The sequence below is a fragment of the Mustela lutreola genome, chromosome 8 (genome assembly GCF_030435805.1).
Source record: "Mustela lutreola isolate mMusLut2 chromosome 8, mMusLut2.pri, whole genome shotgun sequence".
In the NCBI taxonomy this organism is placed as follows: domain Eukaryota; kingdom Metazoa; phylum Chordata; class Mammalia; order Carnivora; family Mustelidae; genus Mustela; species Mustela lutreola.
The window spans coordinates 124971385-125259742 of record NC_081297.1 but is presented as its reverse complement, the minus strand read 5'-3'; the positions used below and the strand labels follow the sequence as shown (position 1 = coordinate 125259742).

Below are 288358 nucleotides of genomic sequence, written 5' to 3'. Positions count from 1 at the left end.
ACAACTGAGTCACCCAGATGCCCTGGTTATGCTTATTTTAAAAATGCTTTAAATTTTTTTGGATAATTTCTTTTGATCAGTCTTCAAGTTTAGTGACATGTTCTTCTGCAATGTCAAATCTGTTAAGCCCATTCAGTGATTTTCATTTCATATATTGTATTTTTCACTGACAATTTACATTTCTTTTCATGATTTCTCTAACTTTGTTTTAATTCCTTTTCTGTCCACACTTAATATCCATATTTTCTTTTAAATCCTTGGGTATATTTATGAAAGTTGTTTCAAAATCCTGGGCCATTAATTCTAACATCTCTGTCAACTCTGGATCTGTTTCTATTAACTATTTTTTCTCTTGAATATGTAATACATTTTCCTGCTTCTTTGTATATCTAGGAATTTGTTATGGTGTGCTTGACTTTTGGGATGTTATTTAGTTGAGAGTGTTCCTTCAGTAAGTGGGTTTTTTTGTTTGTTTGCTTGTTTGTTTTATGTTTTATTTCACTTGCAGTTACTTCATTTGCAGCTTAGACTGGTTTTGTCAAGGTTTGGTTGTAGGCTTTGTGAGGGCAGGTCTAAAGTTGTTCTTACTCTAGGGCTAGAATGGCATATTACTAACGTTGATTATTCTGGAGTATCAACTAATTGCTGTGGGATTTTAGTGAAGTTCACTCTCTGGTTTATCAGAGCCAAAATATATCTGTAATTCCCATTCAGATTACACCTCACAAATAGTTGTTCTCTGTCAGACATCTTGGATTCTCATCCTAAACATGTGTGGCTTAGTACCAGCCAAGACTCAAGGAGATCCTTAATCATAATTTTGGGCCTCTCTTTTCTCAGGTGCCCTAACCTGAAAATGTCAGTCACCTCAGCATCCCTGAATTCTAATCTATCTTTCCTCCACCCAGAAAAACCATTCTGTTTTGTTTGGAATCCACTTTTCTGTGACTTGATTTACAACATAGCCCCAGGCACATTTTTTTTTAACATACTGAATTTTTCATAGGGATGAATAGGCAGTTCATCTGGAGCATTTTTCTTCTTCCAAAGCTTATGCCTCTCCATTGCCTAGTATCTAATGTCCAGCACTACTCCATACCTTTTGTCCAGCATTCTAATGATTGAAAGTAGAAAGGAAATCTGATATCTATTTTTCTATTATGGCTAGAATCTTTTATTTTATCCAGTGAGTTTGTGTTCCTAAGTTTTGCTCTAAGACCCTAGGAGTTTTGTAAGTCCTAGGGAAGGAAGGGCTAGGAGAACAAGGGGAGAAGAAGTCCTAATAATTAAGGTCCAAAATATCAATACTGGGAGAACTTAAGAGCAGTAGTCAGGTTCCAAGGAAGGACCTTGAATTTTCAGATGAATATCTCTTTTGTATAAAATATCTATTGTCTATTTCAGAATGTGAAAATGGATTGTTGAGGGATAATATGAAGGAGATAAGACTTCCTTAGCCTATTTTGAGACATGACTTCTAAACACCTGTTTTTCAAATAGTATGGTAAGCTGGAGAGTAAATTTCAATTGATTGAAGAAAATAAAGCAATGTGGCCTTTCTTTCTTTCTTTTTTTTTTTTTTAAGATTTTAAAATATATTTATTTGATGCACATAGAGAGAGAGCACAAGCAGGGGGAGCAGCAGACAGAGGGAGAGGGAGAAACAGGCTCCCTGCTGAGAAGGGAACCCGACGTGGGGCTCCATCCCAGGATCCTGAGCCGAAGGCAGAAGCTTAACCTACTGAGCCATCCAGGCACCCCACCAAGGTAGTCTTTCTTATACACAGTGTTTGCAGAGTAAGCTTCAATTTCTCTAAAGAAACACTTGCAAAGACAATTAGTTAAATGAGTCTTTGCTGTGGCCATCTGCCATTATGGGATATTTTGTTCTGATCATGAGAAAACTTTAAAAACTACTAGAAACCTAACCAAAGTGTTCCTATAAACTCTTGAAAATCACACTACCAATGATTAAGAAGAAGGGTCTTTCTTTTTTTTTTTTTTTAAAGATTTTATTTATTTATTTATTTGACAGAGAGAGAGCATAAGTAGGCAGAGAGGCAGGCAGAGAGAGAGGAGGAAGCAGGCTCCCCACAGAGCAGAAATCCCAATGTGGGGCTCGATCCCAGGACCCCAGGGCCATGACCCGAGCCAAGGGCAGAGGTTTTAACCCACTGAGCCACCCAGTGCCCCAAGAAGAAGGGTCTTTCAGTGTAAAACTGAACCATAAACACTAAAAAGATTACATTTCTCTAGTGTACTTAGAGTAACAAAGAAGAAAAAGTGAGACTAACATCCCTTTTTGACATGTATTTATCCATCTGCAATAATTATCTTGCTTATAACTACAACAAAATGCATTTTGTAAGCTATCAGCTAAGCATACTATTTATAATTCATAAAAGACCTTTTTTTCATCTTTAAAAGAGAAAAATGTACATTTGAAGGCATTCAGTTCTGATCCCAAGTTTTTAAGCTCCTTGAGAACCAAGAAATCCACTGCAGCTCATTTTGGCAGTGAAAGGATTTTATTGTAAAGAGAATTAAACAGCTAAAGTTGAAGGAGGCCCAAAGATGAAGGATTGGAAGATGCCAGGAATAACCAGGAACAATGCCCCCAGCTAGGCTGCCGAGCCGCCTCAGTGAACCATCAGAGGCCACCCCCCAACTGTGGCTGCCATCACAGCCCAGCACTAGACATTACTGCCAGCTACTCTGGGACCAGAGCTTCCACAAAGTAGGGGTTCCTGCATTCGTCCGTGCCAGATGGATTCTGTGCAGAGCCTGTCTCTTGCCACCACCAGTTTTCAAACAAATTCAACACAGATAGGTCTGGTTGATGGACTCAGTTTCCAAGGTTGCACCCTTACTACGTAAGAGTCTGGGAAACCAGATTTAGTCTTCTATGTACCAGATGGGCGATCACCCCAACACAGGGACAAATTTCGTCCATGGCTGCCAGGCAGAAGCCAACAAGTAAAATATGGATAAATAAATAAGGAAAGCAAGGAGGAACCTTATAAGTTATTTGGATCGACTCTCTTATTTTAAAAATTTGAGGAAACCAAGGCACATGGACAGGAAGAGACTCATCACTGATCTACTCGTCCTTACTCCAGATTCACTTTTCAACTCTCAGGGACGACAAGTACCTTGTATACTCCTTTCTTGCACAGAAGACACCTTAAATGGACTACGATACTCATTCTTGTGGCCAGTTGTAAGGCTCAGATCTGGCCTTACAATTGTTCTCAACACAGCCCCTGGAGCAGCCGCAACCACAACTGGCCTAGGAAATGAAACCTCTTTGTCATCCTTGTCCTGCACGAGGCTGACATTCACTCAGCAAATTCTTAAATGAATTAATGAATAGAATAAGATTTAGTATAATTAACACTCTTGGAGTCTACAAAAGACATTTTAGGTTATTGGTTAGATGATCTCTTTGAGACTTAATGTTTATTAGGCCCAATTGTCTCTATTTTGGTTACTGGTACAGAGTCGTAATTTGTTCATGACCATTAAAAAAGAGCAGGCTGCCACTCGTTGTCTTGCCAACAATAGCACCAATCTTCCCATTCATTCGGATGAGTTTTCTCTCTTGGCTACTGTCAAATGTCCAAGTGGGTGAGACGATAGCTTGGGAGGTCTCTTTCTGGTAGGGGAGGCAATAACCACCCAGATGCCGCTATACTCCCACCATTTCCCTGTGGACGTGGGTGGATGGCTAACCAATGCTCTAGCTTCCATCACTGAAATCCAGTGTGGGTTTCACTATGGAGTATTAGCGTGCATCAAATCCAGATATGAAACAGGAGTGGTTCCTACTGAGATAATTCAGTGAGTATGATGTTGGTATAAAATGGTCACAGGTTGGGGCACCTGAGTGGCTCAGTGGGTTAAAGCCTCTGCCTTCGGCTCAGGTCATGATCTCAGGGTCCTGGGATCGAGCCCCACATTGGGCTCTCTGCTCAGCAGGAAGCCTGCTTCCCCCCCTTTCTCTCTCTGCCTGCCTCTCTGCCTACTTGTGATATCTCTCTGTCAAATAAATAAATAAAATCTTCAAATAACATTTATCATTTATTGAAAATATACTTTGTGAAAAAAAAAAGGTCACCGGTTTTGTTTTTCATTTTTTTTAAATAAGTTATGCTACTGGATGCAAGGGACAGAAATCTCAATTGTAAATGGCTTAAAAGAAGAAAAAAAGAACTTTATAGTCTCCTTGACAGAAATGTCAAGGAGCAGATCTGCTTCCAGGATCTCAGATGAGGTTATCTCCAGATTTTGCCTTCTTTTATGTTAGACCTTGTCCTCAGGCTTCATAGAATAGCTACTGGGAGCTTCAAATTCCTACTCTCCCAGGCTCAAGTTCAGTGGAACAGACAGCACTTCTTGGGAGTTTCTCCATAAGTATTATTATTCCCTCCAACTGCAACAACTTGGTTCATGTGAATGTTCTGGAACCAGTTACTGTGGCTTGGGTGATTCGGTGCTCTGACTGGCCGTGTCTAGATCACATGTTGCTCCTGGATCTGAGGTTGTAACCAATATTATTACCTAAAAGCAGTGAAGGTCCACTATCAGGGCATCCTCAGACACTGTTCAGCAGGGAAGAAAGAGCACGCTTGATGAGAGTTTAATGAAGGAACCACACATGACGTGTGAGCAATGGTAAGGAAATCAACAAGGGATGGAGAAATGTACAGAACTAGGAAGAGTAAGAAAGCATTACCACCCCTGGGGCTGAAGGGCCAAGGAAGGGAGCTGTTACTGGGACTGGGTGAGAGGCATAGCCCTGGGTATGAGCCACCAGTAAGAGCTGTGCCCACATGTATGCATGGGAACACAGCCATTACCGAGGCACAGCCCAGAAGGGAGGGAGTAGAGAGACCACATTCATCCACCCTCTCTCCCAACTCCTGACCTCCTTCTAGGGCCTTCCATTGACCAAACATAACCAGAAGCCAGAGGGCAAGGAGCTGGAGTGACAGTCTGCAGAACCCAGTCTCTTGGCCCAGAGAGCAGGGTGAAATAGGGCTATAGGGTGAATCTGGAGAGGCGAACTAATAACCAGCACCTCTATTTTCTCTAAACCAAGTGTTAGCAAACTAGAGCCCATAGTCAAATCTGGCCCTCGCCTTGTTTCTATAAATAATGTCTTATTGGAATACATGCAATAAACGAACTTATTTGCTTGTTGTCTATGGCTGTTTATGTGCTATAATGGCAGAGCGGAGTATTGTGAGAGAAATTGAGAAACATACCAATTCATGCATGTGTATGTTTCCCCCAACACCAAGCAATCCTCCAACACTCCGACATTCCAATAGCCAGGTATCCTATCATTCAATTAAATTCCTACCCTATCTGAACACAGCATAAGATCCCTCAGTTAAAGGCTCAGTCCAACAGGACTATTCCCTTCATCTCCCACTTCAGATGCCACTTGCAGGTCCAGGTTGTCAACTGTGCTGCTGACAGACCAGCTATAGATTAGAGGTTCCAAAGACCCTCTCCTTGCATTACTTTGCTGGAAAGGCTCACAGGACTCAGAGAAACATTTTTTTTTTAAGATTTTATTTATTTATTTGACAGAGAGAGAGATCACAAGTAGGCAGAGAGGCAGACAGAGAGAGGGGGAAGCAGGCTCCCTGCCAAGCAGAGAGCCCGATGCAAGGCTCGATCCCAGGACCCTGGGATCATGACCTGAGCTGAAGGCAAGGCTTTAACCCACTGAGCCACTCACGTGCCCTCAGAGAAACATTTTACTTACTGGAATGCCAATTTATTATAAAAGGATATAACTCAGAAATAGCCATGTGGAAGAGATACACAGGGCAAGGTATATATGAAGGGGCATAGACCACCTGTGCCCTCTGGACATGCCACTTTCCCCAATTTTCTTTCTTTTTTTTTTTAATTTTATTTTTATTTATTTGACAGAGATTACAGGTAGGCAGAGAGGCAGTCAGAGAGAGGAGGAAGCAGGCTCCCTGCTGAGCAGAGAGTCTGATGCAGGGCTCAATCCCAGGATCCTGGGATCATGACCTGAGCCAAAGGCAGAGGCTTTAACCCACTGAGCCACCCAGGTGCCCCTTCCCAAATTTTCATGTGTTCACCAACCCTGAAGCTCTCAAAACCTCATCCTCTTGGGTTTTTATGGAGACTTCATTATATAGGCATGACTGATTAAATCATGCCATTGGTGTTTGGACTCAGTCTCCAGTCCTTCTGAAGTTGGGGATAGGAACAGAAAGTTCCAACCCTCTAATCACATTGTTGACTTCACTGGAAAAGAGCTTCTATCCTCAGATGAGGTACAAAAATCACTTCACTAATATTACAAGACTTGTTGCTTTCATCATAGGAAATTCCAAGGGTTTTAGGAGCTCTGTGCCAGGAATGGGACAAAGACTAAATATATATTTCTTATTATAAATCATTTAATATCACAGAAACCATATGACTCACAAAGCCTGTGTATTTACTATCTGGCCCTTTATAGAAAAGATGTACTGATCCCTGGACTGGGCCAACTCATCCACTATGCCTCATACATAGAAGATAGTCAAACAAATTTCTATTGAATGAAAAAATAAATGAATGACTGAAAGCTTCACCAAAAGTCACAATGTGAATGACCCTCAGCCTCAGCCCCATTAGATAACTGAGATTATAAGCCCCCCAAGCCTTTTATTCCAGAGCTCCTTTATTCCCTTTATTCCAGAGCTCCTTAATGAGGTTTACTCCCTTCCTCTGTGTCTACTGCTATGGTCCAACCACCACTGTACCTTTTGATTTCTGCTGTTGCCTTGTCCAATGGTTTAGTTGATACTGTCATTTTCTTTTGCTACTGTACTACTGTTGCCTCTTCTAGGAATCTGGAAGTGGGTATGCTCCTAAAAGACTATTATGTCTTTTAGACTTCTAAATGGGAGCTTTCTCTTATCATTTTCATGTCCCCTCTTTGTGCTAACTTGGGACAAGAATGTCAGAGGCTAAGGGTTCATTGCATAGCCTTGTCAGATATCATATTCAAAACTTTCTTGCCTTCCCCAGAAACAAAGGCAACAAGATGGAATTCAGGTGCTTGGATCCCCTTTCCTCTCTCCAAGAGAGTTCCTGGCATATTCATGGTTCTCTCCACAAAACTTGAGACCCTCTGCTTCTATTCAGAAGTGTTAGCCTTAGTGTTGTATCTCCGCAATCCCATTACTCATACTTGAATTCATTCACTCAACAGGAGGTCTTCCAAGGGTCTGCCAACAGTTCTCTTTCCCAGCAGCCTAAGGGTCATCTTTACCAACCCATAGTCTTTGAGGTAGGATGCAGATTGCCCCCTACTCTTTGACCTAACTATGTCCCTTGCCCTCATTTAAACAGGCATATGGGGGAACCTAGGTGGCCCAGTCGGGTTAGTGTCTGACTCATGATTTCGGCTCTGGTCATAATCTCAGGGTGGTGAGATGGAGCCCCACAGTGGTCTCCATGCTGGGCATGGAGCCTGCTCAAGATTCTCTCTCTCCCTCTATGCCTCCCTCTCCCATTCATGTGTGCTCTCTCTAAATACAAAACCAAACACAAACAAACAAGACAGACTACAGGACAACAATGAGAAAGATGGGTCATCTCTGAACAGCATGGCACATGGCCAATTAAGCCCAAATTCACCCAACACGCTTAATGACATATTAGGGTTCTCTAGAAAAACATGTATATAGATTTCTATATACATGTGTGCATATATATATATATATACTCACACATATACACATAGGAATTTTTTTTTTTTAATAAGGAATTGGTTGAGAAAGAGGCTGAGATTATGGGGGCTGAGAAGTCCCACCATTTGCTATCCACAAACTGCAGACCAGGAACATCCGTGGTGTATTTGGAGGCCTGAGAGCTAGAGGGCCAGTGGCACAGACTCCATCCCTGGTTGGAAAGCCTGAGAGCCAGGAGCACTGAAGGTAAGGGAAGACCGGAAAGGGAACTCAGGCAAAGATGGAAGGCATTCTTCCTTCCTCTACCCTTTGTTCTCTTCAGACCCCCATGGCCCTCCACCCTGGAGAGCTCAATCCACTTAGTCTACCAGCCAAACGTGAGTCTCCTTGGAAACAACCTCATAGGCACAGTCAGAAATAATGTGTAACCAGATATCTGGGTGGCCTTTAATCCAGACAGGTTGACACATAAAATTAACTATCAAGGATGTACACAGTCATCATGAGCGTGCTGTCTGGGAGTCGGGCACGGAGGGTAGATTTGTCTGTAAATGCTATGATCGCTGAGTTTTACTGAACTTTAATAGGGATCATCGGGAGAGAGAAGGGCAAGTGGGAGGGGCGGGGTTTGCGGAGACTCTGAGTCATCTTTCAGGATTCCTGTTCCCAGGTAGGGCTGGGAGACCAGCTGGGTGCCTGGAGAGAGGAGGGGAAGCCGGGAAGAAGCCAGACCAGAGAGCGGCAGGGCAAGACAGGAGGGTGTTGGTCCCCCCTGCCACCATGGCACACATTGCTCTGGTGAGCTCTCCAGAACCGGAGGGGGAGAAAAGGAAGAGTAAAAGGAAGGGACAAGTCTCCAAAGGGATTCCTCAGGAGGGCAGCAGCCGACTCACGGTGCCCTGCAGACAGTTTCGGCAAAACTCCCGCGTGGGCCTGGTTTCAAGATGTGCCCACTGCTAGTAATAGTCCCTCACGGTCCCATCCGTGATGCTGGGTCCCTGATCGTCAGCAGGAAGCCCGCGATGGCTCGTCTTACCCCAGTGAAGAGCCAGAGTTCAATACCCCGACCGAAAGCAATCAGGTTTCTGGACGGATACTGAGAAGAGAAAGCAGCCTTGCCCTTCCATCTGGACGGGTACATGCAGGCGCAGACGCGACCCAGACGAGAGGCCTCAGCCAACCTCCCTGCCACGCGACTCTCAGACCTCCAACCTCTAGAACTTGTCGAGGCTCAGCAAAGAGGGGAAATCCATTGAGAACAGTCTGTAAAGCGGCCCCCTGGGGACCCAGGTCGTCTTCTCCTCTCACAGACAAGGAAATGCAACCATGGGAAGGGGCACATGGTTGGCTTACACACGATCATCCAGTGTTTTCTTGGGGCCGGAACCCAGCTGCCTGTCTTCTAATGCTCTAAAACAACAAACAAACAAACAAACAAACAAAAACAAACCCAACCAACCAACCAAATGAAAAACACAAAAAACCCTGAGAAATAGCCCAGATTGGATAACGGCATATTCACAAGCATCCACATTACAAAACCAACCATCCTACTACAAGAAGAGAAATTCTCATGGCACCTAGAGGAAAAAGGACAGGACACAGGGTGGACTGATGGCCTACAGGCCCCAGCTGGCTAGATGTACATTTTACTTGGTCTGCACAGAATCTGAAAAAAAGTTTAGGTGACACCATTTCAAAGTTGAGGTATTAAAACTAGATGTAGCCATTTCTGATGTTCCCTGGGAGGCTGTGGCAGCCTCTGGCCGTCTTCCCTCCATGGCAGTATTTCCTTGGAGGCTAACCAACTGCCTTGTTCCTGCTCCCAGGCAGGGTGCTCGCCATTCCTCGCCGTGCAATTGTTTTAAAGACGAGGAGAGGAAGAGGCTGACTCTGGACTACAGAGAAAGGACTAGAACCCACACTGGGCAAATGGGTTGAGGAGCGGAGGGAGAAACTTTCTTGGAATGTGGACTTTAGCTCAGTATCAGGATGAATTTTGGACACTTCTCCTGAAATGGTCCCAGAAAGGGTTTGGACACAGAGGCCTATCCAACAGGGAAAACGGAGAAGGCATTCTTCCATTCATTACCTTGGGAACTGGGCTCTACCCCCGTTAAGGAATGCTTTTGGAACGTTCAGATTTAACACGATTCTTTTTAATGGGATAACACAGCCATAGTGTTAAAAGATGCATAGTGAGGGGCGCCTGGGTGGCTCAGTGGGTTAAGCCTCTGCCTTCAGTTCAGGTCATGATCCCAGGGTCCTGGGATCAAGCCCCAAATCTGGCTCTCTGCTCAGCAGGGAGCCTGCTTCCTCCTCTCTCTCTCTCTGCCTGCCTCTCTGCTTGCTTGTGATCTCTCCAACTCTGTCAAATAAATAAAATTTAAAAAAAAAAATTGCATAGTGGACTGCCCCTCATGCCTCAGCTCCCCTCTGGGAGGCAATTGTGCCTTGCTTTGTGTCTTTCCAGAAATGTCCTGTGCATATGCACACTTACATAGTTTTCCTTAGAGAAGAAAGAACTCAGTGTAAAGAGAGAGCAAGAACAGCCTTACAGAGAGATTTTCAGATTCACCAGTACACATTTTCACCAGTCCCTCCTCCGGGGACCCTTCAAACACACACATCCGATCGTGTGAGTCTCCTACCTCAAATCCCTCCATGGCTTCCCATGGTTCCCAGAGTACAGGACAAACTCTAGCCAGGCTCCCAAGGGCCCGAGCCACCTGGACACTGCCTCCCCTGGGTCACCGCTTCTTGGCAGTGTGGTCTTACAGGCCTTGTTCCCGCCAGAAGGATGTCCCGTGCACTTCCTGCTGGGAACCCCACTCTCCCTTGTGTCTCTTCTGTGGTACGTGTGGCTCCGTTGGTCAGTGTCACTGTTCACTTCGGCTTGTCATCTAGGCCGGCTAAGTGTCCTCCCCACCTCCCCCACCCTGGTATCTGCCTGCCAGGTGGTAACACTCCTACAGCTTCAGGTAATTGCTCCCACCACGGCCTGTCTCCCCAGGCAGGCTCTGGGAGGCCAGCGACTCGCCTGCCTTCACTCATCTCTGTGTCTCCGGCCTTCAGCACACGTCTGATAATAGAGACGACACTAATACACGGTCACGGGAACAATGAAGAAGGTTACCACAGAGGTCAAGAAAGATCCCGGGCTTTACGACTCACATCCCACTTCGTTTCTTGGCACAAATGTATCTTGGTGGCTGGGTAACTTGTTTTCTCAGAAGCGAGAGAACATTTTCATGTTAAGAACACAAATTCCAAATGTCCATTTTCTGATCTTTAAAGATAAGTCACACCGTACAAGACATAAAATAAGGATTTCCTTTGATCTGTCTGCTGCTTGGCTATGAAAAACTTTGATCTTCTGACAGAGAACTCTGAATTTGCATTAAACAGCCACTAAACGGATCATAATTTTCTGTGCCCAGAACAATAAACCAACAGATGTTTGGAAAGGGCATTTAAGGAAATGAAAAATGATTTATAAGAATACAAGGGTGCCAATAATTTGGTGCCCCCAAAGCAATCATATTTAAGAACTGTTAAAAAGAAGACAACAGACCCAAAATGGAGATGCTTATGCTAAGCCCCAGGTCACCAAACCAAGACTTAATTACACTTTTGGCTGTCCCAGGAATGCAAACTTAAACCAATCAGGATTCCCCTAAACAATGTTAAGTCATCTGCCTGGCAGACCCTTACCATCCCCTAGAGGAGAGGAACTTTGCAGTCAGCAACTTGATTTCCTGCCTTGTGTCACTTCCTCGACCCTGCTCCCTTCTTGCCTGTAAGTTTTTCCACTAGTACAGCAACCCCAGGCTCTTTTATTTCTGCTAGATTGGATGCCGCCCGATTCAAATTGATTTTTGCTCCGATAAACTCTTAGAACTTTTAATGTGCCTCAGTTTATCTTTAATTGTTTTGGTGTTAGAAGATGGAAAACCAAAGGAGAGGCTCTCCAACGCCCCCAGGAGGAAGTAAACATGGGTACCTGTCGAGTCCCCCGCCGCCCGCCTCCCGGTGCTTTCCCGCTGCCTCAGGACAATGTGGGAAGTCCCTCTCAGATCCTCCGCAGCTCTGGTGTTAGAAGCTTCCAGGCTTATCTGAGCGTTCCTTCCTCTGGACCGGGTCTGACTTGGAAGTGAGACTGGGTCAACTTAAGCTGGACTGGGGGCGGGCCATTGTGAGATCTCAGGTGAATCAAATTTTGTTTTAAGGCTGAACAAGCAGGATGAGCTTACCAAAGATAATCTCCAATCACAGCGGCCGCAGCTGAGAACTTTTCACCCAGATAAGCTTATCCATTTACAAGGTGCCCTGCAGATAAGGGGATCCCATTCCCAGCAAGGGGGATAAGGGAAATTTATTCTTCTCCCTCTACAATTTCTGGTGACCAGGATGAGACCTGCTGGGACCCTCCACTCACTCCAGAGCCCTTCGACAAGATTCTAGGAAACAGGGCAGAAGTGGGAAAAGGTGAAATTCTTATCCAAGGGGCTCTCCCAGAATTCTACGTGTGATGGCTGGTAGAGAGAAGCTTAAACTTTTGGGCAACATTAAACATCTAGAAAAATGTTCCTGTGAAGAGTCATCCGCACTGCGTTGTCTGCCTTGGCTCCGTCTCAAGGCTGTGGTTTCTCCTTTGAGGCTGGATCACGACCAAGCCGTGATCACAGTCCCCTTCTGGGGCAGAAGATTTAAGAACGAACCTCCAGCCTGTTTCCAGGCTGTCCAGGAAATAAAAGGAGCCTGGCAGCGGGAGTTATAGGAATCCAACTTACACTGCTGTGAGCACATTTTCCTCCAGGAAGATTCTGTCCCTTCGAGGACACCCTCTTTCTCTGCCCTTCCCTGCCCCTTTATGATGGATACTTTGTTGTGTGCTCCAGAGGCCAAGATCCAGGACCTGGGTAGCCCCTCTGTGTTTGCATGCAGTGGGGCAAGACCATGAACCACAGGATGTGGACAGAAAGGACTGTCAGGGGGCAGCACCCCCCCACCCCATGCCTCCTCTTAGAAAGCTCCTGTCCCACAAGTTGCCACCTCCCAGTCCCTTAGAAGGAATCGGGACCTCAGGTCCTGTAAGCGTGAGTAGCTGTCATTCCTTCACCTTCCTGATATTTCATCCCGCGGCCACTCCGCCCTTCAAGTGAGGCTGTTTTGAGTTTTGGCCTATGCGCTGGGAATTGCAGAACAGAAGAAAGAAAACGGGACCCTCTCCTGAGTTGTGTGTGTGTGTGGTTTTTTTCCTTCAAGTTAAGCCCTTAAGAGGACTAACAAGACAACAAAAACCAGAGCAGGCACAGCAGATTTGGAAGAGCCCACGAGAAGGAGGAAAACTTCTAAATGTTCTTCAGATGCTGGGTGGAGGGGGATAAGCGAAGCAGGGAAATCATGAGTGCATGGACAGTGCATAGAACTCTGGCAAAGGGGAGCCTGCATTTTCCTCCTGGGCACAGCCTGGGGCGGGAGGTGCCGCAGGGAGTAGAAATGGCCCAGGGCTGGGTAGATGCAGGAAGAGCCTCAGGTAACCAGGGAGCGTGTCCCAGGTTCTGAACTGACCTATGTGTCCGAGAGTGGTATGCCATCCACACGGCCCCTCGGACAGGCTCCCTGAGTTTCTTGAGCCTGAGCAGGACCCAAGGGAGGCACAGCCACAGCTGAAGTGAAGGGAACCCTGCACTATCGGGAGTTAGAACAAGGCAGGGCTCAGCAGCATACTGTGTGTACCGACACCCGAGCGCCGCTGGGTGGAGAAGCAGGGACAAGCAGATGGCCCCGCGGTCAGGGAGACTCGGGCTGATGGATGCCGGTGCCTTGGCACTTTGTCTGGCTCCGGGAGTGAGTCGGGCAAGGAGACTGAGCTGAGACCGCCTGTCCATCCCCACCCCTGTCCCCCCAAGGAAATGGAGGCTTAGGATGTAAATTAAGTCAGCCATGTGGGTTGACTGATAGTCTTATATCCTATTGGAGAGAATTCCACTCTAGGGGAAAATGAAGGATGCACGGATCCACTAAAAACCACTGAAAAGATAAATGCCCCACATTCATAGTGGCTACCTGTAGGTGAAACTACTGGATCTTTCTCTTTCTCCCACCTTCTCCCCGTCCGTCCTTCCTCCCTTTTCCTCTTTCTTTCCTTCCTTCTTGACTTTCCTTCTCTCCTCTCTCTCTCTTTAAATGCATCTTCACGTCTAGTTTTTCATAATGAACTATTTTCTAATTTTCTACAATGAACTTATTTCGTTAGGAAAAAAAACAACGCGACAAAATAAGAAAAACGAGAAAATAATCAGCTTTCAGGGTTTATTCCATTTTATTCTGGAGGAGGAAGGCGATCCCACTGATGAATGTTTGGTTTTCATGTTGGGCCTGGACAAGCGGAAGATCTCTGGTGTACTCCGGATTCTCTTTTGTCCTTCCTCTTCTTCTATAAATATCTGGGATTCTGGTTTTGCTAGAAAACTTCCAAGAGCCTTCTTTGCAGAGGACCTGCCATTTTTATCTACTAAATAGGCTTTTGTCCTTCACAGTTTGGGAGTTTGCTGTTCAAAGAGATTATATTTAAGGCACTTTCCCTCCTCCATCCGAGCAGGACACTGGCTGTCTTATTGACCTGTGCTGGGGAGGCTGAGCTAACTGACAGCATTTGATTCCGAGGGCAAAATCCAAACAATATCAAGGGAATTCATCAAGAGGAGACAATCCCATTAAATTCCAAATCCCTGTAATGTAGAGAAATGGCCAAAACAGTCGTGTTCTGTGTTGATCAGAACCTATCACCGTCACTCAGTTTCATATGAACACCTGATAAGAAATTAAATGAACCATACTAAGTGAACCATATACCGTGTACCTTTCTAATTACCATTTGGAATCCTCACAGAACCCAACAGGCCTCCAGGATAACCTAGCTCCTGAATCACTTTGTGAGAACTCAGAAAATGAAAATTCATTTAAATCTTGGCCTATGGCTAGGCAAGTAAATTTATTGCCTCCTGCCCACCCCGCCCCCCCAGATCCTATCTGCTCTGGTTTTAAAATTCTACGCTGAAAGCTTTTTGCCTTTTCCATGCCATTAACTCCTACCCACCCACGCCCCTCCATATGGAATAATTAGAAGAAGATTCAGGGTGAGTCTTTGATGGCCTTCAATATCTAGAAGTTGCAAGAAGGTGATTTCTAAAATCTACCTGATAATGTGCTAAGTCAGAGATCTGATTCCTTCCCCACAACAGCCATGCCCTATTGCTTCGACCTCGTGCCTATTTCTTGAATGAGAACAGTTTTTCTCCATGTTCACAGACACTTCCCCCAGGCCAGCCACAGATACTGCTGTCTCAGCTTCCCATCTGGTCTTCAGGAAGTGCCATCCTTCTAAAACACAAGTGCGAGCCTGCCTTTATCTCTTCCAACACTCTGCGATAGATCCCCACTGCTCTTAGGCTAAGACTGAAACTCCTTCTCCTGGCTTTCAAGGCTTCTCATTAGAGGTTGCAAACCAGAAGCCTGTGGGCTGGTAGGTTTTGCTTGGCTCTCACTGTGCTTTTATAAATTTCAAGTAAAGCCAATGTTTATAATTTTGAAAATTCCGCGTACAAATCAAAATGTAAGGCTTCCTTTGGAAAATCAGGGTATCTGCTAACACTGGGCACAGGCTCTCACATGGAAAGAATAGTCTAGGGCTGAGCTGGGGTCTCCCACGTGGACGGAGGCTCTGTTCCTCCGCTCTAGGTCTGCACCACCTTGTCCCAGGTCCTTCCGATGGTTCTTTGAGGTCACCTGGCTGACGCCGTGGCTGCGTGGGGGGTATGTGACTGACCCCCGGACACTGTCCCATTTCATCTCGCGCTGCTCTTCCTCCGCGCATGCCGGTCCAGGTGTGCTAACTTCTCTCAGTTTCCCCACGCCCAGCCCACCCTCCCACATGCACAATCTGGGCTCTCCGTCCCCCCCAGCTCGGAGATGTCTGATTCCAACCCATCCTTCAGGTCTCAGTTGAAATGTTCCTTCCTTAGGAATGCCTGCTCTGACCTCACCGACCAGGACCCCACCTCAGGTCGTGTTTTCATTGTCCCTCCTAAGAGTGCCCTCTCGTGTAGGCCCATCAGTGTGTGCTGCCTGGGCATCAGGTGAAATTGGGAGGGTCTCAAAGGGCGCCCCCTGCAAGCTCCCTTCGCCCTCTGCTGCCCCAGCCGAACTAGCCTCCTTACCCACGGGCCAGGCGTGGCTCCTGCCCCTCCCTGACAGCAGGTTACGGTTCCCTGCCCCCTCAGGGAATTATTCAAACAAGCCAGTCACATCTTTGAAGGAAGCAAGGGCACCCCACCTTCTTCTTTTTCTTTTTTAAGACTTATTTATTTGTAAGACAGAGAGAGCACAAGCAGGGGGAGCAGCAGAGGGAGAGGGAGAAGCAGACTCCCCACTGAGCAGGGTGCCCCAGGCAGGGTTCCATCCCAGGATCCTGGGATCCCGACCTGAGCTGCAGGCAGACGCTTAACTGACTGAGCCACCCTGGTGCCCCGCACCCTACCTTCTTGATACTGCAAAGCTTGTCTCTCACAGCCCTGATGATTCACTCTCTCAGTGCAACCCTTTTGTGACCTCATGTGACCTGTGGCGCCCTCCTCCCCCAGGCGGTGAGCATATATGTGACCAAAACTGCTGTAGCCCCCGCCCTCCCGCCCCCCCCCAACCCCCGTCCAGTGTTGAGTGGGATGTGTTCAGCCATCCCTACAGCCTGAGGATGGCAATCCCTCCTTCAGCAACAGGGCGCAACTGAACACCCCCGGGGACCATCACTACTTGCTCACTTGCCGTTCCCGCTGCCCCGGACCATCCGCTCCATGAGGCCAGGGACCAGGAGAACGATTGTTTGCCTCCAAATCCCCAGTCCATACAGCACGCAGCCGGGCATACAGAGAGTGCCCTGTAAACTCTTGCTGGAACTGTCTCTGCAGGGTGGTAGGCGTCTTCATGCTGGAAAATTCAGCCCGAGTGCAGAAAATGAGCATCCTTCGGGGACAGCAGACGAGGTGTGGCCTGGATGGTCCTGCACTTCTCGGCTCTCCAGAGTCTGTGATGCCACGGGTCTGTCACTTTGTTTCAGACTCACGCAATTGCTTGTTCTTCTGCCAAATAAGCCAGGGTAGAAAAGCAGCCATTTTTCACCGGAAAGCAGAGCTGTCAGTTTTCAAGATGCACTCACTAAAGTTAAACCACCTTCATTTTCCAGAACTAGGAGCCCAGTGCAAGGAGCAGGACAGTGCCGCGTAAGAGACCAAGACAGTGCAGAACTGAATGCCATTTGTTCTGAAGAGCGCTGTCACGGCGCCCGGGGGCTTACTGGGAAAGAAAAAAAAAAAAAAAAGCCCTACCATCTGCAGATGGTTTAGCAATGAATTTATGCCATTTCCATGTGTTAGTAATGCAGTTCTAGAAGTAAGTCTAACCGAGTCTAACTGGTTTAGCAGCGAGGATGTTCTCACTTAAATCCAGAAAACCATTTCCGTCACTTCCAGATTTTTAAAGATCGAAATCCAGCTGAGTTTCTGTAATATGCCATCTCAACATCTCGGCAATAAATGCATGTATTATGATAGTAGCAACGCCAGTGGGTCATCACGAAGCATTGTAAAGCATTGCCTTGCAACGTTATGGTACTTTGAAGAGGATATATATTCGCAATTTAAATGTTAAGGATGCTTCTCGGCTTTTTCTTTCATTTATTGAGTTAAAATCCAAACTGTTTTAGAGGCATCAATTTTTGCATATTTTAGAGTTATAAATTTTGAAGTTTATGAAAAATTTATGCCCGTCAGACCAATCAGAGAAGGAGCTGGAAATGCTTCATTTCAGATTTATGCCTACACATGAAACTAACTGGACTAAGTTCAATTCATAATTTCATTAAAACTTTGGCTTAAGAAAATTTTAGATTTGTTCAAGCTCTATCCCTGGGGTGAAAAAGGATGTCAAATAGAGACAAATTATTAGAACAAAAAAACCCTGCTTTCCAAGGGAGACATGGAGTGAAGTGGTTCTGAGCTCAGGCCTTAGATCTCACTGCCGTAGGTTCTAATCTTGGCTCTGTCACTTATAAGCTGCCTCATTTTGAACAAATTACTTAAGCATCCCCAACCTCATCATCTTAAAATGGCAATAATAGGAATATTTATGTCATGGTAATGGTGTGAGGATTATAGGTGAAAATGGATATAAATGCTTGGAGTGCCTGGGTGGCTCAGTGGGTTAAGTCTCTGCCTTTGGCTCACGTCATGATCCCAGGGTCCTGGGATCAAGCCGCACATTGGCCTCTCTTCAGGGAGTCTGCTTCCTCCTCTCTCTCTCTGCCTGCCCCTCTGCCTACTTGTGACCTCTATCTGTCAAGTAAATAAATAAAATCTTTAAAAAAATAAAAATAAAGAAAATGGATATAAATGCTTAACGTAGCTACTGGCACATAGAAAACACTCCTTAAATGTCTATTATTATTATTATTATTTTAGATCTGTTTCACAAAATATCCCTGCAATGAAATCTTTGAAAATTCTATTCTCCAACTGGCTATTGGAATCCAGAATTTGCCTTTTGGATAGCCATGGCCATTGGTTCCCCACCAGTTTCCATAAATTAACGTTCATTAACATGTGACTGTGCCAATTCCCAGGAGTGAAAAAGCCAAGGAAAAGTAGGGATGGAATCTGGTACTATAGACAATAATATAAAATCAGAAAAGGACATTATCTTTCAAGTCATTAATGAATCAAAATCCCCGCCAAGGCCTCAGGGTAAGGAATCATTACCACACAGAAAATGGCTGGCCCCAGATTTCCTTGGATCCAAGAGCATCAGCCCCACTTATCATGTGATGTCCTTGGGGGGCTATCATGCCATGACTGGGCTTGGCCATCTGGAGTCCAGGACACAAGGCCTGCAGTGATAATGGCCATCTCCAGTAGTTTCAAGTTTCCACCATTGGACTGTTGTCCCCATGAGATTTGACATGAAAAAGTTGGTCTCGTTACTAGCATGCTGTGTCTCTATCTTCAATGGCTGTCCTCTAGCTCTAATTTTCTGCAGCGGAAACATATATCACTTTGGACATTGGTCAAGTAAGATAGACAAGATTATCCAACTTCTTCAGAAAAGAATAATCATTTCACCTGGATAGAACTAACTGTGTCCAGCATTCTGAGGATTATCTCACCATGACTTAATTGTAGGAAAGCAGGTACAAAAGCAAATTCTCCTTCAACTCCCAAGAGGCAAGTACTCAATGTGCAAAGGGCACACAGTTCGCTTATCGTTGCCTTCATATCTAAACTGTTGCAGGTTAACATGATCTGCATGCACAATTCAAAAATATATAAACATCCTGTGGGCGGTAATCATGGCAATCATCTTACTCACTGTGGTACGTCTAGAATCTAGTCCCGTCCCTAGAACACAGTGGGTATTGGTGAAGATTTAATGAATGAATAAGGGATAAATGAATATATATGTGCTCTCTCACTTCTGTGCCTCAGTCTGAAATCTCTTGCTACCTTTGTCCATTCAGTAAACTTCTACTCATCCTGAAAGTTTCTCCTCAGTTGCCATTCATCCTATAAAATCACTGCTTTTATTTATTTATTTATTTATTTATTTGACAGACAGAGATTACAAGTAGGCAGAGAGGCAGGCATAGAAAGAGGGGGAAGATGCGGGGCTTGATCCCAGAATGCCAGGACCTTGACCCCAGCTGAAGGCAGAGGCTCCAACCCACTGCACCACCCAGGCGCCCCCAAAACACTGCTTTCATTTCAGGTAAGGGAAGTCTTCATTTCATCTGCCCTCGTATCCAGCTCATATCTCCATGCCAAGGTTTCTAGATGCAAACAACAAAACCCACTGTGGCCGGTTCAAGCCGAAAGAGATTTGTTAAAGGATCTTGGGGGGCTCACAGAACTTTGAAGAAGGATCAAGAACCAGGTCTCAGTGCTGCCTCACTAGAAGTACAGCAGGGGAAGAGCCCGAAGACACTAGCTGCTTGAGGAAGAGGGGGCAGTTACTGCTGCTGATCCCCAGCTCTGATCACCCAGAGCAGACCTGAGGAGATAGGCGCGGTTCCAGGCACCCCGGAACTAAACACCCCTACCACTCTTCTCATCAGAAGAGCCCACCTTGCCTCGTACGGTTGCTGCCTCATGTTGATCATTTCTGCCTCCACTTCTGCTAGAACATGTGACTGGAAGAGCGCAGGCTGCATACTTGAGCTCCAGCTTGCAAGTGCTCTGCGAAGCTCAAGTTTTACTTTTCCAGTCTGGTTGGGGAGGAAGGAGAGCTAGAAGCTGTTGAGTGAGCTATCTAACCTCGTGTGCCCTGCTGCATAGCACCACTGTCTCCTTCACTTGGTAGGAGTTCCTTAAAATCTGAGAGACAAAGAAAAGCAGCGTGAAGATGCGTGCAGAAAATCCAACGTCTGACCAGCAGGAGTGCCAGAAAGAGAAAACAGAAAAAGGGGAGAAAGAACTTAATACCAACGTGTTTCCCAAGAGGAAGGATGAGAATAGCTATGCTGAAAGGTGTGAATTTTAAAGGTTCCCTCCCAGACACATCTTCAAGAAGTTTCAGAGCACCAATGATAAAGAAAAGACCCTTAAAACTTTAGAGAGAGAAAAAAGTCATCTACAAAGGACCGAGAAAGAGAAAGACTGGCACGCCAATAGCAGATGCTGAGAGAAAATGGAACACAACCTTTAAAGCGAAGAAAATATGGTCTTCGGTTTGCATTCTATCCCAGATAAAATGTCATTAAATAAGATAGATTTTGTTGTATGCAAGATTAGGAAGTTTACCTCCTATCCATTGTTCACATGGGAGTTACTAGAGAAGATGTGCTCCAGTAAAACGGGGAAGTAAATCAAGAAAAAGGAAGTCATGAGATCCAGGGAATGGTGAGTCCGATTTAGAGAGAACAGAAGAGAAGGAAAACACCAGCTAATTATCAGTCCCAGAAGGCAACCAGTCCAAATTATAGGAGGCAAATGGAAGAGTCCCAAGAGGAGGTCTCTGAGGAAATACTGTGTCTATAAACTAGGTCCTTTGCTGGAGACATTTTAGGAACATAAGCAGATGATAAAGGCAGAAAATACAAAAAATTAAGGCAATTAGAAATTCCAGGAAAAATTAAAAGACTGAGATGAATGTTATCGTAATACATTACTCTTCCTCCAGAAAAATAAAAAGGACTGCTTAATGATTTTCATTTTTAAAACCAGCAAAAGACAAAGCCTGCACAGCAAAGACTATAAATATTATGACTGTTGTTAGTGTAGAGCTACAGATTCAGATGAGAGATGTTAGGCAGGGAGGGGAGGTTACGGGAAGGAAAGAATGACTGTTTACTAAACAGTATGTTACAAAGCAAGAAGCACAGCACCCAGCCTCCTTATCCCCATCTTCTAGTAAGAGCACCTCAGTTTTCCTTTGGGTCATTTTTCCTCCCCCATGCATAAAGTCTTAGTGAGAGTATCAATACATGTCCTACACTTTCTAGCCAATGGGTGAGCATATGGTCCATTATAAGCCATTCAGACTTACTCTTCCTGGTAAATTAAGAATCTTCATTAATTCATATTGGGCAGTGCCCTAAAGAGACACTGCAATAATTCTCAGAACAACCTTCGATTCCTAAAACACCCCTCCCTATTCATGGCTTTTCTGAAGCCCTACTCTTCAGCTTCTTTGACCTATGGGTATCTGTCCTCTTCACTAACCCCCAACCCAATTTTTGCATAACTTAGCAAGAACTGGTTTCAACTGGTAAGGTATAATGAGATAACTAGAAATTCAATTACAGTGTTTTAAATTACAAAAGCTGGAACTGAGAACAGTGACCTGAGTGTGTTAAGGGTCAGGGGGTTAGAGGAGGGATCCAGGGAGCAAAACTCTTCACCTGTTGGCAAGAACTCAAAGTCAAAAGTGTAAAGCTGATAAGTCATGAAAGGGCAACATAGCACATTAGCAAGAACCACCATAATAAAACTAATGAAATAAATAAGTAAAACTTTAAAATTAAAAAAAAGAGAGAGAGAGAAATGGTCTCTGGACAAAAGGATCAGGTAGGGAGACGTAGGATAAGAGACTATTTCTTTTTATTATAAACTCATCTTAATTTTTCCCTGTGTTTCTATATTAATTGATAAAATTTTTATTTTATTTTTTTTTTTTTTTAAAGATTTTATTTATTTATTTGACAGAGAGAAATTACAAGTAAGCAGAGAGGCAGGCAGAGAGAGGAGGAAGCAGGCTCCCTGCTGAGCGGAGAGCCCGATGCGGGACTCGATCCCAGGACCCTGAGATCATGACCTGAGCCGAAGGCAGCGGCCCAACCCACTGAGCCACCCAGGCGCCCAATTGATAAAATTTTTAATCTTCAAAAGGTGGGGAACAAAGATTGCTGGTCTGTCTATAATGAAGATGGTCCGGAATGTCAAAGCCTTCTTCTCAAAATAGTCAGAAATCAGCCCTTGGAAGCTGTTTTGGAAAATGGTACATTCTAGAATAGCTCTGTGTCAGATTCTGAGTGAGGGAGCAACACCGCCTTCATAGGTGGGTCACCAGGGGACATTGGACTGGGTGGGGAGGGGCTGTTGCTTCCTCTGATGCCCTCACGGAATTCCCCACCTACTAACCATCCCAAGCCTGTCTGCCTTTTCTTGACATACCCTTGCCAAGCTCAGAGTCACTGGCACAGGACTTGGATACTTTGACTCATTCTCTGCCCATCTCTTTACCCAACTTCACCCTGCTTTCCTGGAAAAATCAGAACTAGTCTTATCTCTAGTCTCAAGAGATAAGGACAACATCTCCCTGTCTTTAAGACCACAAAGGAAAAGTGAATTGGCGGAAATCAGAGGGGGAGATGAACCATGAGAGACTGTGGGCTCTGAGAAACAAACTGAGGGTTTTGGAGGGGAGTGGGATGGGGCGGTTGGGTGAACCTGGTGGTGGGTATTAAAGAGGGCACGGATTGCATGGAGCATTGGGTGTGATGCACATTACATCTTGGAACACTGAAAAAAAAAAAAAAAAACCAACCACACGATCTGTTTTGAATGTGAGGCAGAGTTTTCACTGTTCTTGCATGGCATTTTACTGATAATACAAGGACAGACCCTGATACGGAAGGTGTGGAGATGGCGCTGTTCCTGGCGTTGAATTAGGGGAAATCAGAAACTTCAAGGTGTGTTTGTTTTTCTTTAGTGAGTGAAACTCTGGAGATGATTTAAGCCATGCATGGAGATTATTAGGCAGGATAGACTCTGTGGAAGCAGATGAGAGAGGGAGGAAGAATCCCACAGTTCTCAGGCTAACCATCCAAAAAGGAGATTCATGTTGCAACATTAGCATCAAAAATGACCCGGGTTATCGCAGGAGGGAAAAAGCAGCCATGCGCATCCTTTTCCATCTTCACGTTCCTGTACCTTTGGATGAGAGGGACCATCTCCCTTTTTCCACATCCCTCTGTGATGCCTGATCCTTGGTCTGAAAGACGGGGATCCAGGGGAGTGGAACGAAGGAATCTGAGGTTGGAAGGTCTGGGGGAAGGAATGAGATCAGTTAGGAGTTCTCTGGCTGCAGACAGAGTGGAGGCAGGTGGGGAATCACTCACATTTTGAAGGTGAGCTGCTCTGTACCTTCATCATGTCACAGAGTCATACTTGGGAAGGCCCAAAGGTGTCTCATATGTGCCCACAGTCACGTCCCTCATTCTCTACTTCAGTTCTCTCGTTAAGATGTGTGCTTCTTGGCAACTGTAAATGCCTTCAGTTAGCAGTTGTAAAATGGAAGGGATGATTCTGTCCCATAAGAAAAATGGATGCAATCACATGTCAGATAAAACCAAGATATTACGGTCCTTATCATAGCATAGTGCCTCAAACAGTACTAGGAAGTACTGATATCAATGAATTGGTCTTATAAAATGTATCCAGTCTATCACATGGGCATACCACTGGTAGATCCCAATCCCAATCTTATAGACCATTATTGGTCTATTGGCACAAACTTACATGTCATAGCACTAGTTTAATAAATTACAATGTAGTGTTATGGTGAATTTAAAATCAGTTAAAATTCCAAATGATTTCTGTTTAAATTCTGGCTCTGGTACTTAGCATCTCTGTGACCCTATAGGGACAGGTCTAGATTTTGTAGGGCCTAAAGCTTGTATAACTTGGGCAGCTCCTGAAGAAAAAGAATACAAAGGCATGGATCAAAATCAATACCAGGTCTTGTAAAGAACCTCATGTAAGTGAGAGGCCCGAGCTTAGACTTCATTAGCGTCATGGTAGACCTGGCTCCAGGTAGACCTCGCCTCTGGGAAAAGTTACATGATCTTTCCGGATCACAGTATCTTCATCTATAAAGTCAGGATAAGGATCATCACTTTGTAGAATCCAGACAGATAGATAGATAAAGATACAGATTTATCTTGCATTGAGAGTCAGTATTTTAGAACTCAAAAATCCATCTCATGTTAGGAATATTCAAATGTACAGAGACCACATACTGTAATGATTAGATTGAGACTTTTTTTTCCCTGAAATCTATCTGATTAATTGTGTATGTAGATAGATCCCAAGGGACACAGGACTACGTGATCATCAGTCAATAACACGAACTCTCAGCAACACCACCAATGGAGTGCAATGTGGAAGCCGTCATCAGACGGGATCTTGGCAAGGACAAGGGAAGCAGTCGGAGAGACTGAGGCAGGTCGTGTGAAATGCTGCAGGTCTGAATGTTGACAAAGACCTCACCCCACCGACCACATCACCCTTTTGGAAAAGTAGTTTAACAAACACAACCCTGGGGTGCCTGGGTGGCTCAGTCAGTTAAGCCTCTACTTCTGGCTCTTGTCATGATCCTGGGGTCCTGGGACTGGGCCCCGCATCCCACTCCCTGCTTGGTGGGGAGCCCACTTCCCCTGCTTTGTGATCTCTCGTGCTCTCTCTGTGTCAAAGACATAAATAAAATCTTTAAAACAAGAAAAAACCAAAATCAACACAACCTCATTTAAGCCTCATGGCAGCTCTGGAGAGCAGAGAAACGGTGATAAGCACCCTTCAGAGGGCCTTTTTTGGCAAGCTCCTACCACAGCCCACTTCACAGAGCAGCCAGGAGTCAAGCCTGCACCGTCATCATCTCTCACTGAGTGTCTCCCAAGTGTCAGATATTGTGCTAAGTACTCCACATGTGTTTCCTCATGTAACCTTCTGTGTACCATTATGTTCATTTGACATTGAACCATCGGAGCTGAGGTTCAGTGTCTTGCCAAGGACTTGCAACTATTAAGTTATGATAGTTTTGAGCATTTTTATAAGTATGTGAACAGATTTGGAGCCCCTTTTGGAACTCATAGCAGGTTTGGATCCCGTGGAGAAATTACCTAAGGGCCCTGGGCTACATCTGGAACTGAATCTGCATCCTCTCTAAGAATATAGTCTCCTCAAGGATTAACACGCATAACAGCGCCAAGACTGCAGGTAGATTCCATGGTTTCTGGGCTGTGTCCATTAATCTCTGTATAGCTAATGTCTCCTACAGTTGACAGCTAAATGTCGTGAGATGAAGAAGTGAGCGAATGTTTTGGTCGTGTGGCAAATGAGGGGCAGGGCCAGGAAACCTCGGTCTGTGGACTGCTAGCCGGGGTCCTCTTACTATTAACCCAGCTGCTCCCTCTCTGCGAAGGTTTGGTAAACTTACTGTAACAGAGACCCAGAATACGAATGGCTTAAACAACACAGAAGTTTGTATCCTCCTTATGTAAAAGTCCATGCAGTCATTTCAAGAAAGGGAGAGGTGAGGAAAAGCCTTCCTTGTACTCACCTAACCAGGAAGCTTCATAGCACTTGCAGGTACATCCTACGAGCCAAACTAGTCACGTGGCCACACCTAGCCACATGGGATGCTGGGAAATGGACTTCCTTATGCCCGCCTAAAATTTCTATTACTAACAACAGCAGGGGAATGGTAGTCTTTGCCAGAGGGTAAGCCAATTTGTGCAGTGGGAAAAGCACTAACAGGTGTACGGGTTGCCAAAGGTGGGGGGTGCTCCTCACCTGCAAAATCCAACAATAATTATAACTACCCTGAATTTCAGGTTTTTCAACTCTAAATAAAACAACAGCACTAATTCATTTAGTGAGCAAGCTCTGTGCTCTGAATGCTATACCATATACTTACTTTATGTATGTGATTTAAGGGCACCTGGGTGGCTCAGTCAGTTAACTGTCTGCCTTTGACTCAGGTCATGATCCCAGGGCCCTGGCTGGAGCCCCGCATCGGGCTCCCTGCACAGAGGGGAGTCTGCTTCTCCCTCTGCCTCTCCCCCAGCTCTTGCGCACTCTCTCACCCCCGCCCCCCAACATACATACATATATATATATATATATATATATATATATATATACATAAATCAATAAATGAATCTATCTATCTTGATATATGTCATTTAATCCAGTCTTCCCAACACTTCACACCAGCGTTCTTGTCACCCCTTTCCTTTTGGAGAGAAGGAAACTAAGCCTCAGAGAAGTTAAATAAATTGCTCAAGGTGTCACACAGTGAGCGTGCGAGTGACGCAACCTGAGCTGGGCTCACGGACTCCACAGCCCGAGCGGGAAACCCTCCCCCCTCCGCGCAGCAATCCTAGAGCTGAGGCTGTCCTTGTCTCAGTGCTGCATCTGCTTTGCCCCCTTGTCGCCAGCATGAAAGGTGACACAGTGGATGGAGCACCCGGTTGGTTCCCTCCTCTTTCCTCAAGGAGGGCAGCGTACAACGCTGGGGCTTCAGGCCTCCTGGTACAGAAGCTGGCTCCCCCACGGGGGCTGTCCAGAAACAGTTCATGGTTGCTGGAGACAGGCTGGAGCCGAGAGGAGGAGGAATCCAGGTTTGAGAAGAGAAGAGGAAAAAGCAATAAACTGAAAAATCACAGCTCTGCAGGCAATGGAATCTATTACTCAGAGATTAAAATGTCACAAGGAGTACACGTCAGCTCCAGACCTTGGAAAAGGTTTTTTCCATCATAATTACGGCTTGCCACCAACACAGGACTATTTCCCTTCCTGGGGAGGAGACTGCCCAATTTGATGTCTTTCTAGCTTTCTGCAGACCTCAAAAGTTGCCGCTTACGTTTATTCGTCGTATTAACAATGGTCCACACCAATGGGCACTTACTGTATGCCAGCTACCTACAGCTTATTATGCCTTCAATAACCCTGTGAAATGGATACTCTTCATTCCCGCCCCCCATCTTACAGATGAGGAAACTGAGGCACTGAGACATGGGTTAATGTGCCTAACCTCACACAGCTGGTAAGAGGAAGGTCAATATTTGAGCCCAGCCCATCTGTTTAGAACTGTGATCTTAAACACTCTTGGAAACTGCCTCTTCACTGCCCTATTCTATTCGTGGGAAAACGGGAACTAACACAAGTCCTCCCAGAAAGAAACTGGCAAGTCATTCCTTTTTTTTTTTTTTTTTTTCCCCCTTTCACATTCAGGCACAATACGAGCCAAAAATCTAAGGCATGGAGAGAGGAGCAAGAAATGTCAAATCCAACCCCAGCAGGGATTTGTAAACTAAATTAAGATTCACATTCAAGGGGATACTTACTAGTTAACCTTTAAAAATGATGTAGAAGGACATTCTTAAGTTTGTGAGGTCATAAACTGTTTGTACCGTGTGATTTGCACTAAAAAAAAAAAAAAAAAAAAAGGGTTTTGATCATACACACACACACCTAAAAGTTTGCACATGAAATCACCTCGAGTCCTTCTACCCAAGTAGCAAGGTTATGTACAAACTTGTTCCTCTGATATCCCTCCATCCCATTTCCACCAATGTTCCTCTAGGAGTTCTCTTAGAGGTGATTAAAGTTCAAGGTTTTTTGAACTCAAAGTTCTCAGGCTCGTGCTTAAAAACACCTGAAAACCAGGCTCAGCGACCATGGCCTCCATCCCAACCAAACATGACACCGTTTCCTCTTTTTTTTCTTTTGAGACAAACTTACACATGTAGAAGAGCTGGAGAAGTGTACAAAGAATTACCTTTTTTCCTAAAGATTTGGTAGAAAATCACCAGTCTGATGGCACATCGTCCCTGAATACTTCCGTATGGGATTCCTTCAATCAAGAACATTGTTCTGTGTAATCGTGGGTCGGCTTCCATCCAAGTCAGGAAAGAAACACTGCTGTACTGCCGCAGTCTAGTCCTCAGCCTCAGCTGAGTTGTGCCAATTGTCCCAATCATGTCCTTTATGGCGAGACAATCCAGTCCAGAACCAGGTTACCATGGGTTGTATCTTGTCTCCTTCAGTCTGGGATAGCTTCTTAGCTATCTTCCATGACCCCTGATGTCTTTTGAACAGTTCAAGGGTAGTTATGTAGGAGGATGTCCCTCAGATTGGGGCCGTCTGTATGCTCTGACTTTGTTCAGTGGAGCCCAGGGTGGAGAAGGTAAGCTGCAAGAGAAACCGAAACAGGTTTCTGACTCACAGGTCCTGAAGCGAGTACATGGCACACCTGGAGGGTTCACACCGGGGGCTCAAGGCAGAGGACAGACAAAGATAGAGACAGAGCTTGGACCACATGCCTTTCTCAGACTCCATGGGTGTGGTGCTTTGGGGTCCCCCAGGGAGGACCATATCGCTTAGCGCAAACCAAAACAGTGGGTAGCTACCAAGGGCCCAAACTCCTTAGGTCTTTGGCTTGGCATGGGAACCCATCCCTTAGGGAAAGGCTGTTCAGATGTGTTCAGATGGGTTGCTGCTGTGGGAGAAAGTGAAAGGTGCTTTGACCGTTGCTGAGAATGTGTGTTCTTTCTGTGTGGGATAAAGAGCAGGCCCAGGAGTTGCTGAGAAACAAGAGGAAAAAGGCATTAAAAGGAAAAACAAAACAAAACAAAACACAAAAAACAGAAACAAAAACCTCAGGGACTTCAGCCTCCCATTTGGAAATCATGTTCTCCTCCATTATCATTACTGACAAGGGCAAGGATGCTGGGCCTGCATTGCAGCTCTGGCTTTCAAACGCTGGCTGGCGAGGCCAGGAGAGCTTTCATCGGAGTCCGCAGGCACATTTCTGATGGGGCAGCAAAAGGAAGCTGGTCTTGCTAGCCCTGAGTCCTGTCTGCCCCGCTCCCTCCGCCTCCTCCAGCTCCCTCCCTTCGTCTCTCCAACAGCAATTAGCCAAGATTTCAGTGAGACTGAACTTTAGGAAGAGTGGGAGCCTGGGAGCCCCCTAAGCTTTTTTTTTTTTTAATTAAGTTTTTATTGTGTAAAATACACATGTCATAAAATTCACCATTTTAACCATCTTTTCAGTTGGCATTAAGTGCAGTCACACTGTTGGCAGCCATCACCACTCTCAATCGCCAGCACTCTTTTCATCTTGTGAAACTGAAACTCCGTACCCATTAAATAATAACTCCCCTTTATTCCCTGCTCTGGCCCCTGGCAGCTACCATTTTTCTTCTGTCTCTGTGAATTTGATTACTCGAGATACCACATCTGAATGGAATCACAGAGTATTTGTCCTTTTATGATGGCTTAGTTCCCTTAGTGTCATATCCTCAGGGTTCATCTGTGTTGTAGCATGGGTCAGAATTTCCTTCCTTCTCAAGGCTGAGCACCCCCCCCCCCCCGGAGCTCTTAAAAGTTATGTAACTATATATGTCTTCTGGGGCTGCCACAGCAAAATACCACAGACCCGGCGGCCAAAACAACAGATACTGATTTCCTCGCAGTTCTGGAGGCTGGAAGTCAAGATCAAGGTGTCCTCTGGTTTCCTCTGAGGCCTCTCTCCTTCGCTTGGAGGTAGCCACCTTCTGGCTCTGTCCTCACACGACCTTCCATGGGGTGCATCCATCCCTGATTCAGATTTCCTCTCTCTGGTTCACCTCTCAAATTGGATGAGAGCCCACCCTAATTTTAACTTACTTACCTCTCTGAAGGTCCAATCTAATAATACAGTCACACTCTGAGGGACTGGGGTTTAGGGCTTCAACATATGATTCTGGGGACACACTTCAGCCCATAACCTTCCTGAGAAACACATTTCTCCTCATGGCCCCCCTTCTGGGTGCTGGTTTGGCTTATGCCCATGAAGCATGTGGCGTGCACTGGAGCACAACTCCTCTGTGGGACCCGCTGGCATCCTTGCTGTGTTTTCCCACATCTTCGTGTGCGTCCTTCTAGCACCTACTGGGTGCTCACTTGACAACGTGTGTTATGCTTCCATCTTGGGTTGAGTGGGGGCTGAGGCAGCTAGTGGAAGAGGACTCAGAATCACCTCACTGTGGGAGAGAGAAAAAACAGGGAGGCAAATGCAGACTTCATCTGCCAAACGACCCTGCCCCAGCTGACCCGGGATGACAGAACTGACTCAGTTCATGATGAATTGTCGTAGCGGTTACAAGTGACTGGGTGCCAGCCCTTGAACCAGCCTTTCTGTAGGTATCCCATTTAACCCTCAAGTAGCTAATATTCTCATCCTTACTGCTCAGATGAGGAAACCGAGGCCCATAGAGTTTATAAGTAGCTTGTCGAGTCATGTAGATTGTGTGTGCTAGAGATAGTATTTAGGCCCAGAAGTTCCGCGAGGTGAGCCAAACAGCCTCAGAAGACAATGGCATAAAAATTACTTATGCCTGTGAATAACGATGATAAAAAACCACTTATATAATAATGGGGTATGGTGAGAGGATTGGATGCAGGCTGTTTTTCTTTCATTTAAAATTCTCCACTTCTTGGGGCACCTGGGTGGCTCAGTGGGTTAAGGCCTCTGCCTTTGGCTCAGGTCGTGATCCCAGGGTCCTAGGATCGAGCCCCACGTCGGGGCGGGGGGGGGGGGGGTCTCTGCTCAGCAGGGAGCCTGCTTCCCCCTCTCTCTGCCTGCCTCTCTGCCTGCTTGTGATCTCTGTCAAATAAATAAATAAATAAATCTTTAAAAATAAAACGAAATAAAATTCTCCACTTCTTCAATTGTGTCTGTGACATTTATTATTTTTGTTTTAAGAAAAGACTTTGCATGTTGAGGTGCTTCTCCCTTGAGGATGAAAACAAAATCATACATACTTCCTCTCTGGTGTTGTCCATAAAGAGTTGTCCTGTTTGTCCTCACCTGGGATTTTAAGAGCAAGCAGCTCCCTTGGTCCTCTTCAGTAATAGATTTTTGAAACATGAAGCTTTTTTCTTTTAACTTTTTGCTCTTCTCTTTCTCCATCTCCTCTTTTTTCTCCTTCTCTTTCTTTTTAAAGCAACACATGTAAAAGAGTTTGTACCAGCTTATCCTTGGAATATGTGTGTTGCAAGCTCTGGGTCCATCATGTTCCAAAGTGAAGATGGATATCTTGGATTTGAAGAGTTCTGAGAAGAATCACAGAGGGCTGGGCTGTTTTGTTTGTTTTCTCAAGCTCTGAAGGCAGTAAGAAAACCCTAACTTCATCACACTCTCCCTTCCAAACTGATTTCTAAGTTGTTCTTCTAAGAAATCAGTCAAGTCCTGGTTGCTGGCGGGGGGGCGGGGGGGCAGTGGTAGGGAGGGTGGTTGGATTATGGACACTGGGAAGGGAATGTGCTATGGTGAGTGCTGTGAAGTGTGTAAACCTGGCAATTCACAGACCTATTTCCCTGGGGCTAATAATACATTATATGTTAATAATAAATAAAAAATTAAAAAAAAAAAGAAATCAGTCAAGTCCCTATAAAGGACAGCAAGAAAATCCCTCCAGCCACACACTGTCTAACTTCCTGGTTCCATTAAAACAACTGCCCTTTTCATAAATAACTTCTGGTGTCTTTGCCCTAAACCTTGGACAGATTTTGATCTGAAATGATCAAATTCATATGAGATGTAGAACAGCAGGCGTAATTAAATATATCCTCGATGCTCTCCACCAAGACCCAATCTTACTTTGTAGCTTAACCTAGATCTCAGTGACATCTCCAACTCACTCACCATGTCAACACCAAACTGGCCGTGAAACCAGTTACACAGCACTGTCTGAGTCACGTGGGTCTCCACACTCTGCACTGGGGGACCACCGTGCCAGCCACAACTGTTTGCTTAAAGACATCTGATGTGGGCTGGACTTAAAGAGGAGACTGTGAGGCAGCCTGGGCTAAGCATGTGGCCCCGCTGGAAAGCACGAAAGCAACGCCCAGAAAAATAAAGAGAAAGACAGGTAGGAAGAAGAAAATAGGGAAGAGAGGGAAGCAGAGACAGAGCGTGTCCTAAGCAGGGAAGAACTGCTAAGTACAGAACAATGGTTTTTCCTCTTTAGAGGAGACCACACTCCAGTAACTGGAGTTGCTATGGTTTCCTGAATGGTTTTCCAATTTTCCATGAGGCCTTAATATGTCACTTCTGAGATGGTTTTCTTTGCGAACTCACTGCATGTAAGTGTATCTCTTTCAAAAAACCACAACTGCTGAGGTATCCTCAAGTGTATCATCGGCTTGTGGTTCTTCTGGGTTTTTTTGTTTGTTTGTAAGTGGAAAAAGCCCAACACTTTTGTCTAAAAATGAATCCATAATTTTGCCTCCCAGACCTATTCTTTCTCATGGGTTGCCGACTTTTGATATCACTATTCCAATTGTTAGGTTTCTCCCATTACCTCAGTCTGTATCCAGTATGTGGAATCTGTCAGTCCATTTGCCAGACCCAACAAATCTATCTCCATGATACAGCTCCAAAATCTCAGGGTTGGTAAATAATCTTCCCATAAAGGATTCCTCTCCCCATGGCACTCTTAGCAGACATTACTAATAGATCACCGCACTCTATCTCATGTCCCTTAGCAAGGCTAAAAGCAATAGTAGCTCTATTCTTTGAAGGCTTGTTATACTACATACTTACTGGGTATAAAACATTTATAGCTACTAGGCTAAACATTTTGCATGCCTTAACTCATTTAATTCTCGTTAAAAAACAAACAAACCTGTGAAAACATACTATTGTTTTTTTCCATTGGACAGGTAGAGAAGAGACTGAGAGAGAGGAGAGAAATATCCTGGCTTCTCCTTGCTTCCAGCCCTCCCGTCTTTCCCTATGGCCTCCCACTTACTGACTCCAGCTGCAGCCAGTTGGCAGGGCAGTCAGAGAAATGTAGTTTGCAGGAGTCAGCTTCTTGCAGGGCTGAGCAAAGCGCAGGACGGGATTGGATCTGAGACCAAACAGAATGACTGGCAGGGGGCCTCTCCTGATTTCACAGCAGAAAGGAATGTGTCCTGACTCTGAAAACGCAAAGCATTCAATCCAGAAATTTCCTTCTGTACTTAACACTTTTTTTATCGAATCGTTACCTATTTGCCTTTGTGTAGAACAGGTTCGCTGGTCTTTTCTTCTTTGGTCTGTAGGCTCTCTAGGTCTACTGGGAAGACACAAGTGTGAGTTAGTGTTCTCTTGTCATATTGCCTAACCCTGTGCTTTGCTCGATAAATATTTGTTAAGTGATGAATGATATTCAGTGCGTGTGCTCCTTCAGACTGAGGTGTGTCGTGGGGTCTCAGGGGGTATGCCAAGCCACAAGACAAACACCTTACAATGTCCTTGGAGAGTCCGTTTCGCAGTAGGGTAGGTAATTTTAACCATAATTTTTATATAAAAACAGCCAAAAAACGAAGTCAAATAAAATTTACATGGTTTTTTATAAAAGATAAACTAAATTCATTTAAAAATAATATGCTCTTCATGTATTCATTGTGTTTGCTTGTTTGTTTGTTTTCAACAAATATTGGCTGAGCTTATTCTATAAGCCAGGCACTGTTCTAGACAGACATGATGCCTGCCTTCCGAAATTTTACAGTATAGTGCAAGCATCAGCAACATCCCCTAGAGGACCCGAGAGCAAATGTTTTAGGCTTTGTGGGCCAAACATTCCTTGTCGCATGACTCAACTCAGGCAGTATAATAGAAAATCAGGGCAAAGGAGGGCTGAATGGGAAGAAATCAGAGAGGGAGAGGAACCATGAGAGACTCTGGACTCCCAGAACCAAACTGAAGCCTACAGCAGGGAGGGGGGTGGGGGGATGGGGTAACCGAGAGCTGGACACTAAGGAGGGCAGGTGTGGTGATGAGCACTGGGTGTTATAAGCAGCTAATGAATCGTTGAACACTTCCACAAAAACTTATGATGTACCATATGCTGGCTAACTGAACATAATGAAAAAAATAAAAAGAAAGAAAGAAAAACCTAACTCAAAAAAAAAAAAAAAAAAGAAAAAGAAAAGAAAAGAAAGGCAAAAGAAAAAGAAAAAGAAAAGCAGCCATAGGCAGGAGAGAAACAAGTGGGTGCTTTGGGTTGCAATAAATCCAGATCACAAAATCAGGCAGCAGGCTGGATTTGGTTTGCTGACCCTGCCTAGTGGGGAAAAACGACACCAAATAATGTATGATGCCACACTGTCAGAGAATTAACATACTACAATATGCTCCATGGGAAAACCCTGGCAGAAGTCACTCCATCCAGGAACAGGTCAGGCTCCAGGGGCGTGCACCCTGGACAGTCTCAGGGAGCCCACTCAGAAGGGACACTAGGTGGGTTTAATGCTCTCTTGTCATAGTCTGGATATTCTTTATCATTTTATTTTTGAATTCGTGAAGTCAGAAGGAACATGGGAGAGTAAGCAAGTATGGAGAGGCGCTATGCCAGGCATCAGTGGACCCATGGGCCGACTCCAGCCTGCACGCAGGCCAGTGGGCAGCGCCAGCAGCTGGCCCCGTAATCAGGTGACAGTGGGCACCCCTGTGGCTGGCAGGAGCCCTGGGGGTTGACAGCAACCGAGCAGTAGCTGCAGTACCCGTTGCCACAGGTGGCGGCAGCGGTGGCAGCCGTGGGGGAGGGGCCGCCCTGGGATGCACCCCAGAAAACCGGCTTGCGGCTTGCGTGTCCGTCCCCAGAGCCGGTCCCTGGAGCACCTGCAAACATTAAGGGTCTTCTGGTACGCAGGTAGGCAAATCTGTCAGCAAAGTATTACAGAATAAGTGTTTGCAATGACGTTGTAATAATGGATATCCAGGAGTTATTAACATTGTTCAAAGAATTTAGAATTTCTAGCTTTGAAAACAGTTGCAGCATTGCAAAACAGTTGCCCATCCATGGGCCGGGATATGGAAATTAATTTTAGAGCTGGTCCTAGTCGGGGCGCCTGGGTGGCTCAGTGAGTTAAGCCTCTGCCTTTGTCTCAGGTCATGATCTCAGGGTCCTGGGATTGAGCCCTGCGTGGGGCTCTCTGCTCTGCCGGGAGCCTGCTTCCTCCTCTCTCTCTGCCTGCCTCTCTGACTACTTGTGATCTCTGTTGGTCAAATAAATAAATAGGATCTTTAAAAAATAAAAATTTTAAAAATAAAGATGGTCCTAGTCAACAGAATAATAAAGTACTATCTTCATAGAAAGTCTCAGATAAACCAACAATAATAAGGAAGATAGTCTTAATTTTCCTTGGATTTGAAATCCAGTGATAGAATGCATAAGAGGACATTTTGAATTATATAAAAATCATGAAGTTGCTTTTGGTTTCTTGTATGTCCTCCACAAGCTGCAGGAATCGTCAGAGGAAATGGCAATATTAAAATATTAAATTTGTATGTAAAAATCATATAATTAACACGAGTTCAATAATATAATACTACTTGACTAGTATTACTTATTATATTCATAATATTATAAATAATTTATTATTTACAAATAATATAAATTCATATATTAAATTCAGAACATAAAAGTGATTTGTATGAAGAGTTAACTCTTTTTAGAAAAATGGTTCCACAGCATCATTACCTCCAGATGTACTAAAATTCATATTTCAAAATAATTTATGAAAAATGTATCCCAGTGTTGTCACAGCCTATAAAATATGCTGCCCCAGCCATAGTCGCCTCTGTAGATCTGATTTCAACTGTCAAAATTAAATTTATCAAAACGTTTTTGTGACCTTGCATTTACCAACGGCCACTAACATCACTTTTCATTGCATGAACTGAAAATGAAACTGCTGAGAGTAAAAATGTTTACAACCTAATGAATGAATATGTAGGAAAACAAACCAGAAAAATCTTGATATCATATCAATCCATATTATTTATTATATTATAAAAAATTATGACATCAAAATATGTTTTGGCCATATTGTTACTCATATATCACTACTGTTTTTATTACATTTTATGAAAAATAAAATATTTTTGAAAGAAAAGCTTTATATTTTACCTTTGTCCTTTCTTTCCTACTTTTGAAACAAGGGGCCTGTATTTTCATTCTGCGCTGGGTCTCACAAAGGATGCGGTCAGCACTCTCCAGGCATCTAGGCACCCTTTCCTGGGAAAGCAGAGAGGCCCAAAAGTGAGAGGGAGCTTGTGGTACCAGACTGGAGTGTGGCCCCAGTACTAGCAGCATCACCGTCACCTGGGATCCTGTTAGATTTGCAGCCTCTTAAGCCCCGGCAAAAGACTCTGTGGGGGGACCACAGCAATCTGACGTTAAGCCCCCAGGGGATTCTGATGTACCCCCGTTTGAGAACCACCGCTGTCGGGGACTGAGAGGTGTGTATGCGCTGGGAGTATGTGAGGAGGTAGGACCAAGTCCTGAAGGCCATAAGGAGGCAATGGAGCTTTGAAAGCAGGAGTTAAAAGCAAAGTCCTTACACAGGTCACAAGGCCCTCAAGGTTCTGTAGATCTTGTCTTCCACCACTGTCTACCTCAGCCACACAAAGCATCCTTAGACTTTCCATAAGGGAGAAATACACCTTTGCTGGGATAAATCATTGAGATTTCATGGCTTAGTTGTTACTGCACCTCAGCCTGGCCTAGCCTGCCTAGCCTTACTACTAAAGTCATTATCAAGAAGCAGTGATCGGGAGGAAACTCAGAAAAAATGAATCTTCTGAGTAATTCTATTATGAAGGAAGAGTATTTGGTAGTTGTAAGGAAGATCCCGTACCTTCTTCACAGCTATTAAGTATACAAAAATGCTACCAGCATAAAGTCCCAATGGTAAAACCCAGAAACCACGAGATGAATGCATAAAAGTAAACAGATAGGAGGCAGAATCTACAAGTATGGGCTATGAATTAGTCTGTCTACGTTTGGAAACTCAGCTCTCCCACTTACCTTGAACAGGTTAATTAGCCCCTCTGGGCCTCGGCTTCCTCATAGGTAAAAAAGGATAATAGCATTAGCTACTTCACAGAATTGTTGAAGCGTTGGATGCTGTCAGGGGAGTCAGTCCCGGGTTCTAAGGGCCTGACATGTACTAACTCCTTAAATCTTCAGAGCAGCTCACTGAGATAGATACCATTTTATCCCCGTTTTATAGACAATGAAACATGCACAGAGAGATTAAGTTACTTGCCCAAGGCCACACAGCTAGGGAATAATGGAGCTGGGATTTGAACCCTCAGTCTGATCATAGGGGCAGGGATGAATCGTGAGCTGGGAGTCGGGCAGACTTGAGGCAAATCTCAGCCCCAACACCCACCAACCGACTTTGAGTCAACAGCTTAACTTTCGGCAGTCATGATTTCTTCCCTCACAGTAGGAAAAGATTAAAAATATACATATACTTAAAATCTACATCAGGGTGGGCCAGTTGGGATAATGTATATAAAGTACCCCCAACTCCCACCCACCTGGCCCAGAGTAGCCACTCAGTAAATGTTCGTTGTTGTTGTAATGATAAAGTTCTGCATGGACACAGCCTGAGCATGTGTCTGGAATAGGGTCATGATAAGGTGGAACATTTGGTCTTTGTGATCTGCTCCCCACTGGAATTTATGGAAAGACCTATTTCAAAATCCCCACTCCACTAAGGACAACAAGGTAGGTGTGGTGTTGGTGTTGGGGGTATGGGTCTGGGGGTAGGATACAGCCTCAGGTTTGTGTCTACCTGACCCCACGGTAATATTGGTCCAGCTGCCGCCACCCCAGCTTAGAGACCTGTTTCTCCTGAGTGGCCAGTGTTGGTTTTACCTGATCGAGCAAAGCAGCAGAAGATCCAGGCGAAACAGGCAGCCAAAAAAGCAGTATTTCTCAGGGAAATGACACTATGGAACAATCCTAATTCATCAAGCATTTTAGGCCCTTCAGAAATGTTCGTGTTGTCCTGTCTCTTCAGCACTTCCTGTTTCTCTTTCACTTCCACCTTTTCCTCCTTCACAATGTGTATTTCCCTTTTTTCCAATCTTTCTCCTTCCTTCTTCTTTCCTACCCTCCTCCTTCCCTTCCCACCACCTCCCCCGGCAACTGGTATGGTTTTTCCCTTGTGTTGAATGTTCCCTGATATTAACTTAACAACTATGTCAGTGTACCTCCAAGTAAAATGTCACGTTGAATAAATAAAAACACATGACGCCCAGGTCAATTTGAACTGCAGATAAACAGCTAATAATATTTGGAGCATATTTACACACACACACACACACACACACACACACAAAATTTGTTATCTTCCTGAAAGTTAAATTTATCTGGACATCTGATATCCTATCTGGCACCCTACCCCCAACTAACTGAAGCCCAGTGTGTTCCTAAAATAGCATTGGTCCTGTGAGCCAGTGGTTCTTGGAAATAAAAAAAATGTTCCATACCTACTCCATGATAAGCTTTGTAACTCATAATTGAAAAAAGGCGAGTAACCAACCCTTGTTTGGGGTTGAACACCCCAAACAAGAAAGAGGATTTCATCTCTTGCTTTTATATGCTGCTTACATTTTCAAGCTGTTCCTCTCAGGGCAGCTGACTTTCTTGGGGCATCCCCCAGCCCTGCCAGCCGCTGGGACACCCCAAAAGTTGGAAAAGGCTGTAGGTCAGAGAGTTCGGGTTGGGGGTGGATTGTCAAACTTCAGTAGGAATGTCAGGCCTCTGTTAAGGGAAAAGGTTACTTCTGCAGTGGGGGAGGGGGAGCGGGTGAACCACAGGGTTTTTCTTTCCACATCACATCTTTGCCTCTTACCTGCCGCATCTTCAGAGTGACTGGGGGGCAGTGCTGGGAGGGGTGGGCAGAAAATCCTCCCCCTTTCTGAGGACCCTTTGGCTCCGTTCGGGAGCGAGGCTGACAGGAGGGGCGAGGGCCGCAGCTCCCCCAGAGGCTGAGGTCGGTCCCCTCTGACCATTCATACCCCCCCCCCCCCCCAGCCCTGTGGCCCTCCCGCCGGCTGGGGTCTGAACAAACACAGCGAGCATGTGAAGGTCACCGAGTCGCAGGAGGCTGGCAGAGACGTGTGACCGCTCCCCTCGCCACTGAGAAGGAGAAAGGCTGCGGACGACTCCAGAAGCTGCGGGGTTGCAGAGGCCAGCGAGCACAGCTCCCCTTCCTCAGGGGTTCGGGGCGGCCGGCCCGCAGCCGGGCGTTGCCCGTTCGGAGCTCCGAGCTCCAGGCCGGGCTTTGTGCTCTCCCGGCTGGAGGCCCGCCATCCTGATTGAGTGAATTTCCAAGAAAGCAGTTGACAGGCTTGGCAGTGCTATTCCTGGAAATGTTCAATAGGCCATCTTCTGGCAGGGGCTGCCACTGCCGGCTGGGTCGGAAGGGGAGAGCGCGTGCTCCGCGCCCCCTCCGCCCCGCCCGGCCGGTTCCCAGGAGCCCGGAGCCCCAGGCCCAGGCCGCCGAGTACCACGGGCTGCTGCCAGCCGGCCTGCTGCGAAGTGCAGCCAGACGCCCTGCGACTAGAAATTAGAAACCCCATCAGCTCCGGCGGGGGACTCTTGGCCGCCGCCAAAGGGCACGGGGGACGCGGCTTTAACTCCTGTGGCAGTCCCAGAGGGGAGGCCAAGACTGTGGCGGAGCAGAGGACGCCCAGGCAACTCGGGGGGGCTGGAAGCTGCCTCTGCGACGGAGCCCACTGTGGACCCCGGTTTCCGGGCCTCAGCACTGCCCGGCTGTGTGGGGCCGGATGCTTCCTTGCTGGAGCCTTCCACGCATTCTAGGATGCACACTTGGCCTCCAACCACTAGGAGCCCAGGAGCACCTCCACCTGTCTTCCCTCCCCCAGCTGGGACAACCAAAAATACCTGCAGACCTTGCCCTATGTCCCCTGGAAGGCCAAGTCACCCTGCTACACAGGAAAGGAGATGGGGTTTCTTGGGAGGGGGCGGTGACGCCAGTGACTACAAAGACAGTGACAGAATCTCAGAATCTGGTCTCCAGCTGAGCTCTGTGATGCCTGGCAAGTCACAGAATCCTTGGGCCTCAGTTTCTTTGTCTCTAAAATGGGAAGAAAAACAAAAGCAAATGCAGGGAGTGTGGCGATCAGCTGCAGTAATGCCCCCTCTTGCCCTCTGAGAGGTAGAAGGTACCACATACACCAGTGGAGCAGCCCAATCTCAATGGTGGGATCCTTCCCTGCCGCAAAGGGCGGGGCTCCCTTCCAAAGGAGAGAAGAGTTGAATACTGATAAAATTCCCAGGACTCTCAAATTAAAATAAACAAGTGCTTTAGAAAGCTTTTCTCTTTACTTTTTTTCCCCTTCTGAATTCAAACAAGATTAAGAATGCTATGACTGCCTGAGGTTAATGAACTGATTTCCTTTTGTCTTCCTTGAAGGAGGATTTCTATTTTCTGTTTTAATCAACACCTGAGCAATTGTATCCCTCCAGTGAAAAAACAGAAAGGAAGGGAGCAGGAGTGTGTGGTGGGGTCCTCTGTATTTTCCCCTCACAAAATTAGTATCTTTTTATTTCTAATTAGTGACAAAAACTGATGAATGAAAGGCCACAGCCTTCTAGAAAGATGCTGTTGCTTTAAATGAGCTTTACTGTTATATAATTCTCTGGCTGACTTCATCCCACCAGCTTTCAAGGAACTATAAAGAAATCTTTAAAGGCTAATATTTCTCCTGTTCACACTGGCAGAAAAACACAAAGGAAATGGGTAACCTGAGCTTCCTCAAAGAGCCAAGTCCTTGAGGACAGGACTACACGTATCCCCTACCCCAGTCTTGGGGTCCTTGTCAAGCTCCAGGGAGCCACTGTCCTTCTTTTGCGGCTGTGTATGTTGGAAGACCCAAGGCCACATTTGCTTTGGGAAACAGGACACTGTGATTAATCAAAGAAAACAGAAACAGCTCCGTTTTCCATAATGGGCCCATCGAAGGGCTTTTCTAGGAAAAACCCTGATCAAGCTGTTCCTTCTATTTCCCTAACAGCGAACAGCCGGGAGTGGGGGCTGGCGGGTATGGGAGGAGGTACCCATGGAAGTTTATTCCCAAACAGTCCCTTCCCAGAAAAAGACTTCATTATTCTACCTAGCTCAAAGCACTGGGCATCTACTGACAGCCAGGGCCCTGGGGAAGAAAGTGGGCCTTTTCTTGCTGAGACATCACTGTCCATGCAGCAAGGACTCAGGTCCTCACTGGCATCCACGAAATCACTCTGATCAGACAGAATTCCCAGAAGAGGACTTGGGCAAGTGAGACTCTGAACCAAACTAATGGAGAAGGGTCAGAGAAGGCAGCCAGGCTGCACTGTTATAAAACCAGCTGGCACATGCTCCTCTCATTAAAAACAGATACAGCGTGGTTCTGGAACCAAGTAAGGACAGGGCTGGGATGAGGGTGAGGAAAGTGAGGCATCACGTCCAGGGCAAAACTTAAAGGCACCGGATAACCCCAGCAATCACATAAACCACATAAATGACACCTTGATGCAATAGTTCAACAACTCAAAATTAATGCCCCCCAAATCCCTGATGAACAAAATATCAAAATTTAAAGACAGGGTCTGGTTTCACACACATCATGTATCTCCAATGACCAGCACTTGACTTCAAGCAGTCTCCTGGCTTTAGAGGGTCTCGGTGAAGCAGAGTGACCCAAGGAGCCAGGACTCAGACTCAGGGACAGAAAAGCAGCCCACAGCTACATGGCCCTCAGCATAGCCACAGGCTCTCTGAGTTTTGGTTCTTACTTACAGAGTGGTCTTAGTGTTGGCCACACATTCCTCACAGGGGGGTTTTAGGACCAAAGGAAATCTTGTTCATGAGAGCATTTGATAAACCCTAACCCAGGGTATTCTCAAGATGTAGAACAAGGCATAGCAACAAGACTGGTAGAGGCAGTAGTAGGCAAGATGGGACATTTTTGGTGAAGGAAGAGAGAAAAGGCAGGAGGGAGGAAAAGGCTGTGCCCTGGGCCGTGTGTTGGGAGGTGGGAAAAACCAGATTCTAGATTCTGACTCGACTTCATGTCTCGGTTTAGCTATTTTTAACTGTAGAGCTTTGGCCCAATTTCCAAGCTCTCTGTGCCTAAGTTTTCCCAGTCTTAAAGTGGGGATAATAAAGAACTGACACGAAGTCGTGTGTGCATGGCACCTCTGGCCCAAGCTGGGTATTAACCACTTACACACACACACACACCTCCCTGTGTTCCCACACCCCTCCCCCAGGCTTCTCCCATTAAGAGAAAAGAAAAGGAGAGAAGCAGGAGAGGCAGAAAGAATATAACCCAAGATTGGAGGAGGCAAGAGAAGAGAATCAGGGAGGTAGGGGGTAGGGAGGAAACACAGGAAAGGAAGGAGGAAGAAAAGGAAGAGAAGAAAGTGGGGATATTCAGGTCCTGTCCTGAGCTGAGCGCTCTCTTAGAGCAAGTCCGTTCCAGTTGCCCAGGAAACAACCATAGAAAGAATCAAGGGCAACAATGTATTTAAGATTTATCTGTGATGACACACACAGCTCTGATTCACTTGCTTTACCTGCTGTAGAATATTCTCAAACATGCCTGCATTTCTATATCCATTCTCCCAAGGGCGGACATTTAAGTCGTGTAAGGGGGGTTTTGATTCATATCCCCAATGTTTGATTTCTTAAGTTGGGTGAAGGGATGAAGTTCAATCGTTTGGTCTCTTTTTCCCCTTGTCTGAAACAGTTGAACTCATCTAGAACTCCTACTGAATCGGCTCAACTCCCAGGCCTTGTCCTTCAGGTCCAGGCAGGTGGGATTCCTGGGAGTGGCTGAAGGGTTCCAGCAGCCACCGGCCCCACAGAGGGGACAGGGCCTCTAGTGGCTCTGCCTACCCTGGACAGGCAGAAGTCCAGCTGCACTAAGACAGGGCTCACAGGCCTGTGGCTTCCCAGACGGACGCAGCTACCTGAGATCTTGCCCTGATCCAGAAGCCCTAGGGCTGGGCCCCACAGGCAGTTCCAGACCCAGTGCTAGGATTTCATAGAAGCCTTGGAGGAGAGATGCTTCAGGGGAAATACTTTTCTCCTTGAACAGCTGAGCTCCTCTGAATGGAATCTCTGTACCTTTCACAACGGAACAAAGGGGAAGGCTGTTTGCAAGCTTGGGGAGGCGCAAGTCACAGTTGATCCCCTGGAAATCAGTTCATGCATTTCCTTACCGAAGAACTGGAGAAAGAAGAAATGCCAAGAATCCAAAAGAATAAATCTTCTGGAAACAGTTCCTGTTTGCCTGTGGAATGTGTTGCTCCTCCCTCCTCTTCTCCAGTAGCTTTGTTTCTTAGAGACTGTTTGCTTTGGCTACAAGACCGGAACCGCTCTGCATTCCCCAGCGTCCACCTGCTCTGAGCACCGGCCTCAGGCGGCCAGCCTGGTACACAGAGAGTCCACTAAATCATGACTGGGCTGGGTGATGAGAGTGAGGTGCTAGCCTTGGGCACAAAGTTTGAAGGGATGCCCCCAAACTCAGTAGTAACTGACGTGGGTATATATTTTAATGCAGTATTTTAACAACTTGTTAATGCAAAAATAATCCATGACGAACAAAACAATCATATTTCAAGTAAAGGCTGGGTCAGTAGGAACTCCTGAGTTGAGTGCAACATCAAAGTGCTGGGATCAGCTCCTCGTCTCACCTCAGCAGGCCGGGGAAGAGAATGTTCCCGCCAGGCCCAGAAACATCCATCCACCCCACAGCAGGATAACAGGGCCCAATCTCTACCAACCACCTCAACCCACAACCCCCTGCCCAGGGACCCACACGCAGCTCTGGGCCTCTTCCTCCCCCCCCCCCCCCCCCCGGGGGCTGCTCAGCCTCCTGCCCCTCCCCCTCGTACATGCTTCACGCATAACTGTGTGTTAACTATTCACTCCAGTGGCCCCCAAACTGAGCGCTGGAGGACATCTCATTTAGCTCAGACCAATTTTTAAAAAAATCAGTTCCTTGCCAACATTAACAAGTTGTGAGAGTCTCACAAAAAGACCAAGTTGCGGCCTGTCTCTAAAAAGCCAAATGTCAGGGTGCCTGTGTGGCTCAGTCAGTTGAGTGTCTGCCTTGGGCTCAGCAGGGAGCCTGCTCCTCCCTCTCTGCCTGCCTCTCCCCACCCTAATTGTGCACTTTCTCTCTCTCTCTCAAATAAATAAATTAAAAATCTTTTTTTTTTTTTTTTTTAAATCCAAATTTCCAGCTCATCTGGAAAAATCCAAATGCTTGACAACAAACAGAAATAATACTTCTGGTTGAGATTATACTAAACGCCAAGCACAGTACTCCATGCTGGAGACATTTTTTCCTGTATCAACGCTCACAGCCATTCTGTACTTACTATCCCCCATTTTGTAGACGGTGAATCAGAGGCTCAGAGAATTGAAATAACTTGTCCCAAGTCACACAACTAATAGGCAGTGTGGCCGGGCTCAGACCAGGGGAGTTTGACCCGACAGTGCAAGTTCTCATTCTTCTGTATCTTCCAGCATCACCAGGGTGGGGACTAAATGACTGTTTTTCAAGTGTGTTCCAAGAAGCCTCAAAGCCTCTGGGCAAAGGGCCTGGCTGAGTGTGTGTGGGGTGAGGGGGCTAGCTCAGCCCCCAGGGCTCCCTCTTTTGTCAGAGAAGTTCTTTTTGTTTTGTTTTGTTTTTTAATCATCTTATGAACTGGAGTCCCATTCAAGAATTCTTTGGGGAAAAAAGTCCACTGTTCAGAAACAAAAATAAAACAAAGCCCCAAGCCCAAATGATCTAGGTTTCTCGGTTTCTCTCTTCTTTTTTTTTTTTTTTTGTTATCTCTTCTCTACTTACCATGTCTTCCTGGACCAGCAGGAAAACTTTCTCTCTTCACCTTCGAGCAAGTGCTGGTCGAGCCACCTCTTAAAACCAGTGAATGACCACATGTCCTGAGACTAGGAGCCATGGAGCCAAGGCGTCCCTCCAAGACCGTCGGAAGGTAGAGAGGAGCGCTCTGAAACTGTGCTGAGGGCAACACAGGGTGGGGAATGCCACCGAGAGGACAAGGGGAATGGAGTAAGGACACAGGAGCCAAAACCACGGAGCCTGGCAGATGCTGTCCCCGTGCCTCTCTTAGGTGAAGCCCTTTACAGATTGTCATGAATTTCAGGCCATCATGGCAGTCTGGGAATTGAGTATATTCTTTACAGAGTGTCAGGAAGGGGGACCTCAAGGCCTTATAGTGGGAAGGGCAGAGGGAGGAACCAGGGCTGAGCTCTGTCACAGCTTGGCACTTCAAGACCTTGGACATATATAAAGTGTGCATTGCGTCTCTCTACAGAACTTACCCAATAGTCCTAGGGACACAGGGAGACTACTTTAAAAACATAAAGGGACTTGAGAATGGACGTCTGTCTTAACTATGTGTGTATGGTCTGACACATACAAACCAAGAGAAAGTGGGAGCTTCCAGACCCTCTCTGAAGGCAGGACTGCTGAAGCTAGCCTTGCCAATGGGATTTTCACCTTGGCTTCAACAGCCATCCATTTGCCAATGACTCAAAACACCCAGAATCTGTTCAAATTCCTCTCCTGAGATGCCAACCCCATAGTTCTTACTCTGTATTGAACAACTCTACTTAGGGGTCTCATACACTCCTCCAGGAATTCCCCAAATGCAACTTCTCCCCATCTCTCTGAAACCTGCTTCTTCGGCAGTGTTCTCATTCAGGAGCTGCTCTCCGCATCCATACATCCCAGAAATTTGGGAGTCATCCTTGACGGCTTCCCTACCTTATTCCTCATGGTTAAGCAAGGAAAGACTCAATCCACCCTTAAGGAGCTCTTGAATCTACTTCTCTTCAGCTCTAACAGTGTGACCCTGGACTGGACCATCTCATCTCTGACCTGGATGACTACAGTTGCCAACTCTGGGTCATCCTGCTTCTGGTCTTGTCCTCCATCCTACGCCTCATGCTCCAAATCACCACACAGGTCCTTTTGAAATACATACACATACACACAGAGTGATGATCATTCTAGAACATAAGTTATGATCATCTCAAATCACGCTTAAATCCCTTGGATGGTTTCCAGATTTTCTTAGGACGAAGTCCCAACTCTTGACCACGGTATGCAAGGTTAGCCCCCCTCATCTCTCCAGCCACCTCTATTCTCAGTCCTGCAGCCAAACTGCATCTCTTTCAGTTCCCCAGACACGATCCTCTCTCCACCTCCACTCCTTTTACCTGTTCCTCCATCTGCTGACTATACACCTCCTGGGATGGTCAATTTTATGTGTCAACTTGGCTGCGCTAAGGAATGCCCAGATTACTGGTAAAACAGAACTTCTGGACGTATCTGTGAGAATGTTTCTGGAAGAAAATGTCATTTGAATCAGTAGACTGAGTAAAGATCTCCCTCTCTAATGTGGGTGGGCATCTTCTAATCGTTGGGTGTCTGAACAGAACAAAGAGGTAGAGGAAGGATGAATTTGCCACGTGCTTGAGTTGGGACATCCATCCCCGAACCAGGACTTATACCTTTGGTTCTCCTGGTTCTCAGGCCTTTGGACTCAGACCGAATCATACCACCAGCTTACCTGATTCTCCATAACTTCATTCATGGCCTCCGTAACAGTGTGAACCGATTACTTCTGCTTCTCTTATGAACCCTAATATACCCCCATGAACTCCTATTCATCCTTTAGCCTCAGTGTAGATGGCACTTTATCCAGGAAGCTTTCACTGACTTTTGAAGACTGAGTTAGCTACCTCCCTGTTGCATTTCCACAGCATCTTGTCCTACTTTCACTTTAACTCTTCTTCTAGAGGACATGTTAGGATTCCTTGTTGTTGACTTAACTGCTTTTCCCATCAGGTTGCAAACTCCATGAAGGTTAGCATGTATTCTATTCTGTTTACAGTTGCATCTTGGGAACCTATCCCCAGCACACAGTACGTGCTCAATAAATTCTCATTTTTCTGACTGAAGTGAACAGACTACTAAAAGTATGAGTCTTTCGGTAGAAACATTAAGAATCCTACTGGGAAAGAGTATGCTTGCTAAGGAAAATATTTCAGTCAGATGTGCAAGTCAGACTGTGCTCTAACAGTACCAAGAACTGACTACTAATGCCTTGGCAATTTGCTAACTTCTCTGCTTCCTAGAAGTTCACATATTTTGGATATTTTTTTGTAAAGCTGTAAAACAAAATAGATCTCTATGTATTTGAGAACTTCCTGAGTTTCATTCACTTTCTTCTTGCCAGAGTGACATGGCTTCAAATCCTTGTTTTAAGTCCTCTGTGTTTTGTTGTGACTTTCCATACCCTCTACTCATTCATGGTCCTGAAGTTGAACTCTGGTGACTGTGTCAGGAAAAAGAGCTGTCATTAGAAGTGTATCTGTGCCTGGTGTCAAGAAGCAGGAGAAGTGTAAGGATTTTACTTCTAATTTTTCATCAATGTTTTGACCTCCCTTTTACCTGACATTTCCAAGCTCTGGGCAATGGGCTAAGCTGTTTCAGTAATTATATTCCTCTACACGTCTCTCATTTTCAAACATAGGAAACTAATAGATTCAAAATGCTTTGGACCTTCCCTGATGTGGGAGGACAGGAAGGGAAAAGACCTGGATTCAAGTCTCAGCTCCACCATTTATAAGCTTGAACCAACCATCTAACCTTCTCAGAACTTCATCTTTCTCCTCTGGAAAGCAAGAATGATACCAGTCTCACTCCTTACTCGGCCTTGAGTGTGGGAAGCACTGCGTAAATGCGAATGTTCTTCCCAAACGGTTCTTCTATCATGGAACCCTTGACCATACACTGGTCCTTATGGATATAATATGGATATAATATATCTATGGATATATCTATATCTATGGATATAATAAATCAATATTATTAACAGGAACAGTTGCCAGTCAGTCACAATATCCATACTCATCTACGAAGCTAAAGCTTTTACCCCTCCAATTAAATGATAGGAGTGTTTGCTTTTCTCCCTCCAAAGTAGTACTCCCATGCTCTACTCATTCTTGTGGTTGTGGAGAAGGGAAAACATCCCATATAGCAAACTGAATCACTGACCTCTCTCAGTATTTGAACTCTGGGTCCAGAATTCAGCTGGACCACCATCAGTAGAAACAAAATCATTCAAGGAAGAGGGGATGCAATGCCCAAGGATGGAAATTAAAAAAAAAAAAAAATTCTAATGGTAGTTAAATGTAAGAAGCCAGGGACATGACCATTTTAGCTTGGCAGCTGGAAGCCTTATAGATTTAGTTTTCCAAACACAGCTTCCTTATCTGTGCCTAGCACCTAAATCCTACAGATATTTTTCACAAATAGTATCTCCATTCATCTCTACAACCATCCTGACAGGTTGGCAAATATGACTATACCCATTTTTCAGAAGAAAAAACTAAGGAGACTGTGCCTAGATCACACACACTTATGCAGAATGGAGCTGGCAAACTGGGGTTTCTGATTCTAAGACCAGAGCTCTTTCTACCATTCTCTGCTCCCTCTTGCACAACTGGGAAAGAGGAACCAATCTCAGAGGATACATATGTTCAGGAATCTCTTCATAGGCCACAGAGGAAAAAGCATCAGACTGGAGGTGAATGAAGCTCAGGTCTTCATTCCCAACCATGAGCTCCTGAGATGTCAGTTGCCTTACTTCTGAAAAGAAGGGGTAGAGATAATTCCAGTGCCATCCCCATGTTTCTATTTCTTGAACGTGTATCTTTGGTTATTTTAATGTAAAACCCAAATATCTGTCATAAAGAAAAAATGCTAAAAAAAAAAAAAAAAAAAAAAGAGAGAGAGAGAAAGAAAGAAAGAACGAACACATCACAAGTTCAACAGCAATCACGGTATGTTTGACCCAATATGACCAATATGGCTGAATTTAAAAGGTGGGATCTTTGGGGTGCCTCGGTGGCTCAGTCGGTTAAGCATCTGTCTTCAGCTTGGGTAGTGATCTCAGGGTCCTGGAATCAAGCCCCATGTCTGGCTCCCTGCTCAGTGGGGAGCCTGCTTCTCCCTCTCCTCCTCATTCTCCCTACCTGTCCTCTCTGTCACTCCTCTGTCTCTCTCTCAAATAAATAATTAAAATATTTTTTAAAACGTTAGGATCTGGGCGCCTGGGTGGCTCAGTGGATTAAGCCGCTGCCTTCTGCTCAGGTCATGATCTCAGGGTCCTGGGATTGAGTCCCGCATCGGACTCTCTGCTCTGCAGGGAGCCTACTTCCTCCTCTCCCTCTCTCTGCCTGCCTGTCTGCCTGCTTGTGATCTCTGTCTGTCAAATAAATAAATAAATAAAATCTTTAAAAAAAAACAAAAACGTTAGGATCTTCTGTCTTGGCTTCTTGGCAATAGACACATTAAACTTCAGTTAATCTTTTCACATTTCAGTTCCCTCATATGAATAAGAGAACATTTCCTTCATTACAGGAAAAAAGAATTTTCTATTCCTTCCTTCTTGCCATCTTGCTTCTTCCTAGCTTCTTGACCCCAACCCTAGGGTAAATAGAAGACATGCTAATTTGAGTGGCTGGAGTCTGGGATCAGGGCAGGGTTGCTGTCCCTAGGATTGGTTTTCTTTTCTCTTCTTTTTTATGCAGTTCTTTTCTATTTTATGCAGTTGGGTGGACACATGGACTCAGCTCTCTCTCTTCCTCTCTACCTCCTCTATGCAAGTGCCCAGGGAGATAAGTCAAATTATTAGTCATCTTATTTTCCTCGTCATTTTGTCATTTTTACCTCATGCATCCTTCTAGAGGGTACTAAGATCTCAAAATTTAGATTCAGGAAGGAATAAGAGGTTCTGTTTGGGCCTCAAGGCTAAGCCATGTGCTTCTATTCATTTTAAATCAATAACTATAACGGGGATTATTTGTTAATGGCTCAGTTAATAAATGGCTGTACTTTCTTATTTCTTATTACCTCTGCCTATCACTTTCTAGAGAACTGTGGTAGCCAGTCTCCATGACAGTCCCCAGTGCACTCTTCCTCCCAGTACTCATACCCTTTTGTAGTTCCCTTCAACACTACACCAGGGTTGATGTAACCAATAGATGATGTGACCAATAGAATTGATGTGACCAATAGAATATGGCATAAATGATAGTATGTAACTTTTGACCTAGTCATACAGAAACTCCTGGCTTCTGTCTTGGTTCTTCTCTCTCTCTTGGATCATTTGCTCTAGAGAAAGCAGCTACCATGTCTTGAGAAGCCCTATGGAGAGGCCTCTGTAATTCCTTTCTAGAACTTACCCCTCTTCTTCTTTCCCTGCTCCCATGCCCCATGGCAAGTAGCACCCATTATATACCATTATCCTTATATGAACACTTGTCTGAATTTCTCTAGCTCCTTGAGAACAGGAATGGACATTTCTTACTTGTCTCTGGATCCTTGGTGCCTAGCACAGTACCTGTCACATGGTAGGCTCTCAAAAAATGTTTTTTGAATAAAGAATGGAAGGAAATTTAGTTTTATATTTAGTTTATAGCCATACCTCATATTTTATTTTTTTCCTTTTGCTCAAGAATCAAGTTTTTTAAAAAAAGATTTATTTATGTACTTTAGAGAGAAAGAGAGCATGAGCAGAGGAAGGAGCAGAAGGAGAGGGAGAGAATCTCAAGCAGACTCCCCATTGAGTACAGAGCCTAGTGCAGGGCTTGATCCCAGTACCCTGAGATCATGACCTGAGCCAAAACCAAGAGTCAGACAACCAGACAACTGAGCCACCCAGGTGCCCCCTCAAGTATCAATTTTTAACTGCTTTATTGAAATATAATTGCTATACAAAGAGATGCACATATTTAATGGGTACATTTTGGTGAGTTTGGACCTATGAAAACACACGTGATACCATCATCACAGGCAAGGTCCTAGACATACCCAACACACCTCCCAAAGTTGTCCTCTGTCCCTTTGTTGTTGTTGTTGTTGTTTAGTTTGTTTTTATGGTAAGAATATTTACCATAAGATCTACCCTCCTAACAGACTTTGAAGTGCACAATACCATAAATACAGCAGATCTCTAAAATTGATTTATCTAGCATAACTGAGACTTTATAGCCATTGAATGACAACTCCTCATTCCCCCCTCCCTCTGGCCCCTGCCAACCACTATTATATTTTCTGCTTCTGTGAATTCGACTTCTTTAGACACCTTATGTAAGTGGGATCACACAATATTTGTCCTTCTGTGACTGGCTTATTTTGTTAGCATCGTGTCTTCCAGGCCCATCCATGTTGTTGCATGGGGAAGAATTTCATTCTCCATTAAGGCTGAATAACATTCATGTTTTGTTTCATTTATTTTATCTTACTTTATTTTATTTGAGAGGGGAGGGGCGTAGGGAAAGGGAAAGAGAAAATATTAAGCAGGTTCCACACTGACAGGGGGCTCAATCTCACAACCCTGAGATCATGACCTGCACCAAAATCAGGAGTTGGACACTTAACCAGCTGAGCCACCCAAATGCCCCTAACATTCATGTTTTAAATAGCAACAGTGTAAAGTCTGAATGTTTTTCAGGAGAAATGTGGCAATCTGCACTAGATTTCATAGACGTTTAAGATCTCCGAATAAGTTTATGTCAGGAAGTAAAAGACAAGTCTAAGAAACCTCTTGAATTGGGGCACCTGGGTGGTTCAGTGGGTTAAGCCTCTGCCTTAAGCTCAGGTCATGATCTCAGGGTCCTGGGATCAAGCCCCACAACCGGCTCTCTGCTCAGCGGGAGCCTGCTTCCCCCTCTGTCTGCCTGCCTCTCTGCCTACTTGTGATCTATCTCTCTGTTCAAATAAATAAACAAAATCTTAAAAAAAAAAAAGAAAGAAAGAAACCTCTTGAACTGAAATAGGGGTTTCCACTCTGTCTCCAAATTTGGCCTCATGCTTTTAGTTCCAGTGTGTACATTGAGTTAATTCCCTCTTCACAATGGAGAACTTTATTTTCCCCCTTCTTTATCCATATGCCTAATTAAATTGTATCCAGAATTTATCGAATAATACTTACTAGGCTAAATACTTTGGCCCCAAAGTTGTATTAATTCCAAGTCCCTTACTGTTGCCACTTGGGTCTGTTTTTACTCAATTATATAGTCTCTTGAGATTGGCAGATGTTCATTCCAAAGACTGGGTGGATCTCTAAGAAGTTAGAAGATGGAGGGGAAACCACAGAGACCAGTCTGACATTTTGTTTGTCTTCTAAATCTAGATTCTCAGAATTGAGCTAACAGTGAGCCAAAGGCCACAGGAAATCTACTTCCATCTTACTGTGCACTCCTTCCCCTTCCCTCAAAGACAAAGCATTCTTCACAAGCTGATCAGTTGATTTATAGGTAGGTGCTGCAAAGTTCAAAATCCTTAACTCAGAAAAATGCCCACTTTATTTTAAAGATGGATTAAGAAGAAAAATGGGGAGTTATCATAAGGAAGAGGTCTAAATAAACATGAATCTAAGAAAGTTCTGAAAAGAGTCAAACCTCTATATGCAAATTTAGGGGAGTGAGTGTGTGTGTGTAATATACCACTTCTTTGGTACACGGTGAAGCTTACTCTTATCTTCCTGGGATAATCTCTTCAGGGGCCATTTTACCAGAGCACACAGTTCCATTTATCCAGTTTCTGAGGAGTAGTCTCAGGGGTAACTTTATGTAATACATATTGGCTACAATACAAGGCTGCTCTAGTTAAATCAAACATCCAAATTATGATGCAGTAAGACAAACAGTACCTTCTCTTCTGCACATGCCAGCATCTGCATATGTGGAGTGGAATATTACTTTCGTAATGAGAGACTCATTTCTTTTGAAAGTCTTCACCCCCTTCTTCTTCCTAGATGATTCTGGGGATTTAGATATGCAACAAACAAAAAGAAGAGGAGAAAAACGCTCTTTCTTGAAAGCCACAAAAGACAAGTTTCCTCTTTTTGGAGCACTGTAGAACACACGTAAGACAGGACACTGTTTCAAAAGAGTTCTGCCATATTTATCAGCCACGATGTTTTCTCTGTTAAAAGAGAACGTCTCAGAACTACTGTTGCTGCCAAAAATGCACTGCTTGAATCCTTTTCCACTTCCTTTTTTGCAAGATGACTTGGACTTCATTAAATCATCACCAGAAGACAAGATCTCTAGCTCTGGGGCAGACAGGCCAATGGATTGACTTTGTCACCTCCATGTGGTAAGAGGTATCAGATGTTGACCATGCAGCGACTGGTTAAGATGATAATCATCTAAAAAAAGTGCATGAACAGTGTTTACACTTTCTTGGAACTGGGAGTTAGCTTCTTTGGGCCCTTTCCCCCTCCCCCACCCAGCTTCAAAACAGAAATTGCTAAATATTCAATTTGGTGTTTGCCTAAGGGTGGCTGAACAAGTCACCTGGGGGAGGGGGTGCTTGTCCTTATTTCTGGGAAGGGAGACTATTACTCAGTTTGGTTCTAACAAAAACAAATCTACTGAAACCAAGTAAGGGAGAGGGGACTTATCAACAAAGGTCAAGTGGAATCAATACTAACTCTGAAAATAGGGTTTTTTATAAAAGCTACAGAGCAATGGAAATGTATAAAGAGATCTTCTGGGTTCCAAAGAGACCTAAAGAGTCCATGCGCCTGGTTGGTCTCCAGATAACAGAGAGTAAAAACAAAATTTGTAGAGTATTCATAAAAGCTTCTTCTTTTGAAGCATAGCTTGGGAGAAGAGTGGTGGGGGATGTATGAGGGATCGTGTGGGGATCAGATGCTCTTCTCTTCTTATGCTCTGAAAATGACTCCTTCTCTACCATATTTTTAGAGTCATAGTTGTTAAGGTGATCAAGAAGAATGTTAGAAGAAGGAGAATGAAAGAGCAAGCTGTCAAGTTGCACAGTATCACCCCAGGCTTGCTCCCTAACATTAGAATCTGATGAGAACTCTGTAACTTCTTTACAGAGACCCCAAAGCCAGAGCCAGAGCCAGTGAAAGAATAACTCTACTCAAAGCCTTCCTATGGAGTGTGGGAACAATCTATTTTGCTCCTAGGTCATAGAGTATCTGAACTCACTTAGCCATCCCTCCTCTACTTGAAGAAAAAAAGGTGATTAGTTTAGGATAGTGAGACTGAGCCAAATGTCTACTTCTCTTTATTCCCAGATCCCAATAAAATAGGATACATAAAATAAGACTAAGTCCTAGGCATTCCCTAGAAAACGTTGGCTAAATAGAAACAGAAAAATTTCTGGGTGGTAGCAGACTAACAAAAATACCAGAGAGCTGAGAAACATAGCTTAAGTAGGGGGCTGCTGGATGAATAGTTCTGTAGCCTCTAATACAGCTTTCTCAGGACAAATAATCATTGGTCAGATTCATTACTGTGTCCTCTCTGCTCTGTATAGCTCCTGGCACAGAGCAGGTATTCAATAGTGACAGCTAATATGACCTTTCTTAAGAGAAAAAGAAAGTTCAAGGTCCACAGGAGAGGACAGAAGTGTATTGTGGAATGCTTGATTGGGACTTGCTCCTCCCACCCTCCCCAGTGGAGTGTGGAGGCTGGGCACAGAGAAGAGCTAATTATGGGATTTGCCCCATGCTCTCTGAGTAAAGGACCAGCCATAAGAACTCATAGAATGAGGATCAGGACCAGAGAGAACAGAAGAGCATGGTATACAGATTACTAAACTGTTAATTAAGGAAAGGCAACTTGGAATAGATGTGAGATCTCCTGAGGTACCCAAGACAGGGTAACTTCCCTACTTGCTTATTTGAGAAGCGTCACCAACCTGCTGGCCTATTCCCTCTGCCATTAGAGCACAGCACATCTGCCACTACTGGTCATCACATATGGAGGGCGGACCTAGCAAGGGATGTTGGAAGGTAACCTCAACAACTACCCAGGAAATGATACCAGTTATCAATACTGATCAATTTGTATTGAGGAAAGGAATAACCCAGAATCACCAGACGTTTGGACCAAACCCAAGACCTAAAAACTGAATCAGTAGCAAACTGACCTCCGAGGAAAGAGCAAATGCAGGAAGCCAAAGAGAACCGCAAAAATATTTTATTTAGTGTCTGGGATACAATGGATATTACATCATAAAAGAAGAGGAAGCTACCATAGAAAAAGCGACAGTCAGAGAAAAATAGAGGCATCTAAAAAATTAAAAATGTGATTAATAAATTATAAAACTGAATGTCAGGGATGAATTACAGAATAGATACAACTGAAAAGAGAACTAGTGATTTGGAAGATCTAATCAAGGTATTTCCCCCAGAATATAAAGCAAAAAGTCAGGGAAAGAGATCATGAGGGGGAAAAATGCAGAAAATTCCAAAAATCTGTTTAATAGGAATTTAAGACATCATAGATAGGATGACAGAAAGCCATTAATAGAAAAATACTCTCTTGGACTAAATAAGTACTCAAGTTCTTTGGGTTAAATTTAAAAAACCAACAATTCCTGGTCTTGCTACATCAGCAAGAATACTAAAAGGAAAGGTACACAGATACATTCTACTGATATTTCTGAACTCAAAAATTAAAGAAAAAATCCAAGATGCCTGGGTGGCTCAGTCAGTTAAGCAGCTGTGTTCGGCTCAGGTCATGATCCCGGAGTCCCCGGGATTGAGCCCCCCATTGGGCTCCCCACTCAGCAGGATGTCTGCTCCTTCTTCTAACCCTCTTCCCTTTTGTGTTCTCTTTCTCGCTCTCTCAAATAAATAAATAAAATCTTTAAAAAATTAAAGAGAAAATCCTTGGCATTCAATGGTGGGGTAGGATAGAAATAGCTTCCTATAAGAACATAAGGTAATAAACAATAAACATTTCATTTATACTACTGATTTTTGGACAACAATGAAATGTCTACATACTTTAAAGAAATAGTATTTCGAATCTACCAGCTATACTAGCTTTTAAGTGAGTGGGCAAAATAAAGACATTTCGCATGTGCAAGGATTCAGAATACACACCACAATGGAAATAAAAAATCTGGAACACTTCAGGTACAACTAAGTTAAAATCATTTCTACAGTCAAAAAATCATTAGCTGCTAGATATATAGAATTACTTTCCTTCCACTCAGAAAGTTTTACCACACATATGTGACTGGAAGAACAAGTAAGGCTATCAGTGGTATAATTTAAACTTAAATGAAGTTTAACAGGCATTTATTTCATGAACAAAAATGACTTCCAGAAAAATCAATCAATCAATCAATCTCATGAGAAGGCTTAAAAATAAATAGGAAGATTTATATCAAGTGTGTTTGTATACAATAAGAAAACTCAAAGCAATAGTGGCTTAAACAAAAGAGGTTGTTTCTCACATAAAATAAGCCTAATGGGAAGTTTAGGACTGGTATAAAAGGAACAACAGTATTCTGTTCTGTCATCCCCTAACTTTCTGTTTCGTCATCTTCAGGCCTGAATAACCTTCTTCAAGTCATCCCATAGCCCAAAAAGGCTGCTGAATTCCACCGATCATCTCCTTCAGTCTGCAGGTCTGGGGAGAGGTGGGTAATGAAGCCATGGTGGCTCAAGTGCCACAGACTCTCACTGTTCCTGCCAAGACTTAGTAGATTTTCTTGAATAAATATTTCTCTATTTGCTGTATGTTTTTTTGCCCTTGGGACAATTCCCAGAGACTTGGAATGATTTATTTAGAAAGGTATTTCACAAGTTAAATTGTTGTTTTCCTGGAGAGGGGGTCTAGGAAGTCCTGCCTCCACACCCATCCCATTCATCATCACCATTGAACAATCGTCTGTCTTTCTTATCTTTATTCTCATATATATGATGTATCTTTTATCTGGCTCTTTTTAAAGATATTTTTCTTTATCCTCAGTTTTTTAGCCATTTAATAATAATGTGCCTTGATATGGAATTCTTTCTGTTTTTTTCTTCTTGGGGTTTACTGAGCTTCCTAAACTTCCTTAAATATTCTTTGCTCTGTTAATTCTCTCCTCTCCTTCTGAGACTCTGGTGGGGTTTTGTTTTATTTTTTCCATTTTTCCCCCTTCTATTTGGTGATTTTTGTTGACTTTTCTTCAAGTTCCCTGATCTTTTCTTCTGTGATGTTCAAACTGATGTTAATCCTACCCAATAATTTTTCAGGCATTGTATTTTTTATATTTCAGATATTGTACTTTTCTCAGTTTTATAATTTCCATATGGTTTCCCTTTTTTTAGCATTTTCATATTTTTCCTGAAATTCCTATGTATTCACAAATTATATCAATTTTTTCCTGTAAGTTCTTTAATAGATCTATAATAGTATCGTTAAAACCCTGTATGATAATTCCAACAGCTGTGTTGTCTGTGGGTCTCCTTTTGTTTTCTGGGTTTTGGGGGGTCTCTTTATTTATTATGGGGCATATTTTTCTGCTTCTTTGTGTGTCTGGTAATTTTTATTGTATACTGGACACTGTAAATGATACATTGTGGAAACTAAATTCTGTTATCTTCCTCTGGTGAGCATTGTGTTTTATTCTAGAAAGTAGCTAAATTTCTTGTGGACAAACTTAATCCTTTGCAGGCTTGTTTCTAGGTTTTATTAAATGACTTACACTTTTCTTTTTTCTTCTTAGTCCCAGGATATAGCTCATAGTCCTAGGATGTGTTCCAAAAACATGGTGCTTCTGGTGTACCAGAGGAATGCAAGAGATGTTTCTCAAGCCCCTCTAATTTCATAGGCTTTAACTTCAAACTCTGTCTTCCCAGCACCAGGCAGCAGATGAGATCTCTGCTCAGTTCTTTCAACGGTCCAGCTGTTGTTTTCTACTATGCTCCTTGGAGTCTTGCCCTGGGCATTTGCACTTGAAGAGTCAGCCAAGATTCTGAGAAGATTTTGTGCATACATCTGGGGGCTCCCCCACTACTACTCCTAACTTTCTGGGACTTCCCTTCCCCCTTTAATTTGCAGTTGCTCTGGCAGCCCTGTACTCTGGCCTCTAACTCCTTAGTCCATTAAGTCTGTATCCTGCAGATTGCTCAGTGTCTGCAGAGGGATAAGCCAGTTAAATGTGGACTGTATCTCCTCTAGTTTGTGTCTGTTTATGGTACTCCTTTAGTGTCTTCAAGTAGATCTACAAACCAAATTTATAATTATTATCAGTGAGAGATTTAGTCTGATCCAAACTACTCTGCCATTACTTGAAGCCAGAAGCCTTCATAAATTTTCAAACATAAAGTAGATCATGCTATATATTTTATTTTATAACACTTTTTAAATTGAATACCAAATAAATAAATTGAATACAGTATTCTAGATATTGCTGTGTATCACTATATATTAATTGACCTTATCTTGCCTGACATATGGTGCTCCAAGCATTCAACTATAAGACCATGTAACAAGAATAAACTTAAATGGAATTATGAATTATGAGTTAGACCTCTTTCAATGTTCTTTGAAAAATATTAAACTACTTTCTTTTTAAAGCTACTCTTTACGATGAATGAGCCACAAGAGTTTTATGCAGGTCTGCAACATTATGAATTTAAACAATCCTCTATTAATGTGGATTTTGGTTGTTTCTAGTTTTCTCTATTACAAGCAATGATGTAATAAACATTTTTATACATTAATTTTTTTGGTATTTCCTATAGAGTCATTATCCTAGGAATGGAATTGATAAAGTTAATCAACATTCAGAATTTTAACATGTAATTACCAATTACTCTCCAATAAAGGCTATATCAATATATTCTCTCCAACAGTACACGAGAATGCTTGTTTCTTCACAACTTTTCAACAACATTGGATATTATTAATCTTTCAAATCTTTCCCATAAGCATTAACTATGCATATGGCATTTCATAAAAGGGGAAGTATCCAGCCATCTTTTGCCATTCTCAGTCTTGATCCTGAGCTATTGTCCCATCCAATTTTCCAACATCGTGTCTCAGTCTTGCCTTTCCTTTAAATAGGACAGTCCAATGCTGTCCTTGGGGCTCTCCCTCAAAAACAATTTGGATTCTTCCCAGCATGCTTCCTCTGACTATACCTGTAAAACATCATTCCCAGTCCAATCTGGTCCAAAGCTTTATCCCCTGTGCTGCTCCACCATGAATATTCACAATTGACCTCAATCCCTTCACAATCCCTCATTTACTTTCACAATTCAGTTCACTATTCAAAATTTAAGATAGCTTTGTCTTTGTGAACTAAGGTCACTGCAATTTCATCTCAGCCTACAACAATTTTGTCAACTTTGTCGGAAGAAATGCTTTAATATGCCTCCAAAATTACTACTGTAGCTTTCTTGTCTTCCTTACCCTTAAAAAGTAATCATTAAGAGAGCAAATTACATACTGGGGCATTTTCCAGTAAAATATATGTAAAGGAAGGACTCTAAAATTAGAAAGGCTCCTTAACGTTAGAAAATTAAACACATTTTCCTGTACTTTCTCTGGATTCCCACTAACTGATACGAAGGTATTTTTATTTTTTTATTTATTTTTTTTTTAAAAGATTTTATTTATTTATTTGACAGAGAGAAATCACAAGTAGATGGAGAGGCAGGCAGAGAGAGAGAGAGGGAAGCAGGCTCCCTGCTGAGCAGAGAGCCCGATGCGGGACTCGATCCCAGGACCCTGAGATCACGACCTGAGCCGAAGGCAGCGGCTTAACCCACTGAGCCACCCAGGCGCCCAGATACGAAGGTATTTTTAAAAAAGATATAAATCCAAGAGAAAAAAAGAACTGGGGCAGGGTGGGGGGTGATAGCTAGAAAACATTGCAAGTTAAAACACAAGAGGAAAGATAACCTACTTAGCAGACCCAAGAAAACTAATTCCTAAGTGAGCAAACTAAATAATAGCCCATTTTCCAACACAGAACCCCAAACTATCAAGAATTAGAAGCAACAGGAGTTTGTAATTTGGGGATGAATGGGGAGGAGAGAAATCTAAGGGCTAGACATACCCCTCACCCTAACAAAAATCTTCTTCCTTACTTTGTGCAACCAGGTGACTCACTCTATTTCTACCTCAGCAGAAAATGGGGTTTATGCCCTGGAAAGACTAAAACAGGTCTCTGAGATGGGGGACACATGGCACAGTTGAGAGATGTAACAGTTTTGAAAACAAAAGTGTTAAATAGTAAATATTAAGACCTTCCCCTATAGCTCCTAGCCCTCTTCCATCACTTTGTTCCCATAATACTGTGCAGGATATAAGACAATTCTTCAATATATGTTTGATAAGCCAAAGGAAAGATATAAAGATACTGACACTAGGGTTATCCAATTAAACAGCGCAACCTGATTTCTTTACATGTGATCTGTGGTCTTCAAGCCCCACCCATAATACAGAGTTGCCATTAAGCTTTTTAGTACCCCAATTTTAAATGTAAATGAGCAGTCAAGGATCACCAGACATTTGAAGAAAGTCTCAAACATGAAAGAGATTAAAAACAAAGGTACTAAATTAATTTGGAGAAAACAGAATTTAAGTAATAAGATGAAAACTACTAGAGAGCTAAAAGGATATATTAAAAACACAGAGCAATGGGATGATGTTTTAAAGGGTGACTTCATAAAACAAAAAAGTCTTAGAAATTTAAAAAATATGGCATAAACTAAAAATCTCAATAAAGATTGGAAGAAAAATTTGGGTACCTGTGTGACTCAGTTGGTTAAGTGTCAGACTCTTGATTTTGGCTCAGGTCATGATCTCAGGGCCATGAGATCAAGCCCTGCAACAAGTTCCACACGGGGCATGGAGCCTGCTTAAGGCTCTTTTTAAGGCTCTGCCCTCTTCCACACAGTCTTCCTCTCTTTCTCTCTCTCTAAAAAATAAAAAATAATTAAATTTTAAAAATAGAATAAAATGGTTGAAGAAAAATTTGACAAAACCTTCCAAAGGATAACAAAATGACAGAGAACAGGAGAGAAAAGATCAGAACATTTAAGGACCAAATCAAGAAGTTCAATATCCAAATACTGTACGTCATAGAAAAGGGAAAAAATAATAAGAAAGTGGGGGAAATAAAATCACTAAAGAAATAATTCAAGAAAAATTCTTAGAACTGAATGCTATTGCCAGATAAAAGGAGCCCATCAAGGGTCCCGCAAAATGAACAAGATATATTAGTCAAAATTTATCATTTTTTTTTTAAACTTAAGAATACTGGAGTCAAGGAGAAAATCCTAAAAGCTTCTAGAGAGTAAAAAAACTGGTTAGAGTCTGACAAAAAAAAAAATCAGAATGGTGTGGATATTTTTAACAGCAACTGTGGGAACTAGAAAAAAAATCTGCAGAAAAATGAGCTTTATGGAATTTTATACCAAGTAAAACTAGCAAAAATTAAAATTAATAAAAATAAAATTAGTAATAATTTAATAATACAAAGCCTTTTCAGATAGGCAAGTTCTGAAACAACATACTCACTCTGCAATGTTTTCAGGATACAACTGGAGGAGCTATCCCACAAAATAGGGGAGGGGAAACAAGAGAGAGACAGATATGGGATAAAAGGAACCCAACACAAGAGAGAGGTAAAAGAAATCTCCTATGTGTGGTTGAAGGGAAGTCTTGGGTTAACACCCATGCTACCAGTCTGGAGAACAACTAGTCTACCTCTGAGCAAGTCACAAGACTCTGAGAGAAACCTAGGATGATGAAATTGATAGAAAGCCTAAGGCATATGAATATCAGGAGAAGAGATGACACTCCTGAGGGAGAGTTTAAAGGTGAGTTGGTGATAAATACATAGAAAATCAACAAATAAGACAACTCCAGGTAAAACCAAAAGTTCCTTAAGGAAAAATAATCATATGTCAACATTTATATTATCATATTAATACTGATGCAATCAAAATTATGCTATAAATATTGGGAGAATGAAGGATAGGAAGTGTGTATGTTGGGGAGAGGTAGTAATGGAAGATAAGATGTCTCCATAGTGACTCCACAGTGAGAAGCCAGTAGATAATGTCCGAAGCTTGAAAAATCAGTGGCCCAGCAATTCCACTCTTAGGGGTATACACAAGAGAATTAAAAATTTGCACACAGATGTTTGTAGCAGCTTTCTTCATAATAGCCAAAAAGTAGAATCAACCCAAATGTCCATCAACTATTGAATGGATCAACAAAAAATGGTATAGCCATACAATGGACTATCACTCAACTACGAAAAGGAATGAATTACTGGCATATGTTACAACAAGGATGGTCTCTGAAAACATTGAGTGAAAGAAGCCAGACACAAAGACCACATACTGCATGGTTCCATTACATGGAATGTCCATAATAGGCAGATGCATAGAGAAAGTAGGTAGATTAGTGGTTTTCGAGACCGGGGCAGAGGGGATGGGGAGTGACTGCTAATGTATTTGGTGTTTCTTTTGGGGTATTGAAAATGTTGTATAATTACATAGTAGGAATGGTGGCATAACTGTGAATATCCTAAAAAAAATCAATGGATTTTCCAATTATTTAAAAGGGTGAATTTCATGATACATGAATTATATCTCAATATAATTGTCATAAGAAAAAAATCAAGGGGTGGCAGCTATTGAGAAATATGGCAAATCCAAAATGAAACAGCTAAATAAATTGAAGTGGTTTCCCTGGTGGACTTTTAAATGAGGAAAGTGGATGGTCAAGGGATGTTCTGTGTACTCAGTTGTGTAAGACTATTTGACTCTTAACAGGATCGCATTACCTCAATGAAAGTAATAATGAAATAAACAGTGACTGAAGAGCAGGTGGAAAGTTCTGGAAGTTCCTGCCAATACCCTATGCTGGCAGCGTGGACTGTGGCTTTTGTAAAGTTTGGGCCCTGTGATTTGGCCTCAACAAGATGCCCTCCCTTTCAGTATGGCAGCTCCTCCACTGATGTCCTAGTGTCTTTATTTAATTTTGGGACAATGAACACGAGCTGCCTTGAGCAAAGTGCTGTTCATGTCTTATCACCACAGCCCCCTCCATTGCCTTGCATAGCAACTGACCCACTGGCTTAAATACTTTTTTTGAATTAGTGAACAAATGAAACAACACTCCTAAACTAAGTCTTAGACAAACTAGAGGCAAATGCAATAATGTTATATGACACCACCTCTTAGATAAAATATTGGGGTCCTGCATGTAGAGGCTGGGACAGTATGTACTGCCCAAGTATGGTGGAGGGCCAGGGTACAAGAAATGGCACCTCGTTACCAGTGTTCTAGAACTGGCACATCGAATTTACGGTAATGTTTCCTGTTTACAAGCTATTGTGTCTCGTGTCAACCTCTTTCTCCCCATTTCCATGGTCACTGACTAATATTTGTAAAATAACCTTTGATTGCCTTCACCCTGTCATCTTTGGCTGTGGTTCATAGACGAAAGGGGCATTACCGAGAGAGGATATCTTAGAGAGAAGAACGTGAAAGTGAAATAAATGATGCAACTGGGCCATCAAGAGGGAAGGCTAGGGCGCCTGGGTGGCTCAGTGGGTTAAGCCGCTGCCTTCGGCTCAGGTCATGATCTCAGGGTCCTGGGATCGAGTCCCGCATCGGGCTCTCTGCTCAGCAGTGAGTCTGCTTCCTCCTCCTCTCTCTCTCTGCCTTCCTCTCTGCTTATTTGTGATCTCTCTCTGTCAAATAAATAAATAAAATCTTAAAAAAAAAAAAAAAAAGAGGGAAGGCTAGCCGATAAGTGAATTCCAGGACCAGGCCTGAGGTACTGAGGCAGAGAGTGGGGAACCAGAGCGTCCTCTCAGGAACCTTCTGACCCCTAGGTGAGAGTGGGCCTCCTTTCAGCATGCTCCCATAGCTCACTGATCTTTTCTTTCTTACCATTTGTTGTAGCTTATAACTTTTCACTAGATAGTAAGCTCCATGAGGAGACTGGAGCAGTGACTATGCATACGTGTGGGTCTACGGCTGAAGCACTCACTCTGAGTCTTGAATATTGGGGTCATTACTGCCTGAGCGAGCCCTGCCCGGCAAGGGAGGCCACCATGGCTGGAGATCTATTTAGCTCACGGCCAACAGAGCTGGGAAGGGAATGCCTCAGATTGTTATATGGAGCCCAAACTTGAGATTGACTAACATCAACTTCACATAATCTTTGCTTGGATTCAGAAGATAGGTCACTTCCCAATCCTGGGGGTGATTTAACCAGGTAAGCTGTTTAGAAGGCCCGAGGCAGTCACAGTCAGCTATAGTGGGCAGGAAGATTATTCCTCAGAGGGTAGAGGAGACGAATGACATTTTACTTGGGAAACAGTTTTGGAGTCTACTCCCTAGAGACAGAAGGAAGGCCTTGGGGTGAGGACAGAGAGCAAAGAGATTCTGTAGTGAAGTCAAGGAGGAACTCAGATTCCATTTAGTTAGATCAAGTCAGACTGCTGCCCCGTACACTCAGATACTAAGACAACTTCTTAGTGCTGATCCGTAACTGTGGGAGAAAAAAAAATTTAAACCATTTATCTGAAATCAGGGTTGTCAGGAATGGAATGTGGAATCCCCATGCTCAGAGAACAGGAACAGGCCCCTTCTTGCAGAGAATCTGGCTTTTCCTACACTTTCTCATGTAGAAGGCTATCAGGAGAAGGTTATGAATAGAGTCCTTTTCCTTTGGCGAAGGAGACAAATGCTCTATTCACACCCGAGCCATGCCCTGCCTGCAGACTGTCTCAGCCAGGATTATCTTGGCTTTTGATGAAATCCCCTGGGCAGTAACGGCAACCTCCCTCTGCTGCTCCATCACGTGACTGGAGGGCTCGCACAGCAGGAGCTGTTAAGGCATGTCTATTTCATGAGCATCGCTCACTTAATCTCCGTCCTAATGATGGGAGAAAGGTGCCGACACCGAAAATCCAGCAGGTGGGCTAGAAGAAAGAAAGAAAGAGAGAGAGAGAAAGAAAGAAAGAAAGAAAGCTGGAAAGGAAAGGAAACTCAGTTGGGACTGAGTTCGAATTTTGCCACTGGTATGTGTTGTAGTAAATGACGTCGGCCAGATTAGTTAACTGCCTGGAGCACCAGGCTTCTGACCTATGAAATAAGGGAAGTTGGGCTAAAATCCTGGCTCCTGAGGTTTTCAGAGGATGAAGTAACACGAAACACTCAAGATCACGTTCCTATGGCTGGTTCACCACAGAAACTCTCAGTGCGCCAACCCCTCTCTTGCCTCCCCTTCCACTTCTGGGCTCAGGGTAGGTGAATATGGCATTCCCGCAGAATGAGTCCATTGAGACAGAGCCGGACTTTAGTTCATTGGCTATGTTCTAGCATCGCCTGAAGTAAATACCAGGATACTGTTCCTGTGCCACCTGTCATGAAGTGGAGGCAGGGGTTGCATCATCCCAGGTTACCTGTTCTGGAGAGTTCTTTCTGTGCTGAGGATTGCAGCAAGAGCTCTCACTGGAGCCTGGCATGTTCTGCGTCAGTGGCCATGGCTGCCTGCAGCAACGGCCCAGCAGCAAGGATGTGGAATGCAGGAACACTGTGACTCAGCATTTGTTGATTCTCTTTCCACAAATATTGAAAACCTACGTAGAAGACAGACATCATTCATTCGTCTTCAAATATTTCTGTAACATTTATTCTATGCCTGATGCTGTTCTAGGTACTTCGCAGGTATGATCTCAGGGACTCCTCATGTCAGTTCTGTGAGGTTAGTACTATTATCCCTATTTGCGGGGTAAGGAACCTGAAGCAGAGAAGTTATGGAACTTGCCGAAGAAACATGTGCACAAGGCTTTTCTTTTACTCGGTGACGGTAACATTTATAGTGTCCCATGGTTTATCTAGTGCTAATGGGTAAGCATACATTCATTTGGTCGCGTTTTCATTTATTCACTGAGACTCATTACCCTTCACGAAGCTTGTGCCAGACTCTGCCTTAGGGAAGGTGGAGTCACACGAGGCAGGTCTGCCCTCACAGAGCTGACCGTCTGAGGAGACAAAGGCCACCGAAGCCCCACTTTGATCCTATGACTCTGCAACCAGCAAAGCCACAGCTGGCTGGGGTCGAGAATGCTGTCATTGCCAGTGGAACAGACTTCTTTTTATAAAACAAATGACCTTTAGGGGGCATTAAACATGGGATAGTTGTACTTGCTTAAACCTCCATAGTTCAGAAGAAGGAAGGAGTGTGGGGCTAATGCTCCCATCAAACACCCAGTAGGGTATACGAAGGGCCCACTATTTCCCAGGCTTCACGTGTGTGTTACTAATGAGGAATATTTTGTATGAGGTGTTAGGTATTTATTTCTATGCATACTGAAAAATACATAGACAATAACATCGACCCATTATTCCGAACATACTATTGCTGAAAGATTTCTATAAGTGAGTAAATTCAAAGGAAAAATATTAAACTAAGAATGACATGGGAGGGGGTACATTCAATAACAAATATTATCCAAGGGGCACTCACATGACTGCTGTTTGGGAAGCTTAAAGTGGTTCCGGTTGAGGATGTCACTGACATTTCGGGCAAGACAGTTCTGCCTCGTGTAGGGTGACCTCCCACATTATGTGCAGCCCTTTCCCACGACATGGCAGCAGTACCCCCCCAATGCCTGTGGACAAGCCCCCCACAAAATGCCTCCAAACATTTCCAAATGGCACCTGGTAAAAGGCAGGGAGGGATGTGGGGCCACCCCCCTATCCTGGCTGGGAACTCCTCCTCTAGACTTGCTGGCTGGAGGTTCCATTAGAAACAAAACAAAACAAGTGAACAAAACCAAGCTATTTCCGGATATTTTTGAACTATAGGAGGAAAAGAAGAAAAAGGCAAGTTCAAGTTCTAAGTGGCTTACAGCGAGAGGCAGCAGAGTAAGAAAAAGAGAACCCAAATGGGAAGAGAGCAAACACACAGAAAGTCCTGGCAAGAGTGAGGACGGAGCGCAGAGGCCTGGGGCTATAGACAGAGCCTTCTGGCTTGGGGCTGCTGTTTCGGGGCAAGAGCAGTTCCTTCCTGCTTGTCTTACAGGTGCCACCTGGCATCTGACAACGACCAAAGAGAGCGCCCACGGCCTGCTGAAGAACAGGCAGCACCACCTCCTGCCTGAACGAGAGGCCGTGCCAGCAAGCCAGGAAGGCACCTTGCATGAATACAAGGATCATAAGACTAAAAAACATTGACAGACTTATCAATCACTAAGGCAGGAAAAGAAGGTCCCAGAGAACCACACGTCTCTTTCCAGGGGGCCCATCATATGCTGAGAATGGGGCAGAGGAAGCGCCAGAGCATGAGAATGAATGAAGGCTGTTTGTACACCACCCGGGACACTGTCCGTGTCCTTTAAAAAATCTTGGAGCGACTAGTTTTCTCCACACACTCCATGTTTGCGTGTCATCTCCCTCCCTGGGCCTGTAGAATCAATCTTCCCAAAGATGGTAACAGGTGCCGTCATGGGAAGAAAGCTTCCCATGTCCATTAAGTTTGGGAAACATCACCCATTTCCATTTTGGAGATTCACAGTGCATGTCTGCACCTTAAAAGTTTTGAGAAAATATCTTCTCTCCCTTTGGGAATTAAAAGGAGAACTCCAAACTCCTTCCCTGGTTTTAAAAGTCAGCTAACTTGCCCCACTTTACCCAACTGAGGTAATCTTCTTGGGAGGCAGATTCATCACAACTGTTCCTAGTCTCTGTCTTACCCATCGTCCCTTCTGGGCCTTCTCTCACATTCCTCCTTCCTCTAGAAACACCCTTCCCGAACCTTTCTGCTTACTCTCTACCGTCAAACCCCAGCTCAAGATTCATTTTCTACCTACTGTGCTCTCCGGTTGACTTTCCCTTTACTGTGAATTTTCTTAGAGCTTTATCCGTACAAGGTGGTATCCTATCATTGTGCTTACTACCGTGTTGCCTTGGGGTTATTGTCTGGGTATGTGATATATCAAGTTTGTAACCAGTTTTGCTTCAACTTCTCTTGGGAACTGTTGCTGTATTATGAGTTATAAGGGCCTTACAGGAAAAAAAAAAAAAAGAAAAAAAAAAAGAAAAAACAACTTCTTGATACATATCCTGGTGGATGTGCCAATGGCTGGCTTTGTTCCCTTATAAAACTACTTCAACTCTGTCTCAATGAATTAGCAACCATTGTGTAATGGCTGAAAATATGTATTCACATTTTTTATGTTTAATTGCTCTCACATTCCTCAAATTAAATGAAACGTCTACTATAACAGATTCTACCTAAAACTGTATAATGTTGGGAGTATTCAAAGTTAAGAATGTCCTTCTGGAAGTGGAGTTTGATCTTTTATCTACATGAATCTTAAGAGTTTATTTTTATTTCTATTATATTCCCTACCTTCCTCACCAACCCCCCAAACCGTTGCCTTTCCTGTGGTCTTTCTCATGTCAGTTAATAACAATTCCATCCTTCTGTTTGTTTGGGACAAAAATCTCAGTGTGTCATCACTGATTTTTTTTTTTTTTTAATTTTAAGATCACATCAAATCCGTCAGCAAATCCATTTGATTCTACCTTCAAAATATATTCAGAATATATTTCTGACCCCTGCTCCCCTCTCCATGTCACAGGTTGTGTCCTTCTGGAATTTGATTCTGAGACAGAGCTCAGTGGGCAGGAAGGTTATCCAGGAATGCTCCCGGGATCAACAACGCCTGAGGAGGAAAGCAAATGGGTTTGGGCAGGAGGAAAAGTTGGGCTGTGATTTGGTCACAATAAATGCCAGCTGTGCCTCCACAAGGAGCTCTGAGCTCTGAGCTAGGACAGCCCTTGGGAACTGTCTTGAACAGAGATGAGGCCCCAGGCCTTTATAGGCCTTACTGGCCCGTCACTGGATGCAGGCCGCCCTGGGAAGGGGGAATGCCTTTGGGAAAACAGCTCTCTTCAGAGAAGGCAACTCTTGAAGAGGGCTGACAGCCAAAGGCCATTTGCTGGGGACCTCCCAGCTGCTGTAGGAATCAATCTTTTATTCCTGAAGGGGACCTGAACAGTATATCACACATCACTACCCTTCACCATGACCATCTTGATCCGAACCCCTGTCTTCTCGAGAATGATGCAGTAGCCTTTTTACTGTTTCCCCTCAGCCCTCTTAAAACGTTAACTAGACTGATCTTTTGAAAATATAAATTAGATGATATCATGCCTCTGCCGAAAGCCAACTGGTGGCTTCCCATGTTATGCTGAGTAAAAGCCAAAATCATTGCCATGGCCCATCAGACTGCCTAGCCTCTGATTCCCACGATTCTCCGGCCTCAACCCTGACTACTTGCTCTCTTGCCCACTGCACTCTGGCAACTCTGGCCTTCTTGCTATTCCTTGAAAATGCTTGGCAAGCTTCCATCTGAGGCCTTCACACTTTGCTCTTCCCTCCACCCAAAAGATTCCCTCAGACCTCAGCAGGGACTCCTTCCCTAACTTCCTCGGACCTTTACTCCTGTTACCTTCTTATGGAAACCTTCTCTGACCCTACTTTTTAAAAACTACACAGCTCCTTCCTCTCGCTCTCATTGTCCCTTTGTATATTCCTTTTCTCTGCAGCAGGGAGCTCCAGGAGGGGAGAAGTTTTGAACTGGTACACTGAATGCTCTATGCCCAGCACATATACCCATGCCTGGCATATAGCAGGTGCTCAAAACATGCATGTTGAATAAATTTTTGTAAGTCACAGAGTTCCCATGACTGGTGCAAATTGAAAATTGTTCCCTGGGTTCTCCATGCCTCTAGGAAAGTCATAATAGCATTGTTTCTTTTCCTTTTGTTAAGCTTTGGTCATGCAGGCCATTCATTTTTCTTTAGCCAAATTAAATGAAGAGATAGCTTCCATGTCTTTTACAGAACAGGCAGTCAAGATGCCAGAATTCCGATTTCACCTCACACCCAAACCTTACAGAAACATTTTTTTTTTCTTCCAAATTTGCTTTAGGTTCTTAAAAGTTAAAAAGATGTGACTTTTGACAATGGTGAACTTTGTCTGAACTCTGTGCTCCCTGAAAGCAGTGATGGTTGAAAAATCCTCCACACTTTTGTGTTCCAAGAAATAGCTAACCACCACAAAGAAAGACCCAGCCTTCCCCTGTTCTGAGATAAGGCCCAACTCCATGCCTCCTCATGATTCCCATAAGACTTGGGGATGACTCCCTTGTTTACTTGCCTCTATAAAACTCGGGCCTCTTTGATTTTCTTTGAGACATTTCTCATTAATAAATGTTCCCTCTCCTGCAATAGCCTGAATAAAATTATATCCACAATTGACAGCTCTATTTTATCTTTCACACTATCATAAAGAGAGGACTTGTGTTGGGAGGGTTTATTTTTAGCCTCAAAGATAGTGTTTGTTGAAAAATAAGCAGCTGACAATAGTAAGTAACAAAAGAACTCTTGACAATAGAAAACAGACAACCAAAGGGTCCACTCCCTCAGCAGAAAGCCAGCATGGAGTTGAGTTTCAGAGCAGGGAATAATTACTTCTTCCAGAGGCTGGCAGAAACTTGATTCAAGCAGATGGCTGGACAAAAAGATATTGTTGGAAATAATTTCCCCGTATATAAAGCAGATGAGGTTCTATAAAACTTCCCCCTGAAATAAATTATTCCCAATGTCCTGGGCACAAAAGTCTCAGTCCTTTCCTGTCTAGGATCCCTGGTGCTATAGAGAGGGGATGAAGGCAGAAAGCTGCTAGAAGCTAGAGACCGTCATATACTGCATGTCTGCAAGCTCTTACCTTTCCAAGAGGTGGGTTCAGGAGGACCACCTGCCTGTCTTCCCATAGAACAGAAGAACTGTGACCAGCTGTATTAAGATCAGGGTTTAGACAAATGGTTTCACCTTCCTTCCAAACCATGGTTAGCCCTTCATGCCAGGAATTATATGCTAGTGAATCCAGCAGAAACATTTAGCTTCGTTCTGTTGGACACAAGTCTTCCAAATACTCTACAAAACCAAGAAATGACTAGACCAGTCCTAGATGCTGATGAAGTCTGATGCTAGGGACTCTACAGACTCAGGATTCTTGGGATAAGTGAGCTGGATTTGGTGTAGTGGGAATTTCCTAAAAATTGAATGCCAAGTGTTGAGTGTGTGTGTGTGTATACATGTGCATTTTTTAAAAGAATGATTCCACAAAGAAGTCTGCATTCTTCCTGCAGATTCTACAGCCTTTTCACATTCTTAAAGGGCTCTAAATGGCTAAGAACCATGACCTATTATAAGATCTATTAGAAGAAGATGTCTGAGCCTTCAAAGAACTATTCCCTAGCCAGATCCCCCGCATTCCTGAGGCACTAAAGCGCACAACTACTGTATGAATGGACTGACTTACTTCATTTGTAGGCTCTCAGTCTTTTCCTGGGATCAGCAATGAGCCACGAAGTCCTGCCAAAGACTGTGGTATCAGCAAAGTCCTGATTAAGTCAATTCATCTCCTAGAAGCTGACAAGGAGGAGGTTATATGCCACCAAAGGAAAGAATAATAATTCATTTTATATGGTCTCAGTCTGTTCGTGCTGCTATAATAAAATACCACAGACTGAGCAGCTTATAAACAGCAAAAACTTATTGCTCACAATTCTGGAAGCTGGGAATTTCAAGAGCAAGGCACCAGCATGGTCATGTTCTAGGACCTCTTCTGGTTCAGAGCTGGGGTTTTCTCACTGTTCAGAGGAAGGAGCTAGGAAGCTCTGTGGGGTCTCTTCATGAGGCTTCCACCCTGGTGACCTAATCACCACCAAAGGCCCCATCTCCTGAGACCCTCAACTTTGGGGGTTAAAATTTCAACATATATATGGAGGTGAGGAGAAAAACAAGCATTCAGATCATAGTAAATATTTTCCACAAATATTCTCCATTAAGAATGTTATCTGTCACTAAAAACAGCAGTGGTCAAAGACAGAATATGAAAATGAAATGAAGACATATAAATATTATCAAGACATTGGGTCTATTTTTTTCTTCTGAAGTACTCAGACCTGGATTATGTGGCCAATATTTTGAATTAATAATAGCGTTCAGAATCATTGCCATATATTTTACATAATTTTAACAAACAAGGCTTAATTGGCTCACTGAACTGTGTCTTTGTGAGACTCTAATTTTCCTACAAAAACAGTAAATGCCAACAAGATAGACATTCCTGTTCTTCTAAGCTCTGTTTATGATTCTAAGAAGTAAACAGACAGTTATTACATTAAAAACATTCCCTCTATGCCAGCAACATCTAATTTTAATCTGTGGGTCTTTCAGAGGAAGAACTAAGGGCTAGGAATGGCACAAAGAACCCCCAAATATGCCCGATACCTAAAATCTGAAGCCTGATCCAATTCTACTGTGGATAAATAAATCATGTTTCTCAACGTCTTGTCTTGATATAGAGAATTGGATAATATTGGTGTCTTAGCCTATAAATAAGATTCTCTTTATTTCTAAATTCCTTTGAGACAGCACCATGGAAGCATCTTGCAGACCCATGGCAAGAAGTGCTATTTGTCAAATTGGATATCAAATAAATAAATTAAGTGGAATTCTGGTGTCCATATGCATTAGTATCCCCCAAAGGGACCAACACACTAACTTGGGCAGAGCCAACAGAAAGTCCCATTGAAGTGCCACCTCCTCTACGGCCAACTTAATTGCTCCCTGCTCAGTGCTGGCCAAACAGTATCATAATTGCTGGCTGTTATGTTTGTCTCCCCAACAGGCTAAGATCCTACAGGGCAGCATCTGTGTCTTTACCCTGTATCTCTGGTAGCTTACACAAATCGGTAGCTTGATGTTGGTAGGTATTCATTTAAGGACAGTCACATGTTAGATCAGAGTCCCCATCCCAATTCTGAATATGCTCTGAGGTGGCTTACCAGTTCATAGTCCTTCTTTTCAGAGTCCTGGTAGAAGTACTGAAGGACCATGCACTTTCCATTTCCCTACTGCAAGTCACAATAGGAAAAGGTGATTCTGACCTTCACACTTCTGAGGACCCTGGCAGTGTGAAGAGTAGAAGTGGGTAAGAATAGCTAAAATAGGGGCACTGAACTGGGTGGTTCAGTCGGTTAAGCTGCTGCCTTTGGCTCAGGTCATGATCCCAGGGCCCTGGGATCAAGTCCCACATTGGGTTCCTTGCTCAGCGGGGAGCCCGTTTCTCTCTCTCCCCCCTGCCTGCCACTCTGCTTGTGTGTGCTCTGTCTGACAAATAAATAAAATCTTTAAAAAAAAATAGCTAAAATAATTCAGCTCAACGATTTGGCAAAACATTTTTCTGTACCTGACACTGTTAAAAGCTTTCTGTATCCTCACTGAAGCCATAGGCGGGTATAGTTGGGTCAGCGGCTCCAGGAATGTAGGAGGGACAATAAAAATGGCCGCCGGGCCGTCATCTTCCAGGCCGCCCTCTTCCTTTACCCATGACTCACCCGCCGGAAGGACGTATGCTGAGGACAGGTCACCATAAGTAAACGGATACCTATGAAGGAAACAGGAACATCAGGACTCCCCCTACCCTCCAACCACAAATACCTTAACATATATAGTTGTTGTGAACCCACACCCTGAATACCTTACCTTATATGGCTGTGAACCTATGCCCTGTCTTAAGCCAAATGAAAGACCCACTCGACCCCCTCCCGGGCGTGACTTCCCGGACTCTCCTCTCCTGAGTCGCGGAACTTCGCCCAAGAGCGCCTTTAATAAAACTTGCCTTGCACCTGTCTCGCCTGGTGTCCTGTGTATCTCGCCTGTAAAACCTTACAGGTATGGTTATCAGAGCAATTTTACATGCGAGGAAAATGGCACAGAGATGTGTCCAAGTGACGGAGTCTCATGCAAATAAGCCCCAGGCCTCCCACCTCTGAATCAAGGCAGGATGAATCATTTCTCCTCTGTGTTCCCAGAGACTAGGCACTCATGTGTGGACCTTTTTGTACCATGTTGCGATTACAGTCCAGTCCATGCTGGTCTCATTGGCCAAATAGTGAGTTCCTGGAGGACAGTGTACTTACTGGTCATCTTTTGGCTTCCCCACCTAGCAGAGGGCCTAGTTTATAGTAGCTTCTCCATAATTCTGCTGAATAATTGAATGAGGAGAGTCTCCTTTCCAAAACTGCCACTTCTGGGGCATTCTCCAGAAGAAGGGATGAAGACAGACTCATTCTACTGCCTCAGTTGCGTGTGTGTACATACACACATGTGTGTGGTGGCGGGATCAGTACGTGGGTGTGTGTACATGCTCGTGTGTGTGCCCCAGCAAGAACTTTCTCAGGGATCACTGAAGTTTGGGGGGATTAACTGGCATTTAAAACCAACCCCATTGCTCACTCCAAGCAAAAGTAGTTTTTAAAAATAATTTTTATAAAATTTAAAAAGTCAAAGTCATTTTTAGAAATATGTGCAACTTTAAACTGGGCAATTCTACTTCCGGGAGTGTATCCTAAGAATCTTCCCGGCTGTATGGCTAGAGGCTGCAGGTGTAAAAGTCTGTGGGGGCTGAGCAGGTAACACAGCAGGCAGAGGAGCTGGGTAAGAAGTGTAGATCCTGTCCAAGGCAAGAACAGCAGCACTCCGCAAAGGGGCCTGCCCATTATTGCGGGTGGCCAAACTTTGTCGATAGGGCCAAGAAATCTCAACTTTAAAATACTGACTGTAGTCGATTGCAAAAAATGGACCCAAATTATTGCCCTCCCTCTCTCAATGCCCTTCGGTAGAGCCCTCCCACTTTGACTCTGGGCTGGCTTTAGGACTCGCTTCAGCCAACAGAATTATTGGTAAAATGGAGGCAAACAGAGGCTTGAAAAGTGCTTGCCCACTAGGGTTTTCCTCTTGCTGCCCGCCGGACCCTGGCCACCACTGCCAAGCGAAGGAGGCAGGGCAAACTTCGTGGATGGAGAGGTGTGACCAAGACACCTCTGTTGCTGCAGGCAGCCTCGAGCTACTTGCCAGGCATGCAAACAAGGCCATCCTGGATCATCCGGCCTCGGCCAGCCCACCCGCTGACCACAGCTGCATGAGTCCAGTGGAGACAGTCCACCTGGCTCTCAGATTTGTGAACTTAAGTTTAAGCCAGGATTTGAGTTTTAAGCCAACACATGGTGGGGCAGTTTGCTATATAATAAAACTAACTGATAATAAAATTTAAATATGTCTGGAACGAAACAAAAGAGGGATCCAGCTCATTGTAGCTTCTGCAGGAGGTAAACATTTAACAACGAGGAACTCCCTTGCACCACATCACTGCTTATAAAAGTGACAGAGCAAAAACCACCTACAGGTCCCTTTCATGTCATAGGAGAGTGGTTAACAAATAATGACGCACGCCTACGCGGGCAAGTATGCAACCGCTAAATGCGACGGTGGAGAACAGAGCCACACACACCGGTTCAGATCGGCCACGGCACAAGCGTATACAAACGGAACACGGAGCAGAGGGGGTCACACAGAGCAGAGGAGAGGGCTTCCTGCTCTGAGGAATAAATAAAAAGCTCAGATTAAGCCCAGAATGTTTATAGGAAAGTGCTCAATTTTGCTTTTTTAGGATATGAGTGTACGGTAGTGAGAGCAGCCAAAAGCTCTACTCAAGCAAGGAAGGACATGGTTCTAAAGGGGGGCGTCAGACAAATAGTGGGAAAATGGCGGATGTTTTGACAGTGAAAGACATTCTTACATTCAGTAGCTCGAGTCTTTTTAATGTCTTCAAACATGTTGCCGAAAATTATAGGACTTGAAAGTGTGCTCCAAACACAAAGGACAATGAAAATCACTGGTATAGAAAAATCTTTAATGACATGCAAAGACAGCTATATGTTAAATAAAAGAAGCCAATTGTAAAACACCATGTACAATACAATCCCATTTTTTAATTGAAGTATAATTGACATACTACATCCTATTCATTTCAGGTGCACATCATAGTGATTTGATGTTTTTACACATTGTGAAATGATCCCCATGATAAATCCAGTTAACATGTGTCATTATGCGAAGTTCTTACAATATCATGTTCCTGATGCTGTGCATTGCATCCTCATGAGTTACTTATTTTATAGCTGGAAGGTTATACTTCGTGATCCCCTTAATCTATTTTGCCTGCCCACCCAACATATCCCCTCCCCACACCTCATAACCAACATTTTCTTTTCTGTACATATTAGCCTGTTTGTTTTGTTTGTTCATTTGTTTTGCTTTTTAGATACCCCATCTAAGTGAAATCCTGTGGCATTTGTCTTTTTCTGTCTGGTTTATTTCACTTGGCCTAGTACCCTAAAATTATATCTATGTTGTCACAAATGGCAAGATTTTATTCTTCTTTATGACTGAGGAATATTCCATTGTAAACATATGCCACTTCTTTATCCATTCATCCACAGATGGATACTTAAGTTGCTTCCATCTCTTGGCTATGGTAAATAATGCTGCAATAAACCTAGGGGTGTAGACAGCTTTTCAAACTAGTGTTTTCATTTTCTCTGGGTAAATTTCCAGAAGTGGAATTGCTGGATTGTATGGTAGTTCTATTTTTGTTTTTTTGAGGACTCTCCATACTGTTTTCCATAGTGGTTGCACCAATTTTCATTCCCACCAACAATGCACAAGGGTTCCCTCTTCTCCACATCCTCACCAACACTTATTTCTTGTCTTTCTGATTTTAGCCACTCTGACAGCGTGCAGCGGCATCTCACTGTGGTCTTGATTTGCATTTCCCCAATGATGAGTGATGTTGATCAGCTTTTCGTGTGTCTATTGGCCATCTGCCTGTCTTCTCTGGAAAAATGTCTATTAAGGTCTTCTGCCCATTTTTTAATTGGATTATTTGTTTTTCTGGTGTTGAGTTATATACGTTCTTTATATATTTGGGACATTAACTCCTTATCAGATATATCTTTTGCAAAGATTTTCTCCCATTCAATAGGTTGCCCTTTCATCTTGTTGATGGCTTCTTTTGCAGAAGCTTTTTAGTTTGATGTAGTCTCAGTAGTTTATTTTTGCTTTTGTTTCCCTTGCCTGAGGAAACATATCCATAAATACATTACTAAGAGTGATGGCTGAGAGATTACTGCCTCTGTTTTCTTTTAGGAGCCTTTTTTGTTTTAGGTCTCACATTTAGTTCCTTAATCCATTTTGAGATGATTTTTGTGAATGGTGTGATTGATCCAGTTTCATCCCTTTGTATGTAACTGTCCATTTTTCCTAGCATCATTTGTTGAAGAGACTGTCTTTTCCCCATTACATATTCTTGTCTCTTCCCTTATAGATTAATTGACCATAAGTGCATGGGTTTGTTTCTGGGCTCTGCATTCCATTCCATTGAGCCATGTGTCTATTTTGTGCCCATACTTCTGACTCCTACAGCTTTGTAGTAGATCTTGAAAACTAGGATTATGGATACCTACATCAGATCTTTTAATTTTGTGTATCCTTTAACTACATCTTATAGTTACAGTTGCTTTGATACAATCTCGTTTTCATTACAAAAAGCATATGCAGCCATAGGAAAGTAACTGGGGATAGAGACTAAAACTGGGGTGTCCTAGTGGTTATCTTTGGAAGACGGGGTAGGGGTATTTTTTATTTTTTTATTCTTGGTCACTGGTATTTTCTAAACTGCTATAATGGGCATGCACTATTTCGTACTGAGTAAAACTTCCTAAAAGTTCTAGTTTTTTAAAAAAAGTAAGAGGGCATACTCATGAATGTACACGCATGTGCACCCAGAAGCAGAGTGGAGTAAGACTTCATATTTTTCTGGACAGTGCTTGCAAACGTTCTACCACTGCTCTGTACTCATTCAGAATTCTGTTTGGAGGTAGGTAGCCTCTGGAACCGTAGAATCTTCAACCAGGCAAAAACACGTGGACTCCTTGCAGGCACATCACCTACCCCATTCTCCTGGGAGGCAGGCAAATGCCTTTGGCATCACTCTCCACAGCCAGAGGCAGAGATGAGGTAGTGACTTAGATGCTCTGTTTCTGGCATTCTGCAAATCTGCAAGAACGTGAGCAGGCCCAGCAGCTGTGGCTGCCATGTGATGGGGGGGACACCCGCTCATTAAGGGCAGCAAGTCAGAGCTCTCTACCGGCCCTGGCAGCCAGTGATGGACAGAGCACCGAAGTGTCTTTGTGCATGACGGATTCAGCTTTCCAAGCAAACGGTGGGAAGATGAACTAGCTAATCATCACACCCGTTTCTAAAATGCCATCTAGTCAGATGCAGCAGAGCCCAGCCATATGTCCTTGGCCATAAATGTGGTGAGAACAAAAGCCAAAGGAACTCTGTTAGCAAGCTCAGGGGAACAAATAGCGAAGTAACAAGTCCAAGATTCAGAATGACAGGCAGTGTGGAAGATGCCACAGAAGTACAGTCTATCACTAGTGTAGTCATGGGGCCAAAGTCTATGAGAATTTTACAAGATAATGAATTAATGGCTGATCTACAAAATGGAAAATTAGAGCTGATGAGGCCAGCAGACCATCCTTTTGTACTGTCTGTTGACCTGTAATTGATCTTCTTTAGTAAAGGGAATATGGTTGCCAGACATCTACAAGGATGTGATCGACATGTCCCTGTCACCTTTTGGAGCACTCATGTCATGTTCAACTCAGCTGTTCTATATACTTGTCCTGGAATAGAGGCAAAAAGTACAATGTTTTCCCTTTGGAAAAAATCCCGAGTTAGGTTAAGATGAGGAAATAGATTCCCCAATTATTCAGAAGAACAGATCACGGATTGGGACTGTTCGCCTGTCCCTCTCTTGATTGGACCCACGGTACTGTTAGTAAATTACATCACATGTTAAAGCTCAGCAGGAGACACGGTCCCAGTCCTCCTGCAGGGCCCTCAGCTCTAGCCACCAACCAGCTCTGCCTGTGAACTTCATCCGTATGCAGCCACAGCAGCAAGCAAACAGTTCCCACTTCTGAGAGCTGACTAAGGGCCAGGCACTGGATGAGACGCTGGAAGACATTATTCCCTTAATTATCACAAAAATCTAGGAGGAGAGGATAATCATTGGCCCTTTTGTACAGGGTCAGAGAAGAGGGGCAGCTTGTCCACAGCGATGCTGTTAGCAAGAGGAGAGCGGGACTCAAGTTTCTTTGAGGAGCACAGGAGAGAGAGGAGAAGCAGCAGGGACCAGGTGGAAAGAGCAGGGCTCCAAAGACACATTCTAGCTCATTCACCACCTGCAAATCACTGAATCTCACTACAGAAGGAGGCTCACCTCTCTTGACCAGCTACTTCATAGCATTTTTGTGAGGCCCAAATGAGATCACATATATGAAAACCCTTGATTGAAAACAAAAAAGCATTTGACAAATATCATGTGTCATTAATAAAAAGACAGAAGACTAAGTCATACTCCTTGGGAGTGTAACACTTCAATCACTGCAACATCAACGGAAAGACCACACCCTCTTTTGTCCCCCAACTAAATCCTTTAAACACAGGATTTTCTTAAGCAATCTCTCAAAGATGAAGGGCTCAGGGATGGATGCTCGTACCTGAACTGTCTTAAACGTAATGCAGACATCCCCTCTGAGCGATTTATCCTGACTGGAGAAAGTAACCATTTTGTCACTACTAGTAATTGTGTTCCAAAAAAAGGACTACTGTAATTTTACACCCTTAATCTATGCACTACAGGAATGAGAAAAAACAAATAATACTGTCTCATGAAAGGCCACATTCTGTACAGTAATTCACTTTTTATTATCATCGATAATAGCAAAGTCCACAGTTCAGTTCCCAGGCAGTATCAAAGTAGATATTATATATAGATATAGATAGACAGATATCTCTATCTATCTATAGGACATCTGTATGTAATACGATAAGCCAGTAATTTTTTGAGCCATTATGATTTACCAGTTTATTAATAGGCACTCACACAATTAAAACCTGCACAATTAAAACAACGCAATCTCCAAGACATTAAGAACAATGAATTGTCAAGTCGATGTGGTAGAGCTACTGAGTAATCTGGCCTTTCAAGTAACGCCAACTGGAAATCTCATTTTCTCCTTTCATTTACAGATCATTAAAAAGAAAAGACGCCCCCCGCCCCCCCCCTTCCCACTCCTACCCCCACCTCCGGAAAGCCCAGAAACTACCTGCCCTGGGAGAAAGTCAGGATTCCGCCCATGCAACTTGGGGACACACTCTCCCATGGGATGGGGTCGGGAGACCCCATCATTCCAACATGTGCTGGAGCACTGAGGGGTCCACCTCCACGGCCTGGAGGCCTCTGTGCAGGCTCCGGAAGGTAGCCTGCTTCCCATTGCGCTGGCGCCAGCGAATGAAGGCCTCCACCATCTGTGACTGCACGTTGTGGGGGTGGTTGGCCTTACAGCGGTAGATATCTGACTGGGACAGACCCAGAGACAGCACCACAGGCTCCCACTCGGGGCCCAGCCGCTGGGCCAGCTGGTTGATCTGTTGGTCTGACGGCGAGCTGTTGAGGATGTGTGGCGGGATGCCAGTCATCCGGTCATCTGGAGAAAGGAGAGACATGGGGGAAAGAGCAAACGAACACATCAGATGGGGGCAGAGATGAAAAAAGTGACTAGAACAGCATTACGCTTCATCAGGCAGGGCCAGCTTCCTCTAGTTTTCTTGAGGGCTGCTCAGTCAAAGGACACATAGAGGAGCTTACAAAATACCATTTAGCGTCTATGAAAATGTTTATTACAGAAAAGGTTAAAACAGGAAAATAAAAATAACTAGACAAATAAAATAACTATAACAGGCTTTCTTCCCTCCATCTCTTTTACCAGAGAGGCCAAGCAGGGGGTTCAGAGGGAATTAAGAATGCCAGCCTGGGCCCCAGTTCCCTCTGGCACAGGCCTGTGGGTGCAGGGGTGATGCCCTCTCCTGCAGGAATGGCTAGTGCTGGAGGGAAACGGGCTAAACAGAACAGCTACTCTCTCCTGATAAACTTGAACATCACCAAGAAAAGTTGCAGTTTCCAACAGAAGCAGAACCAAAGAGGCCTGCTGAGAAAAAAAGAAAACCCAGAGACCACAAGGTAGCTGGAAGAGTTACCACCCTGGTGGAGACCAGAGGAAGAAAACAAAACTTGTGCTATGGAAGAGCAATGAGAGAACCTGACCTTGCCCTTCCTAGATCCAGTCGCCCCCAGGCCAGGCTTTTGTGGAACTCTGACACCAAGTGAGTGACTATAGACTGCCAGGCATATCAAGGAAGAAGTACCTTCAGTTACAATGCAGAAGGCCTTCTAGAGGAAGGAGGCTAAAACTAAGCCCTGAACTGGAGAAAGAACCCAATACAGGAAGTGTGCCCTGAGGAGAGGAAATTGCCTGTGCAAAGGCCCAGAGGCAGGAGACCATGGCAAATTCAAGAAAAGAAAGAAGCTCAGTGTAAGGAAGTGCAGAGAGTGAGAGGCACTCCAAACGTCCAAAATTCTGGTGTTGCATATTGGTTAGGGCCAAACTAGAAGTGCGGTTTTCATATTCCTCATTCAGCCATGTGCACAACAAACCGCACTACACTTGTACCACGCTTTCTGTCACCAGTATCACGGGAATCCGAGTCAATCCCACTTCACACTCACCAGCTCATTGTTTAGATTTATGAATTCAATAAGAAGTCAAAAAGCATCCTATTAGAATAGCTAATGTTTTCCACTGCACATGCCTTTCGCCCCAAGGCAGTTGCCAATATCTGAGGCACGAGTTGCAAAAGTACTGTCAAGGGCTCTTTCTGGTGTTTGTCAAGACAAGACCGTAATTTTTTTAAATGATTAAGACCCAACTAGAATAATGATGATACTACCGACCAATATTTTATATTAATGGTAACAATTTTATGGCTTTTATAAAACTATGGGCACTTTCATAAACATGTGGGCTCATTAAAAAAAATTCAAGCCACATAAAAGAGTACAAAGGAGAAAGCAAGTCCTCCAATAACCCACCACTTAGAGTTGGTGAACATTACTCTGGATAACTCTTCAAGCATATATACTATATTATTGGTTTTTTTCTCATAAGGGTCATTTAATTTTGCTTGAATTTAACAGAAAAAAAAAGAAACAGAAGTGAAAACTAAATGGCTTTTTGACTTATAGTTAACTATTTAACCAACAACAGCAACACATACACACACACACACAAGATTTAACGCTGAGAAAAAAATATATGAAAATTTAAGAGCTAAACTACATACTTTTACATTAATGCTGTATAATTAACACCTGGTGTTTCTTCTTCCTTTCCTCATTTCTTGCCTATATAATTTCTCTTTCTCTCTTTTTTTGTTTTAGAGAGCAAGAGAGAGAATCTATGCACACAAGCAGGGGTGAGGGGACAGAGAAAGGGAGAGACAATCCCAAGCAGGCTCCATGCCCCGGGCAGAGTCCAACACAGACCTCAATCTTACAACCCTGACATCATGACCTGAGCTGAAATTAAGAGTTGGACACTTAACTGCGTGGGCTACCCAGGTGATAGCCCACTCATCAACGTGTACTTTAAAAATCCCATTCAACCTCATTTCCACTAGAATGGCTATTGTCAAAAACAAAACAACAACAACAACAAAACAAAACAAAACAAAAAAGCCCCACCAAAATAACATGTATTGGTGAGGATATAAAATGGCACAGCTGCTACGGAAAAGAGTGTGATGGTTCCTTAAACAACAAGACATGGGATATCATACAATCTAGCAGTTCTACTCCTGGGTTATACACCCAAAAGGACTGAAAGCAGTGAGTCAAAGAGTTATTTATACACCCATCTTCTTAGCAGCATTATTCCCAGTAGCCAAAAAGTATAAGCAACCGAGTGTGTATCAAGGAATGGAAGGAGAAACAAAACGTGGTCGATCATACATTAGAATATTATTCAGTCTTATAAGGGAAGACATTCTGTCTCAAGCTACAACATGGGTAAGACTTGAAGTCATTATGCCAAGTGAAATAAGCCAGTCACCAAAGAACAAGTCCTCTATGAACCCATTCCTAGGAAGTACCTGTGCTAGTGAAATTCACTGAGATGGAAAGAACGGTGGTGACCAGGGGAGAGCGTGGGGGGAATGGGGAATTGTTTCATGGGCAGTCAGTTCTGCAACGTGAGAGGAGTTCTGGAGGTTGGCTGCATAATGTGAATGTACTTAACACTACTGAACTGTACTCCCCCAAGTGGAAAAGATGGCCAGTTTCATGTTATATTTTATCACAATTAAAAATGAAAATTTTTAAAAATCTCATTGTTGTCTTCTCATAACTACATTGAGTTTTTTATTTCCACTGAATTGATCCTGAGCTCTCTGACAGCACGAAATACTTGTGAGGCTGTTTCCTTGCACTGGGTTTCTGCTCGGGCCCAACGGGTTGTATGTCTGTTTCCGCAATCCCCGCTCCCTTCTTTATTCTGCGTAGCATTCTCACGTAGCTGTCGTGACACTCACCTTCATCTTGCTCACATTTAACACGAGCGTCTCTATCCTGAGCTTCTGTTTGCTCTTTTACAGTAAGCCAACGTACCCCTAACACTCTCTCCCTCTGAGCTACAATTTGTGCTTGGCTGATGCTTTTTACGTTCTGCCACAGAGGAAAGTCAGGACACACTAGGCCTGCCCTGGTTGGGGGTCCAGTGTGCTGCTCTCTCTTTTGGATGCCAAGGAAATGTCTCATGCTGCAGCCTGTTCTGCCTAGCCAGGGTGCACGCACTCCTGCGGTCTCTTTCCCGTAGCTCAGCACAGAGATGGCCTGCCCTGGGTTGCCTTCCAGCCTCTGCTCACAATGTCTCCTGACATCAACCAAGATCATCTACTCACCTCCTCCACCAGCTTCTTTCATAATTTAGTAGGGGTCCTGAGGACTTTGTCCCCTTCTCTCCCTTCTTTTCCCAGGACTGCTTCTGAAGGTTCAGGGTGGGGTGTTTCCTTCCTTTGGAAAGGGCCTGCCATTTTTCAAAGTACATGGCATCAAAGTTGTGATTGGATTTTTTTGTTTGTTTGGTTGGTTGATGCTGGCGAATGTTTTGGATCAGTTCATCAGGTGATGGGGAGGGAGCCTCTGTGGTTCTGCTACACCGTCACCTTTCTGACTCCTGGCCAACTATAAATGCAACACAGGCTTTGGGTCAATTATTGGGAGTGAGGGCAGTATTTGCTCTCATTCCTCTGCATGTTCAGGATCACATATCCCTTGGGAATACTGCCTCGGAACTCAGAGATGGCCAGCAGTTTGTGGACACAGGCCGGAGCTAAAATAACTAGGCACAGAAGCACTACTCATCCAAGAGCACGTCAAACCCTTCCAAGGAGACCTTCCAGACATGAGGAGACCATAACTGTTTGTGCTATCTGATCTCGAGCAGGAGAAGTATCCTCACGAGGCCCTTCCAACGTGTGAATTCTGCTGAATGCAAAGTTGAAAAAATGAGAGTCCCAAGGGGGGAGCCTGGATGGCTCAGAGGTTTAAGCCTCTGCCTTCGGCTCAGGTCATAATCTCAGCGTCCTGGGATTGAGCCCTGCATCAGGCTCTCTGCTCAGCAGGGAGCCTGCTTCTCCCTCTCTCTGCCTCCTTGTGATTTCTATCAAATAAATAAATAAAAATTTTAAAAAATTAAAAAAAAATAAATTTAAAAAATGAGAGTCCCAAGGCTTTAGTGTCAACACCCAAGAATATACTATATAAAATCAGGTCAAGCTATAAATTAATCCACTGTGACCATCTGGCCACTGTTCACAGAGCTTGATGTGCATACCACGAGCAGTGTACAAGAGGATATCCAGATGTCCACAGGTGAGCATTCTGTATTAGAATAGTCATCTATTAAACAAATAGTAATCTAATAAATAAACAGTCCTACTGTTTTTTTTTTTTTTTTAAGATTTTATTTATTTATTTGACAGACAGAGATCACAAGTAGGCAGAGAGGCAGGCAGAGAGAGAGAGGAGGAAGCAGGCTCCCTGCTGAGCAGAGAGTCCGATGCGGGGCTCGATCCCAGGACCCTGAGACCATGACCTGAGCCGAAAGCAGAGGCTTTAACCCACTGAGCCACCCAGGCGCCCCAACAGTCCTACTGTTAAAATAGTATCTATTTTAATACAATTAGAAAAGTATAAATAACATTTCAAACTCATGACTACAAGAATTAAGATAATAAAAGTTAAAGAGCAGATCCAGAATGACACAAAAGTAACAAAAAAGAGAAGTAGATTTTTAAATAAAAAGTAAATTTAAATACAAGCAAGGAGTTAGCAGTACAGGTGGTACAAAGAGAGAGCAAAAATTGTACCAGCAGAAGCCGAATGACTGGTGTGTGGGAAGTCTGGTGTTTCTCACCAAAAGCATCACAAGCCTTTGAAGTGGGCCATCCATTAAGCAGGGCTGTCCATGCACCTGTTCATGGCCTGCACCTCCGACGCGCTAGTAACTCCAGCCTGAGCACATAAGTCCACATACCTGAGGCTGAGGCAGCACTGTGCCTGGTTACGAACCACCGGATACTGTGACAGAAGTGTTAACTGGTTTTAAATATTCTAGATGGGGAATTAGCTCCTTCTATCCTGCCAGAATGTTCTCTCTCATACAGATTCTAAATCTTGCATGTAACTCTGTAATCCCATTCTCAGTGAAGTGAAAACTCCTATGTTTCAAACAAAACAACATTCTCTACCAAACCCCTCTACCACAACGAAGCCATCCACTTGAAGGGATAAATACCCTATTCCCCATCTCCCTATGAACGCCCATCCCTCCTCCCTCCCCTCCCTGTGGTCATTACATCTCCAACTATCTCCTCCTCCCTCATTCATACCTAATTAACCACCAAAAATCTCCTTTCCCATTCTTATTGCATTTAGAGTCCAGTCTAAAAGTTTCATACTTAACTTTTTTGTTTCTTTTAAGACTCTTCTGTCTCCTGAGCTCTCATGGGTAAAGATCACGTCTTCTACTTCTTGCCCTCCTCCAAGATTTAGCTCCTTGCTGAGCACAATATGGAACTCAATGTATAGTACTATATTATACTCTTTTTTTAAACTTAATTTTATTCAAATTCTGTTAATTAACATATAGTATATTATTAGTTTCAGAGGTAGAGTTCAGTGATTCATCAGTTGCATATAACACCCAGTGGTCATCACATCACACGCCCTCCTTAACACCTGTCACCCAGTTACCCCTCGCCCCCAATCTCCCCTCCAGCAGAACTCAGCTTGTTTCCCACAGTTAAGAGAAAGACAGTATCATATGATTTCACTCATATGTGGAATTTAAGAACAAAACAGAGGAACGTAGGGGAAGGAAGGGAAAAAAAACTCATCATATTGTTAAAAAAGTTCTTCCAAGTCAAGTTTCTAATTCATCATCTCCACAGGTATGTGCTTCTGACTTTTTTATTTGTTCCAGAAAAAGAAGTCATTTCTTCCAACAAATCTTTGCATGGACAGCACCCCTTGGTCTATCCTGGCTGAGTGTGCAATCTCCAAGTGAAGGAAAAGTCTGCAAGCCCATCTTCCTGTCTGGTCAACCTCCCCTTTCTGATCTATATTCTTCTATGATATGAGGCCACCTTAACGGTGACCTAAAAAAGAGGAACTGTACAGGATTCGAAAGCACAGTTCAGAGACTGAAGATTACGGAGTAAAGCAAAGGTGCAGCAGACCCATAAACAGCTGCTAGGAGACTCAGATAAATCTCTGCTCAGGAATCTACAATAACAGAAAGGATTTTAACTATAAAATTCCTTAAAAAAAAAAAAAGATGTATTTATTTGAGAGAGAGAGAGCATGTGCGAGAGAGCACAAGTAGGGGAGAGGGGGTAGAGGGAGAGAGAGAGAAGCAGGCTCTCCCCAAGCAGGGAGCCAAACATTGGGCTCCATCCCAGGATGCTGGGGATCATGACCTGAGCCAAAGCAGATGCTAAACAGACTGAGCCACCCAGGCCCCCATAAAATTCCTTTTTAAACTTCAGTTACTTTGTGATATAGCCGGAGATATAAAGTACATATGAGTTCCTTGTAACAGTGACTCAGTTGGATATGGGGTTGCACTTTTAAAAACTATATACATTCCTATGCAGAATTTGGTAATATATTACCCTTCTCAACTCACTGCTGCAGTGAACCACTGTCACTGGTGGGAGTATCACATGCTTTAGATTTGCTGGACCGAAAAAAAGTTGAACTAAGAGACTGCCCCTTTCTAGTGCAGCCACTTTTTAGGAGCAAAAGGCTAACTCCTGCCTCAAGGACATGTAAGGCCTCTGCAAGCTGAGTTCACTGATGTTCCATTGACCAAAGCAACGCATGTGGCCAAGTCTAAGACCACCAGGACAGTGTATTAAATGTTCTCACAGGGCAGTAGGAGTAAAAATTTGCTAAGCAATAATTTATAAACACTCACAAGTATACTGATACATTTTAAAAATCTAAATGAACTAATACTGGGATATATATAATGCCAAAACTGGTGCAAGAAAAAATAGAAAACTTGAATAGACCTAAGTATTAAATACATTGAAATGGCAATCAAAGCCTTCCCCTGCTCAAGGGCCCTAGGCCCAGACAGTTTTACAGGTGAGCTATATCAAATGTTCATGAAACACTGAATTTCCTATCTTCTGTAAGTTGTTCTAGGAAATTGAAAAATAACAGAAGTTCTATAGCCTATTTTATTAGGCTGCTTTACTTTTTGTTTGAAACAGGATAAGGAGAATATAAGAAAAGTTACAAATTCTTTTCAATGATTATTTCATATGTAAAAATCCTAAGTATTTATTGAGTAAAAAACATCTATTTAAAATAATATATTAGAAACAAATAAAACTTATCCCAGGATTACAATAATTTTAATATCACTAGAACAATTAATTCAATACCTCAGTAGTCCAAAGAGATAAGTCACTATTATCTTAATAGATGCAAAAAAGTATTTGATAAAATTTGACACATATTTATGATTTCTTAAAAAGATTTCTTTAAAAATTAGGAATATGGGGAACCTATTTAACCTGGTGAAGATTATGAAAGTCTTCAATAAGCATTTGATTTAATAGATATCTTTTAAACAGTTTCCCCATCAGGGCAGAAACAAAACAAGAATGCCCGGTGTCACCACTACTGTTGTATATAATAGTGAAGGTCCTAACCAGAGGTATAAAGAAAAAAAGAAGTTAGGTATAAGCATTTGAGGGGAAGAGATCAAACCATCACTATTTTCACATCATTTGATCTAATATGTAAGAAAAGGCCAGGATCAATAGATAATCCCTTAGACGGACGCCTGGGTGGCACAGTCCATTAAGCGTCTGACTCAGCTTCAGCCTGGGATGTGATCTCTGGGTTGTGATATTGAGCCCCGCTTTGGCCTTCACACTGAGAAGAGAGTCTGCTTGAGACTCCCTCTTGCTCTCCCTCTGCGCCGCCTGTCTCTCTCTCAAATTAACAGATAAATCTTAAAAAAAAAAAAAAAAAGGATAATCCACTAGAATAATTAAGAGGGTTGAGTAAAATCACCAGATAACAACTTAAAAACCAACAAACACAAAATATGATAAAAAATAAACATTAAAAACCATAAAGTATCTAGAAATTAAATTAGCAAAGTTCACATAAGACCTCAACAGGGAAAATTTTAAGCACGAATTAAAAGACATAAAGCAAGATCTGAATAAATGGAGAGTCATTCGTGCCCTGGGTGGGATGACATTATTATTATATAAACATGACAATTCTTATAATAACAATTAAAATTTTATAATGGGGAAAGGAGAGGCTTTCTCCAAACTGGGAAAAACTAATTATACAGGGAAATGTAAAACAATACTTTTTTACACCACACCCTACACAGTGATGGAGTCTGTATGGATAAAGGTAAAACATAAAAGATAAAGCTATAAAGTTAATAAAAATAATGGAGATTATCTTTATTACCAGCAGTGGGAAGTGTCTTTTTCAATGAATCCCCAAAAGATGAGGTTTTTTTTCCATCAAAATTAAAAATTTCTGCTCAGTGAAGGAGACCATTATTCCAGATGACAGAGCAGAATGGACAAAGATACTTGTCAATGTCTAAAGCCCAGGAGTCAGGACTATGTGGATGTACAAGGACCCCCAAAAACCAAGAAGAAAAAGATAAGCACCTCCACAGAAAAAAGGATGAAGTTACGACAAGGTGACTCGAATTTGAGGAAACTCGGAGAGAGGCTCAAACCCAGAAATTTAAGAAATAACAATGGAAATAATCATGATGAATCCCCTTTTGTGCCTAGAAATCTAGGCAATACCAAGTTCTGACAGAGATGTGGAGATGTAGAACTATATTCCTCACTGGTGGGAATGAGGACTGGGCAGCCATTCCATAAGCAAGCAGGCATGGGAGTAAATTGGAACGTGGTGTATGATCTTGTTCCTATGTATATGTACCACAGAAAAACTCCGAAAATGTCCCATAAGGGACACGGAGAAGGCTGTTTGTATACAAATCGTGTTGTTTGTGCTAGGAAGTATGCATATGCCTTTTAACCCAGTTGTCATCTTTTGGGGTTCACAGATCCCAGAAACCTTCTCACACAGATTCATGAGGGGTCATGTCAGAATTCTATGGGAAGAAATCTGCTGGAAGCAGTATCTGAGCTCATTACTACGGGAAGAGACAAACTTGAGGGGGCACAAAGGGAATGCTGGACAGTCAGGATAAAGCAGAAATGTAAGAAAAAGAAGGAGACCTATACCAATGCAAATTCTAAAATATGTATTTCAAAACAACACCATTAGTGAAAACACACACAAATGAAAGAATGTATTTGAGACAGAAAGAACAGTTTATTGTGGGAGGGTAGCAAACGGAGAGGTTGGGGATACTACCAGCTTGAGAAAGCCAACCTGAACGGCCGCCTCCCAGGGCCCACGTGAACCCTGGTTCCCCAGTGCAGTGGCTCAGCCCAGAAATCCCTTTGGCGGAGGGACTGGCTGCCGGGAAATGAAAGAAAAGCACCTTGGAAAGAAAACTAATTAGAACCACTTGTTCTGATAGATCATCACAGAGAACAATATGGTCCTCACAGAAAGGTGAAGAAATAAACTGGTCTTTCAAAAACTGATTCCAGGATGATGAAGAGACTGACCGCCCACTTCAAATAACAAGGCCCTGTTGCAAAATACAAGTAAATCATACTTATTGTCATGGAAAACTTGATTTGACTATCAAGTCCATGGAAGGTCAACAACAAAACTATTAGCAATAATGGAGTTCTCCCTGAAATAAAAGGCCAGAGGCAGGGTGACCACAGCTCCGGGCAAAGAATTAATCAGCAGGCATGAGCCCTATCCCTATTTGAATTTGCCATCAATTAGCCATATAACTTGGGGTAAGACATTTAGCCTCTCTCGGATTGTATTCTCATTTGTAAAAAGTAAAACCAGATGACTGTCAAAGCCTCATTTAGATACAACAAATTATACTACCTTTTTAAAAAGCAATTTTATTTTCTACAGATCTTGTTTTTCTTTTTTATTTCTCATTAGGGAACAACTATTCATTTATTGTTGCATTACTTTTCCTATATGTCTTCTAGACAAAACAAAGACTTCTGTGGTTTTAATTATGGTTTTTGCTAATTTGCTTCAGCTTTTTAAAGATCACAGATGGAAACTTATCCTCCCATAGCAAATAAACAAACAAAACACCCAGTGAATACTGGTAGAATCAACTTTTTCAAAATAGTACAAAAACTTTAAAAGTTTATGTTACAACTTTCTGGGCCACTGATTTTTCTCACGTACTTGCACAGACCTGACTCAACTCCATCAACCTGCCATTCACTGTGCTCCTTGAAACCACCCACCAACCTGGAACCGTAGGACCTTGCACAGCTGGTCCCTCTCTCTGGAATGTTCTTCCACTGACTCCCTCCCCCGCGGACTGACCAGCCTGTTCTGAATCACAGCACCCATTCCACTCTGTGATCCCCCATATCTACATAGTACTTTCTGATCTGTAGCTCACCAACGCACTGTTGTCTGTTGTTGCGATCTGTCCTTACCCCACACACTCATCCTGTCTCTGCTAGAATGGAAGCTCCTCACAGAAAGGAGAACCATGTTGGTTTTTGTTTAATGAGGTATCCCGGGCACCTAAAATGGTACCTAGCACATAGTCAGCACTCACTACATAAATGAATGTTGTTAGACAAATAAACAAATTAAAAGCAATGATCCATTACAATTATAATAAATTCACTTAGCTCTGCTGTCTATTCTATGGCTAGAGTGTTACCAAATGCTCCCACTTTTAAGTTACTTAGCACTCAGAAACCAAAGAAATTATAGTGCATAATCTGGGACTGAATAGAAAATAAAAAGGGGGCATGACTCCATAATAATAAAATACTGTCAAGGTGAAGCATAGGCAGCTACTCGCTTTCTATACTTAACTGGGCCACATCCACGTTTAATTTGAAGAGTCAGAAAGATTCCAAGACAGCTTCTGGGTAAATACGGCAAACTGAGGCCAGTTCCAGTCTTCACTCTCTCCAATACTTAAGGAAATGAACAAAAGGTAATAAAAATAAGCCAATGAAAAAAGATGGCAGAGCCACCTTCCAATTCCTGATTCCCTGAGCTGTATTGATTATTCAACAAACAACTGAAAGATTCACTCTCCTATCCCCAAATCTGGAGGGGAATGAATTGGTTATTTTTTCTCTTCTAACTTTAGTAGAGTGAGGATGGTAACTCCTACATTGAGGTATGGAAAGATCAGAAATGTGAACAATAAGGACTGACCATCCCTAGCAGAAGTGACAAGACATTTCATATGGTCTTGGTAAAGACTGCTGGGCATAGGTGTTCCATATCACAGCAAACAATTCAACTGAGCTCAGTCCCCTGCCCTGACTCTTCTGCCTACATGTGCCCTTAAGCTAAAGAACAGGAAACAGCCAGTCCTCCGAGGGGTCAGAAGGGGGTCAAGGAGAAATCACCAGTGTATCAGAGCACCAAAGGCAGAATCCAGCTGCTCCATCAGGTACAAGATGGAATGAAATGGAATGGCAATGTTGTGCCCGAGTTTTCGCATCCGAGAGACTACCAAGGAGCCAAGCACCGATGCAATCACACGAGGGTTTATTTGACAAGCTTAAGCTTGGGCCCAAGTACACCCGACACAGCGGAGTAGGGACTTGGACCCCGAGCTTAACTAAGGCAGGGGTATTTATGGGTTCCTGTTACTAAAGCAAGGAGGGGGTTTCTGGAACCAAAGAAGGGTGGGGCTTTCTGATACTAAAGTAGGGTGGGGGTCTGTAGAACTAAAGTAGGGTTGGGCTTCCTAGGACTAAAGTAAAGTAGGGGAAAGTTCAGCCCTTGGGCACAGCGGTCTGCGATGGCTGTGCTTCCGCTGAGGCTAAACCCGAGGAGGGATGGCCTTGATTTTTCTCGGCCTCCACAGCAAATGAGTAACATATCAGAGTAACAAGTGATTTAAAAAGGAAAACATTATATGGGGGGGGGGGGGGAACCCTGACAAATCCACAGATGCCAAAATAAGAGAAAGCATTTTGTCATAGAACAACTTAATAAGGGTATAATAGGAACATGAATACAGTAAACAAGAGCTTAACAATGAGATAATCAAATAACAAAATGAGATTTTAAAAGCAGCTTGTCATACCAAAACGATAAATTGAGGACCAAAACAGCATCATCATGAAATTCATAAACTGGAAGTACCAAAGAACAGAATTAACATGATTCAATTTATCTATATTCAGGAAAGACTTGAGGTAAACAGAGATAAAAGGCAGAATTTAAAGTAACTGGAGAAAAATGATGACTGTGGAGGAGAGAAAAATATAATCCATTGAAAGGTTAATGGGCATCCCGAAAGTAGAAAACCCAGCCCAAAGAATTCAAAGATCTAAAACAAGAAAATATCCCTAAAATGAATAAGAAACAGAATCTCTAAAATGAAAGAGAATACTGTGTTTCAGGAATAACTAATGAGAGTAAATCAATAGTGAGACATATTCTGGCTAAATAATTGAGTTTCTGGTTCTAATAAAATAATTCCTTAAGCAGAAAAAGCAAGTTGCTACAAGGAGGAGAAAGTCCATTAAATTTTCAACAGTACTTTAAATGCAAAAGATAATAAAGCAATTCCTCCAAAATTCTAAGGGGAATAAAGTAAAGTCTATGAATACTATTCTTAGCCAAGATGGTTTTCAAATATATAGGTAATTGGTAGGAAATTAGTGATAAAAACTCAAGAACTTGCCATGAAGACTTTTAAAAGAAGGCTCAGAACAATCTTTTTTTTTTTTTTTTTTTTTAAGATTTTATTTATTTATTTGAGAGAGAGGGAGATCACTGAGGGAGAGGGAGAGGGAGAAGCAGAATCCCCACTGAGTGGCGCCTGATCTGGGGCTCAATCCCAGGACCCTGCAAATATGTCTTGAGCCAAAGGCAGACACTTAACAGACTGAGCCATCCAGGTGCCTTGAAAGTCTTGAAAATCCATCTAGTAAGTGCAGTGAATAAAATGAAGACGCTAGCACTGGCATACCAAAAGTGGGTCGGTGGCAATGTTTGCTTTAGATGCAGGCAATAAAGGATGCACGGTTTACAGATAATTTAAAAACAATAATAAAACCTCTAAAAATCTGCTTTTTCATATCAACATGTGCCCAAAATTCTAAGCAATACAAATGATAAAATATTTCTCTTCTCTGGGGTACTATGTTCCCCTGTCAGATAGTCTGCCCTGAGCCCCTTGACTTATTTCTTGGTATCAGTAATAGGAAAGACATGTAAAAAGATTAGTACAGGGCACTGAATTCATTTAAATATAAAACTAATTTTAAACAACTGAACAGGGATGCCTGAGTGGCTCAGTCGTTAAGCATCTGCCTTCAGCTCAGGTCATGATCCCAGGGTTCTGTGATCCAGACAAGCAGGTTTCTCTGTCTGCCTCTGCCTGCCGCTCTGCCTACTTCTGCGTGCTCTCTCTCTCTCTCTCTCTCTCCCTGCCAAATGAATAAATAAAATGTTAATATATAAATAAATAAAACCACAAAAAAAAGTAACTGAAGAGAATACAATGCTGTATTAACCTTGACTATATTAAAATAATACAAGTGATCAAAATTAAAGCTAGATTATAGAATAGAATATAAATATTGTATCTTGAATTTGTGATATACAATGTAACTAACCAAAATCCAGAAGGGAAGAAAGAAAGACGGGGAGAGTGTCAATGATCTCATTTATCATAGCAGAGAGGAATTAACTCTCTCTTTTTTAAGATTTTATTTATTCAATTGTCAGAGAGAAAGAGAGCACAAGCAGGGATGTGGCAGGCAGAGGAAGAAGCAGGCTCCCCATGGAGCAAGGAATCCGATGTGGGACTTGATCTCAGGACCCTGGGATCCTGACCCGAGCTGAAGGCAGACACTTAACCAACTGAGCCACTCAGGTGTTCTGAAATTAACACTTTCTCAAATGGGGAGGCAGCAGTCAGGAGAGACTGTTATCTATGGTAGGAAAGAAGCCCTAAATCTCAGTAACTTAACAGAACAGATTTCATTTCTCTCTCACAAGCCCACCACTGCAGGTCCACATGGCTCTTTAGCACATCCGTGAGCTAGTTCTGCATTCTAGGCTGCACTGATATTACACTTCTCCACAATCACATGAGAACCCGTGTTTATCAAGATGGAAAGAAAGGATAAGAATAATAGATCTGGCAATTAAATACATCAATCCCTAAGTGACCTTCTGCTCACTTCCGTTCACGTTTTGTGGCTAGAGCAAGTCACAACGTCATACCTAACTAGAAGGGAATGTGGGATACTCCTGTATCCCAGGATGGGGAGAGACCTGTGTGAACAGCACTAATGTCTACTGAGAAACCTAACTGGGGAGAAGAAAAAAACAAAAACAAAACATCAAGTTCTTCATCATCTCTTAACCACAGAAGGAAAAAAAGTACATTTCTTACTGTGAAAAAAATTGTTTATTCAAAGTTTAATTTCTTTTCACTTAGTTTCTTTTCCTTTAATTCAAATAAAATTAAATGTAATGGTCTTTAAATTTAAAAACCAGTATGTATCATGTTATCCTCCTTTTGTAAAAGCATTTCTTTTTTTTTCTTTTTCTTTTTCTCTTTCTTTCTTTCTTTCTTCCATCCATCCATCCATCCGTCCATCTTCCCATTTACAAACATGCTTAAAGAGATGTCAAATGGGGACATTCACATGTTGTTGAGGCTTATTTCTAAGTGGTAGGATTTTTTTTTAAAATATTTTATTTATTTATTTGACAGAGAGAAATCACAAGTAGGCAGAGAGGCAGGCAGAGAGAGAGAGGGAAGCAGACTCCCTGCCGAGCAGAGAGCCTGATGCGGGATTCGATCCCAGGATCCTGAGATCATGACCTGAGCCGAAGGCAGCGGCTTAACCCACTGAGCCACCCAGGCGCCCCTAAGTGATAGGATTTTTGATTGTTTATTTATTCTCTTCTTTACTCCTTGGATTCTTTATAATGAACATGTATCATTTTTATAAACATAGCAGAATAATTATTAAAATATGAATGAATGAGAAATAACGCTTGATCTTCCACTGTTAAACCTTAAAACCACTAGATAGTAAAAACAGAGAAACATGGCTTTACAGTACTATAGGAAAGGAAGAGGGCTAAAGGAGCAGTAAGTGTTGTATTTCTTGATCATTATATTCTGTTTGAAATTACAAAATGGTTAAATGCGGATAGCTTCGGACCATGTAGCCGGTTTCAATCAGTTATGTAAAAGACCTACATTTCTTTTTTTTTTTTTTTTTTTTTTTTTTTTTTTTTAAAGATTTTATTTATTTATTTGACAGAGAGAAATCACAAGTAGATGGAGAGGCAGGCAGAGAGAGAGAGAGAGGGAAGCAGGCTCCCTGCTGAGCAGAGAGCCCGATGCGGGACTCGATCCCAGGACTCTGAGATCATGACCTGAGCCGAAGGCAGCGGCTTAACCCACTGAGCCACCCAGGCACCCAAAAGACCTACATTTCTGTTTCACCACTTTCTTGAAGTCTTCTATACCTTAATTCAGAATAGTTGTTGAGAAATGTCAGGGCTGATACAGGTTACTCCCACCAATATGCAGCTGCTTATTGAGTTTAAAAGAGATGCTCTACAGAAAAGAAGTTGTTTTTTCCCACTTAAAAAAAAAAAAAAAAAAAAAAAAAAAATATATATATATATATATATATATATATATATATATATATATATATGGACATTAAACACAAAAGAACAATTAATAAACTAAAAAGGAAAAATAACTTTTTAAAAAGATTGTATTTATTTGACAGAGCGATAGAGAGCACAAGTAAGCAGAGCAGCCGGCAGAGGGAGAGAGAGAGAGAAGCAGGCTCTCTGCTGAGCAGGGAGCCTGATGCGGGGCTCGATCCCAGGACCCTGGAATCATGACCTGAGCTGAAGGCAGCCGCTTAACTAACTGAGCCACCCAGGTGTCCCAGAAAAATAACTTCTAATCAGAGTCTATTTATCCATTAAGCACAGTGAGGACAGGGATGAGAGCCCACATAACTTTTTGAAGCCCATGAAAATGTTTTAATTTCTTTCAAAATGAGAAGAAAAAAATGAACTTCAGTCAAAGAAAATGTTTGAATATATAATATTAATATATTCATCTTTATACCAATAGAGTCCTAAAATGTCATTTTTAATATTTTTTTTATGGAGGAAGGGGCCACAAAGGCAAGAGTGCCTCCAGCCCAGGCAAGTCATAATGCAGCCCTGTTTCTAGTATTTCTAAGTCACAAACTTATTGGCAGGTCGCAAAAATTACTTGGTTTATTGAAACGTGCTTCAAAACTACCCTTTTGAAATTAAAAACAGAGTGTAGTTGTTGAGAGACAAAATTCCACAGTGCCTTGTATATTACCCAGCGTGCATAAGTGACTAATTGCAAATTCTCAACACTAATGACGACACTGCTTTTCAACAGGCAACAAGCAAATGACATTAAAGATTTCTTTATATGGAAGTTCTATTATACAAATATAAATTTTGGGTATTCCCCTTTTCTAAATAAGTAAAATGAACTCTTTAATGACATTATTTCCCACGGATGACTGTTCTTCAGACGTTTCAAAATTGTTTAAAAACATCTGTAACTCTATTTTAGTCTTCAAGATCAAAACATCGATATTTAAACTGATACCCAAACGGAAGGAAACAAGGTACCCCCAGGGTCCTTTGACATTATCTTTGTCACTGGTTCCTGGTCATTAAAGAGTGAAAGAGAGTTACTTTAAAAAAGTTTTGACTGCATATAAGTTATAAAATAACAACTCTGATAGATACGCTCTCCTTATCAGTACTAAACCTGCCCAGAGGAAGGATACAATCACTAATGAGTGCTTACAGACAGGTGACTCCAGGCACCCGCACGAAGCAACGGAGCTCCACCAGGCTGAACAGCGGAGCGATAAGCCCAAAGAAGTAAAAGAAGACAATGATTTTGCCTAGCAAAATCTTTCAAAGTTATGACACCATAATAATTTCAAAAGTGAAACTTCTAGTCCTCTTACCAGCAACTGGGGGAGAGGGATAGAAGGCATGATTTTTAAGTTGCCTTCTTCCCACAATTGGGAGGGACGATGAACGTGGTGATTGACATAATCAAGAATTAAAATAATTCGGATAGATCGATGGAATGATACTAACAAGATTTAATTTGTGTTGGGATAAATGGGTCATCCTATCAAGCTTAGAAAATCAAGCATGACGGCACAGAACGTTTTCGGCTTGTCTTAAATGCAGCTCAGGAGGAAAAGTGCAGATGCCTTAATGGCCTACAAACGCAGTGGGAACCTAGCACATGCACAACACACGCGCAGACAGACAGACAGACAAACACATCCGTCTGGAATCAGGGAGAAGGAAGATGACAGTCTCACAGAACTAGCATTGGTCAGACAGACCACTTCCACACTGATGACCTGACGGCACATTCTACAGACAGAGAGGCAGGACCCTGAACCTCAGAGACTATAGGGACCCTGAAAGCTATTAACCTGCAAGCACACACGTGGTCTGTGGAAAGCACCTGGCATGGGTGAAGCGTGATTTTTAGTCAGACAGAAACTGTGTCTTACTCAGAAGTAAGGACACAGTGCACGGTACTAACATCTCCCAACAAATGTCTTTTAAGACCTTGGGTTTAAAAAGATATATGGCAGGGGCACCTGGGTGGCTCAGTTGGTTGGGTGACTGCTTTTGGCTCAGGTCATGATCCTGGAGTCCTGGGATCGGGTCCCACATCGGGCTCCCAGCTCCACAGGGAGTCTGCTTCTCCCTCTGACCTCCCCTCTCATGTTCTCTCGTTCTAGCTCTCTCTCAAATAAATACATAAATAAATTTTTAAAAAAATGTATGGTGGAGTTGCATCTCAGGTATGGGGCACATTCTGAACACCTCACATAAGGCCAGAGTAGCCGGGCAAAGCCGGGGAGTGCGGCCAATTAGCAAGAGCCGAGTACCACAGTGAGTTCCACCTTGCTTTGGGACTTTGTAACTCTTGACAAAATTTTAATTTCCTTTGGATTTGCATGGTTTCAGATTTTGTGCCTATAGTGAAACTTCTATAATACTTTTAATCAATTAATTCAAATATGCCTAATTTCCCATAAAATGGGATGGTAGTCTGAAAACAGTTATGCTAATTCAGCAAATATGAATTGAGCCCTACTAGGCTGAGGGGCACTGCTCAGGGCTAATGATCCAGCAGGGAGCAAATTTAGCTATTCACGGAAAGGGTCTGCAGTGTGCCAAGAGCACCTCTGTGGAACTTGGGGCGTGAACACTACCAATCTAGACGAATTCATTTATTTGACCAGGAAAACAAGGCAGGAAATAAAATCGGAGGAATGAAAGTCACTTGCTCATTCTCCCCATCACCTGGCATCGATGCCTAGCCCAGTGGGTATTCTGTGCCTACTCAGAGCTGCACGTCACAGCTGAAGTTAACAATTCATGAAAGGATCTCAGAAATAACATGGGGTCATCCTTACTAAAGACTCTTTTAATCTCCTTGTGATTCTCAAAAAATGGAAATGTTTCCAGACTATGCTTTTCTGGCTTTTGACCAAAAATACATGTATTAGAAGCACATGCATATATGTGTGTGTTAAAACCGAAAGAGAAGTTTCACAAAGCATAAAATACTGACTTTTACTATATGATATGCTATTTTATTTTAATTCCGAATTCAATCATTAAATTGACTTCATGTCCCACAAACGGGCAGCGACCAGAAATCTGATGCACGTTGTTCTAGTGTACATTCAGCTGGCCAATTTCCACTCTACCTTCAATAAGTAACTCACATTGTTACCTCCTCAGAGAAGCCTTCCGGGACTCCTCCAAGTACCATCAACCATGGCCTTCCAGGAGGCCTGAAAAGAGTGACAGAATACAGGGGAGGGGCAGATTCAGGAGAGAATGGCCCGGGAGGTGGCACGGGAATGTCTCTATATCCCCTTAAGCCCCACACTGGAGCAGGAGCCCCGCCAGCACAGAGATCGAAAGGGTCCCTCCTACTACTGATCGATTTCCTGGGTACTGAGCACTTCCTGGCACATTATGAGTACTCTATAAGCAATTGTTAATGAATCCTTTGGGGAGCTGATGAAAGAGCCAACCCTGAAAGCAAATAAAAGAACCCATCCATCGCATACTGCACACTGGTAGCCAGTGGACTTAATCTGGCCCACAGATATGTTTCATTTGGCCTATGCTGTTCAAAAAACTACAGCGACTCCATTTGAAAATTGGGAGCTTTCACAAAATTCCAGATTTGTGGCTTTGCCTGTCAGCTCACCAGAGTCATCCTCATGCTGGTTAGTCCCCAACATCCACTCTCTCCCGCAATGCACTTGAAAGCCCAGTGGCTGGGCTGCTCTCCTTTGTCCGGGATCTCTCAGGCCCTACGTGTGTCTGGTTTGCAACTCCTGCACCAAGCCACAGGCTACAACAGTCTACTGCTTGGTGAATGAGCCTGTAGCCACCGGGGAAAAGAAGAGCAAAAGGGGCCCTTCTCGCTGAAGAAAGCACAGATTCTCCCAATTATCTGTGATCTTTTCACAGAGGTGAAAAACTACCCAAGATAATCATCTTATTCTCTGTCTCTGGGAGGAGATTTTTTTTAAAAGGGTGAATTTATAAGAAATAAGGGCCAGAATTAGAACATTTTATTTTTCTTTGTATCCATTGGCATGGAATAACACCATTTTGCACAGGTGGGTTTTCAATAAACTTGGAAGTGAGGCTGTGGAAAATTTTTTAAATGCTGTACTGGTCTCAAAATTCCAGTTGTTCAGATATAAAAATGATGTTTGAATACCTTCCTCCCATGGACACAGCCCCATGAAAGCCCAGCAACTCTTAGTTGAAATCACTCTCAATTCAAATCCCAGAATATTTTTAAATAGGAATGGACAAGTTATTTCTAAAACTTGTAAGGAGACGTGAAGGATCTCCTTATAAGGAGAACCAGAAGAGCCAAATAATTGCAAAAAAGAACAAAGTTGGAAAATTATACTTCTTGATTTCAAGACTCATTCCTAAGAAATGAAAACAGTGTGATATTCATGAAAAAAATAGAGAACTAGATCAATGCAATAGCCTGAAGTCGAGAAAGAGATCTACACCTGTATGAACAATGGATTTTTGACAAAGGCGCATAGGACATCGTGCAGAGATAGGAGAGTCTTTTCCACAAAGGATGCGGAAACAGTTGGCTATCTAGACGACAAGGAGAGAACTTCAATCTACACTTCATGCCGTATATAAACTTCAGGAGTCCCAAATGAAAAACCCATAACTACATAACTTCCTGAAGGAAACATTAGGTGGAAAACATGTGCAACTTTAGCTTAAGTAAAGATTTCTTAAAAGTGACACCAAAAGCATGATCCATAGAAGAACAAGATGTCATCAACATGTAAAAGTTCTCCTCTTCAGAAGACACTACTAAGAGAATGAAAAGACAAACTACAGACTGGAAGAAAATACTTACAAGTCATATACCTTAGAAAGGACACACAAAGAATTCTCTGAGCTTAATAAGAAAACAACCCAATTTGGGACGCCTGGGTGGCTCAGTTGGTTAAGCAGCTGCCTTTAGCTCAGGTCATGATCCCAGCGTCCTGGGGTCGAGTCCCACATGGGGCTCCTTGCTCAGCAGGGAGCCTGCTTCTCCCTCTGCCTCTGCCTGCCATTCTGTCTGCCTGTGCTCGCTCTCTCCCCCTCTCTCTCTCTGATAAATAAATAAAATCTTAAAAAAAAAAAAAAAGAAAGAAAACAACCCAATTTAAAAATGCCAAAGATTTGAACAGACACTTCAGCTAGGAAGATATATAGATGGCAAATAAATACATGAAAAGATGTCCGGCATCATTAGTCATTAGAGATATGCAAATGAAAACCACAGTGAGATACCACTATATACTTATTGAAATGAGAAAAATTAAGAAGACATACACAATGATGGCAAGGATGTAGAAGAAATTAAATTAAAACTCTCGGGTACGGCTGGTGGGAACATATAATGGGACAACCACTTCTGAAAACAGTACAGCAGTCTCTTAAAAATCTAAACATAGGGGCGCCTGGGTGGCTCAGTGGGTTAAAGCTGCTGCCTTTGGTTCAGGTCATGATCCCAGGGTCCCGCTCAGCAGGGAGCCTGCTTCCCTTCCCCTCTCTCTCTGCCTGCCTCTCTGCCTACTTGTGATCTCTGTCTGTCAAATAAATAAATAAAAATCTTAAAAAAAAAAAAGTTAAACATACACATAATACGGCCATTCCAGTCGTAGGTGCATACCAAAAAGAAAAGAAAACCTATGTCCATACAAAGTCTTGTACATGCATGTTCATAGCAGTCTTATTTGTAAGAACTGACAATACAAGTGTCTATCAACAGGTGAATGAGGGGCACCTGGGTGGCTCAGTTGGTTAAGCAACTGCCTTCAGTTCAGTTCATGATCCTGGAGTCTCAGGATGGAGTGTCACATCAGGCTCCCTGCTCAGCGGGGAGTCTGTTTCTTCCTCTGACCCTCCCTCCCTCTCATGCTCTCTCTCTCATCTTCTTTCTCTCTCTGAAATAAATAAAATCTTAAAAAAAGAATTTTTAAAAAGGCGAATTAAAAAAAACCTCTGGTATATCCGTATGATGAAATATTCTGTAATAAAAAGAGATGAAATATTGATATATATACTTCAACATGAATGAGGGGGAAAAGGTAGTATATAAGGCCATTTATATAACATTCTACAAAATGAAGCTAGGAACAGAAAGCATGTTTGCCTGGGGATGGGGTGGACAGGAAGAAGGGATCACCAAGGGGAATGAGGAAATTTGGGGGGATGATGGATATGTTCATTATTTGATTGCAGTGATGGTTTTATGGGTATATATACATGTGTCAAAACTTATCAAATTTTCACTAAGAATATGTGCGGTTTACTGCATGCCAGTCATACCTCAATAAAGTGACTTGTTTAAAAAAAACACCACCAGTGGAACACCAGCACTCAGCTATGCTGTCCTCTTCTTATAGCCTGACCCCACAACACTGTGCTGAGTCCTCTTCCCAAGACTTTCCCAGAGCGCCGCCCGTTGGCCCCACTGTGGCCGTGGCCACTGTGTATCGTTCTCATCTGACAAACCGCCGATTTCTGACCTAAGAAATGGTAGTCTCACATGGCTTGACCTAAATGCTCGCTTGTCAACCAGACCTGATGGGGAGTCCTCTGAGGCTGGAGGACAGGCTGGCCCAAGGACATCTGCTAAGGGAATGTCCCGCCACTTTGGAAATCCTTGTCCCTCCAGCGAGCCCCTCTCTGCTGCGTCACCACAAGCAGCCGAGAAGAAAGGCCCCGGGGTGGCTCCTGCCTTTACATCCTCATCCCTCATCCACTCAAAATCACTCGAAGGCTCCGCGCTGCGAAACCTCCTTTTGGCATAATTTGCAGACTTCTCTTTTGAAAAGCGTCTTTCAAAGGAACAGAAGCGCACCCCTGGGTGCTAGAGGCAGAGGAGGTAGCTTTGAAAATGTAAAAAAAAGTGTTAAACATGGAAAGCAACCATAAATCAAAGGAAAACTCGGACGCCGCACATGTCTGTGAGGGAAAACTCCAGAGGCTGCAGTACTTTAAAATAGCATCATGTGCTCTGGCCCCAGGCTCGGCGGGCCGTGCCAGCTGGTAGGGCCCGTCTGGTTATATGACGCAGTAATCGCACGGCCTCTTCCCTGTGGGGTGGAACCCAAGTTTCACAGTGGTCTATTTTATTTAGCATTGGTAGTTTTACTCGTTTCATATTAAAGAGATCTTTCCACAAAATTGGCTGCTCTCTCTGTCTTGGCTTGAGAAGGGAAAATAGGGGAATTAAAAAGCTGTGCAACAGATGGACCTCAGTTACGAAGAGTATCTCCGGCTTCAGAAGTTCCTCGCCAGAGGCAGGTGTGAAGCCTGTGAGTAAGCTCCTGGCTTTCAGATTTTCCCGAAGACAACCGAGCCCCTCCATGTCTGCGTTCTGTAGGCAGAACAGAACATAAAAACACAGAGCTCCATAAATACGTGTCAGACTCTGGGGATGTATTTGCCTCACTACATGTTCGTCGCGGAGGAGCTCTACTTTTATTGCTGGAAAAAACAACCGCATTAGGCGGGCTGGAGGGGCAGGAAGAGAGGGGACAGGACAGGTTGCTGCCCTGCCTGCTCTCCGGCGTGGCCGGGGTCCCAGGCAGCAAAGGGTCTGAGAGGTGGGCAGAGCCGCTCCTCCTTGCGGTAGTGGCTCTTTCCCTTCCAGAAAGGGGTTGCGAAAAGGCCGCACCAACGAGGTTCTCTTGGCCTTCTGCGCGGTTCCTCATCCTCGCCTGGGGAAGCCCCCACATGTTCCCTCCTAGCTACTGGCTGGATGACAGAGAAAAGAAGCGAGATAAGTCATTTCACTCCCTGCTAGGACTAAAGTGACAAATGCCCAGCTCTAAGCTTATCAGTGCTTTCAAACACAGCCCTGGGCGGGTGCAGAGAGTTCTGGTACCAGCGTACCAGCGTGTTCCCTCCCTGGATCATTTTAAAACAAGGAGAAGGGAAGGTTAAGGCAAACACTTTTGCTCTTACAGCCATCGTCATGGGATAGGTGTGATCATGCTCCTCTTTCTGTAACAAGGGTGTTTTTCTTAGAAGAAGCTAAAGAACTTGCTCCTAGTCACTCATAAGAAGGCACAGCCTGGTTTCAAACCCTGGTCTGTCTGGCCCCAGAGTCTGCTCTTCCGATGAGTCTCTGTGCTTTGCTGTCTTTGTCTGAGTAGATGAGTGACGACAAATCCCTTGAGAAAGAAAGATTACCGGGCAGTAATTTTGTGCTGGTTCTGAGGTTCCCAGATACCCAAAGACATCTATTAAACGGTGGAGCCCAGAGCCAACCTGGAGACGGCTGGCCAAGAAGACTGAGTTTCAGGGAAAGCTGCATTTTAATAAATAATATAACATCAACAATAAAAATTTATTTAATACGTAATACATGATTAATTTAAAACAAGGCCCTGGTAATGTTTATCTGACTGCAAAGATAAGTGGGTCCAAAGGAACACCTCCTGTAAGGTGGACCTGGCGACAGGTGCCATCCATCTTAATGCAGCTTTCGCCTCCTGCCGCCCAGTCACACTTCTTGTATAGAACAGTAACCACTCCCCCCTCCTTCCCCCACCGCGCAATGCAGGAGATGCAGACACGACAACCAACATCTACGATTTTGGTAAATGAAGACTGTGACTTCCCAGAGTGAGCACCTCTAGGAACACCACTCTGCAGAGGCTAGATTTTTAACTTCAGCTATGATACGACATTCGAAAGTATCCTTCAGTGGTGACACAATAGTTGCGTAGGTAATCGGAGCTCTGGCAAATACACTCCAAGTAATTTTTCTGAATTTCTTTCTCTGGCAGCAAGGTACTCTTTAAAAAAGAAAGAAGAAAAAAACAAAACAACAACAACAGAAAACCGCATGTAATATTCTTTTAGTGTCCTTACGTGCTTGTGTGTGTGTGTGTGTGTGTGTGTGTGTTCCAAAAAGCAAAGAAACAGCTTTTATGGTTAGAAAATTGAAGTGCTATCAAACCTAGGAAATTATAGAGATGAAAAACAAGACAGCTTATCTACATATGTCCCATCTGCTTTTGGTTTTGTGTTTTGCACAATTACTGGAAGCATTGGAAAGTATGCTGAGACACTGAAAATGAGACCCAGGGCGTGCCCTGACAGCGACCTAGAGGTAGGGTGATGCTGCTTTAGAGCCTGCACCAAAAGTCAGAGGCTCCCCGCTAGAGTTTCCAGGAACCATGAGTGCCGGATAGTACAAACAAAAACACGGCACTCACCCGACTGGAGCCAGTGTTTTGGAACATGGCAAAAAGTAAATTTCCATCCACTGGGGAATCGCCATCCATTTCATTATTGTCTCAGTGTGGGTTGCTGTGTTCTCCACAACTCCGTATTTACACTGCACACAGCAGTTGCCCCCAAGCTGCTTGGACAGCAGGCTCTCTGCGAGCTGATAACTGCCCAGCCTCGTGCAGCTGGGTTTTTAGGATGGTGGCCCTTTCTAGCAGGGTCTCTTTGGGCCACTCCATTCCAACAGCCCTACTTCTTTCTCCCGTGACAATCCCCCCTTCACGCCCTACTCCCATTACCTCCTTCTACGCTCCCCCCCCCCCACAACTGCACTTTTAATCTGATCCTAATCTCTACTTCTGCCTGAACCCCAGGAACGGGAAAAGTCCTCACGTTTAGAAAGACCAGTTTAGACAAAGATGAGAACAGCAACAGATTTACAATTCAAATGAAGAAAGTAAATGTCTGAACTGAAGAGGTATTGTAACGAAGGAACTTTTCTTAAGCCGAAAGGACCCGGTGGTAGAGAATTCTTCATAGAAGGAGAAGTGCTTTTTACTCTTCTCGATCGAACCAACTAATGGAAATAAATCCTTAGTGGAAATAATTTAGTCTGAATTTTAAAAATTCCTTTTGTCTAAGAGAAGGGAGTGGAAGGGGGTGGTATTATTTTTTATTTTAATTCCAGTATGTTAACATACAGTGATACATTAGTTTCTGGTGTACAATACAGTGATTCAGCAATTCTACGAATCACCCAGTGCTCATCAGGGTACATGTACTCTTAATATCTATCACCTGTTTCACCCCTCTCCCCCACCAGCCTCCCCTGGTTTACCTATTGATCCAATGCTCACTCTTAAAGTATTTTCTTTAGGGGAGAAACAGATAAAAGCCCCAGGAATTTAAGAAATGGAATCAACAATAGGAGCCTCTTCTTCAATGAGCACATTTCGTTTGCATAAATCACTATGTCCATTAGTCTGCCATCGAAAGTAGAGGACTATGAAATCGTAAATCTGATTTCCATTCTTGAGCAGTGGCTCAGAGATTTGAAAGAGAGGATTTGATTTCTCCATCTATGTCTAGAGGAAAATATTTCTCCTACTGATAAAATATTCTAATTGCCTTGGCTTAATCAAAAGAGAGTGTTAATGTATGCACAAGTTCCCAGATACACTTGAATACAGATAAAAGAAGTATAATTAAGTACCATTAAACATTTTTAGACTCTAGTGGGAAACAAAAAAGAGAATAATACAAGAGACACAAAGCCCGGAAGGTAAAAGCATGTCACACCACGCTATCCACATGGCTTGCCTTTAGGGATAGGTCTTGTCACTCCATTTTCCTCCTCATACACAGCCTGCCTCTTTATAGCTTAGGAAAAAAAAGCCCAAAGTTGCCATGTGGATGAGGTCTTGAGTTGCTAACGACTCAGAACAGCTTCATGGCAATGATTCACTGTGGGACAAAAAGAGGCAGTATCCCGGAGGATCTGATAGCTGTCATGGCTAATTTCCCTATGCATGATGTGGCCTCTTTCTCTGAAGAACACAAGAACACTACTGGACTCAAGGCTCTGGGGTTATGATTCATCCCAGTTCCTCTTGACTGGTCAAAGCCATTGTTTGTCAAGGTAATCTGCAAACTTGCCCTTCCTGCAGGGATCCATCTGTCCACAGTAATTTTCAGGGTGTGACAGCACGGTATGGGGCACTGGGAACAAAGATTTGGTTTCTGGTCCTTTTCCTGCCACTGACTCAATGCGTCTACATCTCCATTTCCACATCCCAGGCAAGGTAGCAACCCAGCCGGCTTTCTGCAGCACCGCAAGGAAGTGGCTGTTCCCTTCTCAAAAGCTCTCCAGGTTTTATTTTCCCCGTCCTTTTCAATCCTCTCTATTTCTCCACTTTTCTGATTTGAGTCTCATGCACTGTAGGTGATATAGAATACCACCCTGGTCCTCCAGACTGTATGTTCTAATTTTCACGTTGCTACAGATATAAGCAAAACAACTAAAGGACACACTGGCTAGCAATCACTACAGAAAGAATAACTAAGCAGTTGCAGAGTGGATTTCCTTTCAGTCTTCAACTGAGAGGCAGCTGTGATTCAGTAGAGACAGCAGAAGCCATGAGACAGTTCAAGCCCCAGTACAAGACCCTGAGACTGAAGGGCCACCTTCCTAGCCTCAGCTTCCTCCCTGCCAAATGCAGGGGCTGAAGAACTCAGGGGTTCCAAATGCAAATATCCACCCAGACCTGGCAGGGGTCACAAATGAGTATAACACAGAGCAGTGGGGTGCTGGAGTGCTCCACATTAGCTAACTATCACCCTGGGAGGAGGAGGACCCAATGTCTCTGCATCTTCCAAACTTTGAGGAGAAGCCAAGAGTCCATATTTTAGGTGACATCTTGATTTTAATGAGGCTCGGCTAAATATCATATTAAATGCCATGAGTCCTGTCTGCAGGCTGGCTCCAGTCCTCAAGGGTTCAGTCAATGGCCTCTGTACTAAGCACAGTGCCTCTCAGTTCTCTCTTCTAGCTAACAGTTCCTGATCCACCCCAGAGCTAGTTTTTACAGTAAAATCTCTTATCTGATTCATGGCTATTAATACCAATTAAACATATTAATACGATGTTTAGTGATACATCATTGTAGATGGAACCCAGATTTGATTTAGAGCTCAAGGGAAACAGGAAGCCATGAATGACGGGGGGTGGGGGTGATATTGGAAAGAAGTTTCTTGTGATCCCATTTACATTTTAATAAAATCACTGTGACCATTGGAAGAATGAACTGGAAAGCAGGGCCGGTGCACATGGTAGAGCAGGTGTTGAGGCACAAGGACACCAGCCAAGGGAGCAAACGAGGGATGAAATCCAGCCTCGGTCTGCTCATAAAGGCCTGGCCCCAGCTGCATCTTCTTCTATGGGCAGTGTATTTTTTGCTACCCCAAGCTGCCTGCAGGCTTTCTGGCCCTGGGACAAAGGTAAAACAGGAAGGCCAGTTGGAAAGTTACTGCGGGGGAAAGATGATGATTCTTTGAACTAGAAACTAGTCACTAGACAGTGGCTATGGAGAAAAGTAGATGGAATCAAAAAATACTGAAGAGGTAGAATGGACATCTGTGGTTGACTGATTAAACATAAGGACCAGGACAGACAGAGGTCATCAATGAAAAGTGTCCAGTTTCTATCTTGAGAGGCCAGGTAGCTGGTATTTGCCACCGCTGGTGTTGAAATGGAGAAGGGCTGAAGGGGAAGCAGGAAAATGCAGGATCCAAAGATGAATTCTGGACATGTTAAATAGAAGACGTCTGGGGGATACCCCAGTGGAAATGTCAAGAAGATGACTAGATAGATAAACAGAACTCAAAGAGGTCTGGGTCCCATTCAAACTCTAGGGTGTTCTTTGCTCTTTTGTTTTTCAAGGTCCACTTGTTGGGTAACTCCAGTTTAAAAAAAGGTAATCTGTATATTGAGGTCGATTTTCCATCACGGATTCTGCTTTGGTTACCTGGCACAACCCATTATCCACTCCCTGCTTTCTTAAGCCCAGCAAAAAATGCTTATGAAGTGCTTCCCCCGTCAGCCACTGTTAAGTGTTTACTGTGTATCAACCTGCCCAGTTCTTGCATCAGCCACGGGTACCATACTGTCCTCACTTTCTGAAGTGGAGAAAGAGAAGCACAGAGAGGTGAAACAGAGGTGGTAAGTGACTTCAGCAGAATTTGAACTCAGGCCACTCGGCTTTTACCCACCATACATTAAGTCCCAAACAGCCTCTCAAACAGCTGACATGGTGTTCATGGCTTCTTTGAGTCCCCCCTCTTCCACACTAAATACTCCTGGTTCCTCACTTGAACTGGCACCTAAATCCCTCATTCGCTTCCTTTTCCTCACATGAACTGGTTTCTAGATACCCACCCCCCCATTAGTTTTATTTTCCTGCTCTTGAACCACCAAAGTTTGCTGGCATGGACCATGTGGATGAATGAGTCTTCTCTTCTAGATGAAGGGCAGGAACAGGCACTGTGTTTATTCCTTCCAAACCCTTTACAAATCTGCCAAGTGCCCGCACACAAGGCCAGCCCTCAAATAAGGACAGGGCCAGACCAAGTCAGGATAATAGGTCTGCCCGTGTGGATAACAGGAGTTGGCTGGGAATATATTTTTATCTGTCACAGCCCTAATTAAGGGGAAAGACCTTATCTTGTGGCTAGAAATGTCAACATAATGAATTGGCTAATTGTTCCTTCTCGCTGCAGACCTTCTCCGGCGCTGTCTCTGAGATCCGGCGCTGGAGCTGGAAGGCACCTTATTTGGCTGCACCACAAGATATGACTGACTGCGCGGATGGCACGGCTGCTCCAGGGCCGGACAATCTCTCACAACGTTTCTGGTCCTGCCCTGTCTCTGTCCGGTGTTCTCCTGGACAGTGGAGCAGAGAGCCCTCCTTTGTCTCTCCAGTTCTGTGGTTCTCTTTCCTGTCCTGTTCCCCAGACGCGTGGGAGCAGTGAGAGCCCATCCTCTCCCCACCAGGGGCCTGGGAACACTCCTCTGAGCTGTCACTGGGGAGCTCCCAGCTCACCCTCCCCCCACACACCCACCGTCCAAGAGGGCAGGTCTTCTTACTCGACAAACCCTGGGTGCTCCTCCCCCAAAGTGGGCCTCTATCATTTCTACCGCCTCCCACTTCCCATCCTCTAATGGGCCAAAGAAAAAAACAGGCCCAGGAAGGGAGACCGCCCAGAAGACACAAGTTACCTGGTCTGTGCAGCAGGTACATCCCTATTCAGGAAATACAGGCCTCAGACGATCTAACTTGTGGAAGAAATCGGGAATATGGGTCACCTCTGAGGAAGGGGCAAAGTGCTGAGGGGCATGGCCTAGAAGAGAAGCTGACTAAATTTTCACTAAATCTCTTTTGCATCATCACCTCTGCTTCAATTACAAATACTGAAATTCTTCGACAATAATCTAACTGTCCTACTTCTGATTCCAAGTGTGTTAAACAACCTTCCGATAAAAGCCTGGCTTCTCACACAAGGCCTTCTGTGGAAATAAAAATTAAAAAAAAAAAACCAAAAACCCACACACACAACCCCTGCAAACATAAATATCTGTGTCCTCTTGGAAGAAATTTTTCTTCTAGCCCAGTAATGAACAGGTATCGTGATTTATACATTAGTCTTTTCTAAGATTGGTTGTCATGAGTCAGTTTCCCCCACACCCTCTCCCAGCCTGTTCTGCCCACCCTGGGTCCAAGGTTACCCTTGATCTGCAAAGCTGAGGAACAGACCTGGGGAGGAGGGATCCTGGCAAAGCTCTACCCATCTACAAGGCCCTGACTGAGTGGCCAGACAGCCCCCTTCTGGTCTTAGGAAGCAGCTTTTCTTCCTATAAAACCCTAAGGCTTGTAGCAACAGCACCAGCCGCTCCTGGGTCTGGAACCCCCAAGAGATGACAGGCAAATGGGATTCCTGATTGGCTGAATAATGGCATGACAAAAATTGAATGTCACACATTCCCAGATTGAGCTTTTTAAAAAAGGAATCTGAGCCATCAAATGGAAAACCCGTTTAGAAGTCTGAGGGTCACATATGGTGGATTATAAGTCCTCAACTTGTTTTATAATGAGGGGCTCCTCGCCTGAAGCACATTTGCCGGGGGTGGGGGGTGGGGAATATGTCATGGAAATGAAGGATGAAGGATGAGTAAGAAGGGGCAGACAGCTTAATGCCAAGAAAGAAAATTCTGCCTGGCAACCTTAAAGAATGTGATGATGACAGCTCCTAGAACCTGGGGCAAGTTATTTAACCTCTTCTGCCTACATTTCCTTTTGTGGAAAATGAGGATAACTATAGCACGTTCCTCAAATGGCAGTTCTACTGATTCAGTAGGACAACATAAGTAAAGCACTCTGCCCAGCCAGATGCCACATCCTCTGCCCCCCACACCCTCCACACCACCCCCTACACACATCCTTGAACATAGCTCTTAGGCATTATGAAAACATATTTCAAATACCTCAAGAACAGGGGAAACCTGGCCAGGAGTTGCAGTCCTTTGAGGGACCAGGTTAGAGGCTCTGATGGACCCTGTTCCAAATCAGGGGGCAGTACCATGGACAGGGAAGGGCCTTAGACAATCCCTGGGTCCGAGTCCCTTTGTATGTGCATTCCATAAGTGAGCTAAATGAGCAAATGAAGATGAAAAGAAATAAGAAATTACTTTAAAAAATAGTAAGTTTGTGAAATTCTGTGTAAAGTTCTATAGCCCTGAGCCCTTCGATTCCTGGCACTAGGCCACTTCTCCAAATCCAGAGCTCTGTTCTGACCATCAGTCCACCTCTCCAGGGCTGGCACAGTAGCACGCTGCACTGTGTGAGCAAGACTTCAAACAAACCCTCCGTATTTTTGATGCCTTGACTTTAGCACAGGGAGGGGGAGGGGCCAGCAAAGGCCACCACAGTGCCCCTGTACCCCACCCACTATCAGGTCACATGAGGGCTTCTTCTAGATGGGCATCACTGCGTGGGATGAGAAGTCGTGGATGGGAGCGTTCGGATGGCTGAGCTGGGTAGAAGCAGAAAGAGCCCCGAAAAGCTATTTCACTAGCACCGCGCTATTCAATGCGGAAGCCACTAGCCTTGTGTGACAAAAGCCTTGCACTGAGCAAGGTGTGCCCATCAAATATCACTAGCACCTCACCCCCAATCACAGTGACATCTAAAAAACACCCCCATAGCCTTCTAAAAGCACCCAAGGGGGTGATTCTAATGTCTGTAGAGAACTCCTAATAGGCCAAACATTTTAATCACTGGAATAATTTGAATAAAATGTGGGGGGCACAGATGTTAGATGCAGTGATGGTAAGTTCACTTTCTATTTTGAAGAAACTGTTTTATCAATACAATATCACAGAACGAATGGAACTGTGAACTTAGGTTTCACAACCAATGTGGCTAATTTGCTGCATCCCTGTTGGTCCTGTGATGTTCCAACTTAGAAAAAATGACTTGTCCTCTGAGATGCTTTGCCCGTGTCCTTACATGACAGAAAAAGCCCAGAGGTTCAGACTAAATTGGAGAACTCGGGCCTCCTGGCTGCCAGCTCCATGTTTTTAGGCTTATTTCCTCTGGCGTCCTCAGACGTTTCTAGAATGTCACAGCCATTGTACTACTTGCAACACTTCTGACTCCAAGTGCAGTGTTTGCTTTCAGAGCCTTGGTCGTTAGCACTCACAGGTGACTCTAGGATGCATGATGAGGGTAGATTAAATATTTAGATGCATCAGACAAGTCAAACTACAGTCAGACCAGATTTCCACTGGGTAATTGGGTAATCCCACTTGAACTTTGTTTACGTTGCAGGGAGCATTCAAAACCTGCATAAACAGAAGGCAAAGTCAGCTCCTCTCCATCTCTGTCCTTATCTCAGATTGAGAAACCCATCCAGTTCCTCCCAGGAGTTGCCTAGCCGAGCTCACTGCAGAGTGTGTATGCTCGGTGGGAATGACCTGCTCATGCTAGGAAACTAGATCCTGTTTGAATGACAGTAGTTATGAGGAAACAGTGTGTCTACAACCAGCACCAAAGTATGGCTTGTACTTTGTGGGGGCCCCACCCACCAGAGGGGAGACAGGCAGCTAAGAAACCTAGTCTGACCACCAGGTTTGGGCAACCCGCTTTCCCCTCTCTGTCTGACCCCTCAATTGGAGCATTTGGGCTGCAGGCAATATTCTTTGGCTCCAGGCCAACTTTTCTTTTTTGTGATACCCTCAGCAGGTGGGCAGAGGGTGGTTCTGGCTTGCCCTGAACTACAATCTGCTCTCAGGTTCCCCAGAAATACCATTTTTTAAACATAGATTCTTTCTCTTTCCTGGGTAGCTCTGAGCTTACCCTGCTTCCTGCCCTGGCTTACCTCCGCACTCATCCACAGACGGGTGGTTCCCCCAAATCCACAGATCCCAAGTTACGCCAGCAAGTTCCCCTACTGCTGACACTTGGACACCGAGTTCCCTTTGACTTTGAGATAATCTGTCACACAGACTCCAGGACATGGGCCAATAGTTACAGAAGTGGGACAAAAGAAACCAACTGGACTGGTCATTAAGGTTTTTCCAAAAGGCATGGATAATATAAAGGCGAGAGAAGGTACAAAGGCACACATATGTGAAGGGAAAAGGAAAGAAAGACAATGTTTCTATCCCAACTTCCCCTGACTGCTTGCAGTTCTTGCCTCTGAAACGAGCCAAGAAAAATTACAAAGCAAGAGGTAGAGGATTTGGACATAAATGTAACATTGAGTTTAGCACTTTGTAAAAGCCCAAAGACTATTTATTGCATGTTCTTGACTTCTCTGCATTGTTGTGTTGGATTCAAGTTCTGTGGGATTTGGCCACTTTGGACATTTTTTGCACGCCTAGATTCTTAGCATCTAGTGAAAAAAGGAAAAGGGTCTCTGATACATTCAAGTTCCAGTTCCAGAACAGACATTCGTTCTTATTTAATTATACAATCCCTTTTATCAGATGTTGGCAAAATTAAAATGTGCTCTGTTTTTATGCTTGGTCATATAGTTCTTTCATGATTAACATGTGTCACTTGAATTTATATTTCCTGCCTACCCTTCCCACATTAATTTGAAACATACAAAAAAACTTACAAAGAGGAGAAACTTCATGCAAGACAAATAAGGATATTGTATTGAGGCAATTCTTGATTAAAGTTAGTATTTTACATAACAATACAGGATATGGCAAAATCAACTCAAGACGTCTTCTATTGCAATTGTGTTATAACTAAGCAAATCCAGGCCCAAATTTTACACTAACTGTAATTCATGGACTGAAATAAAACTCAATGAAACTCATGCCTGAACCAGAGTTTGCTTTCCTGGGATTTGGCAACAAATTATTAACTTAGGATGGGGGGTGGGGGAGAAAACATTACATTTCTTTGAACCAATCCATGATTATAAAACACAACTAATTCTCATTTGGTAGCCAGCTAGATTTTTAAATATCACTTTTAGCTAAAATTGATACATCTAACCCAAAGAGAAACTATGTCTAAATGACATCATTGGAACTTAGAATAGAATAAAAATAATATCTACCATTTATTAGAGCCTCGCATGTACTAGTTGGTAGATTAGGCAGTTTATATACATCCTCTTCTTTGATCTTTTTAGGAAACTTTGTTTATTTGTTTATTAAAGTCCACAGTTTACCTCAGGGCTCCCTCTTTGCCGTGTACATGCTGTGGGTTTCGGTAAGTGCCTAATGCCGCGAACCCGCCATTACAGTATCTTACAAAATAGCTTCATTGCCCTAAAACTCCCCTGTGCTTGACCTGTTCATCTCTTAGCCCTTTACCCCAAACCCCTGGAAGCCACCAATCTTTTTATGTTGTCTCTATAGTTTTGACTTTTCCAATATGCCATACAGTTGGAATCATACTGGTATGTGGCCCTTCCAGACTGACTTCCTTCACTTAGCCATATGCATATGTTTCTTCCATCTCTTCTCATGCCTTGATAGCTCATTTCTTTTTATTGCTGAAAAAGATTCCATCAGATGGATGTACCACAGTTTGTTTATCTAGTCAATTATTGAAAGGCATCTTGCTCACTTCGAGATTGGCAACTTTAACTTCTGGTAAGTTAACAGATAAAGCTGCTATAACAGCGTGCAGGTTTTTTGTGTGGACATAAGGCTTCAGCTCACCTGGGTAAATATCTAGGAGCAGGGCTTCTAGATCACATATTAAGACCATGTTTAGTTTCTTAGGAAAACACCAAAGTGGCCATCCTATTATGCATTCCCATTCCTTAATCTTTTAGCAGTCCTTCAATGTGTGTGTTTTACACCTGTGACTCAGATGAGAACACTGAGATTCCAAGAAGTTAAATAATTTGCCCAAAGTCACAGAGCAGAGTAAAGCCTAATTCTGCAGTTCTAGTTCAGGCTGGTGCTCTTTCTACTACACTCCGCTGCATCCCCACGCAAACCAAACATTCAGCCAAGGCGGGGTCTTTCCATGGTGCGTGCACATGCAGCCAGTTTCTGCGGCAAATGTCAGTGTCTGTGTCCTGAGTCTAAAGTCAAACATCAGGGAAATGTCTGATTACACAAGCCTTATGACCCGCTTCCTCGGCAGAACCTCCTCTTCCTTGGCCGCAGCTCCAGGGAAGGGCTACACTGCCTGTGAAAGGGGCGGAGGGCAGGTGTAAGGAACCACACCTAAGACAACTCCAGCTGTAGATAACGGGTTTGCTATCATTAACCTTCACATTGTCAGTCCATAAAAGCACTTTGAGTAATGTAAATACTAACCAAATATCCCAGCATCAGGTTTCTGAATTCAAAGCATCTTTTCAAAAATCTACAACACCAGCAGCTGGCTATTCTAGGCTGCAACAGGGCCGGGAGAAAATGTCACTGGCTGCCATTTCTAAGTTGTTTTGACAGGAAAAAAAAAAAAAAAACCAAAAAAAACCAAAAAACTTAAAACCTGTAAGCTAAGGGATTTAGTCACTTAAAAATGTATTTTTAGCTCAAGACCAGGGAGTTTTACATTGCCTTTTTTTTTTTTTTTTTTTTTTTTTGAGAGAGAGAGAATGAGAGAGAATCCCAAGAAGGCTCCACACTCAGCATGGAGCTCCATACAGGGCTACATCTCACAACCCTGAGATCATGACCTGAGCCGAAATCAAGAGTCAGATGCCTTACAGACTGAACGGATTGAGCCACCCCAGGTACCCCTTACATTTCATCCTTGAGGTGTGATCTGAGATATTTCTAATTTTCAACCGGGGCAGAAATCCAGATATACCTGTACATCAGTGACTTGATCACCACAACATATAGTGTAGGTGCTGGGGAGAAGTGACAGGCAGTGATGGCTGGGCGAAGCAGAGGTTAGGGCCAGCCGATGTTCCCTGCTAGGTTTGGGACCCAGCCCTGCCACTTATGCAGTATGACTTTGAGGCAGAGCCCATTCCGCCATGTAGAAGGTGGGGGATAATATTTCCACGTAATAATATACATAGAAGCCATATTGTATTCAGCAAAGAGCCTTGTGAAATTCCCTATTCTTAAACCATTTCAGTTCCCTCTCTTTCTCTCTTTTCTTTTCAGCAATTCCAACTACATTAGTCACACCAGCTTTCACACATGGGCACAGAATGTCCCACTTTAAGAGGAAGCATAATTTGGTACAGCCTAGAGAAACAGATTAGAAGCTTAAGAGTGATGCTTGTTCTCATGGATAATATGATCTCGTTAATTTAGAGAGTGTGCTGTACACAGCAATTGGACAGGCCTAGAAGCACTGCCCTTTGCTGGTAATCATTTCTTTAAAAAGTTTATATAACTTTTCAGCTGTTGGTAGAGGTTATAGGAGAATATCTCTTTGGCTGGCACTTGTGTAAGTAGCTAGATTTCTGTCAGGGAAGATACAAATTGAGGGGAAGAGATGAAACTGTTGAGTGTGAAAGCAGACTAAATTCATGAAAACCTTAGGCCTATCTCTTTATTTGCCAAAGGAGGGCTATGGACTTAATTCATATTTCCATATAGATAGGAAAAGGAAAGATAAGTATGTAAACCAACTATGAAACAATGCCCACTCACTCTTTATGCATTCAATAATCAAAAATCTGTACTGTAATCAGGAAATAGTAAAGAGAAAAGGAGTTGCAAGTTGTACAAACTGGATCTTATGGACAATAATATGCAACCACTTGGGCCCTGTGGGGTCATGGGTCTGGCATTCCAGATTCCTTATCATTACAGAATGACAGGAGGAAGGGACTTTGTGAATTATCCAGTCTGACCACTCATCTCTCCTTGTTAATACAAAGGAAATGGAAAACAATAGCTTTAAATGATTTTCCCAAGGTAACACAGCAAATTTATGGCCAAATATAGGGCTGTCCAAGTACATCCACCCCCAACCTAGTGTTCTTCCAATTCTTCAAACTGGGGAAGAACCACTTCCTGGGGTACAAGCAGTGTACAAGCAATAAGATAAACATGGTGTATTTTCTTGGAGGAATGATTCTGTTAAATGATAAACATTTTTTATTTTAAAACAAATATTAATATATTCTGGAATAGAAGCAAAGCAACAACAACAACAACAACAAACCCATATAGGATAAAAAGAAAATTCCATGAAGATTTTGTGCTTCAGATGAGTTACTATGGTCTGCCCTCCCAGATCCTCCTGGGACATGGTCAGTCTGCAGTAGGGGTTCTTCAGAGAAAACTTGGGAGAAGCTTTAGAGTATGGATCATGGGGTTCAATTATTTTACAACATTGGTTCACTCACAGATGACCAGGGACTGGAAATGTATTAACGAAAGTCACAAAGAGCAGAACTGAAACAATATAATGCAGAGCAGTCCAAAATACTGTTCACCTGCTAACACCTTCTAGTCTCACTGGCCTCCTTAAGGAACTGTGTAGGAACAGTGTTGGAATGAAAGGGAGATGAATAAATTCAAGATATAATAAAATGAAACAAATCTACAGTGGCATGTCATTTCCCCAAGGAACTGAATACTGATACTGTCCAATCAGGATACCTTCTCCCCTCCCTTTCTGACAAAACTTCTTGACTAATTTGTCTAAATCAGCTACAGTAGTTCCACCTTAACCATGGTTTTGCTTTCCATGGTTTTAGTAACACATGGTCAACTGTGGTCTGGAAAGAGATGATCCTTCTCATACACTTCATAAGGTCAACAGTAGCCTAATGCTAGCTCAAAAGCCTGCATCATTCATCTCGCTTCATCCCTCCTGTAGGCATTTCATCCTCTCACATCATCTCAAAATACCCTTCAAGAAGAAGGGTAAGTGAAGCCTAAGATATTTTGAAAGAAAGAGAGACCACATTCACATAACTTTTATTACAGTATATTGTTCTAACTGCTCTATTAGTAGTTCTTAATCTCTCACTGTGCCTAAATTATGAATTAAACTTTATCATATGTATAGAAGAAGATCTGGTATATCTGGGTTCAGACTATCTGTAGTCTCAGGTATCCTCTCAGGGTCTTGGAATGTATTCCCCAGGGATAAGGCGGGACTGCTATATTTCCTAGTTTTCTCACTCCTCCCTTACGAAGTTGTCACAGAAATGAATGAAAGATTAATAAAAAATAGCAATTTGAATTAATAAATTTATAAATAAAATAACTTATATTAGATATATTGTTTCAAACTCTTTTCTGAGTTTTGTGAACCAAACTAGCTCCATGATAGAACTTGGAAAAGAGCCAATCATCATTGTTAACACAAAGATTTATTTTATTATTTTTAATTGTTTTTTAATACTAAGGTTTTAAAAGTTTTTAAAAGTTTTTTAAAAACTTAGTTTCCAGGGGTGCCTGGGTGGCTCAGTGGGTTAAGCCTCTGCCTTCCGCTCAGGTCATGACCTCAGTTTCCTGGGATCGAGCCCCACATCGGGCTCTCTGCCCGGTGGGGAGCCTGCTTCCCTTCTCTCTCTGCCTGCCTCTCTGCCTATTTGTGATCTCTCTCCCTCTGTCAAATAAATAAATAAAAATCTTAAAAAAAAAACAAAACACCTTAGTTTCCAAATTATGGGGCTATAGCCTAGCCTATTTAGAACCTTAGATACTAAAGAGATGACATGCCCTAAAGACTGCACACTACCTTGTTTCAGATTCAGAAAACATTTTTCGAGAGCAAATACAAACTTTCTTATTTTATCTTCATTTTCTTGAAAGACCACACCAGACTACAGAAGTTTCTGGGTCCTATTTTGTGGTTAAAATTGAAATTACCTAGGGAGATTGTTCTAGTTATATAGAATAGGAGCAAATAGTTATATGTCTTAATTCCTCAGTTTTTACATGGCACACCTGTACTGTTAAGCCCAGATGACTAGTTGACACATCTGTCCCCAGAAGACACTAAAAGCAAGAGTCAGTCTGATTTTCAGAGCACCCCCATCCCTTTCTTTCCTTGGATCTGCATATGACTATTCCATTCTAGTTTTTGCCAGTCCAAGTTCTGTGCATCTGCATGATCTTGGTTTCCCCCACCTCTTGATACCTGTGCCCTCTAAAAGACTATGGCTGTGTTCAACCCTATGGCTCTCTGGGCTGCTTTGGATGGGTTATCTAAGACCCAACCAACTCTAATCATATTCCACCTTCTCTCAAGGTAGAATTCAGGCCTCAGAAATTATATTTCTTCTATTCTAACACAAATCAAAGAGCCTCATTAAATAATTCTATTATTGTCTTAATCAACAGTTAGTAATCGTATTTCTTAAGATGATGGGAAGCATCAAGTTTATACCAAAAGGTCTTATAGTAAATACTGAAGTTGCAAAACCCATCTTTAATGATCCCAACACAAATATTTTGGAGAAACATTTAAGTTTCTAAAATTTTAAAAATTAAATTCTAAACATTAAGGTCACTAAAATCAGTAGACAAACACTACTACTGTATTTTAATTACTGGTTTCCTGGAATCTATGAAATTTGTATGGGAAAAATAAGCTTGACCACCATGAGTTAGTTTATTTTTTTATTTTGTTAAAGATTTTCTTTATTTGAGAGAGAGCGAGAGAGATCATAAGAGGGGGAGAGAGGGAGAAGCAGACTCCCTGCAGAACAGGGGGACTCAATCCCAGGACCCTGAGATCATGACCTGAGTTGAAAGCAGATGCTTAACCGACTGAGCTACCCAGGAACCTGAGTTAGTTTAAATACCTACTTTCCCAAAGCAAAAACATTTTCCAGGTCACCCACTTGCTACACCATACCTTAATTTCATAGTTTCCTATGTTTGTCAAAATTCTTTGGTATAACCGGAGCTTCAATTTTATTCTTGCTGGAGCTAAGAAAACTAAATTTTGCTATATCTAACCTCATCTGGGAAATAAAGAAATATATCTCTCGCCATTTCTTTCTGAGTTCTACAAACCTGAATCAAATTCTATGATGGATAGTATTTCTGCCACTTGCCTTTATATCTGACCACTGCAATGTAGTCTCCACAGTTTATAAATGTATTGCTAAATAGCTTTGAAAACAAACAAAAGCCTTACAACATTTAATATGTTTAGTATACTTAGTATTGCTCAGTTAAAACAAGTATATAATATCAAAGAGACTCAAGAAGGTATCAGATTCATTAAAAAAGTTGAACGGACTACAAAACTTGAGAATTTAAAAAAAATGTATTATTGAAATAAAACCAAGAGCAGAATAGACGTAGTGGAAGTAAGAAATTTGAGAGATGGAAGACTGACAAAGGATCCTCCTTCCATTCTGGAAGAATGTAGGCCAGAATGACATAGATAGATGGTATGAAAGAAAAGTTGAGAGACATGGAAAACAGATTCAGAAGTTCTAATGTCTATCTAACAGACGTTAGAAGAGGACAATAAGAATGGAGGACAGGAAATAGTTAAAAGAATACTATTTTTAAAATTCTTGACTTGGAAGAAAGTCATGAGTCTTCAGAATAAAGAGTCCTACCAAGTACTGATCCCTCTCTTCTTGAATGCCTCAACACTTAAGGGAGAAACAGGTTGTCCCGAGATCTTTAATCATCAAGAACCCTAGCCCCTACCTCCATCGCAAGAGCAAGACCAGCAGTATCAAGATACAAATTGTCAGTATTCCCAGGGCCACAATACCTTCAACAGCATGTGAGATCTACTTCCCCGGAAGTTTTTATTCTTAAGTACTCAACAAATGGTAGCTGCTATCATCATCATCATCATCACCACCAGCACCATCATCATCCATGCCTGTGGTTTCAAATATCACTCACTCATTTGCTAAGGACCCTTAGATATACCTCCAGTCAAGATCCCTTACCTGAGTTTCAGCCACGTATTTAACTATTTGACATTCCTACTGGGATGTCAAATAGCAATCTTAAATTTAACATGACCAAATTAGATTTCTCTCTCTCTCTCTCTACTCTCTATCCCAAATCCAGTTCTTAACACAAACTACCCTGTCTAGACTCCCTCATACCAGTAAATGATATTACCCTCTACCCATTTCTCAGACTAAGACTTGATTCATTTCATTCAGTTTTTACATATCCTTCCTTCTTGTCATTTTTTTCCTTCCTGATTTTTAGTGAAATAATTTTCTGTCACTTTTTCCACTCTATTTCTTAAAAGCATGTATTCTATTTTAGTCTACTGATAAATTTTAAATACACAGGTAAACTAGACCTTTAATACATAGCTAGAGGATATTTACTTATTAAAGATTTATTTTAGAGAGGGGGGTGTGCGCATGTGCACGGGAGAGGGGGCAGAGGAAGAGGGAGAAAGAGAATCTCAAGCAGACTCCAGCTGAGTGTGCAGCCTGATGCAGGGCTTGACCTCCCAACCCTGAGATCATAACCTGAACTGAAATCAAGAGTTGGATGCTCAACCCAGTGAGCCACCCAGGTGCCCCATGAGAGTATATTTAATACTACCCTGAGCAAAACAATATCTGTGGAATTCCCTTTTTCCCTCTACCTTCTTTGCCTCTCTTTACCACATTTCTGCCACTTACCCATTTTTAAAATCACAAACTATTTAAGCCCCAGATGAATTTTTAAATGTATAAAATTCAGCAATACTTTTTAACATACAAAGGAAGAAATAAAAAAAATTTTCCTTCTGCCTCTATGCTTTCCCCCAATCTTCAATTCAAAACCTGCTCCACAACAGCCTTCCTATTTCCACTGATAAAATTCTATCTTCCACTTACTCAGGCCAAACATTGGAATCAGACTTGTGTCTTCTCTTTGTCCCACACTCTAGTCTAATTTGACAGGAGATCATGTTGTCTCTACCTTCAATATATTTCCAGAGTCCAATCACATCTACCACATCCACTCCAACACATCTGCTTTAAACAACCATCACCTCACACCTGGATCACTCAACGTACTAAATTTGCCCTCTTCACTCCTAATCCTGAACATCTGTTCATACAGCAGCCACAGTAACCCTGCTGAAATCAAAGTTGGTTCAAAACTCTGAAATGGATCTCCATTTTGCTCAGAGTGAAAACACAGACTCACCCCAGACCTAGGCCTTTTAGGTCTCTGGGGACATCTCTGATCTCCTGTCCTAATGCTAAGCCTTATTCACTCTGCTACAGCCACACTCTTGCTGTTTTTCAAATGTCAGCCATGACTTCAGCCTAGGGCCTTTGCTCTAGCTCTCCTCTCTACGGTCCCTTATCTAGAGCTAATTCCTTCACCTCATTCAAGACTGTACTCACAGTTAACAGGCTCAGCGATGCTTACCCCAACCACCCGACTTAAACTTACATACTGTTCCCATGTTACCTGTTTTCCCTAGACTGTTCTACACCTTTTATTTTTGTAGAATGCTCACCACCTTTTAACGTACCATATAATGTAGTTAACTATAATACTTACTGTTTATTTTGTGTCCCCCTCCTACCCAGGGTAGGATATAAGATATCCAGGCAAAGATCTTTGCCTGTTTTCCAGTATAAATAAACCAAGTACCTAAACAAGCCTGGCATATAGTGGCACCCAACAAATATTTGATGATTTTAGATGTACTGTTCAATTTTTTTTTATGTGGATGACTTTAGGTCTCAAGTTAAACACCACTTCCTCTGAGAAGCCATTTCTGATCAACCAAGCTAGAGTCACCATCCCAGTCACATCACACAGGTGATTTCTGTCATGGTGTTCCCTCTATCTGAAATGTTTTCATAGATTTATTTCTCTGTCTCTCCATCCCCCTGGTCCCCACCTTTACAAATGTATAAAACTTTAGCTGCCTTCATTACCAGAGTATCTCTGGTACCTAAGACAATGTTTAGTGTGTGATAGATACTCGATAAATGCCTCAGATCACAAGCTGGAAGACTAGTTACATCTAGCAGCCTGAACGAACGTAGGGGGCTGAGGTCACGAGTAATCTGAGCTCAGTAATTTGGGGGACGCTCCTCCACCTCTTTTGTCACCTTTTTCTGGAGGTAACTGCCTGCACCCACAATGGACTCAGCACACCCTCAAAGGACCTGAGCCACCACATTAAAACGCATCTAAACAGAGCACCCTCATTCTTTCCCTCTGTCTGCCTTATCTGGCCCTTCCATAGTCTTCCTACTACACACAGACTACATCAGGTCCATGAGGAATCCCAGCAGCCTCTCTGTTCCAGCACTCTTCAAATGGACTTTCCAAAGGGAGAGTTTCATGGAAATGAGTTCCTGTATCTTCAGCTTCCATATGTACTCTTTTCTAAAAGTGTCTGACAGCTTTTTAGCAGTGACATTTTTTCTTCCACTCTACGGAAGCAAGTCATATTATTCATGTATCTCAAATCTCACTGCAGTGAGCTGCCTTATAGGAGTCCAAATATTGGCCTGGGGAAATTTCAGGTTTTTTTATTTCTCTCTGTTCTCTAAACAGGTCTGTAGGGGTGAGCTAGGCCCCTGCTGCAAAGTTCTGAATAAAGTAACACAGTGGTGATGTGGATTAAAGTAACTATAGTATTTTTTAAAAAGGTCTGAAACCACCAGATGTGCTGGGTATAGTCTACATATGTTTTTTATTGACTCCTTTCAGATTTAATATGTTACTCAGTGAAAACATTAAAGCTTATTTTATCAAAATCATGTCACAAAATAATTTATTCCATGCATAATCTTCACCTTCTTTCAACTTATGAGATGTATAATGTTTTCTACTTTCTATTTTAAAAAATGATGAGAACATATAGATGTCAAGTTAAGAACTCAAGAAAGTACACCATTTAAAAGAAAAAAAAAAATCCTTGTAGGGGTTATCCAGCAAAGAAGTTAGAAGACCATTGACTTCTCTCAAGGCAAGCCTTCTGTTCTGTGAAGATGAGTTGGAAATGAATTCTCTGGAACCAGCAGTACTATATCTATTAGAAACTCCTTCATGTTTCTGACAAATAGTGTCTTTCTCTGACTTCCAATGCTTAGCAAAATATTTCTTATTTTACATATCGTGAAGGATAGGAGTGAGTGTCAGAGGACTATCTTCAGGCACTAACCACCATTTAAAAAATTATCTGGGGGCACCTGGGTGGCTCCGTGGGTTAAAGCCTTTGCCTTCAGCTCAGGTCATGATTCCAGGGTCCTGGGATCAAATCCCCGCATTGGGCTCTCTGCTCAGCAGGGAGCCTGCTTCCTCTTCTCTCTCTCTGCCTGCCTCTCTGCCTACTTGTCATCTCTGTCAAAAAAAAAAAAAAAAAAAAATCTTAATTAAAAAAAAAAACATTATCTGGCCTTCATGGTGAAACTGTCAGTAATCCAAAAGTCTGACCTTGATCTTTTAGAGACATAACAGGTCATACCTTGGGATAAAGCCACCACTATGCTTTGCATTCACAGCATTTCTCAGCAAGAATGGGCAAGGGGTAGAGTGGGGGAGCAGCAGAGATGCAAAAGTGGCTCACGCAATGGGTAGAAGGCACTTTGTTAGTGTTCAAACCATGGGAGAACAAAGAATGACAGTGTGTCTGTCCACCTTTTTGTTTTTTAAAAAGGCCAGCTACACCTGTCTGATGGTAACTGACATTTTTAGCAGCTGAAAGAAAACAGAGGTGTACCTGGAAAATTTCCCAAGGCGAGAAAATATGCTGAAATACCTAATCAGCTCATTACCCAGCATGCAGCCATTGCCAGTGTCTAAGGAGACAGCGACTCATGCACACAGTGTTCTTTCCTCTAACAGGCCAGAGAAACCACAGCATCCTTCAGGGGCTTACTGTATTACGGCCAGCCAAGTATTTCTGGGTAATTTCTGAAGAATTGAGTACTTTGCAGTGTTAATATGACCCATGTTCTCCTCTTTCCCTCTGGCAGACATATGATCACACAGGCACTTGCTACACACTGTTCAGTGGCCAAGAAGCAAGAAGCAGGTGGATATGGTTTCAATGTCCTAAGTTCACATAACAAATTAATGTGGATTTCTAGCAGTCTTGCCGATACATTTCTTCAGGGAATTTGTGGGGAGTTGCCTACATTAGTAAGCATTAGTTTTGTTCCATATATTTTTGTTCCATATATCTATGGAACAAAATATATGTATGTATGTATGTATGTATTATACATACATATATGTATATATATATATGTATACACACACACACACACACACAGAACACTGTGTTGTTCTTTTCCACTGAATGACAAAATGTACTGGGGAGGAAAAGAGTATGTTCCACAAACAGACTCTGAGGACTAGCTAAAAAAGGGGGGGGGGGTTGACTATAAAGTCATGTAAAATCTTTTTAATAAATATAAATTTATTAAAACAATTTATTAAAATTTTTATTTTTTGTTTTTGTTATTTTTTACTTTGTACAAGAATATAATTTGCTATCTAGAATGAGCTTTATTTTTTTATTTTTTAGAATGTGCTTTTTTGAATATGTATTTTTATTTATATTTTTAAAAATAATGATTTAGACTATATATACCCCTTCAAAATAGTTTCCCATTTCTTGTTACTTCAGTTACATCACATATTTGTCAAGGAAAAAAATGACCTAGAGAGATCTTTAAACCCCGATCCACTTCAGTATGAGGCTGATATCTATATCACAGGATTCCACATATGCTAAGAGAGACAAATCCCAAATTCCTCTGCACAAAGAAAACATGACTTGATCTTTAGAATTGCTTTGCAGCTCTGGCAAGAAAATTCCTGCAGCTTTAAGAATCTTTAGCACAAAAAGATAAATGGTACCCAACTCAGAAATGTCTTCTTGAACTCTTCACAGTCCTTAAAACAAAAGCAACTTGAATATATCCTGAGAAATCTTAAAAGCAGTAGCTGTTAGATCTGGCTTACTCATCACCCTTAACTACCATTTACTAGTTCTCTCCACCTCTGCACTCATCACTTTTTAGAGTTCTGGGAAGTTAAGGACCAAGGAGGTTAAATCAAGGTCAAAACTGAATCCATGGCCGAAAGAAGACAAGATCCAAATCTATAAGTCTTTCATTCAGCTTTTGGTTCCTAATTGTGTGTTCCTCAGCCCAGCCAAGAGGGTTTATTTTCCTACTGTTTTGCTTGGTGTGACTTAGAAAGGTGACACCCTAATTGACAGAGGAAGCAGCTAGCCACATTTCAGCAGTAGAGGAGGGGTGGTGATTTAGAAGAAAGAAAATCTCAGTGGCGTCACTTGCCCAAGGGCCTGACCACAACAGTCACTGGCCTGTCCTGATGAAAGCACCACAAGTGCAACAGACCTCCAGAGCCACACTGCATTGTTCTTCCACCACATGGGAACTATGTCCATTCCAGCCAGACCTCACAGGATCTGGACGTGTCCGTACTTGCTGGATATCCAGATGAAAACCGAAAAGTTGCCCTCAGCAGTAGCTGGTCTACACCTGGCTGTACAATTCCACCATCCAGATATTTGGAGTCACACATAGGACTGACTGAATGTCCAGCATCATTTCACTAGCCTGAATATATTTCAGCTACTGAAGAATATCCTCATCCATGTCTCTCTTGTCAAAATGCATTCATTAAGCACCCACGTTTCTAGAGATAAATATGAGGCATTAAGAACCTTTAAGTGTTTCTACTGTACAGAGCTAGATGGATAGATAGATAGATAAAGGGATAAAAACTTAAGTGCTTTTTGGTATGAGTTTTCTATTGCTGCTGTAGCAAATGACCACAAACTTCATGATTTAGAACAACATTTATCTATATTATGCCTTATTGTCTTTTAGTTATGCAGTCAAAAGACCAACATAAATCTCACTGAGCTAAAAATCAAGGCATCAGCTAGGCTGTGTTCTTCTTTGGGACCTCTGGGAGACATTCCATTCCCTTGTCTCTTCTAGCTTCTCGAAACTTGCCCACATTCCTGGGCTCACGGCCCCCTCCTCCACTTTCAAAGGCTGCAGCAGTAGATCAAATCCTCCCAGTTACATCTTTCCAACCCGCTCTTCTGTCTCCCTTTGCCATCTTTTTCACATGATTAGATTGCTTCTGTCTAGATAATCCAGGATAATCCCTTCATCTCAAAAATCAGTACCCTCAATTGAAGTCCCTTTTGCCATATAAGGTACATAATCCCAGGTTCCGCAGTTAAGAAGGGTAAATGGGGGGGGGGGCATTATTCTGGCAACCACAGATGAGCTTTTGTTTTGTTTATTTTCCATTTCAGCTGGAAGCAATTTGAGACTTCTGCTTCTCAGAATGCCAGAAGAGACAGATCTCCTGAGTTCAGACTCGTTAACAGCTTACTGGCGAGGCAAGGTACTCACAGTTCTTTGGATGGTTTCAGATGTTCAGTGCCAAAAGGTGGATGTGGAATGGCTTTAAGAGAGAAACTGTATTTATTAAGTTGATTCAAATACAGTAGATATTTCTCTTCTTGCTCCCAAACAGTACTGGGTGAGCAAAGAGGATGGAAGGGTAGTTTCCACACATCACAGACGGGACTGCCAAGCTTGGTGAACCTCTTCGATACATTTGAGAGCACACAGTAGCACCTATGAAGTATTATTGCCTGAAATATTTAGCCTAAATTTCATCAAGCCTCCAGATCCAACTACTTATCTTACAGGAAATACAGGCGAAGGAAAAACATACTAAACACCACCACAAGAATAAAATCACGCAAATCTAGAATGTGTGAAATTGTACAAGTTAAATGATATACCCACTTTAACAGTGCTTCCCCAAATAAATAAGACAAAGATTTTTAAATTTAATGAGAAAGAACCATCTACTGGTTAATGCATTTTCTGCAGATGAATTGCTGTGAGCTGGTGTATGCAAAGACAGGATCATAAACACAGCCCCGAATGCTGGGGCACTGTTGTTCTGATGCAGCTGCTTAGGGGCCCGTCCCACACAGACTCTGATTTGGCCTTTTCCTGGTGTAATTCTAATCCACGGATTAAACCACCTGTGTACTTTTCTCAGTAATCCAGAACGAAATAGTCATTTATTTTATACCTTTATTTTGTTCTCACGATCCCAAGGGAAAGACTCAATTTATTACGTAACTGAAGAAACTAAAGATTTATTCTGTAAAATGTCTTCCAGTAGAAAGTTTCCACTGCAAAAGAACATAGCAGCCTGGGGCGCCTGGGTGGCTTAGTCGATTGAGCATCTGCCCTTGGCTTGGGTCATGATCCCAGAGTCCTGGGATCGAGTCCCACACTGGTCTTCCTCCTTGGCGGGGAGCCTGCTTCTCCCTCTCCCTCTGCCTCTTCCCCCTGCTTGTGATCTCTTGCTCTCTCTCTCTCTCTCATTCTCTCTTGAATAAATAAAATTTAAACAATAAAACAAAACATAGCAGCCTGGCCATGCTCACTGTTCAATGCTGTGACCCCTCTAACTGAAGTCATGGTCACGACTAGGAGGTAGAGGAACAACAGGGAACTTCCTGGATAGAGAAGGTAAACGATATTTCAGGAAGCTTTTGGTTGCATGTATATTCACATGGCTGTGTCTGCTGGGCTATAACATGTATTTCAAAAGGCCTGACGCTATAAGTGACTGGTACTTGCTCCTGTCAAAGTCACGGTGACCAATACAACCTGAGGAACTGAAACCAAGAGGCAGGGGGCCCATTAGAAATGATCCCAAATAAGGCAATATTAATTTTTTGGTTAGTTTTTAAATAAAAATACCTAGTTCTCATAGGACTTTTAGATCCCCTGGGTTCTTAGACCCTAATCTGACAAAGAATAATGTAGTTCAAGTCCCTCATACTAAGATAAGGGTACCAAACACAAACAGGTATGCCCTCTCCCTATCCCTCACCTTATTTTGTAAGAACGCTGTGTCGGGAATCCCTTTCCCTTCCACAGGCTATAGGAGGGATGGGCCCCTGTCTAGAGGGCCAGGTTACTACACTTGGGGTGAGCTGGTGGCTGACATGGACAGATTTTCCCAGAACCACAGAGAGAAATTCCTCAGCATTCCTTGCCCCGCCTTTCTGGGACCTGCCTGTCCCAGCTATCGGTGAGTTCAGCAGGGGAGCATCTGGAGGAGATGAGCTTGTGAAAGGAATCGGTCACATGTTCAGTGTAACTCTTTAGCAATACTACAGTAATAGTTATTAAAATAATACAGCAATAGGACAGTAAATCTGTGACCTAGCAGATTTCACACACGTAGGATCTGAATTCTCTCAGTGTCTTCCAACCTTAGAGAGGACAAATAATTGTTAAAAGCCCAGACTGTGGAGTTTGGATCCCAACTGCCACCTACTAGCTGTGTGACTTTGAGCAAGTCACTTGACTTCTCTGTGTCTCAGTTTCTTTACTAGCACCACAAACTTCTCATTCTGCCTCTTCACTTACCCTCTACACCTGGGAAAAGACAAAATAATAAAAATAAAAACATTTCAGGGGGTCTGGGTGGCTTGGTCAGTTAACCATTTGACTCTTGGTTTTGGCTCAGGTTGTCATCTCAGGGTTGCGGGATGGAGCCCTGTATTACCGTGGGGCCTGCTTAAGATTCTCTCTCTCCCTCTGCCCCTTCCCCATCCCACTTGTGCAGCTCTTTCTCTCTCTCAACCAACCAATCAAAAACACTTCTGGTTCTTTATTCATGTCCCCAACAACATTCATTCAGTGAATATTGGTGGGGAACCACCAAACACAGACAAGACGCAGTTTTCTGCATTCAGGAAATTATACTCTCCTGGGAAACAAAGGAAAATACATATGATCGATTAGAAATAATATGCCAGGGATGGCCAACAGACACATGAAAAAGTGCTCCATATCACTTGGCATCAGGGAAATACAAATCAAAACCACAATGAGATATCACCTCTCACCAGTCAGAATGGCTAAAATTAACAAGTCAGGAAATGACAGATGGTGGCGAGGATACGGAGAAAGGAGAACCCTCCTACACTGTTGGTGGGAATGCAAGCTGGTGCAGCCACTCTGGAAAACAGCATGGAGGTTCCTCAAAATGTTGAAAATAGAACTGCCCTATGACCCAGCAATTGCACTATTGGGTATTTACCCTAAAGATACAAACGTAGTGATTCAAGGGGGCACATGCACCCGAATGTTTATAGCAGCAATGTCCACAATAGCCAAACTATGGAAAGAACCTAGATGTCCATCAACAGATGAATGGATCAAGAAGATGTGGTATATATACACAATGGAATACTATGCAGCCATCAAAAGAAATGAAATCTTGCCATTTGCGACAACATGGATGGAACTAGAGCGTATCATGCTTAGTGAAATAAGTCAAGCAGAGAAAGACAACTATCATATGATCTCCCTGATATGAGGAAGTGGTGATGCAACATGGGGCTTAAGTGGGTAGGAGAAGAATAAATGAAACAAAATGGGATTGGGAGGGAGACAAACCATAAGTGACTCTTAATCTCACAAAACAAACTGAGGGTTGCTGGGGGGAGGGGGTTTGGGAGAAGGGGGTGGGATTATGGACATTGGGGAGGGTATGTGCTTTGGTGAGTGCTGTGAAGTGTGTAAACCTGGTGATTCACAGACCTGTACCCCTGGGGATAAAAATATATGTTTATAAAAAATAAAAAATTAAAAAAAAAAGAACAAGAAAGCACTGTTATCAAATATATTAGAGATCAGAAGAAAAGTAGATCTCTGTTATTAGCATTATGTCCAATAAAACCTTGGTTACTGAAAAAAAAGAAATAATATGCCAGGTATAGAAACTGAGGAATGTACAAAGTGCTGTAGGAACAAGGAGGAGAGACAAGTGAGTGTTGCAGGGGGAAGCCTGGAGAAGCTTGGAGAGGGAGGTGAGAAGACCATGCTCCAACTGAGGCCTCAGTGATGTGGAAAGAGACTGTTTCTAGCCTCGAGCAAAGCTTTCCTGGTTCCCCTTCCTCAATTATCCAAAGCCTGGAAGAGCGACTGGACTGGAAAAACAAAAATAGCTGATGCACAGGGTGTGGAGATTGGGAGCTCCACAGTGAAGGCTGCTTAGAAACAGTGGTCGCTTCCTCCTGGACGTTTCCTCACACAGCTCCATCCCAACCGCCTGTCTGCCACATGTTCCACACACATCCGCACAGCTGAATGTATTCCTTTCTCTGTGTTCTGGGTACACAGTTACACGTTACAATATCCTTTGTGCAATGAAGAAATGTTTAACAGAATTCCAGAAATGTAAGCATACCAAGCACACATAAAAATACAACATTAGCAGCGGAGCAACCAATGGCAGTGGTGTGAAAATTTTTCCACCAGAATCATGCCAGGTACTCTCCAGATGGAACCCATGTGTTTGCTGGGGCTCTCAGTGTCCTTCAAGTTGTACAGAAAATGGGCTCAATCCTCCACCAACTTGACAGCCTCTGGAAATCGAAAGCCCTTCTCGACATTTCGGTGAGATGAAGTTCTCAGGGCCTCCCTACCTTCCTGGGCTCCCGACTACGCGGATGTGGTCTCCACACCAACCTGTGCTGACTGAGATGCGAATGTCTACATCTCCAGGTTCCCCTCCAGAAGTCCACCCCATGCTAGACATGTATCAGCAATGCAGACTTCACAGAGAAGTCAGGGGACCGCATGGAATGGTGCCATCAGGGTCCTCCCCACAATCTTCAGCACCTAGCTGGGGCCCTGTCCCTCCTCCACCCTCCCCTTTCTTTTGTTCTTGCACTAGCCCTTATACTCTTGGAACTAGCAGTAAGTGCTTCTCCTTGGCTCCAGGCAGAGTAGTTTTGCCAACATGCAGGCCTTTGGGGCCTAATATTCTTCCTCAAGCATTCGTTAAGGTGTTCTCTCCAAGATCATTTCCTTACTAGAGCAAATTCTGATGCCAGCTGTTCAGATAAGAGCATTTCCATTTTCCCCAGCTCTTACCATTCATATGTAAAAGGAGGGCTGATCCCAGTGGAAGCCGCAAGAGTGCCAACCAGATCTGGCCAGCCAGTGCGAATGGCGGAGGTAGGACCAGGTATATAACGTGACCTCAGGCCTAGGCCGCTTGTGAGCATGTGAGACAGGCCAAGGGCGAAGGAGAGATTTGCAAAGGGCCAAAGCTCTATTAGAGCAGAAGGGGTGAGAACAAGCAAAATGAAGATTATCAACATCAAAGAGACCCATTAACCCTAAGACCAAAGGAAACGGGGCCTATAGTAAAAAACTCCTTAGAAAAAGTATACCCATAACAAGGAAAAGTCTAGCCCCAGAAATGTTTTTGCTGATCACAAGTAAATACTTGATATTTAGAAGTGATATTCCAATGACTTATATGGTAGTTCATAAAGAATGATCTTGGCAGGGGTGCGGGGGGGCTCAATCATTAAGCGTCTGCCTTTGGCTCAGGGCATGATCCCAGGGTCCTGGAACAAGCCCCAAGTCAGGCTCCCTGCTTAGCAGGAAGCCTGCTTCTCCCTTCCCACTCCCTCTCTCACTGTCTCTCTCTGTGTGTCAAATAAATAAATATAATCTTTAAAAAAAGACTGATTTTGGCAGAAAGAACAGACTTCTATCTACATGCAAAAGAATATCAGTAACAAATCTGTTAGTTATGACTGAAAAGAAAATCCCTACAGCCTACTTTTCTTTCAACTTTTCCTTAAGATACAATTCTCTGAGAAAGAACCCAAAAGTCCTTGAAAACAAGCTTACCCAAGCTCTCTACCAAGTAGACACATACATAGGTACAATTACACCCATGAGATAAATTGATAAAATTTGTTGATTCCAACTCACCCCCTGTCAAGAAGATTCCCAAAGTACTAACCTACTTGGAGACATGACAAAGGATTTCACTTTTGACGCCCTGGCTGATCCCAGTATAACAATCAAATTGGTAACAATGCACAGGCCCTAGCTATTTTCTGGAAGGCTGCTCAATTATCACACTAAAATTAAGATTTAAACATAGTTTTTAGTTATATAAATACAACTGGGGAAGGGCCTTTCTCGCAGTTGATCTTACTGAACTAGAAATTTATGAGTTGTTTGCTGTAGGAAAAGAAAAATGGAGGGGAAGGAAAGGAAGGAGCAAACTGACAACCAAAGACAAGCAAAGAAAAGCTAAGAAGAAACAAGGGTGCCTTAGATCAGAGAGCGCATGGAGCTGGTGGATCTCAGTTGCTCTTTGCTCAGACCTGGAAGGGGTCCAGCTCTGCAGATGAATGGTGTGAAGTTCAAATACTACTGGAGGAGAGGACATGCAAGCAGCCATAAATACTACTACCTTTCTGAGAAACTGGGAAATTGTACAAGACCCCTGTGGATGGGGCCCCGGACAGAATCTGACTACTGGAAATGACAAAGAACCCATAGTATAATATATGTCTTTAAACCTGTTTAAAAATGCTGAACATGGTTTAACACAGTACACAAGCACACAGTTCAAATGAGCAGGGAGCAGAGGCCAGGGGAAGAAGTATGGGGGTAATACTGTACAGATTAGTCCTTGGGAGCAAAGTTCTTTGATCCTGAATCAGAAACGAAAGTCATTCATGTGTTCCTTCATGCAGTAAGTATTAACCTCCCCTATGTTCCAGGTACTAGTATAGGTACTGGGGACACAGCACACACAAGACAGACAAGGAATCCACTCTTCTGGAATTTACAGTCTAGGGGCAAAACAAATAAATAAACAAATGCAAAAGCACATGCATGCCTTTCTATAAATTCAAAGAAAACGGGCTGTAGGCAGGAGTATAACCCAGGACCATATGGGCACTTTGGCTAGGAAAGTTAGGGAAAATCTCTCTCAGCTCGGTAGCTGAGACCAAAGTAATGAGCGGATGCCAGCCGTATAAAGTGATCTATATGCCAACAAGAGAGAAGAGAACTGTGAAGAACCTGAGGTTTGACACTCACTTGGTATATGTGAAGAACAAAACAGGGACGCGAGCCATGGGAGAGAGGCGGGAGAGAGGCAGGAGAGAAGGTACGGATATAGGCAGGAGCTACAGCATGAAGGAGTTTGTATTTTCTTCTAAGTGCAATGGGAAGCCAATGGAGGATTTCAAGTAGAGGAGTGACATTTATGTTTTAAAAGACTGCTCTGGCTGCTACCTCTGGCAGACTGCAGGGGTGAGTACAGAAGCAGAGAAACAGCTCAGGAAACAATGTGGGAGTCCAGTGGAAGATGTCAGAGCTTTGGACTCGGGTGGTGGCAGAAAAGATGAGAGAAATGGATGGATGTGGGTGACTAAGGAGGCCTTTCAGTACAGGATACTGACAGACTGGCTGTGGGAGATGAGGGGAAAAGAGGAACCCAGAATGTTGCTTCGGTGTGAGGCTTCAACAGTGGGGTGTATGACAGAGTTACTTTCTGAGAGGGGGAGAGCGAGGAGGGATTGGCCTCATGGAGAAAGCGAAGTGAGATTTAGAGTTCTGATTGAGGTGCGTTAAATTCGAGCTGCTCTCAGACATTCAAGCCTCGAAGTCAGGCTTCAAAATGTCAGTTAGCAAAAAGAAGATATATGAAGCAACAGGACCCACAGAGATTACCCAGAAAAGGAGGACAGAGAAGTTCTAAGATCAGGCCTTGGAGGCTTCCTAATAGCCAGAGGTCAGAAGGAGAAGGAACATCAGTGAGGTGTGGAAACAAAAACAAAAACAAAAAAATCAAGAAAATATGGGTTGACATCAGCCAAGAAAAGAAAATATTCCATAAAAGAAGTGACCTAATTATATCAAATGTCGCTAAAAGTAACATGAGAAAAAAGAATTGACCGTCATAAACCGTGGCATATGGCCAGACGGATGTGAGCGGTGGTGCCCTTGACAGAGGCGCCATCAGTAGACTGGTAGGGATGAAAGCCTAATGAAGTGGGCTGAAGAGAGTGGAGGATGAGGAATAGAAATGAGCACGGAGAGTTCTTTCTAGAAGCTCTGTAGTGATGGAGAGCAGAAAAATGAAATAGGTTGGCTAGGGGTCAAGGAAGGATTTTTGCTGTGCTGTTGCTGGCTCCTTTAACTGACTTCAGGAAAAGGTATGAACTCTATTTTTTTCTTTAAAGCAGGAATTCTCAAAATATGACCCACTGCCAGCTGCAGGGCCATGAGGGGTTCACTGGTAAGCAGCAAACTGATGACAACATCTAAACTCTTCCATCCATTCTAAGGGCGGAAGAGAAAGTCTAAGAACTTTTGTTTGCTTTTTCTGGTTTTGGTTTTGGTTTTGTGCATGATTAAGTAGTATAACATATTAAGTAAGTTATTTAGGATTGCCAAAATTAGTACATTCCGAGAGTTTGCAGATGATTCTCATTTGAAATTATGCTAAGAAGTCCAACTGCCACACGATGCCTAGTCCTGTTGCAGAACATATACCTGTGCTTGGAATGTCTGTAAATTGAAGGAATTTTACCCTCATCACCCATGCATGTCTTCAGTTGCTTATGGTTGCAATTCTTCTGTTCTTGTTTTTTGGCTGCAAACTGCTTAGCTTTATCGCCAGTTAGCGTATGCGGGTTGTCTGGGTAAACTCTCAGGATACAGTGATGCATAACTGTATCATTGATATTAACTTGCCCCTTATTCTCTCATTGGTTATCTGCTGTACTGGGTACAAAGATTTGAGACACAAAACCTAAAACTGAGAAAATTCTATAACTGTTAACTTCCATGGATTGAGGGGGACTTTATAATTTTATTTCAGTTGTGGAAAACCTCAGTCATGTGGGGACAGTATAACAGTTAAGATCAGAAACTGGATCTCCAGACTCTGTGTTCAAATCAAGGCTTTGCTACTAAGTAGCTGTGTGACCTTGGGAAGTTCAGTCATATAACTTTTCTGTTACGTATAACTGTTCTGTTACATTTTTCATCTGTAAAATGGGGATAATAGTAGCACAACACGTATAGTACTCAAACCCTGCCACTTGTAATAACAGGGACAACCTGTATCTTTAAATGAGTGAGCAGCCATAACTGGAACTATACCTGGCACATACCAAGTTCTGTATTTTAACACAGAAAATATTACTACTACACCTGCTACAATAATTGCTACCAATATTACAGTTTGTTATACCAGGGTTCTATGAGAGGACATTGTGAAAATCAGTAACACCTAGCTTGAGACCTATATAAGTGATAATTATAATAGCATAAATGGTGGCAAGCTTTATTATCAAACCTATTTAACCTACAATATAACCAAACTATTCACTAAGAGTCCTCATCTGAATTCCAGATCTTGGAACTCCTTGGGGCAGATTGCAGAGAAAAGATATGGGTCCTTTCACAAAAGCTGGGCCAGCCTTAGAGAACATTATAAAACAGGTGGAGGAAGGCCTTGGACATCCTTCAACACCTTTCTGCAAGCCTCGCCTACTTCCTAACTACATGCTCTCCAAGGCCCCAAGTACCCTTATTTTGTTCTAAGTCCTTTACTATAATACTCACCAGGCCAGTTCTTCAAAACTGAATTCCTTCTCTAGGACCTTCTAACCTCAGCTATGTGTAAGTAGGGGGAAAAATGCTTTTAAGAAATTTGCAATTACTTGTATATAGCTATTAACTTCTGAAGAGTCTCAGAAGTATTTCTATTCTTAAAAGAAAGCTCTTATCAAAAGTTCTAATTACTGAAAATTTAGGCAGAGTAAGAAAGCTAAGTAAAAAAATTCAAGCAGTCTATACAACACCACAAAGCTTATTTTGGAAAGCTAGCCTTGAGATTTAAAAAAAAAAAAAAAAAAATCCATTAGCACTATTCTAACAGTTTGTTCTATTTTGAAACAATGTTGTTTTGTTTAGGGGCAAATGGGTGGCTCAGCAGGGAGTCTGCTTCTCCCTCTGCCCCTCACCCCACTCATGCTCTCTCTCTCTCTCTCTCAAATAAATAAAACATAAAATCTTTAAAAAAAAAAAAGACTTTAAAAAAATGTTGTTTTATTTAACCTTTTTTCTGCAACAGCTCCTGTGGGTAGCAGAAACCCCAATGTTTGGGTGAAGGGAGAGAAGAAAAGAAGGGGAGAGGGAGGGATTCACTTTGCACAACCAGAAAGAGAGAGACAGCGTGTGTGTATATAAAATAACATTTTACTTCTTGAAAGAGATGCTGATTGTTGGAGGCAGGCCCCTGGCCAGGGCGGCCTCCGCCATTAAAAGATGGCGCCTGGCTAGTTGCCAGGTTAGGATTGCCTCGTGAGACTAAGCGGAATGCCCAAAGAGGAAGTAAACAGCATTGGTTGCTAGCGAAGTTGTTCGTTTAGGTGCACAGCCTGATTCGCTCCCTCCTGTACCCTGCTCGCTGACTGGTCATGTAAGCATATATAAGTGTGTGGACTTGCGGAAATAAAGAGAGAGAAGATGCATCCGAACAAGGGTTCTTGTCGTCCTTGCGGAGCGAGGGCGATAGCTGATACTTAATAATCATTGTTAATTGATTTCTTTTCCTTGCTGGGGAAGTATAAAATATGAGTATTATTCATAATGAATTCATACCTAGTCAAAATTTGAGACCTAGGGGAGGACATTCCTACCGAGTATGTTTAAACCTGAAGAACCACGTTGATTTTTCAAATTTACTATAATCTTTGATTTTTCTAGCACAAACGTCCCTTGCCCAAAGTAAACTTAGTGGATTAAGCCACAGATTTCATTCCAATTCACCACAGAAAAGATTTTAGGGGATTTCCATCAAGAACACACAAAATTATTAATATTCAAAAACTATACAGTCTAAGCCAGGAAAATACAAGTAAAATAGAAATTCAAGACCAATGAAAATATAACACACTATGCAGACTATGGTTGTTATAGATAAGCCTCGGGTTTACCTCTGAGCTTCTTGAGGGCCAAAGGGAAGAAAGAAACAGCATCTACTGCATTTTCAGAAAAGATGATACATACTATTTCTACCCAGGGAAGCAAAGCTCTTCCTGCAGTTGAAGTGGACTTTGTAGCCTTGAGTCAGAAAGAGGATGACAGCAACAAGGACTAACATCCCTACAATGCTTTATATACCCCGTCTCCTACAAAGCCCCACAACAATGCTGGGAATAAGCAGAATAACCTTCTTCCGAAAGGTTAGAAAACTGAGGTCTAGGTAGATGAGCTAATGACCACTGAGGAGAGCAGAGCTGGGACTGGAAAGTGTCATCTTCTGATTCCAGCACCACTGCTATTTCTCCTTCCCCATACAGCACCCTGAAGAAGTGATGGAACATGACAACAACCTCAGAGCCTCAGAGCCTTGCCTCCTCCTACAACCAAGAACATCATTCTAATGAGGGCTCCGTGACACATTTGGTTAAGAAGTGGTCTGAGATGTGGGGCGCCTGGAGGCTCAGTGGGTTAAGCCGCTGCCTTCGGCTCAGGTCATGATCTCAGGGTCCTGGGATCGAGTCCTGCATTGGGCTCTCTGCTCAGCAGAGAGCCTGCTTCCCTTCCTCTCTCTCTGCCTGCCTCTCTGCCTACTTGTGATCTCTGTCTGTCAAATAAATCAATAAAATCTTAAAAAAAAAAAAGTGGTCTAAGATGGATCCTTGGACCTGAGGGACCACCCACATGGTGACCAGGTGCCATGCCAGAGATGTATTTCCTCAAGAGTATATACATGGTCCAATGGTTCTAAAATGAAGAATATTTCAAAGGTACCAGAAAGGCTCACCGCTCCATGAAACTCCAAATTATCCCTTAAGGAAAAAGTAGGATAATTGATAATACTACTATTAAGTATACTCAGGTCAGTTATTGAATAAGTTTGTATTCTTGCATAGCAGACTTCCAGGAGGTGAAGCAAACATATTTATCATCATTATCATCATCATAAGTGACTGATTATGCCTGGCATATATTCGGCCTCAAAATATATCTGTAAGATATCTGTGGAATCAATGAATGAGCTCAACAGGCCACAACACGGAACTCTAATTCTACTGCTCAACACTTTGACAGGAAACTTATTTGTCTCTAAATCATGGTAGAATAATCATGGTCAACAATGAGGCAATCCTTTCCAGTTCAGATAAGTTTTAAAGAACTTGGTATAAACCTGTATTTCTTTCCATTAACGTCTTCTGAGAATGGATCTAATTTGTTTCATTTTCTTGGAGAAAATCTCTCCCAGAGCTTCACAGAATGCTACAATATTATAAAGGGAAAAACAAAACTCAGTTTGCTAAGAGGTAAGTATAAGGTTCTCTATGCAGACATACTATACCACACCGGCAGATGAGCACCACTCCTTTCAAAGTAACCCCAGTGGGAAGCTACAAGTATATTTCAGGGATACTGGTTTTGAGCAAAAATCTTGCAGAATGCCTCTTGTGGAACTGCCTTTATCTCTAAGATTAGTTTATGTGTCATACAAGAAACTTGTCATATTACTTTATGGTCCTAACCCATTTCTTTCTTTATTTCTTTATTTTTTTTTTTTTTAAGATTTTATTTATTTATTTGACAGAGAGAAAACACAAGTAGATGGAGAGGCAGACAGAGAGAGAGAGAGAGAGAGGGAAGCAGGCTCCCTGCTGAGCAGAGAGCCCGATGCGGGACTCAATCCCAGGACCCCGAGATCATGACCTGAGCCGAAGGCAGCGGCTTAACCCACTGAGCCACCCAGGCGCCTGGTCCTAACCCATTTCTAACCAAAAATTACTCTAGCCAGTTTGATCAACGCCTACGTGGAAGACTTCGTCAGTTAGAATTCTTGGCAAGTCTCCCAAATCAAAACCACCTTCCAAGAATGAATACCATCAGTATAAAAATCTTCAGCAAAATGTGCCAAGATCTCTAAAGGAGAATTCCAAAGGGAGACTTCAAAGGTACCTTGAACAACAGCATATCTCTGAAGGTCTGTGTCGCTTCTCAAGGCCGTCCTGTACATAATGATTCCATTAGGTCTTAGTTGTCTTTATATCATTCCCTTGGAATAGTGCCCTGCACATAGTAGGGCATATAGCAAATTCTCTTCAAAATAGATTTCCCTTGGGAATAACCAAACTATGAAACTACCATCATCACAGCAGGGCCCCCAGACACTAGATTTTTCCTAAGGAGGAAATGTGGTGTTGTGTTTCCTCACTGTCAAAAGCGGTTTTGAGAGTAACCAACCATCTTGATTTTACTGCCTCCTGTATCCCCTGGCAAAAAGAAAACGTATCCTTCTAAATGGGGTCTTTTAAATATGAAAGCTGTATTTTTAAACAACTTGAACTGCAGGTTGAAGAGATTTCAATTGCAGAGTCTATGAAGAAGCACTGGCATCTATCATTCTTTTCTAAATGTTGAGCAACTGGCCCTCAAGGTAAAAATGAAAAAATTATAGACGGTCCACCACCATGGCAATGGTAACAGAATTAACATTTAGAATGTGCCCACTCTGTATTAAGTATGGTGCTACATGTAATCTTTAGGAAATCCACAAAAAAGGTACTGCCATTCTTATTTCTACAAATAAAGAAACTTGAAACTTTAGGAAGTGAAATATAGATATACAAGCTAACATATTTATTAGAGGGCAAGGCCAAGGTTCAAATTCAGGTTTGTCAGAATCTAAAACCTTGCCCTTTATCCATTAATAATGGAGTCTATCCCAGAAGTCCAAAAGCCAAAGGCCCATTGGCCAGCCACGTGTGATTGACAGCCACGTGTCACCAACAACAGTGAGTTGATAAAAATGGAGAGACTTGTCAACTTTTGGGTTGTGGAGATGGATGAAGTAGGTGATGGGGACTAAGGACGGCACTTGCTGTGATGAGCACCAGAGCTGAATGTTAGTCTTGAATCACTAAATTATACACCTGAAACTAATATTATACCGGAATTTAAATAAAAACTAAAAACCTAAATATATATATACACACATACATATAGACATACAAAAAACAGAACCACATGATCCAGCAATTCAACTTCTAGGTATTAAAAAAAAAACTGTCAATGTTTAAAAATATGGGGTTTTTACATAAAATATGGATATGTACCTCCCCTATATCAAATTCACTTCACTTATTTGCCTACACAGGCATTTGGGTCTATGACCCCTGCTACTCTCTGTTGCCTCCCCAACACTTCCTTTTAAGGCAAAACCCAAAACTAATGTTCCACCTGCCTCATCTTACCTGGATATCCCATAGCAACTTAGAATCATGCCATTTTGGTGAAGTAGAAAACAATCACTGAGATCAAGTACAAGTCTTTTATACAGAATCTATGGCCAAAGAATTAAGTGAACAGTTCATGGTCACAAGCTATAGGACTAGATCTCACATGTTCTTGATCGTGTCTGCTCTCTTCGGTAGCCAAATATACATCTGAGTTAATGACCTGTGAAGTGGGGTATTCACTATTCCTCCATAATGCTGTTTGATATTATTATCATTGCATTTTTAATAAATACTGCTGGTACTGCCAAGATTTCAAATCCATTTTCATTTATTCACCAAAGGGCTTCTATGAACAAATCCCTCTGCTTTTATAGATCCACTCCTTGGCCTCCTTTCCTGTTCTGCCAGGAGCTGCCAACAACAGTTGTAGTTGAATACTGAAGGGTAAAAGAAGGTATAAAGGAAGTTCCAAAGAAGCACCCTTGCCTTCTAACTCGCAGGTCAAGGACTGGGAAGTTGAAAAAGATGATATACCAGTGGTTGACTTAAGCCTGTTACCCTCCGGAGGAGATATATTTAAGGCTTTAATTTTATTTTTTTGTTTTTTGTTTTCTCTTTCTTTACCAGAGAAAACCAGTTTGAGTCATTCTCAATCATTATATAAATACTAAAGCATATTTCAATCATATAAGCTGGCAAAGTTTCTTGTCCTTGCTCTCAAAGGTACTAGGTTAATCAAATTTAAATTTTAAAGCTTCCTCTCCTGGGCCTGGAAAAAATATCAAAGAAATAACTTGTCAACTGCAAATTATTTTTAGAGGTGTTTGTAGCATATGCATTATCAAATACAGTTATTTTTGTTGTTGTTGTTGTTGTTTAAGGCAAAACACCATGTTGGACTCATTCCAATGTTTCTATACGAGGCTGGAGCCAGAAACAGCATTTGTGAAAATATCACTCTTTTGAGGAAAGTATACCGCATTAATAATGAGTTGGGCCTAAAGAGATTTTAGGATTTCAAACTAAGCAGGATCCATGCTTCTCCAACAAATCAGGAATGAAAATGCACTCCCTTCACTAAGCAGGAGAAATGCTTTTATTTATGTCAAAATGGTATTTCTTTGCCCTTTGTTTTCATTTCATTTCTGACCTAATTTCTTTCTGATAATCTTGAATGAATATCCTTTTTTTTTTTTTTTAAAGATTTTATTTATTTATTTGCCAGAGTGAGCAAGCACAGTCAGACAGAGTGGCAGACAGAAGCAGAGGGAGAAGCCTGCTCCCTGCTGAGCAAAGAGCCCCATGTGGGACTCGATCCCAGAATGCTGGGACCATGACCTGAGCCAAAGGCAGCCGCTCAATCAACTGAGCCACCCAGGCATCCCTGAATATCCATTCTATGTCCTTTAACTGTCTTACAAGGCCACCAGGCCAACTGGCTTTCCCACTGGACAGTAAGTCACTCTGGAACCCTGTGTTCTAATAGCAACTCTGTGTATCGAGTACCACATACAGAAGATTTGCCACATGTGCTTGATCAATCTCTTCATTTCTTTCTGCTTAGCTTTAGATACCTGTCAAACTGTCAGATGGAGCTCTGGCACGTGATCCAGGTTTCTACCATGCCCTAATGTCTGCAAAGGCACATGTATAGCATGGATTACCGTACCAATCCAAAGGTATGGATTACCGCGTGGGATTACTTTCTGCTGGGGCTCTGAGCCTGCCCAATGGTGAGACAGCAAAGGCTTAGGACTCACAATGCCTGAGTTCAGAGCCCAGTTCTGCCATTACTAAGTGTGCAACCTCGGGCAGTCACTTAACCTCTTGGTGCTGCAGCCACCTCAGTTATAAAACAGGATCGCTGAGACAGTTAAACATTAGTATATGCTTAGAGGACTTGGTACAGCTTCTGGCAAACAGCAAGACTCAATATTTATTATTTATTATTTATCCATTTTTGATGCCCTCACCAGCATGCCCTGGTAAATTTTTGTCATTCATTTTGACTATATTTAGTGCCTTGATTCTTGAAGGAAACAACAATGTCAAACCCATTAATATAATTTCCTAAGATTGCAGTCAGATATCTCTGGGTCATAAATTACATGGGATTAGCCATGAAGTGCCATGCTGCAGGTATTTTGGAAAGTCACACTAAATCTTATAAAGCAGAGGGTATGATTCACACATGCCCTGCAGGAGGAATTCGGCGATGTGGCTTGCTAGCACTCCCTGACTGATGGCTGCTATCTCATACATCTTGAGCATCACACGTGGCAGATGACAATGACAGGGCTGCACTTGCCCATCGGCACACCTGGGTTTGACAAATGCCAAAATAATTTTGGAAGAAAATAAAGCAAATCGTGGCTCAGGGGAGGTTCAGGATTTTATTTGTTTGTTTCAGAGCATTTCTTTATTGTGATAGTCCTAAAAGCATTTTACAAACACAAGAGAAATTAAATCAGCCAATTTTCTCTGGCCTCCACTTTAGTAGAAGGATGATCAAATACTGTTGTTGAAGAACAAGCATAAGGAAACCTTATTTTGTGGCTTTAAGTTACAATTTGCAGAGATTTACTTTTTTATGAGTATGAAGAAAGTTGCTACATACTCTAGTCCCATCACTGCCTTGCCTCTGATTAGGCCTTTGTAATTATCACAGTCAGAAAGATACCTTACATCTTTCTCACACACAAGGAATACACAGATGCTACTCCATTTCATCTATCCTTATTTACTCAGTGTTTAAAATTTATCCATAAACAAAATTAAAAATAAAAATTGAAAAACTATAAAATCAAAGGATTATTTCCGGGAAGCAGCAAGAAATAATCCACAAGAGCCCCTATTTTGGTGACAGAGGGACATGGGTTTGTGGACAAGAAACTTCAACCCTGGGGTGCCTGGGTGGCTCAGAGGGTTAAGCCTCTGCCTTCTGCTCGGGTCATGATCTCAGGGTCCTGGTGTAAGGGCCTACTTAGCCGGAGCAACCCCATCTCGGTAGAACAGCCATTTTGTTGTTTATGCAGTGATCTTAGATTGACCCTGCCCCCCAGAGGAACTTACTTAGAAAGAGGTCTGGGAAACCAGTAAAATATGGCCGATCAGCCCCTGATAACAGAGCCCAGGTACCAGGACATGTCAGGCCAGGCAGAGATAACAGAGCCCAGATACCAGGACGTTTTTAGGCCAGGTGGAGACATCCAATCAGTAAAGCGCACCTACACCTCCCTAACCACCAAACAATGAAAACCCTGTCTTTTGGGCGCCAAACTAAGGCGCCAACTCTGACCAAAGTGATAGGCTAGTTCAAACAGCTATTATAGGGTAAATTGTAATCCAAATGGCCACCCGTGTGTGACCTAGCATGACTGTGTAACTTTCTTTGTGTGCTACAATCTCATTGGCCAGGCTCAACCACATGGCCTTTGCTTTGTAGAAGCTGGCCTATGAGGCTGGGGGTCTTCGCTTTCTCTTTGTAGGAAGCGGCCCCAAGCGGTCGGTTTGATTCTCAGTGCTGGCACGAAATAAAGCTTTGCTTGACCTTTGCTTTGTATCAGTCTCGCTCCTTTGATCACGGACCCTAACACTGGGATTGAGCCCCGGTTCAGGCTCTCTGCTCAGCAGGGAGCCTGCTTCCCCCTCTCTCTCTGCCTGCTTCTCTGCCTACTTGTGATCTCTGTCTGTCAAATAAATAAATGAAATCTTAAAAAAAAAAAAAAAAAAAAAGATAAAAGAAACTTCAACCCCCCACACTTCAGTTTCCTCATCCGGATAGTGAGAACGTTAGTGTCTACACCTTGCTGGTGGAAGATTTACCACAGTGGTGGTACAAGATGTGATGGAGTGAACAACCTGTGAAGCAGAAGGAATGAAAGAAATGCAAAATGGCAGGGAGGTAGGAGAAAAGGGAGTATCCATGACTCTCCCTGAGTTATACAAACAATGGCTACAATCCAGGCCTTTAGCCAGGATTTGGCCTCTAAAACAGCACAAGTTGATCTTTTTTTGTTTTTTTGTTTTTTAAAGATTTTATTCATCTACGTGACAGAGAGAGATCACAAGGAGGCAGAGAGGCAGGCAGAGAGAGAGAGGAGGAAGCAGGCTCCCTGCCGAGCAGAGAGCCCGATGCGGGACTCGATCCCAGGACCCTGAGATCATGACCTGAGCTGAAGGCAGCGGCCTAACCCACAGAGCCACCCAGGCACCTGATCTTCTTTATTATGCAGATTTTCTGCATACAACAAAGTAGAGAGAAAAATGTAAGGAACTCCCAGGACACACCACCAAATCTCAGTAACTATTACATCCTACCATTCTGATTTCATCTGCTTCCCTCAACACTTTTTTTCTTTTGATGTGATATGTTTAAAGGAAATCTTAGGCATCATAACAATTCAACAGCAAGTGCTTCTGTAGGTAAAGACTTAAAATATATATATATCACAATACCACTAGCAGATCAATAAAGTTTTGATCATTTCTTAATAACATGTAATAGAGTTATGTTTCATTTTCCTATTCAAAAAAAAGAAAGGTATTTTTATATGATTTTTGTTCAGATGAAGTCTAGACATGGCATTTGATTTACAGGTCTCTTAAGATTTTTAACTTCTAATTATTCCCCTTCCTACTTTTTCCCCATACATTTATTTGCTAAAGAAATTGGGTCCTTAATTTTGAAGAACTCCCCACACTCCAGGGGTCACCTGGGTGGCTCAATTGGTTAAGCATCTGCCTTCAGCCCAGGTCCTGATCTCAGGGTCCTGGGACTGAGTCCCACATGGGGCTCCCTGTTCAGGGGGGAGCCTGCTTCTCCCTCTCCCTCTGTCCCTTCCCACCCCCACATTCTCTCTCTCTCTCTGCTCGCTCTCTGAAATAAATAAAATGTTTAAAACAACAACAACAACAACAACAACAAAGAACTCCCACACTCTAGATTTGGCCAATTTATGCCCTTGTGGTGCTGTAGAATATGTGCCTCTGTCTCCTGTATTTCCTGTAAACTAATAGGTGGATACTGAACTTTGAGATTCTGGTTCAAATTTGTGTAGAAGAGATGTGGGCAGAATACTGCATAAGTGGTGCTGTTTCTCTTCAATCAGATCACATCAGGAGGAGTATAATGTTTGGCTAGTCTACTTTTAGTGTTCACTGGGTTCAAATGTCACACTGATTCTCAATTACAAAGCTTCAATTTCAGTTCAGATTTTAGCATCCATTAATGATTGTTGCCTGGCTCCATTATTTCAGTAGATGTTGCAAAATAGTGGTTTTCTATTTCTAGCATCCTTCTGCATTTATTTGCTGTAATTATCTATAAAGAACCTATTCTGGCATTTCCTTTCTTGGGTGGCAGCAAGAGCAGAGAGGATGCCCTGAGGGCCTCAGGCACACCGCAAAAGAACAAGGTAGTTGGGCACTGCCTGCCCACCCCCAGAGGCCACACTCTGTCCCTCCATGACCTGCCAATCTTTGCACCTAATCATGTTGTCACCGAGTTCTGCTTCTGGTACTCTGTGTCTCTGCTGAAGAAGACAAAGTCTTCAGGGGAACTGCTATGGGTGGGTGTGGGAGAAATTCTCGTTGTGGGTGAAGAATCTGAGTGCCCAGCTACTCTAGGCCCCATGCAACAGCACCCATGGCGTGCACCAGGAGTCCAAGGACCTGACCACAGCAGGCACTGCCCCCCAGTGCTATGGAGACCTGCACTATGGGCACAGTTCCTGGGCCCACTGGATCCAGATCCTGAAGCAGGAGGAGACTGCAGCCAGCAAGCGCCGCCAACTGGCAGTCATGCAGCTCCAAGACAGGAAGGTCAAGTTCCCGCTGCCTCACAGGATCCCCCTCCCAGCACAAGCCCCACTTCACCACTAAGAGGCCCAACACTTTCTTTCAGAGGCAGAGCCTCCTTGCCCCAGATGTGCCCAAATACACTCCATGGGAAAAACCAAAACCCCAAAAACCAAAAGAAACCAAACACCCTGAGGTACAGGCTGTGTGTGTTTATACATATATAGAGGTAAATATTATCTTTATTATATTAATAATTACATATTATTTATTATACATAAATATGTTTGTATTTTCCTTTCTTCCTTACACTGCAAGTAGCATACTCTATAAATACTTTTTCCATTTTATTTTTATCACTTAACAATAGACCCTAAAAATTACTTCATGGAAAGATACAGGTTTTCTTTGTTCCTTCTTATAAATGTATATTATTCCTCTTTATGAGTGTACCATTTGGCCATTCAACCATTCCCCTGTCAATGGATATTTGGAAGGTTTCCAGTCTTCAACTATTATGAACAATGTTGTCATAACTTTGTGTATCACTGTGGATTTTGACACATTTAAATGAACTTTTCAATCCTCCATGTTAAATGTGCCACCTTAAAACCGATATTTTCCAAGCATTACACTTAATAAAAAGAGGCTGAAACCCAAGATACATGGCATAGAGTGGGTTTTTTAAAGTGTGGGCCAACACACACCTGTATCACCATCAGTCTCCTGGGGTGTGTGACAAAAATGGGAATTTCTCATCCCAATGCCGGGCCTTCTGAATAGTTAAGTGTGAGACTCCCTAATCTAGTGAGGAAAATCACTGTGTTTAGAATGGAAAGACCAGAGGCACATGGGTGGCTCAGCAGGTTAAAGTCTCTGCCTTCAGCTTGGGTTGAGATCTCCGGGTGCAGGAATCGAGCCCCATGTTGGGCTCTCTGCTTAGCGGGGAGACTGCTTCCTCCTCTCTCTCTCTGCCTGCCTCCCTGTCTACTTGTGATCTCTATCTGTCACATAAATAAATAAAAACCTTTTAAAAAAAATAATAAAAAAAAAGAATGGAAAGACCACCATTTTGGTTTAGTCAGGATATCGAAGCCAACATGATCAGCTCCGGTTTCTTTGGGACGGATTCCCTGTATGATAATAAATACCTTCCCTACCGACTTCACATGATTGCTGTGTAGTTCAAATGCAATTATGTTTGAGAGATCAGTTTGAACACTAAAGTAAAATTAAAATGTTAACATCTAGTAATAGGAAGGGCAGCTGCTCAAGCAATATCCCCATCTTCTCCATTAACAAACATTCTATGTTCACAACTAATCTTACAGACACACAATTTTCCTTAAATGCCTGCATTCCTTCATTGAAGGAACTGATTTATTCACTGAGGTAAAACAAGTTGGCCAGTTGGCATCCAAAATACATGCTTTATAGACTACTCCCTGCTCTTTAGGAAAACCCACCCACCTCTGTCTAGGACACCATAAGGCAGTCACAACAAGGATTTGATTCAACACAGAGAGGAGAAGTAATTCAAGGCCACTAAGAGTCTGCCTTTGCTTAATTTTATACAAAGGTGGAAAGTGCTTGATACTTCAGAAATCATTGCCAGTAATGAGACACACAAAGAAAGAAAGAAAAGCCCAACCTACCATAAATGTCCTAAAGAAGAATTTGTTCTGCCACAATTTGGTGCATGGTGTACTTTCAGTCTGGTTCCATAAAGCCAATAAATCCAGACAAGTTCAGAGTCTGTTTATTTTTAAATGACAGGCAAAACCACTATAATTTTTGTCATCCTTTCAAAGGAGAAGACTAGGCACTATTCAGTAGCAGTTTTTTCTTAAGGATCCAGAACAGTTCCTACCATGTGACTAGGAAAGTCATTCCTCCAACACAGGGCCTGAAGCGCAAGGTATGGTCAAACAATATACAGGGGTAAATATGAAAGCTTTTGAGAGAAGGAGGGGAAGGCTGGGAAGAAGCACCAGTGTTTTCTACATCTACCCCGAGGAAAAAGATCTTTAGTTAGCAGAAATTAAATATCCCCGATGCAAGATGAGCAAGCTTTAGGGGACTTTTCAAATGTTGGATCTGAGTAAAGCATTAAACACCGATTTTCAGAATGCAGGTTAGGGGTTAGGTTTTCAGTGGATAGGTGATTTTACATGACCTCTTCTCCGAGTCAGGAATTTACTCATCACAGGTGCAAGTGCCACTGGGAGAGTGGCCTGTGAAGTCAGAGCCTATATTCTCTGCGAGCTGTGGGCTCAGAACAGACATAGAGAAAAGTACCCTGTCCTAAATGAACACTGATCTTCTAAGCACATAATCAGGTACAGGACAAAGAGGGAAATCAAATGATTTTCTTTTCACAAACATACTTCACAGTGATACATACTATGTTTTGGTGAGGTGATGTGGTATGTTCAGAAAACGTACAAGCAGGGGAATTACTCACTCCTCTCCCTCTTAGTAAGAAAGGTTTCACGAAGGGAAAGGGACTTTTGAAGGCTCTGAAAGCTCTGTAAGGGAGACCAGCAGACATAAGTGGACAGGGAAGATCGACCAAATCCAGACTGTGGGATGCAGGTGGAAGATGAGGTCCAGGCTCGGGAGTGGACAAAGCCTATGTCACAGACTACCACAGACTGGAGGAACAGGCAGGACACAGAAGGCCAGAGGGGAGGGAGGAATGAATAGAAATCAGAAGTTCAGGGGCACCTGGTGGCTCAGTTAGTTAAGCATCTGACTTCGTCTCAGGTCATGATCTCAGGATCCCGGGACTGGGCCCCACATCGGGCTCCTCACTCAGTGGGGAGTCTGCTTGTCCCTCTCTCCTACCCTTCCCCCTACTAGTCCACTCTCTCTTTTACTCAAATAAATAAATAGAATCTTCAAAAAGAGAGAGAGAGAAAGAAAGAAAAAAGAAATCAAAAGATGGAGAAAACCCAAGCAATTCGGGAATGAGCCTGAAACTATGAGTGAGGCTCTTGGTCTTTATTCAAAACAACACTTGACATTTATCAAGGATTTGACTGTGGGCTTTTTAACTGTAAGGGCATTTTTTTGTGGATTAAATCTACAATCCACAATCCGGTGAGGGTGGTACTTTCTCATCTTCCCTTTTCAGGTGAGGAAGTTGAGACACTGAGGTAATTCATCCAAGGTCCTACAGCCAGGAGAAGGAAAAGTCAGCATTTGAACCCTGACATTCTGACTCTAGAACCCATGATCTCAGCCACTGCTCAATGCTGCCTCTCTGGAAGAAAATGGGGGGAGCTACCATGAAATATATCAGAGGAGAATGGCACAGTTGGCCTGGTAGAAAGATGAATTCCTCCATAGTGTTCAGAGCTGTTCTGGAAACAGGAGACACAAAGACCAAGTAAGGTCTGATAAGCAAAGTGGGAAATGGCCTACTGTTGACCAAACAGTTAAACAGGGCTGATCACTGGGGACATCATATAGGATGAGCACAGTTTGGGGAAACTTTGAAAAGTGGTATGCCAAGGATCTACCTCAGTCTGTCTTTTGGGTGAGGGAACAGGAGATGAGAGAGGACAGGGATGTCAGAGAGAAATGAAAGGGCAAAGATGGGGCACAATCGAGGGAGGCTGCAGAGTATAACAGAAGGAATGTGAGATTTAGAACCATGGACAATTGGGTCAAAACCTGGTACTTTCTTTTTATCTGTGTGTGAGCACGTGTAAGGTAGTTCTCTGTGTCTTTGTTTTTATACCAGTAAAGTGTTTTTTTTTTTTAAACTAAGAGCATCATATATGATTAGATATATTATATACTTGGCATGTATGAGGTAGTCCAAAAATACTGAGACGAAAGAGAGTAAGAGAGAAAAGGAGACCAACCACCAGCTGTTGTATCTTAGAATGGGGAGGACCCCAGGAAAGGCTTCAAAAGCAGCCAGAAAGGAAGGCAAGACTGCAGTCATATCACAAGTCCCAGGAAACAGTGCCTGCGTGCCACACTTACATAGGATACCAATGCCTGTACTGGCCAGTCCTACTTCCAAAAGGGTCTGCCAGTACAAAATGCTTTGCCTGTTCATTTATTCCTCCCTTTGTTCATTCAACATGTTACTGCCACAGAACTTGGCTAAGAAGACTGCAGAGTTTTGAGGAGATGTGAGAGAGGGGACCATCATGACACAGTGGTCCCCTTGGAGCTTTGAGATCATCAGCCTAATGGCTACATAAGAACAACACAGCGGTGACTAAGACATAGCCTATAATGGCATCCCTTACAATCTATTAGGAAGGAGACACCTGAACACATTTTTATAACACTCATATGATCACCACTATGAAGTAGTTTGGAATAGGGATGAAAGGTGACAAAATCCTATTAAAGATTTCATAACTTCAGTACCATCATAATCATGTCCCATAATTTTATAGTAAAACAAGACGATATAATGTTTTCCCCTACATTATTCTTTGTCCAATTTATTCAACAGTCATACTTTGCCAGTCCCTTGTTCATTTCATATTGTTAAACACCATATGTGTTCTAAACATAAAACTATTCCCCGTTACATTCTTTTTGGGGTTGGCTGTGTAAAATATTTTATATGTACTTGATCAAGAAGGGGTTTTTTGTTTGTTTTGGTGGGGGGCTGTTATACTCTTAAAATGCTGATGTTGTCACTAAGTTCATTCAGTCTGGTCCTGAATACCAGCTATAACTTCTGACAATGTTTTGTTTCAACAATAAAATACAATCCTGTTAATCCCATTACTGATTTATTCATTACTGTGGGGAAATGAGCTATTTTCAAAGAACCACTGCTTGTTTTTGAAAAAGTAAACACTGTAGCTCTTTGTCCTGGCAAAAATTTCACAAGAATTGCTTCCAATCCACCTATAAAACAAAAATTTCACAAGAATTGCTTCCAATCCACCTATAGAACAAAATGAAATAAAATTTCATTTTATTTCCAACTTCTACAGAGTTTTAATCTTGGCACAATCAGGTTATATGCAGTTTTCTAACCAAAATTTAACTTCTCTTCCTTGAAAATCAATAAAAACCACTTAAAATAGTGCTATTGGAAGAGCAGGTGGTGGTGACAACTAATCATTTCACTAGAATAAACCAGAGGCTCCATAAAATAGATCCACTGTCCAACCACCCATTCCCCCTTGAATAACCAAGTCAGCAATTACTCTTCAAAAAGGGAGACTGACTGCTCCTGCTTTTCTTGGATAATAATGGTACCATAACAAAATAGTCTTTGACTTCCAAGACTCTGACAATACCCAAGAGCTATTCTATTTTTGACTATGTATGAAACAGAGATGTCTATAATCATGACTCTTAGAGGTAGAAGGTCATCTTCTCTAAATCCATCCAGCATACGAATCTCCTCTTTATATCCCTAACAGATATAATATAATCTCTGCTTGAACCTTCCAAATTACTAGAAAGTACTTCATTATTTTGATGTGAAAAATCACGAGATGTAACTTCAAATCGACTGCTCCAAACTTAAGCTATTGGACACTATACATACTGTCTAATTCCTTCTCAAATCCCAGAAAATAAAGTATAAAATATAGATTAAATATAAAACATGAAAGAATATGCCTGATTCCTTTAAAGAAGTTCAGGTTACCAAGCCAAGATGAATTCTATTTAGGATGCTAAATTAACTGATAGCTATATGTAAAGATGTAGAATACTCTGAAAAATTAAAGACAAAGCAATCCAAAACAATCCACATTTTGAAAAGGATGGATATGTCTGATTCCCTAAATCATAGATAATGAACTTAATGCCTACCCCCAGCAAAAATGAACAACAAATTATTACACAGAGTAGCATTTCCCAAACTGTGCTCTCAGGAGGTGACACCTATTAACTTTTCCAGCATCTTCAGAGTTCTTCAGAAAACAGCTGGAGGAATGCTAACACAGACAATTCATAATCACTTACAAGGCAATAAATACCAGGAATTGCCTGGGGTTTACCACGAATAACTCGGGCCAAAAAACTTCATTTCCTTTTTTGACAGAGTTGCTATATGGACAGATAGGGGGAACGCCGCAAACGTGATATTTTGATTTCAATAAAGCCTGTCTATCTAAAGTCAATAATGTGCATAAAGTAGTTCAATTAAATATGAATCTCCCCAGCTGAGCCTAGATTAATTCAACTTGTTTATAGGCTATACGGAATCCTCTAACAAATGCTAGTGTTACCAGTTAAATAGCAAGGAAGAGGGGCGCCTGGATGGCTCAGTTGGGTGTTGGACTCTTGATTTCAGCTCAGGTCATGATCTCAGGGTCGTGAGACCAAGCCCCCACATGGGGCTCGGTGCTCAGCGGGGAGTGTGCTTGAGATTCTCTGTCTTCCTCTACCAGTCCCTGGGTTCTCTCTCTCTCTCTCAAATAAATAAAATCTTTTTAAAAAATAGCAAGGAAGAAAGGAAAGGAAGAAGGTTAGGGTCTACTTTGGCACGCTCCTTCTAAGGATCCATACTTTCATTTACAGCTGTTTCCCTGCATAGTACAATCCCAACCGCCAGTATCAAGCAATTTGTTCTAGATAGCTCAAAGTGAGCCTTTAAAAAAGAAATCAAGACAGTCTTTATCTGTTTTTTTATCATTTTGATATTCCATTTTCCTTCTTTTCCCTGTGATTACACACTATGGCTCTTCACTAACATCTACGAGGTTTTGTTTGTTTCTTTCTGTGTCTTATGATATAAATTAAGCCAAAGACACAATCCTGTTGAAAACTCTTAGGTGCTGTTGGCATGGGAGTCAGGGGGTCCAGTCAAGAGCCAAACTCTGAAGCCAGTCAGGCTTGGAGCGGAGTCTAAGCTAATCATTTCATGGCTGTGTAGCTTCAGGCTTATTAAATCTTCCTGGGCCTCAGTGTTCTTGCCTCTGAAATAAGGTTGAAAACAATACTTACCTCACACAGCTGCTGTAAGCACTAGGAAGAAAAATAACTAAGTTCTCCTTCCTGGTACTCAGTCCTGAGTGGAAACTCAACAAACTGTAGTTGTAACTGTCATTATCATCCCCAATCTTGTGTGCTTCAATTTATTCTGAGCCTTGTTTATGTTACACATTCCAGTTTGAAGATCACTCTCTTTGATAAAGAGAGAAGCCAAATAGTTGAGTAGGTCTGCTTTTCGTCATGTTAACATTATTCCATTCGCCCCGAGCAACAAGCTTAGCCTTTACTTGTTCTTGTTTTGAACACAGCTTTTCAAGAGCCCTTTTCTGTTGTCTGTAGCATTTTCTCCAGCCTTAGCTCAGTCTGAACTTGAGCATTACAGATATTTTCTTAGGAGTTTTATATCACTCTTCTGAATTGTTGTTGAGCATGTGCTTCTCTTTGGGTACATGTTCTCTTACTATCCGAGCTCACTAAAAAATTCCTTGTTCTTAAAGTGGTTCCCTCCCTTTTTCTTCTTCATCCAAAAAAAAAAAAAAAATGTGCTTTTGCCCTCAGATTGTTCCTTTCTTTCTTTCCTTCTCTCTTTCTCCCTTTCTCTTTTTGTAGTGCCCTCTTTTCAAGGCTCTGGACATTGAAAAATAACTACCCTTTCTCTGTATTTTCCGGAAGCTACCGTTAACTCTTTGGTTATATCCAACTCTCATTTCTTCTGTAGTTACAAAACAACACGATCACGGCAACTGCCTCCCACGATTTTAATCAATTCTACTTCACTAACAGTTGGCTAGAATTAAGTTCACAGTAATATTTCTATCTCCTTGCTTCCTCCATCTGTGGTTTAAAAAAAGAAAATGACAGAGACTTTTGCTTTCCATGGATTAAAACATTTAGCAGACACAGAAAAAGTTTAAGTTCTCATCCACAACTATATCTTGGCTTGTGGCAATTTTGACATTTCACTAAATCTAAGCATGTGCAGTATCACCACCAGCAAAGTAAGACGCTTACTCACTTGTCTACACTGAACGATAACAGTTGTTCAGGCAGAATTAAAATGTTTTGGTGCCACTGCCAAAAGAACCAGCTGTGCTCTGAAGTTAAGTCATCACAGTTCACAGTCACAATTTTAAGAGGGTTGGCAATGGAATCAAAGTTTATACCCCCAACTCAGCAAATGGTAGAAACCTTGCTTTTACATTCTTTTGTTTTGTTTTGTTTGTATGGTTTTTGTTATTTTTTAAAATGGAGATATGATTGGCATCTAATTTCTTACATTCTTGAGTGCTCCTGTGAATTCATTACAACTTCCAGAATCCTACCACAAGAACACAAGGAGGAATTCTAATACATGCCATAGATGTTACCTTTAAATCATATTTAGGAGAAACAACCCAAAAAGTAAAGCAAACCAAAACCAACCAAAAACTCTGTGTGGCTATGCATAGTAGCTAAAGATTTAGCTCACAGTCAGAAATAAAGAGCAATTTTGATTATCTTACATTTTAATCTGTTCAAATTTTATTCTTTGTTTACTGAGAGGGAATTCCTTAAGAAGAGGGTGTGCCTTTCAATAATCAACTAAACATAACTTAAGTTCTCCTAGAGGTCTAGAGGTCTAGATACCAACGTATTCAAACTAAGATCTCCAACTAACTGAGCTTAGTTACTCCCTAGTTAACTACAGGCTATAGTCTAAGAAGAGAAATACAAATAAAAATATCCACCAGTTAGTTATTCAACTAGTGTGCATGTGCCAGAATCAGTCTCTTCCTTCCCTCATGCTCTGAATTACCAAGTGAAATTTCTCTCAGTGCTAAAGGTTCTTTAGCAAGTCAAAATAAAATCAGAAGAATAGTTATTTCTTGCAAAGGCTGACAAGTTGTTAAGATTCCTGTTAATATCCTACTCAAGTACAAAGGCTAATAGTTTCATATTTATGGTATATTCTTAAATGAAGTTTTAGAGAATAAAGCCTATTCTGTGCAGTGAATGGAATAGAGTGACCAAGAAAAAGCCTTCTTGAAGAAGCAGCTTTTAGGCAACAAGCTTGAACAATGGAAAGCTAAATAAGGAAGAAAGGCCCACACTGACTCCAACCCCCTGGCTGAAAACAGGCCCATTAGGCAACCTACCTCAAAATATCCATAAGCCCTAGCTGACCACTGGGCTGCTTACACCAGGACACAGGTACCAAAAGAGGAAAATTCCATGTTCCCATACCTCCTCACCTTCCCTTTAACTATGACCCCACCACTTCCTCCTGGCAGACAATCTCCGCTTTGCTGCCCTGTCCTCCGCTCCCTTGTGGGATAGTCAACACAATTTCTATCTCTTTTGTTCTGTCTTGAGTGAATTCTCTCACCACCAGGGCCACCAGTCTCTGCCCGATCAGGAGACCCCATACTTCAGACTGATACAAAATAATTTTGCCCTTAGGTCAGTCCTGACCCATGTATAGGCTGTCCTGGGCTTCTAAAAGCAAACTGTTGGTAAACCAGTAGTAGCTACCTGAAAAGATTACCCTCCAAAATGGAACCATGGAGACCTACCTCAGTTCTCTCTGATGCTTACTTCAGACCTGAGAGTAATTAAGAAGGTTCTGGGATGTTACATTTTAATCTATTCTGTGCTACAGAGCCATGATGATGGGGGAACTAAGAGAAGTAAAGAAGGCATTAAAAAAGCCACGATTACAAAGAAAACTGGTATACTGATTTACCTTTAACTTCCAGTGTTTACTGTAAGTTTAACTATCTTTCCCTGAAGCTCAATTTTATCAATCAGCACAACTCAGAGGCCACTTAAATGATAAATTCCTTCTAAATATTCTTGTGATATTTGTTAGCAAACACATTCCAAAAGAACAGTCACTTCCACTATGTAGAAAAAGCTTAATTGCTGAATTTAAAATGGACTAGTTGCTCTTATTCACAAAGGAGGGCCTCGCTGTCCTTCTGACCCTAGGGCTTCCTCCCCTCTCCTTGACTCAGCAGCTGAGCTCAGCTTCCTCTCTCTGACCTTCCTTTTCCAAATGCTGGAGCGCCGCAGGCTTTTCTAGGTCAACAAAGAACAGTATCTTCTGTATATTCGGAAGGACTAAACAAGGACAAGGAGTCAGTAATTCAGTGTACTAATCCCCATTCTCACCCTAACGAGGGCATGGCATTAACCGCCCCTTGTCTCCATTCTGCTGGTGGAGAAACCCCACCATCCACCTCTGTAGCATGAGCCACCTGAACACACTTCAGCATCGTCCCGAGAAATACTCTCCCCATCCAAATTCCCTGCTACACTGCTACAACTCGGTCTTTCTGCCTGTATCATAAGCCCACGATAATAACCACATCACCATCCTTTTCCGCCTATTCCATGAATTCGGCAACCACTCAATTTTCAACAGCTTTACTGATAAATTAATTCACATACCATAAAACTCCCCCATTTAAAATATGCAATTCAGTGGTTTGTGGTATACCCACAGAGTTGTACAGCCATCACAATCTAATTATAGAGAATATTTTCAAGGCCCCCAAAAAGAAACCCTGTAACTATTAACAGTCACTTCCCAAATCTTGCTGCCCCCATGTCCCTACCCTAAGCAACTACTTATATACTCTCTGCCTCTATCGATTTGCCTGTTCTGGACATTTTATATAAGTATGTAAGGGCACCTGGGTGGCTCAGTTGGTTAAGCGTCTGCCTTCGGCTCAGGTCATGATCCCTGGGTCCTGGGATCAAGCCCTGTAGGGGGCTCTCTACTCAGCGGGAAGTCTGCTGCTCTTTCTGTCCCTCCCCCTGCTCATGTTCTCTCTCTCTCTCAAATAAATAAAATCTTTAAAAATAAATAACTATGCATGGTGCTTGTGACTGATTCCTTCACTTAACATAATGCTTTCAAAGTTTATCCACATTATAGTGTACAGTAGTACCTTATTCCTTTTATTGCTGAATAATATTCCATTATATGTATATCCCACATTTTGGTTATTAGATTCAACAGTTGCTGACTATTTGGTTTGTTCCCACTTCTTGGCTGTTATGAATAATGCTGTCACATACAAATCATTGTGTGAACATTTTCATTTCCTTGGCTACCACTTATTTTTAGTAGGCTCTCTCCTCTTTGCCTCTTCTCTGACCCAGAGACCAGGGTCCTCTTTAAAAAGAAAAATACTAGGGAAAGAAATTGACATACACCACGGATAGAATGAAAATAAGTACAGCCTTTCTGGAGGACAATTCACCAACATCTATCAAACTTTTAAATACATGTACTCTTTGATCTAGGAACTCCATTTCAAGTACCCTACAAAAAAAAATCCCTCTACAAAAAATCTGTGGGTGGCTACAAGGATGTTGTCTGAAGCAGAGTGTACAATACATAGCAAAGGGTTAAGGGGGAAAAAAAAACTTAAAAATGGTTCAATAAGAATCATGGAAAAGCAATACAGTATGGATGACTATGCCATTGGTTAAAATAATAATAATAAGGTAGAACTATGTAGTAATATAAAAAGCTGTCCTTCATAAATAAGAGATTACAGAAAAATGAATATGTGTAATAAGTTCACTTACATAAAAAAGCATGTATCTGTGTGTGTTTCTTTGTTCACATAAAATGTCCAGAAAGATCTGTTTATTTTCATGATACTCAAAGGTTTGGGAAAGGGACACTTACTTTGCATTTTATATTCTTTATGTATTGAATTCTTTCTGTCAGAGAAAACTTTCAAAAACCAACTCCCAAATCCAAACCTATATCCATGTTTGTGCCTTTTCTATAGTGGGAGTGTGTGCCCCGCTCCTCTCACTGATTCCATTTTCTGATATTTCATGCATCTCACCCCTGCCTCTACAAACTCTTTTAACCAAAAATTACGCAAAGCCCATCGGGCATAGAAGGATGAACCTGCTGGCAAACAATAAACTATTTGTTGATGATGACTGACCAGTACCAAAGATTGTCTTACATAATTATCTACTCATCAAAACTTGGCAAAATAATAACTGAATGGCAAAAAAGGGTGCTAAATGCTCATTTTATACAAGAGACTTGGTCAGGATTTTGATCTGTGTGTTGGAGTTCTTCTCCCCATTTTTTCTAATGTATAGTCAGTTAACACCAGCCGGCATTATCTACACAGATTACAGAAATACAAATGTGAATGTTTCAGAGCAGATCAGAGCAATAAATGAACTCATTCTTTAAGATCCAGTTCAAATACCTCCTTCCTCCATGAAGCTGTCCTTACTCCCTGTCCCTCTTACCCCAGCAGCTGGTCACTTCTACCTTATTGCTTCCACTGAGCTCTCATTTTATATACTAATTACTGATTAAATATTTGACACCTTCCTTAGGCTGCGAATGTTTCTGTCTTAATCACTGCTCCATCTACACCGCCTTGCAGAACTCCGTATACATAGAAGGGGACTAAAGAAAGACAGCTCAAACACAGGAGTGCATGAGTGAAGATTAATTCACTGTCAGTACAAAATACTGACAAGCTCTGGAGCCTCTAGCCATCCATCCCATTACCCTAAAGTAGCAAATTCTTCCTTCCAAAGAAAACTGAAGTCTACCAATAATGACCAGAATAACATATATTTTTAAGATTTTATTTATTTCTTTGTCAGAGAGAAAGAAAGTGAGCACAAGCAGGGGGAACAGCAGGCTCCCCACTGAGCAAGGAGCCCGATGCAGGACTCTACCCTAGGACCTGGGATTCATGACCTGAACTGAAGGCAGACACTTGACCTACTGAGCCACCCAGGCATCCCCAGAATAACACCTATTTTAAATCTCCATCTTCATATGCCAAAAGACAAGGGCAACCCTGTGGCAGAAAATAAAGAATGATGTTCCAAATAATTAAATGCAGAATAAATAACAGGACTTGGGAAAAATGGGTTTAAGTTGTAGTGCTGTCACTAATAGCTGGGCAGACCACTAAATTCCCAGGTCCTCAGACTCCTCCTCTACAGAAATAGAGAGTAAAACATGATCACTGCTAAGGCTCTCTATTAGCTCTCGCGCTTTCAGAGTCCACAGAAAATCGATTCTTTCCTTCTGTCATTTACTCAACAAATGTTACTGGATGCTTGAAGTGGAGGACTATGTGTTCACCAAACAGACCCATTTTGTTTTCCTTCTGACATACACATTTCCTGGGCTAAAGTGAAAGTCAGTGTGTCTAAGGAATTGAGTTCTGGCCACTGAGAAATGAGTAAAAGTGAGGTGCACCAACCCCAGCCTGGCCCGTAAAGCCTTCTGTGTCACTCCCAGGCTTAGGATTTTCCCTCTCCCGCCAGCTGGAGACAGATGATCCGATGACGGGTTCCAAGGCCTTGGGGAATGTCAGGGTTACTGGATGAATGAAGTCCGGGTCACTCAATGTCTGCGTGGAGTAGGGCCCTTCCTCCGTCCCTCACATGGCAGGAAACAAGCTAAGTCAAATCACTGAGATTTGGGGGTTCTCGGTTAGAGCAGATAGTCTACTCTCACTCTGGAGAACCTTAGATACATGATCACCTTTAACCTTCCCAACAACCTGAGTGGTAGATATTACTATTTACATTTTAGGAAATTGATGAGGAAATTGAGTCTCAGAGAAGGGAAGTAATGTATCAAGGTCACAGAGCTTCAAAGTGGCACAGGCAAGATTTTTAAACCTATTTGAATATCTAACTCCAAAGCTCATCTTCTTTATTCTTTATCACACAGTTGCTATCAAGGCCCCTCTACGCACCCCTCTTCGCTCCCAGGTGCCTTGGACTTGTTGCTAACAGTTCCTGCAGGTGCTACTCCAACATAAATAAACTTGTTACTGAGAAGCAGTGCAGGATATGGTAAATAAGCCTATCTAGAAACTGTAGGCACTGGAAGGCCAGAGCTTGACTGTGCAGTCATCAAGTATAGTCTTGTATCTGACTAAGTTTGGCCTGAACAGTAGAAGATTAAAGCTCCCACTAAGACCAGATAATCAGAAATACCAATAACATGGTCTAGGAAATAATCATGAGGTAACTATACCACTTTAATTTTCCCTTAAAAAGAGTCAATTTGACACCATTAAAAATGACATTTAAATGCTAATCAAAAAGCAGTGTTTCCACATCTCTAGACAAGTATTTGCATGTTAATTAATTCCGAGGATCAGAAGACCAGCTTCCAGTATGAGGTGTCAGAGGAGACAGAGTTCCTTTGCAGAGGAAGATAAAAGGCTATGGCAGAGGCATAATTAAATTACCTGGTTTTAAGAGTTTTAAAAAGAAATAAGTTATCCTTTGCAATGCAAATTCATATTGCATTTTTGTGAAGAGTGCATTTTAATGAACTGACCAAAGTGTAGATTTCCAACATTAATGCCCTTTTAATGCAGTACTCTCATCACAGATCAAAGCTGCTTTTACCAAAACGGTAGCTAATGAGCTCACAAAAGACGGTCAATACTGAAGACAGCAGCTCAGTGCCCTAGAAGCCACATATACCACAAACCCACTCTGAACTGTCACAAAGAACATAAGCTTCAATTTTTTTAACATTTCTTTTTAAAGGAATCATGCAAATAAGTACAATCCCGTAAACCACAGACTCAGAAAGAGGCTGAATAATTTACAATTTAGGCTACCTCAAAAGATGACCCTTAAAAAAAAATAAAAAGATGACCCTTTTTTTAAGATTTTAGTTTTAAGTAACCTCTACACTCAACATGGGTCTTGACCCACAATCTGAAGATCAACAGTCGCATGCTCCACTGACTGAGCCAACCAGGATGGCTATAGCCAGCCAGAGAAGATGGTAATTTTAATGAAGTATATACTCAACTTGCTACAGTTACACCATACATATTAGTATATTATAATTTGTATTATGTAACTTTTACTGTCTACAATACTTTTTTTCCGTGTATGAACTCATCTTAACCCTGTAAGATATCTGATATAAAATGTGCTAGGTACAGATACAGAAATTAAGGCTCAGGGAGATCTCAGAGGTAAAGATGTAGGATTAGTACCCAGGCTTCTGGCTCTAATTTCAATGATCTTACTACTCTATTACATGATCTTTCTTCTATTATATCTAGCTGCTAATAATCCCTCCTACTACACACATTATTGATAAGGAAAAAACTGTATTCTAAGATGGCTGACAAAACCAGCAAGGGAATTCCAGTTTCTGTCTCAAAGCCCTTTTGGGTTCTTCTTCCCTACCCAGCACATGCCAAAGGTACCAAGTATGCAGAAATAGAAGGGTATAAATTAACCTCCCTGCTTGTGCTCAGTGCTCTGACCTTTGGAGATCATTCTCCTCTGAGGCCGCCGGTGTCAAATAAACCTCCAGTCCTCCAAGGTCTCTAAGTGCCACTCGGTTCTTCTGCCAGGATCCAGTCCAGGTTCTGTAACATTTGGTTCCCTGACAGGGAAACCCAACCACACTCGCCCATTGTTGCCACTGGTTTGGGGGCAATGCTGGGCCAGTGATGGAATGAGGGATCATAACAGAAAAGGCCTGTCCTGCTTAATCTTCAGCAGTCTCCCATCAGGTCGCCTCAGACCAGCCCCACTCCATTGTTCCCACGAGACTCAAAGGCAACTTGGCAGGTGAAGACCTGGTCCAGAATTAGGATTCCAGGTGAGGCCTGGGGCCCCAGGACCCAGTCAGGCCCACCTGTCAGGGTGGAAGGGAAGACTGATCACCTCCCAGAGTCCTCTTAGAGGTCTCACAGTTAGAGATTCCCAGGGGGGAGAAGGAAGGAGGTCCCTCAGGTCTAGAACCCCACAAAAAGGGGGACAGGAATGAATTTCCAAAAAGAAAGGGATTCCACAGTTCAGGGCCTCCTGGGGTGGTGGTGGGGGGACTATAATAACTTCTGGAATGAATGCATAAGTGAAGGTGCAGTTTATCTGGCCTTGTCAGGTGGACTGATTCTGTGGCTCCACAGGCGGGCACCCTAAAGGATCCCAGAAGCCTACAGAGTCCAAATGAGCCCTAACCTATTTCTACAGTGACCTCATAATATCTAAGACAAGCCCCTTCGGGATGCCAGTCCAGGGATTATACAGACTTGCTATGGCCAAGAAGCACCCAAGTCTCCTACAGGAATGCAGAGACAAACATCAAACTGGTCTCTCTTTTGGAGGGGTACCCACCATTTGTATGTCTCTATGCCACCACACATGGGAAACATCACCATGGGATCAGGGCAGAGCAAACTGACAGTCTTAGAAACCATGATCAACAATTTCAAGAAGGGGTGTTTGGGAGACTATGGAGTTAGATGTATCCTGGCAAGCTGAGAACCCTATGTGAGTTAGAGTGGTCTACCTTTGATGCTGGATGCCTTCAGAAGGGACAATGGATGTCCCAACAGGTCCCAACAGTCTGTTGAGTATGGCAAGTTATAACCAGGGACCCGGGACAACCTGATCAGTTTCCATACATCGACTCCTGGCTGGAAATTACCCAGACCCTTCCCCCTTGGGAGCTGTTCTCTTGCAACAGACAGGAACAGGCTAGGGTCTTAGTTGCCGCATCTAAGTGGCCCAAAGAGAACCGACAGAAGTCCCAGGCTCCGCAGATCTTAGCCAGAGATCCTGATGATGAACTGATCTTGCCCCCTCCGTATGAACCCCCAAGCCCAGTGCACCGGACCCTTCAGTTCCAGACAATCCATCGCCACCAGTCTCTCTGACACACTCAGGTCCAGAGAATCCACCAGCGCCCCCAGGCCCAAAGGATGATTTTCTCCAGGATTGGCAGCGAGACTGTGCCCCACGTGCAAGTGCCCTCCAGATGCTGGTATGGGAAGCAAAGGAAACTGAAAGGCGTGACGAAGACAGGACAGTCCAACTTGGACATTCCATGATGTACTGTCAACCTTTCTCCACCACTGACCTTCTCAAATGGAAGCACAAAACCCCTTCTTACTCTGAAAAGCCACAAGCTATGATAGACCTTATGGAATCCCTTTTCCAGACCCACTGGCCAGCCCGGGAGGACTGTCAATAGTTACCGTGCACCCTGTTCAACATGGAGGAAAGAAGCATAATGAGAGGAGCACAACAGTACCTAGAGGAATGCGCACCAGTGGGAGTTATTGACTCTGCTGCCTGGGCTAGAACAGCAGCACCCAAGGAGCACCCCACATGGGGCTTGAACAAGGATGAAGGACAGGCCCACGTCCGCCGATACCAAGAAGCCCTCCTCCAGGGAACCCAAGCAGCAGCAAAGAAACCACGAACATGGCCAGGTATCCACAGTCACTCAACAACCAGGGGAGTCCCCCGGGGACTACTACGAAAGACTGTGTGAAGCCTATCAGGTGTACACTCCGTTCAGCCCCGAGGCACGGTACAGCCAACAAACAGTAAACCCCTCCTCCATGGCTCAAGCCACCCCAGACATGAGGAAGAAACTCCAGAAACTGGAAGGATTTGCAGGGATGAACATCACCCAGCTAACAGAGGTTGCTGATAACTTCTTCATGAACAGAGAGGTCCCAGCCGAGAGGGAAGCAGAAAAGAAAATGAAGAAAAAAGTCAGCTTCCTCTCCTTGTCCCTGAGGGAAAAGGACAATGCAAAGACAGGAAGGCTCGCTCCCTCCACCAAAAGGGGGGAAGCCCAGAAGCCCCTTGGCAAAAGACCAGTGTGCCTGCTGTAAGGAAAAGGGACACTGGAAAAACGAATGTCCCGACAGAGGAAAGGCTCCAAAGCCCAGCCACTACAAGGAAGAACCCCAAGAAGAGGACCTCATAGGCCTGGCAGAAGTAGGGAACCGGGCTCATTCCTCTTTGGCCCTCATGAGCCCACAATCAGAATGAAAGTAGGGGGCCAATCAATGACTTTCATGGTTGACACTGGGACCAAACACTCTGTTGTCCCCTCCTTGGTGGCCCCCTTTGGCACAAGAACTGCGACTATCATTGCAGCCACTGGGATGAAAGCAATACAGCAACCCTTCTGCCAAGCACAACAATGTGAACTCAGGGGTCACAAGGTCCGACATGAGTTCCTTTATTTGCCTGATTGCCCTATCTCCCTCCTGGGCAGAGACATAACTCTCTAAGCTCGGGGCTCAAATAACTTTTGAACCCACCGGGCATACTAGCCTCTGATTAAACCCAAGACAAGAAGAGGCGGGTCTTTGGTACTAGCGACCACCATGCCAAGAGAAGAAGAATGAAAGTTGTTTTGTGCTCGGGCACAAGCGAACAGCCCGCCGGAATTCAGACTTCCCTTTCTTACAGTATGGGCTGAGGACAACCCACCTGGACTAGCCCAGAATTGGGCCCCTATCATTGTTGAACTGATCCCGGGAGCCCAACCCCAAAGACAAAGGCAATATCCCCTTCCGCAAGAAGCTGAGATCGGCATCCAAGAACACCCAACCAAACTCAAAGGAGGCAGGCATCCCGGTGAGTGTCAATCAGCCTGGAATACCCCCACTCTTGCCAGTCAAGAAACCAGGAATGGGATACCGACCAGTTCAGGACCTGCGGGCCATCAAGAAGGTGACCATCTCTCTGCAGCCTGTGGTCCCAAATCCATACACCCTCCTCAGCCAAATCCTGGGATCAGCCAGATGGTTCACTTGCCTGGACCTGAAGGATGCCTTCTGTCTCTGCTTAGCTCCCCAGAGCCAGCCACTAGTTGTCTTTGAATGGACTGAACCCTATATGGGCCATCATATGCAAATAACTTAGACACACCTCCCTAAGGGGCTCAAGAATTCACCAACCCCCTTTGGCGAAGTACTGATCACAGACTTCACCAGTTTCCCCAGAAAGGCCACACGGTACACCCTCCTCCAGTACATGGGTGACCTCCTTCTTGCCAGTGACACATAAGACTGTACTAAGAGCACCAAGGCCCTCCTACAGCTTCTGACAGACTGGGGATACAGGGTCTCAGGGAAGAAAGCAGAGAACTGCTAAAGACAGATCCAATACCTTGGTTTCCCCCCTCACCCAAGGGGAGAGAGAATTAGGGCCAGAGAGAAAGAGAGTCATCATCTTTCTGCCTTGGCCTTGGACAAAAAAAGTTGTACTAGAATTCCTGAGGGCTGCAGGATTCTGCCGCTTCTGGATCCCTAGGTTCTCAGCAATAGCGAAACCTCTCTATGATCTTGTAGGAGGTCCAGATTGCAAACCCCCTGCCCAGAATGAGGAAGCAGAAGCTGCCTTCACTGAGATAAAGACTGCTCTGGGGCAGGCTCCAGCTCTGGCCCTACCAGATATAGAAAAACTCTTCAAATCCCTTGGTACTTGAGAAAGAAAAGATAGCGCTCGGGGTACTCACCTAGACTGTTGGGCCCTGGCAACGGCCAGTTGCATATTTGTCAAAGAAACTGGACCCCGTGGCAGCAGGATGGCCACTGTGGCGCTTGCAGCCACACTCCAACTCATCAAGGAGGCCAACAAGCTCACCCTGGGACAAGAATTTAACATCAAAGTCCTTCATGCGGTTGTGTCCCTCATGAACACACAGGGGCACTGCTTTCTTTCCAACTCTCGGCTAGCACAATACCAAGGGCGCCTCTGCCAAAACCCACAGGTCAGCCTTGAGACGGTAAGTACATTAAACCCAGCAACCTTTCTCCCCATGGAAGATGGGGAGCCAAACCGTGACTGATCTGAGGTAACTGATGAAGTCCATGCAAGCCATCCGGATCTATGGGATCCAGCCATAAAGAACCCAGAGCTCATGTTATGCAGGGATGGAGGCTGTTACCTAAAAGAGGGTACCCGGAAAGTGGGTTATGCAGTGACCACAACCACTGAAGTCCTAGAAGCCCAGGCATTAACTGCTGGATGGTCAGCACAATGGGCTGAGCTGTATGCCTGAGTCCGAGCCCTCACCCTCAGGGATGCAATCAAGTCAACATCTACACTGACTCCTCATCTGCCTTCACTACTGTGCACATGCATGGGGCCATATCCTTACTGCCTCAGGGAAAGCTATCAAAAACAAGGAGGAGATACTAAAATTCCTCGAAGATGTCTGGCTTCCAAAGGAAGCAGCAATCTTTCTGCCTTTCTGCAGGCACAGTAAGGGACACCAGAAAGGAGATGACCCCAGATGACCGCAGATGAAGCGGCCAAGACTGCAGCCAGGAGGGACAAAATCCCTTCCCTCACGATGGCCCTGACACCCCTGGAAGAAGCCCCTCTGCCCAGTCACACTGAAAAAGAAAGAAAATGGGCCATGGCTGAGGGGCCACCCTGACTAAAAAGGGATGGGAGGTGATGCCAGACGGGTGTGTCTTCGTTCCAACAGCAACAGGAGGGCATCTAGTGAAGGAGTACCACCAACTCACTCATCTAGGAAAAACTGCAGTAGAGGCCCTCCTCAAGAAGCACTCCTACATCAGCGAGCTGCCGTCACTATGCCGAGCAACGAGTGAACGGTGCATAACGTGTGCTAAGAATAATGCTCGATCTACACCACAGCCCCCTCTGGGGTCCAGAGAATAGGAGCAACCCCCTCTGAAGATCTAGAAATAGAATTCACAGACATACAGCCCAGCGAGGGGTACAAATATCTCCTAGTGACAGCGTGCACATACTCTGGTTGCACTGAGGCCTTCCCAACCGGGACGGAACAGAGCCGGGAAGTAACCAGAGTCCTCCTGCGAGAGATTGTGCCCAGGTTCGGTCTGCCATTAAATCCACAGTGACAAGGGACCCCTGTTTGCAGCAGATATTGTACAGACCTTAACCAAATCTCTCTACATCACCTGGAAGCTCCACATGGCCTACCGGCCTCAAAGCTCAGGGAAAGTAGAATGGATGAATCGCAGCCTCAAGGGAACCTTAGCAAAGTTCAGCCAGGTTACTAACTTTCCATGGCCAGATCTGCTACCCTAGCCCTCCCAGGCACTCGCTGCATGCCTGCAGCAATAGGCTTCTCCCCTTCCGAACTGGTGTATGGACAGCCTCCCCCGTGCCTAGAAGCCTCTCAGGGAACCTACATCAGATTGGAGATAAGGAAATAAGGGAAAAGCTTCAGGCACTGGGGCCCATCCTAAATAAGCTACAGAAATATGCCACCGGAAGGGCTCCAATTTCCTAAGGGTCATAGGTATACTCACTCCAAACAGGAGACTCAGGTTGAGTCAAAGATTGGACAAACCACAGTGGACAAGGCCCCACACTGTTGTTCTAATCACCCCTACTGTCCTCAAGGTCTCAGGTGTCACCCCGTTGGTCCACCAATCCAGAGTAAAGGCGGCTCACCAGTCAGAAGAGGAATCACTCCAGTGGAAAGCCCAACCAGACCCTACAGACCCACTGTAGCCTCACCTTCGGCGAGACCCCACTGACTGATGGACATCTGTTTGCCGTGGTCCCTGCCTATCATTGGCATAATATCCCTCACCTCAGGTGTCTGACTTTATGCCGCTGCCCCTTCTGACTGGACTTTCTCCCAGAAACTTGCTATTGTTATTGCTTATTGGGCAAACTTAGGAACCTTAGGATGGATTGCTAAGTTCATAGAAAACACTGTTACCAGGCAAGCCACCACCCAGATATTAGCCTTGCAGGGCTATCAGCCCATAGTAGATGAAAATGATGTCCCTCTAAATTAGGTGTTTAGAGGGGCATCAAAGTGGTGAATGATAAGGGAAAACCTGTACTCTAAGATGGCTGACCAAACCAGCAAGGGAGTTCTAGTCCCTGTGTCAAAGCCCTTCTGGGTTCTTCTTCCCTACCCCGTTTCCCATGGGTGCCAGAAGTACCAAGTGTGTGGAAGTAGAAGGGTATATATTACCCTCCCTGCATGTGCTCAGGGCTCAGACCTTTGGAGATCATTCTCCTCTGAGCCTGCCGGTGTTAAATAAACCTCCGATTCTCCAAAGCCTGTGAAAACTGCTTGGTTCTTCCATCAGGACCCAGTCCAGGTTCCGTAACATTATCACTAAGACATTACTTGCTATGTGAAGGACATAGAGATTTGGGGAATAATCCAATTTGAAATAGGGTTTGTTTTTTGTTTTGTTTTGTTTTGTTTTTTCGCTCTTCAGCAAAGGCCCATTCCAGTAACAAAAGGATGCTGGTTGACTCATTTGTTGTACAGATTCATATTTTGTAAATATATTTGACAAAGGGTTTCACCTAAGAAAAAGACTAAAAAAAACCTGATAGAAAATATGCACCGCTATGAAGAGGCTACTCACAAGAGACCTACAAATGGCTTGCTCAATCCCACTAGTGAAAAAAAAAAGCAAATTCAAAGAACAATCAGTTGTTACTTTTTCCCATCAAACTGAAAAATATTTCTTTTAAAGATTTTATTTTTTTATTTGACTGACAAAGATGACAAGCAGAGAGAAGAGGAAGCAGGCTCCCCACTGAGCAGAGAGCCCGAAGTGGGGTTCGATCCCAGGAACCCGGGATCATGATCTGAGCCGAAGACAGAGGTTTAACCCACTGAGCCACCCAGGCACCCCTTAAAAATATTTTTAAAAATCACTAGTTCCCTAGGTTGACGAGAGTGGAAACTATCATATCAGTGGGAGAGAGTTTAAAATGGCACAATTTGCAGGGGAAGCTAAATTCCAGTTTTCCAGTTTCAGGAGTAAAGTATAAGGTGATAGAAAGGTAATAAAAAACGTATATACATGAACGTTCACAGTAATACTGTTTATAACAGTGAAAAAATAGAGATAACCTAAGTTTACAAGATAAAGTTATTGATTAAATAAATTTTGGTGTTACCCACACAATTCTCTAGCCACTGAAATTATAAAGCTGAATAATGACAATATGAAACACTGAGTGAAGTAAAGAAGACCAAATGGAAAGATATTCCATGCACATGAACTGAAAGGCTAAAAATTACAAAGATGTTAAGTCTCCCACAGACCTGAATGTCAAAGCATCTGATCTATAAATCCAAAGCAATCTCTCTCTCTTTTTTTTTTTTTTTTTTTTTTTTAGATTTTATTTATTTATTTGACACAGAGAGAGAGAGTTTATAAGCAGGCAGGGTGGGAGAAGGAGAAGCAGGCTTCCCACTTAACAGGGAGCCCGATGCTTGATCCCAGGACCCTGGGATCATGACCTGAGCTGAACCACCCAGGAGCCCCTCTTACACTACCTTTCTTAATCCAAAGAAATCTTGATCAAAATCCTTGAAGTCTTAGTATGTCTCTGTGTATGTTTGTAGAATCTGATAAACTGGTTCTAAGCTTTATACGGAAATGCAAAGAACTGAAGAGTATAATCAGGAATTGGTACAAAGAAGAATTAATCTTTACTTAATTAAGCTACAATAATCAAAACTCACATTAGCACAAAAGAAGTATACCCACAGAAGAGAAGACAAAGTCCAGAACTGGATCTGTGTGTATATATATACTTTATTTATGAAAAAGATGGCACCGCAGAGCAATGGAGAATGGACGGTCTTTTTGGTAAGTGCTGCTTGGTCAGCTGGATATCAATATGCTCCAAAATGAAACTGAAGTCTAATTCCTTGCCATAACGCATAAATGTCTAACTCCTCGCCATAGGCATAAATTAAACCCAACTGAACTGTAGATCTAACTATAAGTAGTAAAACAATAAAGCTGATGGAAGATAACACAGGCAGATGTATCCTCAGGGCCTTGGGGTTGAGACTAAGCAAAGATTTCTTAAGTAGGACTCAAAAAGCACTAATAGTAAAGGGGAAATTGGTAAATGGGATTACATTAAAATTAGGAATTTCCACAAACCTCTATTAAAAGAGTAAGAAAAGCAAACCATAGAGTAGGAGATATTTTTTCTTTTCTTTTTTTTTTTTTTGAGATATTTTTAACACATGTAACTAATGAAGGAACTTATATCTAGAATATATGAAGCACAAATAAATAAGAAAAATTCTGACAATCCTATAGAAAAAGTGACCAAGAGACTTAAACAAGCACTTGAAACCTCCTCTATCCCCACCAAAGATACCCAAATGGCCAATTTGAAAAGTTGTTCAACCTCATTAGTTATCAGGAAAATGCACATTAAAATCACATGATGCTACCATACACCTATCAGATTGGATGAAATCAATACAACCGACAATACCGAGTGTTGCCAAAGACACCAAGTGTTGCCAAAGATACAGAGCAACAGAGACTCACATCCATGGGGTGCAAACTGGGGCAACGCCTTCAGCAGTATGCCCTAAAGCTGAACACAAACATATCCTATAACGCACCAACTCCATTCCTAGGCATACAAACAAACAAACGACAAGAATTAAAACCTTCTCATGTATACCAAAAGCCATGTACAGGAATGCGCATAGCAACATTTTTCATGACAGCCCAAAATGGAAACAACCCCAAAGGCAATCAACAACTGAGTAAGTAAATATTTTGGCATTTCATCCCAATGAAAAAATATTCAACAGCCACAATGAATCAACAAATAATAATGCAGGTTAAAAACATAGATGAAGGGGAGCCTGGGTGGCTCAGTGTGTTGAGCCTCTGCCTTCAGCTTGGGTCATGCTCTCAGGCACCTGGGATCGAGCCCCGCATTGGGCTCTCTCCTTGGCGTGAAGCCTGCTCTCCCCTCTCTCTCTGCCTGCCTCTCTGCCTACTTGTGATGTCTCTGTCAAATAAATAAATAAAATCTTAAAAATAAAATAGATGAAGCTCAGAAACAAACATGGAGTAAAAGAATCAAAAACAAAAAACTTCATATGCTCCTCTTACACAAAGTTTAAAACAGTCGCTATAGGTTTGAAGTCATGATGGCAGTTACCTCTGCTGAGGAAGAGGTCATGGAGGGCTCCTGGGGTACTAGAAATGTTGCTTGATGTAGGTGGGGGTTACCTGGATGTGTTTGCTTTTGTGATCATTTACTGAGCTGTATACTTACATCTGTGCACTCCCCTAAATGTATGTTACACTGCCATAAAATATTTTATTCTGTATTTATCAGCTTGGAAATACGTTGATAATTATTAAATGGAAAAAAGTAGCTTAGCAAATTAGATCTAATTCCCCTTTTGAGATATATAGAATAGAAGTATTCTTATCTAACACATCTAGGACTAGAAGTTAATTGCTTGATTTCGAAAGCGAGTGAAAGTGAGGATTCATAAAAACAAATGAACAACAACAACAAAAAAACACCTGCTGCCTAAAACATCTCATTTTTTTTCACTTAATGCTAAGGACTTGAGTATTTGCTTACTAGAATTCCACATCATCTTTCCTGCATAAATCATATCCATAATCCATCTTCTCTATTTGCAGTTTCACTTTTGCTAACATGGAACAAAAATGTAAATACACTTGTGAAGCAATACGAATATGGAATCCTTCACGACTTTTAACATTGCTTCTCAAATCTTTTACAGTTATCCCACCTACTATGAATTCCAGAGCAACTGTTTCAGAGATCGGGCTTGCTCACAATTTGCTAGAGGATTCAACCTAATTTTAGTGGAGAAAACTGCTCTATTTCTATACTCATATTTCACTGTTTATGTAATATTTAGATTACATAATTGCAGTAGTAAGTTCAATTGGTATGAACAGGGCTAAGAAAAAACACAAAAGGCTCTTAGTAAGCACACAATTTTGAGCACACTAAAGAGACCTTTGTTAACAGAATGCATTAAGCCTTAAGAGCACTTTTAATACATATATTTAAGTCTTTGCATAAGAAATACAAACTATATATTCCAAAACATCAATACTGGTTTATCTTGATTGGAGGGGTTTCTGGTAATTAAATAATTAATCCCAAACACCTTGCTCTGAAAGCCAATGGGGCTTGTACCCATAAGACCCATAAGATAACAACAAACAAAGAAGTAGTTCTTAATAGGCACAGAAGCATTCACCAAGGCTATCCCCCAAGGGTTCAGTGCAGAGAAATGGGGGCAAAAACATCCACCCCTTAGTCTTTACCTAGAAGGGATCTATGTGCACACTTTACAAGCCACTGCCTGAGGGCCTGACTTTAATTTGGCCTGCATCTATGGGCTGGCAGCAATCTGCTGTAGAGCTTGTGGGAGCTTGTGATTACTTCCCCCTTCTTCACACTATGGCCTACTCCAGTGATAAAACCAGCTCACCGGCATCTCTCCGGAAGGAGCTTAAACACATGTCTGGCACCCCAGCTTTTGGGAATGCCACCTGAGACAGGCCCCCAGACTGCCTAGCTCTGAGAGCCAAAAGGGCTTACATTCCTGAGTCCTGCAGGACTACAGCAAACAGGGAAGCAGTTTTTCTCAGGCACCCAGGGGCACTCACTGTGGCTATACACCCTGGGCTCAACACAAAAAGAACAGGCAAAAATGCCATCGCCTAGTTTTCACTGGAAGCAGGTTTAACTACATTTAATCCTCCCTGAGGATCCATTTCTAATTAGTGTGCTTGTGGGGCTAACTGCAAACTTCCCTGGAGCCCAAAAGTGCCAATGGGCCTTCCTCCTCCTGCCTCTGGCCCACCCCAATAATAAAACCAAGTCACTAGTATTTGCTTAGAAGGAGCTTCTCTACACATCTAGTTCCCCAACTTTTAAGCTGGCTCTAGGCATGAGCTCACAGATGATGCAGTTTTGATAGTAGAGGTGGCTTGCGTTCGTGAGTCCTACAGAACTATGCAGATAGAGAAGCGGTTTTAAACAGGAGCAGGACTACCTCCCCCCCCCCCCCCAGCCCCACACAGAGCTATATGCCCAGGCTCGGTGCAGAGGGATCAGGAAGGGGTTTAAAGTACACATTTGTAGAGCACATATACTTTCCCAGCTGCTGCCTGACATAAGCCTGCAACCAGGTGCTGACTGCAAACCTCCCCCAACTCTTTTAAGACTGATAGGTCTTTAGGGTAACAGAATTTTTATTCCCTTGGTGCCCACAGTTCTTAGTCATGCTGCTGCAAAGAATAAAGAGGTAGACAAAACAAAGAGTGGTAGGCAGTGAGGCTAAGTTTATTGAGCAATAACAGAAGCTCCCAGAGATGGAGGGGACCCGAGAGGGTTGCCATTTTGGCATTCAAATATAGGGGTATTTATAAGCTCTTTGGCGGAACTATCTTGAGCATGCTTAGTGCAGGCCCTCTGCGGCCTCACTGTTAAAGGTATGCCAGTCAAGGCTTGGGTTATTGTTCACGTGTTGATGGTCTTTTGGGCTGACATCTGGAGACCAACTGCCTCAATTTGTGATAATGACCAATGTTTTATGGTTAACTGTTTTGTTTCAGGATGTATTGCAAAAGTCACTTCTGCAGAGGCTGCTAGATAGGACACTACTGTGGTCTTGTCTAAGCTGTAAAACAGGATGCTAGTGAGGTCTTGTCTCAGCTCTCCTAGTTCCCTGATTTCTTGTTGGTGATCCTGGTACTGACTACCTCATTGTCCAACTAACCCCTAACATTTGCACACACTCGATGACTGGGAACCACCAAGAACAAAGATGGCAGCTTGGACAATCACAAGTTTGAGAGACAGCCAGGAGCTTAGGCCAGGCTGGTTAACAAGGTTCATCTTCTACATGAAACCAGTCTGTCAAGAAGGGGAGAGACAGCTGTTTTACCTGATGCATAAAAACCAACACAAAGAGTCAAGGATTATGAAGAAACAGAGCAATACATTCCCAAAAAAAGAACAAGATAAATCTCCAGGAAAGAATCTTTTTTTTTTTTTTTTTTAAGATTTTATTTATTTTATTTATTTATTTGTCAGAGAGAGAGCGAGCGAGAGCAAGCACAGGCAGACAGAGTGGAAGGCAGAGTCAGAGGGAGAAGCAGGCTCCCTGTGGAGCAAGGAGCCCGATGTGGGACTCGATCCCAGGACGCTGGGATCATGACCTGAGCCGAAGGCAGCTGCTTAACCAACTGAGCCACTCAGGCATCCCTCCAGGAAAGAATCTTAATGAAATGGAAATAAGTGATTTATCTGATAGAGAGTCATAAAAATACTCACTGGGGTCAGGAGAATAATGAACAAACAAAGTGAGAACTTCAACAGAGATAGAAATATCAAAAAGTACCAAACGGAATTCATAGAGCTGAAGAATATAATAATTGAACTGATTCCATAGTGAAGTTCAACAGCAGACTAAATCAAGCAGAAGAAATGATCAACAAACTGGACAGGGCAGGGGACTTCATCCAATCAGATGAAAAAGGGGGAAAAAAATGAAGACAGATTACGGGGCTTATGGGGCACCATTAAGCCGGCCAATATGTGCATTATAGGAGTCCCAGGAAAAAAGAGAAAGAAAGGGCAGAGAACTTATTCAAAGAAGTAACAGCTAAAAACTTCCTTAACATGGGGAAAGAAACAGACATGCAAAAGCAAAAGCCCAAAAAGTACCAAACAAGATTAATCTAAAAGACTCAGAAATTGGGGCGCCTGGGTGGCTGAGGAGGTTAAGCCTCTACCTTCGGCTCAGGTCATGATCCCGGGGGCCTGGGATCGAGTCCCGCATGGGGCTCTCTGCTCAGCAGGGAGCCTGCTTCTCCTCATCTCTCTCTCTGTCTGTCTCTCTGCCTATTTGTGATCTCTCTCTCTGTCAAATAAATAAATAAAATCTTTAAAAAAAATAAAAAATAAAAAAAAGACTCAGAAATATTATATTTAAACTGTCAAAAATTAAAGACAAAGAGAGATACGCAAAAACAGCAAAAAAAAAGCAACTCATTAGATACAAGAGAACCCCTATAAAACTATTAGCGGATTTTTCAAAAGAAACTTGCAGGCCAGAAAGGTGTGAAATGATATACTCAAAGCTGAAAGAGAAAAACTACCAACTAAGAATACTCTATCCAGCAAAGCTGTCCTTCAAAACTTAAGGAGAGCTCAAGTTTTTTAAACAAAAGCTGAAGGAGTTTGTCACCACTAGAATGGCCTTACTAAGAAATGCTGAAGGGAGTTCTTCAAGCTGAAACCAAACTGTACTAATTAGTAACAGGAAAATATAAAAGTATAAAACTCCCTGGTAAAGGTAAACATATAGTTAAGTTCAGTATACTCTAATGGTGTAATGGTAGTGGGTAAATCACAACTCTAGTATAAAGGTTAAAAGACCAAAAGTATTAAACTAACTATAAGTACAATAAGTTGTTGATGGATACACAATACAAAAGGATATAAAATAGGATACCAAAAATATATAATGTGGGGGAAAGGGAATGTAAAAATGTAGAGCTTCCGTATGCATTTAAAGTTAAATTGTTATCAACTTAAAATAGACTGTTATAGGGCGCCTGGGTGGCTCAGTGGTTTAAAGCCTCTGCCTTCAGCTCAGGTCATGATCTCAGGGTCCTGGGATCAAGCCCCGCATCGGGCTCTCTGCTCAGCGGGGAGCCTGCTTCCTCCTCTCTCTCTGCCTGCCTCTCTGCCTACTTGTGATCACTGACTGTCAAATAAATAAATAAAATCTTAAAAAAAAAAAATAGACTGTTATAAACATATTTTATGCGAATCTCATGGTAACCACCAAGCAAAAGTCTATAACAGATACACAAAAAAATAAAAAGAATCCAAGCAAAAGAAACTACTACTACCAAGAAAAGAAACTACGAAACAGCCAGAAAACAATGAACAAAATGGCTATAGTAGGTCCATACCTATCTAAACTCCTTTAAAAGTAAGTTTGGACTAAATTGTCCAAACAAAAGACGCTAAATGGATTAAAAACAAGATTCAACCATATGCTGCCTATAAAAGATTTACTTTAGCTTTAAAGACACACATAAACCATATGTGAAAGGATAGGAAGAGATATTCCATGCGAATGGAAACCAAAAGAAAACAGGGGTTAGCTATAATTATATCAGACAAAATAGACTTTAAGTTAAAAGGGACACCTTTTAACAAGAGGGACACCTGGCTTACTCAGTAGGTAGAGCATGCAACTCTTGATCTCAGGGTTGTGAGTTCGAGCCCCATGTTAGGTGTAGAGATTACTTGAAAATAAAATCTTTAGGGACGCCTGGGTGGCTCAGTTGGTTAAGCAGCTGCCTTCGGCTCAGGTCATGATCCCAGCATCCTGGGATCGAGTCCCACATCGGGCTCCTTGCTCCGCAGGGAGCCTGCTTCTCCCTCTGACTCTGCCTTCCACTCTGTCTGCCTGTGCTCGCTCTCGCTCGCTCTCTCTCTGACAAATAAATAAATAAAATCTTTAAAAAAAAAAATCTTTAAAGAAAATTGTAACAAGAGATAAACTGTACATCATATAATAATAAAAGGATCAATTCATCAAGAAAAATGTAGCAATTATATTTATTCATTCAACACTGGAGTACCTAAATCTATAAAGCAAATATTAACACATCTGAAGAGAGAAAGAGGCAGCAATACAGTAACAGCAAGGGTCTTCAATACCCCCACTTTCAATGAAGGATAAATCATCCAGACAAAAAAAAATCAATGGAAACACTGACCTTAAAATTACATGTTAGACCAGATGGACCTAACATACAGAGAACATTCCATCCAATAGAGCAGAACACTCATTCTTCTCTAGCACACATGGAGCAGTCCCCAGAATGGATCATATATTAGGCTACAAAACAAGTCTTAATAAAATTAAAAAGACTGAAATCATATCAATCATTTACTCTGATCACAATGGACTAAAATTATAAATCATTATAAGAAGAAAACTAGACAATTCACAAATATGTGGAGACTAAACAACATGCTCCTGAACCACCAATGGGTCAAAGGAGAAATAAAAAAACAATAAAAATCAGAGCAGAAATAAATGAAATAGAGAGTAAAAAGACAATAGAAAAAAAATCATTGAAACTAAGAGCTGATGGTTTGACAAGATAAAGAAATCGACAAACTTTTAACTAGATTAAGAAAAAAGAGAGAATGACTCAAATAAATAAAACCAGAATTGAAAGAGGAGACATTGCAACTGATAACATAAAAACATTAAGGATCATAAGAAACTACTATGAACAGTTACAAGGCCAACAAATTAGATTACCTAAAAGAAATGAATAAATTCCTAGAAACATACAACCAAGACTGAATCATGAAAAAAGAGAAAACCCAAACAGACCAATTATTAGTAAGGAAACCGAATCAGTAATCAAAAACCTCCAACAAAGAAAAATCCAGGAGCAGATGGTTTCACTAGTGAAGTCTACCAAACATTAAAAGAAAAATTAATTCCAGCCGTTCTCAAACTCTTTCAAAAAAACAGAAAAGGAGGGAATACTTCCAAATTCATTTTATGAGGCAAGTATTACCCTGATACCAAAGAAAGATAAGAACACCACAAGAAAAGACAAGAAAAGACAATAACAGGACAATATCCTTGATTAATATAGATGTTAAAACAAACTAAACAAAACACAACACCTCAACTAAACATTAACAAACTGAATTCAACAGCACATTAAAAGGATCATAAAACATGGTCAAGTGGGATTTATTCCTGGGATGCAAGGATGGTTCAACACTTGCAAATGTGAATATATCACATTAATAAAATGAAGGATAAAAATTATGTTTTCATCTGAATAGATAACAGAAAATGCACCTGACAAAATTTAGTATCTTTTCATGATAAAAACTCTCAACAAACTAGGTACTTTTCATAATAAAGGCCATATGACAAGCCCATAGCCAATAACATACTTCAAGGTAAAGAGCTAAAAGCTCTTCTTCAATAATGGGAAACAAGCAACAGTGACCATTCTTACCACATTTATTCAACATAGGACTGTAAGTCCTAGTTATATCAATTAGAAAAAGAAATAAAAATCAACCAAAATAGAAAAAAAAAGTTAAAATGTCTCTGTTTATAGGTGACATGATATTATATATAGAAACATGAAAGAATCCCCCCACCAAAAAAAAAATTGTTAGAATAAACAAATTCAGTAAGTTGCACGATAAAAAATGAATATAGAAAATCAGTTGCATGTCTATATGCTAACAACAAATTATCAGAAAGACAAAATAAGAAAACAATCCCATTTACCCACAGCATAAAAAATACATAGGAAATGGGGCGCCTGGGTGGCTCAGTGGGTTAAAGCCTCTGCTTTCGGCTCAGGTCATGATCCCAGGGTCCTGGGATCGAGCCCCGCATCGGGCTCTCTGCTCAGCAGGAAGCCTGTTTCCTCCTCTCTCTCTGCATGCCTCTCTGCCTACTTGTGATCTTTGTCTGTCAAATAAATAAATAAAATATTTAAAAAAAAAAAAAAAAAAAAAAAAAAAATACATAGGAACAAATTTGACCAAGGTAGTGAAATACCTGTACACTGAAAACTTTAAGATTTTGATGAAAGAAACTGAAGAATACACAAATAGAAAGATACTATGTGTTCAAAGATTGGAAGAATTAACACTGTTGACATGTTTATACTACCAAACGTGATCTACATATTCAGTGCAATCCTTATTAAAATTCCAATAGCATTTTTCACAGAAATAAAAAAAATTCCTAAAACTATATGTAATCACAGAAGACCCCAAATAGCCAAAGCAAACTTGAAAAGGAACAAGTGAAAGCATCACATGTTTTGATTTCAACCTACATTAAAAAGATATAATAATCAAAACAGCATGGTATTGACACAAACACAGACACATAGATCAATGGAATAGAATAGAAAACTCAGAAATAAATCCATGCATACATAGTCAATGTATTTCTGACAAAGGAGCTAATAATATAAAATGCGGAAAGGGTAGTCTCTTCAGTAAATGATGTTGGAAAAACTAAACAAGCAAAAGAATGAAGCTGAACTACTATCTTCACCATACACAAAAATCAATTCAAAATGGATTAAAATCTTGAACATAAGCTCTGCAACTCCCAGAAGAAAACATGGGTAAGCTCCTTGACATTAGTCTTGGCAGTAAGTTTTTGGATTTGACACCAAAATCGAAGGCAATAAAAAGCAAAAATACACATGTGAAATTCATCAAACTAAAAGGCACAACAAAGAAACCATCAACAAAATGAAAAGGCAACATACCAAGTGGGAAAAAATACTTGCAAACCATATATCCAATAAGGGGTTAGTATCTAAAATGCAGCCGCTCCCCTGCCCAAGTGAACATGCACGGCCTGCCACCTGCTCAGTGCCAAGTCAACACGCCTTCACCACAGATTGACGAGGACTCAAACTGACACTCTTCCCCTCAAATTTCAGCCCCTGTGCTCAAGTCTGTGCACAAAAGTGGACGTAATTAGAACAGCAGAATGAAGCAACCCAAACAGTGACACTAATTCTGTGGAATATATCATGGAGAAAAGGAGTGTGCTAGGCTGAGAACATCTCCAACAAGCCCATCAAAGAACAATACATACAGCATGATTCTGGTTAGTAAAAGAAACAAATCTGGGAAAAACAAAACAGGATGAAACCAGAGAGGGAGACAAACCATAAAGAGACACTTAAGCATAAGAAACAAACTGCGGGCTGCTGGAGGGGAGATGGGTGGAGGATGGGGTACCTGGGGGATGGGCATTGGGGGCGCCTGTGATGGAATGAGCACTGGGTGTTCTATGCGACTGATGAATCACTGAACTCTATCTCTGAATCTAATACTACACTATATGTTAATTGGTTGAATTTAAATAAAAAAAGGAAGCCCCCCCACACACACAAAAATACATAAGGAGCTCAACTCAATAGCAAAACAAACTAAATAACCCAATTTTAAAAATACACAAAGCACTGGAATAGATGCTTTTCCAAAGAAGACATACAAATGGCCAACAGGTACATTGTAAGGTGCTCAACATCACTAATCATCAGTAAAATGCAAATCAAAACCACAGGGAGATACCACCTCACACCTGTTAGGATGTGTCAAAAAGACAAGAGATAACAAATGCTGGTGAGGAAGTAGAGAAAAGAGAACACCTGCATTGCCAGGGGAAAGGCAAACTGGTACATGGAAAACAGTATGGAGGTTCAAGACACTGGAAAGACAAATTACATATGATCCAGTAATTCTACATCTGGGTATATATCTAAAGAAACTGAAATCACTATCTTGAAAAGAGATCTGGCTCCCATGTTCACTACAGCATTATTCACAGCAGTAAACGTATGGAAACAACCTAAGTGTCTGTTGATAGATGCAAATATATAATACACACACATACACTTATACACACACACACATAAAAGTGTGTGTATGTGTATAAATGGAATATTTTTCAGCCTTATAAAAAGAAGAAAATCCTGCCACGCGAAAGAACGCAGATGAACCTGAAGGGCACTACGCTAAGTAAGTCAGAGAAAGACAAATACTGGATGATATCACTTATATGTGGAATATAAGAAAAAAAAAAAAGTAAAACTCAAATAAAAAAGTAGAATAGTGGTTGCCAGGGACTGCAGAATGAGAGGAAAGGGGAGAGAGTGGTAAAAGGGTAGAAACTTTCAATTATAAGATGAGTGAGATCTGGAGATCTAATGTGTAACATGATGACTCTAGTTGATAATACTATATTTTATAACTGAAATTTGATTTGCTAAGCGGGTAGAACTTGAGTGCCTTTACAAAAAAAAGAAAGAAAGAAAGAAAACAAAACTGAAAAAAAAAAAATCTCAAGTTGCTCTCAGTCACCATTCTGTCAGTGGTAGTATCCGTACTGTTAAATTGAGACTATAATTTATGTGTTGTGGAATAAAATAGATGAGTTTTTTTAAATTAAAAAGTGGTGGACAGAAAAAACATACATAATGTAATAAGATAGATGCAAGGCAAAACAACACAACCTATTGGCTAAGGAAACACCAAGTGAGGTAGGTATGATGGATCTTAGGGAGATGAGGTTAATCAGAGAAGGCTTCTTATCTAAGAAGGGGGTCCAGTTAAGGCTTTAAGGAAGTGAAGAATAGAACCCAAGAGTTTAACATTTCACCTGATCTGGAAAAGGGAAGGGATGGGAAGAAATCACAAATAAATTTGTTGAGACCTTTTAAATATGGCTAGAGCTTGGACATATAGATAAACCCAAAGAAACCAGATTCTTTGTGAATGTGAGATTTAATATTTTGGAGAGCAGAGGCAATGGGCTTTCTGCCTAGAACTACAGAAAGAACAAGGGCCTTGTCTCTGCTTGTGTACAAGTAAGAGGAAGAGAATCATAGAAATGGGCCAAGTGCATTCTGTTTCTGTCACTTGCAACCACGAGACTTGATGCACAGATCTGTAAAATTGAGCCAGCTGTCTCCAGGGAGCCCCACAGGAAAGTTTCATTCCTTTAACCAGCCAATCTTCCTCTACAATGTTCCAGGCACTGTCCTGGGCCCAGGAAGAGAGAGATGAATAAAACAAGTTCACTGCCCTTGCCGAGCTTATATTCTAGGTTCGACTTTCCACTACCCAGCAAAGGAGAGTTGATGCCATTTACACTTCAAATATCCATCTTCTGAGAACGGGGACTACCTAAGAAAGAATGACACGTGACCACTTTCACCAGCACCAGTTACATTTCAGAGTTAGTTTTAACCAAGACCAAAGGTAGAAGAGAACGAGAAAGAAACATTAGAAGCCTTGCCAATTCAATAAGGGGACTGCAGGACAGAAAAAAGAAAAAAATCAGAAGATAGTCTCAGAGAGGCCAGAGGCAGCTGACCTTTCAAATCAGATGATACAGCCCAGTGCGAAAATCCCAGAAAAAGTATATTGTGATAGGTGACAAGTGGGAGTCTTTTAGTCTTTGTTTTCATCAGAAAAAGCAGGACCTTGAATTACACTGAGTATTCCCTTATTACACCCCCATTAAAAGACTGCACGTTTTTAACTAAATTAGGTGTAGCAGAAGACACTATAATGGGGTGGGGGGGGGAGGGGGAGAAGACACAGCATAAGGAACCGTCGGTCCACTCAGCTTGGCCCCAGAATCTTCAGATTCACTAAGGAAGGCTTAGGGAAAGTCTCAAAAATAACCAGAGATTTAGTAACTTGGCTAGTTGAAGCTGTCAGAAGATGAGGATGTCAAGCGCAACAGGCAGGCGTTTAGAGTTTTCCATTAGATAGTCACTAGCTATCTCTCAAAAATTACCTTTCTTTATAATGCTATTCTTTCAAATATGAATAATTTTGAAAGCTGTACAAATGTTCCTCAGAAGGCAGTAAACTACCTTTTCAAGGAATGTCCATTTTAATCACTTTCAAAATGTTTATTAGTGGTTCTCAAACTATGACCCCAAAGATTACCAGTTAGAGTTCCTCAGTTTGGACCAAGATATTCTGCTAAAATCATACATAGCAGTCTTCTCTTAATTCGCAGAAAAGAAGTTAATAAATAAAACATTCTCCATGTTAAGTAACTTGCACCTACTTTTTTCCCCTTAAATCTACCGCACTGCTTAATGTTCTCCTAAAAAATGCTGGAGAAAGATAAGAGAACAAAAAACGATAAATTTTATTGAGGAACAAAATAAGAAATAGCCAATCATGCTTAGTCTAACATCTGTTTTGTTTCCATTCCTGGGTATTATTGGAGCTGTGCTTTTTATACTGTAAATTTCTAAGGCAATGGTGGGGTGGGGGGAGCACACCCAAAAGGCCATTCATTCCTTCACCCTCCCTAAAGAGGCTCCCCTTCACCACACAGCTGCACTGTGCATACCATTGCAAGGCACAGGGAATATTGGTGTTTACTGGATAAAGTAGTGCTCTAGGAATCAAATGGCCTGAGGTATACCTTGGATCTTAGTTTCCTCTCCTCTAAAGTGAAGAGATTTGCCCTGCCTACTTCACCGAAGGCGAAATGGATCATGCTTTTTAAAGGGCAGTATAAACTGGAAAGTGCTATACAAATATAAAACATCACCATCATCATCATCATCATTAATTTAAACCTTTGTTAAGAACATATAAGAAGGGGCACCTGGGTGGCTCAGTGGGTTAAGCCTCTGCCTTCGGCTCATGTCATGATCTCAGGGCCCTGAGATCAAGCCCCGCATGGGGCTCTCTGCTCAGCAGGAAGCCTGCTTCCCCCTCTCTTTCTGCCTGCCTTTTTGCCTCTTGTGATCTCTCTCTGTGTCAGATAAATAAATAAAATCTTAAAACACACACACACACACACACACACACACACACACAAAGGAAGGGTGCCTGGGTGGCTCAGTGGGTTAAGCCTCTGTCCCGGCTCAGGTCATGATCTCAAGGTCCTGGGCTCGAGTCCCTCATCGGGGTCTCTGCTCAGCAGGGAGCCTGCTCCCCCACCCACCCCCACTCTCTGCTTTCCTCTCTGCCTACTTGTGATCTCTGTCTCTCAAATAAATAAAATCTTTAAAACACACACACACACACACACACACACACACACGAAAACCAGCAAGTCCCTCATGACCTCTCTCTGAGTAACTGTTCAAAAAGCCCTTTATTTCTTGAGAAGCAGGCAGTTAGCACTAAAATGATGTTATCTTCAAGCATATCAAGCTCACATTCTAATCATTAATAATTTCAAAAACACTAAGCCTTTTTCTTTCTCTAGATTGGACCTAGCCTACATCCTACATTTCTAACTTACAACCATGCTCAAAAATTAAAATGTCCATTCAGCCATATCTCAATTTCTGAATTTCTGAATCAGAAAACTTTAATGATACCCTACTTTCATTTGTCCATGGGGATTTCTTTCCCAAACAATTCCAAATTGGATGGATGCCTTTGGTTTATATGAGGTATTTATCCTGTTTACCACCTTCACATAAATTCCATAATTTCCTTGCTCATAAAGTAACATCAAAAAATTAAGAGAGACAAAAGGAGTTTTTAAACACTAATGATCTCCATTCCATTCCCTGCAGTCAAAGAAATAGTATTTACCAAATATCATAAATAATTCTACAATTAGGGAGAAAATTGTTCTAAGGATATCACAGATGCTTTCCTAGCATGAAGGTGAATTTCTTGAGCAACAAAGACCCAAAACCTCCCTCCATGAAAAATTAAAAAGAAAGAAAAAAAAGGACGTGGGGGAAAGAGGAGAACACAAAGGAAGCATGAAGAAATGTGATATTTGAAACTCTGCGATGACCTTATTAAATCCATTGATAAAGGAAAGACTAAGAAGTACCACTTCTGTATGCCATGGGTCCTCAAAGAACACCACCATCCAACCCGCCACACAAACCAGAAATTCCCATTACTCAAGCTCTTCATCTCCCTCTTTTCTATCCCCAAACATTTCTAGAATTCTGTCACTTTCTTCCATCCCCACTGGCCATGATCACCACTCCCTGGGGTTACTGTGATAACCTTCAAACAGGTCTCCCTGCTTCCAGTCTTGGCATTTCCAATTCATTGTTCACAAAGTGGCCAGTGATTTTTCCTAAGCCAAAACTCTGATCATGTCTGATCCCCTGATTAAAACAACTCACTAGGGGAAAAAAAAAAAAAAATGTCCTAAGTCCATAATATGGTTTACAAAACCCCTCAAAATCTAAGGTATGCAATGGCTCTGGAGTCACCTCTCAACCTCCCTGGCCCCTCTCACTCTGCCTGCTAACCATACCAAACTCCTTAAAACACCCTGAACGGGTCATCTTTTCTCTCTCCTTTTGGGCTGTAGAAATAACAGAGCATCTGAAAGAAATAAGGCTTATTCCTCTCATTTAACAAGGGCACAAGTCAGGAAGAGACACTGGTGAACATCCCATCGCTTTCAGAGCCAGTGAGTCTGCTGTTCTTCGCCCTCTCCCTCTTCCATATACACACAGGAAGCCATGGATGCCGCATTCATATCCCAGGCACAAAGAGAGGAGGAAAAGAGACTAGAGAACCGGGTGGGGCAGACAAAACAGTAACAGTAGCCAAGGGTATGCTTACTTTGAGTTAAACACTGTTCTAAGTGTTTTACTTATACTCACTTAATTCACTTAAAGCTGTAAGGTAGACATTATAACCTGTCCATTGTGTAAGTATAACTTGCCCAAGGTCCCATGCCTAGTAAGTGGAAGATCTAGGATTCAGACTCAGAGTCCACGTTCTCTAACTAGACCTAATCAGCTTCCCCCAAACAAATAAAAACAGCCTGTCAAAGAACTGCCACCAGGGAGCTCTCTCTCCAGCCCCGGGTTGTACAATCCACCACCCTGGACATAACACCAGTTCATGCATGGCTGCTGAGCTGCTGCAGTGGGTGGAGCCTTGCATCACCTCCTGTCACAGTCTTGGCATCACACTCGCCACCTGGGACCACAGGTGTACATGAGCACACTAACAAAGATGGCGCCTGTGTGAAAAAGCAAGAAGACAATGATTGTCCTCCAATTTTATTTTTTTGTCTTTGTCAAGAGAGATGCTGGACAAAAAGAAAAAACAGAAAGAATTTCTAAACTTGAATCCAAAAAGTTAATTAGAATTCAAAGTACATGTTTATGATTCATGAGACTCTCATCATCCCAGGTTCAAAAACTCAAAATGAGAAAGGTTTGTCTGTATCATTCATATATATACATATGCATATATGTATATATATATACACACACATACATACATAAACATATACATACATATACACATGCACACTGCCTTGACCTACAGTTCTCTGTAACAGAGCTATGAATTTGCCCTTTTCCTATTGGCAGATATTTTTTAATAGAGAGGAACAAAGCTTCTGCACATTTTTTTTCCTCTTGGGTCACCACAAGTTCACAACAATGTCTCAGAACTTCAAGCCATAGAATAAAGTAGACCAGCTGAAGTGACTCCAGCTCAAGTCAGCTCAGACTTTGACCAGACCTCCTATTTGCAGTATGGCCTGAGTCTCAGCTTCCTCATCTATAAAAGAAGGAAAAGGCCCACTTGGTGGAGTTGTGGTACAGACTAGAGAAAATAATTGTGAAGTTCAAGCACAGCACAGCATTAAAGACAATATTCTCATCATTCTCCAAGCAGCTGAGGGATCACAGTTGCTTACTTTCCAGGCACCAATATTCCAATGGGCATGGAAGCAAACATCACGGGGCAGCAATTCTCACCCATGTGTTGCTCACCACCAATAAATTAGACTAGCATAGCTGGGGTCTCCCAACAGGGAAATGATTAATTGGATTCTTTTTGTTTTGTTGTGCTCTAGAGTACATGTTCTTTACTATTTTAACACTTGGGAAGGAATACATTTAAAAAAAGAAACTATTTCATCAATCCAAATAATAAATGCTATCTATATGTGGGGAAATATTGCATGATATCTGGAAGAGACTTTTGAGCACTGCCTCTGGAAGGGGACTGAGGAACTAGGGACAGGAGAAGGAAAGAGACCTTCAGTATGTGTAACTTGTGTACCTGTTGACAGTTCAAAATAAATGTTAAATATTAACCCAACATTAAATAAAGTTCTATGTATCACTTGAGTTCCAGCTCAACTTCCACCCTTGATTCAACCAAACATTTGAGAGCCAAGCCATATGGCCCATAAGGCCCTTCCTGACTTCATGGCTCTTCTGGGATGACCTCCCCTTTCTGTGAACGTCCACTGTTCTCATTTCCCTAATTTAGCTCCCAATTATATCTCATATAATTGTTACCTGGTTCAAGAAAGGCAGTCATAAACATCATACTCAGTGGTGAAAAACTGAGAGCTTTTCCCCTAAGGTCAGGAACAAGGCAAGGCTGTCCTCTCTCACTTTCATTCAACACAGTACTGGAAGTCCTAGCCAGAAAAATTAGACTACATAAAGAAATAGAAGGCATCCAAATTGGTAAGGAAGAAGTAAAACTCTTAACTATTTGCAGATGACATGATACTATATACAGAAAACTCTGAAGACTCCACCAGAAAGCTACTAAAACTGATGAATGAATTCAGTAAAGTCTCAGGACACAAAATCAATGTACAGAAATCTGTTGCATTCCTACACACTAAAAATGAAGCAGCAGAAAGTGAAATGAAGAAAACAATCCCATTTATAACTGCATCAAAAACAATAAAATATCTAGGAATAAACTCAACCAAACAGATAAAGGTCTAAGAACTACAAAATACTGATGAAAGAAATTCAAGATCATGCAAAGAAATGGTAAGACATTTCAAGCTCATGAGTTAGAATAAACATTGTTAAAATGTCTATACTACCCAAAGCAATCCCTATCAAAATACCAATAGCATTTTTCATAGAACTAGAACAAACAATGCTAAAATTTATGTGGAACCACAAAAGGTCTCAAAGAGCCAAAGCAATCTTAAAAAAGAAAACCAAAACTGGAGGTATCACATTCTGAATTTCAAGTTGTATTACAAGGCAGTAATAATTAAAATACTATGGTACTGGCATAAAAATAGACACATAAAACAATACAACAGAACAGAAAACCCAGAAACAAACCCACAATTATATGGCCAATTAATCTTCAACAAAGGAGTAATGAAAATATAATGGAAAAAATAAAGGGAAAGGAAGGGGAAGGGAAGGAGAAAAGAAAGAAAAGCAAGGAAGAAGGGAGGCAGGAGGAAAGAAAGAAAGTCAGTAAGTCCATCAGGCATATTTCTCCAATAGAATGCAAATTTCTTTTCAACAAATGGTGTTGGGAAAACTGGACAGCCACATATAAAAGAATGAAACTGGACCACTTTCTTTCACCAAATACAAAAATAAACTCAGAATGGATTAAAGACCTAAATGTGAGACCTGAAACCATAAAAATCCTTAAAGAGAGATAGGTAGTAATCTCTCTGACATTGGCATAAAAACATTTTTCTAAGATATGTCTACTGAGGCAAGGGAGATAAGTGCAAAAATGAATTATTGGGACTACATCAACACAAAAAGTTTCTGAACAACAAAGGAAACAATCAACAAAACTACAAGGCAACCTACTGAATGGGAGAAGATACCTGCAAATGACATATTCAATAAAGGGTTAGTATCTAAAATATATGAAGAACTGATACAGCTCAGTACCTAAAAAAGAATTTTCCAGTTTAAAAATGGGCAAAAGACATGAACAGACATTGCTCCAAGGAAGACATACAGATGGCCAATAGGCACATGAAAAGGTGTTCAATATCATCAATTGTCATCAGAAATGTAAATCAAAACTACAATGGAAAAAAAAAAAAACCATCTACAATGAGATGTCACTTCACACCTGTCAGAATAGCTAAAATCAACAACACAAGAAACAACAGGTGTTGGTGAGGATGTGAAGAAAAGGGAAGCCTCTTCCACTATTGATGGGAATGCAAACTGGTGTAGCCACAACAGAAAACAGTATGGAGGTTCCTCAAGATATGATAGAATGGATATAGAGGATATAGAACGCTCTATATCCATTCTATCTCTCTCTCTCTCACACACACACACACACGCGCGCACACACATACACACATGCAGAGGAATATTATTCAGCCATAAAAATAATGAAATCTTGCCATTTGTAACAACACAGAGCTAGATAGTATAACGCTACGCAAAATAAGTCAGTCAGAAAAAGACAAATACCATACGATCTCACTCATATGTGGAATTTCAGAAGCAAAACAAACCAGCAAAGGAAAAAAAAAGAGAAACAAACCATGAAACTGACTCTCAACTATAGAAAACAAACTGATGGTTACCAGAGGGGAGGAGGTTAGGGGATGGTGAAATAGGTGATGGGGATTAAAGAGTACACTTATCATGATGAAATGAAATGAAATGAAATGAAATGAAATGAAATGAAATGAAAAAGAGAATTGAATGGAAGTCTGCATAGGTCTTCACCCATGCCCAAATACATCATTCCAGAATCACTGGGTGCAAATTCCAAAACAGGACAGTCACAGATTCTCCCCTCCTTGGCTGCTGTGGCAGAAGGAAGGGAAGGGAAGGGAAAAGGAAGGGAAAGTGTAGGGAAGGGAAAGGAAGGGGAAGGGAAGGGGAAAAGAAAGAAAAGCAAAGCAGGAAGGGAGGCAGGAGGAAATAAAGTCAGTAAGTCAGTTGGGCATATTTCTGCAATAGAATGCAAATCCCTTAAAAGCAAGGAACAAGCCTTCTGCTTCTTCACTGTTCTCAGCCTCACCCCAAAAGTGATGGCAGTAAATATTTAATGATTACTCGTTTGCCTAACATAACCCAGAGCAGTAATTAAAACTGATCACACCATCTTCAGGTTAACTTTATTCAGACTACATTGTGATGGAGCCCCAAAGGGGCAGACTATCACTTCAAAGACAATGAATCCAGGGGCACCTGGGTGGCAGAGGCAGTTAAGCATCCAACTCTTCGTTTTGGCTCAGGTCATAATTTCACAGTCGTGAGACTGAACCCCATTGCTGGGCTCCACGTTCAGCACAGGGTCTGCTTGAGATTCTCCCTCCCTCGCCTTCTACCCCTCCCCCCTCACTTTCAGTCTCTCTTCCCCCCTAACCCCCACCAAAATAAATAAATAAATTTTTTACAGACAATCCTTTCTTGAGCTTAAAAAAAGGTTTCAAATTATTAATCTTTTCAAATTTATTTTAAGCTTTTACGTTCTGCTGGGTTGGATCTTTGTTTTAGGTTTTTATTGCAGTAGGGTTGTGCCTGCTTTAATGTTAGGAAGAAGCAAAAACACAGAAGATGGCAGAAAAGCAAGGCTCATTCTCCAAGAAGATACCACAATTTTTTGAATTCCCAGTATTCATCTGCCCCTCCTTTATATGAAAGCATGACAGAATTTTTCTGAAAATCAGCAAGAAATACATCAGGGCCCAAAGCATACTGAGCAATAGAGAATTTTAATTGGGGAAGTCACTGAGAATTTTCCCTCTTTCTATTTTTGATAAAATGGAATAAGTGCTCATAAGACCAATTTGGTCACACAGTGAATTTTGCTGAAAATATGCGAGTCCATACGAGGCAGTCAACCTAACAGTGCTATAATGAGGGTATGAACTTAAGAGTTTAGAAAGTCGCATGAGCTGTGTCTTACAGGAGCAGTTTAAGTTGCCAGAGGATAAAGGGATGACAATCCAGGCCAACTGACCCCCCTTCCTGCTCCCTAAAGCACCAAACCTGGCTTTCCTTCACTCTCCCTAACCCAATTAACAGCCACTTCACCAACCCAACTGTTCAGGCCGCAAAACTAGGAGTCATCCTTGACTTCTCTCTTAGCCCCACTCCCCACTTCCTAAAAGTAACCACTTCTCATGGTGGCCTCCAATGCCACCTTAGTTCAAGCCGTCATCATCTCTTGCCTAAAGCATGATTAAAGCCTGCTAACTCGTCAGATGACACCCTTTATCTTTTTCCTCCCTCACACTACACACAGCCTCAAAGTGATCTTTTAAAGAATGACAGCCTGATGTTCTCACTCTCCTCCACACATTTCCCATTACAATCAGAATAAATCCAAATTCACGTTAGAGTTGCCCAGGGAGCTTTTCAAAAATGCTGATGCCCGATCCCACCACATAGATTCTAGGGTGTGGCCTGAGACAGCTAGGGCACCGCAAATCTGCAGGCAGTGCTAGGACCCCACCAATCATCCAGTCTCATCTCCCACCACTCCTCACCTCATTCCCTGAACCCCAGACACAGCAGCCTCCTCCCCCTCTCTCACATGCTCAGCTCAGCCTTACAGCGTGGGCACTGCAGGGCTCTGTGTAGGGACCAACCTTCCCCTTGATCGTCACTTAGCTTTCAGTGCAAATGTCACTTCCCCAGGGAGGTCTTTCCACCCTTGGAGAACATTGCCTATCTCGGTGCATGGTATCCCCCACCCCACCACTAACGAAACTAGTAGAAAACAGCAAGTCATGTGGAAAGTAGGGAGCCCCTCATACCCACCAGAGGGTGGGTGCTCGATGGATGCCTGCTGAATTAATGAATAAGCAAACAAACCACCAAAGACATAGATCCTCAAATGTGAGTTCCTACTGAGGAGACACCATGCTGTATTCGGACTCTGGGGGGGATACACTGTGAGTGGAGAGACAGTCAATGCCAGTGACTATGGGGTAGGGCAGAGTATATAAAGAGCCTAATAGCTCAGACATCCCATGTTCTAAAGACAGACAGTAAGAATTGCTAATCTGGTTAATTTTTATACAAAACAAAAGCAAGAATTAGGAAGATTTCTCACAGCAAAGGAAAAATGCCTAAATGAAATAAACAATCTTCTAGATGTATTAGCCAAACTCCTAAAATTACGGCCTGATATTCAAGACCTTCTATTACAAGGCGGAAAGGTCCACTTTCCTGCCCTTACGTACACTCTCCCCTCTAGTCACACTAAGAAGGCTGACCCCTTTCCAGACTCACTTCATGCCTCTCATCCTACATACCTTCATCATCCTTCCTCTGGCTCTGGAAATTCCCTTCTCTCCAAATCTCCATTTGTCGAAACTCCAACCATTCTTCAAAGACCAAATAAAATATTATAATGTTTATAACACATTTCTTAATCACTGAACTCCTCAATACTCCATTCTTTCCCCTGTAGTATAGATTTTATTGTGATTTCCACGCTTTCACTCTGGCTCCCTAAAATAGACTCTCCAAACATCAAACAGATTGAACTTTAAAACATAAAATCCCACCAAGTACTCCCTTACCATGGCTTCCCACTGCACCTCCAACCCCAACTCCAGGCCCACTTCCCTCTTGGATCTCATCTCGGACACTCCTATCTTGCTTGCCACAGTTATCCTGACTCCTGCCAGTTCGGCACTCTTCCCCTCAGGGTGCTTTTCCCTTGTCTTTACTTCTCCCTCTGACCCGGACACTCTTCTCTTGGCACTCCCCAAGACTGGCTTCCTCTCATCCTTCAGATGTCTCCTCAATAGCCCTCTTCAAGGAGCCTTCCTAGCCTACCCTTCCCCAGAGGGGGAAGACAGCTTCCCCCTCTGCTGACATTGCAGAGTTTTTGTTCCCTTCATGGCCTTTTTTTTACAACCTTCTCTGCATCTCCATTAGCACATAAGCACCCAGGAGATGGTGACCATACCTGCCTTGTCACCACTACTACATTGTCCCCTCAGTCCCTGACGGAATGCCTGGTGTATAGCCAGGGCGCGCGCGCGTGTGTGTGTGTGTGTGTGTGTGTGTGTATGTGTGTGTGTATGTATGTGTGCATGAATGAACAAATGAATGCAAAAAAAAAAATCATGTCTAATTGTGAGCCTCCACAGGTAGATGAAGTCATTTTTCTCAAACCCACCACAGAACCTCACCTTCTATCTCTCTAGTCGTCCTATTCTCATGGAGGACCTTGTATTACAGTTACCTGTGTGTGAACTTGTCATCGACCAATTAGATTCGTTCTTAATCATCTTTGTTTGCACCAGAGGACCACAGTAAGCTCAAAAAAGAAGGATAGGGTTCCCTGGGTGACTCGGTTGGTTGGGTGACTGCCTTTGGCTCAGGTCATGATCCTGGAGTCCCAGAATCGAGTCCCGCATTGGACTTCTTGCTCTTTAGGGAGTCTGCTTCTCCTGCTGACTGCTCCCCTCTCATGCTCTCTCTCTCATTCTCTCTCTCTCTCTCTCTCTCTCAAATAAATAATATCTTAAAAAAAAGAAGAAGAAGGAGAAAAGAAAAGAGGATCAGGAGAGAGGAAAGGAAGAAGGAAGAGAGAAAAAAGGAGAGGGCAAAAGGGTAGGAAATCACAAGAAAGAGATAAGAACAGAAGGAAGGAATCATAGGGAACAGAACAGAACACACAGATCAGTAAGGTAATGGTTTTCTTCTGTAATTTTTTGGCCAACATTTCTGTATTTTTCCCTATCCTCTTTTCTATGTGCTTTTCATTTCAACTGAACATCTGCCCCACACCCTTGTGCTGATTTTACCTTGGAGCCCAGATGGACAAGTGATGACTATTCTCCACTTCTCTTGGGGCTGCGTCAGCCCAGTATGTCTACTATTAGCAGTCCGACCTTGAAAGCCCAACAAGGATAGCTGGCACTCCTCGGCATCAAGGGGAGTAACTAACAAGCAGGCACCTCTAGATGAAAATTTGTTTTGAAAAGAGTAGATGACCAATAATTTCCATTCCTGGAAATCAAATGAACAGTCTTTGTTGTTCTCTCATTCTCCTTTGGCCACTTTTTTCTATCTGCGTGGAGTTGAGCTGCGTGTTTTCCTGTACTTCCTGTTGCTTGTTTTTCTGGGATCAGACGGAGGGAGTGTGCCTATGAATACATTGTACCAAAGGGATTTTTCAGTCTGTTCATAAAAGAGAAAATTGTGGTTAACAATTTCCTTCCTTGGCTATAGGAAAAAGAGGTGGTAATAAAGCCAGTAGTGGGGCAAAGGAAAAGGAAGAATGAGATGAGGAAAGGCTCTCAGTGGGCAAAGTGCAAGCTAAGTTGGAAACAGAAATGATTTCCAAATAGTCAAATAGTATTCTCTGGTGACTAGCATGAAGATGAAGAGCTTCAGAGAACAAAATAATGGAATCGGTTTTTCATCCAAAGAACCCAAGAGGAATTTTTTCCCTTTTTCAAGTACCTAAGCAAAGAAATACAGAAGTTTATAAATTTCAGAAAAGCTAGGTAAAGGTTTTATTATTATTCATTCATCTATGCAAGTCTTTTTAACTGTAAAAGATTTGTTCTGCTTCTTATGCAACACTCCCCATTCCCTGTGCCCTCCCCCCACCTCCTCGGCAAGATTATATCAACAATTATTACTTCTTTGGTCTTTTTCCAGTCCAGTTACATCATGTGCAATAAAAGTAAACATACTTATAATATTTCATGTTGTGTAACACAATACAGTTCTCCATTCTACTGGCCCTCAAAATTTAAAAAGTAAAAAACACTGTACACTCCCCAAAATTAAATGCCCTGGTATTTCAAATTCTTAGTATAATGTTTCTTAGTCCTTGAATTCCCAGAAAGCTGTAAAGATAGCTCAAAAGAAACAAGGTAGTATAAAAGCACAACAAATAATAACTACAAAATGATAAGAACTTAATCTGATTTCACAAGAGTTAGCTGTGAACAGTCCCAGTCTAAAGGTTCCATACTTTTTTTCTTATAATAAAATGATATCATAAAATTGGATTCTTGAAGTTAAACTACATACTCCCAGGATCTTAGTGAAGCTTTTGAATATAAATTGATATAAAGTAGTATCACATCAAAATCTATCAAATCTAAAACTAATGAAAAATCATATAAATCACACGAATGACAAATCAAATAATTTGAATAAGGCCAAATGTAAAACCTTCAACTGTAACTAAAACTCTGAAACACTGAGATGATCTTATTTTATTTAAAGCTGCCACTGAGGCACCTGGGGCAACTGGGGCACCTGGGGCACCTCAACTCAGTCAGTTGAGCATCCGACTCTTGATTTCCTTGATTTAAGCTCAGGTCATGACCTTGGGTCCAGAGACAGAGATATGAATGGGGCTCTACACTTAGCAGGGAGTGTGCAGCTGCTTCACTCCCTCTGCCCCTCCCCCCACTCAAGCAAGGGCTCTCTCTAAAATAAACATGTCTTTAAAAAATAAATAAATAAAGCTGCCATGAACTATAAAAGAACCACATAAGTTTTAACTAAAAGAAATGAGTCAAATTATAAATTCTATGTCTTAGTATCCTATGAGAAATATTTAAGTTATTGATGTAGAGACTTATGTTTACTCCCTTAAAAACTGTGCGGTTTCTAGACAAGTCCCCACATTATCTCTGTTTGATAAGTTCTACAGTAAGAATTGCAAGGAGAAAAAAAAAAAAAAAAAAAAAAAACCTCTCATATTCATTGCTAAAAATGTATGTTCTAATAAATCTTCAGAACCAAATTCTGGATTCTAATCTCAAACATCCAGATTGCTTGTTCACAGAGTAGGGACTGGTCTTCATTCTTTACTTGGTTTTGTACCTTTTGAAGCAAATCAACCATGGTAGTAAGGCAGTAATAGTAGCAATGAGGAGTAACTGATATACTTAATTTCTTAGCAAATACAAATGTAGGGTATGAACACACATTACTAAACTTGAATAAAAGAAGCAGTGTACCATATTACCTGCTCTAGCCCCAGTATGTACGGGGTCCAACCACCCTTTGCTACCTGTACCACTTCTGCACCTGTCCAAGTGACCATCATCGCTCACTTGGAATCTTTCAAAACTATCTACTAGAACATGACACTCCCTTACACATTTTCTCTTCCCTTCTTCCTCCTCCTATACTTCTTTTCCTACAGGAGCAGATTAGATGAACAACATTCTATGGTTGTTTTCTCCTTCTCAAGCTCTGATGGGAAGGGGCTAAGAAAATTAGTCCCCCAAATTAGTGCATTCTTTGTAATGATATCTTACTACTTTCAAAATTTGGAACAAAAAAATTGCAAGAGTCATGAACACCTCACTTATCCAGAAGCCACATGTCTGATGAGCCCAACTTTCTAAAATACTACTGAGAAGAACCAGAGGTTACAGAAATAGGGAAGGAGGCTCACAGATAACACAAAATCCCTACATTAAAATACCTGCATGTTTTAGACAAACCTAATAATACCGATCATCCACTTTCCTACATATAATCCAAGAGAATATATTGTTGGGGACTAAAGTTCTTGCAGAAGGCATGTGGCAATATCAGAAAGGAACACTAATAGCCTGCCAGAGAGGAGGCGACAGCAAAACTATGAAAAATAGGCATGAGAATTAGAAACATCAACAACTATATATGGTGTTTGGTGTCATGGGAAAAGTCCACCTGGAGTAGACCCTAAGTTTATCACTATATCGCAGTGCCATGTTTCCAAACTTATCCTGGAGTAACAGGAAAACATTAGATGGTATTCCAAATACTTCATGAAGAAGATGGGGAAATGAACAACATGTTTTAGTAAATTTTACAACAAAACAGTTGCAATAGTTTTAAGCGATGGTGCTTTAAGGTTACAATTCATTTACCCCCTATACGAAAAATTCATTCTTCCATGATAGTGGTAATAAAGCCAACAAAATTATTGATTGGCAAAGAAATTAATCTTGTTTAAGTTGAGGGTTGGTTTGGTCAGTGGTGTGTTCCTCTCAAGAGGGTGCTTAAGGCTTCCCCCGCTGCAGGTGTGCTGGAGCAGGGAGGCATCCCAGGACAGATGAAGGCAGGGAGGCCATGTGTTCTCACCACTTGGAAGTTCCCTGGATCCCTAACAAGCTAAGAGGTTATGGCTATACGCCCGTCTGGCACATTTCTATCAGCTTCCCCCCGCCGCCCCCCGTTGGACCCACTTCCTCTTTGGACTGCTCCTCCCTGTCCTACTCCTAGATACAAAGGCTCCCTACTCCTTGGAAAGACTTTGCCCTTCTTCATTCAAAAATATTTATTAACCATCTGTCACAGATCAGGCCTTGTTTCAGATACCGGGGATGCAGCAGTGGAGCAGAAATGCCCTGAAACAGACAGCTGTTGCCAGCTCTGCCCAAGGCCTTCACTGTCATGCAGGGTACATAATGAAATTAGGACACAGGTGAAAGGCCTTCCAAATCAGAAGGAGATAAAAGCCTGCACAGAGGAAATGCCAGACTGTATCTGTTCACCATCAGATACAGCCCTTGTCCTAACTGGTTAGAGCATATCTTTCGCCAGAGGTATGCAAAAGCTGCAGCCCTTAGTACAAGTCTATGTCCAAATGCCTTGTGTCTGCTAACCCACTAAATCTACAGGGGACTCTGCCTCTCATGGTTAAACACACAGAGTTAGTTTGACCGGTCTTTTTGTCCTTAAGACTTAATAGAAGATATGGTCTCAGTAGTTGGCAAAACAAGATACCAAAATTCCTCAATGGCCACTATCACAATGTAAAATCTCTGGCTTTAATACTAACATGGCTGACATCCTTAGCAGGTCTAAAATAGAAAGAAAGGCCTTAAAGTGAACCCGGAGGACCTCTCTGCATTATTAGTTAACTAGACAGTCACCATCTCCAGTCCTTAATATTAACTATACTTTGGAATGCCACCTGGAAACCTTCAGCAAATGCCCTGCTTCACCCCCTTGGATAAAACTTCTAAGTTCAGTCTGCACAGAAGATTAATAACCATAGCTTTTATGCAAATACAAAATTATTCTGTTATTAGAAACTGAGAACAGCAATGCGACATGGGTATACTTTAAAAAATAACTTTTTTGTTAATTTGTGGGTAAAAATCCTCAGTTTTAGACTTCAAAATACTAAGTTTTTAAAACTGTTTAAAAATATATTCATCTTTTTGTGTTAGCCAGCTACAATATGACCCACTAATTCTTGCTTCCCAGCTCATACTGGTGTATAACCCTCCCACCTGACCCCACTAGGGGTGAACTTCGTAACCAATAAGATATTCCTGAAATGACAGAGGAGTGTGACCTCCAAGACTAAGTCATAAAAGATATTCTGGCTTCCCCCTTGCTCTGTGAGACTGCTTGCTCTAGGGGAAGCTGGCTTCCACCCTGAAGCTCATAAAGGAGCTCAGATGGGAGGGAAGGGAGACCTGCCAACAGCGAACCCCATGTGAGGCGCTATGTCAGTCTCAGTCTACTGGCAGTGATGGTGTGGGCGAGGAAGGCATCCCCTAGGCCCAATTACTTGTGGCAAGTCCCAGCATTTCCCTGATCGAAGCCAGTGTCCTTGTGGTTCTTATGACTGCAGGACACAACTTCAGCAAACCATCGGGGAACTTCAAAGAATAAGATTTTTACTCACAAACCCCAGAGGATGTGGGGGATGCCCGATGGTCACACATCAAGGTAGGTCAGAGGTAGACAGAGAGAGGAGGGAAGGAAGAACCTGAGGCTCTGCCTTTATTAGGGTCTAAAGGGCTGGGGCCTAGAGTTTCATAGGTCCTCTCTTCACTGGCAAATTTAAAGCATTAAGGCATGAGAAGGGAGAAGCAGGGCCACCCAAGTGGTCAGTTATCTAGGTTACCAGGGTCTTTCTAAAAAGGGGAACTTCATGGGTCGGGGTAGCCTGGTTCCTTATAGTTTTGCTAGTAGCTGTGTTATGCAGGGAGAAATATGTTGATTCAAGATGAGTTTCTTTGAAGTAAATGCATCAGTAATGAAAAGCTTAATGCCAGGCACTTAGATTATAATCAAAACATCTAATGCGAGGCATTCATACTACAGGAACACCACATGTTCAAAGTGTATTCTCCAGCTCCATGCCAGCCTTCAGATCACTCCAGTCCCAGCTGACATCTTGAGATGTCATGAGAGATCCCAAGCCAGAGCTATTTAGCCACAGCACTTTCAAATCTCTGACCAGAAGAAAATGTGGGAGATAATAAATGCTTACTGTTATAAGCAGCTAGGTTTGGGGGTAATTTGTTATGCATCAATAGATAGCTAATATAAAACTTCATACTGTTAAATTGCTAGCTGACAAATGAACCATTTAATGTTCACTATCAGTCCATCCTAGATCCAGCTACTACATACATCTGCATAAACAATACATACATACCCACAGTCACTAGCATGAACTCAAAAGTCAGACCAACCGGTTTCAAAGGTATACTCCACATTGTGTGATCTGAGACAAGTTACTCATCTGTGCAGTCCTATAAAATGGGGATAATGGCAGCACCTGTCTCATAAGACTGTTGTGAGAACTGAGTAATCCTAGGAAAGAACAATGTCAGGAATGTAGGACACGTTCAGTGATTCTAGCTACTCTGATGTGTGAATAAATAAATGAGACAATTCTTTTTAAAAGAATAAAAAATGACAGTAAAATGAATTGGGAAAACACATTCATTCAGCTGTAGATTCTTTTTGTGGCTTAGGCAACATGTAGGAAAAAAAGAAGCTGAGAGACCAAACAGGCAGACAAGATTCAGGTCAATAAGACTTATCCACATCTAACCATGGTAAAGTAGTGTGACCATATAGTTTACCATAAAAACAGAGATACCTCTGAAAAGGAGCCTTACTGAGAATCATGTTGAGTAAACGGGCCTAAAACAGCACGGTCCCTAGGAAAGTAGGTATATAAACATCCTTAAGTGACTACAGTGTGGGGCAAAAAACCAAAAACTGTTGAAGATGACAATAAAGCTCTTGAAAAAAGATTCAAATTCCTGAGCTATCCTGAGAGGAGCAGTCAAAATTAAGTCTGTAGAGTCAAGGGGCACTTGAGTGGCTCAGTCTGTTGTGTCTCCTTCGGCTCAGATCACGATCCTGGAGTTCTGGGACTGAGCCCTTCATCAGGCAACCTGCTCAGTAGAGAGAGCCTGCTTCTTCCTCTGCCCCTCACCCTGCTCATGCTCTCTCCCTATCTCCCTCTCCTTCAATCTCTCAAATCAATTTTTTTTTAAAGTTAAAAAAAGAAAAGAAAAGAAAAAGGATTCAAGTGTGTAAAGCATTATACTAGAACCTTGACTGAGATCAGTTTTAGGATGCCTTTGCACAGTGATGGAGAATTAGCAATTACCAAAAGGAGAGTAAATAATTTACCAAAAGATACCAAATGAACATTATATTTCCTTAGTTTTTCTCTTCCTGTGTCATCTGTTCAAATAAAGAGTCAACTGGGCACCCCACATACTAATGTAGGTTTTAGTTAGTAGCGACTTTTAACTGAACTTATTTAGATGAAGAGGCTATGAAAACAGCATCAGCTGGTGACAGCCCGCCCTCATGGTAGGCAAAGAACCTTTGAGGAAAGAAATCCCAAACAGTGCTGAACTTCCAGATGCAACTGGTGAGATTTTAGTGACTTCCTGTGCTTTTGGTCTAGTAATTCTTTATGGTAAACAACTCAGAATCCACTTTTTCCTATAATTATGTTCGTGCTTTTTTTTTTTTCTTTTTTGTAAGCAGGGGGAAAAGTAAGCAAGACTGTATCTGTGGAAAGACTCTCAAGTTTACTTAGTTACTTCTTTTGCTATCATACAAGAAAGAGCACAGTAAATACAGGTCCAGTCCCATGTCAATTCAATGAGAGCTTTCCCTGAGACCGGCTAAAATTCATGATGATTATTTATACTGAACTTGTACAGGGGCAGATGCCCTCAGAGAACCTCCTAAAATATAGCTCTACCATAAGCAAAAATTTTATCTATGTATCATACCATAATTCCCCTTACTGTGACCTCTATGATGTTTCCATTCAGAAGTTCCATGGTAGCATATGATTAGGTAATTTGGATAATGATGTATACACTAAGGTCTAAGGACTTTACTAAATACAAATGTCAAAATATGATTTTTAAAAGGCTAAAAATATAATTCACATACAAATATATACTGAGCACATGTCAGAGACTTATGCAACTCATTAATGAGGAAAACAGCAAGGTGGAAAAGAAATGGTTTTAGTGAATTAAAAAAATATATTTGATCGGCATTGCTAAATCACATACAAAACCAGTTAATGTGCTATAAGGGTAATAAAACACAACCCTTGGGGTTATCTCTTCTACCTGAGAGAAATCATTTGATCTTAACAATTTTCTATAAGTTAACTTCTAACTTTAACAGCATTTGAGGACTAATTAAAAGCAGATGTAGTAGGTAAAACAAAGTTACATTCTCCAGACAATCAGATCACCCTTAGGGCTTATCATACAATGCTCTAGTGTGACCTTAAAGGTCAGACCCTTTGTCTTGTTATTCTATCACCAAGTTTCAGAATATTTTTCTTCACCTGAATAAAATCCTGATTCAGTTGTCCATTATGATGACAACTATACTTTTCTCCCTGAAAAACACACTTTTAGTTAAGTGTTTTAATTAACCAAAACAGAGGCTAGATCTGAGCTTCAGGTGTCAAATTTACTCCCCAAAATCCCTTTCCACATTGTACTTACCTCCCATTATTACGGTCCTATGCCAAACAATGATGTTCAGTCATGCAGTGGACTTGCTGAGACAACAGTCTGCTTAAGGGCATAAACATGACAGCCTTCTTCATGCTTATCACAAAGGCCCCGCAGATTTTGCTGTTTATTCATTCACGTAACAAAACTCAACTGAGTGCCTACTATGTACAAAGAGCTAATTAGGTCTCTTATGCGAAGCCGAATTCTATAAAGGAAATCAGTACAGCCAAGAAAGAAAGCCCCAAAGGTCCTGAAAGATACAGACAAACAAAAAAATCTGTCACAACTGTAAAACCCAGGAAGGAGAAGAGGAAGGAGGAGAAGAGAAAGCATGTCAATGCTGGCAGCAAAGAATGGGTGTAGTGGAGAAACGAAAACAGCCAGAGCTGGAAGCAAAAAGCAGGTAACAGAAGAATTGCTCAATATTACGGAATTGGCTGCTCATGCATTCTTTCACCAAAAAGCAATTTAATGATCATTGTTAATTGGATTTGAAGAGAAAATGTGAAAAATACAGAGGGACACACAGCTTCAAATTATTTACATTTGAGTTAAAAACAAGGGAAATACTGAATATTACTAAAAGAACCTAACACCTTGCCAGTTTTTAATATTACATGATGTCCACTTGAGAGGCAGAGTGGACTCATGCAAACCATGCCCCTTCCCAACTTAAAAACCTTCGGAGTCTCCTGTTTTTATGATGTCCATACTTCTGTTCGAGTTTTCAAGGCTCAGCAAGTCTGGTCCCAGCATGTCTTTCCCTCCATCCCTGATGCTGTCTCCCTTGGTCATGAAACTCCAACATGGCTTCTGAAGGTCTAGGAAAACACCAAGCTCCTCCCAATCTTAGGTCCTTCAAACTTGATGGCCTCTATCTAGGATTCTCCTGACATGGCTCACTCTGCCCATCCTTCAGAATCCAACTTCAGTATCACCTCCTCAGGGAGATCTTCTCTGACCACCCCACCTCAAAGAGCTCTCACCCATCCACCTACCCACCTATCTCATTATGTTCTAACTTAGTATCTTCATTTGTTTCCATGACAGCAGGGATCTTTTCTACATCATTAACCATTATATCCACAGAACAGTACCTAACATATACTAAGCATTTAATATTATTGAAAGAATACATGTAGTCAATATGAAGAACTAGAGTACCACCAAACAGGGCCCATGTCAGAGCCCTAGAATAGTAGTGCAATTTCTTGTGGCTTCTTGAAAGTCCTACTCTGACTCCTACTAGGCCCTGGCCCACGAGACAGTATCAGACCTCGTGGCTACAAACAGCTTTGGGCAAGCCCTGAAGATATCTGGTTCCAACCTAAATCTCAGAAAAGCCTGCAGAATATTCTGTCCTCCAAAAGCTTCCAAGTCTAAAGGTCTACCAAGCCAAGATCAGGCTCTAAAGAGGGTCAGGATACCCTGGTCAGCCCAGATACAAATGCCCACACTTTAGAGCCTTCATGCCCTTGCAGACCACTTCTCCACAGCAGCTGCCACGCTCATCCCCTGAGAAGCCTCAGCACCCGCTGCTTCTAGATACACTGCTTCTCCACCCGGGTCCTGGTTCCCTGTACCTCAGCCAGTTTGGGGGGCAGAGGGTGGTAGGAGAGGGGACAACAATGCTGACAGACACTACTATTTATTAAACACCCATTCTGTGTGGGGCACTTTGATAATAACATCACACTGACCTCAGAATCTAAAATCTTCTCAACCATCCTAGGAAGCAGGTGGGATTTCTTTTTTTTCCACCTGCCTGACGGGAGCCTCCGCTGGGATTACAGAAGACAGCACTTCTGCTCTGACTCCTACATCATGGAAACTCCTGCTTCAGGGTCACCACAGAGTGATGGCTTCCTGGCTTCCTTAATTGGAATTCAACACATTTTTCCATAAAGTTACATTACATTGTGGTGAGGGCTTATAATACCAGTGGCCTTTTTATTAAAAAAGAAGAAGAAAGAAAGAAAAAGAATAACAGAGATCCACTAATCTGAAATCCAAAACGCTCTGAAAACCATAGTTTTTTCATAACTCATTTGGCAGCAAAACCTGACCTGACCTGAACTCATTTGGCCTGAATTTATTTGGTAACAGATCCTGAACTGAACTGACATGAGGTTATTTATAGTTTTTATTTATTCCACTGAGTGTGAATATTCATCAGTTATACGGCGAAAGTATTAATGTGTTTGATTATAGGCTCATGCTGCAGACCACACTGCAGTGCTATGTAATAACTGGTATATGCACAATATTATCTTTCAAAAAAAAAAAAAAACCCAGGGTCAGCAAAATCCAGCCTCAAAGGTTTTGAACACAGAATTGCAGACCTGTATTTACTCAGATTTAACCTCTTTGAACCTTGGGTTCATCACAAGTCTGAAATTAGGTCATGGACAACATCATTTCTTTAGGAAAATATATTCTTAATTTCAAACAAGCAACTTAAAAATGAACTTTTGGGACACCACTAATTCATGGGTTGGAAACTATATAAAAATATACAATAAAGAAAAATTCGTCATGATAAAAGGTTTTCATCCTGCAAAAAAAGATCAAATTCGGTTTCCCAATCCCACACAATCTTCAAGGAAGTCTTCAGCTTCCAAAAAATATGGCCAATCTTCTTGAACCTCTCTGTGCACTGAGGAGAGTGTTGGGAATACTAGATCGTGGACCAAAGAAAAGAGAGGTAATAGTAGAAATCCTGCTGACTGCTTCCATCCTGTCATTCTGTTCACTTATATTTCTGCCAAAATTATGTTTTTATGGTTTTTATTGACATTCAAAGTTTACCTTTCCAGCAGAAAGAAAGCATCAAATGCCCTTTCAACACAAGATATGTTCAAAGCAAAATTCCAATCTTATAATCATCTTATAAATGTGGTGAATCCTGTAGCTACCACTTTGTTTGGTAGAAAAACCACAGCCAAATTTATAGCCTAGTTCTATAGCCTGTATAGTATTTTATGCTGTATGTTCTTTGTACTAACCCTACCCACACCAGCCTTGTTGTATTTCTCCCATTTTCCTTTGGCCCAGTTTCTCCATCTATTTATTTTATGTGGTGGTGGTAGTAGTGGAGGTAGTCGGGTGTGTTTGTATGTGTAAATTTCCCCCAAAATCTTCTTTTAATAAGGTGGAGTTTAGATAAAAAGATAAGTAATTGCATACTTAATAACGTCCTGGCATGGATCCACTCACTCCCCACTGTAGAGGCTTCAGTAATAACATAACTTTAACCCACTGAGCCACTCAGGCGCCCCCCCCCTTTTTAAAAAATATTTTATTTTTATTTATTTGACAGAGAGAGATCACAAGTAGGCAGAGAGGCAGGCAGAGAGAGGAAGGAAAGCAGGCTCCCTGCTGAGCAAAGAGCCCGATGCGGGGCTCGATCCCAGGACCCTGAGATCATGACCTGAGCTGAAGGCAGAGGCTTTAACCCACTGAGCCACTCAGGCGCCCCAGTAATAACAGAACTTTAAATCATTCTACTTGATTACTGCACAAACACTGATGCCAAAATGTCCATGGCATCTTCCATTATATGAAAATAATCATAAATTAGGGAAAGAAAAACAGCATCTCAGCAACGTTGCATGTTTCAAAAATACACAGTCAGTTAAAATTTGACCATTGCTTTACCCCAAAGGAGGGGGGAGACATGAGTTTCAAGTCTCAGCATTCATGTATCTCTCTACTCCACACCCCCAGACCACAGTTACTTCCCACAGCACCACATCTGAGCCTGAGAATATGAAATCCCCACTGCTGGAGTTACTGGAAGACAATGGAGCTACTGAAAGATGGGGGAAATCCTAAAGAGTATTCATAAAACCCCTAAGAGCTGAACATTTTCTGTTCTACGGCTGCATCTGGTGATCAACCATTTATTTTCTTTTCAGTGGTTCAGTTTTTCCGTGAATAATCCATACTTCTTAAGAGTTGTCTACTTAAAAAGTTTCTGAAGGGAAAAATTAGAATTTAAGTAACAAATAGTAATCAACATTCATAAATTGTAAATTAGGATATATAACGTAAGCCTGCCCTCCCCAGGCCCAAACTCTAACTATGAAGCTCTACAAGAAGTAAAAAGGGGTTTATATGGACCCTACGAACAGAAGTCCCATAATGCAGTGCATCTCAGGTATGAGTAAGGGGCAGCAGGGTCACAGGACCTAGTTTCTTACCCAAAACTGGATTCTGACAGAATTCTATTCGAATAGATAAAAAACTTGGGCTCCTGGGTGGCTCAGTGGGTTGGGTGTCTGCCTTGGGCTCAGGTCCTGGTCCCAGGGTCCTGGAATCAAGTCTCACATCCGGCTCGCTGCTCAGCGAGGCATCTGCTTCTCCCTCTACCTCTCCCCCTGCTCATGATCTCTCCCTCCCTCTCTTATGTGTTCTCTCTCTCCCAAATAAATAAAATCTTTAATACACAAAACAAAACAAAACAAAAACTCTCCCTGGCTGAAATCAGACTGCAGAAACTATTCTTTTTAAAATGTAGTGATCGACATTATATATAATACTAGTAGAATAAACTGAAATCTGACACTACACAATATGATGCCAAAACCAAAATTAAACAAGAAGATTGGGGAAGATTTTGCAACATTGAGTCTGAGTTCAAAAAAAAAAAAGAAAAATTTATAGGTGAATGGTTCTGAAATGCCAATAGAGTATTACCCCCACCAGACACGTGAGTCAAAGCCAATCAGCAAGGGTTGTTTATTGTAGGTTCGAACCCGGACCTCTGCGCCACTCGTTGCCCATAACGCTGAGAGGTCCGGAGCAGGGTCGGTGCAGGATTTTTATAGACAGATACAAACAAGTTTCAGGTGGGGCTGAGCTGATTGACTGACAGTTTGAACAGGCGTACTTGGCGTCAGTGGATTGGGTCAGGGGACCCCGCGCGGGAAAGCAGACAAAGCAATCTTACAGAAGCAGAACTGGCCGGTTAGCCCACGCATGGGAAAAAAGCACTATAGGGATATTGAAGGCCTGGTTACTATCAAGTAAAGACAATTGGGAGTCTCCTGGTGGAATGTTACATTCCTGCTATCAAGCATCCTTGTTAATGAGATTTAGGTTTAGAAGAAATTTAACTTTATTTGCTTTTCCTTCTACCTCCGCCTCCTTCGGTTTTTTATGGAGGGGGGTGACATTAGGGCTTGAGGAACTGAGTTCTGTGTCTTTGGAAATTGGGCTATTGATAAGGTAACTTCTTTGTTGTAATCTCAAGGACATTTGCAAACCAAGGGAGACTCCTGTCTTGCAGGATTGTGATCTCAGCAAGTTAATTTATCATTTTATGGCAGTCAGGGGTGCCTGAGGAATGCTACACATATGGAGGGGAGTGGATGAAGGAGGGGGGTGCAAGGCGCCAGCTTTTGCTTTGTCCTCAGCCAGCCTCCTGCTCCCTCATCAGTTCATTAAACCCCTAAAAATTCTTAAGCAATAGTTCATATTTCTTGGCCTTTTTATTTTAATTTTACCTTGCAAAATTCTGAGCCATAAGATGCTTAAAGTCTCTTTAGAACCACAGATTATGATTACTAGCATCACAGGAACGCTGTGCCTAGATGGGTGTGCTCAGCTGAATTCAGAAGATGTCCCCCAAGATTCCCATCCCTGATGATTCAATCAAGCACTAAATGGGGTACTGCTGGGAAGGGGCTTTGCTATGTAATTAAGTTACTAATCAGTTGATTTTACAGACATTATCCTGAATTATTTTAATTACACTGGGAATTCGATTTAATATAAGGAATAATATTCTCATAATTAGAGCTCTCCAGCTACGAACGGACTGACTCAAAAAGCCGTCAGAAATGTTATAAGATTCTTACAATTCCATAAAAAAAAAAAAAAAAAAATTGGCCTGAATGACCTCTACATTCCAAATCCAAAATTCTGTGATTCCATCCATTTGGCAACAAGAGTTACACAGACCGCCCGCTACAATGCTGGCTTCACCAGAGGGCTGGTTAAGGCACTAGTGCTCTATAGAACAGGGCACGTGAACTCATTTAACTTTAACTAGAAAACAGACACCGCCGTTCTCACATCAATTACTAGCATTCTGAGTGTCTAAACAGGAGTAACATAGGAGTATACAAAAATGAAACTATCTTAAAGGGCAGCCTTTTGTTTTTGATTGTGCAGAATTCCTCTTCAAAAGTGAAGTCTGGAACTTCTGGTTCTGAAGTGGAAGATGAGAAGGGGACAGAGACCCGGTGGACCTGCCCTCATGAGAAGGGACTCAGAACAAAACGTGTTCCCATTCCCAAGGTACGGAAACACCTGACTCGACTAGGACAGTCTGACCCTTCGAAACGGAATCTGCGGAGCCTGATCATCACACCACAGCAAGAAGCTCCCCAGCAACCCCTGTCTGCTCATCTACTGAAGATGGCCACGGGCTGCTGTAAGGAATGCCCATTTCCCCTGTATTCTCTTTCCCAAACACAAAGCCAAGTGTTTCTGCAAGGTTCACATTACACTCAGGTTCGTGTTAGGTTTGGTATGTTTCCTTGAGATTGGCTGAGTTTCCCCGGTTTTGGTGGGGTGAGGACAAGCCAATCATTTCCTATTTACCTTCACTAAGACCAAATTGAACAAATGCAAATAAACATGGCTTTCCAGTATCCCTCTGTCACTCCTGGCACTGCCTTTGCGTAATATGCTGAGAACGAGGAGAAACGACCCAGTCACCCGCAGATCATACCCCGTGCACCCCTGGGGCGGCGGGGTGACTAGCCGCCTCCCAGACAAGGCTACACTGGACCGGCGAGCACCCGAGCCAGACTCTCCGCTTGTCAGTTCACACAGCGCCACCGCACTCACCAGTTCCTAGAGAAGGCATTCTGAGAAAAAAGAAAGAGACTGGTTCCCTAGAAACATTAAATTAACACGAGGGATCTGGAAACGAAACAGCAGATGCCTGAAAGCCTTCCCCTTGACTGTTTCCTGCCTTCTTGGAAAATCTTTGCATTAAAATAGATTGGATTACCATGCAGAGCCCAACGCTGCTACTTGAGAGAACTTCGTTTTGGGTTAACAGGAAAACAAAGTTTGCCGCCTTCGGAAAAGCTTTTTCTTTCCAAGGTGGTTTGAATATCGCCTTTGGGTTGTTGATATCAGCTAGGACCTGAAGCTGAGGGGTTTTGCATCACAATAGAGAACTTCCCATAACAAGGACTTGCAAATCAGATAACCAAAAGCCGGGCTTGCAGAGTAGAAAGGTGGAGTGTAGAATGAGTAATGTGAGTTCAGAATCGGAGATTCCTGTCTCTGCAAAGAGCCTAGAAAGGGTACAGTCCAGCCCCTTATTTTACAAATAAATAAAATGTTTGATTTCTAAGCCTATTTACTTCAACCACAGCTAGAGGCAAACAGAGAGGCAAAACTATGTAACAGGATTTTCAGAAAGTCAAAAACAGAAGCAAAAAGGCTTAGGAGTAATATTACATCAGCCGCCTCATTTTAAACCCCAGGCACTAACCTCCATCAACACGATCTGCAAATCAATCTCATCCTCTAGAATGTGTAAATTCAAACAAGATTAATAACTATACACCTCGAGAAGAGTGGGCCTTCAGGACAGAATGGCGCCCACCTCCAAACCACCTTTACTTTCATATTTAAACATTTTTGACAGCCGAGGATAAGATTCAAGGCCTCCTGTGAGATACTTTAGTTACGGAGAAAATAAGGTTTTTATTGTCATAGCACCGTCCTTCTTGACATTTTAACTTTTTTTCTTGATAACCTTTAAAGAAAGACTCATGATCTTGAGCCACTATTTTACATGGGTCTTGCTTTCTAGTAAAAACAGTTAACCTGCGCAGTCCTGAAAGGATTCTATGCTCATCCCAAACTTGGGAGGATGTGATGAGGGAGAAGTGTATTATAAGATACTCTCAACAAATATAAAATTAAATATCTTGGCCTAAGCAAGAAAGCAACAAAACTCATTTGAAAGCAAGGCAATTGGACAAAATCATTTCATCTGTAACAAGGCAAGTATACCACTCCATGAGAACAGCAGCCCAAAGTATTTCTGTTTTAACAACTCACAGGGGATACACAGAGTCTATCTTTCCTCCCTGATGGATGAAAAAATAAAAGGCAGTTTTATAGTAACTTCAGTGCTTTCTAACTTACTGGTTGGACTTATGGAAAAGCAAGTAAAAATTTTAAATGTTTATAAGAAAGCAAAGGAAAATACTGCAAAAATTATTTAGCTGGCAGGCCACGGAGAAAGCCAGAATCCTTTGCAGGAGTCCCCAAACTACCGAGCTGCTTTAAAACTGAAAGTCAACTCAAGCATCTTTTAACAGGTATTAAGTATTTTGCACAACAAAATTATCATGTGTACATAGTTGGTTTTTTTTTTTTAATATCACAAATAGACTTATTTCTAACTATTAGGAAAAAGCTACAGGTATACAAAAATAACTAAACTGCCTGTGACAAGAGTAAATAACTTGCCACGCAATGCTATTAGCCAACACCGGCTTTTTAAAAAGAAGACCAGAGAACTTCAAACTGACTCTAATTGATCTAGGGTGACTCCTGCATTTTCTAGGTAGATATTGCTGTTAAAACTATAGCTTTCACAGAAATATATTCCATTCTATCTAATTTTCATGTATCAATCACAGCAACACTAAAATGGAGATGACTGTAAACAAAAATGAATTGACCAGGCTTCTTTTAAAAAATGTTTTATTGTTTAAAATAAAACCCTTGGCAAGTGCATTAGGGAAGATTAGCAAATCTTAAAATCCACCTCCAAAATTATTTTTGAAAAAAACAAAACAATCTTCCTGCCATAGAAAACTATGGATAGTTTACAACCCTCAGAATTCCTTCCACACAGCTAATGGGTCTCTCATTTCTGGTATTTCTTTACATTTAAGTGAAATGTTAAAAGGAGAAATATTTGGATGTTGATAAAAAAAAGTTATTCTAATCATCCTGCTTCTCTATCTAATTTCAGCTCAACCAAGATAAAAATCCAGTAAGCACCTGGTCTGCTTCAGTATTTTCCCCCCCTATTTTAAAAATCACTACTAAACGGAAGAGGTTATTAGAGTTAAAACTCTAAATCCAAATGTCATATGCTTTATTATAAAAATGTGCACAGTATTAGTTAAATATACTTTTCTTTCTACATATTTTTGTATCTTTGGCCAAACTCTCCAAGTGAAGTTTTAGTTTATGATTTGTATTCTAAAATAAAAATGTTTCTATTTTATGCTATAAAAATCCGTAAACTTTTTCTGAAGTCGGAGGTTTCAAAATAAATGGTTCAAGTATTTTAGTGAAAGCCCTCTTGTAATTAAAGGCGGCGAGTGGTAATGAGGAAGAAAACGGAAGGCATATTTATTATAAATCAAAAACAGAGTTGCAATTAGTAGCCTCCATATTGATTATTAATGTTCATCTAGCAAATACTGGTCTTTGCATTTAAATCAAAAGTATAACCTCATTTTTTTCTTAATATATGAAAAATAATTTTCTGGGTTTTTTTCTATTTTTAAGATGAGAATAACTACTTTAAAAATAGAAATCAACTTCCAGAATCTTTCCCTTTCTCCATTTCAAAACTACAAGTTATTCTTATTTATCTTTCTGAACTCTTGAAATTCACAGACCTTGTCACAGCTCTGAGAATCAAGATAAGTGAAACCACCAACAGTAGGAGACGGCCTTGATGCTTTTGATTATATTTTCCTAGAAAGCTTTATATGATATTGATATTTAATCTTAATAGTTTTTAAAGAAATCTTTCAATGCCAATAAAAATTAGATTTATTTAGACCATCAGCATACCCTATAAAAACAGGATAATTTATTTAAACCTAAATAACACATTGTCCTTGATTTTAAATAAGATGTTATATACTTTCAATATGTATGTCCTAGTAAGATTAGTGGGTACCAACCTCAAAACTATTGGAAACGGGCAGAGTACACATATTTTTAAAGAAGAAGCTACATTAACCACGGCTCAAAACCTTCACATCTGGGTGTAGAAGAAAGGTGGAAAGAGAGTACAGGCAGCCTGGTTCTTCCTCAGGGAAGCTCCCCACCTCACAACACCCACTGGATCCTGACCATTGTCAAAGTCAGAATACTCAGTTCAAGTGTCTCTACAATCACATATCTGTCTGTTTTACTGTGAGGAGAAGGGAAGAAACAAAGAATATAAAACTCATTCTTCCAACTCCCTGTATTCTTTCAAAATCAAGTAATTAGTAGGATTAAAAAAGAAACCACTCGTAACCTAAATGATTTCCCCTTAAGACACATTTTAAGGTTAACAAGAGCACACTTTTTTTTTTCTTTTTGCTCCCCTTTTTTCTTTTCTAAAGTCAGACTCTCTGACTTATTAATGATTTTTATTCTGTTTAAATCTAGTCCCTATTTTCTTACATGATTTTTTCTGGAGAGAAATAAGATTTCCATTGTTAATGAAGATAAAACAGGAGGCTGACACTTTACGCACAAAAAAGAATAGCCAAAGGTTACAGTGATGTCAACTTTAGTTTTTGCTGAGGGCTGGTGGGGTTTTGGTGGGGGTTGGGGGGCAGGTGTGAACAACTGGGTGTGTTTTCTTAGTGGAGAGAGGATTTTCACTTCCAGTAGGTGCTATCCTGGTTCTAAGGAGGGGACCAGCTCTGCCACTTCTTCTGGGTAGACCTCATAACAGAATTGAGCAGACTCTATTCTCTAGAAAGGCTGAAGCTGGCAACTGCTTCTCATGGAAGATTCCACAAAAGGCTAAATTAGGATGAGATCGTCAACAGGCTTTAAAAAGGCAGAGTTCCAGGCTCCATCCCTGAGGCCAACGGGCCTCCTTCAGGTCCTTGTCCCCACAGTCTGACACTTTTGGCCTCTCCTCTCTCCTCCAGCTTCCCACCCCATCCTCTGCCAGCCCTTCCTTGTTCCTCTAACCCTGCAAAAAATGAGCCACGCTGTTGTTTTCCTCCAACTGACAAAACAGCTAAGAACACCAAAGAACATGACTGCCCTTTTCAAAATGGGCCACGTAATCACCCTATTTGAACCCAGCGCTTATAGTAAAAGTGAAAAGAGAGGGAGCTGTTTACGAAACTCTCCTGCTTGCCTTCATAATACTGTCATCTCCTCCCCTCTCAGCCTTCTAAATACCCCAATGAAATTATATAATGAGCTTTATTTTCTCACTCCAAAACTCTTCCTTAGTCCAAACTGCTAATGCAGCAGGTTCCAGCTGCCTAAATTCCCTAAACAACATCTCCTGTTCCATAAAAAGCTGTTGCACTGCAAGCACAGCAGTCCTGCTCCAGGGTTTAGGGCTGTGGAATGACGACCCAATTCCCTCACCCGAGAGGGCGGTGACAGAGGCAACATGGCTGACTGAAAGGTAAACCGTATCAAAGGTTCCTCTTTCCACTGAGGCGGCCAAGAGTGGACAAGGAGAGGCCACCCTCCATTTTTCTTCAGCTCTTAGACTGATTCCATGGGAACTACCTCTGCTCCAAAGAATCAAGCCTTCCAATGAAGAAAGGTAGACACTAAGTTGTACTGCTTTTTGTGACTGCATTTGTTTCCCCAAAAAGGAACAGAGTTCCAGACAAGAGACCACCTTAGTTAGGTGACCTGAAAACCAGAACAGCAGAGTAAAGTGCAGCGTTTTTAAGTTCTTTATTTAAATTAATTAATACGACTTCAATGTTTACATAATAGTCATTGACTCATTGACTTTCATCTGACACATATGGTATGTAAGTCTTTACCTGTGGCAAAAATATTGCTCAAACCATCCTAAGCAGACGTGTATGCTTTATTTTGAATTTTTAAGGCTCCAAAAAAAGAAATTCCATGACCTAGCTTGCATTGCCAGACTTCAACAGTCTTCATACTCAACAATCTAGAGATAGCAAATTACTTGGAATTCTGTGCACAAATATGCTAGCCCATAGCTCCCTGTCTCTCCACCTACTGTTTCCTCTACTTAGAATACCCTCTCCAATGTGAAAAAAAAAAAAAAAAAAAAAAAAGAATACCCTCTCCAATCTTGTTCATAGAGCAAACTCTTAATATTCTTCCCACAGCTGGCCTATGCCACCATCATTCACCTGTCCCAGACCTAAACCATTACTGTCTCCTTGGTTGCTTGTACATGACCTACACTACCCCTCTCAGACAGTAAGGACCATGTTTGTTCATGTGTCCATCTCCCCTGCTAGACTCACATCCCTGAAGGAACTGATTGCTTTTAAATCTCTAGTGCCATGCATATTTTGCACCAAATAAAAATAAATTTAAATTAACATTTAAAAAAGAGAACACTGAATTGATGTGGCTGTACAATGACTTCCAGTTTTCAACCATAATGAGCCTAGAACAAGGTTCATATAGACTCTGCTGCTTGATGTTAAGTCTGTCAAGTTATGGTCAGAAATCATTTATTCTCACTCCAGCCTTAGAGCAAAACAAAACAAAAACCTCGCTACACTTCACACTTCTCTGTCTCATTAGATGGAAGACATGGAGGGCTGGGTTACTGGAGAACAACTGACTTACCTAGTCAGAGCCTAAGAGAAGTCAGAACTGAAGGAAATCAGCGGATCCATCAACACTTAACACACCCTCCATCCAGCCCATCGTAACCATTTGAATTGGCAATGATGGAAATAAAAGAATTTACTGCCGAGAGCAGAATAAAACTACTATAGGAAGCAGTAGAAGAAATAATCCGAGGAAGAGGTGGGTTGAGGCCATATTTGTAAGAAGAGATGGGAAATACAGAGATGATGGGAGGTCAAAACAAAGTTTTGAACGTAAGGACTTTATAAATCAGTTTGGTCTCTCTTTTCTGGTAATGGGCTGACCACAGAAAAGAATAATAGGAATAATAATAGGAATAATTATTCCCCAATTCCTACACAATGTACTGCGCTGCTGTATAAGCATCCCGACGTCATGCTGGTTTTGACAAACACAAGTAGCCAAGCTTTGTCATAGCTTTGTTGCTATGATTCTGCCTTGAGATTCTTTTTCTCTACTTTAACAACGTACATACCTTCCTTGAAAGCCTTTCTGGGACTTGACTGAAGGGAGAGAGGCAGAACAGGGGAGCTCAAAATCTCCTGGGGACCTATTACATGTGCCCAGCACTTGCTAAGCATTCTTTTTTTTTTTTTTTTTTTGGAAGAAGATGGGAGAGTTCTTATAAATTCTCAGTGTGTGCGAGGAAGGTTGTTTTGATTCTTCCTGGATGTATCTTGATATCTTTATTAAAGGACTCAACTTTCCTAAGCATTCTATGTGCCTCATCTACCTACCATCCTCCCAACAAGCCCACTTGGTAGGCATACTTACTCTCACTTTTTTTTTAAAAAGAATTTATTTATTTATTTGTTTGTTAGAGAGAGTGAGAGAGCCCAAACAGGGAGAGAGGCAGGCAGAGGAAGAAATAGGCTCTTCACAGTGAAGAGAGCCCAATGTGGAACTTGATCCCAGGACCCTGAGATCATGAACTAAGCCGAAGGCAGCCGCTTAACCCACTGAGCCACTCAGGCGTCCCTTGTTCTCACTTGCAATGCAATTTTAAGACGAGGTCTCCAGTGTTCTTTCCATAAACCATGCTATTCCTATTTCTAATATCAGCATTAAGAACAAAGGTGTATATATCATTCATTCATTCATTCATTCAACATCTATTCCACAGCTAACCTGAGCCAGGCACTTCACTCTCTTTGAGGATATAAACACAAAAAAGTTCTGCTACTTGACTCCAAATTGCTCACAGCTTAGTGGGAAACAGACACAAAAACAAATAACTTGGTTTATTCTCTTTTCCCCCAGGCTCTGTATTGGGTTTTGTTTTCCCCCTTTGTCACTTTACTAACTTTCCAAATCTTAGTAGTTGCTTTCCCATTCTTTATTTTAAACATGAGTAAAACAGGAGAAATCTCCACCATTTTGTATGCTGCCTTCATTGCTAGAATCCCATTCTGGAGGGAAGCAAAACTGAACAAACCATCATTTAAATTTAAATTTACTCATGCTGCTCTCAGTTCTGTGCTGCTAGAGTAATCACTCATCTGTTTGCTCACATTTTTCGGAGCATCTGCTAGAAGGCCCAGTGCTAGCTGAGGAGACAGTAGTGGGAATTAGATAACCAGGGTTCCTGCCCTCAGGGAGCTTATCTTCTCGTCATTCCAAGAGGGGAGAAAGTCAGTAAATAAACCCATGGTTTGGGATTAGCGTGCTGTGAAGGAAAACCTGAGTGCTGTGAAAACATATATGGCAAAGGACCTGACCTGGACTGGGGGATGGGGAGGGCCTCCCCTTAGAAGTGGTTTGAAAGCTGAGATCTATGAGTTGAGTGAAGCTGGATGAAGACGGGGGTGGATGGGGTGGAAGGGGAATAGAGAAGAGCATTCTAAGCAGAGGGAACAGCATGAGCAAAGCCTGAATGTGGAAAGAACGCAGTGCTTCTGAGGTGAGGAAGGCAGGCCAGTGTGTCTGGAAGACAGGCAGTGAGAGCAAAAGGGTCCCAGGTTAAAGCTGTTAAGTCATCACAGCCAGCTGACGCAGGGCATGGCAGACGACCTTGTGGATTTCAAATCTCACCCTAATAGCAATGGGAGCGAAGATTAAAGCAAGTCCACTGAACTCATTTAATGTTCTTTCCAATTCCCTTGGCTACCTGTAATTGACGTACTGGAAAAGGCACACACTGCAAAAAAGCATTTTGAGGATAGAAAACATATTTAGAATAGAAGGCAGACTGTCACAGAAGAAAGGGGGCTAAAACTAAGAATGAAAAATAATGGGTTCTATTTCGTAGCACTATTACCCTGCACTGGTTATTTAATGTCAAAATATCTCTGTTTCCTCATCTATCCAAGCAAAGTACTAAGAAAATCCAAATTCACGTACCTGTTGTAAAAAGCAAATGCATTATTTATAATAGTCAAATTATGGAAGCAACTCAAGTTTCCATTGATAGATGAATAGATAAAGGAGATGTGAGAGACAGAGAGAGAGATATCTAGGACAGAATATTATTCAGTCATAAAAAAAGAATGACATTTTGCCATTTGCAACAACATGTATGGACCTAGAGGGCATTATGCTAAGTGAAATAAGTCAGAGAAAGACAAATTTCATATGATTTCACTTATATCGTGGAATCTAAGAAAACAAAACAAACAGAAAAACAGAAATAGATTATAAATACAGAGAACTGATGGCTGCCAGAGGGAGGGGGGCTGGGGTTATAGGCAAAATAGGTGAAGGGGATTAAGAGGTACAAACTTCCAGTTATGAAACGAAGAAGTCACTGAGATGAAAAGTACTAGGGAATATAGTCAATGATATTATAACATTACATAACGACAGATGGTGATGACACATACTGTGGTGAGCACTGAGTAATATATAGAATTGCCAAGTCACTGTGTTGTACACCTGAAACTAATAATAACATTGTATGTCAACTATACCTCAATAATTATAAATAAATAAATAATCGAGTGAGCCAGCCAGCAAATGAGACACTACAGTCTGAGGATGCTATAAATCTCTGAAATATAAGCTCCTGAAGGCAAGGATTTTTATCTGTTTTGTCCACCGCTATTACTGGCACCTAAAGGATAGATGGAAAGACGGAAGAAGAGAGGGAGGGAGGACAAGCAGACTAAGGGATCGCACTGAGCACCATCCCGTGCCAACACGAAGCCAGAGGTCCCAGGTCTGCACGAAGCCCACCCAGGAGGGCAGCTGCACAGGGAAATAAGATTGCATCACATCACAAATGCCTGCCAGCCAGCCAGGCCCTTCCTCGCCGCCGGCGCACTTCCAGCAACTACCCTAGAGGACCAGCCAGTGCCCCCACCAGCACAGGAACAGGAACCTGTGGCATCCACTTGGGCAGTGGAGTAAGATGGGGTGACTGCGAGCAGTGAAACCACTGCCCTTCCTGCTTCCTCCTCCTGAGAGACCGGCCCCTGACAAGGAGCCCAAAGCCAGGCCCTGCATACACATCCTTCTCTCTAATACCATCCATCACTTCAGATTCTTATTCTTTTTACCAATTGTACTACGATAATAAATTTTTAGAGAACTTCTTAAACTTTTCTTATATTGCACAGTCTTAGCTATATGCGCTCAATTTCTTAAAGAATTACAATTACAAGGTAAAACACAAAGATGAAAGCGAAAATATAAAAAGCCTTAAGATGTTCTTTGATATTCAGCTTTATAACCATGACATAGTAACCATTCACTGAATACCTACTTACTCCAAACACAGAGTTTGATACTTAGCCTATTATTTCTAATCTTCACATCTGATAAGGTAAGCATTACTGACCCCACTTCACAGGAGAAAATTAAGTCTCCGAGCATAAGTGACTTGCCCAAGGTCACAGGGTTATTAAGAGACACAGCCAGGGTTCCGGTCTGGGTCTTTGAGATAATACAGTATACATCCTTTCCAATATATCACTTCTTATCAAAATATTCTAAAAGAGATTGAACTATATGTGCTAAGAGCAACCTGAGTATTTCCTATGTACCAGATGCTATTGAACTCTTAACAAAAATTCTCTCATTGAATCCTCTCAGTAATGCTCTAGGTTGGTACTTTTGAGATGAAGAAACTGAAGCCCAGGAGACTGGGTAACTTTCCAAAAGTAACAACACTTCTCCATAGTAGAGACTGGATTTTATTTAACTCAGGGCTACCTGACTCCAAAATGCACCCTCTTAACTGCTACATAAGAGTTCCACTATTCACATGAGATCAGTGCGACATGTACACCTCTGAAAGAGAATGTCAGATAGAAGAACAGGGTCAATAAACCATTTCAAAGATTATTCAAAATAACTACTGCATTAAGACACTGTCTCTAAAAGCCCATTACTAACTACGTTCGTGGTGACTGTCACCTTGCTCGGTTGCCCCGAATGGCCTTTGGAACTATCTACACCCAGTATTTCCACTACAAGTGTTTTCCGCTTTCATTTGGTAAGCAAGTTAAAAATTTATTTCTTAAACCACCAGCTCAATCAAATGGAACTCATATCTCTGCACCCACATCTTCAGAGATACCACCAAAATGAACCCTAGTTACTTAGCCTACAATTCTCATCATTAAACAATGTTGAGTGGTTAGGAAGATGCTCACAGTCACTGTGCAAATTGCCCACAAGCCATATAAAATTCCAGCTTTCAGAGTTTCATAATAAATTCTAGGTTATGTATCAAGCCTCAGGAGATATTCCCAACATGACTGTCTCCTTATCAGAAAGAATACTTTTCTAAACCAGGAGGTTCCTTGAGGGGGACTCCTTCAGCAATATTTAAGACCATTTTTTAAAAAATTCCATTTGTTAAAAAAAAAAAAAAATTCCATTTGTTGGGGCGCCTGGGTGGTTCAGTGGGTTAAGCCTCTGCCTTTAGCTTAGGTCATGGTCTCAGGGTCCTGGGATCAAGCCCCACATTAGGCTCTCTGCTCGCCTCTCCCTCTGCCTGCCTCTCCGCCTACTTGTGATCTCTTTCTCTCTCTCTGTCAAATAAATAAAATCTTAAAAAAATAAAATAAAATAAAAATTCCATTTGTTATTAAGAAGGTGTGAGCCCAGAGCACCTGGCTGACTTAGTTGGTGGAGCATGTAACTCTTGATCTCAGGGTCCTGAGTTTGAGCCCTATGTTGGGAGTTCAGATTACTTAACTTAAAAAAAAAAAAAAAAGTGCCCGATAGAAAAACCCGACCTTGCCGAACTGCTGACTGGTCAAGCATGAATAGGACTCCCCTGCATCTATTGAGAAGTTTACTCATGTCAATTTCACAATAACTGGATTTGTAAATCAAATAGCTGGCAAACCATTACTTTAAACCCAATCAGTGAAAAAATTCTGGCAATTCTTAGAAAAACACATGGGAAATCATGTGTGTGTGTGCACTTACACTTATGCCAACTCTCAAAGAGTAAAATGTAAGTACAGGGAAAACCTAAAAACTCCCTAACAAAAGCAAAGTAAATATACAGACCTGGATGAAATCTCTAAATTTTGTACTTAAACTTCAAGTTGGAATGTTCCATGAGTATGGGAAAATTATAACAAGTATTTTTAAATACTTTTTAAAAACCAGAGTATATTTGTACAGCAAAAAGAAATCAGAAAAACTGCATAAAAATATAAAGAAAATAAATCATTTATAATTACACCACTGTCAACACCGTGTCCCAGACTTTTTTCTTGGCATGTGTGGGTATATAAACACCGAGTTTCTCAAATATAGGGTTGCGCCACATGGTCTGTTTTGCAACTGGCTTTGTTTTACTTTTCCATCTAATAGTAAGTCAGGGACATTAAAAAATTAATAAATACAGCTCTACATCTTCAATTCTCCCATACCGATTTAGTCCTTCACCGACGGACAAGTTTCTTTCAAACTTGTGCTTTTATAAATACTGAATTGAACATTCTTATACATATGACTACATGTCAAATTAATCCTTTCAAATTCCTAGAAGTAGAAATACTATGTCAAAGGATGTGGCTCTTGATACATATTGCCAAACTGCCTTCCAGAAATATGTCAGTTGACACAGCTACCAACTATAGAAGAGAGTACAGACTTTTCTTTAGAGGAAACTTTCCTAGCAATAAGATTTTTTTTTTAACTCACTTCCAATCTGACAGACAAACCAAATGGTAACTTCAGGTTGCTTTCATTTGCATTTTCTTTTCATAAGTACATTGCTAGATAGAGGTCAGTGTCTACTGAAGATTAAGAGCTTTGGGGGCAAACAGTCCTGGGTTATAGAAACCCTGGTAATTGTGTGACCTAGGACAAGGCATCTGGACTCCCTAAGTTGGACTCTCTCCACTGTAAGATGTAAATCACTGCACCTGTCTCAGTATCTCCTGAAGCACTGTATGTAAGCCCTAGCCCAGTGCCTGACACAATAAACACTCGGTAAATAGCAGTTGCTAGTTGTAGTTGTCCAGGTTGTTGTCAGAGTAGTAGAAGAGTCTTAGCAGCCATTCATATTTCTTCTCTTGCTAACTGCCTTTTCATATCCTTGGTCCATTTTTGTGCTAGAGAATTCATTTGTTGTTTATTAATCTGTTCATTTGTTGTATATCAACAGCCCATTATACTGGGGCGCCTGGGTTGCTCAGTGGGTTAAAGCCTCTGCCTTCAGCTCAGTTCATGATCTCAGGGTCCTGGGATTGAGCCCTGCATCGGGCTCTCTGCTCAGCAGGGAGCCTGCATCCCACCCGGCCAGCTTTTAGGCTTCCTGTTGTAGCTATGCCATTCTAAATTCTCTTCTATCCTGTTACTATGATAAAGTACACTGATTTTCAAATGTTAAACCAATTTTGAATTTCTGGGATAAACCCCATTTGGTAATGATATATTACCATTTTTCTATTTTACTATAAACTGTTAATATTTTGTTAAGCATTTTTGCATCTATGTTAATGAAGTCTGATTTTTTCTTACAATGTCTTTGTCATGTTTTGGTATGTTATACTGGCCTCTAGTTTCTGAGTTTATATACTATTTTATTTTTTATTTACTGTATTTTATAATATTTTAAAATTTGATGAGATAAAATCTCCTGTTTTTTTCATTCTTCCCTAATCTCAAACAATAGTTTTCTGAACTTTAAAATTATTCTATCAAATTCATAGAACAATAATCCTACTGTAATTTTTGCTAGAATTACTTCAAACTTTGGATTAATGTAGATAAGAACAATATTGATATACTTTCTACATTAACAATTCTCACCAAAAAACATGACATGTTTCTCCATTTATTCAAGTGTTCCTTTATATGGCTCAGCCCAGTTTGGAAGAATTCTTCATACGTGCTGTGTGCAATTGCTACATATTTTATGATCACCTTTATTTTTCAAGTTTGTTCATGTCCATACTACTATGTTTCATTAGTTCTGATTACCAGTTGTGCTTAACTGGTAGAATTTCTGGTATATTTCTTTTCCTTGGAAGGGATGGAGGACCTGTGGAAGAAAGCAGCTGAATATTGCCATTTCATTATTTAACAGACATTTATTGAACATATAACATGTATTAGGCACTAAGTATACAAATTATCCCTGTCCTCAAGGGCTCACAGTCTAGAGAGTGAGATAAGCGAGGACACAGAGAAGCATACTGTAACAGCGTAAGCCCTGTGTTCAAGGAGAGCCCAAGAAAACAACACAGAGTCTTCCATGAATACAGGGTATTGTTAAGAAAAACTTCCCAAAGAACTGATTCCCGATCCCTGAGGTGGGTCCCCATTTCTCCCTTGAATAGGCCTGGCATGGGCCCATGTAGAAGCTCCATTAAATCCTCCAGAATGAATGAATGTCATTAACATAGAGCTGAGTGCGCTCTATCACCGCTCTATCAGCTTGCTGGCTTCACCCTCTGGCTCAGCAACCCTGGCTGCCTGTGGCTGAGCTGGACACTGAGTACTGTGGGTGGAGCCTCATTTCTCACATCCCCTCCTCTCTACCTCAGGAAAAGGCCATCAGTGTCAAGTTGAGTCATTACAGTTTCAGTTACTCATAGGCCTGACTCTCAACTCCTTAAAACCCATGAAGTATTTATTTCTACACAGAAACATTATGTTTGGCAGAAAATGGTTTCATTTCATGCCTAAAATGGTAACAAAGCAAATGAAAGCAAAACGGCTGTGTCTCCTGGACAGTGACAGGTTTTGGCAACAAATAAGCAGACCTAGTCAAGCTCAGGGATTGGCTGCTTGGATGAACTATTTTTCGGTATTAACTGTGGAATCATCCCACAACTACAGAGCCCTTAGCAGAGTGACCACAGGAAGCTGTGCATGGAGGAAGAGGGAGAGAACACAGTCACTTGTTATTCTTGAAGAGACCCCAGGATCTGTCCAGTTATTCAAAAACACATCTGGAAAGAATTCACCTGTCTTGAACTCTGCTTGCTCAACAGCAAAACAAGCAAAAGCACCACAAAACACTCATCACAGTGATCTTTTCAATTGCTGAGGCTGAAAGTTTTCCCACCTGAGCATCATAAATGAGACAAATTGCATAATAAGATAATAAGAGCTCTTGCCGAAAGATGCAATCACAAAATAAAAGGACCTTTCAAAATCTTAGTAGAGTTGGTAATTATCCAGGAACGGAATATAAAGAAGAACAATTCCAAGGTTCCTGCTGCTTCATGTTATCGTGAAACTCAGATGGCCAAATGCCAAAGATCACTCCTTTCACTTACAACAGACTTTCCTATGTCTTTGGCAACAGCTCTATTCCTACTGAGTGCTGGAGTAGTCTTGCTTATCAGTCAAACCTCAAATGCCACAATTCACAAAGTTGCCATTTGTTCTTTCCTACAGTGAAAACCAAACTTTAACCTGGTGAGATTCACAGCAGAAAAGAATAAGGACAAAACAGTAGCTTGTAGTTCTTTGTGCTTCAACTGACACGGCATATATTTAATTATTTGGGTAAGATCTGTGCCTGATAAGAGAGGCGCCCCTCCAAAGAGAGTACTAGTGAAGTCTGTTCCCTACCACAAAAAGCAAGACCTGAAAAAAATCAAATGCATACTTAAATATTAAAAAATACATTTATTGACCCAAATAAGTAATACATGATCTCAATTTGCCCAAGCAAATTGAGAGTATCATTAAATAAACTATTTACTTGTTGCCAGTTCAAGAACATTAACTACAAAAACAATTACAGCTGCAGACTTTGCAAACTGTTCAGATTAACTCAGTAGGAGAACCACAGGTCTTGGAGACACCTCTGGGTTTCTAACAGTGCGCTGATGTATAGCGTTGAGGCCTTGGAAAAGCTCATCTCTCTGAGCTTCCTTCTCTGCAAAATGGGGAAAATACCTACTTCATTGAGAGAGGTTTTGAGGCTTGAGAGAGAGGTACATATAAAGCCCAACAATGAATAGACAGAGGGACATTCCACAGCTCGCTAGTTTCCTATTCAAATTCTCTGGGCACTAAATGGTCAAAATAAATGTCCCTAGCTTTTCAACCCACAACAGACACTTAACTATTTAAAATAAAGATCTTCCTTGACTTACAAAGGAGTTACTTCCTGAAAAACTCATCCTAAGTTTAAAATATCCTACGGAAAATACATTCCATATACCAACCCTATTGAACATCATTGCTTAATCTCATTTACCTTAACTGCCCAGAACACTTACGTTTGTCCACAGTGGGAAAAGATCATCTCACACAAAGTCTATTTTGTAAGAAAATGTTGAACAGCTGTACTCACTTGGGAAGTGAGGAACAGAATGGGGGTCTGAGCAGAGAGCATTCGTTGCACGATCACATGGCTGACTGGGAGCCGTGGCTCCCCCTGCTGCCCGTTGTCACCGGAGGGTGTCGGGCTGTGTCCTGCCTGCCTGGGAGAAGACTTATGCTCCCAAGTCGAGTTTCTACTGAATGCGTACAGCCTTCACACCGTCATAAAGTTGAAAAATCAAGTCAGGGACCATCTGTTTTGAATTCTTTCCATTAAAACACACCAAACCCATTTGCATTACAATATTCCACAGGTCAATTCTCTTCAGCAAAACTTGAATTTCTTATATTTTTCCAAACTCTCATTTTCATGCTCTTACAAATACAAGTACCATCGCATCACCACCATTTCCCAAAGTCGTTCTCAAGGGACTCTGTTGGGAGGAGTGGGGCAGGGTACACTGGGGTGAGGGCCTTGAGTCTTTAAAGGCAGTACTTGGCATCTAGTTCAATTTGTATTTTTAAATCAATCAACAGTTTTTTCTTCAAAGCAGAATGGTTTGAGAACATGCAAATTCATATCTAAGGAGCACTACAGCAGGTGGTGACGATCAGAAACTCAGCTGAATGCTGCCAGTAATCACGGTGTTTTAAAATTGTTTTATTCTTAGACATACATTGTTCAGACATTATGATGCCCATAATGGGCCACTGGTTAAAAAGGAGAAGCACAGGGAACACTCATAGAGAAATACAACAAGTTAATGAGGAGATGAACATAAAAATTATGTCTATTCCTTATAAGACTACTAAAAATTACTTTGTAGTAAAAGAAAATGTCCAAACCAATGTTAAAAAGATGCAAAGTAGTGACAATTATACCAACATGCCCTGTCATTTTCAGGAATACACTCTTCTTGCTAATGAAGTTAGAAAGGTAGAAAGAGGTAAAGTGAGAAGTCTTACTCTTACCGTGTAAATAATTTATATAAGAATCAAAGGGAAGAGCGTCTCTGGTCCTCAGTTATCCCATCTCTACATAGGAGTTGTTTAATAAAACTCAACCTAAGCAGGGTGCCATCCTGTTCTTTGGGCTAACACAACTGTCACTGCCAACTTCTTTCTCATGTACTATTTCCATTCTAGAGGCTGGAAGAACAAACATTCACTGTGCAGCCTCTCCTGCAGCAAGGAGTAATCATGCAACACTCCCAGCCACCGAAACAAAAAAGGAAATGGGCTAGGGGTTTCTGGGAAGACTACTGCTTTTCCTGATAAAAGTGACAGATGCATCAGGAGTTGCCCCTTCCCACTAACTTCCAGCCTTACAGATGCAGCCATTTTGCTAACACAAGGAGAACCAATTCCATCAACCCTTGCATCTGAGAAAGGCAACAAATTCTAAGGGCTTACCATCCAATAATCTGAGCCATACATATAATTTTAAATTTTCTAGTGGCCTAGCAGCCACATTTCTAAAAAGAAAAACAAGATGAAATTAATTTTTTAAGATTTTTTTAAATTTATTGAAGAGAGAGAGCATGAGGTGGCGGGTGGGAGTAGAGAGAGAGGGAGAAACAGACTCCCCACTAAGCAGGGAGACCCACACAGGGCTCCGTCCCAGGACTCAGAGATCATGACCTGAGTCAAAGGCAGATGCCTAACTGACTGAGCCACCAGATGCCCCCAAGATGAAATTAATTTTAATAATGAATTTTATGTAACCCAATATATCAAAACATCATTTTAATAGGCACATAAAATAAATAATGATTAGATAGCTTACATTACTTTTTGGTACTAAAATATGGTATGCATTTGAATCCAGCATACATTTTCCACTTCAGCACACATCAATTTGGAGTTACTACATTTTTACTGTTCAACACTTGCAGTAGAGGCTACCATGTTGAACAGCACAGGTCGAATGGAAGAACATACACTCTTTTCTGTAGATGGACAACAGGTAAAGTTGTGTTAATCAAATAACCTGGCAAAATATAGTAGCAACTTTCTGGACCTAGTAGTGCACAAACCTCCTTTAAAGCAGAACAAAAGGGAATGAAATCTCATGGATCTCTGAGAATATGCCCTTGAACTTTTTTTTTTTTTTTTAAGATTTTATTTATTTATTTGACAGAGAGAGAGAGATCACAAGTAGGCAGAGAGGCAGGCAGAGAGAGAAGGGGAAGAAGGCTCCCCACTGAGCAGAGAGCCCGATGAGGGGCTCTATCCCAGGACCCTGAGGTCATGACCTGAGCCGATAGCAGAGGCCCAACCCACTGAGCCACCCAGGCGCCCTGCCTTTGAACTTCTAAGGATCAATGTTCCCCAACTGAGCCTCCAGAGAGCCTTCAAAAGTGGCTTTTTTTTTAAGCTTATCCTCAAAATAACAACATACAAAAGAAAATCTGTTTTATGTAAAAAAATTGAGGAGTTTGAAAGCACTGTTGGAAAAGAATCAGGAGATCTTTATTTTTATCTTGATTCTACCACCGAACTAAAGTGGTAACTTGGAAAACAAAACAAAACTATTTTTCCAGGCCTCTTTTCTCTAAGGGTGCCCCAGCTGCCCACTAAACAATGCTGTTATAAGCATTCACAAACCATCCTTTTACTAATCCATTTTAGAACTCTGCCCATGAGGAGGATAACACATTCTCTCTCGGTCTATGGCTTTTGAACCATATTCCTCACTATTGAAAATTAGGACTGCCTTTACCTACCTTCATAATTCTGACATTTTTCCATTCTTCAAAATTCTATGAAATAATACTTAATAACAAATTATCCCCAAGTTCTTTTAGTGTCCTGAAATAGAATTCTTCTGGATCAAAACTCTTAAACTCATTTTGAGCAATTAAACAGTCTTGTCCTATCCATTCAAGTTTCTCAAGCTTTAATTTCATATTACCAAGGATTTTTCTGGCTTATTCAGGATGACCATTCCTGCCTTTCATTTATTCACTTTATAAAGGACTACTTACCGAAGATCTACTGTATATGTTGACACAATGGGACTAGAGATGGAACATGAACAAGACAGGCAAAGGCAGTACCTGCTTGCAAAGAGCTAACACTCCAGTAATGGGAGAAGTCAGTAAAGAAGCAAAAAAATAAGCAGGGAATTCCAAGTGGCAAAGAGTGATATAATAACAGCTAACATTTGAGAGCATACCATATACCCAATAGCCTTCTAAATATTAACTAACTTAATCCTCGTAACAACTCTATGAAGTACATACTGTTATCAACCACATTTTATAAATGAGAAAAATGAGAAACAGAGGTTCAGTGCTAAAAAGAACAGAACAGAGAAACAAGGGAAGTGCCCGGTGCACTGCTATAGCCTGGGAGGTCAGGCAGGTCTCTCCAAGGTCATCTGGGCTGGGGCTGGGCCTGGAATGAAGAGCCAGCCGCAGAGATCTAGGGGTAGAGCGTTCCAGAGAAAAGGAACAAAAAGAAAAAGGCCCTAATGCAGGATGAACCTGGCAGGATAAACCTGAGGGCTCCAGGAACAGAAACAAGCAAAAAGTGGCTTGAAACATAAAGAGGGAGGGGAGAGTCGTAGGAGGTGTGTGTCAGAGGTGGGAGCAGGAGCCAATCTATGCTAAGGAGGAGTAGCTATTTTATCACAAGTACAAGGGAAACCCACTGGTTTATTTTAAGCTGAGGAAGTACATGATCTGATTGACATTTTTAAAAGATCACTCTGGTTGCTCTGTGGGAAATGAACTTTAGGAGGCAAGAAAGGAATCAGAGAAACCAGTTAAAACAGAGAAGGCAGAAGCCAAACAGCAGTTGAATAGTTCAAGTTTTCCTCTGCCATCTATTAACATTATACCATTGGCCTAGAGCAACAGGCTTGTTCCCTTCTGCTTCTTGGCCTGGGCTTACTTGACCCGCAGACAGAGTCCCTCGGTCTAGGTTACCCTGAGAACTAGACAAGAGTCCCAAACCGCCTTTCAGAGGCTTTGGCTTCTGATTCCAACCTCCGCCCCAACCAATGGAACATGTACGATACAACATAAATGCCAAGGAAAGCAGAAAACCAGGGCAACACAGCCAACGATCTTCAGCTGCTGCTCAATTAAGCCCAAAATGTTCACAACACTTCTCTCTATAAACACTTCATAATTCAAACACAAGGGGTTCAACTAATACTCAAGACCTGTGACTTCACTAATAATGCTCTACTTCCCACTGAAGAGGTAAAACTATTAAAAATCGAAGCATGCTGATGTGGACTGTCTGCAAACATTGCCCCTGATAACTCCTCACAGCTCTGTTACACACATGCCACCCAACCCACCAAGAGGTGGCGTTTCCACGCCCTCCCCCCGAATTTGGCTGGCCTTGGGACTCACCTGGACCAGGACAACGTGGTGGAAGGGATGCTGTGCCAAGTCCTGATCTAGACCTTGAGAGATGTGGCAGTGCCCCCACACACTTGGAGTTTTGGGACCACGCGATCAGGAGCCCAGTCTAGCTGCCCAAGGAAATGAGGCCATCGTGGAGAGGAGCAAAGCTGTTCCTGTCTATAGCCAACACAAGATGTGTGAGTGAAGCTTTACTGGACATTCTAGGACCAGGCAGGCTCTGCAACTGCAAGCATCCACTGCCTTAGTGACACTAATTGACACAACGTGGAGCAACAGAACCACTCAGCTGAGCCCAGCCAACTTACAAAATTGGGAGAACTAACAAGCTGTTATTGTTTAAAGCCACTAAATGTTGGCATGGTATATTATGCAGCAATCAGTAACCTGATATAAAAACGTGTAAGTTGTTGATTCTACAGGCCCTTTGTGAGCCATGAATGTCACCTGAGAAAGCTAAACTGATCACACCAACCAGAGAAGCCCACTAATGAAGATAATTTTATTACTGTTTAGTTTCCTTGGGAATTTAACATTGCCTCTTCTGATTTCTAGACATATGTATTCATTTTACACTAAGGGCTTGAAGAACTCTAATTTCTCATATTCAAGTAAGTTTAACACATTCTTATTAAGAATCTCCAGGCTTTCCATCCTTCACACCTGCTTCTCACTCCACATTTTACCATGCCTTTCACCCGAGACCCTTTCCAGCACCCTACGTTGGATAACGATGAGACCTACCTGGGAAAACTCCGGGCTTCCAAGAAACTGCCATATAAGAACCCAGCTCACCTTGCTCAGCAACAGGAACCCTGGAGTCGGCTCAGCTCAACTCCCACAATCACCTCCATGAGGCGGGATGTTTATTTTTTTGATCCTGAGATACCAAAGGATGACCTGGATTTTCGCTTAGCAGCCTTGTACAACCACCACACAGGGACATTCAAGAACAAAAGTGAGATACTCTTACACCAGGAGACTACCCAGGATACCCATGAAATCATCAAGACCCAATTCCCTGGAGAACTTTTACCCCCTCCTCCACGACCTTCCATCACTTCCCGGTCTAACATCAGATACTGAATCAACCCTAAGAAGGAGTCTATCCACAGCATCCAGGGATCCATAGTGTCCCCTCACACTGCAGCCACCAATGGAGGCTACTCCCAAAAGACTGATGGTGGCTTCTTCTCTACCTAATGATAACAGGCCCCTGGACTAATTAATCATAGTGGAACATCTGCTATCCATCTCCATTAAATAGATTTGTGCTGGATGAAAAAAAAAAAAAAAAAAGAATCTCCAATGCTCTGTACCAGAGAATAAAAAGCAAACTAGACCCAGGCTCTGCAAAGAGTTTATACTTAAGTGAAAGAACTACATGTATATAAATATTTCCAGGTGAAGCAGAATATGCTTATTTGATATCAAATCACATAACTATTAAGTACAATGGAGGAAAGAGGTCATCCACATGGAATTTCAAAATGTCAAGACAAAAAGCAGGATATTCCAGATAGAAATACAAACAGGAGCAAAGACTAAGAAGCGCTATCGTACAGAGTACTTTTGAGGAACGGCAAGTTCTCTGATAACCGAGACCTGGCATGACACAGTGTATCTGGTCTGAGTGAATCACTCCCTGGTAAGCCCTATTGTAGTGCTTACCACATGAAGAAGCTATGGGGGCTTGGGGGGGGGGGGGGGCGGTCTGAAGGCCCAGAAGTTGTTGAATGAGGACCCTGAGGTCAGCATTAAAACAAACGACCTATGAATGTATTGGTATACTTTTGCTTCTCTTTCATTCTACCTTGCAAGCAGCCAGCAGTACCACCTGTCTTCCATTTTGCTAAATCCTTCCCCATCTCAAGTTCTACATGTGCATCCTTATAGATTCATTCAGCCATTTTTTATCAGGCACCAAGAATTTGCCAGGCACTGTTCTAGGTGCTGAGGTACAGTAAGGAACAAGGGAGACAATGACCCTGCCTTCATGAAGATGAACAGTGATGAAGGATAGGAAGTAGATGAGGTGGGTGGCCAGAGAAGGCTTGAAGAGGGCATATTTGACCAGAGATCTGACTGAAGTCAGAAAGCAAGCCATGGGAATATCTAGGGAAAGAGCATTCCAGGCCAAGGAATGAGCAAGAGCAAAGGTCCTGAAATGTCTGCATATTCAAGGAAGGGGGCCAGTGAGGGAGGAAAAACAAGGTAGAAAAGGAGATTGGAGAGGAAGCAGGGATCGAGTTCACAGAGGGACTTGAAGGTGACGACCAACACTCTGGATTTTGTTTTCAGTGTAATGGGAAGCCTATCTCCTTATGCCCTTTCCCAGCCTCCGCCCCAGCCCCAATAGCCTCTACTGATGACTCTTCCTTCCTGTGCACATATCACCTGTACTTTTGCCACCCAGACTATATTCCATGGATTTCTATTCATCTCTTATGCATCAGTCCTGTTTCCTCAACTATGTCTCAGAGGCAAGAATTGTGTCATTTTCTCCTCTGCATTTCCAGGGCCTGGCACCTATGTGGTGCTCAATAAATCTTTTTGGAAGGTGATATTGATGATGTAATCCCTTGGGAGTCCTTTCCAGCTGTAAGATCTATGATTCCTTTGAACTCTTCGAACAAACTAGCTTGCACTATGACTCAGAGGACTGACATCTTTCTAGATGTTTTGAGATTACAGTCATCCATTAAATGACTGGGATGAATCACATCAGACTTTTTTTTTTTTTAATTGAAGGCTGTACCATTTGGAATAGGTTCCCCTTAAGTGGAACTACTTATTAGTATTTATACTTTAAGCTATCTGAACTTCAGGAGAGGCATAAATTGCTATTAAGTAAATGCAATCCTGATGTGATCCCATCACCAGCTATTAAAGATAGCCTTGAAATCTCTGCCGCTTCTCCTAGTGCAAAATGGAGGATAATTCCCCTCACTTTGAGTCTAGCTTGGTGCTAGTGTCTTATCTGACCAATAAAATGTGGGAGAAATAGTGTTCTGGAACTTATGGGCTAGGTCATAAGAAGCTTTGAGCCTTAAAGTTTCTACCTACACCTTTTGGGGACACTCCCTCTGGAAACCCAGCTGCCATGCTGAGGGTAGTGCAAGCACACTGGAAAGACCATGTGTCAGTGCTCAAACCAACAGCTCTCGCTGAGTCTCCTGCCAAGAGCCAGAATCAACAGTCAGCACACCCCCAGCCCAGGCACTAGATGGAGGAGGGAAGAAGCCGTCTTAGAATTGAAGCCTCTAGCCCCAGGCACCACAACTGACATCATATGGATCAGACACAAACCACACAGCTGAATCCCTTCTGAATTCCTAACCCACGCAATCAAATGGTTGTTAGAATCTGCCAAGTTTGAGAACACTTTGTTATCTAACAATATTTTTAATTTAAAAAAATAATCATAGAACATCACCACTCACAAAAGTGCCCCTCCCCCAAACATTTATAAAGATGACAGATACTCACAGTCCAATATTTGTCCTATGTCCAATGAACTACTCTTCCCAGAGATTTGACTCATAGACATGAGGAAGACAAATTAGGTGATTTTGAATGAAAACCTTGAATCAATCTTACTACTAAAATTGTAGGCAGTCCTACAAAAGCCACAGCACCCATATGGATTATACAGGTCACAGAATTATGCTATTGGGCAAATTATACATATTTCACTTAGTCACCCAACAGTTAAGAAAACAATTTACAACTGGCCCCCAAACAATATGGGTTTGAACTACGTGGATCCACTTAACAAAGGTTTTGGGTTGTTTTTTTTTTTCAGTAAACACACTGCAGTACTATAAATGTATTTTCTCTTTCTTTTTTTTTTGTTTTTTTTTTTGTTTTTTCTCCATCATTTTATCATGAAAACTTTCAAACACGTAAGAAAGTTAAAAGAGGGTGTCCGGGTGGCTCAATCGTCAAGCGTCTGCCTTTGGCTCAAGTCATGGTCACAGGGTGCTGGGATTGAGTTCCACATCAGGCTCCCTGCTCAGCGGGAAGCCTGCTTCTCCCTCTCCTACTTCCCCTGCTTGTGTTCCCTCTCTTGCTGTGTCTCTCTCTGTCAAATAAATAAATAAAATCTTAAAAGAAAAAAAAAATTAAAAGAAGCGTACAGCAAACTTCAAACGCCCCCCACCTAGATTCTACAGTGGTTAACAGTTTGCTATGTTTGCTTTCTCACATATCGGCCGATCCTTCCACCCACCAATTAAAATAAGTTGCAGACATCTGTACGCTTCACCCTTAAATGCTTCAGCATGCATATGAATAACCAGAATTCAATGTTTATTTATGGCACTTTTTGTTCTTGAGGGAAACCTTACATAGAATAACATGCACAAATCTCAAGTGTACTAGCAGATGAGTTGTGGCAAATGTATTCATTCTTTTAACCCAAAGCCCTATCAAAATATAGAACATTTCCTTCACCCCCTCAGAGTTCCCTCATGCTTCTTTCTAGTCAATCCCTGTTCTACCCACCCTGATTAGTTTCATATAGCTACTGTGACAAGTTATTGGAAACTGGACTGCTTAATACAACAGAAATTTATTTGGCATAGTTCTGGAGGCCAGAAGTCCAAAATCAGGGTGTTCACAGTGCCATGCTCTCTCTGAGGGCTCAGGGAAGAATCTGTTCCATTTCTTACTTTCAGCTTCGGGTGTTGCTGGCAATCTTTGGTGTTCCTTGACTTACAGTTCCTTATGATTTTTCTCAATAACACTTTCTTTTCTCTAACTTCTCATATTATAACAATATGGTACAGAGCATATAGTACATAAAACATACAAAATACGAGTTAACTGACTCTTTATGTGATTGGTAAGGCTTCCAGTCAACAGGAGGCCAGCAATTGGTAAGCTTTGGGGGAGTGAAAAGTTATTTTCGGATTTCTGACCAGGCACAGGGTGGGCGTCACTAAACCCCGTGTTGTTCAAGGGTAAACTGTATTACATTATTTAAAAACGTGGGTGGGACTTAAAACAGAAATTAAATGCAAACTGCCATCATAAAAATAAAAAGATCCAACTGCTAAGCAATGATTGCATGTAATACTAGGAATTCTGAAAATTATTCTCAGACGCTACCAGAATGGAAAACACTCAACTGCAAACGGTCCTTTTCCTTTAGAACGTCCTTTTGTTTGTACAAAGAAGTCCTAGTATGAAAACAATAGCTCCTCGAAATGGGCCGGCATTTTTACCTCATCAGTATGAATACCACTTTTCCCCAACAACAGTCATTTCAGACGCTGCAAGTGAGAGGCTTCTGGGAAAAGAGCCTGCTCATTGTATCCCCTCCTACTCTTCCTCCTCCCCACTATCTCCCTCAAGTCCTGTTTGGCTCTTCAAAAAAAATGCAGAACCATTAAGTGGCCCCAAGGACGGGGAGGAAGGGTAACACAAAGAGAACAAATTTTGGTAGCAGATGCTTCAGAGCATCAATTTTTCACACAAACGACTACCTTGTAGTATGTCTAATCATATTCCGCCACTCACATTTTTCATAATATGAATTCACACTGACCACCGGTGTGCCATTTTTAAAAATCAATAAAAGAAAATAAGTTCTCAAGAAAACGCCCTACAAGGTAGAGGCCTAACAATGTGAAAATGGCAATAATGCTTTTAGCAGAAAATGCCACCTTCCAGATTGATAAGCACATATTTGCTTGAAAAACAATGCATTACCAATAACAACAATAAAACCACCAGGAAAGGAACCAAAGGTCATCATTTACATTACTAGAAGCTAGATGAGCATATGCATTTTTCAAAAGAGAACTCCAGAATTTAATTAGATAAAATGTATTAACCTCTGATAAAAATACTTAACGATTTCTTTCACTCAGAAACCATTCCTTCAGCAGTAGCAAAGCATTGTCAGCATAACACGTGTCTAAAAACACATGCATCTCTATTCCTGAAGTGCATTATGTTTCTGAAACTGCTTCAAAGGCACAAGTAGCTGGAAATACCATCAAAAGTAGACACAGTGGGGGTGCCTGGGTGGCTCAATGGGTTAAGCCCCAGCCTTTGGCTCAGGTCGAGCCCCACATGGGGCTCTCTGCTCCTCAGAGACTCTGCTTCCCCTCACCGCTCTCTGCCTGCCTCTCTGCCCACTTGTGATCTCTGTCTGTCAAATAAATAAATAAAATCTTAAAAAAAAAATAAATAAACACAGTGACATTTTGGTAATGTGGCTCTATCAATAAAATGAAAGTTAAACAGGAATTTAAGAAATGCAGCAGAGGACATAAATCATTCTCTTTTCATTTCAGTGAGAACATTAGCAGCTATGAGTCTTCCAGCCTCGGGAGCCATTACTTACACGTGAAATGCAAAAGAAAAAGAACGTGTTTAAGTTAATAATGAAAGCAAGTTTGGCTAAATGTCAAGCCACATGATTCTGAGTACCTTCTGTACTTAGAATCATGTACCTTCTGTATTACCGAGAAAGTTGAATCCTGTTCAGTGGTCTTCTGCAGTGTCAAGGCACCACTGATGGGGGAAATGAATATATTTCAACTTTACCTCTTCAAATCACTAACATGGCCTGACACGTTCAAGCAGAAAGGAGTCTGTCTGCAAGGGTATGGAAGACTGACTTTTCCCACCTCAAGTGGCCCTGACTCAGAAAAAGGCCTGCTAGTAAACATGGGTACATAAAATAGGATCTACAGTATATAGTAATTTAATGGTGTTTTCCTCAGAGTCCCCCAAAATGGAAAAAAAATCATGATTCTTAAACCTCAAATTATTTCATTCAATCAAGTCATTTTTTCGGTTTCAAGAACCTCTGTGTTCACCTGCATCAATGTGTCCACTGGAGCACCTCCTCCAAAAATCACAACTGAGACCTCCTGTGGGGCAGGCACTGTCCTACGCACCAGGGATAAAGGCTGAAGCAGCCAGTTACTATTTCTCAACCAGCTTACAGTCTATGTCCTACGCACCAGGGATAAAGGCTGAAGCAGCCAGTTACTATTTCTCAACCAGCTTATAGTCTAAGGATGGATAACTTACTGGTCAAGTAAAAACAAACCCAGTCAAGCGCAGAGGCCAGGCTCAGAGAGTGTTATAAGCGACAAGGAGAGAAAACAGATACAACACCAATACGCCAGAAAGTGACTTGGGAGGGGTCTAACTTGCACAGACTGGGTAGGCCTTACTGAAGAGGCCTGGCACCTAAGTTAACAGAAGGAGCTAATCATTACAGCACAACTAGGAGGAGGGCATACCAGACACGGGGACAGCTGGAACATAGGCCTCAATGGGAATTAACCTGGCCACCAGGAGACCCGTAGGGCCAGAGCACACACAGTGAGGAGGGAGACTAGTCAGAGTCATGTGACTGAAGTAGCAGAAGCTGCGAATCACAAGGGCCTCGTGGGCTCTGATAAGGAGTTCTGATTTCATTTCAGTGCAATGGAAGCCACTGGAGGAAGGTTTACAAGGAGGAATAACATAATCTGCTTTCCATTTGTAAAAGAGTGTTCTGGCAGCTGTGTGGACAATGGGTTGCAGAGGGAATCCGTGTGGAGGCTACTGCAATAACCCTGGCAAGGGAAGGAGGTAAGTAGACAGATTTGAGGCTATTTTAGGTTAGCTAATGGGACAGATGCTGTGGACAGGGGTTGGCACAGCAAAAGATCAAAGTAACGATGATCTGTAGGTTTTCACCTGAAACCATGGGAAAAACAGTATTTCTGCCTGGGTTAGCTCCCTCATTTCTCCTCTAGCCGGGGCAGCTGGAATTAGAACCTGACCTGCTACTTCCTAATCCAGAAGTTTTTAAAGTAAGAGTATTAAATTGAGATTTCTAAATTAAACAGTCCCCAGTTTTTCTATTCTGCTATTACAAAGTACCCACACAACTCCAAATAATTTCAAGTGTACATTAAAAATCAAAAGCATACACGAACCTAAGTGTGACAGAATTTCATAGAACACACACATACTTCAAAAGCGTGTTAAGGGGCGCCTGGGTGGCTCAGTGGGTGAAGCCGCTGCCTTCGGCTCAGGTCATGATCTCAGGGTCCTGGGATCGAGTCCCGCATTGGGCTCTCTGCTCAGCAGGGAGCCTGCTTCCTTCTCTCTCTCTCTCTGCCTGCCTCTCAGTGTACTTGTAATTTCTCTCTGTCAAATAAATAAATAAAATCTTTTAAAAAAAAGCGTGTTAAAACTATCCCAGTAGGTCCTGTTTAAGTTAATAGTATCAATGTGAGTGTCCTGGTTGACAAAGTAGAAGATATTTTCTTTGGTGGGGAGGAGAACTGAGGGAAAGGTACCTCAGAACTCTCTGTACTACTTCTGCAACTTCTTGTCTTAAATGATTTCAAAGTAAAAAGTTATTTAAAAAAAAAAAAAAATCTTGTCCAAGGATAGGGAACCAGCCAGAAATAGCCAGTATCTGAGCTTAGATCAACTGACTTCTCATTTTCCCAAGTATACCACAATTTTTACTCCAAGCTTTCAATTAAAAGGACCTTAAGAAAGAAAACACACACACACACACACAATACCTGATTGGCCCCTGTTTTCTTTGTGGCACCTGTTTTAATTTTTATTTTTGTTTGTTTCGGTTTACTTTCTAAAGAGATAACTGCCTTTTGCCCCTTTGGAAGGTAGTAAGGAAGCATCTGTCCTTGTGTTCACTTCTGCCCTCAAGAACAGAGTCAGCATCTAATCAGCAACCTTAGAGCCAAAATCTGCATTTGGCCAGTTCGGGGAGTCTATAGTAGGTGTGAAACACTGTTCTAAAAATAATGAAAATGTCTATTTTCTGTCTGTTTTCATTTCCCAAGTGAATTGAAAAAAATAACATAAATGATTTAAACCACTTGTGAACTGAGTTGGAATGGAGCTTACCGAATCTGAACAAACCAGGGCTAGAAAAGCAGGGACTTCAGGGAGGGTGGTCTGATCCCCTGCCTTCAGGGCCACTGCTCTCTCAGGAACTATCAACAGTGCCCAACCACCCACAGCTGTGTCCCCATCCACAGGACCTCACCACAGGACCTCTAAGGTCCACTGCATTTGCCTGCAAAGAGTTATGGGGTTTCTGTTTGCTTGTTTTGTAAGGAGTAAGAGGAAGGATGGGAGAGATGAAGATACAGATTACGGGTGGAGGCATGGTGTGAACAAGGCTCTAGGGAGCCTGCAGGTAAGAAGACCCTGAAAAGCATCAAAGACCAAGCTGAGCTATTTCCCTCTCGCAAGGGAAACTGTGGGCTTGTGCTTCAGACCGAGTCATAGTCAGATACCACCTGAAACACGGGATTCTCGGTTTCTCCCCAAAGCCTAACATTATTAGCCCTAACAGCACGCACCTGAAGCCAATGCTAAGTTAAAATGAGAAGCAGAATGGATGTCTGTATCTCAGTTAAAATCTGGGGAAATCTTATGGGGCAGGTGAAGTCAGCCCCAGAAGATGGTAGATGGAGAGATGTTCTGTCTCCCTGGGCCACTTTCCTCACATTCAAGGCTTGCTCCCCGACCTTCTCAAGCCCAAACCAATGCCTAGACATCAAGATCATCCATCAGCTCACCTCCCTCTTATCTGTCTCTCTCTCTCTCCTTTTCTAAACACATCAGTTCTTCATTTGAGCCAAACAATCTGTTTGCTGTCCTTCCCCTCACAGAACCCACTCATTCAAGGACCTGCTTTGTGAAAAGGGCAGGTACATAATTCAGAAAACAAAATGACACTGACAACATTCCTAAAGACAAGGGGAGAAGCTGGATTTATTGGGGGGAAAACTATTCCATTTGCAACATTAAGGGTTTAATGTTCCAGCAAAGCATCTTGGGAAGCCATCTGGGAGGAAATACTCAGTATCTACTCTGTATGGACTGGCTTCTTCCCTAGTGATCATGACTACCTTCCTTACCACCCAGAGTCACCCAACAAGCATTCCCTACTTTACCCCTCCTCCCCACTGAGATCCCTTCTTCATGCCGCGGGCTTGGGTGAAACTCCATTCACTGCACTGGTATTTCTCTGCAGGCCACTGTTAAATGTTCAGAAATTCACATGCATGTCACCCTTCTCTTGCCATAAAGACTACAAACTCCTTGAAAGACAAGGGCTCTACCTTCCATTTCTAATGTGATCCCTTTGATGCCTTTTCCAGCCCACAGCACTCTGTGAACACTCCAAATGTACTGTTAACAAATGCCTTAGGGGATTGAGAAACCTCATCCAGCCACATTTCTGAATAACAGACAGAAATAACACAATGGCTATCTCGGGGAATGGGAAGAGATTTCTTACCCTTACTTGGCATTACACGTCTGGAGGTTTGAGTTTCAGTGGTAAATGATTTCCTTCAAAGAAGGTGAAAACAAAGACAAGATAGAGGGTTGTACAAAGTACACAAAATACCTAATGGATGAGAACAAAATCCAAATGCTCATGATGGCAAACCTTGCCTAACTCTTTCTTGTGATTAGTACTCAAATGCTAACATTATCTCATCACCCCAGTACTTAAACGTTTTGAGACTAAACCATGAGTAAGTATATGGGATAAGCTGAAATTAAATCCTCGTGTGAGTGTGCAGAGTACAAAGGAGTTTTATCTGTTTGGTTTACCTAATTCTTTTTTTCCCTTTAATACAATTTTAGAAATGAAAGAAAAGGTTCAATGGCCCTGGTATGACAAATCTCTTCTGGCAAAATTTAATTCAAAAGAAATGGCAGAGATAATAACATACTTTCACAGGGAAAGTTTGCCCTGAAGAAAGGCCTCTCCACTTTTGACTCTCAAAACAATTTTAGAACTAAGCATTAGCTTTAATCCAGCACTCTGGTAAGCACTAAGAAAAGAAAGGTAAACAAAATTGATTCCTGTCATGCAAAGCTATTTTCCGGCCTTTCTAACTCTTTATATGAAGTGTGGGGCTGACCTTCTTTGTAAAGGCCCCAACAGTAAATAGTTTTTGGACTTTGTGAGCTGTAAAGTCTCTATTGCAACTACCGAACTCTGCCAGTTTAGCGTGAAAGCAGACACAGACAACACATAAACAACTAAGCCTGGCTGTGTTCCAATAAAACTTTATTTATCAACACAAAAATTTGAATCTCATAATTTTCACATGTTAAGAAATACTCTTTCTGTGCCCTTGTTTTTGTTCCAACCCTATAAACAGGTAAATCCTCGACTTAGGGGCCACACAAAAACCGATATGACCCCAGGGACTTGGCCATAGGAGGCCAACCCCCGGCTTTATACCAAAGGCAAGGTGACAGAGAAAGGCCAAAATCAGCTTGGAAACCAGCTTGCCTCTAAAAGAAGAAGACTGTTGGGGAAGCAAAGAGGAAAGGAAAAGACGAATCCAGGAGGAAGAAAGGACACCCAGGAGAAATCAAGAAAACTGCAGCCTAAGACAAGAGAAACCCAAGCAAAAGTGGTGAAAGCTGAGCGGTGTGGGGAGAGGTAAAAAAAAGAAGCAGGAGGCCAAGTTTCTAGGGCATCTGTGGAAAATGAAGAGGCAAAAGCGAAGTCAGCTAGCCAATAGCCCAGGGGAGGGGCTGTGCATTAAACTGTAAGAAAGTTGAACATCAGAAAAAGGCTGATTAATGCAGAAGCCCAGAACTTAAGAACCAAGGCTACTGTGTGTACAAAATTCTTGTCTCAGTGGGCCTGAGCAATTCTGTTGTTCCTAGGCTGTTGGGTTATGTGCCAGTTAAAGAGGGTGATTTTCATTTTGCTTTTATTTTATGCAGTGTTCCTAGGAATATGAATTCAGAGGGGCCCATGGTGAAAACCTTAAATCTTCAGTCTTAGAATTTCTCTCATCTTTAAAATGATGCGGCCCTGAGCAGAGCTGAGCTCACAGGTTCTGACCGCTGTACCCACTCCTATAGCGAACCCGTATGTCCGTGAGCAGAGTTTTCACCAACGAGGAGAAAACCACCCTCCCACATGAGACCTCATTTTTTTAAAAGATTTTATTTATTTATTTGACAGAGATAGATCACAAGTAGGCAGAGAGGCAGGCAGAGAGAGAGGAAGGGAAGCAGGCTCCCTGCCGAGCAGAGAGCCCAATGCGGGGCTCGATCTCAGGACCCCGAGATCGTGACTCGAGCCGAAGGCAGAGGCTTTAACCCACTGAGCCACCCAGGCACTCCATGAGACGTCATTATTACAACAATTAATGATAATGCTGAAAAAGTGGTTTCCTAACCAAGCAGGTTAAAAATTGCACTCTGTTTTGGGGCACCTGGGTGGCTCAGTGGTTAAGCCTCTGCCTTCGGCTCAGGTCATGGTCCCGGGGTCCTGGGATCGAGTCCCACAACGGGCTCCCTGCTCAGCGGGAAAGCCTGCTTCCCCCTCACTCTCTGCCTGCCTCTCTGCCTACTTGTGATCTCTGTCTGTCAAATAAATAAATGAATAAAGTCTTAAAAAAAAAATTGCACTCTGTTTTAAGTTTGGTGAAGTGAATGGGTAGAGCCTGGCACCCAGCACACGGTAAGTAGCAACCTCTAAGAAATGCCAAAGAATCACTTTCAGGGAAGATCATGAACCAAAGAGTTATTCTCCACTGACTAGCCAGGAAAGCTGACACATAAAGTCCAAAAAAAAAGGTGATAATAGTGTAAGAGTGTTACAGGCTGAACTGTGCCTCCCCAGAAGTCCTATGGTGAAGCCCTGATCCCCCAGTACCTTGGTATGTGATTCTACTTGGAGTCTTTAAAGAAGTAATTAAGTTAAAATGAGGCCATTATTCGGCTGGCCCTAATCCAGTATGACTGGTACCCTTGTAAGAGGAGACTATCAGGGGACACGGAGAAACACGGAGATGCACGCACACACGGGGGAAAACCACGTAAAGAGGCAGCGTGAGGGCCAGTGGCGTCTCAGGAGAAACCAAACTTGCTGAAAACTTATGTCGGATTTCCAGACTCTGGGACGATGAGAAAATCAATTTTGGTTGTTCAAGCCACCCAGCCTGCATACTCTATTACGACAACCCGAGCTGACGAGCAGGACAGTTACGATGCTTGGACGTGAAGAGGAGGGAAGCAAATAAGGCCACCACAGATTCACCCGCTCAGCCGACACGTATTGGCACCAGGAGGCATTTGGCCATGTGCTAGGTTCTGAGTCCACAAGGATGGAAAGCTGAGTTCTTGCCTTCAGGGAACTCCCAGTCTACTTGAGGACAAAAGTCTACCATAGTTTGGATGTGCCAGAAGAGAAATATTCCCCTGGGGCTTTGGAAACACAGAAGAGGGTTTTCTCAGCCAGCCATGAAAGGGGTACACAAAGCTTCAAGAAAGACGTGAGGTGATATCTGGGCTAAATGCTTCCAAAAACCAAATCAAACAACCAAAAAACCCACCACTTTCTTTGGATTATTTGACTGGGACTGTATTTTCAAACTGGACAAAATAAATATCCTCGAGGAAGAGGGTGTTTGCTGTGAGCAACATGAGGTTTTCTTGTGGCTGCGTAAAGGCAGAGGACAGAAACACAGCTCTCTCTCGGGGCCAGAGAGAGCCATCCAGAAGCCGCTCACACTGAGGTCATCCAGCAAGGGCGCAGATGGGCTCTGCCCTAGGAGAACAGAGCCAGTGAGAAGAGAAGAAGAATTTAACGGAACTCCGGAGAAGGCAAGCACTGAAGAGACAAGCAGGGCAAGAAGCTGAGAAACAGGAGCTGGAGGAGCAGGAGGAAAAACAGGACCAAGGCAGGGGGCAACATCCAGAATGGAAGGGAGGAGCCCCCTGCCCCGCCCCCGACATGCCGCCAAGACAGCAAGTGGCAACCGGAAAAATGCCACTGGACTTAACCAAAGGTCGCTGGTGGCCTCTGGGAAAACAGCTGCAAGGAGCAGCAAATGACCACAGCTTGAGAAGTGAATCACTGTGTTCTGATGGGAGGACATGCATGAAACCCCAAGGAAATAAAAGCTGCCTGAGTCATCTTCTGGGATCGGTAAGCACGGGGTGGGGGTGGGGGGAGCAGAAGACACAGAGGCAGTGGCAGCAACGATGGTGGGGGGCTCTCATTCTCCTCTCCCAGTCTTCGGGGAGCTGCCTGAACACCGACTGAGGAGGACAGAAGCGAGGGTATAAATAAATGGCATTTATTTATTTTTATTATTTTTTTAGAGAGAGAAAGTGTGGAGTCGGGGGAGGGGAGGGGATGGAGAGAAGCAGACTCTGGGTTGAAGGCACAGCCTGTCCAGAGGTTCCATCTCACGACCCTGAGATCACGGCCTGAGCCAAAACCAAGAGCAGGACACTTAATTGGAAAACTGGCATTTATTGACTACGTGAAAAATACCACCTACATTCACACGGCACTGTATGTTTTAGAGATTCAGCAGTAAAGCCTCTCATTTAATCTCAACAACTCCTCTTAGAGAAGAGCAGAGGCAGCTGTTTCACACGTGAAGAAATTAAAATTTAGAGGAAAACTAACCAAAATAATCTAACCGAACATCACACGGCAGGAAAAGGTAGAAGTCGGACTCCGTCCTGAGCTGAGACCCAGTACCTCCACACGCTTACCCAGCACTCTCACAGAGTGAACTGCTTGCGGCTCTGGGCCGGGTCTCAGTTTCCTCATACGGCAAGTGGGAATGAGAACAGCCCCTACCTCTCACTGTTGGTATAAGTAAAGCACTTAAAAGGGCGAGCTCACCATAAGCGCTCAACGAATATGACTCACTATTGGCTTACATTCAAGGAGCGTAACACATACGCCAGCCATACACACTGGGTACCCATTCTGGGTGCCTATGAATAGCTGTCCAAACCAGAAATCTAGGTATCATGTTAGAATTCTTCTCCCTTGGCCACAGCTCAATCAGGCAACGAGTCTAAGCCCGTGCTTCTCAAACTTCGTGTCATCATTATCTCCTTACAACTTTTCAGACAGGTTTTTCCCTATGTATCCCTCCCATGAAATTTTAATTGCATGGATAACTGCTTATGTGTTTATGTACTGTGGCCCTTTCGAATCTTAATATCTGAGTTTTTTTTCACACCATCCCCCCAACCAGTTTTTGCCCTGTGGGGACCATATCCCCCCTAGGCAGAACACATTTAATAATCCTTCCTCCTAAATCTCTCTAAACCCATTCCCCTCTTCTCTATCCTCAATGCCAGCATCTAGTCCTCCCAATTTTTCATCTAGATTGTTCCAACAGCTTCCTAACTGGGCTCCCTGCCCCTATTTCAGCCCGCTTCCCATCCATATTCCACTGGAGTAGGCGTTCTAAATGCAAGTCTGTTCATGTTGATCCCTTTCTCAAATGTCATCAGTTGTGCTCTATCATAGATTGGATTTTTACACTGCACTCAGGGCCCCTGCTGAGCAGTCCTGGGCCTGTGCCCCCAGACTTGGCTGCCACCACCCCACCCCGCCCCTAGGCACTAGGTGCCCACAATGTACAGCCATCACCTCCACACCTTGGCACTTTGTTGCCTCTGCCTAGGATGCCCTTCCCCTCTGCCTTCTTTATGAACTCCTACTTCCCCTTTAAAACTCAAACAGAAGGTATTGTACACATGTTCTCTAAACCCTTCCCCAATTCCATCTTACTGCAAGCTGTGTGGAGCTGCCCTGTCCCTTGCACATACCTCTCTGTCACAACCCTTCGGTTACCTCTAATGATAATAATGACAACTCACAGTCATTGAATGTTTAATGGATGCCAGGCTCCATTCTAAGCACTTTACATGTATCATCTCATTTATCTGGAGCAATGGTATTAAACTTTATTAATTTCTGTATCTAACTCACAGCAAACAGTGGAAATTCAATAAATGCTTCCTGAAATAATGCAGGAAGCAATGTTTTAGAGTTTCTCGTGTATGCTCTTTTCCTCTGACTTACACAGCCCCTCCTACGACGGTTTATGGTCTTTACTCTGGTAATAAGGAAAGGGATGAGATATGATGATCCACCAAAGGTTTTAACAATTTCTTTGAAATACACTCCATGAGTTAGTGAAAAAAGTCATTAGGAATGTCTTTCCGAATGCAAGGAGGAAAAAAATCTAATCTACTATCCAGAACACTCACATATTTACAAATCTAGTCAATTTGAGGAATATAAATAGATCTTAAAATGCCACAGGCAAAGGCTTAATCACCTATAGTGGAACAGCTTGGGAAAAACAAAGAAAAGATTTAGAAACATAATATTTAAAAGCATACAAACAGGAGACTTAGAAAAAAATCAGGTTATATAATAGCTTAGTGAAACACTTTGAAATAGAATACTAATAGAAAGATAAACAGAAAAATACCTTAAACAACAGAGTGAAAAATATTCCTCTTAGTTCCTTAAGAGTAACTGGAGAAGGTCATTTAAGTCCAGTCCACCACTCCCCCACCCCTGCTAACTGAAATGAAACAACTAGGGGCTAGCTTTAATAATTTGAAAAGACAACCTCAAGTTGACTCAGGAAGTTTTACTCTCAAAGGAAAATGTGTATGTGTGTATGTCTGTGCATATATATATATTACACATATATATATATTTTTTAAACACAATCTTCTGAATTTTATTGTTTATTTAGCATCACATTGAGAAATTCCAGATTTAAGAGTTGGTATCAAGTAAGTAACAACTCTCTGGAAACGATCGGAGTTCAGAAAAGAGAGAGCTTCTAAAACAACGTCCTAGGGTAAAAACCCAAATACTGCATTTCACTCCTCATTTGTTATGAACTGTGTTAGCTCTGAACAATGAGATTATGGGTGACTTCCATTTTCTTAGTATCTTTCTAGAGCCTTTCCTTTTAAAACAACAAATATGTGCTGCTTTTATATTTGGGAGAAAAAGAGCTGTTTTCACTTTTTAAAACCTATGTTTTGTTAAACAATAAGAACATTTGTTATTAATTTACAAGTCACTTTCATGTACAGCAGCTAACTTTCCATTTATGATAACAAATATATGTACTTAAAGTCACTACATCTGATAAGTGCCACAAGGCCCAAGATAATTTGACATACTTCCCAAGAAAATGTGAGGTCTCTAATTCATCTCTTGGAATCTGGGCTCTGGGATACCTTAACCAAAGAATACAGTGAGAGTTAACACTATGCCAGCCTCTGGGCCCAGGCCTTAAGAACTGGCAGCTTCTACTTCCTGCATCTTGAAACTCAACCACCACACTGTAAGGAAACCCCAGCCACCTGCAGAAAGGCCTACATGGAGAGGAACCAACACGCAGCACCAATTTACCAGAAATATGAGTGACACATCTGGGAGGTGGCCCCTCCAGCCCCACTTAAGCCACTGTGACCAACACCAGGTGAAGCAGAAATGAGCTGCCCCCTTCTGAGCCCTGCCCAAATTGCACGTTCATGTAAAAATAAATGTTATTTTAAACCACTAAGTTTTGTAGTAGCTTGTGACACAACAACAGATAACTAGAAATCCTATTTTGTTTACCTCTACCTAATTTAAATTCCTTGAGGGTATTATTCCATCTTTAGGTTCATCTTCGTAGTCCTGCCTTCATTTGCTCTGTACGCATGCGGGGACTAATGGGTTGCCAGCACTATGCTAGCTAGGTGCTTCGGGTACAGAGGGAAAAAGTCTCTGCCTTAGAGATGCTCACAGTCTATTTTCAGAGACAGACAGATAAACAGACAAACAAACAAAAATAGACAATAACAACCATAATCTCACAGCTTTGGCAGAAGAGCCAGCAGTGGTAGAGAGTCAATAAATGTTGGCTAAATAAATGAATGAACGGATCAGGTTCTCAGAACTACTTTGCGAATTAGATACTACCATCCTTTTACAGATAATGTGTACTGATTAGTGATGTATTACTTCTGAGCTCTACATTCATCCTCTTTGCCCTGCTTTGTGACACTGGGGCTGGACCCTGTGAACATTTCTCCTTTGCCAGATCATGCAGTGTTCGTTTTCATCAAAAGAGGGCACTGGAAGGACACTGAAAGGCCACAGCAGAGGAAGGGGCTTTTCGCTGGGTTTGGGCTGCTTTATCCCCTCTAAAGTGTACTGCCAGTGGCATTTGGGTGCTTACGCCAAGGAATTTCCCTGCCATTCAGCAGACTGCTCAGCAACAACTCTGGTCCACCCACATGATCTACCAAGATTCTCCACCTAGTGGGCTGACCAGCTCCCAGCCTGGACCCTCTGGCAACTTCACTGGCCACCGGCAGTCACTTCATCTCCAAAGTGGACTGAAATTCTGTCTTGGGGGGAAACTCTTGCAAGTTCTTAGTGCCTTCACCTTCTCCAATAGCCCAAGAAAAAGCAGACCTCTTCACCTCTTCAGTAGTTAGTCATAATGAACCTTTTACTAGTTAATGATTCTTTATATTAAGATTTCCTTGTTCACATTACTGTGTGGTTTTTGTCTCCTGAATGGATCCTGACTGGCCCTCGAAAGAATAGAAGGGGTCAAATACGAGGGGCCCAAAAAAGGACAATTGCCAACAGCACCATCAAAGGGCTGGTTCATAATAAAAAGAAATTGAAAGGGAAGAGATAAAGACTCGGCAAAGAAAAACTGCCCAGTCAATCTCATTCAGAATCTTTACTTTGTCTAATCACATTTCTTAGAAAATGTTTTTTATCTTCTTCAGTGTTTTTTTAACCTCCCATTTGGCAAACTGTTTTTAAAAACGCAGTGAAAACATTGGCTACATGTGAGACCCAAGGAAACAAAAGGTCAAGCAAATAAAGAAGCTGTAGGGAACCCAGGTCAGGTGCTCTGAAACATGTGACACTGACCAGAACCAAGAACTGGTATTAGGGACCCAGAAGAGCCTTGCAATTAATATAGCATAGACTGGTCGACCAGACTGTCAGTGTTCAAATCTCAGCTCTGCTACTACCAAGTTATGCAACCTTGGGCAATTTGTCTAATACCTTCATTTGTAAAATGCAAATGATGGTAATAGTACTGACCTCAAAGGTCTATGAGGATAAAGTGAGTTTATGGATATAAAGCTCTAAAGCCAGAACCCAATCTAAATTCTCTAACCACCTCTTGACTTCAACATCCTCATTCTGTTTTCTTCCCCCAATATCTTCTGATTTTGGAAAGGTTTCAGAATACCTATCTTGCTCTAAATACTGCCCTCCTCTAATTTTCCTATCACGTCTGACCTTTGACCAGGGCCTTGCTGTACTAAGAGGTGGAACATTCTCCTTCTTTAAAGGGCTATCATTTTTTTGCAGGCCCACAAGTGTGGAACCTGTTCCATATAAAAAGAATGGGTGTGATATATGATAGAGGCTGTCCTTTAATCAGCTTTCACCTCTTCCTTTTAGATCTGTCCCCTCCCCACTACAGGTGACTCTGGTGTCCTAAAGAAAGGCCCATGACTCAACGTAGGCCAGTCAAACGCTGAATCTAGAGATGAGGCACAGCAGAGGAACTCGGCTGGAGATGGTCGTCAGTCGCCAGAGATCTTGAGTTGCCTCATTCCTGCTTTACCAAGCCCAAGCATTTTAGCAATTCCTTCAAGGTTGTGAACAGCCCTATATATGTTAGAGGAATTCCTATTTTTGCTTATGTTAGCAAGAAATCTACTGCTTGAACAAAGGAGCCCACATACTCGCTGTTAGGCTGACTTATGTCTTCGAGTTTCCTCACCTGTGCAGTGGGGGGTCTCTGAGGTCCCTTCCACCTCTAAGCTTCTACAGTTCTAACCCCAGGGCAGGTCCCAGCAGATGTGCTCAGCTGACTCTGCAGATCTCCGTAACAACGATTACCACCCAGCAGCCATACACCTTATACACAAATGGTGGAGCTGAGAGATGCATTAAGTCTTACATTTAGGTTATGAAACCACAAAGCTCTCCTTTGCCACTTACTATATCTCAGCAGTATTATTTTGGTAACAGCATCACCACGCTCTCTGCTATGGTGCTGAGCATAAATAGAACGTGAACATTTCCAGGAATTGTCAACTTGGCACTTCTTACAAGGAGTTAAGATTTCTTTTATAACATTAACAAAAATAAAGCCTAGGACTAAACTTCTTTTAGAGGTCACATTTCCTTCTCAATTAAAATTTACTGTTTGGAAAAGTACAATGTACCCTTTTTTCCCTCTGGGGAAAAAGTCCTCCAAAGAATCATATACATACACTCCTTACTGTTCAAGCTGAGGAACAAGTATAAACACAGCTGCCTATTAAAATTAAGCAAAGGCAAACATTCCTGCAGCTAGCTACAACAACAGCCTACAAGTTTCAACTACACCCATAAAAAGAGAAAGCTACCTTGCTAAGTGCACGGTTAAACTCTTGAAGTTGTGCCACCGGAACAGCTAGTTATTAGAACTGATGGCTTTCGGCTTTCGATAGGAAGATTTAACAGCTGCCAAAGTGGAACCTGATTCCAGCACCGCTCCTAATCACAGCCAAGAAGATTTAGTCTTTTTTCTACTCTCAAGAAGCAAGTTGGAATAGAAGCAACCCAAGGGTTCTGTTCCTTGACCGCAAATGGCCCCACATTAGACCTTGGCCCCCCAAAAAGAATTTTTTTTTTAAGATTTTATTTATTTATTTGACAGAGAGAGAGAGATCACAAGTAGGCAGAGAGGCAGGCAGAGAGAGAGGAGGAAGCAGGCTCCCTGCCGAGCCGAGAGCCTAATGCGGGGCTCGATCCCAGGACCCTGAGATCATGACCTGAGCTGAAGGCAGAGGCTTAACCCACTGAGCCAACCAGGCGCCCCCCCAAAAAATAATTTTTAAAAAGAGATGGGGGAGAGAGAGATACCAACCAGGACTTACTCATCTGACAATAGGCAGGAAAGAGAAAGACAGGGAAGCCTCTTGGGCTGCATATCTGGGAATGACTGAAGTAGGGGAAAGAAGACAATTGGGGGCTGGTAAATGATGGGTTCTGGAGCAGCCATGGGTTGTCAGAAGTAGGAGGGGAAGAAAAGCACACCTTGAAAATGTGTTTTCATAGGCTATGAATTAGCAGGCTCTGAAAACCTAAATTCCAAATTTGGCTTTCCTGGGTTGAATGACCCTGAACAAGCGACTGAACATCTCTGTGCCTCCATTTTCTCCTCTATGCAGTAACAGTAATAAGACCACCTGTCTCACCTGGACAGTACCTGGCACAAAGTAAAGCCACCAATAAATATTGTGATAGTTATTTTATTGGCTAAGCCATCTTCAGTCTTCCCAACATTGTCTCTCTCCTCTCTCATCCATCCTCCAGCCATCTTCAACTCACTTCGTATCTGAGTGATACGAAGCATCCAACTCATTCTCCATGGGCAGGTTTATCTCCATTTGGACAACTTGATCTACAGAGCACCAAATATTCCAGATGTTTGTAATTACCTAACAATGTAAAGAGGCAATGAAAATAATTCCCTCAAATCCAAATTTATCTGCTAATTCAAAACGCTCCAGTCAATGTTGTTGTGTGTACATTGAGCCTGTGTATCCCCAAAGAGCCCTAATGGATTTTCGTATTGGTAGTGGAGTCATACCTGTGTGGGGTCTGGGATTCTGGAACATTCTTGAGCAATAACATTCAAAGAATTAAAAACACTTGCGATTACAGAATCAAAACAAAACTACGTATCCATCTGTATCTACATTCCTACCACCTTTTGCTCTTCACTTCATCAGAAAACAAGAACAACTCTTCAAGCAAGTACACAACTCTGGGAAACTCATCCTTGGGGAGCAACAAGTGACAAAGGAGCCATGCCCCTAATCAGCTGGTCAGAGTTCCAGTTTCCCAACCCTGGCTGCACTTTATTTTTATTTTTTTTCTTTAAAGATTTTATTTATTTACTTGAGAGAGAGATAGTGAGAGAGAGCATGAACGAGGAGAAGGTCAGAGGGAGAAGCAGACTCCGCATGGAGCTGGGAGTCCGATGCGGGACTCGATCCCGGGACTCCAGGATCATGACCTGAGCCGAAGGCAGTCGTCCAACCAACTGAGCCACCCAGGCGTCCCCCTGGCTGCACTTTAAAATAACTTTATGAGGTGTTTGTGCATGTCTCTGTGCTTGCATGTGTGCCCGTGTGTGTGTGTGTGTATCTTAATACCACAGCCAGGATCACACCTCCACAGATTTTGGCATGAACTGGCCTGTGTCAAAGTCAAGGGATCAGTAGTTTTTCTAAAGCCAGCACTGAGAAAGACTAAGCAAAATCAACCACAAGAGTCAGTAGGGTGATTAATGTAGCCAAGTGGTGTGTACGTCGACCCAAGGAAGTAAAAAGTCACAGTGAGAATTTCTAAGAGAAAAGAACATTAAATCCATTTTTTAAAGTGAAATGGAGGCAACCCTACTGGAGAGAGGCCTGTCACATGGTTTGCTATTCCTAGAAAGAGCTACAATTAGCTGCCAACAGATGCATTATTTCATCAGTCCCATAAATACTTGATAAAAGTCTTTCGCTCTTCCTTTATGTCAGCCTTGCAGAAGCCGGGTGGGGAGAGGGAGGTCAGGCGGGACTCTTCTAATAAAATGCAGTACTAAACTATCAAAATTTCCTTTTAAATGATTAAAATTAGCATTAATAAAAATAAAATATTTTAGCAAAATCTTATCCCAGTATACTCTAAAAGCCCTTGAAAATTTTCCTCTTCAAACAAACAAAAAAAGCATTAGTACAATTTTTTTAAAGCTTATTTCAATTATTAACACTACAGCGTAATATAATTCCATTTCAAACCCAGTGGGAAGTCAAGATTGCACAGCAGAAGAAATCCTAAATCAAGAGTTGGGAGGCCTGGATTCTAGTTGGCATTAAATTACATTAACTAGCTATGTAATCATGGACAAGTTGACTTAATCTCCATAGGTTTCAGCTTTTTCGGAGAAAAATTAGATGATCTGTGAGAGTCCCTCGTGGCCTAAAATTCTGGGATACCAGAATATGTCTCTGTCTTGCTGACTCTGAACATGTTTATAATTTAGAAAACATAAAATTAAATCATTCTGGCAATTCTACTATTAAATTTAACCAATTCCCAACCACTGTGCATAATCTGAAGAAGCAAAACAATAAAGGACCTTGAATTTGGCACCCTTTTCTATCTGAACTAGAGCTGGACCCTTCCTCCCCCAACTATGCAACCAGGGGCTCCTGCCCCAAACTCCTGTCTTTTTAAACGAGAAAATGCATGAAAAGCATCTTTACAATTTTTGCCACATCTTCATACCACTATTTTCATAGTATTTTTTTATGTGACTCATTTTTACCTAAATAAAAGCAATGTATTTTCAAAAGTAGCTTCATAAATGAAAACAGTTTTACTTGCCATAAATGGAAGGAAATCATTAGAAGGCAACACAACTCAACTCCAGCTAAATACTGTTGTCCACAGAAGGCTTTACGCATAAGGAACTTTTCCAGTGTCAAGGAACTGCCAGTGTCAAGAAAGATGCTACAGCAAAGGGAAGCTTTCACCTGAAGGTTATCACAATTGAAACACAAAGAAACAGGAAATGACTCTCTCACCACGTGATTCACTCCAGTAGCTGCGTTTCATCTGAAATCATTTTAAGAACCACCCAGAATCATGGCTGTGCACACATCTCACATTTTGGGAAGTGCAGCAACAAGCGGTGGAGCCTGGGCCTTGGCTGATGTGCAGTGTGAATCCGCTCTCTGTGAGGAAGGTTCTCCACACTGGGCTCTAGCCACACTGTCACTGAAGGCTCCCGCTGGAGCCCCTGGGCCTCTGCGGTCCCCTTTCTCTGAAACGCTCTTCCTCCAAGCATCCTCTCTGTTGCAGAGCCCGGGTCTGTGCTCCGCATCCTCAGGCAGAGAGGCTTTCTCTGGCCACCCTGCACGATGTGCGGAGGCCTTCCTCACCATCAGCGCTAACTTCCACTCGTTTGCTTGTTGTCTGTCCCCACCAGACTACAGCATTTGGTAAACTCTAGAAGACAGGGGCTTTGTCTCCCCTGACATCCTAGCACCTAATGCCAATACTCAATATTTCTTCAATGAATAAATGAATCCCCTCGATCGATCTGGAGGGCTTTCACAGGCCTTCTTACCTAGTGCCCAGTATCAAGCTGGTCCCCAGGCAGTGTATGAGAAATCACACTGGGGCTCTCTGCAGCCCCTGCCCTTACAACAGAGAAGGGTCTCACCATGATCGCTGACTCACCACTCCCTCTCAAGCACACAGGATGCCACAAAGTGAACTCTACCCAGCCACAGTGGAAGCTCCTGGAGAGACCACAAGCTGGGTAAGGGAAGATCAACACCAAACTTATTACATGCAGAGTAGGGCTGATTCATGGTATGACTGGAGAATCCCAGGCTGGAAATCTCTCCAGTAAACCTATTACAATCCCCAAGATTGTTGCCATTATTGCTCAGTAACTTCAGATGCATCCAAGTATACATCTGAGAACCAGAAGAGATCCTGAGATAGTAATTGATACGCCTCTGCATGGTTACACAAGGCCAGCTCCAAAAGGAACAGGCTTAGCCCAGGAGCCCTCCTACAGAGGGGAAGCAGACCAGGCCTGCATCCCGCGCCATGGAGGGCAGCCAGTGTCAGGGCACAGGGTCCATGGTGAGGACCGGCTTAAGCTCAGGCAAAGCTGGAGCCAAGAGCCTCAGGAGGCTAGAGTGTCGAGGCGTCTGATGCTAACATATGAGGCACCAAGCTGCGTTCCAAGACATCTGTCCTTCATCCTTGCCAGTGGCTAAGAGGACATAAAGCCAGACTCTAGCCTACAGAGGAGGGAGGAGGAAAAAACTCCCAAGCCTAACCTAAGACTGGAGTAAAAGGCAAAGTCACCAGGTTGACTTGTAAGGGAGAATCACAGCAGAGACCGGGTCCCACAAACAGGGCCAACACAGTGGAACAGGGAGTCCTGGGGCCCAGGAATCACTCCCACCAGAACTTAGGCTAAGTCCCACCAGCTGGTGAGACTTGGGCTCCCATAAACCTCTTTTCCAGATCCAGATTAGCTCAGGCACTGAGCCTGCCAACAGACAGGGCCCATAAGCATAAGAAAGCCAGGCAGGCGGGCACATGCTGCCTACACCCAGACCCAGCACAGTTCTCATCTCCTGAAAGACAGAACAGGAGCCCAGAGAGGACTGCCAGCTGATCTACTGTCTACTATGTGACCTTGGCCAGAAAGCCACACATTATGAAGTGTCCCTTCCACAGTGCCAAGCTGGCTTAAGTAATATTGTTGCCAGAATTTCTCTTCTAAAATGTAAGAGTCCTTTTATATTTTAGAGGGTGAGAAAAACACAAAATCAATTATCCATTAACATCTTAGACTTTTTTTTTTTTTAACATAAATAGGAAGGCCCATCAATTAGGTAGACTCTGAAAGAAACAAAGGTATAAGGTGTTTTTTATGTTTTGGGATTTCCTGGGTGTAGGGTTTAAGAGACCAGAGAGGATTAAGATACAAGTGGATTCTTCTCTAATAAAAAGCAACTAACTAGAATCTGTCACCAAATAGGGCCTGATGAGACAACTCAAAATTTACAAGTGAAACACAGAAATTAAATAAGCAAAGAGGAAACCATGATTCTCTGAGCCCAAAATAAGAACACTTCTTAATAAAATTAAATCAATTCATTCTTGGAGAAGTTTCAGCCTTTTGGCCAAAGAGAAAGCCATTCCTGCCCATTGGTTCTCAGACCTCCCAAAAAAGGACCATGAAACCTACACAAATTAATAAATAATGACAATCAAAACGAGTAAAAGATCAGATAAGGTTAATATATGCACATAATATATAAGCACCATATCTTCCTACAGTTTAGTTCCTCAAAATTCAAAAATGCCTTTACAAAAATATAAATGGATTTTTTAAAAGCTTATTTAAATTACTCTTAAAACACTAGAGAAGCACAGAGTCCTGGGAAATAGACCTCTGCATCCATCTGCATTTCGTACTGGAATATTAAACTCAACTCTTTCCAGCATTAAAAACAAAACAAACAAACCACCAAAAAAAAAGCCCTTAGGTTTTCAATTAATTAAGTCTCAATAAATTTTAGAATTAAAATATCACCATCAACTTAAATAAACACTGTTCAAGGTCCCAAATAAGAGAAGGATGTTAACTAAAAACTCCTTTAAAATGTATCATTTCCCAAATAATTAATGAATTTAATTAAGTCTATCATTTCCTCCATCGCTTAGTCTCTCACACACATTATAATTTTTTTTACTTGTATCTTTATATATCTTCCTAAAACTTAAGGTATTGCAGATTTTCCGTAAGTAGATTTTAAAAGTGATTTTTATGAGGGAGAAAAATACAAAGTGAAGAAGGGAATGATAAACTTCAAATTCAGGAATTACCAATAAGTAGGGGTTGTGGCTAAGGTAGGCCTAGGGAGGAACACCCAGTGTCCTCAAAGGCAATGGTAATTTTTTTTTTAAAAACTTAGTGATGGTGGGGTGCCTGGGTGGCTCAGTCAGTTAAGTGTCTGCCTTTGGCTCAGGTCATGATCCCAGGGTCCTGGGACTGAGTCCCACATTAAGCTCCCTGCTTGGCAGGAAGTCTGCTTCTCTCTCTGCCTGCCACTCTCCTGCCTGTGCTCTCTCTCTGACAAATAAATAGATAAAATATTTTTTTTAAAAACTTAGCGATGGGGAGACAGGTGTTCCCTGCACTATTATTCCCCATACCTTACTTGTATTTTATAATCTTACTGAAAATACTCAATAATTAACAAAACTTTTTTTATTTTTTAAATATTTGATATTTTATTAAATATTAAATATTAAAATTAAATATTAAAATATTTAATATTTTTAATATTTTAAGTATTTTTTACTTAGCATATTTAATTTTTTTAAAGATTTTTATTTATTTATCTGACAGGCAGAGAGGCAGGTGGAGAGAGAGAGGTGTGGAAGCAGGCTTCCCACTGAGCAGAGAGCGTGATGCGGGGCTTGATCCTGGGATCATGACCTGAGCCGAAGGCAGAGACTTTAACCCACTGAGCCACCCAGGCCCAAACAAAACTTATTTTAAAAGTAAGTTTATGTTATTATCACTGCAAAAGGTATATAGAAAACATAAAGAGTAAATCGAACTCTTTCTTCAAAACATTTTTCAATAGCCAAGTTACTCCGACAAAAAGTAAAGCAAGAGTACTTAAAATCCGTACGGTAACAAACCTATCCTTCCCTTTGAACACTTCCACAGAACTAACAAATCAATATTTTTCATACAGACACACACTATTTTTTCTCATGTTTCGCTGTTTCATTTTGTTTACTTTAAAACTAGTTTTCCCTCAACTTCTGTGTAACTTTCACTGTTTGGTTAAAAAAAATCATAATTTTTTTTCTCATTCTCTGAATAAATCTGAAAAAGCGAAAATGGGGGGGGTCATACCTCTGTGAACAACGTACAACAGGACTAGTTACATCATCCAAAATGACTGTAATATTAAATGAAATATCTTGGTAGTAACGGTGTTTAGATTCGCTTCCTTTGTTTTTTTTTTTTTCCAACTATCTGGTGCCAAGAGGAATCTCGAAGTCAAATACCAGGAAAAGACACTGGGTACCCTAATACTTCTCTTAACCTGTCCCCAGCTCTACACTATTTATTCTGCTTTCAGGGAAATGGTAGAAATGTCTTAGCTCCTTTAGTTTGGATTTGTTCACACATCTGAAGTACTTAATTTTGGAAGGACACTCGAACTTGAGAATTCCTGGGGCCCTGAAAGGACAGCTATTTTCAATATTTCAAAAAGCCTAAAACACATTTACCTGTAATTCGGTCATGCTAGGAAATGAAAATGTGTTTGTTTTTTCCCCTGCGATTTAACCAAGCTTTCCTAAGTTAAGGGGTTACCTCGTGCAGAGCGGATATCCGGACATCTGTCGTTAATAATAGAAGGATTCGTCATGATTAGTTAGCACTTGGGGTCTGAAAAATCATTCAAAATATAAGGTCCATAAAAAAAGAAAACCCCCAAATGAAAATAAATATGAGGTTCCATGGGGCAAAAATAATAAAACTGGTCTTTTATTACTGGCATTTGTTTTCTAACGGGTTATGCTGGTATTTTTCAACTGCAACAATGAAGTCGGAGGACCACTGTCCCAGAGGAGTTCTAACTATCACTGCTTTCAAACACTCCGGAGCGTACTCATTTCCTAACTGTTCCAAATTTGCAAGTCAACTTGCAATTTTTTTTTAAATTTTATGTCTTTTTAAATTAATTTTATTTTATTTAAAGATGTTTTCTTCTTTTATTTATGTATTTATTTTTAATTAATTAATTAACCAACTCAGTTCTCTGCTCCTCCAACTTTTTAAGACAGTAAAAGTCATGGAGTTCTTAAGAGGGAAAATGTTTCACATCACATCTCTACCCTGAGACAAGCCAGGCTCATTGCACCGGGACTGTTTCTCTTCTCCATAGCTTCCAACATTCTATTTTTTTTTTAATGTTGAGTTTGTTTGTTTGTTTGTTTGTTTAAGATTTTATTTATTTATTTGACAGAGAGAGATCACAAGTAGGCAGAGAGGTGAGGAAGTAGGCTCCCTGCCCAGCAGAGAGCCCGATGCGGGGCTCGATCCCAGAACCCTGGGATCATGACCTGAGCTGAAGGCAGAGGCTTAACCCACTGAGCCACCCAGGCGCCCCATCCAACATTCTTTAAAGTCAAAATGCAACCCTCCCCAAACTACTAGTCCTATAACATTGAATGCTTTGGGCGTCTGAACAAAGCCAAACTAAAAAGACTGACTTGAAATCAATAACCTTTAAAAACTTACTTAACCAGCTTTCTAAATAATCCCCTTTGGCCGTGCAGGGTAGCCTAGGGAACAGGTGCAAGGCATGCCTTCCTAGAGGCTGTCTCCTCCTTCATGAAGCTGACCTTCTCCATCCGGCCTCTCTGGCACCCCACAAATCAGTTACCAGTAAGCCTAATGCATGCTTTCCTATCTGCACTTTCCAAATGGCGCCCAATGCCAAGGGCTGAGATATGACCTGGCTCTCACATGAGAACATGCCTCCCCAGTGACTTGCCAAGTTTCCCTGGAAGCATTTCTAAGTGTATTCCATGACCTCCCGCCTCACCCTTGGGATCATGGCTCATTCTTCCTTCCCTGCACTTCCTAATTCCACCTCCTCATCCTGTACCTCCAATGTCGTGGGCCTTCAGTCCAAACTCTTCCCGACTCCCAGCCTAACACCCCAACTTCACATCCAAAGGACACCGTTTCAACAAATTTGCGGCTGGTTTGCAGTGATCTTTTGATGCCTACCTGCAGGCAGCTCAGTTACAGCTTCTTCCCTGGCCTTCTCCAGCTTCTCCCTAACCCAGGGAAATTCCTGCAGGGAATCTAGGAACGCATCAAATGCTTTAGGACCTCTGGAAGGTAGGATATCCAGCAGCAGCATTGTTTTCCGGAGGCCTGTGGCTTGAGCTTTGATTTCTTGAACGTGGTTTTCTGTCAAGACCCCTTCCTGGTAAAGATACTGAAGAACCAGTCCCTCCACCAGGACCTCGGCGCCCAGCTCCAGCCGAAGGGAGCGAAGCACCTGCTTGTCTCTAGCCTCCATTTCTCCCTGGGAAGAGACAAAATAGGAGCTCAGATTACGGGGAGCTGATCAACCCCTAAACACAGCGTCCCACAGGCAATGCAAGATCCTTAAGGTCAGGTACCACTTTGAACCTCAGCAGAGTCCAGGCCATGGTGTTTTAGTACACAGCTGTTAAGCCAAAGCAAATTAATTTTTGAATGTTTCCAAACATAATGAACCACCTGAATGTGAACCATCTTTTCTATTTTTGCTTTCCATACAATGGAATCCTAGCACCGTTCCTTGCTTGGTAAAGAGATTTGGAAAAAACTGGGCCGTGGACCCTGCTTAAAAAGAAGCTATGATCTGAGAATTACAGAGCAGCATTTCATTTTAACATACTTAAAAAGAAACAGTGGCTTTAACTTAGCCTTCATCAGATACACCTCAATACCAGAGAAACGGCCAACATGCATGCAGGTGCCCTTCTGACCGTTGGCATTTGCTGAACCTGCATAGCATAGCCATGGGAGTGGGCGCCAGAAACTGGTAAGTACCAGTAAGCTTGAGGTTCTCCTCCCTAAGATAAAAGCCCTATATACCATCACCTCCAAGAAAAAATATTTATTGTGTGTGCCTCTGCAATAAACTTTATATATGGACAGACTCAACCGCTTCCAAGAATAACGAATCTCTTTCACAATACCGCCCGGACTACATGTGTATGGGACATTTAATGGGGATTTTTTTTTTCTTTACAAGAAAAGAATGTCCACACACCAGTCGTGGTCAGGGGCCAGGCACGATTTTAAGGCTTGTTTTCAAGATCACTGCGCGAGTTCGAAAGCGCTTGTGTGGGGGCTATGAAGGCAAAGAAAGGGTGTGGGGGGCAGATGGGGCTTCCGGGAACCCACAGAAAGTACAATCGGGCTGTACCCTGCAGCGACCCGACCCCACTCCTTTGAGCAGCCCTCGGTGAAGTCCGGGAGGTGGCAGGTGAGGGGTAGGGTGTGCACGTTGGGCCGCCAACGCCCATTTGGAACTTTTTATTCCCTGCCTCGCCAGCTGAAGTCCTGTTGTGTTACGAACAGGAAGAACTATGAGGGATTTTCGGGGCAATCTGACAAGCTAAAAAGTGGGTGTCGGGGATGATTTCAGAATGGACCGAAGGGGGAGCGGTCCCCACCCCCGCACCATCCCTACCGCCACCCCAACCCCGGCCGGCTCGGAAATGGGGGAAGGGGCGGGGGGAGCCACGCAGGGCCCAGGCCGCAGACGCCACGGTGCGGGCCTTCGTGAAAAAATGGATACGGGGTTGCTGGTTTCCTGTTACTTACGTCTGCAAACACGTATATTTAAAAAAAAAAAGAAAGAAAGAAAAAAAGAAACCGCAACCGGAATCCAGACTGTTAGGGAACCTGTACCATAACCACCATCTTTGTTGAAGGCGAAAGCCCTCAACAGGAAGTGTTGTCGCCATCTTTATTGAGGGCAAAACACAGGAAGTGCTGTAGCCATCTTTATGGGAGGAGAGGAAACCCAGTGTGGAACTGAAGCCTTTTCCGCCATGTTTGCTGTGGGTAAACAATATACTGGCCTAGAGATGGAAAATAGTAGCATCAGTTAGGGGGTTATCTAAGGAAAGAAGTTTGGGTTTTTTCTGTTGTTGTTGTTTTTTTCTTCTTCAAGATTTTATTTATTTATTTGACAGAGATCACAAGTAGGCAGAGAAGCAGACAGAGAGAGGGGGGGAAGCAGGCTCCTGGCTGAGCAGAGAGCCCAATGTGGGGCTCGATCCTAGGACCCCAAGATCATGACCTGAGCCAAATGCAGAGGCTTAACCCACTGAGCCACCTAGGCGCCCCTAAGGAAAGAAGTATCAACACAGCAACTCCGCCACAGCCTTGCGCACAACTGACATAATAGGTCTTAAAAGTCACTTTATCAGAGAAGACTTCCACGAGCACCCTATTTAAAACTGAAACATTCATTTCCTGCGCTCCCCTTCCCTTTACCAACTTTGTTTATAACAAAGTTAACACCATCTCATTAAAACTTTTACTGAATTTTAAACTTATTAAAACTTTTACTGAATTATCTGCCATCTGCTTCCCTCCGCTAAAATGCAGGGTCGTTTATATCATTTTATATCACAGAGTTTCTACCCACAAAGTGAATACAAGTCCTAAGGATTTAGTGGCAGCAACCACCTAACTACTCTAGAAAGAAAAGGATTTGTCATGAGGAATCGAGGACATTCACAACCCTTAGAAAGCCTGGAAGAGGCCTGTGCATCTGAGAATTGCTCCCTACACACCACCACCTAACTGACCACAATCGGTAAAGCAGAGTTGGGAAGCCATCACTTCACAGTCCCTACCACTGCTTGACACTGACAGATCAAGTGACTGGACATTGAAACACTGCTGCAGAAAAACCAAGGTCTCCCCAGCTGTATTTGCCAGCAGCATTAAAACAGCACCTCAAATCTTACTCTGATGTATGCAGTTGGTGAAACCTATTTCGCACATAGACCATGTGCAGCAAGGGTGTCTGGGGCATGTAGTTTGCAGTTTTCCAGCTTCTGAAGTACAGAAAGACATTCTAAAAAGAGAACAGCTGTTACTGGGGAGTGACCTGCTGAGTTCACATTTTTCATTCAGAAGGCAAGACAAATGCAGGACCCAAATATAGAGACATATCAGAATATCAGAAGGAGGGTCATTCCTGAATGCCTTTATGAAATGAGGCAATCAATAAACACATTCATTGATTCACATTTAAATCAATTGGGTGATATCTGCCGAAAGTCATACACCTGATAAAAATTGGTCGACGGGGGGCACCTGGGTGGCTCAGTGGGTTAAGCCGCTGCCTTCGCTGCCTTCGGCTCAGGTCATGATCTCAGAGTCCTGGGATCGAGTCCCGCATCGGGCTCTCTGCTCAGCAGAGAGCCTGCTTCCCTCTCTCTCTCTCTCTCTCTCTCTGCCTGCCTCTCCATCTACTTGTGATTTCTCTCTGTCAAATAAATAAATAAAATCTTTTAAAAAAAAAAAATCTTTAAAAAAAAAAATTGGTCGATGGTAACGGAAAAAATATCTCAAATATCATTATTTCTGTGAAGGTTTTCTTAACCAACACCTCTAGTGGTGGATGAAAGTCTTTGTAAACAAATCAATGGAAAATGATTCTAAACCTCACTCCTCAAAACCTAATTTTTGTGACCAGTTTAATGTGTTACTACACCAATATACCATTTTATTATGCCAGTAGAGACCATTTTTTTTACATGGGTGGCAAGAATTATTACTATTAGCATTTTATTTTTTTTTAAGATTTTATTCATTTGACAGAGAGAGTGCACAAGCAAGGGGAGTGGCAGGCAGAGGGTGAGGGAGAAGCGGGCTCCCCACTGAGCAGGGAGCCCAACGTGGGGCTTGATCCCTGGACCCTGGGATCATGACCCAAGCCAAAAGGCAGAAGCTTAACAGACTGAGTCACCCAGGCCTCTATTATTAGCATTTTACATATGTGAAGATTGTGGAATCAAAGTGGACAAATGTCTTAGCCAAAATTTCACATCTACTATATAGCAAAACCTGAATTCTAACCAGGTCCTTCTAATTTCATGCCCTTTCCAATACACCGTATACCACACATACATGTGTGGTGAAGAGTCTGTTTTGTTTTGTTTTGTTTTGTTTTGTTTTGTTTTGTTTTAAAAAGATTTTTCCTTTATTTACTTGACAGAGAGAGCAGTCACAAGTAGGCAGAGAGGCAGGCAGAGAGAGAGGAGGAAGCAGGCTCCCTGCTGAGCAGAGAGCCCGATGTGGGGCTTGATCCCAGGACCCAGGGATGATGACCTGAGCTGAAGGCAGAGGCTTTAACCCACTGAGCCACCCAGGCACCCAAGAGTCTGTTGTTTTAATGACAGTCAAAACATTGGCAAATCATTCTGTTGCCACCTCCCACTTGATACTCCTGAGTTCCAGTACTCTCTTTCCTCTCTTCCTCTTTTTTTCTTTTTTCTCCTCTGGAACTGCTTTCCTTTCCTGGGCAAGATTTATCATTTGTATGTGGACAGGTATTAGCAACATTCTCTGCCTTCATCTAGATAAAGTGCAGACCTCTTGCGATCCTAGGAATACCTGAGATTATAGACTTTTGGGTGTCATTTTTCCAGCTATAAACTTTGGTGATTTTCAAACATTTACCAAAGTTGAAATAAATGGCACAAAGCACATCCATATAAAACTACCTAGCTTAAAACACTTCCTAATGACTTGTCCTATTTGGAAATCTTGAGATCTTCTGGGAACTAGAAGGAGACATTGCTGATGTCCAAGGAAGGTCAGGGGAACCAACAGTGAGTTCCATGAGAGTTCACAGAAGAGAAGAAAGGAGTGTAAGAGGCAGCAAGAGAAGAGTTAGTGCAGGAGGAGAGGGGTATGGAGTCCAGATGGGGAGCAACTTAAGAGGCTGGTTATTAAGGATCTGACTTAAACCCATAAGATCGTTAAATTCCTCTTCCAATGGCAAATTTAGATGAGCGTTTATGGTGTCCCTAAGCGACTAACCACGTGGCCACAGACAACTCACTGCAGGATCAACATCCCATATTACCATACAATGATACTTCGGAGCAGCTCAACAAAGCTTTAGCTTCACTCATATAAATGTCTAAAGCCAGGGGCCTGAAAAGTCAAGCACAGATCAGAATCACTATCACAGAGGACTACGCCTCCACTGTGTTTCTTTGCTCTCTGTAGGCTGGAAATGTGCCCCCACAGAGGATTAAGCACCTGTTACCCAGTGGTAACAAATCTATTTTCAGGAAGGACAGATATTTTCCTTTTTCTCTTTCCCCTATGGTGTTTACTTGTGTCAAGTTGTATACCCATTGTTAGGTTGCAAAATAGAGAGCCGAAGAGAACAAATGTACTATTTTTCTGTCATTCAGTTTGGTCTTTAGTTCTGGAAACTTCAAAACAAAAATCAAAGGAGTCAGACATTTTTGGTTCTTCCTGTTTTATGAATGTGGAAATTAAGCCATGGGGAAAAACAGATTCTTTTCAAGCATACTTGAAACAGTTACAGAAATAGATCATGAATTAAGTTACAAAGAAACGCCAATAAATTCCAAAAATCAACAGACTACAAACTATGTTCTCCACCATTTCACAGTAAAATTAGAAATTTTAACAAAACGATAGCTTCAGTAATTCCCATAAGCGTAGAAACTAAATAAAATAACTCGTAAGTGGTGCCTGGGTGGCTCAGTCGGTTAAGTGTCTGCCTTCGGCTCCGGCCATGGTCCTCGGGTGGGTGGGTGTCAGGCTCCCTGCTCAGCAGGGCATCTGCTTCTCCTTCTTCCTCTCCCTCTGCCCCTCTCCTGCTTGTGCTCTCTCTCTGTGTCAAATAAATAAAAAATAAAATCTTTTTTAAAATAAAAAATAACTCTTAAATTCTTGATTTAAAAAAAGTTACATCAATTCTATTGGTACAGCCATATGGAAAACAGTATGGAGATTCATTAAAAAATTAAAAGTAGATCTTTTAATTTGTTAATTAAAATTAATAAATAAATTAAAATTAATAAAAATTAAAAGTAGATCTTTTAATGATTCAGCAATCCCATTTCTGAGTATAGAGCCAAAGGAAATTAAATCAGTATCCAAAACCAATATCTGAACTCCCATGTTCATTGCAGAATTATACACAAAAGTCAAGATATGGAATCAACAAAAAAGTGTCCACCAGTAGATGAATGGATAAAAAAATATGAGCTTATATGTATATGTGCCTATATAATTCTGAATATACATCTATTTGGCTCTTAAGAAAATCAGACCTATTAGAATGATCACAACCCAAAACTCTGAAAACTCCAAATGCTGATAAAGACATTGAATTGAACAACAAGAGCTCTCATTCATTGCTAGTGGGAATAAACGATGGTAGAGCTATTTTGGGAGATAGTTTGGCAGTTTTTTACTAAACAAAATATACTCTTATCCTATGAACCAGCAATTGTCTTCCTTGGTGTTTACTCAAAGGCGTCAGAAACATGTTTACAAAAACCTGACACAAATGTTTATAGCAGCTTTGTTCATAATTGCCTAATTTGAAAACAACTACACTGTCCTTCAGAAAAGGAATGGATATTTATACCATCACACATGTAGACAGTGGAATACTATTCATCCCTGAAAAAAGAAATGAGCTATAAAACATGAAAAGACATGGGGGAAACTTAAATGTATATTACTAAGAGAAAGAAGCCAATCAGAAAAGACTACCCTGTATGTCCCAACTATATGACATTCTAGGAAAGGCAAAACTAGGGAGACAGTAAAAAGCTCAGTAGTTGCCATGAGACTAAGAGGAGAGTATGAATAGGGAGTCACAGAGGATTTTTAGGGCAGTAAAAATACTCTGTGTGATGTCATAATGGTGGATACATGTCATTATACATTCGTCCAAACCCAAAGAATGTTGAACAGCGAGCATGAACCCAAAAGTAAATTATAAACTTTGGGTGATTATGATGTGTCAATATAGGGTCATCAATTGCAGCAAATATTACATTATCCTCTGCTAGAGGATGTTGCCAATGAGGAAGTCTGTACACGTATGGGGCAGGGCATATATGGCAAATCTCTATACCTTTTCTTCAGTTTTGCTGTGAACCTTAAACTGCTCTAAAAATAATAGTCTTAGAGAGAGAGAGACAGACAGAGAGAGAGAAGAAAATCTTGTCATACACTACAACATGGATGAACACAGAGGGGATTACGCTAAGCAAAGTAAACCAGATACAGAAAGACAAATACTGCATAATCGCACTTAACATGTGAAATCTGAAAAAGTCAAACTCACAGAAGCAGAATTTATAACGATGGTTGCCAGGAGTTGGGGGTGGGGAAAATGGGGAAATGTTGGCCAAAGGCTACAAAGTTTGAGTTATGCAGGATGAGTAAGTTCTGGGTCTCTAATGTAGAGTATGGTGGCTATCATTAATAGCATGTTGCATCCTTGAAATCTGCTAAAAGAGTAGATCTTAAATGTTCTCACCTCACATAAAAAAAAAAATGGCAGCTATGTTAAGGATAGCTATGTAAATAAGCTTGACTGTGGAAATCAATTTGTAATGTATACGTATATCAGAAAATCACATGTACAGGCATAAATGTAAACAATTTTTATTCTTCAATTATATCTCAGTAAAGATGGGTACAAAAAGTCACACACTCCTGACCAATAGAGTATAGAAAGGGGGGATAAAAAAGCTTTATAGCAGAGAAATCCGGCAGACACCACCTGGGCTAAATGATTGATGTTAACATCACCAGAAATAAATCATATTGACATCATGTGCCCAGATATGATGTGAACAGAAGGGCTATCTGTGCTATCCTTCCCCCAAATTCTTATTTTTTTTTAAAGATTTTTATTTATTTGACAGATCAGAAGTAGTCAGAGAGGCAGGCAGAGAGAGAGAGAGAGGAGGAAGCAGGCTCCCTGCTGAGCAGAGAGCCCGATGCGGGGCTCGATCCCAGGCCCCTGAGACCATGACCTGAGCCGAAGGCAGAGGCTTTAACCCACTGAGCTACCCAGGCGCCCCCTTCCCCAAAATTCTTAATCCCAGTCTTTTCGTGAGGAAAAATCAGACGCACCCAAATTGAGAGACCTTTCACAAAATATCTGACAATTTCTTTTACAAAGTGTCAAAGTCATGAAACTGTCACAGACCCGAGAAGACCAAGGAGATCTGACAACTAAAGGAAAGGACAAAGAAAGGAATAGAAGAGAGGAGGAAAGAAGCAGAAGAGGAAGATGGCAAAGGACCTGCCCATGTCAGGTAGATATGAAGACTTCTGGACCTGAATCCTTATTACCCATTTCACGTTTGCTGTTTTCTGAGCGTGCAGTAGGAGTCTCACGTAGCTTTTCTTCCCCGTCCTCCCCCATTCCCCAAAAGACTTAGGGACAGAATCTGTTAAAGGAAATACAGGCCTCTATCTCTGTAACTGTAAATCCTAAAACTATACTTGGAATGTGCAGCCATGAATATTCCCTCTTTCTGTATAACTCCTGATAAAGGGATTATGCTGTAAATAATATTACCTGAATCATGTATGCTAATTAATTTTTCTCTACTAAGTTATGAATTCTAATGATTCCTTAAGTTCTCTAATATTTTGTTTTGCTCTCAGGTTACTTATTGCTTATTGTAAAAATTCTGGGAGAGTTTGTAAAAACCCAAGTGATAAATCTTTTAAAAGAGCCAAAGAGGGGCACCTGGGTGTCTCAGTGGGTTAAAGCTTCTGCCTTCAACTACTGGGTATTTACCCCAAAAATACAGACGTAGTGAAAAGAAGGGCCATCTGTACCCCAATGTTTATAGCAGCAATGGCCACGGTCGCCAAACTGTGGAAAAAACCAAGATGCCCTTCAACGGACAAATGGATAAGGAAGATATGGTCCATATACACTATGGTGTATAGTATTTTGCCTCCATCAGAAAGGATGAATACCCAACTTTTGTAGCTACATGGATGGGACTGGAAGAGATTATGCTGAGCGAAATAAGTCAAGCAGAGAGAGTCAATTATCATATGGTTTCACTTATTTGTGGAGCATAACAAATATCATGGAGGACATAGGGAGATGGAGAGGAGAAGGGAGCTGAGGGAAATTGGAAGGGGAGGTGAACCATGAGAGACTATGGACTCTGAAAAACAATCTGAGGGTTTTTGAAGGGGCAGGAGGTGGGAGGTTGGGGGAGTCATGTGGAGGTTATTAAGAAGGGCACATACTGCATGGAGCACTGGCTGTGGTACAAAAACAATGAATTCGGTTATGCTGAAAAGAAATTAAAAAAAAAAAAAAAAAAAGCTCTGCCTTTGGCTCAGGTCATGATCCCAGGGTCCTGGGATCGAGCCCTGCATTGGGCTCTCTGCTCAGCGGGGAGCCTGCTTCCTCCTCTCTTTCAGCCTGTCTCTCTGCCTACTTGTGATCTCTGTCTGTCAAATAAATAAATAATATCTTAAAAATAAAATAAAATAAAATATAAATAAGCACGTCTTTAAAAGAGCCACATGCATTATTATGCAAATTATCACAATCTGACATAATATCCCAACAATATTTTTGGATGTTTAAAGTATTATAACACTTTAGTGATTGATAGTACTAGAATTACTGCTATTTATTAATAATTTGACAAGTTTTTATTGAACATTTGCTGTGTTATGATCAGCTAGGGCTAACATTCTGAAAAGATAGCGTCTGTCTTCACAGAGCCTGGAGTCTAGAGGAGACACACATAAACAAGGAAATAAAAAATAAGTAATAATTACGATACAATGCAATTACAATTACAATGAAGGAGGCATGCTTTGAAAAGAAAAACTAGTCAGGGGGATAGGGGAGAGGAGTTGATTTCAACTGAGTTTCCAGAGAGCCTCTTTAAGGAGGCGAATTCCCCTATTTTTATTCAAAAAGCTTGCAGTAGTTGTAAAACTGTACTAGATACACTTAAAAGATGGATAAGAAGCCAGTAAAGAATTTAAGATATTAGGACACCTAAAGATATTAGAGCATGCTAAAATAAGCTCTCAGTTCCATGGTATTCACAATAAAAAGAGAAAATCATTTGTAGTGTTTAGTTCCCATCTCAGAAAATACACTGAGTCATCTAAAAAGGCTAACATTTCTCCAATGCTGGTTTCAAGCAGGAATTTATCATGTGATTCTTTATATAAGGAATGTTAGATCAATTAATCCCATGATTTTTCTGTTATTTTGTGTAAGATACCAAAATGTTCAAATGTACCTCCCTAGTATTAACCCAACAGAAAGCAGAAGATAGTACAATCTAGGTCTTACTTTCTGGTGGGGTAACTAAATGCACTGACCTACAGAAGCCAGAAATGAATGCCCTTGAGTTTGTCAAGTACTAGCTAACAACGGAACCTCAGTCTACAGAATGGGAAAACTTAATAGCTAAGTTCCCTGCTGAGTATCTACTGGGCTCACATTATGTACTGTTGATTGAAGAGAAATCCATACACTTTGGATAGCAGACGTAAGGGATTAACTCAACGTTTCGTAACCAACCTTCTATTTTTGTTCAAGGAAAGTGACATAGAAGCAAGCTATGCTGGCAGCCGGGAAAAGGGTCAAGATGTGGCTCAAGGAACAATACTGAAACCACACATTTGAAGCTGGTTAAGCACATAGCCAAGCGTTTGGCTGAGACGACAGATTTTGACATCCTAAAGCACCAAGAAATTATTTTGACCTTACCTCCCCCCAAAAAATCCCTAAGTATTTCCATTACCAATTGCCCACATTAAACAAACAAACAAACAAACAAACAAATAAATAAATATGTGGAACTTCCTGAGTGTTTGTTTCCAAGCAGAACTTCATCATTGTCATGGTTCTGCCAGGATGATTGATCAGTGAATGTACCAAGCACTTGAACAAACTAAGCTTTTATCTGGACTTATTTAATAAAGCCCATTTAAAAATTAGACAATGACTACTAAATATAATGATTTTTGTTTCCCCATAATTGATCCCAGGCTGTTCTTTCTGAAAACAATCCACCAAAACATTAATAAAGCAGATACGACCATTAGCCCTGAAGAGGTGCTTCCCTTCCATCATCCCATTTGCACTGATAAGTGGACGTACATCCAAGCCATCCACCAGCTATACAGGAAGCACAGAATTTTGAACAAATAGTGGATATTAATATGGAAGCATTAGAACTGTTTTTCAGGGAGACTGTGTCGGATTTAATAGGGAAAAGAAATCATCCATTAAAAGTGCTGATAGATTCTCGAACAGCATGGAGGTTCCTCAAAATGTTGAAAATAGAACTACCCTATGACCCAGCAATTGCACTACTGGGTATTTACCCTAAAGATACAAACGTAGTGATCCGAAGGGGCACGTGCACCCAAATGTTTATAGCAGCAATGTCTACAATAGTCAAACTATGGAAAGAACCTAGATGTCCATCAACAGATGAATGGATCAAGAAGATGTGGTATATATACACAATGGAATACTATGCAGCCATCAAAAGAAATGAAATCTTGCCATTTGCAACGATGTGGATGGAACTAGAGGGTATCATGCTTAGCGAAATAAGTCAATCAGAGAAAGACAACTATCATATGATCTCCCTGATATGAGGAAGTAGAGATGCAGCATGGGGGGCTAAGGGGCTAGGAGAAGAATAAATGAAACAAGATGGGATTGGGAGGGAGACAAATCATAAGTGACTCTTAATCTCACAAAACAAACTGAGGGTTGCTGGGGGGAGGGGATTTGGGAGAAGGAGGGTGGGGTTATAGACATTGGGGAGGGTATGTGCTATGGTGAGTGCTGTGAAGGGTGTAAACCTGGCGATTCACATACCTGTACCCCTGGGGATAAAAATATATTATATGTTTATAAATTAAAAAAAAATTTTTTTTAAAGTGATGATAGATTCTTTACATCTTTTCTCCCCAGACAATGAGATGTGAATCCTGGGACGCTTGGAGCACCAGTCAGCTACAGGTAGGAGATGGACTGAAATAAGCTTCTCACTGCCCATGGAAGCCCTCCCTTTGACCAGAAGTAGAAGGGAGGGGAAAAGACAAAATGGTTTTAGACTGTGGTCTACTTCACCAAATTCATTTTGACCCACATAGATTTCCTAATGGTCAACGATTTAAGAACATCAGATATGCAGAAAGAAAAGGAAACACTCCTTCCTTGTGACCTTGAGAGGTTTGTTCTGCTCTTCAGTGGTAGCTCTGGACTATCTTCTCTTGGGAGCGGAGAATTGATTTTCCATTTTTGTGGTCTCTACTCAAATCATCTAGCACTATGAACACATCATGTGTTCAGAAAATATTTTGGCCAACATGACTGGTTTTTTTTGTTGTTGTTTTTGGTTTTTTTTTTTTTTTTTAGAATTAGCAGATAATGTGACTGGTTCTTTTGATTTCATTTTATATATAGTACCTAATAGGGTGCTTGGCAGTGGGCACTCAAAAATATGGTCAAATGAATGCATATAAGACCAGTGAATTACAACCAGTCTTCTTTCTGGTCTCCAATTTTATACACTAAAAAGTCTAAGAAGGTCAAAGATTCCTTTCAGTTCATTTTTCTGTGGATAATTCTATAAGTTATATGTTTTTACTCTAAAGTTTTGTTATGGGGCACCAGGGTGGCTCAGTCCGTTAAGCATCTGTCTTTGGCTCAGGTCATTATCCCAGGGTCCTAGGATGGAGCTCCACAAGGGGTTCCCTCCTCCCAGGGGAGTCTGCTTCTCTCTTTGCATGCTGCTCCCCCCTGCTTGTGCTCTCTCTCTCTCTCTTAAATAAATAAATAAAATCTTTTTTAAAAAATAAAAATCAAGTTTTGTTATAAGTCCTAAGTACCTGACATTTTAAGGATACTCCTACAATCTCTTCTCTTAACTGTACTTTTTTCCTAAGTACTCTCATCTAGCTCACTCCGTTAAATATTATCTAAAGGCAAAATAAAATAGCTCCCAAATGTTTAACTTTGGTGTCATGTACCCAGCTGTCTACTTGAAAACTCCACTCAGAGTTCAACAGGCGACTCAGTTTTTCCAAATCCAGACATCTGATTCTTCTTCTTACGCCAGTCCCGTCCTCCCCAAACTTCTCCAATTCTGCAGATGGTACCACCACCCCCAAAACCCGAAGGCCATAGGTAGGAGTCATCCTGATTCCTCTCTTTCCCTTATATCTTCCATCCAACCCATCAGTGAATTCTGTTGATTCTCTTGCCACATCTAACCCAATCACATCTCTCTCCATCCTAACCACTTCTACCCTCATCTACATGACTATCATATCTTCCCCAGACTCTAGAAAATTGCTCCATCTTCTTATTCAGATGTCATCTTAAATGTCACGTCTCAAGAGAGGCCTTCCCTGAACACTTGATCTAAAGCTTCCTCAGACTCTATCACAACACCTGGTTTCATTTTTTTCCTCAGCATTTATCACCATCAGTTAATTTTCTTGTTTGTTGTCTGTTTACTACTTCTTACTCATTTCTTTTCCTTTCTGTCTCTCCCCACTAATATGCATATCCATAAGAGCAGGGACCTTTGCTGTCTTGTTTGCTGCTGTGCTTCCAATGTCTAGAAGAAAATCTGATGCATCATCAGTGCTTAATAAATAGTCCTTTTTCTTTTCTTTTAAGTAGGCTCCATGCCCAACGTGGGGCTCGAACTCATGACCCTGACATTAAGAGTCACACATTCTACCCACGGAGCCCACCAGGTGTCCCTAAATAGTTCCTAAATGAAGAAGTCAGTGAATCAATTAGCCAATAAGACACAACCGTACATGAAGAATAAGCCAAATGCGAAACAACACAGGTTCTTACATAAAATAACCTACTCACCAAGACCAATTTGAATGAGCCAATTTCCTTCAACAGTGCTAAACCTAACTTTTTAAACTAATAATTATTGAAGGTTTACTTCCTCCCAGGAACTGTGGCCATTCTTTACACGTATCATCTTATTTAACTTTTTTCAATCCTTGCACAGTCTTCTTTTTTTTAATTTAAGATTTTATTTGTTTATTTGACAGAGATTACAAGAAGGCAGAGAGGCAGGCGTGGGTGTGTGTGTGGGGGGGGGGGGAGCAGGCTCCCCGCCTAGCAGAGAGCCCGATGTGGGACACCATCCCAGAATCCTGAGATCATGACCCAAGCCGAAGGCAGAGCCTTAACACTGAGGCACCCAGGCGCCCCAATCCTTGCAGTCTTAAGAAGTAGGTACAACCAGCTAAGTGGCAAAGCTAGGATTCAAATAACAGTCAGTCTGATACCAAAGTTTAAGTACTAATTACTGCCCTAGTGATACTATGCTCCCTTCAGATTGGCCAGGTTCCCTGGAAATACTCACCCAACGGAGGCAGCTTAGCTTCCATTTAGAGCTCATAGATCATTCCTAGAAGGTTGCAGTTCACTTAGACAACACATGGAGCTCAAGATTTGGCTTCCCAAAAGCATTCTTCCCCCAAGGACCAACCTTCAAGGATTACATTATCCAAAACAGCATTTACCAGAGTCAGTTCATTATCAAATGTGCGACCTTCTCCTGAATGTACAGCAGTGATCATTGCATGCTTTCTAAGACACAGTTGTCCAAAGAGAAACATTCTTTTGCCGTACAAAAGGATTGTGTTCTCATAAAAGGCAAGTGAGCTAGTGGGTAGTCTATCTCTTTGAAAAAAAAAACAACAACAACATGAGCTCTTTCACAGAATGTGCGGTCTTATCCCATTACAGAATTCTGGATGTGGAAAGGAACTAAGACATGGTTCTGATTTCAAAAAGTAGAACAGGGGGCCCAGGAGGAACAAGTGATTTGGGGTTGCAGGGCTAGTAGCTGATGGAATGAAATTACATCACTGAACAGATTTAATTCTCAATATGAAACTGAGCAATGGCCTTGTCAGTCATTTTGGCTGAGTGAATGCCCATTATTTCAAACTTTCAAAATGTGGCCAAGTTTATGATATTGATGTGCATGTATTTTGTTCTAGACTTCATATCTTAACTTATTTGAAACTTCTCAGGTACCAGTCTCTGGTGTTATAAGCAACAGAGATCATTTCACCTTACTACCTCTGATGGGGGAAAACAAACAAAAACAAAGAAACTACTATATATTCTTGATAAATGATTTCTTCCAAAACTGATTGTTCATAGATACAATGGGTAAGAGGTGTTTGTAAGTGGCTCCAGTTTCAACAGGGAGGCTATCTTGAAAAATCTCTTCCATGACACATGCTTTCTTTTTTTTTCCCCTCTATGGTTACTTTCTGAATTAACTTCTTCCCCAGTTCAAAGGGTGCCCCAGTTGTTCCAGCTGATCTAAACTGAATTTAGCCCTTTACTATCAACTTTGATGTGTCTCACCCAGTAATCCCAACCCTTGAGGCCTCTGGTTATCAAATTTTAATGGGTATCAGAATCACCAGGAAGGCTGCTGATGGGGTTGGGGGGGGGGGCAGGGGAAGCACTGGGCCCTGCTGCCTGGATTTCTGATTCAGAGGGGAATCAGGCTGGGGCTTGGGAATTTGCATTTCTAGTAACTTCCAGGTGAGGTTTCCAGGTGAGACCCTTGTTAAATTATTCCAATAAACATTTATACATGAATATTAACTGGAATTGCAATTACTTGAGAGGCACCTGGGTGGCTCAGTCCAGTTAAGCATCTGCCTTTGGCTCAGGTCATGATCTCAGGGTCCTGGGACAAGCCTGCTTCTCCCTCCCCCTTGGCTCCTCCCCCTGCTGTGTGCACGCTCGTTCTCAAATAAATAAATAAAATCTCCCCCAAAATTGATCTAGGTGGATTTTTACATTCCTGGATTAAACCTAGAACACAGATCCATATCTTCCACAAAAACAAATATGCAAAACCTTGTTGAACTCCTTCATTTAGCAACAGAAAATGGGAGCTGTTGTCAGGGGCTCTGTGAAAATCAGTTATCAACTGCTGATTAGTGCTCTGAAGAATGATGATGATGAGTGTTATTGCTGCAGGTTAGATCCTATTAAACACTTTCCACTTCATAATTCTTCATCAGACCAAACACAGAAGAATTTTCACTCCTGTGCAGGCCAGACCTGGTTCTGTTGCTTAGCAATGGGCTTCACGTACCATCACAGCATTGTGTTTTCCTCTTCAAAAAGGGACAGCATGCCACAGGTACTTCTAACCTCTACCAGGGCGCTCCCACAAAGAAGGATTAATAATCATTTTGTATTTAACCCAGCAGCCTAAAAATTCTCAAGTTGAGAAGCTTCCTTTTAGAATGTTTAAATGCACTTTGCTCTTTCTTCAAAGTGAAGCTCTCTGATTCACAATCACTGAAGTAACTTCTGGAGAGATTTATCTTTCCGACAAAGAGCAGTCCGCTAATACACATTGTAGAGGGCCTTGCCCATGTTCATCTGTGAGCTGAGCAAGTGGGAGATTCAAAAGACACATAAAAGGATATCTGTGGACACATTCTGGAAAGGAGCAGGTCTGCATATTACGAAGAAGGTGTTTCCTTCATGAAATTCATGATGCACAAGAAAGAGATGATTAGCTTGGAAGAAACAGTAGTGAACTATATAAAACTACGCAATTAGCTACTAAATTATGAGACACTCCAGCAGAAGCCTTTTAAGGACTCAGAGAAGAGTAGAGACTAATAGGAAGAGCTCGCATTTATGGAGTGCTTCCTATATGCTGGGCACTTCAAAAGCATTATCTCTTTTAACGATTACAACCTCCTGTGAAGTCAGAACGATTATTATCCTCATTTTCAGATGAGGACACTAAGGTTAATTTGCTCTGAGTAAACAAACCCAGGTCTCGGTTAAGTAGAGGAGAGCTTGGTGGAGTGTGGCTAGATAGGAGCTCACCCATCATGCAGGCCTTTTCCCTAGCTTCTCTCTGCGTGTTTCATAAATGCAGGACTCAATTCCTATGTCCTCAGGGAAAAGACCTGAGCTCTAATCTATGCCTGTAAACCACTGTAAATACCTATCCTTGCAGCCAAAATAAAGTCTTCTGGGACAACAGTAATAGAAGACGGATATCTTTTTACAGTGTCTTTGAACAATCAGTTCCATAGAGTGATGCATAATTTGCATAGAAGTAAGTACGTTGACCTATATATGCACACCTCATGTTTTTGTAACAGCAGAATCCCATCAGCCTTCCAGATTTGAATTGTTCAACATCTCTGTCCAAACAACGTTTCTCTTTGATCCCATCAACAACTCCCCGGACCTATTCTGATGAACTTTTTCCAACTTAACTGTTCCTTGAATTTTATCTCCAGATATGTCTTAAAGTGCCCGAACTCTCCAAATAATGGTGTACCCTTCCACCCCCAACACTCTGCCCCTATTTCCCATAAACACTTAGAAAAACACAGAAGATAAGTAGTCATGTTTTGCAGAAGGCTTTGGAAATGAAAATGCCTGGGTGGCTCAGTGGATTAAGCCTCTGCCTTCGGCTCAGGTCATGATCCCAGAGTCCTGGGATCGATGCCACACTGGGCTCTCTGCTCAGCGGGGAGCCTGCTTCCTCCTCTCTCTCTGCCTGCTTGTGATCTCTGTCTGTCAAATTAAAAAAAAAAAAAAAAAATCTTAAAAAAAAAAAAAAAATGGCTGCATCCCCTCTTGGCCAGACAGGTTGAGGGAGCTTCTCAGGGCAAACCTAAACTCCAGGCCCACTGCTTTGTCAATTAGCTTAAAATATCTCTGAAAATTCTGTAGAAAGTAGAGATACAAGAGCATAAATGGTTAATATTTAAGCTACTACTGAGCCCTGCGTTGGAAATAAAGAATCTTGATTCCAGAACTGTTGCTGTCCAAGTTCTGAGGCTTTCAGAGTCTATAAAACGCAAGGGACAAGAATGAAGAAATCTGACAGTGTCCAGTGCTGTCTGGGATACACTGAAATTAAAAATCTCATACGCACCCCATGGATTTCTTCTACACAACAAGGAAATCATCAACAGAGTGAAAAGGCAGTCTGTGGAATGCGAGAAAATATTTACAAACTATGTATTTTACAAAGGGTGAAATATCCAGAATATGTAAGGAACTCCTAAAACTCAACAACAAAATAAACAAATAGCTGAATTTAGAAAGGGGCAAAGGACAGGATGCTTGGGTGGCTCAGTGGGTTAAGTCTCTGCCTTTGGCTCAGGTCATGATTCCAGGGTCCTGGGATGGAGGCCTGCATCGGGCTCCCTGCTCAACGGGGAGCCTGTTTGTCCCCTGCCTGCCACTCTTCCTACGTGTGCTCTCTCTCTCCCTCTGACAAGTAAATAAATAAAATCTTTTTAAAAATGGGAAAAAGACTTGAACAGACAAACTGCAAACTGCAAAGACAATATACAAATGGCCAACAAGCATATGAAAAAATGCTCGAGGTCACAAAACCAAATGAGATATCATAGCCCACACCAATTAGGATGGCAGACATCAAAAAAATAGAAAGCAACAAGTGCTGGCAAGGATGCAGAGAAATTGTCACCCCTGTGCACTGTTGGTGAGAATGTAAAATGGTTCAGCTGCTGTGGAAAACAGTAGGGAGGTTCTTCAAAAAATTAAGAATAAAATCACCCTATGTTCCAGCAATCCCACTTTGGGGTATATATCCAAAAGAACTGAAATCAGAATCTTGAAGAGATATGTTCACATCTATGTTCATCAAGCTTTATTCACAATAGGAGAGAGGCGGAAGAAACCCAAATGTCCAACAATGGATGAATAGATAACCAAAGGTGGTATTTACCTACAATGTCATATTATTCAGCCTTTAAAAAGAAAGAAATTCTGTCAAATACTGCAACAAGATGAACTGTGAAGACATTATGCTAAGTGAAATAAGCCAGTTACAGAGGGACTCCACTTAAGTAAGGTATGGACTGGCCAAATGCATAGAAACAGAAAACAGAATATGGTTACCGGGAGGGGGACATGGGGAGCTGTTCAATGCATATAGAATTTCAGTTTTGCCAGATGAAAAGATGTTAGAGATCTGTTGTACAACATTGTACATAGAGTTAACGTTACTGTGCTGTACATTTAAAGAAGGTTACAGTTTTGTGTTACACATTTTTTACAGTAGTCATTTTTAAAAACATGAACCATGCAAGGAAAATGGATGTTAGATTTCGTTAAAATTTAAAATCCTTTAACGAGGGACAAGGATTTTCATTACATTAAAGTTGACATTAAAAAAAAAAAGAACACCTGGCGATTCACAGACCTGTACCCCTGGGGCTAAAAATACATTTTATGTTTATAAAGAAATAAAAATACATTTAAAGAATGGAAGAAGAAGAACAGGTGAAACTAACTATGGTAAAAGAAGTAATTCATGGAAACCCCATACTAACAGTGCCTGGCACACAGCAAGGTCCAGTAAACAATGACTGTGCTAGTTTGTGTTGTTCCTGCTCGCATTAGCAGTTTATGTTCAAGCAACGAAACAATGTCCTAGATTAAAACAACACTCTCTTGAAATGACAAAACTGTAGTCTAAGTTTCTTTATAATGGTGTTTGAGGGGTGCCTGGGTGGCTCAGTTAAGGGTCTGCTTTCCGTTCAGGTCCTGTTCTCAGGGTGCTGGGTTCGACCCCACGCATCAGGTTCCCCGCCCAGCATGGAGTCCGCTTTTCCCTCTCCTCTCCCTCTGCCTCTGCCCCGCTCTGCCCTTGCTCAAGCTGTCTTTCAAATAAATAAATAAATACGATTTATAAGATGGTGTTTGAAAACTCCATTTCTAGGCATCTAAACTAGGGAAGACTCTTTCAAGTGCAAATGAGATATATATGTGAAAGTTTATTACATCACTGATACTGTCCCTCCCGGAAGAGTGGGAGACCGACCATTCTAGGTGTGCATAAATCTGAAATATGTATGCTTACCTGAAGATGGCAAATTCGAAAAGAATACTATGATGTGCATTTTGAAAATACATGGAAAAGTTATTGATATATGTACTTACCTATGCAGGAAGCATTCCAAAATATGCATGGTGATACCCAGCAATCTTGGGGTGGATATTACTTCTAACAGATAAGGATAGATAAGAAAAAAAATAAAGGAATGAAAAATAGAACTTAAGCTGTAACTATTGCATTTTATTCCCTAAATTAAAACAAAAGCTTAAAACAAAGCTTACTCTATTACACTTGGGTTGTGGATACACAGAAGTCTGTTACAGTATTTTCTGTGTTTTGTGTATATTTAATGTGTTTCATAGTTTACAACATTAGAGTGCTAATATTAATTTCCACATGCATTTATAGAATGAGGCTAAATTTCATTTTCCATAATTGCTAATGAAGTGTGAAATGGCTGCTCATAAAAATGAGGAAACAATGTGAAACAAGACGGAGGATCACAGGGGAAGAGAGGAAAAAATGAAACAAGACGAAACCAGAGAGGGAGACAAACCATAAGAGATTCTTAGTCTTAGGAAACAGACTGACAGTTGCTGGAAGGGAGTGGGGTGGGGAATGGGGTAACTGATGATGAACATTAAGGAGGGCACGTGATGTAATGATATTGTAATGAGCAACGGATAGTATAAATGACTGATGAACCACAGACCTGTACCCCTGAAACAAATAATACATTATATGTTACTTTTTTTAATTTTTTAAAAAGAAAAAGAAATTAATACCAAAAAGGTATAGTCATGTGACAATACACCTGAGAAATCGAATTTATTTATCAGATCTGCAGAAGCGTAGATCTCAATCTGTCTTATCTCAGGCCACCATAAGTGACTGCTTTCGATTCAGGTCATGTTCTCAGGTCCTGGGTTCGCCCGCATCCGGGGGACCCTGCCCAGCAGGGAGTCTGCTTGTCTTGACTTGGGTGCCTTGAACAACAAACGTCCAGATAGATTAGTTTCTCACATATCCAGAGGTTGAGAAGTCCAAGGTCAAGGTGCAGGCCAACTTGATTCCTAGTAAGAGCCTTCTTCCTGGTCACCTCTTTACTGTGTCCTCACGTGACAGAAACAGAGTTCTAGTGTCTCTTCAGTCTTCTTGTAAGGACACTAATCCCATTATGAAGGCCAATGTTCAAGACCTAAGTAAATTTCAATTATCTCCTAATTGGCCCCATCTCCAAATGTCACCACTATGGAGGTGAGGGCTTCAACATACAAATTTGGGGATGGATGGCAGGGGAATGGACACAAACATTAGTCCATAATGTCATTCCAAACATAACACTCCACCTGTGAACATTATCACAAAGTGAGCCGGCAGGGTGTGGGCTCTGGGGGTTACCAACCATGCTCAGAGTCTCATGTCTGGGTGAGGCAGAGAGAGGAAGGCCAACAGTGGCAGAACTGTATGTTTTTTTCCCCCTGGTAACACATTTCTAAAATCTCTTCCACACCTGAGTGCCAATGGATTTTAACACTACACTTATTGATTCACCTCATAATTCTCATCGGCTTGTCATTGATTGCTCTCATGTCTAGACGATGGAGAATTCTAGAATTTGGCTTTCAATTACAGAATTCACAATCAATTACACAGCCCTTCAATGGTCCACATATCCTTCATGCAATATTTTAATTATTGAAAAATCCTGTAAAGCGAAGAAAAAGTGATTTGATACACACATTTCCTGTGGTTTAAAAAAAAAAAAAAAAAAAGCCTGCCATAAGCATAAATTGTTAGCATTAAATTTAGATAAATTGGGGCACCTGGGTGGCTCAGTGGTTAAAGCTTCTGCCTTCAGCTCAGGTCATGATCTCAGGGTCCTGGGATGGAGCCCCACATCAGGCTCTCTGCTCAGCAGGGAGCCTGCCTCCTCCTCCTCTCTCTCTGCCTACCTCTCTGCCTACTTGTGATCTGTCAAATAAATAAAAAAAATTTTAGATAAATGAGTGTAAAAATCAATTTAATAGAATTGTCAATACTTACAAATCTAAATACCTGTTTCCACATGAAGGTTGTTATGTTAACATAACCAGGTTATGTTAAGGTTATGTTAACATAACCAGGTAGTGGTTTATTGATGGACCAAAGGGTGCAAAATTTTTCATTATCTTGGAGATGATGTTGCTCGTAACTGTGCGGATGGGCATCATTAACTGCATTAAAAAAGGATACCTGGTCATTTATTTAAGTCTCCATAAAAGGCAACTCTTAATTTTTGTCCCTAAACAAAGATTCTTTTTTAAAATTTTTTTTTTTTTTAATTTTTTATTTTTTATAAACATATATTTTTTATATACATATATTTTTATCCCCAGGTCTGTGAATCACCAGGTTTACACACTTCACAGCACTCACCAAATCACCTACCCTCCCCAATGTCCATAATCCCACCCTCTTCTCCCCAACCCCCTCCCCCCGGCAACCCTCAGTTTGTTTTGTGAGATTAAGAGTCACTTATGGTTTGTCTCCCTCCCAATCCCATCTTGTTTCATTTATTCTTCTACCCACTTAAGCCTCCATGTTGCATCACCACTTCCTCATATCAGGGAGATCATATGATAGTTGTCTTTCTCTGCTTGACTTATTTCGCTAAGCATGATACGCTCTAGTTCCATCCATGTTGTTGCAAATGGCAAGATTTCATTTCTTTTGATGGCTGCATAGTATTCCATTGTGTATATATACCACATCTTCTTGATCCATTCATCTGTTGATGGACATCTAGGTTCTTTCCATAGTTTGGCTATTGTGGACATTGCTGCTATAAACATTCGGGTGCATGTGTCCCTTTGGATCACTACATTTGTATCTTTAGGGTAAATACCCAATAGTGCAATTGCTGGGTCATAGGGCAGTTCTATTTTCAACATTTTGAGGAACCTCCATGCTGTTTTCCAGAGTGGCTGCACCAGCTTGCATTCCCACCAACAGTGTAGGAGGGTTCCCCTTTCTCCGCATCCTCGCCAGCATCTGTCATTTCCTGACTTGTTGATTTTAGCCATTCTGACTGGTGTGAGGTGATATCTCATTGTGGTTTTGATTTGTATTTCCCTGATGCCGAGTGATATGGAGCACTTTTTCATGTGTCTGTTCGCCATCTGGATGTCTTCTTTGCAGAAATGTCTGTTCATGTCTTCTGCCCATTTCTTGATTGGATTATTTGTTCTTTGGGTGTTGAGTTTGCTAAGTTCTTTATAGATTCTGGACACTAGTCCTTTATCTGATATGTCGTTCGCAAATATCTTCTCCCATTCTGTCAGTTGTCTTTTGATTTTGTTAACTGTTTCCTTTGCTGTGCAAAAGCTTTTGATCTTGATGAAATCCCAGTAGTTCATTTTTTCCCTTGCTTCCCTTGCCTTTTGCGTTGTTCCTAGGAAGATGTTGCTGCGGCAGAGGTCGAAGAGGTTGCTGCCCGTGTTCTCCTCAAGGATTTTGATGGATTCCTTTCGTACATTGAGGTCCTTCATCCATTTTGAGTCTATTTTTGTGTGTGGTGTAAGGAAATGGTCCAATTTCATTTTTCTGCATGTGGCTGTCCAATTTTCCCAGCACCATTTATTGAAAAGGCTGTCTTTTTTCCATTGGACATTCTTTCCTGCTTTGTCGAAGATTAGTTGACCATAGAGTTGAGGGTCTATTTCTGGGCTCTCTATTCTGTTCCATTGATCTATGTGTCTGTTTTTGTGCCAGTACCATGCTGTCTTGATGATGACAGCTTTGTAATAGAGCTTGAAGTCCGGAATTGTGATGCCACCAACGTTGGCTTTCTTTTTCAATATCCCTTTGGCTATTCGAGGTCTTTTCTGGTTCCATATAAATTTTAGAATTATTTGTTCGATTTCTTTGAAAAAGATGGATGGTACTTTGATAGGAATTGCATTAAATGTGTAGATTGCTTTAGGTAGCATAGACATTTTCACAATATTTATTCTTCCAATCCAGGAGCATGGAACATTTTTCCATTTCTTTGTGTCTTCCTCAATTTCTTTCATGAGTACTTTATAGTTTTCTGAGTATAGATTCTGTGTCTCTTTGGTTAGGTTTATTCCTAGGTATCTTATGGTTTTTGATGCAATTGTAAATGGGATTGACTCCTTAATATCTCTTTCTTCTGTCTTGCTGTTGGTGTAGAGAAATGCAACTGATTTCTGTGCATTGATTTTATATCCTGACACTTTACTGAATTCCTGTATAAGTTCTAGCAGTTTTGGAGTGGAGTCTTTTGGGTTTTCCACATATAGTATCATATCATCTGCGAAGAGTGATAATTTGACTTCTTCTTTGCCGATTTGGATGCCTTTAATTTCCTTTTGTTGTCTGATTGCTGAGGCTAGGACCTCTAGTACGATGTTGAATAGCAGTGGTGATAATGGACATCCCTGCCGTGTTCCTGACCTTAGCGGAAAAGCTTTCAGTTTTTCTCCATTGAGAATGATATTTGCGGTGGGTTTTTCATAGATGGCTTTGATGATATTGAGGTATGTGCCCTCTATCCCTACACTTTGAAGAGTTTTGATCAGGAAGGGATGTTGTACTTTGTCAAATGCTTTTTCAGCATCTATTGAGAGTATCATATGGTTCTTGTTCTTACTTTTATTGATGTGTTGTATCACATTGACTGATTTGCGGATGTTGAACCAACCTTGCAGCCCTGGAATAAATCCCACTTGGTCGTGGTGAATAATCTTTTTAATGTACTGTTGAATCCGATTGGCTAGTATTTTGTTGAGTATTTTCGCATCTGTGTTCATCAAGGATATCGGTCTATAGCTCTCTTTTTTGGTGGGATCCTTGTCTGGTTTTGGGATCAAGGTGATGCTGGCCTCATAAAATGAGTTTGGAAGTTTTCCTTCCATTTCTATTTTTTGGAACAGTTTCAGGAGAATAGGAATTAGTTCTTCTTTAAATGTTTGGTAGAATTCCCCCGGGAAGCCGTCTGGCCCTGGGCTTTTGTTTGTTTGGAGATTTTTAATGACTGTTTCAATCTCCTTACTGGTTATGGGTCTGTTCAGGCTTTCTATTTCTTCATGGTTCAGTTGTGGTAGTTTATATGTTTCTAGGAATGCATCCATTTCTTCCAGATTGTCAAATTTGTTGGAGTAGAGTTGCTCATAGTATGTTCTTATAATAGTTTGTATTTCCTTGGTGTTAGTTGTGATCTCTCCTCTTTCATTCATGATTTTATTTATTTGGGTCCTTTCTCTTTTCTTTTTGATAAGTCGGGCCAGGGGTTTATCAATTTTATTAATTCTTTCAAAGAACCAGCTCCTAGTTTCGTTGATTTGTTCTATTGTTTTTTTGGTTTCTATTTCATTGATTTCTGCTCTGATCTTTATGATTTCTCTTCTCCTGCTGGGCTTAGGGTTTCTTTCTTGTTCTTTCTCCAGCTCCTTTAGGTGTAGGGTTAGGTTGTGTACCTGAGACCTTTCTTGTTTCTTGAGAAAGGCTTGTACCGCTATATATTTTCCTCTCAGGACTGCCTTTGTTGTGTCCCACAGATTTTGAACCGTTGTATTTTCATTATCATTTGTTTCCATGATTTTTTTCAATTCTTCTTTAATTTCCCGGTTGACCCATTCATTCTTTAGAAGGATACTGTTTAGTCTCCATGTATTTGGGTTCTTTCCAAACTTCCTTTTGTGGTTGAGTTCTAGCTTTAGAGCATTGTGGTCTGAAAATATGCAGGGAATGATCCCAATCTTTTGATACCGGTTGAGTCCTGATTTAGGACCGAGGATGTGATCTATTCTGGAGAATGTTCCATGTGCACCAGAGAAGAATGTGTATTCTGTTGCTTTGGGATGAAATATTCTGAATATATCTGTGATGTCCATCTGGTCCAGTGTGTCATTTAAGGCCTTTATTTCCTTGCTGATCTTTTGCTTGGATGACCTGTCCATTTCAGTGAGGGGAATGTTAAAGTCCCCTACTATTATTGTATTGTTGTTTATGTGTTTCTTTGATTTTGTTATTAATTGGTTTATATAGTTGGCTGCTCCCACGTTGGGGGCATAGATATTTAAAATTGTTAAATCTTCTTGTTGGACAGACCCTTTGAGTATGATATAGTGTCCTTCCTCATCTCTTATTACAGTCTTTGGCTTAAAATCTAATTGATCTGATATAAGGATTGCCACTCCTGCTTTCTTCTGATGTCCATTAGCATGGTAAATTCTTTTCCACCCCCTCACTTTAAATCTGGAGGTGTCTTCGGGCTTAAAATGTGTTTCTTGGAGGCAACATATAGATGGGTTTTGTTTTTTTATCCATTCTGATACCCTGTGTCTTTTGACAGGGGCATTTAGCCCATTCACATTCAGGGTAACTATTGAGAGATATGAATTTAGTGCCATTGTATTGCCTGTAAGGTGACTGTTACTGTATATGGTCTCTGTTCCTTTCTGATCTACCACTTGTAGGCTCTCTCTTTGCTTAGAGGACCCCTTTCAATATTTCCTGTAGAGCTGGTTTGGTATTTGCAAATTCTTTCAGTTGTTGTTTGTCCTGGAAGCTTTTAATCTCTCCTTCTATTTTCAATGATAGCCTAGCTGGATATAGTATTCTTGGCTGCATGTTTTTCTCGTTTAGTGCTCTGAAAATATCATGCCAGCTCTTTCTGGCCTGCCAGGTCTCTGTGGATAAGTCAGCTGCCAATCTAATATTTTTACCATTGTATGTTACAGACTTCTTTTCCCGGGCTGCTTTCAGGATTTTCTCTTTGTCATTGAGACTTGTAAATTTTACTATTATGTGACGGGGTGTGGGCCTATTCTTATTTATTTTGAGGGGCATTCTCTGAACCTCCTGAATTTTGATGCTTGTTCCCTTTGCCATATTGGGGAAATTCTCCCCAATAATTCTCTCCAGTATACCTTCTGCTCCCCTCTCACTTTCTTCTTCTTCTGGAATCCCAATTATTCTAATGTTGTTTCGTCTTATGGTGTCACTTATTTCTCGAATTCTCCCCTCGTGGTCCAGTAGCTGTTTGTCCCTCTTTTGATCAGCTTCTTTATTCTCTGTCATTTGGTCTTCTATATCACTAATTCTTTCTTCTGCCTCATTTATCCTAGCAGTGAGAGCCTCCATTTTTGATTGCACCTCATTAATAGCTTTTTTGATTTCAACTTGGTTAGATTTTAGTTCTTTTATTTCTCCAGAAAGGGCTTTTATATCTCTCGAGAGGGTTTCTCTAATATCTTCCATGCCTTTTTCGAGCCCGGCTAGAACCTTGAGAATTGTCATTCTGAACTCTAGATCTGACATATTACCGATGTCTGTATTGATTAGGTCCCTAGCCTTCGGTACTGCCTCTTGTTCTTTTTTTTGTGGTGAATTTTTACGTCTTGTCATTTTGTCCAGAGAAGAGTAAATGAAGGGGCAAGTAAAATACTAAAAGGGTGGCAACAACCCCAGGAAAATATGCTTTAGCCAAATTAGAAGAGATCCAAAATCGTGAGTGGGGAGAAAGGGGATAAAAAGAGGTTCAAAAAGGAAGAAAGAAAAAAGAAAAAAGAAAAAAAAAAAAAAAAAAAAAAAAAAAAAAGAAAAGAATTTTTTTTAAAAAAAGAAAACACCTAAGAAAAATGTAAAAAAAATATATATATATTAGATAAACTAGTAAAAAATCGTTAAAAAATAAAAAGGTAACAGTTAAAAAAAAAAAAATTTTACCCGAAGGCTAGAAAAAAAAAAAAAATGAAAAAGAAAAAATTAAATTAACTGCAAGACTAAAAAAAATCACAGGAAAAAAGCCATGAGTTCCGTGCTTGGCTTTCTCCTCCTCTGGAATTCTGCTGCTCTCCTTGGTATTGAAACCGCACTCCTTGGTAGGTGAACTTGGTCTCGGCTGGATTTCTTGTTGATCTTCTGGGGGAGGGGCCTGTTGTAGTGATTCTCAAGTGTCTTTGCCCCAGGCGGAATTAAACCGCCCTTACCCGGGGCCGGGGTGAGTAATCCGCTCGGGTTTGCTTTCAGGAGCTTTTGTTCCCTGAGCGCTTTCCGTAGAGTTCCAGAGGACAGGAATACAAATGGCGGCCTCCTGGTCTCCGGCCCGGAGGAGCCGAGAGCCCAGGGCCCCACTCCTCAGTGCGCCCTCAGAGAACAGCGCCCAGTTACTCCCGTCTGCCTGACCTCCGGCCGCGCTCCGAGCTCACCGAGCCTGCGACCGGTTCAAGGTAACACGGAGCTGCGAGCTTACTGTCGGCTCTGTCTCTGTAGCCGGCTTTCCCGTTCCAATACCCGCAAGCTCTGCGACACTCAGACACCCCCGATCCTTCTGTGACCCTGCGGGACCTGAGGCCACGCTGACCCCGCATGGGCTTCGCCCCGGTTTAGCCTCTGGAGCGATGTCCCTCAGCGGAACAGACTTTTAAAAGTCCTGATTTTGTGCGCGGTTGCTCCGCCGCTTGCCGGGAGCCGGCCCCTCCCCCCGGGGTCTATCTTCCCGTCGCTTTGGATTCACTTCTCCGCCAGTCCTACCTTTCAGAAAGTGGTTGTTTTTCTGTTTCCAGAATTGCTGTTCTTCTTCTCTTCGATCTGCCGATGGATTTTCAGGTGTTTGCAATCTTTAGATAAGCTATCTAGCTGATCTCCGGCTAGCTGAAGCAGTCTCAGCTTGCTACTTCTCCGCCATCTTGACTCCTCCTTTTTTAAAATTTTTAATCATGAAATAAAAACCTGTACTTTCCTCATTCAGATCTTGAATCTCTTGGGTTTGAAAGAAAAACTTCCAAACCTCCCATTGTCAAAACAAGCTTTCAAAAGGTCCTTCCCACACTTACTCAGTTCCCATAAACCTAGGATTCAAAGCAATGACTCACCATATTAATTCTTCAGCAATAGACTGATACTTCTTGCTGTTGCTCGCACGAGTTCTGTAAGAGACCATGAGAATTTCTCCCAACTGTAAATTCATTCTCATGAAACTGGATGAGAATTATACAAGGACTCATTAACATAAGGATCACTGTCAAGATGAACAATTCTATAATTAATATGTGGGTTGCTTTTTTTCTCCAGGTGATGAATTTTTTTCTCGATAGCCACTTTCTGCTTAAATAATGATGACATTGTAATGTTCCTTGGAAAACGGACTCAAAAGCTAGCCAATGAAAAATATATTGAACTAATAGAAAGTAAGCTGAGCTTTGGACATGACTGATTGACTTATCCTGGGAAAATCTTATTCTCTTCCCAGGCTGCCTTAATTCTCTAACCCTTAACTTTCCAGTCTCTAGAGGTTAAGTGCACTGTGAACTACTCTCCCCCCTACTCTTACTTATTATTATTATTACTACAGTACATATACCAAACTGTGTGCAGGCACATATATATGTGGGCATTCATTTGTCTGACAAACTTTCATTTGGGGTCAACTATATGCAGACACAGTCTTGGGCTCTCCAGGATTTAGAAAACAAAAGTTACTTTTGAAAGGATATACATACATGTGTGATATATGAAATAATGTGATTCAGCAAATCACAATAGAAACACAATGATAAATACTTGAAAAATGTTCACTCCCATTAGTAATCAAAGACATTTATAATGACAATAGTAAACTATTTGCCACCTATCAAATTAGGAATGGCCTTTAAAGGGGCTCTTGGGTGGCTCAGTCAGTTAAGTAACTGACTCTTGTTTTCGGTTCAGGTCAGGATCTCAGGGTCCTGGGATCCCGTATCAGGCTCTGTGATTAGCACAGAGTCTGCTGGAGATGATCTCCTTCTCACTCTGCTCCTCCCTCCCTCAAAATATAAAGAAATAAAACCTTTAAAAAACCCTACACATTAACAGCAAGTATGGGGTACTGGGTAAATATGTTTTGAGTTGGCTGCCAAGCACCACTTTTCTGGAAATTGCCCCTCTTTCTTATCACACAGATATCCTATATAGATTATTCAAAAATTTGACACCCATTATGAACTAGACTTAATCCAGTTCTCTCAAAGGAATTTGAAATGTGAAATAAACGTTTTTAGTTGCAAAGAATTTGTTCCCTTGAAAGGGAGAGAGATCACCTTTTTTACTATTGCTGGTGGCCCTTTTCCCTCATGATGAGTAAGAAGGCAGAGAAAGCTGGTATGCAGCTAGAGAGACGGACATCTCAGGAGCAGGGGGAAGCAGACTCAGGGTATGGTGCATTAGGGTAGACTACAAATAAGAAACAGTCCCAAATCTCTCTGGATAAACACAATGCAAGTTTATTTCTTGCTCACACAAAGAAAGTCCAATGTTAATGTTGTTGGGCGGCTCTCAGGCATAACCCTCTCCAAGTGGTGCCTAGGAACACACTCCACATCACATCTCCACAATCTGGTGGTTTCAAGGTCCCCCTGGCATCATTCCATCCCATCCCAGTATTGAAGAGACAAAACATGAAAACTCATGTGGGACATTTTGTAACCAGGTCTACAAGAGGCATACTCTCAGTTATTTCCAAAATCCATTGGCCACGACTCAGTCATACATGACTTCGATCCAGATGCCAGGAGAGCCAGGAAATAGAACTTCACTTCACATCTCTGAAGGAGAGCCAAACCAGATATTGGTCAGCACTGGATCTGCTAGAGAGAGAACCTCTTGGTTTCCCAGAGCCCCTCAATCTTGCCTTATCCGAGGCTTCACTAGTCAAACCCAATATCCTTACCCAGGTTCACTCAGTTGGTCTCTACTATTTACAACCCAAGGAAAAGACTAATAAATCATCAAAACACTTTTTTCAAAAGCATTTTGACCACTCACAATCTCATTTTTTTACATCAAGGAAACAAAGTAACAGTACATGAAGAAACAGAGTCTCGGGAACATTCTATCCATTGCCCAAGTTCCACCACAACATGTACAGTCGGGACTGGAATCAAATCCTTCTGACGCCAATGCTGAGCTCTCTCCTCTTCATTGGGAGTAAGAACCTCTGGGAGGAAG

The 288358-nt window shown here is 42.1% G+C and overlaps 1 protein-coding gene, 3 long non-coding RNA genes and 1 pseudogene across 10 annotated transcripts; 1 reads left to right on the top strand and 4 right to left on the bottom strand.

Moving 5' to 3' along the window:
• Positions 1-26225: 26225 nt before the first annotated feature.
• LOC131839271 (uncharacterized) lies at positions 26226-39539 on the bottom strand. 7 transcript variants are annotated; one of them, XR_009356895.1, is made up of 9 exons: positions 38960-39539; positions 38497-38649; positions 36001-36108; positions 33095-33162; positions 30912-31156; positions 29733-30084; positions 27840-28644; positions 27406-27484; positions 26226-26652 (listed from the first exon to the last, which is right to left on the bottom strand). It is a non-coding gene; the product is annotated as an uncharacterized LOC131839271 (long non-coding RNA). The 7 variants fall into 7 exon arrangements; XR_009356892.1 differs by lacking the exons at positions 38497-38649; positions 38960-39539 and adding an exon at positions 37759-38439; XR_009356898.1 differs by lacking the exons at positions 30912-31156; positions 38960-39539 and having other exon boundaries at positions 38497-38886.
• Positions 39540-60528: 20989 nt separating this feature from the next.
• Positions 60529-71826, bottom strand: LOC131838000 (uncharacterized). Its single transcript, XR_009356405.1, has 3 exons — positions 71141-71826; positions 65205-65381; positions 60529-60692 (listed from the first exon to the last, which is right to left on the bottom strand). It is a non-coding gene; the product is annotated as an uncharacterized LOC131838000 (long non-coding RNA).
• A 7656-nt stretch (positions 71827-79482) lies between these two features.
• Positions 79483-259370, bottom strand: CRADD (CASP2 and RIPK1 domain containing adaptor with death domain). The gene is made up of 3 exons (XM_059186527.1): positions 259227-259370; positions 257631-257934; positions 79483-80288 (listed from the first exon to the last, which is right to left on the bottom strand). The coding sequence occupies exons 2-3, from the start codon at positions 257926-257928 to the stop codon at positions 79987-79989; spliced, it is 600 nt and encodes a 199-aa protein (XP_059042510.1). The 5' UTR covers positions 257929-257934; positions 259227-259370; the 3' UTR covers positions 79483-79986.
• LOC131839269 (cilia- and flagella-associated protein 276-like) lies at positions 229033-229666 on the top strand (annotated as a pseudogene).
• A 3530-nt stretch (positions 259371-262900) lies between the features above and the next one.
• Positions 262901-279464, bottom strand: LOC131839270 (uncharacterized). The gene is made up of 3 exons (XR_009356891.1): positions 279413-279464; positions 277471-277534; positions 262901-263298 (listed from the first exon to the last, which is right to left on the bottom strand). It is a non-coding gene; the product is annotated as an uncharacterized LOC131839270 (long non-coding RNA).
• Between the last annotated feature and the right edge of the window lie 8894 nt (positions 279465-288358).

Coding starts and splice junctions, on each gene's coding strand:
- CRADD (XM_059186527.1), bottom strand. CDS start 257,928: ATGGAGGCTAGAGACAAGCAGGTGCTTCGCTCCCTTCGGCTGGAGCTG. Junction 80,289..257,630: donor TGTAACTGAGCTGCCTGCAG/GTAGGCATCAAA, acceptor TCCTTTCTCCAG/ATGACCGGATGACTGGCATC.